The sequence below is a fragment of the Spodoptera frugiperda genome, chromosome 13, assembly GCF_023101765.2.
Source record: "Spodoptera frugiperda isolate SF20-4 chromosome 13, AGI-APGP_CSIRO_Sfru_2.0, whole genome shotgun sequence".
In the NCBI taxonomy this organism is placed as follows: Eukaryota; Metazoa; Arthropoda; class Insecta; order Lepidoptera; family Noctuidae; genus Spodoptera; species Spodoptera frugiperda.
In genome coordinates this window covers 2327093-2567134 of record NC_064224.1, presented here as the reverse complement: position 1 = coordinate 2567134, position 240042 = coordinate 2327093, and the positions used below count along the sequence as shown (strand labels likewise).

Here is a 240042-nt window from a genome sequence, read left to right as displayed (position 1 = left end):
TTCCACAAATATGTGGAACACACAAATAGTTGCTCCATACGGGAATCGAACCCGCTACACTTTGCGCGGAAACTTGTACAACGAGAGAAGTCGAATACGAAACTAGAACTAAGGCATAGTTACACACAACCAACTACTAACTTGCTAGCAGCTATTTTACAACAACAAATCTAAAAGACTGCCTTGTTGGCCGAGTGTTTGCAAGTGCGACTGCCGGGCAAGGGGTCTCGGGTTTGTTTCCCGTGTCGTGCGAAGGATTGCTGGGCTTTTTTCGGTTTTCGAAAATTTCTTAGTGGCAATAGGCTCACCACCTATTACATGGGACTTACAACATAAATTGTGAGAAGTGGGTGTACATTGTACAGTGGCATTACGTGCCATAATGTGCACCTGCAACCCTACAGGGATAAAAGGCATGAAGATATATAGATATAAAGTCTAAAAGTAACTTAAACCCACACAAAAATACATTTCATTATTTACCATTTATATAAATAGCTATAAATAGAGCAAGTGCCAAATATATTTATGAACCTTTCCATAAATAGAATACAATAGAGAGAGACAAAAGTACCTCGTACAAATATGTGACGGGTACAAATCCACTCGAGTATTTCGTGACGGATTACAGAAGCCCATGTATTCTCGAAAAGGTTCGTGGGATGTCCTGTGAAGTACTTGTATAACGAAAATAAAAAAAATGCTGTGACGTAAATTAGTCTAGACGGTTTGAGCATTAATCACCACGCTTGCTCAATGCGGGTTGACGATTTTAAACTTATAATTAGTAATTATAAGCCCAGGCTTCCTCACGACGTTTTCCTTTACTATGTGTAATGTGTGAACTAGTGTGTTAGTATTCGCCATTTATAGGTTTTGAACCTACACTCTCATGCATGAGAAGCGGGCGTCTTAAATCTCCCGGCCATCACGACACGATATCCATCCTTTGTCATCGTCACTAATGTCTTATAATAATTATATCTGTCGCATTATCGCAGAAAAATGTACCGATACCCTTAGACTACAAGACTACTACTATCATACTTAGAGACATTGAATGATTACTTAAACAATTCCTTAGCAACGATTTTCTTCCGAAAATAATTGCTAAGAACTGGGTTAAGTAACCATTAAATGTCTTTAAGTACGACGGTAAAATTCATGAAATTATTTTAAGTTCCAAACCATTTCACGTACAATTTAAATATTATTTTAACACTCTTACCTAACCCACTATCTAATAACAACAATCTCCAAAACCACTCAAAGAAAACTAAACTCTACCATCATTAAATTAAGTTCTATTTACCAACCAAACGCGAAATAGACTGTAGAAATGAGACATATTGTAGTGTCTCCTATACCAACAAAGATACAATACAATCCACCAGCTGTTTTGAGAACAATGCGAGATAAATTGCAGTTTTAGTAAAGAATGGAAGGGATATACTGTCTCCTTGTTGAGGAGTCTCTTTATTCAATTAAAGAGACTGTCTTTAAGATGCCTGTTTAGATAAAATAAACAATTAATTTGAGGCTTCATTTAGTGAGATGTGGTGTGTGTTTAGCTATGTTATATTTAATTGCGTGTATTATATGTACGTATTTTAATATTTATCTAGTCTACAATAGTATGAAAAATTGGAGTGTCTATTTGTAACGTCAACGTCACGCCTTTTATCCTCGAAAGGGTAGGCAGAGGTGTACATTACGGTACGTAATGCCACTATATAATGTACACCCACTTTTCACCATTTGTGTCTATTGGTAATATTGATATAACCGCTTTTTACTACAGTAAGAACGCGGTGGTTTTTCGTCATTAAGAGTGTGACACTCCCTCTCGCCTCAACCTAGTCGGGAGAAGTCATTGGATGATTTTCCCCCTTAGAAAAAGGATACTTTTATTTTAGAGGTAGCATTGAAAAAAGAAATCCTTTTTAGTAAACCGTGATAACCACTTCTGCTTTAAAAATCAAATGAAAATCTAAACCTCAAACCTCGATCTTGGTCTTCAGATTGAATGTGACTCATAAAGGAAAAAATAAATGTAAGTGCGTGTGAATAACATTTATAGTTCAATTTTCTTAAATTGTAAGCGTTATTACTAAGTACGGCGCCCTGAGAATATGTTCCCCACAATATTGGTTATTTTCTACAAGAGCAATATGCGACGCTGGCGAATAGAAACTTGAAAATATTTTATCATAGACAACGTTGCGCCTTTCATCCCCGAAGAGGTAGGCAGAAGGTATGTACATTATGGCATGTAATGCCACTATAGAATGTACACTCACTTTTCACTATTTGTGTTATATGTCCCATTTAATAGGAGGTGAGCCTATTGCCATATACAGGGCACAGGGCAGGGAAAAACCGAAAACAGCCCAGTAATACTTTGCCCGACCCGGGACCCCTTGTTCGGCAGTCGAACTTGCGACCACACGACTAACGAGGCAGACTATCTCATAAAAAAAAAATTAAATACCCGCGTACACTGTACAAGAATTAAAATTCCTTTCGAAAATGATTTACACAAACAGACATAGTCACATATGTACGATTACATATTTACTTTTACAAATGTGAATGACAGAGAAAATTACAACGGACGACGTCATAAAAAGTTATAACACATTCGCAAAAAGTATTCCAGGTCTGGGGGCGTAGGTCTAAACTGTAATAACTGTAAAAAGGCTATGTCTAGACTTAATTCTGTTTCGGATTCAAAAATTAACAACAGGGGTGACAATAAGGTAAGGGATGAAGATTAAACATTTATTTGGTCCGTCAGTTAAGTTATTGAAAATATTAGACACGTATTTTGTTTAGTTAGATAATGATTTGGAAAATAATACTTAGATAAAAACTAATTTAAGAGTGGGAGATAGCTACATCATTTCTGAGTATAAAGCGAACTTAGAAGTACGTCACGTCGTATTTTAAATCCTTATAGTTCTATCGTCGAAAGTTTTTGTTTCCGTAACAAAATAAAAAATACAATATGTCTAATATCGTGGGATATTAGACATGTATTTTTTATTATAAAGTAATGTGAAAGTTTGTTTGTATATTTGAATGTTAGTCCGTCAATCACGCTGAAACTACTGAACGGATTTTGATGAAATTTGCTATACAGACAGAGTATGAGCTGACTTGGGTGATAGCATACTTTTTATTCCATGAAAACACGGGTGAAGCCACTAGCAAAAACTAGTGCTAAATATACTGAAAAAACTTGTTGCCATCCCTACTATGACGAAATAAAATGACATTACTTCTCATCATTTCCCTCAAGAGGAGTAACGGAGTACCGTACTGTCTAAAGTTATAAATGTGATCATGAACGATCTCAATTGCGTGAGACTAAGCATTTGCCGCGTCGTTACCCTTTGTATTGTAAGAACGTTCAAATCACGCCTTTTATTTCCTGAGGGGTTGAACATGTTTGTATTTAATTCAGATTCAGTTAAATACACCATGCATTGCCTACTATTGTGTCACATTTTGATGGTTATGGAAGTAGAGACTATTGCTGTGTATTGGGCTCAAATCCAGGCTTCATTCTATCATTTTTTATGGAATAGGTTGCAAACGAGCTAACTAGTCACCTGATGGTAAGCGATCACCGCCACCGATGGACACCCACAACTCCTGAGGAGTCACAGGTGCGTTGCTGGTACGCTTGCAATACGTGGGACATTACAAACATTACAAGCGTTACCTCATTAATTAATTAGAACTAATTCTTTTTTTTTATACTCAATCTAGAAGTTTTTGCTCCGTGTATTTGTTTATTTTATCAATTATTTATGTTTATTTATTTTTGTAATCGGTGCAAATAAACTGCTTTTCTTTTTCTTTCTTTCTTTCTTTCAAATGATTATTTTTCCTTTTAAATAAATTTCTTGAGCTTGACATGACTACTTCCAATTCTTTTAGAGTTAAGATTATTCATAATCTAAAAACAGAACTCAATATCAATAAAACCTAAACTACAACAATCCTATAACTTTATTGTAACTTTCGTGAGACATACTAAATTAATTATTATATGTTATCGGTTTACTCACGTAACTGTTTGACAATCCTTGTCCAGAACATACTAAAGCCTATATTCCAATAGCTATCTAACAATAACCTTAATAGTTAGCCACAATCTTAATTACCACTATAACATCGAACAAACCACTGGACATTATGCAAACGGCTGGATCACGGTCAAGTACTTGTAGTGGTCGCCAAGACATGCTTTAACTTGGCAAGCTTCGCACATTAGGCGATAAAACCTAATTAGAACTTGACTATGTTTTGTCTAGTTGTTATATTATCTATGTTCAGCGTGCTTTTCTATCATAATGTGCTATGTAGCTATGCTACGAAGAAGTAATAGCTAAGCTGTGAAACTATGTGACCGTTTCTACGGATACTATGCCATGTAGCTATGCTAGGAAGATGTGCATGTCGATAGTAGGAAAACCATCCATAGCACACATCAATAACATGCATCTTACCATATAAAAACATAGCTATGCACAATGTGCAGAAATACGTATTTACCTATTTTTGAAAACATTTACTAACATTCATTTGCACTGTGTGTGTTTTAATTCCTAAGCATAAAAAAAAACTAAATAAAAAAAGTATTGTGTATTTCTGTACTTCTACAGTAATTTACTCATGCTATTCTTAAAAACGCGATCCATCTTCTAAAGCTGGCTAATTGACCTAAATTATTGCGTAAACAAACATGAATACCGTATCCATAATTTAACACCTTCATAACATTGGACTTTGTACAACGTCTGGACGGATCGAATCATCTGTTCTACATTCTTCACGACTCGCACAACACTAGCTGATTATATTAATATTAGTTTTTTGTTTATAAAATATGGGCTTGTACAACAATACACCAAGACATGCTTTGACTTGGCAAATTCCAAACCTTAAAACGTTTTCATAGCATAACAATGTTATGAAAACGTTTCAAGGTTTAGAATTTAGATTTAAGTGTGGGAGAGCCATGCTTCGGCACGAATGGGCCTCACAGAAAACCGACATGAAACAACGCTTGCGCTGTTTCGTTGTATGAATAAGGTTACCGGAGCTCCAATTACCAGGGGGTACCTAATCTTCCCAAACCCCGATTTCGGGTGTCCATGGGTGGTGGCGATTGCTTACCAAAGTTCTCCTGCACTTATACTTAATAAGTACGTAGAAGAAAGTTGAAGTATGAGTATTGTTACAATTTATACATTTTTTTAACTGTTAAAAATGTGCTACAGCATGAAACTAAACCCTTCCGGCTCAAAGCAGGAGAAGGAACGGGATGGTTTTTAGTCAGTTAGAGACTGACACTCCCTCCCGCCTCACCCACGGCGGGAGAAGTCATTGGACGATTTCCCCGTCCCCTAAAAAACCAAAAAATAAAAAATACCCACATTAAAATAAATCCAGTACTCCGATCTCTGAACTCCTTTGCACCTTACCAAACCCACAACTATATATACATACAAAGCAATGTAGTAGCTACAACATACCACAAGCTAAAAAACAACCAGAATTCTCAGAAAACAATAATTTTCAAGTACATCAGAGTTCTAAACAAACTGCAGTAGTAAGTAGTAAAAAGATGTTTATAAAAACGTTTTAAATTTAACTTTTTTATTACTTCTCAGTTCCATTTGAACGTGTGGATTTGAGAATTGAAAAGAAACATGCGCTTGGTGGAATGACTGCTTAACCTTCCTTGTTCTGCCATTTGTAAGCTTCGGTAGGTCAAGGTGTTTCTGTTTATGACTATCGTGATTAAGGATTAAGGTTGCAGGGAGCAGCTGGATGCAGGTCGCTTCCAACCGGCCTATTTGGAAGTCATTGTGGGAGGCCTATGTTCAGCAGTGGACGTCTTGTGGCTGATATGATGATGATGATGAAGAAGTATCGTGAGACATACTAAGTTAATTGAAAATAACGGTATACTTACGTGATATGATTGAAAATCGCTCTACTAGTTTCAAGTCACAACGGGACTTTCATTCATGCGCAGCGTGTATAGTGCGATGACGTCACGTAGTCAACAGTATTTTGAAAACTATGTTCTAAACTTGATCGGTATTACGGACGATATTAAACGAGGCTTAAAGTTATTGCACACGTTCTCAATTTAGAGTGTTGAGTATGAAAATCGAACTGGAAAATTCCAGTAAGCTAAAGTACCATTGAAATCGGTGATTTTCGTTTTTTTTTTTTGTAGTAACTGGAATAGATTGTTAACTTCATGCCATCACAGATTACTATCATAATACTAACTACATTTATCAAACTATTGAAGGTACCTATTAGATTGTAATTAATTATGTATGTCGGTGTATTTTGGTTCTAAAACTGAAATTAGTTTTTTTTTTTAATAATTTGGTTATTACTTTTTCACGTAGGATTTTACACCAGAGATTTTCTGGGTATGCAATTTATTTTTATTTTTCAATATATTGGAACACGAGATCAAACTAAGTTCTCATTTTATCGTTGGCTAGGAAGTTACCAGCAGCCATTTTGAAATTTTTAACTTTTCATTCTCTAGTAAAGTTATTTTTCGTATGGTAACAAAATATCAAGAAAAATATGAAATTTAAAAATTTAAAACTCTTATTATTTACTTACAATATGTTTTGATTGTTATCAGATTTTTTCCTCGTAGGAGGTATTAATTTAAAATTTGGTGAAACAATAAAAATATAAAATGAAATATTATACGACAACCATACAACAACCAAAACATACATTCGATATTGTGTTTGTGAATAAAATGGCTAACGAATCACCCACGTGCATAATATCAGTTTACAATTGAAATTCATCCATAATAACAATTAAAACGTATGAGTTTAAATTAACGTCACTTACTTAATTAAGCCAGAATAAATGAACGAATCTAGATAATTTTTACTTCAAGGTGAAAAATCCTCATGGACTACCTTACTGACTAAAACCCATCCAGGCCTCAAATCTCACACGTTAATACAAAGGAGTGAGAAACGAAATTATTTTGCAATCCTCGAAAGTCTGAATGACCAAGCCCACCTCAAAATGCACAGAGGAGTAAGGTGTTGGTCTCCTCCATGTAACATTTTAGAGGCGCGCCTGCCTCTTGTTAAAGGACACAACATTATCATCATCATTATGCCAGCCACTGCTGACCATAGGCCTCCCCAATAACTTTTAGATAGGCTGGTTGGAAGCGACCTGCATCCAACACCAAGAACATATACCTTCATGAAAACTCAAATATGTTGGTATTACGAATATCCATAGGTAGCGCAGGTGATCCGTCTGCTCGTTTGTCCCATACCCCGTAAAAATTCTCGGTAAAGTGAGCAAATCCGCCGACAGAAGCAAGTTGGAATTAAAGCAAACTTCGCCATCCCTATTAGTGAGAGTTTAATTGGCTTCTAACGATGAGTCTCGAATTCTCAATATCATGTGTGTGGGCAGATTTACTTCTATAAATAGACTTAAGATATATTTCACGTCAAAATTATATCTCCAACCAACAAATAGCGACCTACAAGACTGTGGGTTTTATCTAAGTAAAATACCTCGGTTTGTCGTAAGATACAGAACAATGGATTTTGGATTTGATTCATATATCGAATAAAATAGTACGAAATGAATATCTACGTTTTTTTTATGATATAAGCCGGTGAACGAGCAAAGGTACCACCTGATGGTAAGCAGTTGCTGCCGCCCATGGACACCCGAAACACCAGAAGACACCCGAAACACGTGCGTTGCCAACCTTTTGTGGGTTAGGCATTTAATTGTTATTGGGGATTGGGAAGGGGTAACTTCAATAATTATACAATGAAACACACAACAATTTAGCAAAGGCTCATTCTTTACTACATGGGACCCATAACATAACTAGGTAGCGTAAAGCAGGTTCTACATCCGTCATCATCAAACAACCTATAGAAGTATTGATGTCCACTGCCGACCAAAGACCTCTTCTCATACGGAGAAGTTTTGAGCATAAATCACCACGCTTCAACGCGGGTGTTAAAATTCCAATTTATACTTCCCAACTATTTCGTGGAATAAAAAGTTAGTACTAATGATACGTTGGAATAACAAGTGAACATGTTTTTCCGCCATATTTATTTTATTTTCTGAGAATAACGAAGTATAAACATGAATGTCCGTTTTTTGAATATCCGCTATGTTATCGGGCGGAGTTGAAAGGCAGGTAATTGAGTAGATTGTTTATTTTTATTTCAAATCTGTACTAACAATATGAAACTCAAAGAGGATGTGTTTGGATAGATTTATAAAAATGTATATGCGTTGATTTTCTAACTAAGTGTTTGTACACGTTGACTCGTGGGCGCGGGTAGGGTCGCGCTATTTACATTGCATCTGCATTTTGTGCGAGAACAATTTTATTGGATGTCGTATGATATTTGATATAACGCAACCGTGCCCGCACCCGCACCCGCTTCCACGTACTAGCTCTCGCCAAAATGGCGTAATGTGACAATCAAGTACCCCGAACATACCTGAGGAAATATGGCCGTTTATGTCGACATGCAAATTTTGTATTGGAACTCAGTATTTTACCATTGCACTGTAATACTTAAAATACTACTTGAAATACCGGGTGGACTTCCATTGGGTGCAAACGAAACAGTTCGAATCTACATTCCTAATCCGAGCAGCTAGGGAATGGAACAATATGCTTCTATTTTTCCTAAGAAATACAACCCGGGTCTTTTCAAGGTCAGAGTGAATAAGTACTATCTAAGTGTGTGTGCCTTCGGCCACATCTTCTATTCCCTGTTCTGTCAGAAAGTGGATTGGTGGACAAACGCAGACTTATCAACGCAAAAAAAAATACATACACCGTATTTTTCCTCTCTTTTGAACTTTGATCTGTAATTCCAGGTGCATAAAGTAGCTGTATATAATTATGCTTATGTTAAAATAAATATTTATTTAGTTACTTTATAGTAGAATTTTTCCGAGAGCTGTTTCATTGATCTGTGAAAGATTGTGTATCTATTAAATAAATACGAACAACTCGTTTGTTTGTTGCAATTTTAAAGTTTCTTCGAAAACTGCAATATCGAAATCCTTACTTTTTATTAAACATTTTTAATACACATATTTATACAAGCTTTAGGCAAGACTGTCTATAATCACTAAACATCAGAGAAAACTTTGGAAAACATTGGAACGAAAAACTGCCTAGTTATACATTGCCCGACCCGGGAATCAAACGTGAGACCCCTTACCGCACTTACGACCACTCGACCAACAAGGCAGACGTTTGGTTTAGTTTTATTTTTTTTGTAATTATAACTATGCCCGGTATGTGGCAATAGGCTCACCACCTATTACATGGGACTTACAACATAAATTGTGAAATGCGGATGTTCATTGGCATTATGTGCCATAATGTGCACCTCTACCTATCCCTTCGGGGATTAAAGGCGTGACGTTATATTGTAATTATAACTACCAGTTACTGTAATTGGTTTCCAGTTTAAAATAATTCAAATAGGTAAATAAATAAACATACAACTTTTTAATTAAAAAAAAACTTATATAAGTGTAGAGTAAAAACATAATAAAATTTCACACGGAATAAAAATACAGGCAAAGTTAAAACATTCCAACTAAAACGTTGCCAAGTGAAAGCGAAAGGTGAAAAATTTTAATTACATTGTTGAAATATTAAGTCGCAGCAAAATAACGGGTGTCCCAATAAGAACGCAAGATTTAAATTTGGCGGCATTCGAAGTATCATTGTTTGACATTTGAACACGTGCTTTTTTTTATTAGTACAAGGTACGAGGTCAGTAAAAATGGAGCGCTACACGATTAAAAATGAGCAGGTCAAGCGCAAACAGTCAATCATGGTGTTCGGTATCGTAAAATGATAACCAGTCTTTTCGTACCTCGAATTGAAGAAATGGATTTGGAGGGCATGTGTTTTCAACAAAATGGCGCCACATGTCATACAGCCAGAGAAACAATTGAATTGCTGCATCAGACATGTCCCGGTCGTGTTATTTCACGTTTTGGAGACCAGAATTGGCCGCCTAGATCATGTGATTTATCAACATTAGACTTTTTTCTTTGGGGTTTCTTAAAGTCGATGGTTTGTGCGAATAAGCCGACGACGACTCAAGCCTTAAAAAGGAAATTGGACGCTGTATTAATGAAATACCGCAGCATTTATGCAAAACGATCATTGAAAATTTCATTGAAAGATCGCGTATGTTTCAGCAAACCAGCGGCAGCCATCTGCCCGATGTATTGTTCCATAGATAACCTCATCCTCTCTACTTTACGATATTATAAAGCTCTCACGATTTTTTAAAAAATATCTGCGTTTTATTTAGTATTTAAATCTTGCGTTCTTGTTGGGACACCCTTTACTTTAATGGCCGCCCCCAGCAAGTTGGCTGAGTGACGGCGTGCCAGTTTTAATTTTAGCCACTCAACTTTTTATACATTTTATAACAGTAACTGGGTTTTTTAAACTTGTTTTCGCATAATATGTTTGTTTACTTAATGTGAAATACATGAGTGAAATAATACATCACATCAACAGCCTATTAGGGGCCACTGCTGACCGAAGCCTCTTCGCGTATGAAGAAAGGTTTTGAGCATTAATCGCCACGCTTGCTCAATGCGGGTTGGCGATTTCAAACTTATAATTAGAAATTATAAGCTCAGGTTTTCTCACTATGTTTTCCTTCACCGTTTGTCAGTGGTATCTAAATAATCTTAAAAAATACATAATATAACTCGGAAAACGTCACATTGGTACTTGCAGTTGGTTCGAAACCTACCTATCGCCCGCCGCACCCGCACCCTCATGAATGAGGAGTGGGTGTCATAAACCTCCAAGCCACAACGATTACTTAAATTAAGTGAAGTAATGATTTAAAAAGATAAAGCATTTCGAAAATATGCACTGTAGATCAGTTAGAATAAACATCGATGTTCGGTTGAATTTTGATTTGTGTCTCAATTTATTCGATACTTTATCCACATTATCATAATCGAAAGTTGTTGATCGTAACTGAAGTTTTAAATAGCTGAAAAGTTTTAAACAATATCGGGCTTGTTTGAAAACTTTCTTTCTTTTTAATATTTGCTTTGACGTTCAAAAGTGCCTATTAGGTCTATTTAAAATAAACAACTTTGACTTTGACTTTGATTATGAAGCAGTCAAGGTTCTTTTCAAGGGTCTACTGATAAAGAAGTTTACAGATAATTTATAAGGTGTTCTAAAATTATCTGCCACGGTTTAATGGGAGGTAGTGTTGTGTTAGAATTAAGAGATTTTTATTTTCATTCAATAGAATCTTCGTTTGTTATGAAAGATGTACTGATGTAGACTCAATGTTTATTAAAATTCTTTATGTTTTCAAATTGAATTACCTGCTTCAGGATACGAAATTTCTTCACTATTGTAATCTTCAAACACAACACTACCATTAAAACCGTGGCAGATAATTTTAGAACACCTTATACATATATTTCAGTCCATTGACACCTCCCAAAATGACCAAAACACCATTCTGTCACAAGTAATACGTGAAGAAATGACCCGAATTCAATGGGGGTTTGACCTAATGGTGTCAAACTTACCTGTAGATATCTATCAACTGCTAAGATCCTATTGTTTACTAATGGCCACCTTAATTTGACACTTCCGTGGGCATTGTGTCGACTTATCTTTACGCTCTATTTCGCACATGAGATGGGCAGAGTCATATCGTGTTTTGTGTAAGATGGTTTTTTGTGTGTAATGGATGAATGGTTCCTAATGGGGTTGGTCGATGGTTGGTGTAAATAATGTGGTTTTGGTAGAGTGAAGATGTTAATTGCTTTGTTAAAATCAATGCGTTCGTAAGTTTCAAGAGTCAGTTGAGTTTGGTTCTCAAGTTAAAATAATTGATGTTAGGTTCTAGTCTCATATTTTTTTTTAAACGTTGGTAAACTAGGATTTTCTCTTGTATCCTGGGTGCGTTTACAAACATACAATTTCACATACATCATACCCAGACCTCGAACAACAATTTGTGGAGCACACAAACAAACATTGAACAATGCTGAATGTACAGAATCATTGACCAATCATTATCATCAGCCATCAGAGACCTTTCCAAAAGCAAATATTGATGTTTCATAAAAGCAAAATAATGTGTATCGAATTGATATTTTGACTTTGACTACGGTTTTAAAGGATTTCAACATCATAACAAGACATTTCAAGCAACAGCACTCAGTCATTTAATGGTGTCCATTAAATATTCATATTATTCATCATCATAAATTGATCCATAACTGTTCATACTTAAGTATCAAAATCCATAAAGTAATGCTTTATAAACAATAACTTAATATCACGCTTTTGTATGTATACCATAGCCGGTAAACAAGCAGAGGGATCACCTGATGGCAAGCAATCGCTGCCATATACTTATATACACACCCGAAACACCAGAGGCGTTCCATAGAAGTGCGGTAGCCGCCTTTTGGTGGTTAGGAATGTAAGAGTTGTTGGGGAATCGGGGATTGGAAAGACAATTGGGCCTCCGTTAACCTCACTCACACAACGCAAGCATTGTTTCACGTCGGTTTTCTGTAAGGCCGTGGTATTAGTCCGGTCAAGCCGACCCATTCGTACCGAAGCATGATTCTCACATAAAAATCAAGATTAGAAAGAACATCGGGCATTTTTGTATGGGACACTTACCTACGGCGAACAAAAATAAAATTAGGTACGGTGGATAGGCAATTAAATCTAGTTCACAATGGTATAGTTCCCATATCTGTGGGTCGTGGCAATAAGGAGAAATTGGACATTTAAAAAATATTTATAAATGTTTTTGGGCAATAATTGAAGAGGAAAAAGGGAATCAAAAATAATTAAAACAACATATTTTTCTCTTAACTTTTGGCGAAGGACTGCGATGATGATGACGAAGGACTGCGATGTAGTAAGATAAGCTAGCTACCTGCGCGAGCGCAACATATGTATACCAGTTTTAGGACTATGGGCGAGAGTGAGAACGAAACATGCACATCAACTTGACGGATTTAGTCTGATTGGGTTTACAAAAATACCACGGAGTGATATTTTAACTTACTGAGCGGTCGTTTAGTAATTAGGAAAAATAGTCAACTTAAAATATCATTTTCATTTTACTAATTATTTCCATTTTCCCATTATTGTGAATCAAAATAACTACACAATATTAAATATGATTGCAAACACTTTCATTTAAAAATGTTTTGGTTTATGTTCGCGACTTTTAAAAAATCGGGTAAAAAACGCCCGATGTCCTTACAATAACACATTGGCTCACACTGGAAACAGAATTCAAATCTAAGCTCTTATAATCACTGCACCAAGAAGGCAGTCCAATTAAACATTTAAAATTATTCCCCTTAATAACTCACTGCCTTCTTACTGACTTGTAGCTGTGAAGACAAGGGGGGGGGACCCTTTACCCCGTTTCCAAGGTCAACACAAACAAACGACGAATTTTCATTAAATGAATAACACAATAAATCTGCTGATTAAACTTTGCCCATTGTATTTTGGTACTTATACGTGTCATGATAGAGATGAATTTACAGTGTATTAAAAGATAATTAGGTTACTCGTTAGTGTTTAATCGGTTTTGATTTATGGGTCAGTTAAAAAGTTATCTTTACTTTTTATCCTATACAACTAATTTGGTAATTCTCAGGTACAAAAGAAAAATAGTTGTATTAAAGAAAAATCATTATATTTCAATCAACCACCAACATGCTGACTACCTAGCAGATAACCGGGACTCCAGCTGGAAGAGCAGGAGCTTTAGTTTTTATAGTCAGTAAGAGTCTGACACTCCCTCACACCTCACCTACGGCGAGACAAAACCATTGGATGATTACCCCCTCAAAAAAAAGAATAGTGATTATGGAAACATAACATTATCATACATCAACAGCCTATTAGTGGCCACTGCTAAGCAAAAGTCTCTTTTCACACGGAGAAGATTTGTGCACTAATCATCACGATTATGCTAATACATACATAACTTCAAGCCTGTCTCCCTGTAGGCAGAGACAATGTGCCGTCAGTTATGACTCACCTCTTATTACATGGTACTTAAGACCCTTATATACCTTTTTCGCGTCAACAACAGTTGTTGAGAAAAGACTGATTCTTTTCACAACAACTATTATGCCAAATCCCTTTCTAAATAGGAAAGTGTTTTGTCAACATCGTTCTTACTAAAGTTTTAACCAAATAATCGAACAACGAATGCCACAGCGTTCTTTTTAAAATTTGCACCGCACACTTTTGTATAATTAGTGGGACTTCTGCATGTACCTATAATTGCTTTAAACAGATCCACCACGATTCGTGCTTGTGCCTCATAAATCAAATATGTAGTAGCATTCTGTTTTGGCAGCAGAACTGAGAACGTTTTAATTGCAAAGTTTTATTAAACATTTCCGCAATTTTTTGTATCATTGTGTGGAGTTATGTTTCTTTGTTCTATTTTGTGCTTTATGCTGCAAGCTGTGTAAATACGGGAGATATTTTCGCATCGTGTGCTTAATGTGAAGTCTAGTTGTTTGAAGAAACTTGTGATAGGTGAGTTATTTTCATTTGTACAGTCAGTCAACGTCACGCCTTTTATACCGGAAGGGGTATGCAGAGGCATCTGCACATCACGGCACGTAATAAAAACTTTTTATTCCAACGGCGAAGAATAAGACATTGTTGAATGTGAATATCTAGACACAATAACAGAAAAGATCAAAATACTTATTGTTTACAAAATTACGTTATTATTTATTTGAAGTTTCTCGATAAACACCAAAGTTCTTGCTATTTATCCTTTGACTTCTTCTACAAAATTTTGCTTTTATGAGTACTATTTATAATGATAAACCGTCTCCCATCATCAGAGAGTGACGTAACACCCTTATCCAGATCAGATCTATTCCCAACTACGAGAAACTACGATCATAAATCCACAATATGTCGATACCGGAATCAATGAATTTACTGCTCACCCAGGCTTTGGGCGGAAACATCGACTAGTTCCCGACACATTTATACTATAACTAGATGACATAAAATATTATATTGTCACGCCGAATTCACTCAAAATGTCAAAGTGGCCCGGAGGTTTAAGAGGTCAGCTTCTCATGCATAAGTGTGCGGGTTCGAAACCTACCAACAGCAAGTACCAATGGGGCTTTTACTGAGTTACCGAACTCTTTTATTCCGAATCACTGTAACAACTTAATGATATAATACTGAATTTGTTACTATTTACGTGATACTAAATTCTCAGGATACCTATAGTATTGCCTGAGAATCTTAACACCGCGATTCAGAAAATGGTCTCAAATAAAAAGCGCCATCTCTTGACAAAAATTGGAACTATGTTTTATTTGAATCGCGGTTTTCTTATATATTAAATGCTATGTGGTTAAACAAACATCTTAGAGAGATACAATATAGTCAAAAAAGCAATCTTTCGGCCACTCCGGGAAGTAGGCGTGGCATAACAATATTAACAAAACAAAGACAATTTGTTGTCTGCTTTTAAAAACAGTGTCCCCAACCTAACGACATTATACCGACGTTTTTCCTCAATTACGAACAGCTGATGCATTTTCCGCCATGTTTGTTTTTCTGTCAGGTTGGTAGCAAGTTTAGTGTGGTCGTTATTTTTTATCTTTTATTATGAGTACAGCTGTTTGTTGAGTTTCTTTTGTAGATTATATAATATTAAGTAATACGAAGTATCGCTACTGATATTCAAAGAGTTAAATGGAGGTCACACAAATATTTTTGCGTTGACAAAATTGAGCAATTAGCAAATTTTTTATTACAAAGAATCCAGTTTAAAGTAGTTTATAGAAGAAGAATACAGTCTTAACCGGCTTAGAGGATAATAATATATTGTTGTCAAAACATTTTAAGTGTGTGAGGGCCATGCTTCAACACGAATGGGCTGACTTGACCGGAGTGATACACGGCCTCACAGAAAACCGACGTGAAACAACGCTTGCGTTGTGTTTCGTTGTATGAGTAAGGTTCCAGGAGACTCAATTACCTCCCTTCCTATCCCAATATCCTATTTCCAAACAACCCTTAAATTCCTAGACCCCAAAAGGCCGGCAACGCGCTTGTAACGCCTCTGGTGTTTCGGATGTCGATGGACGTTTACAGGCTCAAAAAACTCAAAACTCAAAATATTTATTTGCACGTTAAGGTAGGTATTACAGGTCTTAATTTAAATGTTAGGTACATCTTAACTGCCTTTTTCAGGCGTTGCAAATTTGAGGGCTAACTTATACCATAAATAGTATTTAATCAGTAATTTTATTCAGAATGAACAGTATTATTATCTTACTTTTATTCTGATTAAATAAAACCATACATTTACAAAATTACAATGCGCAAAGAATTCTTACAGTGCATTGTGAGATTTCAAAAGGCTTACTTTAAAATATTACTGGAAGCACTCCAATAAAGCTACTCAGTCAAAAATATTTTCAGATTTATTCTTATTCAAACAGAAATAACGTCCGATGTTATTTTTGAACCACTTCTTAAAATTATTCTTTGAAGTTATTTTAAACCCTTTCTTCACTTCTCCTTATTGTACGACTTTTTGGAAATCCATTAATCTATCTTCCGTTAGTATCGTCTTCATAATCAGTCAGAAATACGCCCACTGTTTTGGTGTTGTGTGTTGAAAACTCTTAGGTACAAGAGAGGTTTTGCTTCCATCCCCAAACTTGGTAAGTGACTTGATTATCGCAAACGCGGCATACAACGGTGGTCACAGTTACCCCGTTACCCTTTACCGGTAAGTAACCATTAAATGACTCTGAGTACGGCGGTAAGACATAGAGAATAAAAAAATTGGTTCATCTTACTAATATTATAAATACGAAAGTTTGTGTGTATGTTTGTTACTCAATCACGTCAAAACGACTGTAGGGAACAGGATGAGATTTGGTAGATGAAAAGAACAGGGGTAGATAATGATCCGGAATAACATATCCCATCAAAAACATCCTGTAAAACCCAAGTCTCGCAGCTCAGTCTTTCTACCGTCAAAAGTTGTGAGATCCATGTAATACCAAGTCGGTTAATCTATTTAGTGTCTACTTGAAGGACCTTCTGTCTTAAGTTATTACATAAGTTATTATCATGCCAATATTAAAAATATTTAACGTTTTAAACAAATAGATCGACTTGGACATCGCTTGATTTGATTATTAGTATGTATCACACTACACAGCACGACGGGCCAGCGACCAACAGGAACGAGAGTTTCAATCGCGTAAGGCGCGAGAGACTAAAGAATCTAATATAATATTGTAATATTCATTTTGTTTTCATGCGATGTCCAAGTCGATCTATTTGTTTAAAACGTTAAATATTTTTAATATTGGCATGATAATAACTTATGTAATAACTTAAGACAGAAGGTCCTTCAAGTAGACACTAAATAGATTAACCGACTTGGTATTACATGGATCTCACAACTTTTGACGGTAGAAAGACTGAGCTGCGAGACTTGGGTTTTTTACAGGATGTTTTTGATGGGATGTGTTTTTCATTACGTCGACCATTTTACAAGTAATAATGTTGTTCAGTTTCATGGGCTAAACACACCCTTACCCACCCTATACCCCCTCCCTTGCCTCATATGGTAGGTACCTATCTACACCTATTAAATTTATAACCACCACCAACCACCAACTGCATAAATAACTTTGTAATCCCATATATTTATATGGGATTACAAAGTTATTGATGCAGTTGGTGTATTTGGAAAACTGGACCGAAATTACAAAATATTTAAGTTTTCCCATGATTAAGACACTAAACTCTATATGTATTCCAAATATGAAGCTTCTAAGTCTGCTAGAAGTGCCTTGGACTTTTGATGATCGGTGAGTCAGTGAGTGACAAAATTTAGAAACTTTAACAAGTTGTCATTCTTAAACTACTGGTTCAAATTGACTGAAATTTTAAATATTCCGTGTTTATACAATGCCGGATTAGTTACTGAAGATTCAGGTTTCTTGCTTTATCCACAAACGAATTATAGGGGGTCGAAAAAGGCCCGAATTGCTTCGAGAAAAGGATGGTACGGCCGTGCCGCTTTTTTTGCTCGACGCGTGGCCGGGGCACTGCCGTGCCCCCAGATAGGCTGTTTTTTATCTTACCGGAATGCGGACGAAGCCGCGGGCGAAAGATAGTGTAATAATAATTTTATTATAAAAAGAACCCACTTAAAGTGTCATTAAGTACGAATTTTATTTACCCACATTTCCTCAGTTAAGGAGACTGAAACCTTTCAGTCTGAAACCGAGGTCAATGAACTTGTTTACGTGGTTCATCTTGATTTAGTACTTGTCGTAAAACTGAAGACTTACGGTAGGACTGAATTGAAGCTTTTATAAAAAAAAAGTAGGACACTACCTCGTTTATCAAGCACGGTTGTTGAACGCGAAGGACTTAGGTTTGTTTCTTGGGTGGTACAAAAACATGTAGAACAGAGTTATTATATTAATTATGGTCTATATAATGTTTCGAAATAATTATGAATCAGTCACTATTAATCTTATGTCGGAATGCTGCTCATAAAATTAAAAGTATGCAGTGCACGTGAAAACTATACCTAGTCTTTTTTAAAGGGGTAAAGTCAACCATTGATTTCGATCCCTTGGACCGTAAGGCGAGAGGGAATCCTTTCGCCTCGCCCAGGGCTTTTAGCTCATCTCTTACTGACTAAACCAACCCGTTTCTACTCCTGCTCTTCGAGCCGAAGCCATCGGGAACCCGTTAGATCTGGATCTTATGCCTAAACAAGTTGTATGAATTAAAATATCAATAAAATTAATTAGATTTCTAGTTGTCAATAATTAAAACACTTACGGTCTTAAAGGTAGCTCGTTAAATAATATCTCAGTGAAATTATTTCCCGCTGTGTATAACAAGTTTTTGTAAGGTCTCATCTATGCACTATTACTTTAGTCTAGACAATGAATTATGGTTCATTCTTAACTTTTGGTCCATGATGAACTTCTTGTGCTTAGAGTTGGTGAATGACCTTGTATGAAGCCAACTGTTCCTTTATTTTTCAGAATATTTAACTATATTATGAACCACACCGTCACAGATCTTGATTTTGAGTGTTGGTGAAATTTACCTTTTCAAAGACAAAACATTTAAAAAATAAAACCGTAAATTATTTTTAAACGTCAACAACTAATGGAATTGTGGCAACACATAGGCTATCGACGAGCAAAATCAACGGATGACCTCACAAATATCCTGTGTCGCACATGATGAAGTTTACATGCGAATTAACACTGATAGAAAATCCCAACACAACAGTTGGGCAGAAAGCCCGCCAGGCTGATCACCTAACCTGCCGGAGGATTTTTTCTTATCAGTAACTTTAATCTCTGTTCCCTATAGTGGTGACCCCGATGATTGAAACCAACCTTCAGGAGCAGATTAGCACCGTCATCCTTATAATACCTCCCCTCAAATCACTTCTCCGCTGAGCGGTAATCAAGTCGCAGCCAACCAGCATCCTCGGCCTCATCAGGGACCACCACACGCTACATCAAGATATGCAGCCTGGTTCTTCCCTACGGCCTGATCAGCGTCTTGGCACATCACTTTCTGCACACGGAACTAAACGTCTCCCTCCCGTTTCAGACTATTTCGCCACTACGCACCTACCCTCGCAGCATCTTCCCCGACTCACCGTGGGACACTGCGAGCTTCACTACTCCGACTCACTAGAGTATCACCCTGCACCGCTCACCCGACTCACTGGGCATTCAGCGGCACAGTTCCGACTCACTGGAACTAGGGAATTTCTACACTGGCTCTGGCACCGCTCATCTCAAGCATCGACAGCCGTCTCAACAGGATCGACCTCCGGTCTTGGGGGGGAGTGATGTGGCGACACATAGACTATCGACGAGCAAATCAACGGATGACGTCACAAATATCCTGCATCGCACATATGAAGTTTACATGCGAATTAACACGGATAGAAAATCCCAACGAACAACAGTTGGGCAGAAAGCCCGCCAGGCTGATCACCTCGCCTGGTCGGAGGATCCTCCTTTTCTTAGGGAACTTTACTCTCTGTTCCCTAAAGAATAAATAATAGTCTGTTAGTCATTGAAGTTTTTTTAGGGAAGGAAATTGTTGCAATATTGTAAACCTTTACTTCTATTGAATATCTGTTTAAGCAATCGATGAACAACAATTATAATACTACGTCTATTCCATTACACGGCTTGACAATAGCGTAGCCAACAGCAACAGCATCCATTAATGTTACACTAACTACAGGGACGTGTAGCCTCCATACAAATGTAGCAATGTACGGCAAACGAGCTATTGTGTGCAGCCATTGTATTGACGTTATTGTTTGTTTGTGCTGTTATGTAAGTGGACACCATTTTTAAACTATCAGGTTTTGTTAAAGTGCATGATATTAAAGTAATAGTTGTAGCTTTTCTACCAGAGATGTGTGACGTCGCTGTGGATGCATTTGGCTTCCACCAATCATAATTCATTGGTACATGGCATAGAAAGATACGTGCTATGGATGTGTGCTATGGATAGCTAACCTATTGATAAAATCGACCTACGCATCTTCAGCGACATAGCTTAGTATCGTTGGAAACAGTCACATAGTTTTACAGCTTAGCTATTACATCTTCGTAGCATAGCGAAAATCACCCTAAAAACTGTATCATGGATGCTGTGGCTAGATGACCGGCCATTACACCTACATACACTACGTTTCACAGATTTAAAGTTCCAAGATTCTTTGCCCCAGTGAAGGATCCAGGGATTGTAATAAGTTTAACTTTTTTCCCGAAAAGATAGGCAGCAACTCTTGGTAGAGGGTATTAATATTTTTTGGGCAGCAATTCACGTTATGAAATTAGACACTAATTTGCAACAAGTTGTAAGTCACATGTAATACGAGATCAGCCTATTGGCAAATCATTCTTTCCAAACTTCGCATTTCATTACATCAAAAAATCGCAATTATAACCATATTTTGATCAACACATATACTATATCAACAATATCTTGAAGTCCCTAAGGACCTATTAACGTACACATTATTTAAGCCAAAACCGTTTAAATAAAACAGACGTCATAGTATTGAACATTTATAATGAAATGAGATAATACTACATCAATACAAAACGATGATAAATTAGATACAATAAAATACTGATACAGCTGTTTAAATAACCAAGAAACAGATAATAACTAAAACTGGAAACAATGACGAATTACCTAAAAATGTAATAAATATAAACTTATCCATAAATCATGAACAAAAATAAAACAAAGCATAAAAACCTCGGCAGTTCCACAAACAACGAAAAATAAACAAAAAAAAAATTTCGAACAATTTCAAACAAATCAAAATCAATCAACTTCAACAATACATAAATACACACAAACACACACTTTATTTATCAATCATAAAAATGTGTATTTATTCATTTCATCAATCAACAATAAAAATAAATAAGCGAGCAATCGAAACAGTCAAGTTATTACTAAACATTTGTTTTACTGTCACGGATAATTTTCAGGCTCGCGCCACCCGTTTCAGTTTCGTTTCAGCAGCCATAGCGGCCTCACGTCCCTACTGCGCGCCAACCTTACGAAACTTTCAGTTACATCCAACAACTCATAATTACAAAGTGTTCCAACTAAAATAATAAACTAAAAACATTGAATAATAAAAATTCATAAATTTTAGTTACTAAATTCAGAATATAAATATTCATTATTTTTATTTTAGTTTTTTTGTTTTGTTTTATTTTTTATTTTATTTTGTATGAGTGTTTCGGGATATTTGGTTTTGTTTTAGTGAAGGAATAGTGGTGTGTTATTTTTTTTGTGATTGTGATATGTTAATTGGTCAAAATAGGTGACGAGTATAGTTATGGGCCTGAACAGCCTCTGTGTGGTGGATTGGAAGTGAATTGGACGCTATGTTATTATCATATCAAACGCATACTTACCATCCTGATGTCTTTTTATGGTGCCAATGTAAGTATATTAATTATTATTTAAGTATATTTATATTAATTAATTGTTAATATTTTTTTTATTTATCTGCTGTTTTTGAGGGGTGTTTTATTTTATGGAAGGGATGAATTTGTTTAACGTTTTTGTAATTTAGTTTTATTTTGGGTCGTTGTTTTAGCGAGGTTTATAATATTATACTGATTTGTGACGATTTTTTTATAATATAGGTATTCTATTTTTAAATTTAGTTTTATAAAAAATATATTTTTAGGATGATATAAAAATAAAAATCGGAATCAATTTTAATTCTTTTAAAAATGTGTTATTACTTATTAATATGCTTCAGATGTAGTAAAGTGTTTCGAAATTAATTTTGACATAGAAACCTACATGGCAAACTTATATCTATTTTACCTAATTTAATTAACAAACTTACCCTATAAAAGATTTTACGTGGTTTATTATCTTTTTCTTGAATATTTAGATTTTTAAACAATATATAGTATTTAAATTCTTCTTATCGATTAAAATAAATCTTACAATTTATAACTGTATATAGTATTTAAATTCTTCTTATCGATTAAAAACAAATCTTACAATTTATGACTGAAAACGTCGGATTAATCTTTTCAGATAAGAAATCATTAGACGTTTATAAATAATTTGTTATTACTTCCGTAAACTTAAAATAGAATATTTGATTTTTGCCATTGTTTCAATAAATTGCAATAATATTCATCACCAAGTTATATCTTCAGTTTCTTCAGGATACATGGTTTCTTATCATCTGAGTTTTCTTAATTTTTTTTAAACTAATATTTTCTCCTATGACGTGGGTGCGTTTACAAACATACAATTTCACATACATATGACAGCCAGACCTGACACAGCAATATATGAATCTAAAAAAGAGTTGCTCCTTGCGGGAATCAAACCCGCTACACGTTACGCGGCAGCCAGTTGCAGTCATTTCCCTACATGTCTTACCAAATACATCCTAATATGGCAATACGGAATAAAATTTGCTTATAGACTATGAATAAATAAAACTTAAAACTGTAGTCATAAAGTTTTAGCTTATCTCTTTTATACATACATACATATATAAAACTTAGTACTGTGGTCTATCTCTTTAGGGACCACCCAACTCAATAACGACATGTCCCAAAAACTAATTCCAAAACAAATAGCGATTATAAAAATAGCTTCGAGCTAAACATTGTTTGTCCCAAAATGGTCCCATTAGGAAATGGCAACGTGTCACACAAGTACGCGTGCTTTGCATACAAATTGTCTAACTGGATATGAATAGCAAAATGAGTTTGCTAATTGTTTCATATAATGTTTATGTTATACCGTATGTAGAATAATATGTTGGAGGAGTCATGAGTATGGGTTCTTCAATTAACTATGTAAGAAGTGATTAATGATGTCTAGTCTAATGATCAAAATATGGTAGATTGTTTCAAAATATTAAATACATATTTATTTATATTCTTGCATAAGCAAATACTTTCGAAGATATGTCGATTTGAAATGTCGCGTGACGGCACTCTATACGTAGAAGTGACACTTCTAAACTTTGATTCGTTTTATCTAAGTCTAAGTATTGTTATCTTGCCATCAGACCACCACAGATGGGGCCCAGTAGGGCTGATGCCTGATCCGGAGCTGCGGACTACCTAGCGGGTTTACCGGGGCTTCGGGTCGAAAAGCAGGAGAAGGAACGGGGTGGTTTTTAGTCAGTAAGAGTCTGACACTCCCTTTCGCCTTGCCCAAGGCGGGAGAAGTCATTGGATGATTTTCCCCCCTCAAAAAAAAAAAAAAGTATTGTTATCTTATATGACAAAATACAAAAATACCTATGTGTCTAATATTTTTTTATTTCTTAACTGACGGACTAAATAGATTTTTAATTTTCATACCCCGTCATCCCTATTAAACACATTGAACGCCGTGGTAGTCACCGGTGACCGACATTAGCGGAGGATTTGCCTTCAACAGTTTTCTATTGTCAGTCAAAGACTTAACTACGGACAAATAGATGTTTAGTCTAACGACCAAAATTGATTGGTCTTTGTCTAAAATCTCTGGATCGATTTCAGTTTTTGACAGACACTAATGTCAAACAATTAAACGTCTAAAATCGATCTCAATTCAAAGATTAATTGCATTAAGATCGGTTAATAGATCGGCCGTAAATAGATCTTGTTTTATCTTCCATTATGATCTCTGACAGATAATTATAGTGGTCAATTCTGCCTCTCGTTGAGATAGGCAAAGACAGTTGAACACCCAATGCTACAATTTTGACACAATCCTCTTTCGCTGCATCTAGATTCTTCAGACCTCTGCACTTGTGCTAATCGATTTAGGAGCGCATGAATGCATAATATCCTCACACTAAAATATAACCTAATACCTATTTTCTTCGCTTTGATGTTGATGATGATATTTTGCATTAAATTCTCTCTTAATAACCTTCCTAATCCATACTAATTTTTAAATTAACTGTGACCGACAGGGTCCGTTATTGTGACTTCATATCGTTGATTTAAAGTTCTAAATGTGTGTTAGACAAAAACTGTAAAGGTGCTTGAGGTTTTACTTTTTTTTATTCTGGAATCTGCAAATTCTAAATCCATAATGCCCTTACGTTTTTGAGTAATGACGTCTTGATTGGATGTGCGTACATATTGTCCATGATGACAGTGATTATTAAAATTTTCCAGAATTAAAAAGTCAACCCATACATCGCTTATCTCTTTTATTTTGAAATAGAACTCAAAATAGCTTGCCTAACTTTCGTTCCAGAACTAGACACTTAGAAATTTATTGCAGAGTGACCAAACTGCGTGTGTTTGCAAATGGTTAGGGTAGTTAGGCTGAGTCAACATAAACTAGCGTTGGGACTCTGGCCGACTATACTCCGTGTTGTGTGGGGGCACAAATATATTGATCGGAGTTTCATTAGATACATAGTTCTGCATCGGAACCTCGTTTTTGTGGTCATTTGGTTGACCAGCAAGGAGTTTAGGTTTCGATACTCGGTTTCAGTTTTTTGTTTGTTTAGATTTCGATTAGCTCTATTTGTGTTCATAAATTGTAGTTATTGAGGTGTCTAGTTTGAATTAATCGGGTTTAGGTAACGTTTTAATTTTTTTGTTTCATAATATATTATGTTAGTCAATAACACAGTTTGATGTCCCTTATTCCTGATTACTATGGTCCAGAGATGCCGAAACTTTACTTAACAACGTGAATTTTTTCAAAGAAATATTTTTGGGGGTGCTACATGTGGTATGAAAATAAGAATCGATTTTGTTTTTTGGTAGAGTTTGGTTAAGCAAAATTTGTGGCGAATTGGAAACATTTGTGTAACTCCGTATATTTAATGTTATTCGTATCCGAAAATAGCGACAGGCATAGGACAGATTTTGTGATCAGTGATGTGCCCAAAATATTGTACTGTGTGCCATCAATGACACGCATGCCAATGATTAGCCATCCCTGATAAAACGCAACGTCATCCCTTTTATCCCCGAAGGGGTAGGTAGGGATGCATATTCCGGCTGTGATTCATCCCTGATATAATCTATAATAATGTTTTTTTCTATACTAGGATAGTTATAATCTTAACTAGCGACTAAGTCCTGTATACAGTAGCTACAAATACTTATAAAAGATTAAACATTTACAGCAATATACAAGTAAATACGAACAACAATACGTAGGTACTACACCGGCACTTGAGCTATCCGTTACTGTTCAAGATAAAATCTTCAAGAGTCACTTATCACAAATTCTCAGGACATTTCGTGAGATAATCACACTTACTCACGTTTTGTTTGAAAATGTATTGAATGTCCCATTTCTGTGATATACTTTACTATTGTTTCAATGTAACTGAATAATTATATTAATTTTTATTTTAATGTCCGTCCTGTAGAATATTTTCAAACATTATACACTTTTTTTATTTTCTTTGGGAAACAAATACTTTCGAAGATATATTGATCGACTGCGCGGTTGGCGCAGTGGCTGGGAAACTGGTTGCCGTGGCACGTGTAGCGGGTTCGATTCCTGCACGGAGCACCTCTTTGTGTGATCCACAAATTGTTGTTTCGGGTCTGGGTGTCATGTGCATGTGAAATTGTATGTTTGTAAATGCACCCAAGACACAGGAGAAAATACTAACGTGGGGTAACGTTTTTTCTAAAAAAAAAAGAAAAAAATGTTATGATAATATTCGGAGCTGCGGACTACCGAGCAGGCAGTAGAGGGTTTACCGGGGCTCCAGCTCGAATAGCAGGAGTAGGAACGGGGTGGTTTTTAGTCAGTAAGAGTCTGACACTCCCTCTCGCCTCGCCCTGGCGAGAGAAGTCATTAGATGATTTTCTCCCCTAAAAAGTCATGACAATATATGATCAATAGGGTAGATAACTTATTTTTATTTTAATGTCCTTTTTGTAGATTTTGAAAAATATTAGACACTAGCTACTTCCGCGCGGTTTCACCCGCTCTGCTTGGCTCCTATTGGTCATAGCGTGATGTTCTATAGCCTATAGCCTTCCTCGATAAATGCACTATTCAACACAAAAATAATTATTCAAATCGGACCAGTAGTTCTGGAGATTAGCGCGTTCAAACAAACAAACAATCAAACAGACAAACTCTTCAGCTTTATAATATTATATTAGTATAGATGTATTTTTTATTTTCTTTCAGAAACAAATACTTTCTAAGATATATTGATTTGAAATATTGCGTGATGTGACTTCTAGGTACGTTTTATACGTTGAAATGAAGTATTCCCACTTTTAAACTTTATATGACACAAAAAATACGTGTCTAATATTTTTTCGGTACCTAACTGACGAACTAAATAGATTATTAATGTTCATACCCCGTCATCATCCCTATTCAAGTACACAACTCTACAAAAATAAATGGCTACTCAAATAGTGGTTTATTTAGGTGTGGATGAGATGATTTGGCACAAAGATACAGCCTCACATAAAGCTAGCGTGAATCAACGCTTGCGTTGTGTTTCTACGTGTGAGTAGGGTTATCAGAGGCCCAATTCTCTTTGTATTTCTTACCCGAAATCCCTGATACTCGGCAAAGACATGAAGATAACATACGAAAAGTTTTCTATCATACAAGACATAAGAATAAGACCCGTATTCAAATGTACAAAATCCTGTGAGCAGAGCTGTGGCAAAGAGTTATACTCCAAACATCAGCCATTTTGTGTGGAGGATTATTAGATAGAGATCCTAGTTGGTCGAGTGGTCGCAAGTGCGACTGCCGGAGAAGGGGTGTCGGGTTCGATTCCTGGGTCGGGCAAAATATTGCTCGGCTTTTTTGGGCGAATTTTCGAAAATTTCTCAGTATATATATTTATATGTTCTTTACTACTACGCTACTAACACTAGAGTAGTTATTGTAATACTAACACAATATGGACCCTTGTTGTCTGAAATAAATGCATTTTAATTTTAATTTAATTTTCTACCCATTCAGCAAATCACGCCTGTATGATCTGTATAAAACATAAAAAGAAGATGTACATAATTATATCTAGTATCTCGTATAAAAAATGTACATAGTACCACATAATTCTATTAGGCACTTCCATACAATTTGATACTATCTCGAAATGGTAGCTACGCACTTGTTTTTCAAAGATTTTTCTACTAAGAAATTGTGCTTAAGAAGCAACATCGTGCTTCATATTCTCTGAAGGGAAAGAAAATATAACGAACATAAGTCTCATTAAGTATCAGTCTTCAGTGTTACTAAGAATTTTTCGAACATCTATAATATTTTGCTTGATTGCTTGGCTTGATAATTTTTACCTATAAGAATCTATATTATGTACTTAATTACATACTAGAACGGTCATCAAGAAATAATCAATACAATTTTTTTTTTATTTACGGGATTAGAACATTATTTACCAGTTAGATTATGTCATCTCACTTTATTCTATCAATACTTATAATAAATCTGTAGAGAGGTCAATCGTATACATGAAATATATTTAAAAAAAACCTATCAGGGTGTGATTGGAGATCGATACTGATGCCAAAAATACAATCAGTGAAATTTTTGTCTGACTATCAGTCGGTCTGTCTGTATGTATGTTCTTGATAGAAACAAAAACTACTAGACGGATTTTAACGAAACTTGGTACAGTTATTCGTCATACTCCTAGACAGATTATAGTATACTTTTCATCACGCTACGATCAATAGAAGTAAAGTAGTGTATGCATATCATATTTTAAATTAAGTCTTTTTACTTGAACAAAGTAACGAACTCACCCACTATTGTCCTACATAAACAATATAAATTATTCCCTCTTAAATACAGCATCCCTGTGGACTGTCACCATTGTCACTCCTGTGGACTGTCACTCCGGTAACCTTTAGTCAAGGGGATCGTTCAAACTATAAGTGACGTTTGACTGTCGGAAATGTGGGAAATGGTCTTATAAATAGTGAAATTTGTTTTGTTTGTTTATTTAAAATGGGTAGCGATTGGATAGTGGTAGCATTTTGGATTGTTGAGAATTTGACAAATTATATTGGGTTTATCGATTTCCATAGTTTTAGTGATATGATGAGGGTGAATATTGGCAGACTGTTTTAATACTAATAAATATGACTGTGGTAGTAGGAAATTTAAAAATAATATGCTACCACTAATGAAGTTTCCCAAGATCATTGCAGATACTTTTTTATACTTGATAGGTCGACGTAGGTATTTCCTTCTTACAAAATTATTGTATTCCTTTTTAACGTTTATGTTAATTGTAGTAGTCAGGTGACTCCCGGAAAAACCTGAACCATTCAACTTTACTTGATATTTTTTTCAGCTTGTCTTGACTTAGTTTCAAACTGTGCCAATATTCGTTTGTCGCGGAATGCTGCACAAGAATATAACAATCTTTCACGACTAGAAAATAGTCGAGTTCCTCGTCGAATAGCTATGAGATTCTTTGTACATAGGTAATACCTACCACAAATTAGGTTGGCAACTATATTTTTATATGACAATAAACATAGTAACTAAACACTATATTTTATAGTTTTATCAACGTAATAAGTAGATATTGCTACTTATAAAGATAACTATTTATGTCTGTTATACTATGCTGAATCATCACAGTTGTAAATATTATGTGGACTATCGATTTAGAGTTATTGCTAGATGTGAGTCAATGGGAGATTATTGCTACACCTGGACCGCTATGCGTGTGTCGTTTAAATTTACTGCTACACCTAGACTGTTCAGCGTCTGTTTTTAGCTTTTATAAGTCTGCGTTTGGCCAACAGCCCGCTTTCTGCCAGAACGGCGAAGCGAAGATATGGCATGATGTCTGTCCTTTAAACATGAACCAAAGAAAGAGGAGATGTCATAACTAAATGTACCTTTAACACAATACGTAACACGTGACGGGGAGCTCGGGACGTTACAAATCACGGTTCTCTCTTATTTTCCATCTAGCGGTTCCATACTACAAAAAACCACCTTTGCCTGCCCTTTTATGAGTTAAAAGGCGTGATGTTAGAAAAAATAACGTATCATGGTTATTTTTTTTTGTAAAAATACCAATTACCATACAAAAAATATTCTCAACCCGGAATTTATATTCAACATCTATTCGACAGCGACGCATGTGGCCGTCCGATCAATAAGGTAGTCATAAAACAAAGCAAATGACAGCAATGGTTTATAAATCATTGTTTTGTTTATTAATATTTTATCCTAAAACAATTAATTACTAGCCATTGTTTAAGGGATTAACAATAAATAATAATGATCATATATTATGTATGTTTTCAATACAAAGCCTTTAAAGCTTTGAATAAAATGATTAAATGTGCTGTCAAAGCCGACGGTAAACCACTGCGGAATACCTAGCGGGTTTACCGGAGCTCCGGCTTGAAAAGCAGGAGTAGGAAAGGGGTGGTTTTTAGTTCGCATCGTAAGACAGGAGAAGACATAGGCTCATGTTCCCAACTTTAAAAAACTATGGCAATTTGTAAATACAAAATGTCAAAAAATTCTTTATTTAAACTTCAAAAAAACGTCACGCCTTTTATCCCGAAGAGGTAGACAGAGGTGCACATTACGGCACGCCATATCGCTATACAATGTACACTTTTCACAATTTGTGTTACAAGTTCCACGTAATAAACTTCATTGATCACTTCAGTTCTGAAAGAAATTTTTCTCCAAACATTTCAGTACTAATTTAGGCATGGATTTTCCAAATTGTGTCTAGACAAGCCTACTGTAGACTAGGCTCGAATCCCCTAACTCAGTATTACCCTAGAGAATACAAAAACCTATCCGAATTTGAATATCTAAACGAAGCAAGTTGTAAAAAATAAAACGAAAAGGAAGACTAGTTTACATCATGCAGAGGTGCATTTGTAAAGATAATACAATTTTCTTTAGCTACTTTCCGAATCACAATACTGACTCCATATTATTATTGAGAATTGAAAAAATAAAAACAATTTCTTACACTTCCCATATTACCCTGACTTTGGTATACCCTAGAAGTCCCTTGCTTGACAATCGCTATTAGGGATACCGTATTATTGTTTTCTAAATTACACCAATGAAATGTCATGTAGCGTGAGACCACTGTGTGCAAGAAAAAATTTGCTAGAGTCAAACCATTGGACATAATATTTTCAACAGTTATTGAATAAACAAACATCATGCTACTTGAGTACTTTCTAGGTTGATGTTTTCTATGAGACAATCTCTTAAAATGGCTGTAACTCCTATAAGCCAAGATCTACTGTAGATACAACTAAAAAAACGACGCAACAATGAATTGCCTGGCTGTCCCAGGAACATGAATAACTGTCTTAGATCCCGCAACAAAATAAATCAGAAGATAATTATTATAAGAGAATTACCTCGTTGGTTGAGTGGCCGCAATGTGACTGCTGGACCAGGGGTCTCGGGTTCGATTCCCGGGTCGGACAAATGATTACTGAGATTTTTTCGGTTTTTCGAACATTTCTCAGTAGTAACACGGAGTATGGAATTGTGCCCAGTATAATTATGGCAATAGGCTCACCCCCTATTACATGGGACTTATAACACAAATGGTGAAAAGTGTATAGCGGCATTACTTGCAGTAATGTGCACCTCTGTCTATCCCTTCGGGGATAAAAAGGCATGACGTTGTGTGTATATTATAAGAGGAGACAAACGATAACGAACTTCTTTCTAGTTAGCAAAAAATGTACGTATACAGCGTGTAACAAAATACCCATATACGAGTTCATCAACAACAGAAGCACTGAAGAATACAGGCTGAATATAATCTCTACACGAAGTTTCAGCACAAAATACGTTTAAAAAAAATTGGTACAACCGTGCGCTTGATATGTATTTTATACCCCCTTTTTGTTACACTGTGTAGATATTTACGGTAACATAGTTGAAGAAACAGTCAATATAGGAAAACGACAAAACATAATAAAGAACACAAAAAAGTGTGACAGTTCTTAAGTCAATGAGGAGCTAAAGGAATGCTGACTAAAGATTCCTTCGGTAACAAGATAAACTTGTCAGAATGGGATGCTATTGATAATAATATTTGGGAAGATACAGACATTGTAACTTAGACTGTAAGTGCAGATGATAAAGTTTGTTGTTGATTGGCGATCGTGTCCCCTGTGTTGTGTAGTTTGAATAATTTGTGTGATATTTTGTGATTGTTTATAAAGAAAATTGTATCTATTAATATCTTAATGAACTAAAAATTAGAACATTGTGTTTAGACCAAGGGGTTCTCCCTTGAATCCAATTGGTTGACATTGGTATTGAGACATTTCGCACTCTTGAGTAGCAACACTAGCTTGTTTTTTTTTTTAACTTTAAATTAAATAGTGAGTGCACTTTTTTATTTGGATCAGTTACAAATAATAATTAAAATGCCTCTGACCACAAAACCTAAAGTTAGTTTCTCCTTTTTCTAACCCCCAAGAGGACGACAACATACTTGTAACGCTTCTAATGTTTCGTGTGTCCATGGGCGTTGGCGCTTACTAACCATCCGGTGATCCGTCTGCTCGTTTACCGGCTTATACCATAAAAAACTCCCAGAAAATATTATATACACATATACTAAAAACCCTTTGAGGAAAAATATTTTCAGACATTATATTTACAAGCATTGAAGAAATCCACCTGCCTTCAAACAGCCCATTTCATTCAGTACCTTCTATTGTAAAATAAAAATAGTCCTGAATACATCTGCTACCCTGGTAAGACTAATGAGAAGTACGTGACTATATTCCAGGAAATGGTGCTGGAATATCATACAGTAGCGTCAGGGAAGTATTTTTCTTATAAAAGAGGGAAGTAGAAAACTTTTGTTTGTGTATATTGACTTTTATGATCTTATCGTGGTAGGAGTGGTTTATTCGCACGTGATGTTGTTGCTGTACGGTTGGCGCAGTGGCTGGGTGACTGACTGCTGTGTGACATGCTAGTATAGCTATGCCGTTTCAAAAGTAATTAAGTATATGATTTAATTGGAATAAATGATTTAACTTTGACGTTGACATGTCGCGGCTTTAAATTGCGTTTTATAGGTAAAATGACTAGTATTAGCCCATTGTAAGGGATTTCAGCGGTGTTTTCAACCCCATGCAAAAGCATGTAAATTCGTTGGTCCTGCACCTGACCTCTCTCCGGTCGTGTCGGTCTGCCGTCTCATCGGGTTTAGAGAGTGCACCTGTGTTGGTGCACATATTTGTGAACTATAATATCTCCTGCGTAGTGGACTAGTCTTGCCATCATGATCGAAATCGATCGGGAGGCTTCAATAATTAGCTATGTCTTAAAAGGTGGCCATCATTGTCGACAAGAATAAACTCACACGTATTGTTTGCGTGAAAAATCATATATATGGTCATAGGCAACGCACCTGTGACTCCTCTGGTGTTGCGGGTGTCCATGGGCGGCGCTGATCGCTTACCATCAGGTGACTCGTTTGCTAGTTTGCCTCCTATTCCATAAAAAAAAAAATATGATGAAGATTGAGATTACACTTGTCTTGTGAGTCATAAGTAAAGATCTTGTACAATACAGTAAAGAAACGATAATAACTCTGCACTAAATATTCATAAAACACATTTGGAACTGGAAATTCCAAAGATTAATGTGATAAGATACATCATACTTGATTCAAGAACGTCTTACTATACTATCAAGATTATGGAAATCTTTTTAGTTAGACAGATAACATAAATATACAACGTCGTACCATTCAGTACCATCTGTCGGCTAAGCTGATTGTAAACTGACACATGCGTGCTGCCATCTGAATAGGTTCGCTCAAACTGTTGTGATTCTTTCCTCAAAAGGCCACTACAGAATCAACTTGCACGGTTCTCTCACATTATTCTTTATTTAATTAGTCTGGATTTTAAAAGAGACTATCACGTCTGAGTTTGTTTCGGCATTTCTTCTCAGAGTAGTCCGATAGGAAATGCCGGCCTCATCTAGTTATTTTAGAGATTGACGTGTAAAAGTGTTATCTTGTAACCAATTTGCAAAAATAAATATCATTTATCATTATCATCTGTCATTTCCGCAAATCCACGTACATTGTTCTAGAGACAAATGAATGGGCTGCGTGACTTTATGTGGTTTATATCTGCGATTGTTTATAAATAGGAAGTAAACTCGACTTCCAAATTCAATTCAAATTTAGCTAATAATACTTGGTTAATAATGTTTATGCCTATAATACTATCGGAACTTAACATTATAAATAGCTGTACCCATAAATTTTATTTGTTACTATTTTCTTGTCAAAAACCGCACCATATTTATTTATAGATAAGAAAGGAAGAGTGATAAGGGTCAACCTACATCTCAATCATCTAAATGGTTGAAGAAGCTGTCATGACGTATTACTGAAAAAAAAACAAAGCATTTTCATAGAATTTTCCTTATGAAGTAAGCTTTTCCTTTCAGTGGGTCAGATTGTGAATGTAATAGTTATGGAGGCTTTAATAGAGGCCGGGTGCATAGAGCCCTCTCTATGCACCTGGCTTTAGGTGTCCACCCAGTGGCTTCAGGGAAGATGATAGCACAGGTAATCAGAGTGGTCACAGGTGATTTTAGTGAGTTTTAGTTCAGATAAAAATCTCACACGCCCATTTTTCTTTTATTTAAGAGGGGAAAATGATTCAATGACATCTCCCGCCTTGGGCGAAGCGAGAGGGAGTGTCAGTGTCTTACTGAGTAAAATCCACCCCGTTCATACTCCTGCTTTTCGAAGGCTTTCATCATAAAGGGCAGGAAATCATTTGATGATTTTCCTCTCTTTAAAAAATAAGCCAAATAAAATCGTTTAATAATAAAAAGTGATATACTTACAAGCTGGAGATTCTTACCAAAAACTAAACTTGAAATATAAACACAACTCCACACAACATAGTCCAAACACGTGCTTACTAAAGGGATAATCGAAATAGATCAGAAAACCCCTCGACGCCTGACCATGCGCCGGCCGGACGTCGGTACTCCCTGAGGAGACCCCAACACTTAATGAGGGACAGAAAGACCCCGGATTTTGCACACCATCTCATATATTTGCGTGACAATTTTGACTATATTAAACTACGTTTAAACTGTGATCTGAATTATTATTAGGTAGAGTGATGGAAATAGATGTTGTGAATAGGTTTAGTTTTTCATTTCTGCAGATTTTGTTCGGTTATGAGATTTTTTTTTTTGTAAAATTTTAATGTTGCTTCTAGTCTGAATGTGATTTGAGTTGTTGTTTGTCGATTCACCCAAGGTACAAGAGAAAACGATAGCAAGACAATATTTAAAAAGTAATTCCTAAGTGTTGTTTATAAACTGTTTTTAGAGGTAAAGAGGAAAGTTGTACTATAATAGGTGGTTTCAGATAATAGGCATAATGACGGGGTATGAAAATAAAATTAAGCATCTAATTAGTCTGTCTGTAACGATATAAAAAATATTATGTACGACATAACAATATTTACATAAAACGAATCCAAGTTTAGGAATGCTCCTATTCCCATTCATAGCTACGTCATTTTTAAGTATAAAACGTTCACAGTAATGACTTCATGCGATACTTGAAATTAATACATCAAGTATTTTGTTCAGTAAGAAAATAAAAAATAAAAGACGGACATTAAAATAAAAATTAATCATCTATTATGTACACTTCTTTTATGTATTATTGCTATCAATTTACAATCAGTTCCATCTAAAGGCACAAATCTACTCTGGACTTATTCGAGCTTGAAAATTGACAATTAACTAACAATTTACTCAGTAACAATATTACATTGACAATATCATATTACTGCTAAATGGAAACTACGTGAAATAATTATCATCCTGACTTTGACTACAAAAGGCGATTGATATTAGTTTACGAGTGAATATTATTTGATCATTTACGATAGTTGTAGAGCTAAATCACATTTCATGGTAATATAAGTAATAATTTACATGTTACATACATAACTTCACGCCTGTCTCCCATGGGGGTAGGCAGAGACATTGGACAGCCAATTGAAAGAAAGAAAAGAAAGAAAAACAGTTTATTTGCACCGATGACAAAAATTATAAACATATATAATTGATAAAATAAAACTAAAAGTATTCACGGCGAAATTGCTACGACTCTTACATACCTCTTTCGCTTTATCAACAGTAATCAGTCTTTTCATACATGCTCGTCGGTTAAAGGTACTTTTAATTTTGCCCTTCTTTAATATATCGCCAATCTGGTCTTTATATGTCCGTCTTCTACCGACAGCCCCATTCATATTCGCCTTGTATATTTCTTTCGCAAATCTGCTTTCATCCATCCTTGCATGCTATTATTAGCGAATAGTGTGCGAAGGTGATAAAATAATTCACCAGCTGCCAGTCTGCTATTCCATGAAGGGGCAGTATAAAAAAAAACACAAAGCTAACTATTTATTAAAACCTAACTTCATTTCTGTGGACATGTCACAAGTACTTTATAATGAATCAACTTTCGAAGTTGGCAGACCGCCACAGGCTATTTGGGACATTTTAATTAATTGTGCAGACACCAGCAAGTCAAGCTACCCTTATCTCTCGAAATTCTTTATACGATTTACTACTCTATTGTTTTCGTATAAAGTTGAAAATACAATGACATAATTACTGTACCAGTGAAGTGGTTTTTGGAAATGCTAGCTCATTCTGTGCGCTTTAAGTCTTTTGATGATTGTTTGATGAATAGCACAACTGGGTTATATTAATTGTAATTGTTTTGTTGGTTTTGTCTCTAGGAATGTCAGCGTTTCTAGATAGTAAATGACAAGTATTTGATGCTATAATATAACACAAAAATCATACATGTTCGGTAAGAAATACCCAGTTCCTCGTCAAACAGTTACGTTAATAAGCTGAAAACATCCAGTAATCCGTAAGGTTTATAGGAAAGAAAATTAAAAAAAAATTGAGCAGTGTCACAGCTTAATTTATTGAAACTATATTTTGTTTTTCAATCTGCAGAATTGTTAACTTTTGGTTGAGGATAATGACGCCGTTAACATTTTATGATTTTTTTGAGTAGTCGAGTTGTTCGTCAAACTGTTGAAGTAAGCCAATAATATAATAATTAAATTAGATTTAAATTTATTCTTAGGAGAGTTTACGATATCTTTAAACTTACAAAGCTCAGTAGATAACACTAAGTCGTTCAATCATTAAGTTGTATCACAAAATACTTATTTGATAACTTATCTATAATTTAACTTATTTTCCATTTAAATACGTTTCGACTGAAATAGGACAAGTCTCAAAATAGATAGCTATTTAAAGATAGTCTCGAAACTTTATCTCAACACAAATACAAACTCAATTATGATGTAATTATACAAATTGGATAACTTTACACTTTGTATTGGGTATTTATATTTATCTTTTGGGCGTTTTCCTTCATAATCTTTTGATAACAACAGCGTTTTACCGTTTACTGCTGGACTACACAGGGGGTAAACGGAATGCTCTCGGAAAACGCATTTTTTTTTTGTTAATTTTAGCGTTTTTGTTTTCGTGTTATTCAAAGGCTGATGTTGCATGAATAACACGAAACAGTAGATTTTAAAATAAAATTTCATTTTTTTTTAATAAATCTAGTTTTTTTCGTCAACTGTTTGCGGTGTTTGGGAGCGCTCTTCTACTAACGCCTCCACGCTTAGCAGGCGGATTAGAAATCGTAGTTTAACCCTTTAACCGCTTGTGTCGCATATGCGATACTTATTTCCGTGCCCCTACCGTTCATGTCGTATTGCTGCGACAGATAACGCACGATTTTTTCTTTCTATTCATACGATTGCGCCTCCTTATTTAAGTAGATATTTTTTTTTTCGGGCACGGTAATTGATATTTAGCTGGGCGCTTAAGAGGTGAAAAATCCATGTCTATCAGCGAGCACTGCTACACAGTGTCATCACATTATTTGTATGAATTTTATGTCATGACATTATTTGTATGAACTTTATGTCAAAAACTTAGATCACCCGCGAGACGAGCAGGGTCGGTGACTAATGTATTATACTCAGTCGTGACCTAATAGCATTTATTTCTAAGTATAATTTAATTTAATTAGTTAAAGTTGTATCTATATAAGGTAACACATGAAGCTATATAAACCAGTATAAACTGACCTTTGAAAATGCGTCAATATCAAACAATGCCAGACCATGATGAACTGGTTTGTATAGTTAGATGTATAATATGTATTGTGTGGGTTTCCACTGAAGAGACATTATATTGTGGTTATGTTTCAAATAAAACTAGATTATTAAATAGAACCCTAGAATTACTACATTTTTCTTTAAAGCAGAGGTCAAGTTATACTAGTTACTATGTCAATAGTTTCCTTATAAACACGCAACATTAGAATTATATAACCAAATTATGTTTAGGGTGCTATAATGAAGTATATGCCTATTAAAATTGTGGGTATAAAGATTTATTATACTAACTTATACTATAATTATACAAAAAAGTATAATTTATTCCTCAAGGAAATGTGGAAGGGCTTTCTTAATTATAGTTAATAATACAGATTTGATATTTATAATGACAGTATTTAGAAATGTAATTTGGGTGTAAATATAAATTAAAGTGAAATTATAGTTTAAAGAGGTTGTATAAGAAATACAACCTCTTTACTTAGGTATTCTTTAGGTGTTTTTTTTTTTACATTTAATGGGCCGACGTTTGGCCGCTATCTCACCTGATGGTAAGTGATGATGCGGCCTACGGTGGAGCACGTCTGCCCATAAGCAACCTATTCACTCGGACCTTGAAGACACCCAGGTTATACCCATCAGGAAACACATACTCAGGCAAGGAGTTCCACTCCCTAGCAGTTCGCACAAGGAAGCTTGAAGCGAAGCGCTTCGTGCGAGTGGGTGGGATATCTACCATGAAGCGGTGACGCCTCGGTTATAACCAATTTATTATTTTAATCATTTGATAAATTGCTACGAATAACATTTTAGAAAAAAAATAGGTCACGTAAAATACAGACTTTAGGAAATATTAGATTTACCGTAAAGTATCAGTATTAGGTATGACAATGAATCAATACTAACTGCCATACTCAGAGACATTGAATGATTACTTAAACAATTCCTTTTATAATAATTAATGGGAAAGTTTGTTTGTTTGTCCTTTCTTCACGTCGCATCGCAGTGAATTTATGACATATTTTTTGTGAGAAGTTAGTTGGGGGGCTGGAGAGTGACAAAGGCTACTTTTTGTCTCTTTCTAATCCCCCACTTTCCTGAAATAGGGAGTGAAAGTTTGTAAGCCATTTGTAAAAATTGTGTTATTTGTAACTATAAAAAATATCACACATAATTTTATTTTGGAAATCTGCCCATAATCCCTTAACACGTTAATGGTCCACGTAGGTCACCGGTGACCTACGTTAGTGGAGGATTTGCTTTCAACAGTTTTCTGATGGCGGTTAAAGGCTTAAAAAGCGTGCTTGAAACCGCGGGTAGAAAGCTAGTCAGCTAGCAGTACGCTAGCTAGGCTAACTAACTAACTAGCTTACTGCTAGCTAGTTTTAAATTCTTAGTAACAAAATTCATTGTCTCTGCTTACCCCCATGGGAGACAGGCGTCAAGTTATGTATTTAAAACCCCACCTTTTATACTGCGGGCTTTTATTAATAACACTAACAACATAAGAAATAAAAACTGCGTAGGTAGCGACCTCATCTCGGTATCACAACTCAGAAAACTAAATATAAACACTATTCTATGAAAAAAAACTTCCTAATATCAAAGAAAAACATATTTCTTTTACCACAAACAAGTATTGTATGTTAGTAAACAGACTACTATACAGGAATACTAAAAATAACTTCGCTATGAAATCAGAATTTAATTCTTCAACAAATTATGTCAAAATGTTTATATTACATGAACACTTCAAACGAACATAATTATAAACAATCCTTGCTAATGGTAACAATTTAATGGTCTTATTAAATAATAGTCTGAGTTTGTTATTACTATTACATCATGGGATTATTCTAGCCCTTAGTCATATTATGTTTAAACTAGTTTCTGTACGCGGTTTCGACCGCGTTTCCGTGGGATAAAAAGTATCCTATCACCCAAATTTCATCATAATCCGTTCAGTAGTTTCAGCGTGATTGACGGACAAACATCCAAACATTGTGATGTATTACTTATAGAATCATTAAGTCTTTGGCTCTCCTTTACGTAACAGTATTAACTAAAAAGGTGTTAAGTTTATCAGAGAGTACTCCAGCCCAATCTCTCCAAAATAAGAGTGTCTCTCTCACCTTATGCTCAGAATGACACTGGATGGCTTTCCGTTTAGAAAAAAAAGTCTATTAAAAATCTATAGTCCCTCGGTACTATTGACACCCCTGGGAAGTCACATTAGCAATTTTATTTCAACAGTTTTGTACCCTTTTTTCCTAAGATACATTTTATGTAGGTATTAGGTATGCCTTTTCAGTCTAAGCTGTCTAGTCTTTGTGTCCTAACAAAGGTCTAGACGGAGTAGGATCCGTCACTGACAATACAATTGTCACGTTACTAGTCCCTTTTAAACATTGACACCTTCCCTCACGAATTCTTTTACAAATGACTTTTTTTATTTCTCTGGACATTCCCAAAAACCCTTTTCAAATGTCACCATGTCTACTTTTAATATTTTTCCCAGTCATTCAAACTGATCTCATGGGACAAACAAAGGTAAACGAAATGTCTATCTACATCAAAACACATAAATGGCGACCAACTTAAATTTGCAGTTAAGAGTGGCGCTAGCATCGATAAAAGCAATTCCGCGGTGAACATTTCTTCATAACATTTTTAGTTCCGATTTTCTCCGCGTCAAGAGGTGATTTTGAGAGAACGTTTTCCTGTCAAAAAACATTATACACCACTTAAAATTCAGTACATGTTTTATGTAAAGATTGCTGCGCGAATGACATAGGACATTACGACACCATATTAAAGACATAACATAGAAACGAATGGGAGTATAAACTGCTAAAAGGCGGACATAAAATAAAACGATGCTGTTATTACCTGAATTACAGTTTTTATGAAAAAGGTAATAACGGGCTGTTTGGCACGAAGTCCTTAAAAGATTAATCTTGTTTTTGGCCAATGTTTGGCCTTTTATATGTCATGACGTTAAACTATAACAATTAATGTAAAATACTCAATTAACAAGAAACCTGAGTATGTCTTAAAACACAGACCAGTCACTGAGGAACAGGCAGCAGCATTTTTTTTAATGGTTGATAAAGCAACTGTGGTCCCCAACCCATTTACCAAGTGTGGGGATTGTGGTAAATCAATCTTAAAACGGAGATTTTTGTTTAGCAGTGGACGTATTCAATGATAACGCTTGCATAATATAAATGTAGGTACAGTGGAGGGCAGATACACCTGATCATTTTATCTGCCTGATTATTAATTTTATTGCTTGAACTCAGCAAAAACATTAAGGCATACACCATAAATGTCTCATATAATAGAAAAACGATAACGTCGCAGCTTAGTGATGCAACACGTGTAATCCATTAGTCAGTGGTGCGTTTGATGTTATTCGGCTACCTGCGCCGGCAAAGACACTCCATCCCACTTCATTCGTCGGTCATGGGGCGGGGTTACAGATCAGAACTTATCAAGCAAGCAAACATTAATCGTGGTTAGGCGTATGTGACCACCATTGCACATCATATCATAATAATTCATGTAACTCTTCTGTTGAAAACTTACTAACTTAGCTACAAAAATAAAACAATGTCTTTACTTTATCCTTTTTTCGAAGAAATCATGGCTCTTGGTCCTTAGAGATCAGCGATGTGGATTACGCATGGTTGAATAACATTCAGTATTCCCTTTGTACAATACATATAACAAAAACCTTTTTTAAGGCTTTGAGGTTCACAAAACTCCTTTGGTTTTCCTTCATCTATTCATAAACATGTATGGAATACGTTTAAAGGTAGGATGTGAAATAAAAAGTCATAATAATTTGCTCTCTATTGTACCTATCTAGAGTTCAAAATAGCCTAATTACGTTCCGAAACTGATAAATTGATTACTTTATCATTTAAAGATTTTTTTTTGTTTTCGCTTCAGGTACTATGGGACAAAATCGACGTTTAAACTTTATAAAATCAATGCCTTAGTATTACTTTACCCGACTGTAGAAAAGAAAAAGCATGCTTCTTCGAAATTCTTCAGAGTTAGAAAATAATTATTAGGTCTCAAAAATTACTGATTTTTGGTGTTTGTGGCCAATATGCTATCAATTGTTTGTAAAAAGTTTTACTCCTCACTCGATAGATGGCGATGAGATCCAAATACATCGCGCTATTGTTACGTTACATGAGTTTAATAGAGTAATAGACCAACGACAAAATAAATTGGGTACATTTTTTTATGGAATAGGGGCAAACGAGCAAACGCGTCACCTGATGGTAAGCGATCAGCGCCGCTCATGAACACCATTTTTCACACATTTTTCGAAAGAACAGATCAGTATCTCTACCATGAGTTTGAAGCAATAGTATTTGTCGATAGTCGCTAGCAACGACGTAAATTTTTTGTATGTCAAATTTTACAACGCCTCTACCGGTCAGCTATTGAACTGAAATTTGCCATTTGATTTCATTTTGAACCCTATTAGTGTTCCCTGTAGGTCATTTATTGCCTAACAATAAACAAGATGTCGTAAATAACATGAGCATCGAAGCTACTCTTTGACACAAAAGCAAGCAAAAACGTATTGCCATTTTCGTCTCACAAAGAAACGCCTGCAAACAAAATTCATTATGTTGCATACATTTTTAAAACAACCGCTGTTTAATATGCACATATTTGTCCGTAATGCAGAAATAAATTGCTGCTTAAATTCAATGAGCTCACAGGAGATGAGACCGTGTCTCTTTGTGAAACACGGAAGGAATGCGACTGATATAAAACAATGTTGTATATAAAATTTTATTTTATACACAGTGAAATTTTGATGCTGTTTATCTTTATTGCTAACGTAGTAAGGTTTGTTTTCGTAGTGCGAATAAATTATATTGTTGCTGTATGAATGCTTGATGCTGTCTTTTATTTTTATGTAGTCAATTCTGTCTCCGATTAGGTGTTTTATGACTCCAGATATATGCTATGTAGCTGAGCGAAGAAGACGTGCTATGAAGATGCGCCGCCACGCAAAATAGCTGTGCGAGGAAAATACCCAGTTCGAATATGCGTAGAATGGATAGTTTGTGGGCCTGGAGAGAAACCATCTTCTGAGGTGGTTTTTAGTCAATAAGAGTCTGACACACTCTCTCGCTTCGCCCAAGTCAAGAGAAGAAATTGAATGATATTCCCCCTCAAAAAGATTAAAATATCTGTAAATAAGCTCAATTTAGCTATCGAACAAGATTACAAGATTGCAAGATTACACAATCAATCAAAACAAACAAACAAACTGAACTATCATTGAGAATAGTAAATTCATCATTAAATCATCCCATAAAATATCTCGCCAAGTAGGATACACACACATCAAGCTATACATAAATAACCAGTATAAATTGACCCTCGAATATGCAGAAAGACCAAACAAATCGAGGCCAAGATAAACTGGTTATTAAAGCTTGATTCGTTGCGTGTATGTGTACCTAGGAATACCTAGTTTTAGGACACTAAATTCTGAGTTCAGATAGTTTGAAGCTTGTTAGCTATAAAACTGGATTGGAACACAGTTGTAAAATCCAGCAATGAAGTAAACAGACCATGGAGGTGTTATTTGACTGGGTAAAGTTGATGTTTGTCGGTTATTTACTGTGTGACCGAGTAAAATGTGTGTATATGTAAGTGTGGGAGAGCCATGCTTCGGCACGAATGCGCCGGCTCGACCGGAGTGATACCACGGCCTCACAGAAAACCGACGTGAAACAACGCTTGCGTTGTGTTTCATTGTGTAAGTAAGGTTACCAGAGGCCCAATTACTCCCCTTCTCAATTTTCCCAATCTCTGATTCCCCAACAACCCTTAAATTTCTATCCCCCAAAAGGCTAGCAACACACGTGTAACGCCTCTGGTGTTTCGGGTGTCCATGGTAGCGATTGCTTACCATCAGGATCTGTCTGCTCGTTTACCTCTAAGACCTGGGTGGCTTATGTGATGAAGTTGGTTAACCTTATCTGTTGGTCTCCCTACCTAGAGCGAAGCCGCTGTCGAAAGCTAGTATTCCATAATAAAACATTATTTATGACAAAATCACAAACCATTATCTCGTATATCCGTTCGTAAAAGGATACAAAAGAAAATAAAATTACTTCCTAGCACTTATTCTTCAAAGTTAAAAACTTTTATAATTGATTTCGAAGCTCGTTTGTCATCCGTATACTCGTAAAGCGGAGTGTTGACAAGAAAATATTGTTCCGCTAAAGTTTTTTGACAACAACTCTTGGCTTCTGGAGTATCTACGGAGATTTTTATTTTGTTCACACAAGATGTATTGCCATATAATGGATAATAGCTTATGCCCTCGTGATAAAAGTCTATACATAATCACGGGACCACAGGGTCCCGGACCTTTGGAAGGCGTACGAGGGGCCGAAGCCAACTCGCAGAGGCCCGTTGAACAATTTTAATCTTAATCTAAATGTAATGGGACATCAGCCGGCGATTATCCCTGTATGCACTATGGAAGTACACCAAAGGACAATCCCCGGTTGATGCAGGACTATTGCGAGATATGGTAAAAGGAAATGATAGGGATATGGGTGTGGGTGGCTGTGGAATAGTTAACCGGTTAACTATGGGGACTATGGCCCCTGCCCCTGACCAATATTGAAAAATACGGATAAACAGGCAGGGGGTGACTCGCAAACTCAATAGTGGGCCCCGGAAACGGCCGCTAGCATGTAGCGACAAGGGAAGCAACATCCGTTGAGCTGCTTGAGGAAGGGGGGCATCCCACGACTATCAGAGCAATCCCGGAAGTACGGTCAAGACCCCTGCCAGCATCTTACTGGGATACGTCCTTCCCCCAAGTGGAGCTGAAGGCAACTCCACTCTTGCGAATCTCCACTCAAACCAGCCGATTAAGGCAAGAGTGAGGTAGGAGAGGCCACTCCGGATAGTCACGAGTACTAACCGGAGTTAAAAAATAGGGCCTCTCCCGGGAGTCAGGTCCGTGGGGTCGCCACTGCCCAACAGCTCGCCACAAGCTGCCTTGCGGACATATATATTATTAAAATCCTTTATATGTTTAATCCAAAAGTTAAGCATATGGCATGTCCTATTATGGTTTGCCATCTGTGGAGATTGTAACCCACAGTAAAAGGGTTTCCTATAATATCTTCACACTTGCCAGAAAAAGCCCTTTTAAGGTTTGTTACTATCTCCACACTTGGCAAACGTGATAAAGATTAACCTACATGTCATTTATTTATTTTTTGAGTGTGAAATAAATGTTTTGTCTTTCTTTAATTCTTTGTTAGATAGTTTAAAAGGTCATGTTTATCAGAAGAGCACTGGGCTCTGGTCTCTAAATTAATATAATCAAGGCTACTGCTGTGTGTCTAATTTCTGTCAAATATAATCACAACCTCACAGTCAGCTTTCTGGCACCCACGAGAAGCGGTTTCACCGTCATTTCACTGTCAAACCTTTTATCCCAGAAAGGGTAAGCAGAGGTGCACATTACGGCAAATAATGCCACTGCACGATGTATACCCACTTATCACCATTTACGAGTATGTTATAAGATCCAAGGAATAGAGTGAGCCTAGTGTCATAATTATGGAGCTGCGGACTACCTAGCGGGTTTACCGGGGCTCCGGCTTGAAAAGCAGGAGAAGGAACGGGGTGGTTTTTAGTCAGTAAGAGTCTGACACTCCCTCTCGCCTCGCCCAAGGTAGGAGAAGTCATTGGATGATTTCCCCCCTCAAAAAAAAAGTGCCATAATTATACTGAGCACAATTATTCCAGACTCCCGATCCGGGAATCAAACCACCTCTTGCCAAGCAGTCATACTTGCGACCGCAACGAGGCAACCAGTGAGACAGGCAAACCTCATCATTAGAAATAGCATTTACTAAACTGTACAGTTGTTATAACAATGCTAGACAATAATGTAGCTGTGCAGTTAATTCCCACAATTACACATCAAGCATTACAAAACCAGTATACCATGGCCTCGCTTCCAACGATATTTACGCGGATTCAACGGTTAGTTAATACTGGTTAAGCGTAACTCGATGTGTAGTTACGTTTGTGTAGATCAAATATTTTGACAGCGCTAGCACTATAAACTCAGAGACCATAACTTTGAACATTCTGCGTATACAAAGGTACACATCAAGTTACACACAACCAGTGTAAGCTGACCATTGAATGTACGGAAAGATCATACAAAGCGAGGTCAAGATAGACTGGTTAGAAATAGATATACTGGATAAACAGTAATATACAATTGTAATGACCACGTAAACTAGACGTCTAGATTTAGACCGAACAGTAAACTTAACCTAACTTCTATTATTAGAAGACAGCTACTAGTTTGCTAGCAATTTGTGAACTGATGTTTTGGGTGCTTTTCCACCAGAGATGTGTTATGCTACGTTGCTGTGGATGCGTTTGGATTCTACTAATCATAGTCATTGGTACGCGTAGCGTAGCACTTGTGAAAACGGACTCAGCTAAGCTATATTTTTTATATGGAAAGATGCGTGCTATGGATGTGTGGTATGGATGCCTTTTTTACTATCGATACATTGCATATTCGAGCTGCGCAACTATTCGATTCGCGCACGGAGCAACTCTTTATGTGATCCACAAATTGTTGTTTCGGGTCTGGGTGTCATATGTGTATGTGTAAATGTATGTTTGTAAACGTACACTTACACTTTGGAACTAGCACCTAGCTTTACTGACAGACAATTCAATTTGACGTTTCAAAAGTGCCTTATTTAGATAGGATTCATTGAAATAAATGCTTTAACTTTGACTTTGCAATGTTTTTATTAAGTACCTATCTCGTACTAAATATCTAAGTCAATCTACTGATCGACGATAGAATTTTACAAAATAAACAGCTTTAGCTTTCCAAAAACAGTTACTCCTGATAGAATAAATAAAGAAGAATCACATTCAATTGTATATCCATTAAAAAGTAAGATCTCATTACGATATTATTGTCTTTCGAGGAAAAAAGGACCTAATAAAAAGATAATTAAGGACCATAATCTTTAATCAGGAGTCGGGACACGCTTTTCTGGGAGAAACTCCTTAATGTACCGAAGACGGTGTGTGCTAGACTGGCTTTGGAAACTTATATTCTTTTTATCTTTTCTTCTCATCCAATATGAGGTAATTAGAGCTTGCTAAGAAAGTATTTTTAGTAATTAGTCATTATTCTAAGCCTTAATTAGGCCTTATATTTTCGCTTTCTGTGAGAATTGTCTTAGGCTTAATTGAATGGGCTCACTGTCATTGCAGCGGTAAGTCCTCTCTTTGAGGAGTGGCTTAAGAGGCGCCATGGCGTCCTCACCTACCGCCTGACGCAGGTGCTTACCGGACATGGAAGCTTCGGTAGGTCACTGCGAGGACCGCCCGGAGGACACGGTGGCGGATACGGTAGCGGTGTGCCCTGCATGGGCTGAGCACCGCCTCATCAAATGATAATGATTTTCCCCCTCGAAAAAAAAGCTTAATTGAACGGAAAAGTTGTAACTGCCGTACTCAGAGTCATTTAATGGTTACTCAACCCAGTCCTTAGCAATTGTTTTTGGGACAAAATCGTTACTAAGGAATAGTTAGTTATTAGGTTAGTTAAAGGTATAATAGATAGTAGTAGTGACCATTAACCCATTGTCTGTCGGAACGCAGATCTACGCGAGACACAATGTGTTTTCTATTGTGTCTTATATACTGACAGACAAGTGGTTAAAGGTCTTTGAGTGCGGCAGTAAGAGTTTTTTATTGGCTCACTGAGTAAAATGACCTTGGTTTCATCTTTAGGTTTTAATTTTTTTGATAACTTCAGATTGATACAAAAAACGCAAATATCTGGATACTTCCAAATTCATCATCATTATCATCATCCTAAGCTTATAAGTACCCACTACTGAGTAAACATTTCTTCTCACATGGAGAAGGCTTGAGTATTATTAACCACTACGCTTAAGTACTCAAGGGGGTTGGACATTTTAAAGTTATAATTTCAAATCATAAAACCAGGTTTCCATACGATCCGGAGCTGCGAACAAGGTACCAGGTTATCGGGCTCCGATTCAAAGCAGTCAGTCAGTAAGAGTCTGACACTCCCCTCGCCTCACCCAAGGCGGTAGAAATCATTGGATGATATTCCCCCTCAAATAAAAAGGTTTCCACAAGATGTTTTCGTTCACCATTCATCAGTAATGTCTAACTTCTAGATTAAAAGACTATTATCATAAATAATCTACAGTAGCTGAAATCAGTCCTATCTCAACCGAATGACCTTAAAAAGCCAAAATAAACGAAATAAAGTTTTGCTTAAAATAAAAACAAATGATAACGTCATGTTGTATTCTAGGATGACATTTGTTATCGGATCCACGTCAGTAGATAAAAGGGGAATGATATCTTTATCATTCATACTTTCATTGTGATATTATAAATGCAAAAGTGTTTGTATGTCTGTTTATTTGAAAAATTTTCATGGCAATTGTAATGATATAAATGCAAAAATGTGTGTGTGTCTGTTTATTTGTCCGTCTTTTATGGCAAAACGGAGCAACGAATTGATGTGATTTTTAAGTGAGGATCGGTGTACGAATGGACCACCGATGGTGGTTAGGGTAGGAAGGTTCTCGACTGGAGGCCGCGTACCGGCAAGCGCAGCGTACGACGTCCACCCACAAGGTGGACAGACGATCTGATTAAGGTCGCAGGGAGCCGCTGGATGCAGGTCGCTTCCATCTGACCTATCTGGCAGTTATTGTGAGAGGCCTATGTTTAGCAGTGTATGTCTTGCGGCTTATATGATTAAGTTTTTTTTTTTCATTTTTTTAAGTTATTTTTTTCATCTCTTTCTAACCTACCACTTTTCTAAAATGCAAGGTCGACGTTTGTATGGGACATTCTGTAATATTAAATATTCTGCAATATTAAAAGGTAGAAAGCTAAAAATTGGTATGTTGACTACTAGTGGCTACCAAAAAAACTAGTGACAAAATATTCAAAGTCAAAGTCAAAGCATTTATTTCAATTAATCCTAAATAAGGCACTTTTGAAACGTCAAATTGAATTGTCCGTCAGTCTGTCTGTCAGTGAAGCTTGGCGCTCGTTCCAAAGTGTTGCTTCGAATGGAACAGAACGAGCAAGAAACTCCATCGTTACTCTTTTTAAAAAAATGTTTTTTACAATATCTCTGATATTATTTTTCTTTGTACATCTGGTCGCAACTCCGCATGCGAAGCCGCGGGCGGAAAGCTAGTTAGTTACTCATAATTTGATTACACGTGCAGCGGTCACAAGCTAACGACGTTATCAACCTCTGTTTGGGGTCGGGAAGTATGACATTATGTGTGTTTGTTGGTAAAGGGATGGGCAGATGTTGTGGATTTTTTTTAACGGTAATATTGTTTCTCTTTATTTTTGATGGGTTTGTTTTAGAAAAGATTTCGGGGTTAAATGGCTCAATTTCTTATTTTGCTTCTTGAAATACTTTTGATTTAGGGTGTTAATATTATAGTTATTTAATTTAGTAGAGGTTACTGAAACATTGAAACTTCATGCATCGCAATTGTAGAAGTACTTGTACATTGATTGTAGGATTATCTCATGATCATGAATTCTTATTCACTTAAACCTGAAAGCTGTCGATTCCACAGTATATGCAGCCCAGAGCTGCGGAATACGTGGCGGATTTACCGGGGCTGCGTCTCAAAGAGTAGGAATAGGAACGGGGTAGCTTTGGTCAGTAAGAGTCTGACACTTCTAAGGCGAAGAAGTCATTAGATGACATTCTCCCCTTGCTCCGGAGCAGGTCCATTAGAGGATCCGGTGACCTTTAAGAGGCACCGGCTGAGGGTGGTCACCGGGGTGGTTTTAGTGAGGAAAAAATCCTTTTATCCCCAGAAAACTAGGCGCCTTTTGAAGGTTTCCCCCTGTCAACGAAAAAAAAAAAGATGACATTCCCCCCTTAACAAAAAAGCAACCGAGACGTGAGCAAATAAGCTATACCGAACTTGCCATTAAGTGCCTTCCTAATAAAAAAACCCTAAACCAACTTTCAGGGATCGTGTAATCAATAATGTAACATATATCCCCATCCTTAGCAAACACAACAAAGACAGTTAAAATGTCCCACATTTTCTTACTGGCCATTCTCTTGAAGTACCACATTATTACACAAGTACCCTGTTATAGGGGCTGCCATTAACCGAAGGGATAAATGACAGACGTTAAAAAACTCCAAATGACGCCACATAAGTTAGTATGTTTCTGTTAACCTTCTTTGTTTACTTCATTTTTTTTTTATGAAACACGCCGGTAATCGAGCAGACGTATTACCTGATGGTAAGCAATCGCCGCCGCCCATATATGCTTGAAATAACAAAGGCGTTACAAGTGCGTTGCCGGCCTTTTGGGAGTTAGGAATTTAAGGGTTATTGGGGAAACGGGGATTGGGAAGATTGGAAGGGGGGAATTAGGCCTCCGGTAACCTCACTCACATAACGAAACACAACACAAGCGTTGTTTCACGTCGGTTTTCTGTGAGGCCGTGGTATCACTCCGGTCGAGCCGGCCCATAAGTATATATATCGGTAATATAGGTTTGTTTTGTGAGGATTAAATGGAATATAGCATTAATTAAAAATCACGATTAACTGCCGCACTCAGAGACGTTTAATGATTACTTAAAGTATTCCTTAGTAACGATTTTGTTCCAAAAACAATTGCTAAGGACTTGGTTAAGTAACCATTATATGACTCTGAGTATGAGGGTTACTCACGTAAATTAATGGAGAAAACCTCTAGTAGTTTCGCTATGCAATGGATTCTAGGCTATGGATGGCTTCTCTACAAACGATATATCGCATACTCGAGCTGCGCATCTTCCTCGCACAGCTACATAGCTTAGTATCAGTGGAAACGGTCACATAGTTTCAGTTGCATCTTCATAGCAAAGCTCTATCGTAGCACATCTCTGGTGGAAAAGCAACCTAAACAAGGAATTTAATTAAAAATGAAATTATAATATGAAGCCAATACATTAAACAAACTGCCAAAAACAAAAACAACCCTTTTCATGAAACTACAGAACATAAAATGCTTTGAATCAATTAAGAAAACTGGAATGATTTATGTTGACGTCTAGCTATGAGAAGTATTGAACCTGCTACACAACTCACGCGAACCGCTCATTAAGGCATAACTTTTTTTATTGTTTAGCTCTTAAATGTATTATCGCAACAGAATCGTATCGCTGCCGTAAACTAAAAATAAAATATGGAAAAAATATGAGATGTATTTCTGAAATAGTACGCCTTGCATGAAGAAAATTTTTTATTTCATAATTTATTGTTGGTATTCGTAATGAAATAATGAAGGTTAAACATGAATTAATGATGTTCTGGCTTTTAACTCTTTATTTTTCTATGTAATAAGCCAGTATAAACGAGCAGACGGATCACCTGATGGTAAGCAATCGCCGCCGTCCATGGATACTCGAAACACCAGAGGCGTTACAAATGCGTTACCGGCCAAAGGAGTTAGGAAATTAACGATTGTTGGAGAATCGGTGTTGGAAAGATTGAGAAGGGGGATAACAGGGCCTTCGGTAATCTCACCTCACCTCTCTAAATTTTCTGAAACATATATTTTTAACCTATCTTTACCTACATGCATAGCAATTGACACTCTTTAATATTATTTGGCAAATTATTATATGTATAATTGTGCTCTCTCATACGTTATACATCTTTTATCGTAATTTGTTTTATGCCTTTGTAATTTAATTTTGTTTGATACTTAACTAATACTTATTTATTTAATTTATTTCATTGGTACTATTATTAGAACTTAAGACGGGATATTTACCATGTTTATTTATTTAATTGAGTTTCCGATATTATATAATTAAATAAACATGGTAAATATCTCGTCTCAAGTTCTACTAATAGTGTTAATGACCATGTCAGTTTAAAAACTTACATTTCATTAGTAGTTTTACAATAAATTAAATTTCATTTTTGTTTTCATTTCAGCCCCCGAACAGGATGGATAATATTACCCTAGAGGTATGGGTTAGTACACTTTTTTATTTCATATTTTATAACTAACCAAGTTTTGCACGAATTCTATTCTTTACAGCACTTTCTATTACTAAACTTTTATTTCATGAATTTTTTTCTTCTCCTTTTCTTTTAATTTTATTTCTACAAGTTTAACTAGCCTAGCCGTCATCAGACACATTTGACGATTACTTAAACTATTCTTTAGTAGGTAACGATATTGATTTTAAAACAAATGGCTAGGAACTGAATTATCTTACAACGTTACGTCTTTTATACCCGAAGAGGTAGGCAGATGTGCATCTGCACATTACGGCACGTGATGCCACTGTACAATGTACACCCATTTACACCATTTGTGTTATAAGACCCATATAATAGGGGGTGAGCCTATTGCCATTTACCAGGCACAATTTCCATTTCATTCTGCGGCCGCGGCGGTGTTCATTAAGCCTAAAGTTATAAGAAAATCTTAAAGAAAATGTAAATTTCATCTGAAACAAATGCCTATCTAGTCTCACCTCGACGATCCACTTAGTACATGTTCTTATTTGTACTAGTTATTAAACTTTCCTTCATATTACCTAGGACCTAATTTTTATTCATAATTTCAGTAGAGTTCTTTTTTCTTGTCCCTGTATTATTATTATGTAGGTACGTGTGTAGACATTTTCATGTTACAGTACTGAAGTTGAAATGTTATAGGCTTTAATACATATTTTGGTATAAAAGCAAAATAAGAAATAGGTAATCTTTAAATAAATACATATACAATTATAAACATAATTAAAATATCATTAGAACCCATGTTAAAAACTGAGTCACTTTGTTCAAATAACATCCACTTAAACATATACGTACCTAAGTACTCGGTACTACTCCACTCCATTCAATAGAAATACTTGGCACATTTAACCACGTGAGTGCCGCAATAATTAGTCTTAATGCTGTAATTATAAGGTTTTGTTTCTATTGTTTATATGAGGACATAACGTGGGCTGTAATAGCAAAAGTAACAAAATGTGTGTCATGCTGAATTTTGATCACGACCGTCGTTAAAGATTTAAGCCTTTACATTATTTCTTTTTTTTAAACGTTGCCCCACACTAGATTTTCTCCTGTGTTGTGTCGTGGATGCATTTGTGGATCACACAAAGAGTTGCTCCGTGCGGGAATCGAACCCAGCCACCGCGCCAACCCTACGGTCATATCACACACATATCAACACCTTATAAGTAAGCATTGCTGAACAAAGGTCTCTTATCACACGGCGAAGGTTTGGGCATTCATCACGCTAACTCAACGCAGGTTGGCAAAATATAAGATTTAAAACATTTTTTTTTTGTAATTACTAATTCAGATAGAAATTAATCCACTTATGTAATAATCTTGCATAAAATAATCATGAAAACGTTGTTAAAACAAAAGGAAATTAAAAATAAAGTTAAATAAGTCATAAAAATTTCAACAATGGCTATTACTAAAATCTAAAAGGTACAAGACGAAAGCAGTCTCTTAAAGCACAATTATCGTTAAAACAATAATAAAATGACAAACAAACACATTTACCTCCACGAAGATGATCACAGGGAATCAATATACAAACAGGAGATATCTTTTATTGCCAATAAAATAACAGTTATTGAATAACGACATACTTTGCGCGATAACTGAATGATAACGATACGGAATAACGTTGTAACGTTAAAATATTACCTGTGAGTAAGTATCGCTTCTCATGCGGGTTTAAAACCTGCAATGTACCAGTGTGACTTTTTTTGAGTTTGTATATGTACTTTCTAAGATGAATTATTTAGATCCTAAGTTATATGTATGTATATGTACTTTCTAAGATTATTTAGACACCACTGATAAACCGTGAAGGAAAACATTATGAGGAAACCTGGGCTTATAATTTCTAATTATAAGTTTGAAATCACCAACCCGCATTGAGCAAGCGTGGTGCAGTACACCCTCTCTGTGCGAAATGTCTTTGATCAACAGTGGTCACTTACATAATATGTCATAACGGTGTTTTCCTTCACCGTAAATCAGTGGTGTGTAAATAATCTAAGCAAGTACACACCTTGGTAACAGTCACATTGGACATTGGTTAAGTACCAATGTCCAATGTGACTGTTACCAAGTAACGGTAAGCCGTTAAGCCGTTGGTAGGTTACGCACCCTCATGCATGAGAGGCGCCCTGCTTAAATCTCCAGACCACCATGACGTTCAGTATTAATATTAAAAGTAGCCAAATCTGCTGAGCATTAAACCATTTGAAATATACAATATGATTGTCAAAACAAGGCTTACTTCTTTAATTACTGACGTTTGTATGCCTGACGATATCCAATAACAAACTCATGCCTTTTTATTAGGAATACCAAACATTATTTTGTCTAGAAGTTGGTGTTGAAACGATCATCTAGACTTCTAGAGTCTAGCCAAGATCTATGCTATCTACATACAAAGCGAAATCATTTATTATTTATGGGAGATGCATATTATTAATAACTTACTTTAAAAATGACGCGCTATAGTGCAAGTATGACGTCAACAATATCGTGAATCAACTAGCATACAATGTATATGTATACAATACAAATTGTATAAGCCGGTAAACGAGCAGATGGTTCACCTGATGGTAAGCAATCGCCGCCGCCCATGAACACCCGAATCACCAGAGGCGCCACAATTGTGTTGCCGGCCGGTTGTTGTGCAATCGGGGATTGTGACGGGGAGTTAATTGGGTCTTCGGTAACCTCACTCACACAACGCTATCATTGTTTCACGTCGGTTTTCTGTGAGGCCGTGGTAGCACTCCGGTTGAGTCGGTCTATTCGTGCGGAAGCATAACTCTTCCACACTTAAATTCCACAAAGAGATAAAACTGATAGCTACTTTTATAAATGAATGTAATCAATGTAGCAGTTCCATCTCATTTTAAAACAGAGGTTATTGGAGCTATAATGTACATTATTGAAACAACCGACTGACCCGAAAAATAGATGTAATTTATGATAAAAAATGGCATCCCTGGCCTCCCTGATGACCCAGAAATTATGAAAATCGTGGAAATAACCGAAACTCGTGCACATAAATTCTGGCAATTTGACTCGAACACTTTTGACGCGTATTTACATAAAGTGTTACAATTTATCGCTCGTTTCGACGCTCGCGTTATCTAACGTACGCAATTACGCCTCTTTTAAAGACTTCTGTTTATTGGGAAGCGAATTCAAAGTTTCACGTGAATTAAAATAAAATTGTATTATAATTCTTGTGAGAAATATTTAATTGTGAATATAGTTTATAATAACATACAGAATTTGACGCCTGTCCCATGGGGGTAGGCAGAGATAAAGGCATGCCAATTGCTACGAATCTTACATACCTATTTCGCTTTATTAATTAAATTGATTATTTACTAGCTTCTACCAGCGGCTCCACCCGCGTTCCCTTAGAATAAAAAGTATCCTATACACATGAACTCGCAAACTTTTGCATTTTTTATATTAAGTTTAAGTTTGAAATCAACAATATGAGCCCTTAGCGTGTCTTGAAACCAGTCGACAGTCAATAAGGTAACGTGATTACTTTTACTATTTCAGGTTATTGATTGTCTTTTACTTAATTAACTAATTCTGGTCCCATTACCATAAAAAGTTAATTTTCAATTCCCAAGTGAGTCAAAGTGTTACTAGATATCTTTCAGTTTTTAAGAACTCAGTAATTCTCACAAAATAACACTCACTTTATCATTTCGTATGTTAATAATACCTGGAATACGGCTATCTAATTTGAATACATAACTGGAAAGGTACTACATACCTACTTTCATATTCATTAATTAAGTTTTAATTGGTGATAGTGGGGTGACTCAACGAAATTACCTTCTAATTGACTTGACAATTTCATAGTATCAGTAATAATATGTTTTGATATATTATTTGAAATGAGAAACATAAAACAAACGTTAAACATAAGTGTGGTAGAGCCATGCTTCGGCACGAATGGATCGGCTCGAACGGAGTGATACCACGGCCTCACAGAAAACCGACGTGAAATAACGCTTACGTTGTGTTTCGTTGTTAGAGTGAGGTTACCGGAGGCCCAATTATCCCCCTTTCCAATCTCAAATTCGCCAACAACCCTTAAATTCCTAACACCCAAAAGCCAGCAACTCACTTGTAACGCCTCTGGTGTTTCAAGCGTCCATGGGCGGCGCCGATTGCTTACTATCAAGTAATCCATCTGCTCGTTCACCGCGACTTATACCATAAAAAACGCATCCATATTTTTTAACCGACTTCAAGAAAAGGAGGAGGTTCTCAATTCGACCGTATTTTTTTTTATGTATGTTAATCGATATCTCCGGCAGTTATAGACCGATTTGAGAAATTCTTTTTGTGTTTGAAAGAGTACGATGTCCGTGTGGTCCCATATAATTTTTTTTAAAGTCTGACCATAAATGTGGAAGATAATCCAGGGAACTCCTCAAAAATGAACAGAATGTGCTCTGCGTTTGAGTTTAAGTGATGTATATTAGCTTATCTTTCTGAGTAACCATACAATTCAGGACAAATAGTAGCATATCTGGTATAGAATGATGGGTAGCTTGATGTGCTGTCTGATTTACATGTGTATGTAGGTACCTAATCTGTTTTTGTTTGACAAATGCATATCTCTGGCAGTTATAGTACGATTTGAGAAATTCTTTTTGTATTTGAAAGAGTACGATGTCCGTGTGGTCCCATAAAATTGTTTTTAAAGTCTGACCATAAATGTGGAAGATAATCCAGGGAACTCCTTAAAAATGAGCAGAATGAGCTCCGCGTTTACGTTGAAGTGATGCATACTAGCTTATCTTTCTCAGTAGCCATAAAATTCAGGATAGATCGCAGCATATCTGGTATAGAATGATGGGTAGCTTGATGTGCTGTCTGAGTTACATGACTGTATACCTATGTGGGTATCTAATCTGTTTGTGTGTGTTGACAACTGACTATGTATGTAGCTTATGAACAGGTTACTGTTAGCTGTCGGCTCGGTAGATCATAAGTTAGGGTATCAGGTTAATATACATTTGAAAATAATGTAATTATGCGTCAATATGGATAGATATTAATATTATTCATTTACACGGCGCTGTCTCATATGAGCAACGCGTTTAATAGGTCGACCCATACTCAAATAAGTTATTCACTAAAAATCAAGAAATAAAAAACAATTTTAACAAAAAAAAAAACCGACTTCAAAAAATAAATATTCCAAAACAAATTAATATGCACTAAAAAGTAAAAGAAATAATTGCGTATTTTTCAACAACTTAATAGATCAACTAACTTTACTAACTCATCACACACATTATAATGTAAGTAGGTACAATTATTGTTATTTTTGGAGTCGGTGTCAGCCTAGGAAACGCCAACAACTAGCACGGCACGGGCACGGCACGAGCGGAGTGGTGGTTAAGTACCTACCTAAACCTATCTTAGTTGGCTGACACCGACTCCAGAAATAACAATAATTGTACCTACTTACATTATAATGTGTGTGATGAGTTAGTAAAGTTAGTTGATCTATTAAGTTGTTGAAAAATACGCAATTATTTCTTTTACTTTTAGTGCATATTAATTTGTTTTGGAATATTTATTTTTTGAAGTCGGTTTTTTTTTTGTTAAAATTGTTTTTTTTTATTTTAACAAGTTTTCAAAAGTTCAAGGTAGTTAGCGCAACGCATTTTATGTACCTGGCATTTCGAATTTTCATCGTTAAAATTACGTACAAATTGGCCATTAAAAATTGGCCATCCGTTCAAGAGCCACATTGCCACATACAGACACACGAATAAAAATTGGCGTTATTAGTATTTATGACTTGTAATTAGTACCTCTCTTTCAAACAAAAAAAAAGTGCGAGTAATGGCTTCACAATAATGGTTCGCTAATAAATTACACAGCTGATTTAGTACGAGCGTTAGCAATGAAATTCACTAAAATATTTAGTGCGGCGGTTGTTCTAGGATTAACGAGAAGTAATAAAGGCTGAGTGTTAGGTCAAAACACACAAACAAGTACGGCTTCGGTTCCGACACGGCGTGGTTTGGAATTGTGGCTACCGCTAGCTGCCAACGTGCTTACGGCGCGCCGACTGCGAGCTGTAAGCGAGCGATGCGACGATGTTTCACTTGCGCCTGGCGGGCGGCTCGCTGTCGACGAGCAGTAAGCACACGGCCTGCGTGCTTCCACATTAAGCACATTAAAATTACCGAGATTCGACTGTATAGGTATAAAAAAAAATGTAGTAAAAGTAGCTAATAAGCCACTTAGATTTTGTTAACAAGAGAAAGAGTCTTAATGAAATCAGTTTTTAGCATTTTAGACTCTGTATTATACAACTACATACATACATATCGTCACGCCTTTAATCCCCGAAGGGGTATGCAGAGGTGCACATTATGGCACGTAATGCCACTGTGTACACCCACTTTTCACAATTTATGTTGTAAGTCCCAGGTGGTGAGCCTATTGCCATATACCGGGCACATTTCCAGACTCCGTGCTACCACTGAGAAATTTTTGAAAAACCGAAAAAACCCAGTAATACTTCGCTCGACCCGGGAAACGAACCGAGGCCCCTTGCGCGGCAGTCGCACTTGCAACCACTCTGCAAACAACTGTAAAGTCAAAATCACAAAATACAAATTCAAAGTTTATTTAAACTGGATATAAAACTCAGACCTTTACTCCGTTAATAAAAAATACTAATAAATCTATAGGTACTCTAGGTTTCTTACTGTAGTTCTTCCTAGGGTCTCGATATTGGTTTTACTGCAGGCATTTGAATACTCGTATCATCTCAGATTCAACAGCTGGTGTTCAAGGTTCATCTTTTTTGCGCTTAGAAAATATTCATTTTTAGGGTTTGTCGATATTAAGATTAAAAAAGAAGGTCTTCGTCGTTATACTACATATTTTGTTGTTATTTCTATAATACTTTAACTTTTTTGGTTTAAACATGTTTTTATAAGAGTTTGTATTTTGTAAACTTTATTTTCTATATGAAAGTCTTTTTGAGTTGCAGTAAGAACATTACTAATTTTAATACTATTAATTACTGCCATCGCAAAAAAATATCCAAACTTTATCCAACGCATGTGATGACACATTCGAGAAAAGCTCCAACAGTTTCAAGTCACACCGGGACTCTTATCCACCACCATAACTTTATAATTTAGTACATCTCCCAACAGTTATTATATAACGCAACGCCTACTAATATTCCAATCTTATTCCTCGTCTTAATTTGACTTTGTCTATCTCCCAAATTCAAACACTAATTTCATTAACAATTTCATCACAGAACATTATTTTCGGTAACTTCAATTTTCTTGTTCACGCGGCCCAGCTTAAGGCGTCACTCAGATTATTTAAAACATCAAAGACCAACAAGTTTGTTTGTTACGAGAAAATGATTCAATTTGTTCCTTGCCTAAGCATCTGTGAGAATCTATTTGAGAAAATAAATTCTAATAAGTTCTCGTGAATGAGATATTTAATTCAATAACCGAATTGTTTGTAAAAGGTGAATTGACGAAGTAATTTTTGTTTAGTGGATTTTGTGGATCATATATTTTTGGAAATTCGTATATTGATGGACAGTTTTTCTAACGATTGTTTTATGGTTGAAGGTGCTTTTCAACCAGAGATGTGCTATGCTGCTACGTTGCAGTGGATGCGTTTGGCATCCACCAATCATATTCATTGGTACATACAGCTTAGCACTGGTAGAAATGGATTGAACTCAGATATGTTTCCATATGGAAATATGCGTGCCATGGATGTGTGTTATACGGCTTCCCTACTGTCGAGACATCGTATACTAGAGCTGTGCATTCCTCGCACAATTACATAGCTTAATATCAATTGAACAATCACACGATTTCACAGCTTAGCTATGTGGAAAAGCACCCTAAGGGTTTTTACTTCATTTTAAAAGTAATACAGACCGAGCCTGTAGCCAAAATTACTGAAGAAATTAATAGTGAAAACTAAACTGTATATGGGATTGCGTCAATTTTGAAAGTTCTCAGTATCATCCGCACAAATTTTGATTTAATGACACTTAGCTTCAGGCTCTTTTCTGTAAGAAGATCCGTATAATATCTATTAACGTTTTTCTTTTCTCAGTATTATGGAATTATGCTCATATTTTATATAAAGTAAATTATCTAGAAACATAGTCCAACCTGAGACCACGTCTTCCTACGCGCTTCTACAATACACCTTCTCAGTATCATTTTTTGCCGCTAGCGTTTTTCCTAAAGTGTAGTTTCTTGATTGGATAATAATATCATTATGTCCATTGTGGGTAAAAGAACACTTTTTAGTTAGATTTGGTAAAATAGTGGTCTAATACTAATAGAGATAAAATTAGTCCTCTTATTTATTAGATCACCCTTAAAATAATGAACTCTCATTAGATTTGTAATCAATACAACGAACCTTGAAAATTTAAAAAAATAAAGACGGCACGGTTGACGCGGTGGATGGGCAACCGGCTTCTGTGCAATGTGTTCCTGCATGAAGCAACTCTGTGTGACTCCCAAATTGTTGTTTGGGGTGTGGGTGTTATGTGTATGTGAACTTGTATGTTTGTAAACTCACCCACAACACAGGAGAAATCCGTAGTATGGGGCAACGTTAATAAGAAAATTACCACCTGTTATGCAATCAACCAGAGAAATCCAGCAGAGTCAATATGATGGAAGTGTAAAACCGTCAGGATCTGAAACCTTCTTCACACCATCCACATTCATCAACATCTTTAAATACTGACTGAGAGACTTCAGAACACCTTACATAGTTACATTACACAATAAAATGAATTTTCCACGAACAATTTCATATTTGAACACCACAAAGAATGTTCTGGAGACCGAAATTTTTATCTTTTTTTCCTTTGTATAATTTCTCGGAGCAGAGAAACCTTTCTCGCACCATTTACCGTATAGGCAGACATTTTTCTATATTCTAGTCGTGGAGCGTAATAATTTCCAACTTAGCGAAAAAAGAGATTACCCAGTCACTCAACTACCTACCTATTCGCTGACGACAGAATCCGGGCGGTTTTCTAACAAATATTTCACGAGACGTGTTACCCACATTTCGTCGGCGAAATCTTGTAATTTATAAACGTGAGATTTTATGGGATAAGGTTGATGAATAAGGAGATGGATTACCTGATGGTATGCAAATGGTGTCTTCTATGAATAGTAGTGAACACCAGTGCGATGTTGGCTTTCTTGGGGTTAGGGATTTGAGCATTACACGGTTGGAATGGTGGCTAGGCAACCAGCTGCCGTGCAACGGATAGCGGGTTTGATTCCCGCACGGTGTAAATCTTTGTGTCATCCAGAATGTGTATGTAAAATTGTGTGTTTGAATATATTATACAAACATACAATTTCACCAAAATAAAACTGAGAAAGAACTTAGTGTGTGCAAAAAAAAAAAAAACATACCGGCCCAATTGAAATCTCCTCCTTTTTGGGAAGTCGGTTAGAAAATGAGAGAATATTTGGGCCTCCGTTAACTTCACTCACATAACAAAACACAATACAAGTATTCCGTAAGGCCATGGCATCACTTCAGTCGAACCTGCCCATTCGTTCCAAAGCATGACAGCTCTCCCACAACTTATTCGCGGACGACAGAAATCGAGCGGTTTTCTCACAGATACACATACATACGTGTATTTTACAAGACGTGTTTCATTTCGTTGAGCCGTCGCGTCGTCGTCTCGTAATTTGTAAACGTGATAATGTTAGTACTCAGCCGTGATAATGTTAGTTCTCAGTTTATATGTCTTTGCTAAATTATGTTTGTACTTTATATACACTGGTGAGAACTTGTCCTTGAGATTTTTTTTGAAGAAAATTATTGAGTGTTTGAAAGCGTAGTGTAGTGTACTGGTGAAAAAGATTTTGTGTCTTCATTTTTTTTTAAGTAGTTTCATATCTTTTTTGGAGACTAATATCTATATATTATGTAGTCTTAATTAGTTTGTTCTCTTAAAATAATTATTGAACACGAAGTTTTAAATTAGGTTCTGGAGTCCAGCAATAAAAGCCGTATTATTTGCAATTTGGAATCAAGTTATTTACTAAAAAGTCGGTGGTATTATGGAACCAATACGACGTTCAAACTTTCAAGAAAAGAGTGTATTCCTTTTTAAAAGGTCGGTGACACACCTGTGCTTCCACTGGTGTTGCAAGTGTCCATGGGTGGCGCTGATCGCTTACCATCAGGTGATACAACTGATTGTTTGCCCCCTAATCCAAAAAAAAAATACAAATAATGTCAAAACTTAAATAGAGGCGTTAAAAAACCATTTTAATCTGGTCGTTAGCCAAAAAAACTTTTTTAGAAAAACGTCAAACAGTTATTGTAGGTACACATACATAGCCGCTAATATAAAATGGAACGTGTCCGAAATGGTTATTTTTATTGGAAAAAATTTAAATACGAGGGTTAAAAAATCAAAAAGGGATTTTGTGAGAGTGGTATAAAATGAAAGGATTAGCGAAATGTAAGCGTGACAACCTACACATCAGACTTGATTAACCAGTGTAAACTGACCGTCGAGTAGGTGGAAAGATCGTACAAAGCGAGGCCATGGTAAACTGGTTTAGTATAGCTTGATGTGTTGCGTATATGTATATGTACGTAAAATGTCTCTGGATTACATCACACTGGTTTTAACAAATCACGAGTGTTTTGTAACGTTGTATTTTTTAAATTTCATTGTTTTTTACTAAAACTCGCTTTTATACGTTTTCGTTCATTTGGGCATGGGAAGGTACTTTATTTAAAATTAGGAATGTTATTTTCATTTTTATTTCTCATCCAGACATCCAAACTGCTCTAAACACATAAATATTATTAAAAAAAATAGAAGCTTACTATCTAACCATTGTTTACGAAATCTTAGACTAACTCAACAACGGACGACATCTTTTCTTTGATTTTTTTTTACTTGGGAAAATTAATAGTTACACATTAGAAAATTATTTACTCTAAACTATCAAGAAGATCAAATCATAAAATAAACATATAACCAAAGACGTACTCCAATATCTTATTCGATATTTTTTAATATAATTGCCTACAAATAGATTTAAAAACAGATCTTATAATATCTAGCTGCCTCGTTGGTCGAGTGCTTAGAGGATAAAAGGCGCGATGATACATATATTATTTATATATCTTATAGCTAAATTCAGACATCGAAAACAAAATTACGTTTATTTGAAACTACATGTATTTTAAAACGCTGCCGAAATAAAAATCACCACTACCCACTTCATTATGTCACACCGAAGTGACATTTAATCTGTCAGAAAATAATAATGAAAATGACCAGTATATGTTGAGCCGCATGATAATGAAATGCCGTGACATTTGAAGTTTATCGCGTTTTATTTATGTTTATGAAATGTGTCTACTTATATTGGTATTCTGGTCGTTTGTTTATGAACTGTTTTGTTTGTTTATTTTTTTTTCAAAGCTAATCCTAGCTTTATCTGCTTGATCCGGAGCTGCGGATTACCTAGCGGGTTCGAGCTTTTTTCGGGATTTATTTATTTATTCGAGCTCCGGCTAATAAAGCAGGAATTGGAACAGGGTGGTTTTTAGTCAGTAAGAGTCTGACACTCCCTCAAGCCTCGCCCAAGGTGGGAGAAGTCATTGGATGATGTACCCACAATAAAAAAGTTTTATCTGCTACTGTTGATGATAGTCAAACACATGTATGTTTATCCAGTGATACACAAAGTTTAAGCTTTTTGAGTTATGCAAAATATCTATCTAAACTAATTTTGCTCAATTTTTTTTGACCTTTTTGTTGAATGAGCTTTAAAACAGTAAACACAAATATACGCACAAAACTCAATTTAAATCTCGCATAAAACACAATTAATATTCAAATACTCACTTTTATCAATAGGCAACAAAAGAAAATTAGCATTTCGTAATTCATTTTTCATTATTCTGCTAAAAAAATCTACCAAGAATTTATGATCGAAACGTTAATTCAAAATTATTGATAATATTTTGATGAAACTGGACGTAAACACTCGTTTTATATATCAAACAAATGATGATAGACAACCCAATCAAAATATCAAAATAAAGCTATAAAAATACACAGTCGATGAGGTTTTGAAGAAAAACAACTTCTATTTGTATCTACACAAATCGCATTTTGCTTTGATTAACTGTCATTTGTTGTTACCTTATTTTTGTTTGTAAATAGAACAATTTATATTTTTAGTTGATCAAATCTGAATGAATTTTATTGGATCAAATGAAATTATTAGTAGTAGATTCCACAATAGATCCACAAAGCCCTTACCATATAATACAACATATTATATTCTATATTAAATATATATATATACATATAACTCGAACGTGCAAACATTGCGTTTGCAAAAATATAATGTAAATGTGTTTTATGTATGTGTGCAATAAAGTATAAAATAAATAAATGAAGGTTTGTATGAAACTTTGTCAATTTTGAACCGATCAGGCTGAGGCTTTGCATGAATAAAGCTACTATTTTGATAAATTCCATTAATAATAACACTTCATTACGCAAGCGAAGCCACGGTCGAAACTAGTACATAATATAGAAACAACAATAATCATTTCGACAGTCAAAACCCCTCAAATAACTTTTAGAATAAAAATAAAGTTACAAAAAGAGTCAAATGTTCTGTCAGCACTGAAATTGGTAAACAAATATATTTCAAACTGGGACAGGTTTACATAAAACCTATCTACTCGCCGAACACTCGTTTGCTCATATAAACTCTACACTGTAGTGGCCGTAACTGACACACAAACTACACTTTAACAGGTAAAAATCACGAAATACCGAAATAGTCCTCAATCACACTGATGTATGGCAAATAAAATGCTTGGAATAAAATCACAGGGATATAGGGACTTTAAAAACGTCAACGTAAAATTGACTTTCAATGTATCTGTCAGTGAATGTAGGTGTTTGTTCCAAATTGTACCTATATAATTCGAGATAAATGTCGTTTTTAGGTTTTTGTCGGTAGTGACATTTTGTAAATGGTTTCTGGTCTGCTTGAAATGTTGGTTTTATTTTTTAAATAGTGATTAATAGTTATCCGAATTTACTTCAGTATTTATGTCCTTTGATATGAGCGGGACTTGCCGCAAACGTAATGGTGGGTCAAAGCCTGTCGGGTGTCGTGATTTTGCAAGGGCAATCCAGGTTACGGCCATAAGCAGTGGAGGAACACCGCGGTGGGTTTAGCTGGTACTAGTCCGGCACGCCCCTTTTTCGTCCTCACGACGCGGGAAATCAATGAGCATTTCCATCGCATTAAAAAAAGTATCTATGTCCTTAAGATACGACCGAAAGTTACAAAATGAAGATGTTCCATAAAACACCAATCTCCAAAAGTACAAAGATTGATTGAAGAATTTTCCATAAAACATAAAATGTTTTAACAACGCTTCACCAGCTCCTATCAAACTGCAATAACCATCTTTGAAGCAACAAAATTACTTTTGAATAACAACATACTAATTTATAGCGTTCATAACCGTAAGCTGGGCATTTATCCCATAGAATAGGCTTTAGGGAACAGCGGGTGCACTTTACACCCCTCCTAAATCCTTTGGGAATTGCTATAAAATACCCAGTCATTTTACGAGCGATACGTCTGCATCTAATAAATTCAAAGTTCCGAATGTTCTTTTAACGTTACGCTACGGTGTGATAGGCGGATTTATGTGTCCATACTGCTGTTCACATTTGTTTTTATGTTTTGTTTTTTTTTATTTCTGTTTGTGTGTATCTTAAACTATACGTGTTTGAAGCCACATAATAGCAGATTTTTTACAGATTCACTTAAAATTTCTCTCATTCAAAACGTAGTTTTACTACTGTATGTGAAATGAAACTTTTAATTTAAAGTGAGAAGAATTGAAAACGTATAATATAGTTAAATATCTAACGTCCGAATACTGAAATTTTAAGTTGTTCAGTCTATTTTTGACATTTTACAAATAATTTGTAGTGATAGGAGTAACGTTTGAGTATTTGAACATAAAAATTGAAAACAATTTTGTAGACCTTACAAAAGTAAATTTGGTTTTAGTTAAACCACAGTTTTGAATAAGAGTATTTTAGGGACAGCAACACCAAACGCAGAAAAATATTCTTCTCTGGCAACCCCAATAAGAAATAGTAATTACCATCTTTCTGACACAAAATTCGTTCCAAAAAGACCCTAAACTTGATAAACTACAAGCACCAAGCTACGCTAATTTCAAAACTGCGCCCTTTTATGCTATTTTAAACCTTATTTCTTTGTGTTAACGACTCAAATCGTACAGGCGGTGTAGAAAAATATACATTTTGAGTTACAAATTATATGAAATATTTTTGAAAATTAATTCTAAGCGTACAATTAATACATAAATCCTTATACTTATAAGATGGTACACAAAGTAATTACTTAAACATTAACAAAGCCATAGTGAACTTTTAGAAACTACTTTTAGAAAACTGCTACAAATAAAAAAAGTAAAACAGTGTAAACGAGATCTTAAAGTCTAAGAGTTTGAGCCTAAATTCGCTTAACTTAGCCGCGAACGCAACTCAATTTATAATAATGGAAAATAGACTAAAACTATTCTTAATAAGGTCGAATTTCGCTCTGCGCTTAGTGACCGTATTCTGAGGCTGGTGTTTTACTTTCTTAGAAATAATGTTATACTATAAGAAATATAGTTTAAAAATGATTCCAATACATACTATAATAAAAAAGTTTCCACTACATAATAATATATAACGATTAAATAATCAAAAAAGAAGAAAAGTAGTATATTGTATAGTTATACATATATAAACCAAAAACTTTACCCAACAAACATTGTTCTCAAACCCTTTCATAATTGACTTCTGACCATCATTTAATTTAGCGCAAATGTTTTATCTTTGCGCAACGCCATAAAACTTTGCGCAAACAAGTGTGTGCATTATACAGTCGACTCGAAATTATTCAAACCTCTCTAATTCTCCCCCTCTCTATTCAACGTTATCACGAGGTTCCTAGGAAATCTATATTTCGAACTAACACTAACAATAAAATAGATTTTTAGTTTTCATTCCCCTTATAGATGTATTTTCAGCATGCGGTGTGCAGCTTAACTTATGGTTAGTGTAGCATTTGGGATTTCCGCGTAGTAAACGCCTGATTCTATTTTATATATTTTGAACTAAATCAATATATTTTTATGTACTTGGAAATTCGAACGAAAAAAAAAATTGCTACGTATTCAAATAATCATATCGGCGTCAAACACTCGATAATTCGAAGTTGCAGAGAGAAAAGGACAGAAAGATATCAGAATTTGCAGAGGTAACTAAGAAGTAACCTAAATTATGAGGCAAATTCAAATTCTGGACTATCAGAGTCGACTGTACTTGCGCAAATCACGAGATGTCAGAACACCAGCCTCCCTCGATCGGAGCCGTGTATTACATTATTACATAATAGTTCCATAATATATATTAGTGCAACGACAAGTATTCTAGTGAGCAGTGTTTAAGTGTAGACGTGGAAAAGTATCAGTATAGTCAGTATTGTGCTCATGAAGCACATTGATACTGGCAGGAGCACCGCAAACCGGAGAGACCTGGAAGTAATTTGATAAGGATTTGAAAATTATTTAGTAGTCGTAACAATTGGCGGTTTATTGTCTCTACCTACCCCCATGGGAGACAGGCGTGAAGTTATGTATGTATGTATGTTGAAAATTATATTATTATCATTTATAAGCTCTTGTATGAATTACAACTAAAAATGAAAAATTACGTGAGGTACAAAATTATTTGTGTTTTCGGCTTATGCTCTATTTTGATGAGGTTAGGTAGGTAGTTAGCTGCGCATAAATGTGATTTGAAGCATGGGGTCACCTCGTCAAAGAGACAATAATTTAGTCGAATATTGTCGAAAATTTTACTAGTGTAACTTCTGTGCTGGGCCGTTTAATAGTTACTAAAGTAATCAATAAAGTGTCTCTGAGTACGGCCAGTAAGTGCGTGTTAGTGTCAAAGAGTGTACAAGGCTGTGAATAAGGTAATATTTAGTAATTACCTCCAGTAGGGCAGGTGTCAGAGCGGCGGCGCGTCCTGTGTGCCCCCCGCGGCCCCCGCTCCCCCCGCGTCCCCCGCGCGACACAGCGCCGTCGTCACGTCCGCGCCGCCCGCCTCGCTGGCACGCCGGACCTTGCCTACACAACATATGACATTTATATATTTTTTATCATTTTCATCCAATCACATTAGACTCTTGCTGACGTAAAACCACTCCCGATCTTAAACCTGCTGTTTGAGCCGAAGCCCTTTAAACTGTTAGGTGTTCCGCAGCCCCGGATATTTAAAGCCTAGACATGCAATTCCCCATCCTCAATCCTCAAATACCCCATATTCCCAATACCCCCACTCCCCAATCCCTAAAAGGCAACGCTCTGTAACTCTTCTGGTGTTGTGGGGGTCCTTGAGTGGGTGCCAATGGACTACCGCAAGAGGTTCAAAAAATGATAGTTTCACTCTTGCACCATCGCTATTTACCATCAAGTGATCCGTCTGCTCTATGCCTTCCTGTACTATAAAGAAAAACTGCACTAAAACATAGTGATTATTATATTCTCTTTGCATTAGACCTCCGAGAACAACGCAAGCATTGTAGCAGTTTGTATCTACTGTATATTTTTGATAAAAAAATATTGTGAGAATAAAAGAGAGTTTCATAAAACATGTACTTACTAGAAAAACATAGGCAGCCAGTCTGTTGATTGGCTTGCAGAGAAGTGGTGGGCCGTAGCTCCTTCTGTTCTTTACTCTGCTCGTTCACACACTTCTGATAGTAGTCGTACTCTTTCACGTACCTTTAAAATAGAACAGTGCCCTTAGTACGAGTATGCTTTAGGTTTAACGAAATCAAAACGAGAGCGCGTTCGACGCTCTGATTGGCCGGCTCTAATAAAGTCTCTCATTTCGATGTCGTTAAACGCAAAAGAAACTCACACTGAGCCCTTAGATGATGTAATTAATGAGTTTGTCGTTTTAAGTAGGATCGTGATAAATTATCCAGTCAACTCTTTGTAGTGTTTGGGACGTGCGTGTAACATAAACAATTATTATTAATATTTACTGTCAACAACATCAAAGAAAGACGATCCGTAGTTGCATCTTATTAAGTTTGTCCCGCCATCTCCTTCTGAGCCTGCTGAGACGTTTGTTGACCTTGAGTGGGCTCCACTCAGTTGAGAATTTTGCCCACCTCTCGCTTTTTTCTCTTCGCTTTGCTTTCTCTATCTTAAATGTTAAACGCAATAGGGTCACCGCTGACGCGGATGATTTGTCTACAACAGTGTAGTATCAGCAGTTGAAGGACTCAATAAGCAGTGTACTACCAGACGGGCGGCCACCGGTTGTCGGAGAGGTAGTCCCGGGAGGGCTGCGACAGATGCCTGGCGCGACACACGCGGTCGTACGCCCCGCACAGCCGCCACATGCACCAGTCCGCCAGGTTGTGCGCGTTGTGCAGCTGCAACGAAACATAAGCTTTCTTATTGAATCAATAAGGTTTATATTACAGTTTTGTATGGTCTCGGATTTTATACAATGTGATAGGGTTGGGACTTCTAACCCGTTAAGGCTGAGTACTACATCTAATTTTATGGACAAAAAAAATAATATGGGGGGTTGAACCCCTAATTGAAAATATTGAAAAATAGTGATTTTTTCGGTAAAAATAATTCACAAATGATTTTTTTTCTCACCAAAACATTATCAAACATATGAAAAAAGTCATGAATTAGTTAGCCAAGGTTATTAGCTACCGTTTGCCGTTTTTTTTGTTTCTACGACGCATACAACCTTTAATATCAAAAAAAGTAAAAAAAAAATTAAAATAGCCATAACTTTTAGGGGAGGGGATTCGACCCCTTCGACTCCCGACTTTGGTCGATAAAATTAGATGTAGAACTCAGCCTTAACGGTTTAGAAGTCTCAACCCTATCACATTGTATATACAACAGTTTCTTCTCTTCTAATAATATTTTTTGATTTATTTAGTTACAGGATCCATGACAGTTATTTATATCCCTGGAACGCGCCAGCCATTCGGTGTTTTCAGGGTTGTATCTACTATTCCTGGTTTATAGGAGTTGCAGTGGTTTGGGAGGTTGTGGTGGGGTAGTCCCAATAAAAAGATACAACGGACTTTCAAAATTATTACTCAAAAAAGGAAATTCTCACATTAGGACTGTCTTGTTTGGAACATTAATACACATCACATCTAATTCTTCCGGGTCCAGACACGGTAGAATTATTCCATACGCAAATCAAGTCGAGTAGTTACTTTGCAAGTACGCTAAGCATCCAATCAAACTTTGCGCACCCATTGCGTTAAAACTTATTTTGCGCAAGTGTTGCGCAACTGTTTTATTATTAAAATGTATCTAATATTTTATCATTAATTGATATACGTTTGCATATCACTCACCTTAACAGGCTCTAGGAGTGACAGTGCTATCTCAACAACTTGATCATCATCACCACATACTCTGCGAACAAGGAAGGAATCATTAATTACCCGACTGCGCCAGAAGGAGGGTTATGTTTTTCGAGAGTATGTATGTATATATGTATGTATGTATGTATGTATAATTGTTTGGCACGCCCTGCAGCCTAAACGGCTTGATGGATTTTGGCTTGAGAGGTGTCGTTGGATTCGTATTTACTGTGAGAGTGACACTGGATATATCAAAATATTTAAAAATCAAAATGGCGGATTTTTGGCCCCAAATTCGAATATTTCTCACTCTCTACCCTAAACGGCTTGATGGATTTTGACTTGAGAGGTGTCGTTAGATTCGTATTTACTGTGAGAGTGACACTGGATATATCAAAATAATAAAAAAACAAAATGGCGGATTTTTGGCGCCAAATTCGAATATTTCTCACTCTCTAGCCTGAACGACTTGATGGATTTCTGCTTGATAGGGGTCGTTTGATTCGTATTTACTGTGAGAGTGACACTAGATATATCAAAATATAAAAATAATAAAACTAAAATACCATAAAATAAAAAAGGTAATTTAAAAAACTAAAAAACCCGACTGCGTTTCTTTATAATATTTAAATGAAAAATCCCTAAAACAAGAAAGTCATCGTAAAATTGAAGCAGTCGGGACCCATTCTAAAAAGCCAGCCGTAAGTATGTGCCCTTACTAAGTTTTCATATTTAGAATGGGTCCCGACTGCTTCAATTTTACGATGACTTTCTTGTTTTAGGGATTTTTCATTTAAATATTATAAAGAAACGCAGTCGGGTTTTTTAGTTTTTAAATTACCTTTTTTATACACGTTTTGTTAGTAATTCAATTGATTTAAGAGAATACAAGTTGATAAAGTAAAAAAAAATATGCTTATAATGTGTATGTACTTGGAATCTTTAGAAGCATCCTTCGATATCGAATGGGCCGGCTCGACCACGACCTCACAGAAAACTGACGTGAATCAACGCTTGTGTTGTGTTTCATAGTGTAGGTGAGGTTACCCGAGACCCAATTACCCCCAATATTTCCAATCTATTCCCCAACAACCCTTAAATTCGCAACCCCCAAAAGGCTGGCAAGGCACTTGTAACGCCTCTGATGTTTCAGGTGTCCATGGGCGGCGGCGATAATCGCTTACCATCAAGTGATTCAGCTGCTAATTTATCCCCTAGTCCATAAAAAAGAAACATTATATCGTTTAACTCACCGATCTCTCTGCTGCAGTTGGTCTATGACCCTAGCCTCCACGAGATTGACGAGGCGGTTCATACACAGCCTGTTAGCTAGCTCCAACAGTTCTAAACACCGCAAGGGATCCACCGCTGGTATCTTATCGCTGTAGATGTAGCTTAGGAGAATGTGGAACGCGTACATTTTCACACCCGGGAACGATATCTGGGAAGAAAGTGTTATTTCAAAAATATGTAGGTATATGATTTCAAATATTGTAACTTTAAAAGCTATCAATACAAAAATTCGATGGTTTATTGAAGATGTTAAAACTTAAAGGCTAGATTTTGACGTTCGATTGACTATATTAACTCTGATGACTGTTTAGTCGTCATTAAGACATCAATAGTAGTAAAACAGGACAGATATTACTTTCGAAGTGTAGTAACAAACTAGAAAATAGAAATATTGTATCTCAAAATCAAATACATCGTGCAAAACATCCCATTGCGCAACTATTGCGCAAAATCTAATTTCAAATAATTCACATTCAAACCAGATAGTTGTATATACGGATACATATCGAATCGTACTAAAACAGTTTTTCATGGTCTCGCTTGTCCGCACATTCGACGGTCAGTTTATATTAAGTAATTATAATTATTGCTTTTTTTTGGAGTCAATTTTAACCACTTTAACTGTATAATGTATTGGCATAAGCTGTAAAATTATGCATGTTTTTCTAAATAAATAAATAAATAAATTAGTTTTGCATAGCTTGATGTATAGTCCTGTGTACAATAAACTTCTATACATAACAGTCTACTTACCACCCTAGACGTGCTTTCCCTGAAGTGTCCCTGAAACATGGCCTTCATGGGATCGCAGCGCGCCATGAGCACGGCGCGGTGCGCGAGGTGGATGCCGTCGTCCAGGTCGAACGTCACGTCCGCGAACAGGGCGCGCTCCACGTACATGTCGCGGAGACGACCGCCTAGAGGCTGGGGGTGAAACATGACGACAACTTTAAGTACTGGTTTAATTAAAGCACTAAAGTAAGTTTCTAGGTTCTAAGCCTAGCGGCGAACCGTACGGTTAACCGCTTCAAGCGGTTACTATAATATGCAACCGCAATACAACCGTGTTAGACGATACGAACTTAGACGGCCAACCGCTAGTGCGCAACCCCACGCACAGTAATTTTATGTTATAACTTAATAATACAGTAGAGTCCGTTTATAATGACATCGAAAGGAATTGACAAACACGTCATAATAAGCGGACGTCATACAAAGCGTTATGTATAAATGAAAATCTTTTTTATGTAAATATGTATGTATTAAGTATTTTAATACAGAAACATAGTATATTTGCATATGTGTAAGACCATATTAAATCAAAATCAAAATTGCACGTAATCAGCAGATTATTATAATAACACATCTGTAATTTTTGTCTGCTTTTGTTTCTTCATTTTATTGTAAAAACAGACTCTCACACTATTGTGTATAGAAGACATAGCTATGGTCAAATTATCATTTTCAATATTGCTGTGGACAAATCGTGATAATAATTCTGCAGCTTTTAATGCCTCTTCCGCGGTAGGTAATGGGGCTTCCTCAACTGTCTTCAACTGTCAATTACTCACTGAGATTCAAAACAAAAACTAGGCACGTGCCGAACGTCGTCGGGAATTAACGAACATTATTGAAGGTAAAGAATCGTGCCGGTCATTATAACCGGACATAATTTATTAAAAATGGGTCATATAAAGCGACATGTCACTGTAAGGGAAGTCATTATATCCGACTTTTTTATAAAGAATTTTATATGAAAACCAAACTTCGTCATGCAATTACGTTATAATAACCGGTTGGTCAATATAGGCGGAGTCATAATAAACGGATTCTTCTGTAATATTATAGATAGTCATATATGCCAATGACTTCATAGTCAAAAGTCTCGACCAACACCTGAGTAGGCTAACGTTAGATGCTTGGGTCAAGAGCCAGATGCAGAAAGCAGTAGGTACTTCAGGACACGGCGCGTATTGTCTGGAAATTCCTCTCTCTTGCACCCTGACCGCCGATAACATGGATTGGTCCCGTTACTGGTGGGTTAATGCTTTTTATATTTTTAAATGTTTATTTTTTTCTAATTAAGTAAATGTTTAAAAATGTACTAAACAAGTAAAATAAATAAATATTACTAATCTAATGTATTGTTATTCCTAGTTTGTTCTGGGATTTTATTCGACAGATCATTCAACGAATCGACTCACCGTATGAAACTGCAACATGAATCCCTTGTCGAACAGCAGATGTTGGTCCAGTATGAACTGGCTGAGTTTGGTGAGCTCGTGGAAGCCCAGCAGTTCCGCCGCCTGTCTGATCTCCTGCACAACGTAATATTGCCAGTCACCACATACTGCCATATAATAGTTACATGACAAACTCTAGCTAATGTTAACAAAATCCGACATTATTAAATACTTATGTTCTTGTGAATTTTGCTCATTTATTTTTATAAGGGACAAATTATTTTGGGCACTGATGGAGCCAGTAAGGTTAATGCCCGACTGGGGCTGTGAATGACCTAGCGGGTTACTGGAGCTTAGGCTCGAAATGAGGATAGAACGGGGTGGTATTTTGACATTCAGTCTGACACTCGCTCTCTCGCCTCACCCAAGATACCAAAAGTTATGTATATGTTTCCTTTCTAAAAAGATAGATAAAAGATGTAAGGGACAATCTTTATTCTTCTTGATAATGCCAATGGCATTAAGTCTGCCTAATGTACGATTGTGCATAAAGCTTTATTAAATAAATAAATCTTTAGACCTGTGGCCGCTCAACGTTCACAGACGTCGCGGCAGGCCCAAAAGGAGATGGCGGGACGAACTATGGCATCTATGACAAGGATTGGCCGCAAAAAGCTTTAAACAGAGAGGAGTGGAAGGAGGCCTTTGCCCTGCAGTGGGACAATCATGGCTGAAATCTAAATCTAATCTAATCTTTAGACCTGTGGAGTGGAGTTTATAATTTATTTTGAAAAGGTAAGTACGGGCTTTTAGAATATGGAGTTATAATTCGGATTTCTTTAACATTAGCACGAATCATTATCATTAGAAGGTTTATTAATAATGTATATGGTGTAGCAATATTTTCAGCTTTAGTCGGACTATCACCAAATAATATTTTTTTAATGATAAATTAATATGATTTTTCTGCAATGCTAAGATAGCAAAGCCTTAAGTGGCAATGATTTGTAATATTTTACACGAATGTTATAAAGTATAATTGAATAAGAGAAGTTGTAAAAGTTAAGCAAATATATTTAAAAAAAATATGGAGTTTCTTTCACTAAATTACCACTCACCTTACTTACAAAAGAAAGTATTTATCGATATCTTATTAGGTAAAGCTAGTCTATACATATAATAAAATTATAACAACTCCATGTCTGTACATTACAGATATTTAAGAAAAAATAAGATGGGGGATCTTTATTCAACCAATAGAAGCGAAAAACATGATTTAAAAAATTTTTGTCTGTCTGTCTGTCTGTTTGTTGTTCGCTTTTCACGCAAAAACTACTGGACGGATTTTGATGAAACTTTTTTTGTTATATAGCTATTAGTCCTCGCTAACATATAGGCTATCCTTTTTTTGGAAATTCGCCCTTTAAGGGGGTAAAAAGGGGAGGAGTAAGTTTGTATGAAACTCCGTCAGTTTTGAAGCTAATTCGATTAAAATTAATATTCGGTTATTTGGTTACAAATTAAGAATGATGCAATGAGGATTTTTGGAAAATATGCCTAATAGGGGCTGAAAAAGGGGGGTAAGTTTCCATGAAACTCCGTTAATTTTGAAGCTAAATCGATGAAAATTAACGCTTTTTACGTGAATTGCCCTTCGTTTTGTCCTATGACAGACATGACTTAATTTCTAGAGTCTTTCATTTAAAGCAAAAGCGCTTAATTGATCTCCTCACAAAAGAAAAGATATTTGGGTCAGTCCGCTGCTACATGTTTTCGATAGAGTGGCAGAAACGTGGATTGCCTCATTCCCATAATCTTTTGTGGCTAGAGGAAAAGGTCAGGCCAAACGAAATCGATCGTCTTATTAGTGCGGAAATACCTAATCCAGACACAGACCCTATTTTACACAGAATCGTCAAAACGAACATGATACATGGCCCATGTGGCACATTTAACAGCAGTTCACCCTGCATGAAAGAAGGCCGTTGCACAAAGAGGTTTCCAAAAAATTTTGTGATGAAACCGTTACTGGTGAAAACGGATACCCATGGTACCGCCGTCGGAGACCTCAAAATAGTGGTTTTATTGCTGAAATAAATATGCGCGGACAATGTGTCACAGTTGATAATCGGTGGGTAGTGCCATATTCACCAGTACTCTCACGTGCCTTTGAAGCTCACGTAAATGTAGAGTACTGCGCGAGTGTAGAATCAATAAAGTACATATGCAAGTACGTAAACAAAGGAAGTGATCAAGCCACATTTGGATTGCAGAGCAGTGATCGTGATGAAGTGACCAAATATCAATCTGGTCGCTATATCAGTACCTCGGAAGCGGTGTGGAGAATACTTGGATTTTCTATCCACGACCGACACCCAACTGTAATGCATTTAGATGTCCATCTAGAAAACGGACAGCGATTATATTTCAATCCAGAAAACGTACGGGAACGTTTAGAAAATCCACGCCGTACCACACTCTTAGCATATTTCAGTCTGTGTCAAGAAGACAGTTTTGCACGAACGCTCCTATACAATGAAGTACCGTCGTATTACACGTACAATAAGCAACAAGGAGTATTTAATAGACGCCGACGGGGACAGCCGGTGGAGGGGTTTCCAGGAGTATATCGCGAGCATGCACTAGGACGAGTGTACACGATTCATCCGAGTAATAATGAATGTTATTACTTGCGTCTTTTACTGCACACAGTCCGGGGAGCTACTTCTTACACATATTTAAAAACTGTTAATGGTGTTGAGCATTCCACCTTTCACGAAGCTTGCAGCGCATTGCGTCTGCTAGATGACGATCGAAATTGGGACGACACTCTTGAAGAGGCCGTAGTCAGCGACACTCCCATCCGATTGCGACATTTGTTTGCAAGCATGATAGTGTTCTGCGGACTTGCCCATCCAATGCAGCTATGGGAAAAATACCAACGGCATCTATCCGAAGATTTTCGTTTTGCGGCTAGGCGCGCTGATGGAGATAGTGTGGCAGAGTCTGACGAGCGTATTATTAATCGTTGCCTTTGTTCACTTCAAGATATTGTGATTTCAATAGGTGGCAATCCTTTGAGTCATTATGGTCTTCCAGAGCCGCAGGAAACCACTGAAGTTCGGCGTGTTGGTCGAGAGTATGCAGCGGAGACAAATTATGATCGTGCCGCGATGGCCGAAATCGTGAACAATAATATTGGCACCCTCACAAATGAACAAAAGTCTGTGTATGAACGAATTTTGAGAAGTGTCAGTCAACAGGATGGTGGAATATTTTTCTTGACGCCCCTGGTGGTACAGGAAAAACGTTTTTAACTAGACTGCTACTTGCTGAAGTGCGAAGACAAGAAAAAATAGCACTAGCAGTCGCCTCTTCGGGTATTGCAGCCACTTTACTTCCAGGAGGTAAGACCGCCCATTCCATGTTTAAGATACCTTTGGACCTAGATATAAATGAAACACCAGTTTGTGCCATATCCCGAAATAGCGAAAAGGCAAAGATTCTTGCAGAGTGCAGCCTAATCGTTTGGGACGAGTGTACGATGGCGAACAAAAAGGCCGTGGAAGCCGTTAATCGCACTCTACAAGATATCCGGCGAAATGATCACGTTATGGGAGGGGTTACAGTTTTATTTTGTGGCGATTTTCGTCAGACTCTACCCGTGATTACCAGAGGAACTAGAGCTGATGAGGTCGGGGCATGTCTAAAACGCTCTGTGCTTTGGCCTCGGATAGAAAAATTGAGCTTGACGCAGAACATGAGGGCTCACTTAGGTGGAAACCCCAGTGCGCAGGAATTTTCTGGAGTTTTATTAAAAATCGGCGAAGGCTCATTTCCCGAATCAAGTAATTCAGTAACTCTACCCGACAACCTATGTAAAATTGTTGCTTCGGTGGAGGAACTCATTGATTTGGTTTATGGTGATGTTTCCCAATTAATAGGTCAAGACAATTCATGGCTTTGTGAGCGAGCAATACTTACGCCCAAAAATGACCAAGCCGCTGCCATCAACCAAATTATTCTAGAGCGAATTGAAGGAGACCAAGTTGTATACCGGTCTATAAATACAGTGGTAGATCAAATGGATGTTACAAATTACCCGGTTGAATTTTTAAACTCTCTCGCTGCACCTGGACTCCCCGCACATAATATTACTTTAAAAGTAGGCATTCCCATAATGTTGCTTCGTAATTTAACACCCCTAAGCTGTGCAATGGAACTCGGCTAAAAGTAATTGCACTTCGAAATAATATCATAGAAGCCGAAATTCTCACGGGTTGTGGATCTGGTGAAGTAGTATTTATACCACGCATACCGCTAATCCCAAATCATTTCCCATTTCAATTTAAGCGCGTGCAGTTTCCCGTTACTCCATGTTTTGCGATGACCATTAACAAGTCACAAGGTCAGACACTTCGAGCCGCTGGTGTCGATCTTAGGACGAGCTGTTTTTCACACGGACAGCTTTATGTGGCTTTCTCGCGTGTCACTAGCTCCGATAATTTGTTTGTATTGGCTCCTACAGGTAGAACATCAAATGTGGTGTATAAAGAAATTCTTTAGGCTTATTGCGATGTATTTCGACGTTCGGTATGGTGGAAGTACAAAGTGTCCTGATCAACATATATGAGAAGTGGTTATTTAACTGGCATGCAACACCTTCACTTTAAAAACATACGGAAATGACTCTATTATAATAGTTTTTTATCTTCTGTTGGCGCATTAACATCTCTTGGCGAAACGGAGTTCGCGGGCACCAGCTAGTTACACAATAAAATGAATTTTCCACGAACAATTTCATATTTGAACACCACAAAAGAATGTTCTGGAGACCGAATTTTTTATCTCTTTTTTTCCTTTGTATAATTTCTCGGAGCAGAGAAACCTTTCTCGCACCATTTACCGTATAGGCAGACATTTTTCTATATTCTAGTCGTGGAGCGTAATAATTTCCAACTTAGCGAAAAAAGAGATTACCCAGTCACTCAACTACCTACCTATTCGCTGACGACAGAATCCGGGCGGTTTTCTAACAAATATTTCACGAGACGTGTTACCCACATTTCGTCGGCGAAATCTTGTAATTTATAAACGTGAGATTTTATGGGATAAGGTTGATGAATAAGGAGATGGATTACCTGATGGTATGCAAATGGTGTCTTCTATGAATAGTTGTGAACACCAGTGTGATGATGGCCTTCTTGGGGTTAGGGATTTGAGCATTACACGGTTGGAATGGTGGCTAGGCAACCAGCTGCCGTGCAACGGATAGCGGGTTTGATTCCCGCACGGTGTAAATCTTTGTGTCATCCAGAATGTGTATGTAAAATTGTGTGTTTGAATATATTATACAAACATACAATTTCACCAAAATAAAACTGAGAAAGAACTTAGTGTGTGCAAAAAAAAAAAAAAAATAAACATACCGGCCCAATTGAAATCTCCTCCTTTTTGGGAAGTCGGTTAGAAAATGAGAGAATATTTGGGCCTCCGTTAACTTCACTCATACAACAAAACACAATACAAGTATTCCGTAAGGCCATGGCATCACTCCAGACGAATCTGCCCACTCGTTCCCAAAGCATAACAGCTCTCCCACAACTTATTCGCTAACAACAGAAATCGAGCGGTTTTCTCTCAGATACATACGTACGTGTATTTTACAAGACGTGTTTCATTTCGTCTCGTAATTTGTAAACGTGATAATGTTAGTACTCAGCCGTGATAATGTTAGTTCTCAGTTTATATGTCTTTGCTAAATTATGTTTATACTTTATACATATACACTGGTGAGATCTTGTCCTTGAGTTTTTTTCTTGAAGAAAATTGTGTGAGTGTTTGAAAGCGTAATGTAGTGTACTGGTGAAAAAGATTTTGTTTCTTCATTTTTTTTTTTAAGTAGTTTCTTCTCTAATTTGGAGACAGTAGTATCTATGTAGTCTTAATTAGTTTGTCTCGTAAAAATAATTACTAAACACGAAGTTTTGAATTAGATTCTGGAGTCCAGCAATAAAGGCCGTATATATTTATTTGCAATTTGGAATCAAGTTATTTACTAAAAAGTCGGTGGTATTATGGAACCGATACGACGTTCAAACTTTCAAGAAAAGAGTGTATTCCTTTTTAAAAGGTCGGTGACACACCTGTGCTTCCTCTGGTGTTGCGGGTGTCCATGGATGGTGCTAATCGTGTATCATCAGGTGATACGTAAACTTGTTTGCCCCCTAGTCCATAAAAAAATCAATCAATCAAAATCAAAACCTAAATAGAGGCGTTAAAAAACCATTGTAATCTGGTCGCTAGCCAAAAAAACTTTTTTAGAAAAACGTCAAACAGTTATTGTAACATCAAACAGACAGAATGTATACACATCCATAGCTGCTAACATAAAACGGAACGTGTCCGAAATGGTTATTTTTATTGGAAAAAATTTAAATACGAGGGTTAAAAAATCAAAAAGGGATTTTGTGAGAGTGGTATAAAACGAAGGGATTAGCGAAATGTAAGCGTGACAACCTACACATCAGACTTGATTAACCAGTGTAAACTGACCGTCGAATGGGTGGAAAGATCGTACAAAGCGAGGCCATGATAAATTGGTTTTGTATAGCTCGATGTGTTGCGTATGTACGTAAAATGTCTCTGGATTACATCACACTGGTTTTAACAAATCACGAGTATTTTGTAACGTTGTATTTTTTAATTCTCATGTTTTTTTTTTTTTTTTTACTAAAACTCGCTTTTATACGTTTTCGTTCATTTGGGCATGGGAAGGTACTTTATTTAAAATTAGGAATGTTATTTTCATTTTTATTTCTCATCCAGACATCCAAACTGCTCTAAACACATAAATATTATTAAAAAAAATAGAAGCTTACTATCTAACCATTGTTTACGAAATCTTAGACTAACTCAACAACGGATGAAATCTTTTTTTTATTTTATGTATTTGGGAAAATTAACAGTTACACATTAGAAAATTATTTACTCTAAACTATCAAGAAGATCAAAACATAGAATAAACGCATAACCAAAGACGTACTCCAATATCTTATTCGATATTTTTTAATATAATTGCCTACAAATAGATTTAAAAACAGATCTTATAATATCTAGCTGCCTCGTTGGTCGAGTGCTTAGAGGATAAAAGGCGCGATGATACATATATTATTTATATATCTTATAGCTAAATTCAGACATCGAAAACAGATTTACGTTTATTTGAGACTATTTTAAAACGCTGTCGAAATAAAAATCAACACTACCCACTTCATTATGTCAACCTAAAGTGACATTTAATTTTTCAGCAAATGACCAGTATATGTTGAGCCGCACGATAATGAAATGCCGTGACATTTGAAGTTTATCGCGTTTTATTTTTGTTTATGAAATGTGTCTACTTATAATGGTATTCTGGTCGTTTGTTAATTAACTTTTTTGTTTGTTTATTATTTTTTTCAAAGCCAATCCTAGCTTTATCTGTTTGATCCGGAGCTGTGGATTACCTAGCGGGTTCGAGCTTTTTTCGGGATTTATTTATTTATTTATTCGAGCTCCGGCTATTAAGCAGGAATAGTAACGGCGTGGTTTTTTGTCAGTAAGAGTCTGACTCTCGCCTCGCCCAAGATGGGAAAAGTCATTAGATGATTTTTTGTTGCATATTTTTAAACACAAATATAAAAAAACTTTATCTGCTAAAAACTGTAGATGATAGTCAAACATGAGCATGTTTGTCCAGTGATACACAAAGCTTAAGCTTTTTGAGTTATGCAAAATATCTATCTAAACTAATTTTGCTCAATTTTTTTTGACCTTTTTGTTGAATGAGCTTTAAAACAGTAAACACAAATATACGCACAAAACTCAATTTAAATCTCGCATAAAACACAATTAATATTCAAATAGCAACTTTTATAAAAAGGCAAGAAAATAAAATTAGCATTTCGTAATTCATTTTTCATTATTCAGCTAAAAAATTCTACCAAAATATTTTTGTGGATCAAATTTGAATGAATTTTATTGGATCAAATGAAATTATTAGTAGTAGATTGTAATCCACTGTAGACTGATTCGTTGGTCGAGTGGCCGCAAGTGCGACTGTCGAACAAGGGGTCTCGGGTTCGATTCCCGGGTCGGGCAAAGTATTGCTGGGGTGTTTTCGGTTTTTCAAAAATATCTCATGGCAATAGGCTCACCCCCTATCACATGGACTTGTAACACAAATGGTGAAAAGTGGGTGTACATTGTATAGCGGCATTACGTGTCGTAATGAGCACCTCTGCCTACCCCTTCGGGGATAAAGGCGTGACGTTGCTAGATTGTAGTCCACAAAGCCCTTACCATATCATACAGTACATATTCTATTTTAAATATATACAACTCGAACGTGACTGACTGACTGACTGACTGACATAGATCTATTAACGCACAGCCGAAAACACTAGACAGATCGGGCTGAATGAAATTTCGCATGCATTGCATGCAGGTAGATGTTATAACGTAGACATTCGCTAAGAAAGGATTTTGATCAATTCTACCCCAAAGCCTCGTCTATAGTTATTTAAAAGATTTGACGTGTAAAAGAATTACATTGTAACCTATTTGCAAAAATAAATATCAGTTATCATTTAAAAGGATAAAATACAACGTAAATGTGTTAAAGTCTTTGACTGCCTATAGAAAACTGTTGAAGAAAAAGCCTCCGCTAACGTCGGTCACCGGTGACCACCACGGCATTCAATGTGTTAATGTATTGGGCTGAAACTTTGCATGAAAAAAGCTACTATAATGTAGGCATCCCCCAAGAAAGGATTTTGATAAATTCCATTAATAATAACACTTCATTACGCAAGCGAAGCCACGGTCGAAACTAGTACATAATATAGAAAGAACAATAAATAATCATATCGACAGTCAAAAACCCTCAACTAACTTTTAGAATAAAAATAAAGTTAAAAAAAGACTCAAATGTTCTGTCAGCACTGAAATTGGTAAACAAATATATTTCAAACTGGGACAGGTTTACATAAAACCTATCTACTCGACGACCACTCGTTTGCTCATATAAACTCTACACTGTAGTGGCCGTAACTGACACACAAACTACACTTTAACAGGTAAAAATCACGATATACCGAAATAGTCCTCAATCACACTGGTATACTGCAAATAAAAGGCTCGAAATAAAATCACAAGCGTATATGGACTTTAAAAACGTCAACATAGTATTTAGACTTTCATTGTGTCTGTCAATGAATATAGGTGCTCCTTCCAAATCGTATATAATTCGAGATAAATGTCGTTTTTAGGTTTTTATCGGTAGTGCTTGACATGTTGTAAATGGTTTCTGGTCTGCTTGAAATGTTGGTTTTATTTTGTTGATTAATAGTTATCCGAATTTACTTCAGTATTTATGTCCTTTGATATGAGCGGGATTTGCCGCAAACGTAATAATGGTGGGTCAAAACCTGTCGTTAGTGGTGATTTTGCAAGGGTAATCCAGGTCACGGCCATAAGCAGTGGAGGAACACCGTGGTGGGTTTAGCTGGTACTAGTCCGGCAGGAACCTCCAGCCAGAGTCCCCACGATGCGAGAAATCAATGAGTTTTTCCACCGCGTTAAAAAACGTAGGTAGGTATCCATGTCCTTTAGACACGAAAGATACGACAGAAAATAACAAAATGAAGATGTTCCATAAAACACCAATCTCCAAAAGTACAAAGATTGATTGAAACATTTTCCATAAGACGTAAAATATTTTAACACCGCTTCAGTATCTCCTATCAAACTGCAATAACCATCTTTGAAGCAACAAAATTACTTTTGAATAACAACATACTAATTTATAGCGTTCATAACCGTAAGCTGGGCATTTATCCCATAGAAAGGGCCTTAGGGAACAGCGGGTGCACTTTACACCCCCTCCTAAATCCTTTGGGAATTGCTATAAAATACCCGGTCATTTTACGAGCGATACGTCTGCATCTAATAAATTCAAAGTTCCGAATGTTCTTTTAACGTTACGCTACGGTGTGATAGGCGGATTTATGTGTCCATACTGCTGTTCACATTTGTTTTTATGTTTTGTTGTTTTTTTTTTTATTTTTGTTTGCGTGTGATCGTCTAGCCGTTGTGCTTTTGTTTCTTTTTTTTTGTTTCGCAAATGAACTATGTACGGTATGTTGTGAGGTTGAAATGCGATATGTAGAATAAAAATGTTTCAATTATTTTTTATATGAAATCCTAACTGGAAATGCGATACTAACTTCTGTATAACAAATTCGAAAGTGAATTTTTAGTTTGTTATTTCTAATTTTTTATTAAGCTTTGCCTCACACTAGGATTTTCTCCTGTGTAGTGAGTGCTTTTACAAACATACAAGTTCACATACACATGACACCCAGACCCGAATCAACAATTTGTGGATCACACAAAGATATGCTCCTTGCGGGAATCAAAACCGCTGTACGTTGCGCGGTAGCCGGTTGCCCAGTCACCGCACTAACCGTGCAGACAAATGCTGTACGTATATGTATGGCACTCCTAAACTACTGCACCGATGTTGATAAAATTTTAGTATGAAGTGAATTTAGTAAATATTCTCCTTTTCACAATGTTTGTTAAACACAGCTGATGAAACAAAAGTATGTAGCCATAATAAATATAAATTATTATTTAACTGACGGAAAACAGATGTTAATAAATGTTTTGACGGAATCTATTATTAATAGTTCTTTACAATAATAATAACATCCGCTTATGTGAACTGTCCGAAAATGTTACGAAAAAATATACAGAAATTGTTTAAAAAACCCGTTAAATATTTTCTAACAAGTTCGCAGTAAATATACCGTAGGTAGATTAGTAAATATTTTACTGAAATAGTTTGGTTATACATTTGTATATACGGTAAAAAAGACAGAGGAGGAGTGAATAGCCCTCTTCTGTGTCTATTCACCTCTCGATCCCTTATCACCCCGTCATACATTTATTATTTTCATTATTTTACATATTCTTAACCGGATGCATGAAAACATGACTGATCTGATGAAGTAAAAAAAGTATGTAAGATTCATAGCAATCGGTGTTCCGTAGTCTCTGTCTGCCTGTCTACCATTCGAGACAGGTGTGAGGTTATGTTATATTACATTGAAGGAAAACATTGAGCATTGAGTAACACGCCAGTTCAGATTATGACAATATCTAATATTATAAATGTAGAAGTTTATTTCTTTGGATGTTTGTCCGTAATTCACGCTGAAAGTACTGAACTACTACTGAACGGATTTTGATGAAATTTAAGGCAGCGTATGAGCTGACTTGCGTGATAGGATACTTTTAACCCCACGAAAACGCAGGTGAAGCCGCAGGCAGAAACTACTTTAAAATAAATTAGAAAACACACAATTACAATAAACTGACCCAATTTCATCTAGTTTCATATCTGTTCATCAATATTAACGACATATACAAAGGGACGGGTAGCAAAGATCTTTCTTCAAAGATCTCGATTAAAACCTATATCTGCTCCTTAATAGGGGTTGAAAACGGGATTAATATTGTGGCCATATTTGTACACATGGGTACACATAGACTTATACATAACCAGTGTAAACTGACCTTCAAATGTGTGAAGAGCTCATGCAAAGTGGGATCGTGATACACTGGTTACGTTATACTTTTATGTATGTACAAATAAGATTCACGATGTCTCTGACTTGCACGGTTGCTTGTGTCTTGTGTTTCGTGTTTATGAGCCTTCACGATATGGAGCTTTGGATAAAGATAAAACTGGTATGAAGAATGCTATGTTGTATATTTAGTTGTCATGTAGTACATTTGTATTGTATTGATGAAAATATATATCTTCTTACAAATTAAATATGAGGGATTTACGGAGCTTTTCCACCAGAGATGTTGAAGCTACGTTGCTGTGTATTTGTTCGACTTTCACCAATCATATTCATTGGTACACATAGCTTAGCAATAGTAGAAATGGACTCGGTTAAGCTATATTATTTTACATGGAACGATGCGTGTTATGGATGTGTGCTACTATCGAGACATCAGTTCCTCGAACAGCTTAGTAGTAGTGGTAATGGTTACATAGTTTCACAGCTTAGCTATTATATCGTCGTAGCATAGGTAGATCACCGTAAGTGCGGGTCTGCGGACAACGAGCAAGGGTAGCTCGCCGCCCGAACAGAACCAGACCCGAGCGTACGGCGCGTCGCGTTCCGCGCGCGCCTCCAAGAGCCATCAGACCACCACAGATGGGGCCCAGTAGGGCTGATGCCTGATCCGGAGCTGCGGACTACCTAGCGGGTTTACCGGAGCTCCGGCTCGAAAAGCAGGAATAGGAACAGGGTGGTTTTTAGTCAGTAAAAGTCTGACACTCCCTCTCGCCTCACCCAAGGCGGGAGAAGTCATTGGATGATTTTCCCCCTCAAAAAAAAAAAAAAAGCATAGTTACATAACACATCTCTGTTAAAAAAACACCCTTACTCTATTTCTATACTTGAATGGTAGACATAGTCTATTTTTGAGGATACGATAACGAGTTGGAGTAAATCTTGAAACAGCTGCCCTGTTTAATTATTTTTTTTATTTCCAGATAGACTTTCTCTTTATTGACAACAACTTTAATAATAGCTTACAAAAAAGTACTTAGTCATAGTCTAGAGGCTCATTCGTCTAAAAAGCACTTCTAAAAGTCTACTTTGACCCATCTTTTTGACAAATAACTTTATTTTTTCGTCATGCCTAAATCTCCAGATAGATTAAGGACATTATAAACTTCTAGACTAGAAACGAAAATGACGTAAGGTTCAAGCATTACGCTGTCCTCCATAGACTGTTGTAAGAAAAAGAGATCTATCTCTGCCAAACTCGCTGCCAAGAAATTTAAGAGCAGCTAACAGAAAATTGTTTACTCTATACTTTATACATACAAGCTACGTTTGACTTAAGAAAACATTATATAAAGTTAAAATTGAGTTTTCTAGGAGAAGGGTCAAACTTGACTAGAGTTTTTGGTTTCTTCCGAAACTAGAGTAGATGACTAATTTTTATTTTAATGTCCTCTATCCTTAGTACGAGTTTGGTTTACGTTGAACGAAAACGAATCGAGAGCGTGTTCGGCGCTCTGATTGGCCGGCGCAAATGAACTAACCAATTAGAGCGCCGAACGCGCTCTCGTTTCGTTTTCGTTTCGACCTCGTTGAACGTAAAACAAACTCGTACTAAGCCTTCTGTAATCTGGTAGATTATTTTAAAACGTTAGACACGTTTTTTTTATTTACTTACAGAAATAAGTACTTTCGATGATATATCGATTTGAAATATCGCGAGACGTCACTTTCCACTTTGGAGTAAGTGTTGTACTCAATAGTGATGTAGTATCTCTAGCTCTCATTCCTAAACTTGGAATCGTTTTATGTAAATATTGTTATCTTGTAGGATAACGAAAAAAATACGTGTCTAATATTTTTACATTACCTGACGGACTAAATTATTTTAAAATTTCATACCCCGTCATCACTCCTACTGATTAGCAGTTCCTGAACTGAACAGTTCACTGTGGAATGGAGAACGTATTTGTGGTATTTCTGGATAAAACAAAATAATTTATTTGATCTGCTAGATGATACCATACGATACGACGACTACTAAAGACCTTAACTACCCTAACCGAAAAATTGCCCAAAAACACATATGTTTAATGGTTTTGTCTCATACAAAACGATGTGTTTTATTTTGTAAAAAACACAAAACAACTTCCCGCTTGTCCTTTTACGGGAAATAACATCACACGGGCGAGCTATTAAGATCGTCGATACACAACTTGATTTACTGTTTAAGATAAAAAGAGCTTTAATGAAACTACGTTAAGGAAGGAAATCCCGTTATGGGCAATTGTAATATCACAGATCTGAGTGATATTTAGGGGTCTATTCAGAAGTATCATTGGTAGAGAGAACAGTGGTAAAATGGTAATCCCAATTTAGAATATTAAGGCTTAATTTGGTTGAGATAGAAACGTTGTAATACCCTTTTAAAACTAGATATTTTCAGTAATAGTACGGAATTTCGGTGAGTGTGCGGGGAAATTGCACAACTTGACTCCCATTCTACTCGTCCTGTCCATCATCAAACCACAAGACAATCGGCCACCGTTTCATAGTAGATACCCCACCCACTCGCAGCACGAAGCGCTTCGCTTCAAGCTTCCTTGTGCGAACTGTTGGGGAGTGCAATTTAAGCTTCCTTATACAAGCCTCTAAGGAGTTGAAATCTTAGCCAGAGTCTGTGTTTCCTGATCGGTATAACCTGAGTGTCTTCAAACCCCGAGTGAATAGGTTGCTTATGGGCAGACGTGCTCCATCGTAGGCCGCATCATCACTTACCATCAGGCGAGATAGCAGCCAAACGTCGACCCATCAAACGTAAAAAGAGAAATCCAGTTCCGGATACCAAATTTAAGTCCACAATACAGTAAAACAATATTTCTAATACTTTATAAACTTAGTGTAAAGCGTATAAAAACAAGCAATAAATCTCTGTCATAACAAGACTGCTTGAAAAACCCATTTTCGAGATACAGTAAACTGTCTAGCTTTTAGCCTGTCAGACTATTTCTGGCAAGAATCCGCAAGCGTCACTCAATTCTTTTGTTTCAAGTACCCAAAATCCGGATTCCCCCGCAGGCCAAACTGAATCGACTTTTGTCTACTAACAGTCGGCATAATGTTTTTTGTTTGTACTTTTATCACATCTTTTATTTCCAGTCCATCGAAACACATTTAAGCTTTAGTTAAAAGAGTGAATAGAAACTTACCTTTAGAAAAAATTTTAAGCTGAATACTTTATTTTTTATTTTATTTTCGTCTATCATCATCATCATCAAACGAGAGACGTCCACTGCTGAACAAAGGCCACCTTAGTCCTGCACGTAGAATGACAAGGTTTGGCGTCCGGTGTATAGTAATAGACTCACCATATATTACAAGACATGGGACTTAAGACATGGGACTTACACCATAACCGAGTTTGTATTGGCATTTTATACCTTATCCAAATGATAGTATGCACGTATAATTTCATTCAATAACATTTAAATGGTGTGGGCGCATCCATTGCCCGTTTTCCGTAGGCCGGCACAGACACGTGTCTGACTAAAAATAGATTTCCAACCCTTTTTCAACACAATAAAGTCCTTTGTCGTAGGTGTCAATTATTGAATCTGACCTTTTTGGTTATGGACTGTAAGGATTAATTTCCAGTTGATTTGCGTTCAACTGTTTTGTTGGGTTATAAAAGCTGTGAAACTATGTGACCGTTTCCACTGATACTATGCTATGTAGCTGTACAAGGAAGATGCGCAGGTCGAGTATGCGAAGTATCGTTAATAGGGAAGACATCCATAGCACGAATCCCTACCACGCCTCTTTCCATATAAAAAACTAGCATAGTTATGTCCGTTTTTAGCAGTGGTAAGCTATGTGTATATGATTGGTAGAAGCCAAACGTATCCACAGCAACGTAGTATATAGCATTGAAAATATTTATGTTTAGTGTGTTAAACTGTATATCATGGTGGCCCGGAGGTTCTTTTTGTGTAGTGACACAAACACAATGTGGCATCTCCTCTTTGTACTAGCTTCTTGTGTATGACATCCGCGGGAAGAATAGGGGTGGTTTAGGGTAACAGATGGGGCTTAAAAGGGTTGATGTCTAACCCGGAGCTGCGGACTACCTAGCGGGCTTACCAGGGCTCCAGGCTCGAAGGGCAGGAGTATGAACGGTTTGACAACTCTTACTGACTAAACACCACCCTCCCTTTCGCCTTGCCTAAGGCGAAAGAAGTCATTGTACGGTTTCCTCCCTTAAAAAAAGGGAAAACATAACCGAAACTACCAGACAGTCATAAAACTCTTATTGTATCGAAACATCGGTTATTTCATCGTAAACGCACGATATGAGAACAACTTGTAAATAATTTTGTATCGATATTACGATCGGCGATAAGATAACATTTTGAGTGACACTTTCATTGAAGAATGTCGATAAGAGTATTGGGTGTTCAGCTGGTGTAGTGTTTGTTATTATTTGGCACAGATTAAACTGTCACGCTGACATATTATTGAATATATTCGTCTATAATATATACAATGAATCGCTTAATGTGTTGTTAAGCGCAAATGTCAAGAACAGCTGAACCGATTTCGTTAATTAGTTTTTGGTTGGGTTTGATATTGTAGGTGCAACCGGCCCAGAAAAGCAAGTATTGCAAGAAAAATGCGAATTGCATATTGCTTTGACTTAATCAATCACTGCTTTACTATCTGTTCCAAATAATTTTATGATATATGTAGGTTTGAAATTATAAAACAAGTAAATAAGTATAACGTGCGAATCGATAAAGATACTTTAACTACATGTACCTAGTTAAAGGCATTTTTTTTCAGCCCTTATACCTTTAGTACAAGCTTACCGCTCTGATTGGCCGGCGCGAATAAATTAACCAATCAGGGCACCGAACGCACTCTTGTTTCGAGCTTGTTAAACGTAAAGCAAACTCGTACTAAGCCTTCTCGAATAACTAGTACTAAAAAATATCTTTGGTGAATTACTCATTCTACTCCAAATCTGATAACCCACTGAAATAAATTGCATATTTACATCACATTATGTTTATATATTCAGTGATTAAAACACATGTTCGACACAAAAATGTAATTAACCTTTCAAAAAATATCAGTTCTCGATAGCAGATAGTCGAAGTAATCTAAAAATATACAAGAATAACATATACATATAACTAATGTTACTTGACTCATAACACACTCACAGATTATTTTTAGCCAATAAATAAATATGTTGTTGACATATTTTCGTGTTTATTTCTTGTTTGCTAAAGTGACAAATACAATCTTCCTTAAAGTATAATGTTTACGTTCCTTATCAAATCATTTTATCAAATCGAAATCGTCAGCAAAGAAATTCTTTTGGGCCCGGGAACACAGCTTTCTTTTTCAAAAATATGAAATAAAAAACATGCATTGATTCAATAGAAATTGCCATTATCATTGTACTCTCTCAATTAATCTCACACTCTCACTCTTCTAGCTAACATACTTTCTGCAAACTACCTAGCGGGTTTATCAACCGCCTCGAAAAGCAAAAATAAGAACAGGGTGGTTTTTAGTCAATAAAATTCTTACACTCCCTCTTGGCTTGCCCAATGCGGGAGATGTCATTCGATGATTTTCCCCTTCAAGAAAGCTAAGATATTTTAAGTATACATTAATGACAAATACTTTTGTTTAGAAGCTGAAAAACATGTGAGTAGAGATGACCATTCAAAGACCATTGCTTTAAATCACACTAAGAAGGGGAAAAAAATACTAAAGAAGACAAAACCTAACCAAAACACAAATATAAAGCATGATTTTCCACATCTTAATACATACACACTAGAAAAAAAAAACAACACAACTAAACAGACATTCCAATCCCAAACTACAATTTTCTCTTTTACACTTCAAAAAATATTCAGTACAGTACGGTACTCGAAAATATTTTTGAATGAAGATTTTCTCTGAATAGGACTTGTTTGTTATGTAGGCTTTCATTTTGAGAGTCCACTGACCCATTTCCAAAAGTACTGCCTGTAAGTAACGGTAGCACTTATGCTGTATTTATTGTATAACTTCTACTTTTGGGGGCGAAAGGTGTTTCCTTATTGGTCCTGTTTACTGTTCATTCTGTGGCGTTGGGTTTATTGTTGATTGTTTTGCTGTGGGAGAGGTTGTAATACTGAAGAGCAGGAGGGCAGGAGTGTCAAGTTTTTTTTTTACTTTCTAAGATTATTTAGACGTCACTGACAAAAGATGAAGAAAAACTTCGTGAGGAAACCTGGGATTATAATTTGTAATTATAAGTGACGTGATTAAAAGGCTGTCTATTTCTTCGGTCAGAAGATAAGCATTGCCATTCAACGTGGCAATGTGACATCGATGCGGACGAGTACTTCGACGCCTAAAAGACAGAAATTTAATTTAATATCTTTATTTTAGTTTTAATTTCCTTTTAGGTATTTTTAAGCTAATCGCCAACCCACGTTAAGTAAATGCCCAAACCTTCGCGTGGTGATTAATGCCCAAACCTTTTCCGTGCGAGAAGTGGCCTTTGGTCAGCAGTGGCCACTTGTAGGCTGGTCATGTGACTTCAAGCCCAACGTAGACGTTAGGTACATTAATTAAATACGTGTGTGTGTTTGTGCGTTTTTGTCTCCCTCTACAGTGACTTTTATTACCTAAGTTTAACGTAGGACGTAAAAAATGTTCCCCTATGTTCGCAGTTTATTCTGCGGTATTAATTTTATTGTTTTTGGGTAGTTAAGGAGAGATGGTGATTGAATTTAATTACCAAACCCTTGTGCAAGTGTGTGTAAGTATCTCTGTTGAAAGTTCCTTTGTTTATAAATAGATAATAAATATGTGGGAAAGGAATAAAAGACTTTAAGTGTGAGAGAGCCATGCTTCGAATGGGTGGAGTGATACCACGGCTTCACGCTTGCGTTATATTTCGTCGTGTTAGTGAGGTTACCGGATGCCCAATTACTCTCCTCCCCAATCTCCAACAATAATCTAATCTAAATCTAATCCTAATCTCCCCCTCCCCCAAAGGCCGGCATCGCACTTATTAACGCCTCTGGTGTTTTGGGTGTCCATGGGCGGCGGCAATTGCTTACCGTCAGGTGATCCATATGCTCGTTTACCGGCTTATACCATAAAAACGGTATCTTTTGGTCATCACATAAAGTGTTCACACATGTTTCTCAAAGAAATCGAATCCTAAACTGTAGAAAGATTTGTAACAATGTACTAAAGGTATAATGAACTAATCGCATAACTGATATAAATCCATACTTCAGTCTGTCCTTCGGTCAATCACAGACGAGTTCAAACACAAAAATCAAATATTTTTACTTCTTCACAGCCAAGAGCTTCGGCAATCGTAATAGGCGATTTACCTTTTCGAGAGCTACTCAAGATGTTTTGAATAAAATAAAATAAAAAAGAAAACTGTGTACTTTACCTTATTAAAGTACAACATTTTCTTTAATCCTTTTTGAAGAAGGTTTTTTTATTTGATGATTTTTTTTTCTTCAGGCTGTTGACCGTCTTCTAAGGGTCCGATTGACCTATTTTTTGAGTGTCTGAGGATCGATGTTCAATGGGTGAATGGATACTTATGAAGTAACGTAGTACATAAGTATCGGTTAAGTTAATGTCACGTTAAAAAATTGTTGCGGAAAAAATATAATGTGTTTCTATTCTCGTGTGAAATTAAAAGTAATAAAAACTAAAATAGTATATATGGACTATTTATAAAGGCCATTTTTCGCTACTTCTGTCCTAAAGGGTCGTTAACTAATCTAATCTAGATGGTTTTTGAGAATTTTACGAAACATTTAATAACAGGCTTAACAGTATAAGGTCTGACGGTGATGAGATCAAGAAGATCGGCGATTATTTTATTCCTTCAACGGATTATACAAGAACTTAACATTTTAGTGAACGTTGAAGTTTTATAAGGTATTCTAAAATTATCTGCCACGGCTTTAATGGAAGGCACTGTTGTGTTTGAAGATTACAATAGTGAAGATTTTTTTTAACATGGACCAGTTAATTCAATTTGAGAACATAAAGGAATTATCATTCATTCTACTCTGCGTAACGTGGTTCACAAATTGGCATGATTTGCTCGTCAATAGTCTATGTGCGACTTCTGTCATCTGTCATCTGTCACTTAATCAGTGTCGCCACATCAGATTCGGAGGTCGATCCTGTTGAGACGGCTAGTCGATGCTTAAGATAAAAAACGGTGCCAGAGCAAGTGTACATTTTCCCTAGTTCCAGTGAAAAAGAACTGTAAAAATTTATGCCCATTGATTCGGGTGAGCGGTGCATTGTGATACTCCAGTCAGTCGGAGTAGTGAAGCACGCAGTCTTCCACGGTAAAGCCGTGGCAGATTGATGCTGCGAGGACAACTGCGTATTGGCTGGCGTCTGCGTATGATCGGGAGGAAGACGTCATCAGACCGTGTGCAGAGTGCTGTGCACTATACGCTGATGAGGCCGTAGGGATGAACCAGGCTGTATATCTGCGATGTATGCGTATGTTGGTCCCTGATGAGGCCAAAGCAATAGCTGGTAGGCTGCGACTTGATTACCGCTCAGCGTAGAAGTGATTGGTGAGGGATATTGCATGTATGCGTGTGTTGACCGACCAAAGCAATAGAATTACAAAAAGGAAAACGCTCACACGTACGTAGTGGAGACAAATGTTTTGAAATTTGTTACCATTAAGTGGAGTTTCGATCGGAATTCCTCCATTGATTTGCTCGTCGATAGTCTATGTGCGACTTCTGTCATCTGTCATCTGTCACTTGTCAGTGTCGCCACAAAACCAAAAAGACCGGCCATTTATGACCTTCATTTCATTCGTACATCGGATTATACAAGAACTTTACATTTCTAACGAATGCATATTGAAGTTATATTTTCTGGTATGTCAAAGGCATACTATACCTTAGTTCATGATAAATGATAAATGATATTGATAAATGATATTTATTTCTGTAAATAGATTATAAAATAACACTTTTACACGTCAATATTTCAAATAGCTAGATGAGGCCGGCATTTCCTATCCGACTACTCTGAGAAGAAATGCCGAAACAAACTCAGAGGTCATAGTCTCTTTTAAAGTCCAGACAAAATCAATTAAAGATGTCGGAGAACCGTGCAAGCAACCGTGCACCGATTGTGTATATTGCATGTATGCGTGTGTTGACCCAAAGCAATAGAATTACAAAAAGGAAAACGCTCACACGTACGTAATGGAGACAAATGTTTTGAAATTTGTTACCATTAAGTGGAGTTTCGATCGGAATTCCTGAATGTAGGAGAATAGCTCGTGTTAAGTGACTGTCCTGAGGAGGGTGTTAGTATACCAGTGCGTTTGTTAAAGTAATAATTTATTAACCGTACACTGTAGAAGAAGGCACGCTAATTAAATAAGTGACATGTATTCGTTTACAGAAATATTTGTTAATACATACATGAGATTTTTTAAAAACTGTCCCAATCTTGTGGTAATCTTTATATAAAAATAAGTCGGGATTTCCTTCCAGACGCTATAACTCCAGATGCACGATGGCGATTTCCAGAGTTTTGCTTCAATGGAAAGGTCTCGGGCTCCGTGAGGTTTACAGCACAGAAAATTCAGAAAAATTCGTCAAAAGCAGGAAAACAGGGAAAATCATTGGTCCCGAAACGGAGTTCGCAGGGTTTGCTAGTATTATATAGTTTCTTTAGTGAAAACAAAAGCATGTGATAGTTCACTAGTGGGTAAGCCTCCTTACAACGTTTCACAATTTATATTGTAAGTCCCATGTAATAGGTGGTGAGCCTATTGCCATATACCGGGCACATTTCCAGACTCCGTGCTACCACTGAGAAATTTTCGAAAAACCGAAAAAAGCCCAGTAATACTTTGCCCGACCCAGGAATCGAACCCGAGACCCCTTGCCCGGCAGTCGCACTTGCAACCACTCGGCCAACGAGGCAGTCCGTTTACAGTACCTACAGCTATTTCTATCATCAGCAGCCACACTTATTTTGAGTCGGGTTGTAATGTGTAAATACGGCTGTGATATTTAAATAAACCCTAGCTCCAGACATTTTATATTCACAATAGTATTTGGTTCCAGTCTAGGTAGTATGTGGTCTGGATTTGATGTGTGTATGTAGAACTAGAATTTGTAAACAAATTCACTATACTAGTACTCACAATACAGGGTAAAATCCAAATGTGGTACCGTTTACCGTTTTTTGCGCGATGGTCGACAGAATCGTTTCCCTGGTTGAAAGAAATCCTGAAGTTTTGCTTTCATGTTTGAAGTATCACTAGGACTTGCGAACACTTTCCTACATTTACACAGTCTAGACTTTTGTTGTTTTTTACCTAAACTCGAACTGAACCTAAAGGGTTAGTGTGCTTTTCCCCCAGAGATGTGCTATGCTACGTTGCTGTGGATGCGTTTGGCTTTCACCAATCTTATTCATTAGTACATCGCTTAGTGCTGGTGGAAACGGCTTCATCTAAGCCATGTTTTTTTTTATAGAAAGATGCGTGCTATTTACTATGGGTGGCTTCCCTACATCGCATACTTGATATAGCTTAGTATCCGTGGAAACGGTCATAAGTTTCACAGCTTAGCATTCCGCGTTCGTCAAATAATTACGTGAGAATGCCGAAAAACACAATAATTAATTTTCTCACGATTTTCTCCTTCGCGGTATGTCAGTTAATTTTCTTTACTGAGCAAATATTATCTTTACGTTTTAATTCTACAAATTTGACAGTTAATTGCTGTATTAGCTCTTATATCGAAGCAGAATATCGAAAACACGAAGGAAAGCATTATAGGTTCCACATATAAATAATGTATGTCTTCAAACACCGCCATATTTATTTTTTATGTGAGGGTAGCACCATAACTCCGCCATAAATTTATAGCCGAGATAAAATTCAAAATGAATAAATATCGAACAGCCAAGTGCGAAACGGAAAATAAATTTCGGATTCAAAACGAATTTTCGTTTTGATTTCCAAAAAAAAGTTTTAGAGCTCTCTCTGTATGAACGAAAATCTAGTTTTTCGTACAAAACTGGGCTAACTTTATTTTACCGACGGGACAGTCATGCTTGAATTCCTCTGCATAGAAAACTCAATTTTAAACTTGGAACCAAACGAATGTGTTTATACAAAAAGTTCGAATCCGTGTTTTGGTTCAATGTGGATTTTACTAGATTGGGTTCACACACTTTTCAATAAGAATTTTATGTTACTACTACTGTTTTTAAGCCGTATGATGACGTCAGAGAAAAAAAAATATTGGGTAGTTTTGCTCAGTGAAAAATAAATTATTTCGACTCTTCATAGAAAATATAGTTTTTAACGTTTCGAAAAAAGGTTTAGACTTTGACTAATAGGAAACTATAGCCTATTTTATCAGCAATCCTACTCTTCCGGCTGATAACAAAAACTTTTGCTTTTTGCTAATTTGAATGACCCGATTTGGTTTAGGGCTTTCTTTTTAATCCCTTTATAACAAACGTTGCTAGGGATCAATCGCTCCTATACAAAAAAAATATTTATCAAAAATATAGCAATTTTTGTCTGAAAGTCTGGCAAACAAACTAACATTAATTTTAACAATAATATTTTGTTAGGATAAACATAAACTTAACGACCCTGTTTTTCCCGACTTATGATTACTGCTCCATTCAATGGTTGTCTGTAAGAAATCACATTCTACGATAAGACCACCCATTATAAAAATATTATTTTTCTTAATAATTGTTCTTTTTGTTTTATGTCGTACAATAAAGTGTATAAATAAATAAAATAAATGAAGTCAAAGTCAAATCATTTATTCCAATAATTAAAATAAATACTATCTATTAGAAATCTATCCATCAGTGAAGGTATGCTGAATATAATAAACAGAAAAGAATATTATAAAGTCATTGAACATCATCATAATCAAAAAACCCATTCTATTTTATTTGTGTGTGGGTGCTTGATAAATAATATTCAAAAAAAGTTTATAACGATGACAAACAAACATAAATTGTGTATATTGTTATGAATGTTTTTTGGTACAACATTTTTATCATGAGCAAAACTTTTTAATGAGCATCAGGGGCTCTTGTTAAGCGAAAAGCCGACTTCTTTAATAGTACCCCATGGGGTTTATTTCGTAATTCTGTTAAGGATTTGGTCGAAGACTTTATTAGAATATTTGTATGGAAATTCTATATAATGATTAAGTTTTATATCTAGACTTAAGAATTAAGGTTTTGGTTTTGATTTTCGATTATTGATTAGTTTGAATTATTTCAAAAAGAGAACGAACGGGTCCGTTTTTAATATCCAAAACTCATATTAATTGGCTCATCCATGCTCTACACCTTCCTCTATATTATAGGTTGTCCCTGAAGTCGACGTCCAAGTCTTCAAACTCCGTTCTATTCCTATCAAATTACACAAAACTAATACTTTTAAAGCTACATTGCCAGAAGCTCCATTCGATACTACACTTTGGAATGAACACCTAGCTTAACAGCCGGAGCTGCGGACTACCTAGCGGGTTTACCGGGGCTCCGGTTCGAAAAGCAGGAGTAGGAACGGGGTGGTTTTTAGTCAGTAAGGGTCTGATACTCCCTCTCGCCTCGCCCAAGGCGAGAGAAGTCATTGGATGATTTTCCCCCTCAAAAAAAGGGTCGAGCTGTTCTAATTCCACCCCTGGTGATGAAGCAATACGTTTTGCAGGAGAGCTACAAAAAAAGGAGAGCTATAAATGAATGATATTTATTTCTGTCAATAGATTACAAAATAACACTTTTACAGGTGAATATTTAAAATAGCTAGATGAGGCCGGCATTTCCTATCCGACTACTCTGAGAAGAAATGCCGAAACAAACTCAGAGGTCATAGTCTCTTTTAAAGTCCAGACAAATCAAATGCAGGATAATGTGAGAGCTATTGTGGACTACATCACAACACAAGCAAACCCAAACTTCTAACCTAGTCTGCATGTAACCCGAAACATTTCAACAATGAGGGTGTAATATTCGTGATAACTCGTGTGGGCTTCACATACATATTTGGAATAATTTAGTTCCGCGTTCCAAAAGCCGGTAATGGGGCCCAAGGTCCAAGTACAAAGAGAATGAGAAATTACTAGGCTTCGTATGTATGTAATTTGTATTATGAAATGTGCTTTTGTAGCTCAATCTTTTTACACCGACTGATACAAAAATGGGTTGTGATTTTTGTATACGTAAACGTACACAAGAGTGTAGAATAAATGTTTTTGTAGAACAATATTTTAGATATTTAAGTAAATAAAAATCAACAAGTATCACAATAAAGTTAGCAAAGTATAAAAAAATATGTTTACTCACGTAACCGTAGCCGTAAGATAAGTAATGTTATGAATTAAATGAATTATTTAATAATGAAATACGAAAATCGCATTCAAAGCAAAAGTAAAATATAGGTAACTCTCCAATTGATTTCTAGACACAAAAATCAAATAGACACACTTTCTTTGTAGGATTATTAACTTAATTAAAATAAATATTACGCACCAATCACGACAAAACACTTGATTTCTCTCCCTGGAACTGGATAAATACAAGGTATTTTTATTTCAAAATCGTCATTTCTTAAAACCAAAATATTTTTAAACATCACTAAGTCAAAGTAATGGTTTCAATTAATATAAAATTCATTCACTCTAGTAGGCTTAAAACACCATTTCCATAAAAGTCCATTCCATTATCATTTCCCTTTTCCCAAAATACCTCTTTTCTTGTATAATCTCCCTTAAAAATCCCATTCTTTGAAGACACTTCTAAAAATTAAATAGAGGATTACAGTTTCTGAATTTCGCTGTCATTTATTTGATTGCAAATGCTACGCCTACTCACTTCTGAAGGGGTACAAACAAACACTGGAAAAATCCAAACAACTCATCATGGTAGCGGTGGCTGGGTAACTGGCTGCCATGCAACTTGTAGCGGGTTCGATTTCCGCACGGTGTGATCCATAAATAGTGGTTTCGGGTCTGGATGTCAGGTGTATGTGAACTTGTATGTTTGTAAATACACCCTCGATACAGGAGAAAATCCTAGTGTAGGGCAACGTTAAAATCTAAAGACTTAACTCAACTTAACAACCCATTAAATATTTTGAAAAATCTTTGTTCAAGGATTCAACCCTTCATATGAATCCAACCTAACCCCCAAAAATAAATTATATACTTTAGCAACGAACCCTTCCACTAAAATAAGACGTTAGTCATAATTCACCAAAAAGTCTAGCCGGGATCTTTTTGGAAAACGTGACACGAAGTGAAACCTGGACCCTAAGTGTTGGCAGCACTTAGGTCTCAAGATTTATAGGGAAAAGTATCAAGTATCCCACTTGAGTTAATGGCGTCTTTTCATAAAGTCCTTGTACTTTTCAGGCCATGAGATAAAGTGTCTTGAAAAAGAAATCCCTTTGACAGCTAATTATTATTATGAAATTGAAGACGAGTTTTTGGAAATACGTGTTTAATGAAGTGCGTTTATAAATATCTTCTTCGTTTCGAAGAAGTTTTTGAAAGTGTCACTCCTATGAGGTTAAAGCTATTATTAAAATGAAAGAGCTTAATCTTAACATAACATAGTCATACCTTTAATGTCTAAATGAATAGGCAGAAGTGCAAATACAAACAATGCAATACCAAGTTTTCATTAATTACATATGATATAAGTCCCATGTGAGTGATAAACTTAGTTTCATGTAACAGGTCATTTAATTGTAGTACCCGTGCAAATAGTGACAAATCAAAATACCCCAATAACACTAACAACCAGAAAATTAAGCCCAGAACTCTTGCTCTGGAGGTATCTTCAGAAGTCCAGGCAAGGAGTTCTAGTTACTGAGTAATAAGTGTAAACTTTTTACTACTTAACCAAAAAATTTTACCCAGAACCCTTGCATTATATTACACCTATTATGCAGACTATTACACCTACAAAGTAGTCAAAACAAACAAACAAATATTTTTTCAATATATCTGAACTACTTACTGCAGTACATACAAGCAAGAGAGAAGATCTACAAGCAACAGAATCTCCTATTAAAAGTTAGATGACACTGATGGAGGTGCGAGATAGTATTGCGGCGACCTAATTACGGGCAAACACTTGACACATGAGATGTTCACTCAGTCTCACACTTACACATACGTAGGTTACACTATTATAATTATAGAGGATGTAGTTGAGTTATCGAACATAATTATATTTAAGCTAAATAACTATGTAAAGTGTTATATATTTTGAATATTTAAGTATACTAGTGGTCGCCTAGTGGTCGAAATTCGACCATATACGATTTAATTTACAATACCACTTAACATAAGTTCAAGGATAATTTTTATTTAACTCAAACTCAAACAAACTCTTTTATTTAAACTCTATTTATATGAGACGTGAGAATATCATCGCAATGTCTAGCGATTTTGACGTTTTGTCAAGTACGATCAGATACTATGCATGTGTGTGTAATGTTTTATTTATTGATTTAATGTACTTTATAAGCATTATTTTTGAAAAATATTAGCGTTCTGCACTTCTCCTACACATATACTATAAGTGTACCAAATTTTATGCTCCTACGTCTGCGCAATTTTCGTAAAAAGCGGTCCAAAGTTTTTGCATCACGTATTAATATATAGATTGCCGAAATAATTTAACATGTGAATTAAACAAATAGTCAGAAGCACACTGAATATATTTCATTAAAACAAAAGAAGATCATAAAATAGTTTCCACTTTTATAAGTGGCCAGCTTAAAAGCACAAATACTAATATATGTAACATAAAGTAAATATGCAAAGTAAATAGATTGATGGCCCCTAAGTAAAGTATTGAAACTGTAAAACCACTACTTTACAGGAGAGCGATTCAAAGTTATACGATTTTGATTTTTGTCAAACATTATATTTGAACATTAAATATTTCCAGTGTGAAGAGGAACTCGACTAGTTTCAAGACAAGCTAGAGGCTAATATTCAAGAGCAGCTCTCTGCTATCTGCATTAAACTATTCACTATAGTTTCAGGTAATGATTATTCATTTTTCTAATATTACACATTCAATACTTTATTTGCTTACTGCTTGTTACTTTTTTATCCAATGTGCTAGTTTCGACAGTGAATCTGTTTTGTCACTACCCTTACTCTTCCCGTGAATGTGCTATGAACTTACTAAGAATAACTACATACTTAAAAGGAACCGGGCAGTTATATGATAAGCAGTACCTAATCATACTGAACTGGGGTCATTAATCTGGAAGATTATTTGAAATCCGAGACCTCCTGTCCGGCTGTCGCACTTGCGATCAATCGACCAACGAAGCAGTCACAGTATACAAAATTATAGACTTATCAAAATGCTAATATCGGGTACCTAATTTTGCTTTATCTATATCTTCTTCTATACTTATAATAAATTTGTAGAGAGGTCAATTCTGTACATGAAATATATTTCCAAAATAACTATCAGCGGGTGATTAGTGATCCATACTGACGCCAAAAATGCAATCAGAAAAATTTTTGTCTGTCTGTCTGTCTGTCTGTCTGTCTGTCTGTCTGTCTGTCTGTCTGTCTGTCTGTCTGTCTGTCTGTCTGTCTGTCTGTATGTTCTTTATAGAAATAAAAAGCACTCGACAGATTTCAACGAAACTTGGTACAATTGTTCTTCATACTCCTGGGCAGGTTATAGTATACTTTTCATCACGCTACGATCAATAGGAGCAGAGCAGTGAAGGGAAATGTTGAGAAAACAGGAGAACTTACTCCATTTTTTAAGCTTCCGTCGCGTGTGCAGCCTTAATGGTTAAAGCTACACAGAAATAATGTATGACGGAAATGTTCTCCTTAAAATTGTTTAAAAAATATTCCACGACAGCAAATGTCTATCTCTTATGGTTGACTCACAATAACACGTATAACTCCCGATAGCTTAGCAGTTTGGAGCTTTCTGATTATATTTGTCTACTCTTACGTTTATAACACTCTCATTCGTTCATTGATTCATTCATTCATTCATTCATATTATAATAAATATGTAGAAGGGTCAATTCTGTACATTGAAAATATTGAAAGAATAAATAGCAGGGGATGTTACTGGATCTGATACCAAACCCAAATATGTGATTAAAAATGTGTTTGTCTGTCTTTCGACGACTTTCTAACGGTTCGATTTCGATGAAACTTGGTATAATTATACCTTATTATCCTGGGCATAAAATAGGATACTTTTTATCCTGAAAAAATACGAAGAAAAAAATCTTTATTTTTCAGTTTTATTCTACAGAACGCGAGCTCAACAGCAGTAGCTCAAAAGAGGGATCTCCTTAATTATTATGGGCCTCGCCATATTTGGGTCCAATAGATATTTATAAGATGTCATTGTCAGAGTTACTCAAAATGGAGAAATACAATTTCCACGCGAAGACCGACATTCGCGCGGACGGAGTCGCGGGCGGAAGCTAGTTTTTACATAATTTTCATTCTTATCCTAGTTACTACCTAAATTAAATTCTGATGGACGTAGCAGACATTTTATAAAGGTAACCTTTCATATTTTATAAATAGGTAATCTGTCTCAAGTCTGAGAATTTATTTTGATATTGCTTCTAATTTGCTTTCTATTTTGAATACCAGACTAAAAGCTTATTTCACGGTAGGTATTACTATTGTCTAGATCCAGACTTGTAAATTGAATTTGAAATCAAGGTCACAGTCTAATATCTTTGGATATTTTAATATTAATACAATCGGAAGTCTGGAGGCATTTCGGAAAGCAGATTTTGCGAAATCAATTGTCTTTTATTTCCATTTTGACATTAGTTATTGGAGATTTCATTTGTTGAGTCTAGGTTAGATTTAATTTAACCTAGAAAGTTATTTAGGATAACTTTGCTACAGGGTTTACACTAAGGGATTTTGCTAGAGGACTAACCGGCAAATGGACATTTTTACCAATGTTTATATTTGCTTTGACGTTTAAAAGTGCGTTATTGGTTACTACTACTACTACTTGAAATAAATAATTTTACATTTGACTTCGAAAAACGAGTGGTGAATATTATAAGTTCCATGCAAATAGATTATCAAAGGAACCCAAAGGACATATCACATATTAACGGCGCCGCTCCAACTAAGCAATAAACTTGTCATTTAAACTTAAACCATAAATCCATAAATTACAAAAAGGCCATAAGCCCGCGGTCCGCAAGCTGACAACGCGCTTACAGCATTTTATTTTGTTTCCAAAGCAAAACCGCCGTGCCCAAGCCGTGCCGTGTCAGTGCCGTTTTTGTGTGCAATATTGTTTAAAATATTATTGATTACTGAAAAACATATGAATCTAAATATCTAACAGAACTTCATCTATTTACAAAACACCAATCTCCTACAACCATCAATAAAAAGCAATCATAAAAAAGTGATTTAAAAATAAAATTTCTTCTTTCGAAACTACGTTTAAAAACAAACGCTCGCAAGACGGTAGTTTCTCGGAAAACTTAATAAAATGCCTTCGATAAGACCCTGAATAGCTTCGGTTGAGCTTCAATGCTAATAAAAAGTTTTTTGTAAAATCCCTCAGGGATTTCCCTACCTTCCTGTGTTTGCACAAACTTCTGAATTTTTCAGTATCCCTTTCATTCGGTGTTAAACTTGAAATTGTACTTTTCTTGAAGGGTTATGGAAAAGGTATTTATATGAATTTTGAATACTGACTGTATTTTTGACCTACTGGCAAAGAGCAGTGATAATACGTAGGTATATTAGCAATTTGATCATAATTTCAGTAATGTAATAATATTTAGGTTCAGAAACCGTGGAAAACTAGGAATAGAAATGAGATTTATAATGTTTAGATCAAAATTTTTACGATGTTTTAAGTTTGAAAGAGGCCAACTCGACCGGAGTGACGGCCTTACAGAAAACCGACGTGAAACAACTCTTGCGTTATTTCGTCGTGTGAGTGACGTTACTAGAAACTCAACTACCCACCTCTCCAATAACCCTCATAATCCTGAGCCCCAAAAAGCGACAACACCCATTGTAACTCTTGTAGATTTTCTGCTGTCTTTAGGCGGCGCTGATAGTTTAAAATCAGGTGATACGTCTGCTTGCTTACTGGTTATCTCAAAAAATACTTCATTGTAACTCAAAATCTTAAAGAAATTGTAGCTGCTGTTACCAAAATAACTAATGCCTCTATCTTGGCTCATCAATCATGTACAAAGACAGTAGCTAAAAAAATAATACACGCATCTATCCATCTTCTATTGAAGAAACCTCACGTTATTTATAGCCTGGCTACCTAACTTAGCAACACTGGCTTAGAAACTCCTTGGAAAAATACTAAGAAAATTTTCCTCTATATACTACCTACATAATATTATTGGGTCATATAAAAATTGGTCTATTTCATAGTAATTGGCTATCCAATCTACCTGCGTTAGACATGTGATATTTGAAACCTTTCAGATATAGCTAGCAGAGGTAGCTTCAGACTAAACTAGCAACGGTTTTTGTATTAAAAATAGAGGTAGGGATAATTTTTACCTTTTTCAAAATAGGTAGGTTTTTTTTTGTAGGAAGTAAATCAATCAATGACTTCTCCAGCCTTGAGCGAGGCGAGAGGGAGTGTCAGACTCTTACTGACTAAAACCACCCCGTTCCTACTCCTGCTTTTTGAGCCGGAGCTTATCTATAAGGGAATCGAATTCATGATCATAACAATCGTCAATCATCTTTTTCTTACATAAATACCTTCTTCAGGATCTCAGTTCTTTAGAATCAGCTCACTTTGAGAAACAACAGACATGTTGCTATGTTTCCTATCATAACAAACTCGACACAGATTCATAATTAACGAAATATTCACCTAAATACAATCATAATAACTTTCAAAATAAATAAACAAAGTAATTCGAACCTTCTCCTAGTCACCGCCTACATGAATGATAAAAGGTGATTGACCTTTGTTGTTTATTTATATGACTTTGTAGGGGATTGTACTGTTTTGTTATTAAATACTGTCATGATTTTTCTTTTGTTTTTTATTGGTACTTCTACGGTAACATAGGTTGAGTGACATGTGAAGGGTTTTGATACATAATATCAACTCAGACCCAGACTCTAAACAATAGTTTGTAGATTACACAAAGAGTTGTTCCGTGCGGGAATCAAACCCGCGACACGCTGCATGATAGCCGGTTGCCCAGCTACCGCACCACCCATGCAGTCAAACTAACAAACTAACTCAGAGAAAGAAAAACAATACAATCTTACTAGTCTTACTAATATTATGCGTTTGTCCGTTTATATGTTTGTATGTTTACGGCTGCAGGGATCGAAATGAAAATTAGAACAGGTTTAGATTATGGTCTGGATTAACCACGGATTAACACATCTAGGATACTTTTTTCCGCGGAAAAGTGGAAGAAGCCGCTAGTTTAAAAATATATCCCACAGCCAGTACCACTTGAGCCGAACGAGAGTAACACGATTTTTTACCAAAGAAATAACTCACTGAGTGTGAAGAAAGTAATAGTGAATGTACAGAAGTGTAAAGTGTGACTCCCCTGGTGTTGCGGGTGTCCATGGGCGGCGCTGATCGCTTACCATCAGGTGACACGTCTGCTCGTTTGCCACCTATTCCATTAAAAATAGTGTATAGAAGTCCACACTACTATATAAGTAGTGAATGCATTTCAGTGAACATAAGACTGTACGAACAGTTTCTGCTATAGTATTTATGTAGAGTTAATTTTCTACTTGGTTGATTTTGTACTGAGATCAAAGAAGGTCTTGCATTTGATTTCTAAATAACTATCTGATATAGTAGATTATTTATGCTTTATAAGTACATATATTTAAGAGTAGTTCTTTTATAAAATAATATACAACGGTTGAGTTTAATTTAACCTTTTTTGGATTTCAAATACTTGTTAGAGATTGCAGGTTAAAAAGATCAGGGGGCTTACTCTTGCATTCAGTTGCGATCGATCGATATTGATATTGTAAAATTTTGTACTCTTGAATTGCAACTACCGCACACCACAGATGGGGCCCAGTAGGTCTGATGCCTGATCCTGAGCTGCGGACTACCTAGTGAGTTTACCGAGGCCCCGGTTCGAAAAGCAAGAGTAAGAACTTCTCCTCCCTTTCGCTTCGCCGAAGGCAGGACATGCCATTAGATGACTTCCGTTTAAAAAAAAAATAGGACAGTTTGTTCGATCTATACATATAATAAAATCGTAGAAAAGTGCTGTCTGTACATTGAAAATAAAAATAAAAAAAATAGCAGGGGTTATTGTTATGTCGATGTCGAACCCAAAAATGTAATTAACTTTTTTTTTGTCTGTTTGTCTGTTTGTCTGTTTGTCTGTTTGTCTGTTTGTCTGTTTGTCTGTTTGTCTGTTCGTCTGTGCGCGCTAATCTCAGAAACGGCTGATCCGAGTTGGATGCGGTTTTCACGAATATATTGTGGGATGCTTAAATTTACATTTAGTGTTTGTTTCATGTCAATCGGTTCATAAATAAAAAAGTTATGTCAAATTAAAGAATCACGTCGAACATTCTATGCTTATACCATTAATCTCCGCAACTATTTGACGGATTTGGTTGAAATTTGGTACAGATATAGTTTAGAACCTTAGAAAGGACATAGATATATTTTTATTTCAAAAATCAAAAAATAAAAATAAGAAATAAATTATTTATAAATAATTCTATGTCGATCGTTACACGACTTCGGTTCATGTTATTGTTTTAATTCATCGAAAAAAAGTAAATAAATCGTAAAAAGGTATGAAAAAAATGATATCAATATAATTAAACTTTTAGTACAAAGAAAATGCCCGAACGGAGTATAGATAAATAATCCGAGTTGTCTTTGGCGTTGGGATCGAAATAGATCGCGCTATGGTTTCGTTACACTCATTTGGTTGGGTATGGGCCGAGCGATTCGGTACTGTCGTGGAAAATCAAAAAATAAAAATCTATATAATAAAATCGTAGAAAAGTGCTGTCTGTACATTGAAAATAAAAATAAAAAAAATAGCAGGGGTTATTGTTATGTCGATGTCGAACCCAAAAATGTAATTAACTTTTTTTTTGTCTGTTTGTCTGTTTGTCTGTTTGTCTGTGTGTCTATGCGCGCTAATCTCAGAAACGGCTGATCCGAGTTGGATGCGGTTTTCACGAATATATTGTGGTATGCTTCAATTTACATTTAGTGTTTGTTTCATGTCAATCGGTTCATAAATAAAAAAGTTATGTCAAATTAAAGAATCACGTCAAACACTATTCTATGCTTATACCATTAATCTCCGCAACTATTTGACGGATTTGGTTGAAATTTGGTACAGATATAGTTTAAAACCTTAGAAAGGACATAGGATAGTTTTTATTTCAAAAAATAAAAATAAACGTTAAATTTCGTTACATTCATTTGGTTGGGTATCGGCTGAGCGCTTCGGTACTGTTGTGGAAATAGTGTACTATAAGTCGTATGATTATTTGTCTGCAGTGGTCCTGCTGTTTCGTGTATTCTAAATTGGTTTCGTTGTATTTGTCTATTAAAAAGTTTATTTGTTGAGTTTTCCTGGTTTTCTGGTTAAATTATTTAACGTAGGTTTAGTTTGATTTCGATTATTAGTAGTTACTGTAGTTAGTTTGTTTAATAAAATTGTAAGTCTATAATTTATAAATTAATTAGATTTAAGGCGCGGTGAATAGACAACTTTTATGTATTTGAGGGGGTGAAGCAGGTGAAGTGGGTCTCGTGTACTGAGGGGTGCACCGGGCAAATGTCATTGATATACGCGTATTCCATTTTATTTAGGAGCGTAATTTCGCTACTACAGTTTCATGGACGAGTGGCCCAGTGCGTTGCTGTCTAGATTCGCGTTCCGTGATCCTTAAGATCGAATCTCATTACTCGTATTAGTTTTTGTTTTTTTATTTTTTCAATATTATGTTGTATACATTTTTATTTTATTTTTATTTTATTTTTTTATTAGTTTTTTTATGACTAAAACCGAAATCGAACAATAATTTACACAAACTTACTACTACTATAGTTTTTGCGCTAGTGACAGTTGCCTGTATGACGTTGACGTCTCTCAGTACCACATGATTAGGGATGGACATTAGAAAGGTATTTTTTTATCGCTATCGATACTCGCAGCATACATTGAATTCTCTTTAATTTTGTTATTAAAGTGTGTTGTTTAGTTGTGCAGTGTATCTGCGTGTATATAATGTCAATATACAGATACAGATTCAGATGATCCTGACTCAGATAATAATATGAGTTTGGACGAATAATAAGTAAATAATTTTGGTTTTAAGCAAGGAGCGTGTGTGACGTGTCGAAGATCTGACACGTTTGGCTCTCCAGTGCCCCGAACAGTCGCTACAGTCGAAGACAAGTTTTTACATTCAATATTCTGTACTTAGGGCCTATGCACACCAGGTTTTATAAACGCGCCAGCGACGCGCGTTTTGGAAACGCGTCGCCGGACGTTTTTCTCCTACAGTGCAGTTTGTTGTCGTTTGTATCGATACAAACGCGCGGCACCAGCGCGTGTGTATCGATAACACGCGCGTTTGCATCGCTTCCGCATCGCTACACACGCGTGTCTGTATCGCTACACACGCGCGTCAGGTGTGCAAAGGTCTACAGGCCGCGTCTAACTATCGCGTCTGTAGCGATACAGACGCGATACGCACGCAAGTATCGCGTCAGTATCGCTAAAAACGCGCGTCGACGGCGCGTTTAAAAAACGTGGTGCAAACATAGGCACTTAGAAGCAGTAGGCACTAATCTTTTAAAAACTAAAAAACGGACAGGAGGATATATAAATAAAACACCAATTATGTATAAAATATGTATTATTCATCTTCAATAATTAGGAGAATGTCATCTAAGAATTGTGTAGGGGGCGGGGTACGTATATTTTCTTGGTATCTTTCCCAACTGAGATACCATATTATACAGGCTGAGATGCACGCCACTGACGAATAACTGATAAAATCGCCTCATCCAATAGAGTTACTGCGACCAGTCGCAATCGTACAATCTACACAGCGATCCATGTCGTCAATATCCGATTGATAGGCTTAAACAGTTGTCCAAAATAGAGAGTAAGGTAATTTAGAGATGCAAGATCCGTCAAAAGTCCTTTATAAAGCCGAGGTCGTGGGGTTTAACAATAAAACATGGAAAATACGTGCGCATTTAGAACGAAACACAACAAACAAGTGTCATCTGTCAATCGATGACTGACTGATATCAGACAGAAGTGTTGTAAGAAGTTTAAATCACAGAGTACTTATACGCATAAATGATTAAATAATCATTAATGTTTTATAACTTAATTTAAGTTTTCTCGCTTCCCAGATAGAAACAAGGTACCATATTTTGTGATTTCCTTTAGAAAAATATGACGGTTTTTTTAATATACATTTCAACTAGTTAACTGCTGGGCCCAAAAGTCCCCTTCTCCTTTCAAGAATGGTACGGAACGTTACTGAATGTGTCATCTGCACCATGCTACGCGGTAATAGTATATGAAAAAATTAATTGTATTTACATAACTTTAAATCGATTTCGTACAAAAAAATATACTGACAACCCAACTTAGAAAAAGCTAATTACAAAATAAAATATTACAAACAGCAAAAAGATATGTTAGTGAATGATTATTTTCTGAGCGGCGATTGACACAAACTGACATAGGTCCACCAAGCAGCGCGCCTCAGCGGTCACTGCCGGTCCGCGTAGGAATGAAAGAGAAACGAATAGATGTCATGATCGGACGACGTTTTGTTCGATTCGTTCTGAGTTATTTATCATGAATTATATTAATTCTTACAAATATCTCATTTCAATCGACAAATAAATAAGGCAGATCCCTTTATAATTTTAAATTACGTCACTGTTATTAATTTTATTAAGATATGTTCATAAATAATATAGTTACAATGGCTAGAATTTCAATTTAAATGGTTAGTTTATGATTTTTTTTATCGAGAAAATTTATAGAAATCGTGTTTTGAAGAAGGTGGTCCATTCATAAAAATGATCAAGATTAACATATATTTTTTTTGTTGCTCTAACATGTAAACATTGGGCAAAAAAATCTGTTGAATCAATCCTATTTTGACTATGCACAGCGCCTTAAGTCGTCTCTTTTAAATTATTTAGTTTAAGCTTGGTTATTATAGCATTGAGGATAGGTTGTAATATAATTTCTTTTTTAATTGTTATAAATTCGTAATTCGTAGCTTTCTTTAATTCTTTAGTTTTAAGTTAGTTTTCATCTTAAGTTCGGAAAGATTATAATATTTCTTTAGTTTAAGTCCGTTTTTAAACTATTTTTTCAATGCCCTAAGTGAGTATACATCTATTAAATTCAAACGCAGAGCTCATTATGTTGATTTTTGAGGAGTTCCCTAGAATATCTTCCACATCTCATTTTTGAAGAGATCCCGCGAAATCGGGAACTATGTGGTTAAAACCAAAAATTTGCCGGAAGTGACTATTCCACGCGAACGAAGTCGCGGGCTATAATAAATCTGTAGAAGGGTCAATTCTGCTCATTAAAAATATAGAAAAAATAAATAGCAGGGTGTTACTGGATCGATACCAAACCCAAATATGTGATTATAATTTTTTTGTCTGTCTGTCTATATATGTTCAGGCATCACGTGAAAACTAACGGTTTGATTTCGATGAAACTTGGTATAATTATGTCTTATTATCCTGGATATAAAATAGGTTACTTTTTAACCTGGAAAAATACGTAGAAAAACATCTTTATTTTTCAGTTTTATTCTGCTCAACAGCAGTAGCTCAATAGAGGGATCTCTTTAATTATTATGGGCCTCGCCGTATTTGGGTCCAATAGATATTTATAAGATGTCATTGAAGAGTAACTCTGAGTTACTCAAAATGGAGAAATAAAACTTCCACGCGAAAACCGACATCCGCGCGGACGGAGTCGCGGGCAGAAGCTAGTTGGTAAATAAAATCTTCGGTATATGGCAAATGAATAGGCTTTACCAATACAATTATTATCAAAAAAATGGATAAGTTATTTTCGAAAAAAAAATACACAGCATGAAATCTTTCCCCCTGATTGCATGCCACTACCCAATTTCTACTCAACCCGGAATTCAAACCCTCATAACTTATGTACACCACAGCCTCCCATAAACAAAACATCTTGGAACTCTGCTCACCCCCTTAAACTATGAAAGCTTGTAACACAAACATGCAACAAAGACATTTGCCTGAAACTTTCAGCAGTTTACAGTCGCTAACTGCTTCAATGGGCGCGACCACTCAAAACTCCAACAATTACAACGTTTTTACTGCAATTTAAACTTTATCTTTACTTCGTTAAGACACAATGTCATTTGTACCCTGTTATCTGGTTTCTATATCCTGAAGAAAAGTTTGGATGCAAAAAGAATTGTTTTTTTTTTTGAGTTTAAAGAAGGGTTATTTCATTTTGTTGCTATCTTTACGTTCTGTACTGTTAGAAGGTATCTTTGAGTTTGGTTTAGTAGTCTTTATCCCGTTTAGCTTTATACCGTTATCTGTTTAAAACCTATACCGTAATAGATTATTTTTCCAGAGCTGCGGACCGCCTAGCGGGTTACTGGGGATCTGGCTCGAAAAGCAGGAGTAGGAATGGGTGTCTGAACACTTACTGACTAAAAACCTGGTCCTCGCTCTCACCTCGCGAAGACGGGAGAAATCATTGCATGATTTTACCTCCTCAAAAAAATCAGGCATGTGTTTACATATTAAGTTCAGGTTCCATTTAAGATTAGATAATATTGTTACGATTTATAATTTTAACTTCATTTAGTATTTTGCAAAATACACACGATATCTGTTACTATACTAAAAAAATAATATCCCGAGTCGCAACTTAATCCAATTTTTAGGAGTTTTAGCTCATCCAGAGTATCCTAAATTGAATTCCATTAGACACTGGACCTCATAACATCTTAATAATACATAATACCTCCCACAAATCCAAATAGGGTAGAGAATCGATAAAAACTTTGCCAATATCGGTTCGTCGTTATACAACGTACATTGGTGACACATCAAGCTATGCAGACTGGTATAAATTGACCGTCGATTGTGGCCAAGAGCGTATAAAGCGAGACCATGTTAGGCTGGATTGTGTAGCTTGACATATGGTTGTGTACATACTGGTATACAGTGCATAGTGATCAACTTGGGATTAAGGACATCTACCGAGATTTATTTATTAAAATTCTTTCTTTAGTGTGTTGGTGAACTAATGAGAATTGAAGTTTAGTTTGTGATTCTTTCTGTCTATCGGTGTTTAAGGTATGTTTGATTATCTATTGAAGAATTTTAAAATGAATATTTAAATACTATTTTTGATTTCATTTGTTTGTTAGCTACTTAATCGCAGTATATTTAAAATTGTGTGATTCTTTGTAATTGAAGTAGTAAAAGTCTATTTGAATGCGTTTATGATTGTGCAAGTAATGTGTGTATTTGTGTGTGTATTCTCTGTAAGGATACCTCAAACGAATTAATAAACGACTCCCACGATGTTTCACCCACTGTTCAACTATTACCAGCCTTCCTCGATAAATGCACTATCCAACACAAAAATAATTATTCAAATCGGACACGTAGTTCTGGATATTAGCGTTCAAGCAAACAAACTCTTCAGCTTTGTATATTTATAAAAAAAGTATAGAGTAGAGAAACTTTTCAGAGAATTTTTAATTTATTGCACTAACATTTTGCTCAAGATGGATTGATGATTTTAAAATTTTAATTTGAAACTGATAGTGTCTGTATATTCACTATGTATTTATATACCGTATATGTCACTTTTATACATGGGAAATAACACCAGTCTTTATGCTCTTACATAGTATTTAAAACATCCAAAAAACCTAACAACAGATAGCCAGGCTCAACCCAGGAATAGAAATGTTAGATACAACACTCAACTCAGATCAGCAATATCATAAAAGTTAATGAATAAAGCTACACAATCACAAAAACTGATAACAACTTGCCAAATCCAAAAATAGACATACTCTCTTTTATAACTCAGTTCTATTTTTGGCTGAAATTCAGTGTCGAGTATTATCAGAATGTTCAGCATTATTGTGAAAGTGAACGGATAAAGGATAAAAAATATTGTGTCGAGCTCAAAGAACATGTTAGTTAAAAATATAGGGGGAAATGGGGTATTCTGATTGGGCTTGTTGTTGATTCGCAGGGTTGAAACATAAGGCTTACTTCATCTTCATTATCATCATCAGCCGAGAGACATCCACTAATGAAAGGCCTCCCCCGTAAAGGCTTCTTCCTTCACATAGAACGGCTAAAGCTTACTTAGTCTTAATTGAATATTTATCAGAAGAATCATATTGAGTCTATATTTTGATTTCACAAGAATCAAATTGATAAGTATTCAAGTTAAACAGGTTTAAAAAGCTGTCGAAGTATGAGGTTTTTTATGATATAAGCCGGTAAATGGGAGAGAAATCCGATGAACTTACAAACAATTTTTATACATATAATACTTAACAAATTTTGTCGACTCGGTCTTAGCCGTTCTCGAGACGGCCGTTTGACCCACTTATTGGTCCGATCAAAAATCGCTGGCGCGACAAAATATGGAGTTGCTAACGAACAAGAGCGACCGCTTTGTGGGAACATTTGACCTACAGGGTACAGGTCATCGCGACAGTTTTCGAAGAGCTCAGTAAATTCTATAATTTGTAGTATGATTTGGTCACGTCGCGTCACGTCGTGTCGATGGAAATTGAAAGTTTTCGACAATTGCTTTACAAGTAACGCAAAACAAAATTAAAATTAAAATTTTCTTGACGGCAGCTTACATATTTATAACGCCTCTGGTGTTTCAAGAGTCCATGGGCGGCGGCGATTGCTTACCATCAGGTAATACATCTGCTCGTGTTCCATAAAAATTGGCATACATCAGTTTAGTCAGAATATTATTAAGTTTAGACTGCACATAGCTTAGCTATTCTTATTATACAACGTTGTCCTCGATTTTTGGCAAGATCAATATATTTCCATGTCCAGTACATTTTTTAAATACTTCACTAGCTTATAAGCAGCTCCAGATGTATTCGAACAAAATTTTATCGACAACAACAGCCGCACTTAAGACCGAAATCAACAAACAGAATAACAGACAAACATTAACTATTCCAGTCCTACTTTACTTAGCGAAATAAATGTGTTTTCCGTGTAATTACTTAGAGGTCGCTGCGAGGCGGTGGTTAGCTAACATTGTTAATTTCCATTAAGAAGGCAGTTTTTAATTAGCTCCGTTCTTGTCTGTACTTGACACCTTGTTTAGTTATATTTGCTAGTTGCTGTGGTTTCTCGTGTCTTCTTTCTCTTTTTTTTTTGAAGGGGGATATATTGCATTGCTCGTCTCTCGACGAAATGGAATATCAGACTCTTATGGACTAAAAACCACCTCCGTTTCCAACTCTTGCTTCGAACTGCGGCTTTTATAGCGTATAATGTTTTTCCCGTCTGTAGAAGTTTTATGGTTCGACCTCAGTTTTTTTATGACCAGTAGTTTTAATTGTACATGATTGTCTGGTATTTTGGAAAGCCCATGTGTAGCAGTCTTAACTGATGATGATAACACAACATTAGACACGTATTTTTACTTTCTTAAGGAAACAAATACGTTCTCACTCTCACTTCTTTACACGTTCAAAATTACGACATTTGCTCCAAGTCTTAAACTTTCATTCGTTTCATCGTAGTATTGTTATCTTACACGACAAAAGAAAAAATACATGTTAAATATTTTATCATTACCTAACTGACGGACTAAATAGATTTTTAGAGTAATTCAGTTTGATTAAAAAATAAAATACAAAGTCTAACCCTAACTTCACCCGAAAAAGATCAGACAATACTACACAATTAACAGTTAACACGAAATCTTTCATTGTCGTCTCACAAAAAATGTTCCCGAAGATTTTGAAATCCGAATCAGACGCGATTGTTATTATATTCGGGAAAGATGATTGCTTCGGAACGAAAATCGGCGCCATTTTGTTTAAAAAGGTTTTAATGGGTTCGAGGCATGTAATTTTATTATAATTTTTCTTGTCACCCTTGTCGATACCGGTAGGCCTTGAAAGGATCAATTAGGTCTTTATGAATTTGGTTTTTAATTAATATTGAAAAGGTGGGAGCAGATTGTTTCAATGTTTCATTTTGGTTTAGTGCTTTTTACTTTTATGGAACTTGATAATTTACCTTATTATAATCATCATCAGCCTATAAGTGACCACTGCTGACCAAAAGCCTCTTCTCACACGGAGAAGGTTTGAGCATTATTCACCACGGTTGCTCCTTTTGGGTTGGCGATTTCAAACTTATAATTATAAATTATAAGCCAATTAAATCACTTTATGATTTGATTTGATTTCAATCTGGGCATGCATTGTTTCCCTTAAATCACATTACATCACTTTAATGTATTGGTTACCTCACGATGATTTCCTTCACCGTTTCTCAGAGGTGTTTAAATAATCTTTGAAAGTACATATACCTCTAGATATGACTACTAAAATATAACAATAGATAGACATAAAAATAATGAACAACCTATATTTTCAGTTCAACAACCTTGTTATTTTATTCCTCAAATTAATCACATTTCAACATTTTTCAGCGTTTCCATGATCCCAATAATAACTCCTGAGTAAGCTCCTAACCCTAGTTGATTCTAAAATGTGAACGTGAGTAAAAACTGTGATTAATGACAGGACCCCGTCCGTGCGGTCGGGTAGGCGTCAATCCGACTAAACCCAGACGCACCGAAATTTATGATTGTAACACTTGAATGTGGATACCTACTAATTTTACTAAATGCTAATGCTGGGTACAGTCTTCCGAAATGTAACATACAATGTTACATGCAATGAAAGAAATTGCCGTCCACATTGTTACAACTTATCATGCAATGTAACAAAATTCTCATAGTGTGGACTCCTTTTTTTAAGCGGGGAAAATCATCCAATGAATTCTCCTGCCTTGGGCGAGGTGAGAGGGAGTGTCAGACTCTTACTGACTAAAAATCACCCTGTTCCTGCTCCTGCTGTTCGAGCCAGAGCCCCGGTAATTCCGCTAGGTAATCCGCAGTTTCGTAGTGTGCTCTCTCCTTGCGAGCACGAACAGAGCACACTAGCACACGAATAGAGCATCACAACTCGTGCACGCCGCGATCTGTGTTCGTCGGTTTTTTCGCTGAACACTAGTGAGCAGTGTGCTCGTAACGTCAGTGTGGACGAGTTGTGTGTACCTGCTATTTGTAGGGGTAAAGGCTATAGCTTGCCTCATGGTAAACGGACACCAAAGTCTTATATTATACACAAAGACTTATATAATATACTAGCGGACCCGACAGACGTTGTCCTGTCTACACGTTAATTTGAAAATTTTATTCTTTTTTTAATAAGCTAAAACATTCTGGACCTTTTTGATGAAAATTATTATTCAAATGTTATGACAATATCTAACGTCATTAATATTTGACACTGCGATGGTAGCGCCGTCCGTCGGATCCGATGTAAAACATTCCAAAATCAACAACTACTAATAAATTAAAAATTAATTAAAAAAACATTGTCCAGCGGACAAAATTGTGAATCTAAACCATTCTCAGATCCTCTTGAACACACACAAAAAGTTTCATCAAAATCCGTCTAGTCGTTTAAGAGGAGTTCAGTGACATACACACGTTTCTGTACGTGTGTATGTCACTCAATTATATATATAAAGATTACATCCACGGTATTCTTTATATACCAAGATTATATTACTAAAATTGCTTCCAAATAAATCTAGACAAATAAAAAGTTAATTTTATATATTTCATTTAAGTAAAGAAAATAAATTCTGCTTACACCCTTCTCAATACTTATTCAAAATGCGAAACCGCAAATACTTTACAAACGCCAATGTCAGACCTAAAACCTCTATCTTGGCAGCATTGCTCACGAAATGTATTATTTGTGAACTTTCAAAGACATTTTGGGAGCAAAAATACATGATACTACATCATCTTCTAAGCCCCAGTACATCATTCCATAAAGCTACCTTTTACCATCCAGGCTGGATCTGAATATTTAAACCAAATTCGCATACGTGATTCGTATGAACAGTTGGGACTGTCTACATAGAACCTTAGGACTCCTCAGAGGTTTATTTAAATGGAAGAAAGTATGGCTGTAACGTCTAAATAAATAAGTATTGTAAGAAACGTAATACGTAGAATTGTAAGGAATGAAAATCCTCTAGAGAATAAATCATTGGTTTTTTAAAATGTGTGTGTTTTACATACATACATAACTTCACGCCTGTCTCCCATAGATATATAGCAGAGATAATGGACAGCCAATTGCTACGAATGCTACAATCCTCTTTCGCTAAATCAACAGTCGTCAGTCTTTTCATGCATGCTCGTCGGTTAAGGATACTTTTAATTTGGCCCTTCTTTAATATATCACCAATCTAGTCTCTATATTATGTCTATTTAGGACGCCTTCTACCGGTGTTCTCTTTATGCTTGTTTGTTTTCTTTGGAGAATTTTCTGTTATACATTTGGAGTTTAATTCTTATTGAAATACAAATATTCGATATTGTTATCGTTGTACAAATATATCGATAACGATTTGTCGTAAGGTATGTTAATATTTAGGTGTTTGATTAAAAAATCGATTGATTTTAATATTTAATCTTTTGTGATTTCACATACTCATACTATGATTTTCTTCTGTGTTGTGTCGTGAATACGTATACAAACATATAAGACACAACATGCACATGATAGGTTCTCAGACTAAACAAAACAATTTGTGTATTACACAAAGAAGATGTCCTGATTTTGATTTCCAGATCTGGTGAAGTGTTACTAAGTTCTTCAATTTTAGATAATTCTCAGCATAATATTTAGAATAAAGACCCACCAAAAAAGACCCAAGGTCACACAAAAACAAGATAAACATTAAGAAGAAAATAACAAAACTACTTAATTCCACTCCCACGTTATTATTCCAGTCTTAGTTTCAATGTGAATAAAATTCAGGAAGAACCAATAAAACGTCCATTAAACAGACCATTTTGTATTTATTTACTACAAATGTTCATTACCCTTAGTACGACTTTGTTTAACGTTGAACGAAAACGAAACAAGAGCGCGTTCGGCGCTCTGATTGGCCGACTCGAATAAACCAACCAATCAGAGCACCGGACGCGCTCTCGTTTCGATTACTTTAAACGTAAAGCAAATTTATACTAAGGGTACAGGTATTTAAGCTGAAAGTAACATTTTCATCCGATTGGGACAATCGTTAAATTGTCTATTAACAATAAAAATAAAACCAGTTTATGAGTTTTCCAATAGTAAGTGTATCACTTAAATATTTTGTCCTCGTTTAGAACAGACTACAACAAATGAATTCATTACTGAGCACAGAATTACAATCTAAATTAAATGTTGAAGAATATTAAAATGAGGCGCTATTCGCACGAGAGTTTTTTTAACTTCGCTTTAGGCCCAGCGCACATCGGTGGACGCGCGGCGAAAATACTAAGAATAAATCAATTAGAAAAATAAACCTTAACTGCTATGGCGTACGGATGAAAATTCGCCTCGCATCATTAGCATGCCGTTTTCATCTGTAGGTACAATCCATATAATCAGTATAATTCGGCTTTTAGCAAGTGACATGCAATGCAATTTAGTCTTTAACGCTCTGCGCGCAGCGTTGAAAATGTAACACTAGTTGATGAAAACGTCGCATTTTAAAAGCGCTGGACGTATGAACTAACAGATTAAGTTTGATATATTTTTCATCTATTGTTAAAGAAAAGTCCCTAACTTTTCTTTTAAGAACATGTCAGCCTGATTGAAAAGACTGACCGTTCTTGCTCGTTTTTCTCCGTAGGAATCTACACTTTGGCGTTTCAAAGTGTGTGTGAGCAATTTTTTTTTATGTTAAATGGGCCGACGTTTGGCCGCTATCTCGCCTGATGGTAAGTGATGATGCGGTCTACGACGGAGCACGTCTGCCCATAAGCAACCTATTCACTCGGGCTTTGAAGACACCCAGGTTATACCCATCGGGAAACACAGACTCCGGCAAGGAGTTCCACTCCCTAGCAGTTCGTACAAGGAAGCTTAATTAGTTTCACTAGAGGATTGACCGATAGACAGATTTTTTTTTAATATTATAATATTTGCTTTGACGTTAAAAACTCTTCCTGCGTTGAAAAGCCTTCCTGGTCTATATGAAATAAAAAATGTTGACTTTTACTTCGATTTTATTTTGATATATTTGAACACTTTTTTAACGCGCGATAAAATTACTCTCGTGCGAATGTAGCCTAACTGTAATAAAGTCTGTCTGGTTCTGGTTTTATTAATTTTTCAGTATTTCTGTCGTTAGTTTTTTTGTTCATATTGAATTTTTAATCAAATGTTTTATTCTGCTTTTACTTTCAATGTTTATTAAAATAGGTTATGTTTGAACAGAAACAAGACCCATTTTTTATTATTTGTTTAGTTGTATTTTTTAATTTGAAACTTAAGAACAATTGATGCACTATTTTTATAAGATTTTAAGTTTACTTCCAGAGAAGTAATTAAGAACAAATTGGGAAGTAAAAACTGTTAGGTACTTACAAGAAAGAAATTAAACCAGGAAAGAAAGCAAATTAATATTCTACCCCATTCTTTCGATTATGAAATGGTAAAATAGGTCAGTTGGTTACATAAAAACAAAAACAAACTTTGCCAGTTTTTCAAAAAGTTTTTTTTTGGGACAAACAACCTAAACTCATGCAACTTATGGGGTTTTGGCCCCATGCGTCAGCTGCAGGTGACGTGACCACTGTTATTTAGTACAAGACCACAATGCTTATCAAGCTATACACAACCAGTATAAACTGACCTTCGAATATGCAGGAAGATCATACAAAGCCAGACCATGATAAACTGGTATTTTAACCAATGACCAGCACGTCAACCTACCCTGTTTTACCAATTTTTTTATTAGATTTTCATCTTTATGCTTTTGAATATAAAGTTGAAAATCCAACTACACAGAATGGAGTACTTTAACCTGCAGCTGGCTGTACATGCTATATTTACCAATGGTGGTCATTAAGTTAGTTGCTGCTCTGGAGTTTATTTTAGGGAACGACCCCCTCTTAAGGGTTAAACCATGCTTGCCTTGATCGATGGAGGCATAAATCTCTTGGTTGTATCTTATGTTCTATGTGTACAGGAGATTAGGTTCGGTATAAGAGTTGAATAAAGGCGAGTGCCGACTTTAGAATAGACTATTACATGTATTTATTGACTTTTTTTGATATAGACTGAATAGCAATGCTTAGAACTACTTCCTTCCAAGAGTTTTTTTCCAGAGCGAAAATTGGCATCAAGTTCGACAGTTACTAGGTACAATATTAAGACCTCTGATGGCACTTTTGAAACGTAAAAGCACATATTACAATATCTATAAAAAAACAAAATGTCTATCTGTCGTAATTCCTTAAGTATTTTGCTCGTTCCAAAGTATAGATTCCTATGGAGAAGGACGAGCGAAGAAACTCCATAGTTACTCATGGTCATACCAGGTTCACAATACATTCTTGGTTGCAATTGTTTAATTGGTTCAATTAGTTTTTCAACTGTGACTTTCAAACCTGTTTGTGTAATCTAGCAGTGGAGTATCATAGTCCTTATCGTAATGCAAAACTTACGCTAAAGCTGTTAACGTTTCCTTACCTAGATAACCTTTAAAGATCCTACAATACCCACTATTTCAGCCTTTATTCTTCCAATCATCATTTGCATACGAAAACCGAGGAATATGGGATTCCGTATCGATGCAGTTACTGCAGTATATACAGCTACACTTTAAACTATACAAATCCAGTATAAGCTGGCCTTTGAATGCACGAAAAGGTAATACAAAGCGAGACCAAGGTAAACTGGTTTTGTTTAACTCTACGTGCAGTTGTGTGTAATGCAGATGTCTAGGGTAAAGTCGCCAAAATGTGATACAGTATACAGTTATACCGATGGCCTACAGTTGCCGGAGCCAAATTGCCGATTGTTCTGTCCAAAATGCCCATAAAATTTTCTCTGGTCATAAATGAGAGATGCGAAATTTGTCCTTTGGGTCAGTTTCGGTTTTGTTGTATTTTAAAGAAAAAAGAATATATATAATAATAATAATAATAAGTCCGCAAGGCAGCTTGTGGCGAGCTGTTGGGCAGTGGCGACCCCACGGACCTGACTCCCGGGAGAGGCCCTACTTTTTAACTCCGGTTAGTACTCGTGACTATCCGGAGTGGCCTCTCCTACCTCACTCTTGCCTTAATCGGCTGGTTTGAGTGGAGATTCGCAAGAGTGGAGTTGCCTTCAGCTCCACTTGGGGGATGACGTATCCCAGTAAGATGCTGGTAGGGGTCTTGACCGTACTTCCGGGATTGCTCTGATAGCCGTGGGATGCCTCCCCTTCCTCAAGCAGCTCAACGGATGTTGCTTCCCTTGTCGCTACATGCTAGCGGCCGTTTCCGGGGGCCCACTATTGAGTTTGCGAGTCACCCCCTGCCTGTTTATCCGTATTTTTCAATATTGGTCAGGGGCAGGGGCCATAGTCCCCATAGTTAACCGGTTAACTATTCCACAGCCACCCACACCCATATCCCTATCATTTCCTTTTACCATATCTCACAATAGTCCTGCATCAACCGGGGATTGTCCTTTGGTGTACTTCCATAGTGCATACAGGGATAATCGCCGGCTGATGTCCCCTTACATTTAGATTAAAATTGTTCAACGGGCCTCTGCGAGTTGGCTTCGGCCCCTCGTACGCCTTCCAAAGGTCCGGGACCCTGTGGTCCCGAGATTATGTAAAGAACAGACATAATAATAGTATAAGTTCAAATCCAAAACCTACGAAATTTCTTCTTTAGTAAAATCAACACTTGCAAAATTCACTCAGCGATAGTTGAACTCGACCAAAACTGTACCCCACTTAATTTATCTAACAATAACATTAGCTTCAAAACCCCGCAAACCCATACCACTGAGAAGATTAATAGATGGCGCTCCAAAGAACTACACGGAAGACACCTGCATGACTTGGAACAACCCCACATAGATATAGACGCCTCGAATAAATGGCTAAAGTTAGGTTCACTTTTTCCCGAGACTGAAGGTTTTATGATAGCCATCCAAGACCAAGTCATTAATACACGGAATTACAAAAAATATATACTTAAAGATACCAATATTCAGAACGACAAATGCAGGAAGTGTCACCGCGCAGCTGAGACGATCCAACATATCACCAGTGCATGCCCTAACTTAGCTCAAACTGACTACACCCATAGACACAATCAAGTTGCTCGTATTATTCATCAAAAGTTAGCCATAAAATGCAATCTGTTACCCCCTAAAGTCGAGCCATACTATCAATATAGTCCTAAACCGGTGCTGGAGAATCAGAGTCACAAGATATACTACGATAGAGCAATTTTAACCGACAAGACAATTCATTATAATCGACCTGATATTACTATGATAGATAAACAGAAGAAACATACATACATTATTGACATAGCAGTCCCTAATACACACAACCTACAAAAGACAATAACCGAAAAAATACATAAATATACAGATTTAAAGGAAGAAATAATCAGAATTTGGAAAATGGAAAAGGTATATATTGTGCCTCTGGTGCTCTCCAGCACCGGGGTAGTACCCAAACATCTACATCATTATCTACAACAAATTCAGTTACCTAAAAATACATACATGACAATGCAAAAAGCCTGCATCCTTAATACGTGCCGAATAGTTCGGAAATTCTTACAAGAAGATACGAGTATGGAACCTAATCCCATCAATGGAAATCACTTGGCTTAGGCCCGTGGTTTCATTAAATTACCGACATTCTTATAATGTCGAGAAAAACAAAAGTTTGACCGAAATAATAATAAAGACAATCGACACCGCCTATGGACACCCGAAACATCAAAAGCGTTACAGGTGCATTGCTCGCCGCAAGGCAGCTTGTGGCGAGCTGTTGGGCAGTGGCGACCCCACGGACCTGACTCCCGGGAGAGGCCCTACTTTTTAACTCCGGTTGGTACTCGTGACTATCCGGAGTGGCCTCTCCTACCTCACTCTTGCCTTAATCGGCTGGTTTGAGTGGAGATTCGCAAGAGTGGAGTTGCCTTCAGCTCCACTTGGGGGAAGGACGTATCCCAGTAAGATGCTGGTAGGGGTCTTGACCGTACTTCCGGGATTGCTCTGATAGCCGTGGGATGCCTCCCCTTCCTCAAGCAGCTCAACGGATGTTGCTTCCCTTGTCGCTACATGCTAGCGGCCGTTTCCGGGGCCCACTATTGAGTTTGCGAGTCACCCCCTGCCTGTTTATCCGTATTTTTCAATATTGGTCAGGGGCAGGGGCCATAGTCCCCATAGTTAACCGGTTAACTATTCCACAGCCATCCACACCCATATCCCTATCATTTCCTTTTACCATATCTCACAATAGTCCTGCATCAACCGGGGATTGTCCTTTGGTGTACTTCCATAGTGCATACAGGGATAATCGCCGGCTGATGTCCCATTACATTTAGATTAAAATTGTTCAACGGGCCTCTGCGAGTTGGCTTCGGCCCCTCGTACGCCTTCCAAAGGTCCGGGACCCTGTGGTCCCGTGATTATGTAAGGAACACCCCCTAAAATCCAACCTTACGTCCAAGCTGAACACCTAGCTTACGTGGGGGCGGACACGCGTACTGTACAACTGTACAGGAGTAGAAACTTACGCGGCTAACAAGGCAGGGTAACCCAACATGGAGATGAATAGAAGAGTATATAATTTACGGTCGCTTCCCGGGGGTCGCCGGGGCGCATCTGGAGCCGATGCTGGATGCCACAGTATGCGAACCATCGGTGGTGTGGAGTTGAGCAAGCGGGCTCCCACCAAAAAACATGCGACAGCTGGTCGTTGTGAGTTGACCAGGCGGGCTCACAGCGAAGATGCGACAGCCGATTCCACGGACGATGATACGATTTCTTTATTTTCATCGATCCCTTCAACTCGCCCTTCATATATGACAAGAAGCAAAACCAGCTTGTCAACAACCAGCACGCTTGATAGTGTTGCGCGAGATGTCGATCTCGACAGGGACCTCGCGCCCACTACAAGTGCCAATAATAAGCGCAGGAGATGGACACCAGAAATGAATATATTTATTCTGCGCACTTACTTTCAGTTAACCCAACTAGATACAGACAAAACCACCTATCTCGAACCACTTCACCTAAAATTTTTAGAAAAATTCCCAGACATGCAAGTAAGCCGACAGAGGATAGTAGACCAACGCAGAGCAATAATTAATAACAAACTTCTATCACAAGAAACAATAGATACTATACGGAAGGAAGTAGAAAAAGAATTAGATCAACTACAATTAAGTCATTTAAACCAACAGACAGAAAACACTATAAATCAGTCACAACCAATGTTCACACATTCACAACTTCACCCTACGACCCACCTAGACACACATAGCATACACAACAACACACAAACTCGGATGAGATGGACAAATGAACAAAACGAGGGCATAATGCGATCTTATTACCGAGTTACAGAATTAGGTAGGAATGAAACGGTTTACAGAAGGCGTATGTATGATGATTTTGTTAGCCATTTTCCATCACTTGCGCATTTAAGCGAACAGAGAATAGCTGACCAGAGGAGAGCAATAGTTAATAACAAATATATCAGCGAGGAAAAATTAAACTTATTAAAGGCACAGGTAGCTGAGGAACTGTCATTGCTCAACCACAATTCACACAATACTAGGAACACGTTCACAGATGATAATATAAGTATTTATAACCCCATTACACAAGTAACAAACAACACTGATATTCACTCTATGGAAGAACCTACACCTGATACACAGACATCGAATAACCCTGATCTTAGTACTATATTAGATATCATCTCTTCCTCACAAATAAATCTAGAAAGAAATTCACTGATAGACAGCACTTTTCAACAAGCGTTTGAACATTTTAAAACACCTAGCCCTACTAACAGAAGCTATATCCCAAAACAAAAACCATCTAAAAATCTTGCAATAATAATTAACTATATTAACAAAAACATTCTTACCGAAAATGTTGATAAAGATACAGATTTTAATACCTTTCAAACCATTATTTACTGCGCTGCATGGACCGCTGCTAAAGTCAATGGAGCAAGGATATCACTTGAGCCGCGAGAACGAGCCCAGGCTCCAAAAACTGAATACAAACCGAAATGGCAGCGACGATTAGAACAAAAACTTAAAGACTTGCGTACGAAAATAGGCAGACTGACACAATTTTTAAACGGCAATAGAAGTAGAAAATTAAGGAAATATGTCAACAAAATTATGAGAATATACAAAACTCACACTATACACGAACAACCAAACACTCAACCTCTACACACTCTTGACACATTAAAACAAAAACTCTCTGTCGTAAAAGGCCGTCTCGAAAGATATAAAGCATGCACCCTAAGAAAACAGCAAAACATTCAGTTTAGTCACAATGAAAAACTCTTTTATCGCAATATTAGACAGGCAACTACTAACAACAATCCACATAACAACCCACGTAACAATGAAAACAATGCACCTGATCCAGAGACATTACATCACTTCTGGGCAAATATATGGGAAAAACCTATTTGCCACAATCCCCAAGCAGAATGGATACAATCTGATTTGTCAAATAATACAGAACCCATGGCATTCGAGCAAGTTCCTATAGCAGTATTCCATAAAGTCCTATCAAAATTACATAACTGGAAAGCTCCTGGATCTGATTATATTCATAGTTATTGGTATAAAAAGTTCACAGCAATCCATAGTCACCTATATAATTTTATAAACGCATTCATACAAGACCCCAAAACAATACCCTCTTATTTAATGTCTGGCACTACCTTTATGATACCTAAAGATCATTCCGACATGTCCAATCCAGCAAAATACAGACCCATCACGTGCTTGCAGACCCTGTACAAGATCATCACATCCTGTATATCTGAATTAATTTACGAACATATTGACGCCAATAACATCTTAGCGGAACAACAGAAAGCATCCAAATCTGATTTGTTTACCATGTATATAGATTATAAAAAAGCTTACGACTCAGTTCCCCACTCATGGTTAGTTAAGATATTAGACATATACAAAATACACACTTCAATTACAGCTTTCCTTAAAACCGTAATGACTTCATGGACTACTGTACTTAGACTCACCACCCCAACAGAAACAATAGATACCAGACCTATTAAAATACAACGAGGAATCTTTCAAGGTGACGCACTTAGCCCGTTGTGGTTCTGCCTTGCTCTTAACCCTTTATCAAAATTATTAAATACAACAGCATTAGGAATTCCTTTACATTCTCCAACTGATGGAACAGATCACATTTTAAATCATTTAATGTACATGGACGATATCAAGTTATTTGCAGAAACAGAGAATCAACTTAAAGAACTAGCAGACCTAACAGAGAAATTCACGAACGATATTAAAATGGAATTTGGCATAGACAAATGTAAAATAAATTCTGTAAGAGCAGGGCAGAATTACCAACACACACATATACTATCTACAGGGGAACTGATTGAACCACTGGATGAACAGGGTTCCTATAAATACTTAGGTTATGTACAATCAACTCAGATTCATCATAAACACATTAAACAAAAATTAAAACAGCAATTCCAACACAGAGTAAATGCAGTCCTTAAGACACAACTCCACGCTCGCAATACAATAAAAGCAATTAACACCTTCGCTATCCCTGTCCTCACCTACTCGTTCGGCATAATTAACTGGACAAAAACAGACCTTAAAAACCTACAACGGAAACTGAATACGACAATGACAAAGTTCCGCAAACATCATCCACGGTCTTGCCTGCAAAGGTTGACCCTACCGAGAAAAGAGGGAGGTAGGGGTCTTATAGATATTTTAAATCTCCACAACAAACAAATCACTGCTCTGAGAACATACTTCTTTGCAAAAGCTGAATCTTCTACACTCCACAAACAAATAGCACAAAAAGACAAACACCTGACTCCCCTAAATCTTAACGACAGAACAAAACAGAAGAATGAAACCGTAACTGACGATAGAACAAAATGCTTAGAATGGACCCAAAAGTCTCTACATGGAAGACACCGCCAAGATTTATGCCAACCAAACGTCGACAAAGAAGCGTCGAACGCATGGCTAAATCGAGGCGAACTCTTCCCGGAGACCGAAGGGTTCATGCTAGCTATACAGGACCAAGTCATAGAAACAAGAAATTATAGGAAACATATTATTAAGAATTTACCAAACGACACTTGTAGGAAATGCAATAGTTCTCCTGAAACCATCCAACATATAACCGGAGCCTGTAAATCAATAGCCCAGACCGATTACAAACACAGACATGACCAGGTCGCCAATATAATTCACCAGAAACTAGCTCAACAATTCAAACTTGTAGATTCAGTTGTACCGTATTATAAATACAATCCCAACACTGTCTTAGAGAATAACACGACTAAACTGTACTATGACCGAGCAATCTTTACCGATCGCACCATCCACTACAACAGACCAGATATTACACTAATTAACAAAATAAATAAAACTGGATTTCTAATAGATATAGCTGTACCAAACACCCATAACCTACAAACAACAATAGCCGAAAAACTATCCAAATACACCGAATTAAAAGACGAGATCACCCGACTCTGGCGTCTGCAAAAAGTAATTATTGTTCCGATTGTCATATCTTCTACAGGCGTTATTCCCAAGCAGCTGCATCAGTCCCTTACCTCTCTAAACCTGCCCCCTAGCACCTACTGTCTGTTACAAAAGGCAGTTATTCTTAACACATGCAGATTAGTTAGAAAATTTCTTCAGTGTGACTCCGACAACATAGTTCAAACCCCTAACAACCCGCAACCACACTGATGAACACTTGGCTTAGGCCCGTGCCATCGGTTTTCCCGGCATGCCGGAGATAAAAAAATATAAAAATAAATAATAATAATAAATTTATTTGTAAGAATATTGTTTTACAAAGGTGTTACAATTTAAATAATGCTCATAACATTCTGCTGTTCCCAGCGTACAAATATTTTAGGATTTAAATTAAGAGGATTAGAGTAATTTATATTAAAATTAAATATACAATTCAATGTCAAGAATAAGGGGAGCTTTAAATACCGTCACATAAAAGCATAGCATAATTGTAATGTCAAAAATAAAATGCAATGTCAAACAAATTAAATTCTTAAATACCGTCACATACCAACATAGGAGCATAATTTGTAATGTCAAAAATAAAATACAATGTCAAAAAAAAAATAGAACTATACAATGTCAAACAAATTAAATTCTATTCAATTAGCACAAGAGTCAGTCATCTAATTTTAATTTCGAAACAAATTTTTCGTTTAGAAACTCAGTTGTTGAGTAGTAACTCTTTTGTAATAGGAAGTTAAACAATTTCTTTTTAAATATCACAAAGTTAAGAGTTTTAAATACATTGGGTAATTATATATATTTTGTCAGAAATAAGTAAGTGTGTGTTGTCTTCAATAAGGAGTTTCAGATTTTGGGTCAGACAAAATCTATAAAAGTTCTTAATAATTCATTGAGTCTAGAAAACTTACCGTTAAAGTACAATTTTAAGTGTGGGAATGGGCCGGCTCGACCGGAATGATACTAGAAAACCGACGTGAAACATCGCTTGCGTTGTGTTTCGTTGTGTGAGTGAGGTTAGCGGAGGCCCAATTACCCTCCTTCTCAATCCCCGATTCCCTAACAACCCTTAAATTCCTAACCTTGAAAAGGCCGACAACGCAAGGCCTTTAGTATTATCGGGTACCCATGGGCAACAGAGATTGCTTACCATCAAGTGATCAGTCCGGTCATTTACAGGCTTACCACAAAACAAGCCCTTAACTTCCAAACCTACACCAGAAACAACCAAAGGCCCCATTACACCATGTTCTCACATACAACATAAACCGTGAACAAGCAGACACATTAATTAATTAAAACGTCCGCCATATAATCTTTATTGCACAATATTTGACGTGGTGCTTGCTGCCATAACTTTCATGATAACGCCACTCTATATTATATGTACCATGTATTGTATGAACATTGTTATTTTATTACAGCGATACTTATTGGCCAATATTGTACAGTCAAGGCTAAACATGATAAATGTTTAGTAAAAATAGCATCATATTAACAACCTATAATAGCGCAAAACTGACCAAAGGCCTCTTGTCATAAGGTGAAGGTATGAGCATTAATCACCACGCTTGCTCTAAACGATTTAGGGATTTGTAACAGTTTGCTAAATTTCAAATCCTCTCGTGTATAAGAAATGGATATTTTAAACTTCCACCACGTTTATTTTAATAATATAATTATTTCTTAAAAAAAGAAAACCGCGATCTATTTTTTTTACAGCTTTCAGTTTTTTTAAGGCAGGAATATCCCTAAAACCATCTCCTTACTCTAAGCTAAAACACTATTTTGAAGATCGGTTCAGCCAAACGCGAGATAATCTCACACAAACATACAGGCCAAACAGAGAACCTCCATTGTTTTAATTCGGTAAAAAAATAAAAGGAATTTCAGATATTTTCAGGTTCCTATTTATAACGTCATAGTTTTCATTTTTGATGCGGAATAGTATCAGGTTTTTTTATAAAAATATTTTAACATTATGATACATTGTGTTACGCTGATATATAATATTTTTCACGAGACTCGTTCATCTCGCTTTACCTCTATACAACACAGTTATTTTTAAACTATTTTATTTTATTTTTTTACACTACGAATTTTCAACCATGCAGTCAAATGATAAAAGCCATGCAGTGGTAGGAAGAGATGGAACGTCAATTGCTACGAATCTTAAACATACATACCTCTTTCGCTTCATCAACAGTCATCAGTCTTTTCATGCATGCTAGTTGGTTAAGGATACTTTTAATTTTGCCCTTCTTTAATATAATTATGGCAAATCTAGGATACCATTCATACCCCCTTGTATATTTATAGACTGTATTCATCTAGAAGACTAAATTCAGCAATCGTACTTAGCAACATGGACTTTTAAAAAGTCAGATAACAAGGTACAAGTTGAAAATAGATTCTGATTTGCCGAATTTACCGAAAAACTCGTTCACGAATTGAAGACAAATCTCCTACAAACCACAATAGCTAATTCTGTAAAAAACCAAAAAGGAAAGGAAAGGTTACCGTTTCTTTTTTTTTTATCTTTTTTATGATCAAATCTTTTATCTTCATTATGCGGTATCCTATCTAGTGAAATGTTAACATTTGTATGCTAATACCGTTAATGTTCAATGTTGAATGAATTTACTTTTATTCAAAGGGGTTTTTTTATTTATTTTATTTTATTTCATTTGTTAAAGTCAGTCGGAACAAATTATTTTTCTAGATAAGTTTGATCGCGTTCGGATTAAAATAGATGTTCATTATTCATGCTCTGGTTTCCTCATTATAAAAAACTTGTTATTGATATTTATTTTATCTTTGTTGTCAAGTGTAATGGTGTAATTCTTTTTAACCGACTTTAAAAAACGCAGTTTCTTAGTTTGACCTGTTTTGTGACCTGTTAGTTGTTAGAGGATTGTTGGGGATTTTGAGTAATGGAAATATTGGGAAAGGGAGTAATTGGACCTCCAATAACCTCACTCATACGATGAAACACAAAGCAGCGTTTTTTCACGTCAATTTTCTTTAAAGCCGGTCACTCCGGTCGAGCCGGCCCATTCATGCCGAAGCATGGCTCTCCCACACTTCTATATGTTAACAATACCAATACATCTACAGTTATACAATAACAATAGCACAAACTAAGAAAATACCAGCAAAAATATTACCAAAACTTCTCAATAGCTAGCAATAAAAGCGTGTTAAATCCAAATAAAAAGGTGAAGTCACGTAAAAACTAGATAGAACTCCGACCTCATCTTTAGACTTAAATAAAGCAAAAAAAAAATATAAGCACTTTTAGTTCTTCTTTTCCAAGCTGAAACTGCCGTAAAATGGCTTTAGATTTTTATCTAGATACGTGCGAGTTCATCCTAGATTTTCTTGGTTTTGCTAGGTAAACTTTTAGCGTCTCCTAACTCGTTGAGATGTTCTAATTTAGACAAGTGTTCAAGTGGATGCTCTTAATTTCGCTTAGGATAACTAATTTGGTGTACTTCTAACTATGTAGTATGTCGGATTAAGTTTATGTCTCCTGCATGAGTTAGTGATTCATTACTGAGTATGTTTTATAATAATATGGTATCTGACTTTGTATTTTATTGGAACATAACTTACACCAAGACTTCGTCTTTGGGAGTCATACTTCACTAAATATAAAACCTTCTGATCGATTACGATCATCGTGGCAAGTTCAACTAGGCTAGCCCACTAGTCAGGAGATATTATAGTACTTAAGTGTGTGCGAAATCACGGATGCACTCTAACAGATTTACGTGTTTTTCGAGGCACCAGGGTGTAAACACCTCCAATCTTCTCGACTCCAGGATAGTGGCCATTTAACTTAGAAAATGCTATTATCACTTTTTAACTGAGGCGGGAATCGAACCCGCGATACGTATATATATGTTGCGCAGCACCTAGTCACTGTGTCTATCGTACTCTAAACAACTGACGAAAAATGAATGCATAAAGTATGCGGATTTCAGCCTACCCCTTTGGGATTTAAAAGGTGTGACGATAGTACGTGCCGAGAATTTGATCAGAATCTACCTTCCTTGGATCTCATACTTCTTACACCTGAGGCCAATAAAATATAGACATTGAAAGTACATATTGTGAGAATTTATTGCCTATATCTTGTGGCCAATTGACACTTATTGTAGTGTAGCCTTTTTGCAACTTATTTTATCGAGGTTTTTTATTATAGTTGAGTTATTTATGAAGAAGAATGAAGAGATCATGTGGGATTTTCTCAGTATTTATGTGGCCAGATTTTGTAAAGATTTTGTTAAGATTGCATAAAGTATAGGAGAGATATAATTCAGTACAAATGGGTCAGTCGACTGAAGTGATACCACAGAAAATCGACGCGAAACAACGTTTGCGAGGTGTTTAGACATATGAGTGGGTTTATCGGAGGCCCCATTAGTCCATTCCCTAATCCCCAACCATCCTCAAGTTAGGAACAATCCCCAAATTCCTTGCTTACCATCAGGTGATGAGTCTGCTTGTCTACCGGTTTATCTCATGAAATAATGGTTTGTAAAACCCATCTTTGTATTGGTTGTATATTAAAATCATCATCAAACCTTTGCTGTCCCGCTAAACCTCTCTAATAACACACGGTAACAGCAAACATTATCAAAAGTCTATATCTGTGATTAAACTTTACGATCAAAGCTAGACACAATAATAACAACAACAAAGCAACTGCTAATGTAAATTTTGATTACCTACACAGACAAATATAAATCAAAATCAGTTCAATAAACTTCAAACGGATTGGTGAAACTCTCAATTAACGAATAGACAGAAACAGTTGCGAAGCTATTTATCCTTTAATCTTGATATTACAATACGCTTCGCGGTAAACGCAGGCAATTAATTACAACTCCATTTTATGTAGGTCATGTATGTTTGTGAGTACTTTGTGTTTTTTTATGTAACAAGCCGGTAAACGAGCTGTCGGATCACCTGATGGTAAGCAATCGCCGCCGCCCATTGACACTTGAAACACTACAGGCATTACAAGTGCGTTGCCGGACTTTTGGGGGTTAGGAATTTAAGGATTGTTGGGGAATCGGGGATTGGGAAGATTGGGAAGGAGGGAATTGGGCCTCCGGTAACCTCACTCACACAACGAAACACAACGTAGTTTCACGTCGGTTTTCTGTGAGGCCGTGGTATCATTCCGATCGAGCCGGCCCATTCGTGCCGAAGCATGGCTCTCCCACACACAATATGCGCGTAAATACAGGCAAGCGGTGGTTTTATATAATTTGTAGTGCCCTGTAAGCAGTATGATCAATTCTGGGAAGAATTCATTGGCCAACACTAAAAATGTTCCCACGGGTGTTGGAAGAGCTGATTAAGGGCTATAACTCACCGGGACACCATGGTGACGTGGCCAGCGACGTCGCCAACTAGTTTGTGTTGAGTTCTTATACTTGGCAACGTTGCTAGTCAGTCGCCAAGTGATATGACATTAGTCATCATACATACTAGTTGGTGACGTCGCTATGGCAACTCGGTGAGTAATGACCTTAAAACACTATACATTCTATTTGACAAAACCATGCATCAGTAAGCGTTATTTGTAAATATTAACCTTTAAAACTGCAATCTCTAACCCGTCTGTCAAGCACAGCGATTTTGGCAAAACCTTTCTAATTATGTAGATAAAATCTCACAATCCTGCAGTGAACTGGATGATAACGTAAAATAAAATGAATTTACCTTCAACCACAATCATGAGGCAACGACCTACCTCAACCTGTGTTTAGTTTTCATAATAATCCAACGTCTTTCCAAACTTCTTCACTACACAAAAACCAAGTTTGTTTATACAATAGAAGCGAAATGGAAACTTCAAAAGAACTCGTCTTCAAAGATTATGTTCAAGAACTTAGTTGTAAGGCTTTTGTTTTAAGTCTTGCTCAGTAAACTGACATGAACAAAATATTAATAGATTATTTTAAAGACTGTGAATAGTCAGATTTGTTCACTTAATAAATTGTTATGAAGACTAGGTGATGCCCGCGGCTTTGCGCTTGGATTACGGGCTTTGTGATTAAGAAAGAGAAAATAATATTAATTTAAATATATAACAATAAACAACTGAACGTAACTAATTATGTTTCTCACTATTGTACGATTTAATAGACCTTAGAATGAAAGGATTGACAGTTTGCTTAAGCTTAATTTCTATTATCACCTGAAAGTCTAGTTGTTAGAATACGTTTAACTACATTAACTTCAGACTAATTTTAATCTTTGTTTAAATTATAACTTTTGTGAGACATGCCAAATTACATCGACAGTTGTCTTACCTTCTATATTAATAAGAATTTATTTAAATATTATGTTTTTCGGCTTATTCACGTAACTATTTGACGAGGAACTCGACCAGTTTCAAGCCATGCTAGAGGCTCATATTCAGGAGCAGCATTCCGTGACACACGACGCGGTGACTGTCACGTCGCTAATGTCAGTAGCTCATGAATATGAGCCTCTAGCAAGGCTTGAAACTAGTCAAGTTCGTTGTCATACAATAAACGGGAAAAATTAAAAACATAAATGTAATAATAATAATAAATCTCATAATTATGAAAGATGAGATAACTATCAACGAACTTAAAAACTTGAAAAACGTAACAATACTTTACTTTAAGCCTAAGATCCGCTTACAAAACTTAGATATTACGCTACCGAAATTCAACCCACGATAAAAGAAAAAAAAAGAAACAAAAGCAAAACGCGAGGCGAGGTAGACAAATATTCCTTAGGCCTCGGCCTCGAATTTTGCGGGCAGCGGGGCGGCGGCGGCGGCGGCGCGGGAGCGGAGCGGCGGCGGCGGACCCGTTCTCGAAACTAGCGGGCAGATCGCGCGGCACTACAGCGGTGTAGTGTTGTGTTCGTGGTTGTGTTGTCGAGATATTTGTTTTTATTAGCGAACGAAATCTTTTTGATTCAAATTTATTCCTAACGCTCGATTTACTGTGGGCAAAAGAAGAAGACCTACTATAGGGCAAGGAAAATAAATGGCGGGTTTTATCGAAATTATGAAGAACAAAGACAAAATTCCGACAAATTCTACGACTACACTAGAATGAGTGTAGAAACTTTTGACTATATTCTTGAAACTATCAAGAGTGATTTCAGTTTTTGCTTTAGTCTTCAATATTCAGTTCGTTTTTTATTTCTTCCCATAATTGGTTAATTTTTCTTCTATTTTTATGGTTCACATCTTTGCTGTTCCGTATGGGTGTCCTCTCAAAGATTGCCGAAATCATTTGCTCTTGCACGTCCGAGGACATTTTGATACGTCACAAAAAAAAATGTAGGTACACAACACTATACTACAATGCAGACGCGCAACGCGGGCGGTCACCGCTTGACTGGAGTGCACCGCTCGTTGCCCGCTCCCGCGCCGCTCCCGCGCCGCTGTTTTCGAAAACCGGTCCATTTGATTATACGCAAAAGATCCTGCCGCTGCCGCGCCGCCGCCGCCCCGCCGCCCCGCTGCCCGCAAAATTCGAGGCCGAGGCCTAAGGCCTCGGCCTCGAATTTTGCGGGCAGCGGGGCGGCGGCGGCGCGGGAGCGGGAGCGGGGCGGCGGCGGCGCGGGAGCGGGAGCGGGGCGGCGGCGGCGCGGGAGCGGGAGCGGGGCGGCGGCGGCGCGGGAGCGGGAGCGGGGCGGCGGCGGCGCGGGAGCGGGAGCGGGGCGGCGGCGGCGCGGGAGCGGGAGCGGGGCGGCGGCGGCGCGGGAGCGGGAGCGGGGCGGCGGCGGCGGACCCGTTCTCGAAACTAGCGGGCAGATCGCGCGGCACTACAGCGGTGTAGTGTTGTGTTCGTGGTTGTGTTGTCGAGATATTTGTTTTTATTAGCGAACGAAATCTTTTTGATTCAAATTTATTCCTAACGCTCGATTTACTGTGGGCAAAAGAAGAAGACCTACTATAGGGCAAGGAAAATAAATGGCGAGTTTTATCGAAATTATGAAGAACAGAGACAAAATCCCGACAAATTCTACGACTACACTAGAATGAGTGTAGAAACTTTTGACTATATTCTTGAAACTATCAAGAGTGATTTCAGTTTTTGCTTTAGTCTTCAATATTCAGTTCGTTTTTTATTTCTTCCCATAATTGGTTAATTTTTCTTCTATTTTTATGGTTCACATCTTTGCTGTTCCGTATGGGTGTCCTCTCAAAGATTGCCGAAATCATTTGCTCTTGCACGTCCGAGGACATTTTGATACGTCACAAAAAAAAATGTAGGTACACAACACTATACTACAATGCAGACGCGCAACGCGGGCGGTCACCGCTTGACTGGAGTGCACCGCTCGTTGCCCGCTCCCGCGCCGCTCCCGCGCCGCTGTTTTCGAAAACCGGTCCATTTGATTATACGCAAAAGATCCTGCCGCTGCCGCGCCGCCGCCGCCGCCGCCCCGCTGCCCGCAAAATTCGAGGCCGAGGCCTTATAAATAATACTCCACTATCAGATGACAAATGAGCAACCAAATAAATTCTAACACAGAAATGTTTCTTCTCAACTTGATTTGATAACGTGGATAAGCAAGACGAAAATAAAAAATCTGTATTCTTCAACGAATTCTAAATGTACTAGTGATTTAGGGTCCGTTCACAGAGACTTACCGTTAGACCGCTAGATCGTTCCATTAAATTCCTAAAAGTCAAAGTTAAAGCATTTATTTCAATTAATCCTAAATTAGGCACTTTTGAAACGTCAAATTGAATTGTCCGTCAGTCTGTCTGTCAGTGAAGCTAGGCGCTCGTTCCAAAGTGTAACCCCCAAAAGGCCGGCAACGCACTTGTAACGCCTCTGGTGTTTCAAGTGTCCATGGGCGGCGGCGATTGCTTACCATCAGGTGATACGTCTGCTCGATTAACGGCGTGTTCCATAAAAAAAGACTGGTTCGGAGAGCATCGGCGCGCTTTTTTCTTTTCACACAGACTGGATCGTAATGCTTGGAGTCGGCCGCAGAGGAGTCGCCAACTATTTTACACAGTTTTCAAACGTAAAATTCTGTTTTCAACGTGATAAAAATTTCCTCTCCTCTCCAAGCCGGTCTGTGTGAACGCACCCTTACTTATCGAAGAATTTGTTGAAAATAAACGAAGCAGGACTTGTACGTAAACCAATCAATTTGGTTGAATTGATTGACGAAATTTGTTAGTAAGTAAGAGTAAGTCTGGTCGCTAAAGTAAATGAAAATGGAATTAAGGTGGACGAAATAAATAATATGGTTTGGTTAGGTTACATTAGGTACAGACTTAAAGGCACCTAAATTATACCTACATGATATCTTTGCTTGTTTGAGAAGAGACCATTTGCATTAAATGGTACGGTTATTATCAAATATACAGTGCATAATTTAAAAAGACTGATCGTTTGGCGCGGTTGCTAGGCAACGGGCTGCTACGCAACGTGTATCGGAGTCGGTTTCCATACGGATCAACTCTTTGTGTGATCCACAAATTGCTGTTTTGGGTTTGGGTGTCACGTGTGTGTAAACTTGTATGTCTGTAAACACGCCTACAATACAGGAGAAAATCCTAGAGTCCCAGTTGTAGATTTATTCTGTTAAAACATGTTCAGTTATAGCATAGATACCTATTTTGTTGAGGCTGGAGGAATATTAAATATGTACTTATAGGAGATAGATAATATAACTATACAAGGTGTGCGAGAGTATAAAATCCGTGCTACGAAATCTATTAAGAAAAGACCTACTTATATCAGCAGTGGGCATGTTGTGGCTGATATGATGATCATAATGATGATACTTATATTAAACCTTATATTAATAATCTTTAGAAAACATAGCACAAAACTGTAGTCAAAACATTCAACGACTTACGTTACTTTCCTTTAAATCGTACATTCCATTACCACAGAACACGGGTAAAATCCCTCAGCATTTGCTTCGAGTAAAACCCCCAATAATTGCTCTAATTCTAACAAATTACTCTCATTCCGACCAACCTGACATGAACCTTTTTTTCCACCTGACATCCCGATAATTATGGGATCAGTCAGTCAAGGATTTTTCATCCAAATCGCTTTACTCCCTTCCTACGTAACCTTAGTCGGCATGGGACCCATTAAATATAATAGCCTCAAAATGTACTGTAAGACGTGATTCCCCTTTTTTGTGGGCTCAGATTTGGTTTGAATAATTTAGACCATTATGAAGTGAAGTTTTTTCATCTACACAAGTCTCTTTGGTCGTCAACCGAATAATCCTCTCGGGATTTTACTTTAAACGTTGTTGGGAATTTTGATATAGTTCTACTGTTTAATTTTGAATGGTGTGTTAGTTAAGAACGTTTACGAGTAAATGTTTGGGTTTTATAAAAAGTTTTAAGGATAAAGTTATGAATAAAGAAGAGATAGTTAAAAAATATTTTATATTTAGATCCTGATAATGTTATTTTCAGAAAATGAAAGGATAATAAACAACATAACACGCACCACTCCAAACCAGCAATTAAAATTAAATTGTCATTCAAAATTGAACTTTAAATCATATGTCGTATGATATATTTCATAACGTCAATACAAAAAAGCCGACGGTGAGTGGCCAGCGCACGGTTCTCTTGAGTTGTAGTTAAGGTAACCATGCGCTCGCAATTTGAAACAACGTCGCATCGCTCGGCGACGGTGCGCTGACTGCAAGCTTGTACCTCGCGTGCGACGCATCGTAAGCACGCTAGCAGCTAACCGTAACCACAAGCAGTGCCGGAGTTGAACCGGACACGTACTTGTTAAATATTCTTTGACCTTTGTAAACTTCAATAAGGGTTAGTCATTTCTCAGAATCATACATAATATAGTAAGACTTTCACAAGACGAAAATACACTCAGTGGCCCCTTTTGTTTCGTCTTCTACTAATAAATAACTAAGATCAACCAAAAGGTCAAGATTAGCCTCTAAAGCTGACCTTTCCTGTTACGTGTTTTCAATGAACTGTGATTTATAAATTGCTTTACATTAAACCATTGAACAAGCAACTTGAGTGCCCCTTTCAATGTCACCCTTAAAACATAAAACTTCCCATGAAAAAGAAAACAAATTCACCACAAAATCTTAAAGCATTGAAATCAAACGTCCACTCCCAACTGTGGGGCGTGACAACTGACAGCTTTACAGCCAGAATAAGGAAAAAACATTTCTCCATTTTTGTTTATGTTGTAACTGTTCGGTGGTATAAGTAGTGGGTGGTGGCACAAGTGTAGTAGAGTCATGCTTCGGCTGCCTATTCGTGAATGGGCCTGACTCGACTGGAGTGATACCACGGCCTCACAGGAAACCGACGTGAAACAACGCTTGCGTTGTGTGAGTGAGGTTACCAGAGGCCCAACAACCCTTAAATTCCTAACCCCAAAAGGCCGGCAACGCACTTGTAACGCCTCTGGTGTTTCGAGTGTCCATGGGCGGTGGAGATTGCTTAGATCAGGTTATCCGTCTGCTCGTTTTAACCAGCTTGTTCTATAAAAAAACGTATTACTGTTAGCCAATCAAATGACAGTTTAACCTGGAAAGTAATGAATGGGTGTTTGAAAGTGCTGGCACACTCGTTTATGTGGGGCAAAGTATTAATTGCTTTTCTTAACGAGATAGTGTAATGTGTGTGATGTGCAGTGGGTTCGTTTAATGACGTTGTGAGGTAATTATACTATTATATTCTCAAAGGGTATGGAGTTAACAAAGAAGTTTTAAAAACATGATTGTTGGTTTTAGAAAAACAATCATAATTCTATTTAAATCAATGGAGCTCAAAATGGAAAGGTTGATTTACCTATGTGGTTTTTAGTTTTGAAGAGTTTTGGTTTAATGACGAGCTCGTTTATTCCATGGTTTATGGAACGTTCTTCTATATTATAAATTAACGTCATCTACACCAACTACTTATATAACATAGGAACGAAAGAAAAAAACGGAACGCTCGCGATAAACGCTATAATTTTTTTTCATTTTATTCATGCACTATCAACCTTAAGCAGTTGATTATAACTATTATTACACAAAATAAACATTGAATTTCTTTATTTTTTTGAAAATACAACACGTTGAGTATCACCTATTTGCGGCGTTTAGGAGCGTTCTGTTTACCCCTTGTATAGAACGTTGAGCTTTGGAAATGGTGTAAACTCACAAAAAGTACTAAGAATCAAAATGAGATTCAAATACTTTCTGTAAGTTCCTTACATGTAGTAGACCTTTTCAAATGTTCCCAAACATCCCTCTACCCGTTGCTTCTACTTAATTCAGCCTAACCTTTTCTAAACTAACTGCTAGAACTTCGAAAAGAGCAATTCTTGGGTACATAAAAATTTGCATCGGCCTGTAACATGGGCCTTTTATACACATTTATTTGAATAAGGGACACTCGAGTTGTCCGGACAAAAAGTAGCCTATACGCAATATTTAAAGCAGACTGTGTTTCTATGTATGCATATGTCGGGATCGAGGGTAGAATTGAAACACAGGCGTCCACCCTCGGCGCTCGACGGAGTCAAGGATTCATCGGCTGAGCGGCGTGTCGATCACTTCTCGTGCAGCAGCCGACCAGTGCGGTCGAATATTGAACCGTCGTGTGTTTCAACTGTATACCTAGTCTGTAACCTGTTAGTTTGATATTGTAACAGTTAATTATCTTTCATGTACTTTGTAACCATGTTTGCACTTTGAGAGTGACTGAGACCTCTGAGTTTGTTTCGGTATTTCTTCTCAGAGTAGTCGGTAGGAAATACCGGCCCCATCAGTAGCTTAAGTAAAGTAACAGTGCAATGTACAGAATTAAACAATAGTTCCATATCGAAGACTTTATTATTTTACTGCTACCTTCGTCATAACGCCCACAAGTATTCCTGACATGAGTAGTGAGATTCTTCTTTCACCGACATATCGAAAGTGAGATATCTCCTATCTCCGACATCAGAAGTGAGATGGACCCGGACGATTGAAGATGTTGAAATCATCGGAGCTGATTCATCGAGAACTACTTGCATTCGACCCCAACAAAAAAAAACTGCGATGCAAGGCAAGCGCAGTACATCGTCATCCGGTACACGAGCAACGGCGGCGGTGGCAGCGGCAGCAAGCCAGGGACACGGCGACGGCAGCGGACCAGGAGACGCGGCGACTGTAGCGGACCAGGGAACGCGGCGACGGCAGCAGACCTGGGGACGCGGCGACAGCGGCAGCGGACCAGGGCGCGCGGTGGCAGCGAGCGGCAGCGGGCCAGGTGACGCAGCGTAAGCGCGGCGTATGGTGAGAAGCGTATTGATGTCTGCAGTTGGACACTGCCATCATCGGGAGTATTCAGGTGACCTTGTTCCTTTTATTATGATTCTGATACCAAATGCTTTATAGGATGAAAACGAGTCAGCGTTTCCAGTTTAGGATTGTTGATTTTGCGATCAGAAGTATTATTTTACTTTTGTCGGGTAGTCATAATAAAAACTAAGTCGTGATGTTTTAGATCCGAGATTATGAAAAGTCATTAGAATGACATCTGATTATGTTGTTTCGGGTTGTGTATTGTTAGGATACGTGATATCTCAAATAATATTTGATTTTGTTTAGTTGGAAATTCGATTTCCGCGACGTGAGGTAGATTTAAATATGCGCTTACGGTGTACCATCGTACAGAACATCGAGAAAGGTAGTCTTTAACAAAGCAGGGTCAACAGTTGCTAAGTTGCTATTCGTGATTGAAGTTAGATGCGAAACGTCTTCTGAAGTCCTGAGCAAACTCATGATCGGTTTGCCGTGATCTAATTTTTGGGATTAGTGTGTTATATTTAGTTTTAATTGTAGGTAGTAAGTCTAGGGAACAAAGATTCTGATTTATTTTACTGCACTGTGAATGCTTATCATTACAGCGACACAGGCTCGAGTCCATAACACAAGTCGTAGCTGACTTGAAGTGACTTGGGAGTCCTTGCGAGTGACTATGATGTGGTAACCTTGAAGCAATCGATGTTGATTACTAATCATTTAATTATATTTTGATTGAGGGTACTTAGTCGTAGGATATGTTTCCGAAGGTACATTTTAGTACGCTGATAGACTGTTAGGTAGTTATTCTAAATTTAGTCGATCAAGTTGAGTTTTGCCTAGTAAAGAAAACCGCGGAGTTACGAGACGACTCAGTATTTCAATTTCATAGTGCGTCTATATTTTATAGTGACGGTACGATGATATTAGACATTTCATGTTTTAAGAATTGATTTCATAGTTATCACATGATTACTTTAATTTTGTATGTAAGATGTAGGTACATTGAAAATTATTTTAATAATTCACTAAAAGGCGATATTGACATTTCACCTTTTTACCATTATGAGTATTGTAGTTCTAGCTGCGGGTAGAATGGCTGTTTAAGCGGTAGTTCGGCATTTTATTTTGATAGTGCATCTAAATTGAATAGTTTAAGTTAGGTAAAATGTCGAGAAATCTAAATTGAGATACAGTAGGTATACGATATTCTGACGAATAAGGACGAGGAGGATATCTGATCACTAGGTTCCTCGAGAATTTTGTGAAATGTAAGTGGTAGAATTTCCTGTACACATCGTGACTATTTGTACTCAACACTCATCATTCACACTCATGCCCTAAACACTCGACACTGTGGACCGCACCGCATGAGTAACATGTGGCGATGGGTCTGGCACAATGGACCGCGCTCATGAGGAGCATGAGGCGATGGTCAGTGTACACACCGGACCACGCTCATGGCGAGCATGAGGCGATGGGTCTATGCACACACTCACACTCGGACCGCACACATGAGAACCATGTGGTGATGGGTCTGCACAAACTCGCATTGAGACCGCACCCGTGAGGAGTTGGGTCTTCACTCACAAGCACATACTCACACTTACATCATGTAGAGGGTAGATTATTAGAGTAGTTGAAGGTAGTAGAACCTGTGTTTGAGTTTGCAAGGTGATCGTTGTTTAAAAGATGTTTGTTAATGAGGGTTTCAGTGGAAACCATGGAGTCTAGCAGAGACTCGGTATTACCATGTGGGGTTAACGCGAGAGAAAATGATTAACTGTGCGTTACTGAACTGTGCGTAGCCGTGATCACTTGCAAAGCTTGAATGCTTTGAGTTACTTGGTAGAATAATTATTTTGCGAGTGACTATGTTTGTGAAATATCAGTTTTACTGGTTTTGATACTGGAACGTTGTAGTTAAACAATACTTTGGATATTATTGGTTTGTTTCGATTCATAGTAACGAGTTAAGTCACATTTTTATGAAGAAGTTTTAGAAGGTCACGCATCAGCCGAGATTGGTTTTGATGAAGTTAATGAAGCTCGGTAGAAACTCGGGTAAGGGGACTCTAGAAGCCATTATGTGTTTGTGCTGTCTGTGTTCGGTATGTTTGTGTTCGATCACCTCAGTAGCGTTCACGTATTCGCAACCCGGTCGCAAACGGAATCTCCGAGTGTCGCCTCGAGAGTCCGTTCGGTGCGCGATGCGCGTTTGGCTCTGACGGGGGTCGGCGGCTGTCTGTGTTCGGTATGTTTGTGTTCGATCACCTCAGTAGCGGTCACGTATTCGCAACCCGGTCGCAAACGGAATCTCCGAGTGTCGCCTCGAGAGTCCGTTCGGTGCGCGATACGAGTTTGGCTCTGACGGGGGTCGGCGGTTGTATGTGTTCGTTTTGTGTTCGCCGGCCGGGGCCGGAGCCGGGGCACTGGGTGCATTGCTCGTGGACTCGAGTAAGGGCATGCCAGGGGCCATTGTTGGTAGTTGCGTGGTTACCAGGTGGTGACGCACGGGAGATCCATGTGATGGATGTCAGCAATGTGATTGCTGGTCGGCTTGAGAGCCGGGGCACTAGGTGACTTGCTCGTGGACTCGAGTAAGGGCATGCTAGGGGCCATGTGATGGAAGTCAGCAATGTGATTGCTGGTCGGCACTGGATGTCTTACTCGGGAGTTTCTAGAGTTGTACTGAGTAGTTTGTAATTTTTATAGGAAATAGGCTGTGATGCGTGAACCTAACAGTTTGATGCTTTTGTAATTGTGTGTGGAATGTGGTCAGGAATGACCGAGCTATATGATACTTTGCGTGTAATTTTCTGTCACAGATGAGCGGTCACACGAGGACGTGTGCTAGCAGGATGGCCGTGTCGGGATCGAGGGTAGAATTGAAACACAGGCGTCCACCCTCGGCGCTCGACGGAGTCAAGGATTCATCGGCTGAGCGGCGTGTCGATCACTTCTCGTGCAGCAGCCGACCAGTGCGGTCGAATATTGAACCGTCGTGTGTTTCAACTGTATACCTAGTCTGTAACCTGTTAGTTTGATATTGTAACAGTTAATTATCTTTCATGTACTTTGTAACCATGTTTGCACTTTGAGAGTGACTGAGACCTCTGAGTTTGTTTCGGTATTTCTTCTCAGAGTAGTCGGTAGGAAATACCGGCCCCATCAGTAGCTTAAGTAAAGTAACAGTGCAATGTACAGAATTAAACAATAGTTCCATATCGAAGACTTTATTATTTTACTGCTACCTTCGTCATAACGCCCACAAGTATTCCTGACATGAGTAGTGAGATTCTTCTTTCACCGACATATCGAAAGTGAGAGATCTCCTATCTCCGACACATACATATTATTGTACTTGAACATATTAAAAGTTATCATAGTCACCACACCAACTGTGCAGTTTATTAATAAAAAAATACAAAATCAAAATTATTAACTAATTTATATAAAACCAAAATTATACCTGTAAACAGGCATAAAAATGTAATCTTACCAACACATTAGTTAAATTATTTATTAAGATTAACGGCTTACTCATGTAACTGTTTTACGAGAGACTCGAGTAGTTTCAAGCCACACTAGGGGTACATAATCATGAGCAGTATTGCACGACACAACGCGGCGAACGTCGTCATCGCACAGCCATCTACCTATATATGAGCCTCTTATATGGCTTGAAACTAGTCGAGTTCCTCGTCAAACAGTTACTTGAGTAACCCGATAATATAATAATCAAATTAACTCGGCACTTAAGCTCGAGGGCATCTTATTTGCCAGTACTAGGATCTCATAGTAAAGCAGTATCCTAATATTATTGCTGTGAAAGCCCGCAATATGAAGAGCTGTTATTCAGAATATGACACTTATCGTTTGTATGTAAATGTGACGCCATTTTAAGACCACCAAATAGATTGACGTTCTGTTTATTGTGTAGAGGTTTCTTGATTGTTATGGTCTTATATAACGTTTGTTTTTCCATAAAGAATAAGATGTTTGGTAAATTTTCAGTTTATGACATCGCACGCATCGTACGCATTCCGTATGACGTCATCAATACGCATCGCATGTAGGCATTGCTGATGATGCGGTCCGTACGATGCGGATCAGTGGACGCAGTTGTATGAGTATCTATACAAGACAAACTAAAATCCGTTGCGTGCGATGCGTACGATGCGGGCCTGTTTGTTCGTTCCAAAGCCAAAGTGTAGCTTCAAATGCAGACGAACGAGCAAGAAACTCTCGATGCTCGTTCCAAAGTATAGTTTTGAATTAATGGCCCATTCGTGTCAAAGCAAGACTCTCCCATGTGTAATGAATTTGACATAATCTTTAACATACGTTTATGTTTTGTTACAGGGGCTGCAGCCCAACCAGAGCTTCCCATACAACGCCTCAGCCGAATGGATGATAGAACGCTCCAAAAGCGTTCCGGACCCAATAATACTCTTAGAAAAGTTTTCCCAGAATAAGAAAGTGGATGACACGACGAGAGCACTACTTCTCACGTTTTATGGGATCCTGGTAGTCATCGGCGCTGTTGGCAATGCACTTGTTGTTATATCCGTGAGTATTATTTTATATTTCATATGAAAATACATTCCATAATATAATGTTTACTTACATTTTTAAATACTTTTAATGGGACAAGCCCGCCAAAACCTCCCATACTGCTGCAACTCCTGTAAGGGAGGATCTACAGTAGATACAATCATGATAATACCGGAACATTATGACGGCACTATACACGGTGTAAGAAATAGAGGTTATACATATCAAGTGCTATACACACGACACGGGAAGGGTTTTTTAAACACATGTTTTCATGGAACGAAGTTTTTCCAATACATAAAATTCCAGAAACCGAACATTAAAATTAGGTAGATACTGGTAGTAACTAGTAGGCGATGAGATTTACAGAATAAATGTTTCGTAATTTTAGCGAGTGACCCCTGTAGTGTTGTGACTCGTTTGTATGATTTATAAAATCAAGAACCATGCGACAGCAAGTATTCGGTACAATTTTTTCTAAACGTATTTTAAACTGAAACTTTGTGTAGAAATTCTATTCAACCTGTATTCTTCAGTGCTTTTTGATGTATGTATATGGGTATTTTGTTACACGCTGTATGATTACTTGAAATGTTATATTTATTATAGACGATAAATACAAATCGCCTTTAACGATTTATAACCAAATCACTGGCGTAATGCCAGATATGGTGTAAACATTTACGCTCATGATCTATGAAATAACTTTAGCATTCCTCAACCAAATACGTCCATTAGTAGGAGATTGATTGATAGACAGAATCATTCCCTTATTGCTATCGTTTTTCTCACTATGAACAAACTGGGGATTAAGTGACCCAGAAAGAAAAAAATAACGTTACATGAGCCGTGTTTTCCTACACCGCCTGCTGATGCCAGTTGTTTATCACATAATATATATTTCTCGCCTGTTATTAGTTCCTTATGCCATGAGGGAATAGATTTGTTTCATACATATTCGGCATGTTAACACACAAGACACATATGCTTGTAAGTTGGTCAGATAATAAAATAATGTTTGTAATATCATTAGAACTTAAAACGGGATATTTACCATGTTTGTCAGTTTTTGTGAAATTTCCGATATTTCGGTACTATTGCAAGCGCCATGATCACAAATGAACTGGAGTATATGCGGGTGGATGTTTATGATCAGACAAATCGGTCTACTCTCTTTCTAGTTCGTTTTTTGCTTCACCGCTACTACTGTCACAAACGAACTAAAAATAGGGAATACCGATTTGTCTGCTCATAAACATCATGGGCTGGGCTGGGCTGAGGCAACTGGGCACAATTCCAGACTCCGTGCTACTACTGAGAAATTTTTGAAAATCCGATTAATCCCCAGCAATACTTTACCCAACTCCAGATCCCTTGTCTGGCAGTCGCTCATGCGACCGAGTGATCAACTGGGCAGTTAAATTGAATAATATATTATTCATTAAAAATATTCATATTCTCCTCATTGTATTTCTTTCTTTAAAATAAGGAATTCAATCGAATTTCGCACATAATCCACACGTGACAAAATAAATAGATAAACAAAGATATAAAAATGGGATGAAATAACACGAACACTGCAAATATCGGTTGCGTTTTCCGATATCGGGATTAGGTATAGGTCACACCGCTGGCTTGAATGAGCGAACAAGAAAAATGCGCATCATTCACCCTTCGTCTTATTTGTTTATCATTTATTTATTTACTATATAATACTTATTTGACACATTTTTAAATATCTAATTAAAAAAAAGTCAAGTGGTCGCAACTGCGACTGCCGAACATGGGGTCTCGGGTTCGATTCGGCTTCGGAACTTTTTTCGGATTTTCGAAAATTCCTCAGTAATAGCACGGAGTCTGGAATTGTGTCCAGTATTTGGCAATAGGCTCACCCCCTATTACATGGGACTTATAACACAAATGGTGAACAGTTGGTGTATATTGTATAGCGGCATTACGTATCGTAATGTGCACCTCTACCTACCTACGTGACATTGTACAGCTGCACTATGTTTTACCATATGAGTGAGGTAAGCCCCAGCAACGCACTTGTAACTCCTTCTGGTGTTACAGGTGCCCATGAGCGCGTCGACTGCTTACCATCAGCTGATTCATCTGCTCATTTGCCGCTCTATTCCATAAAAAAAGATAGCTATAGAAAGTCTCGCTCGCTATCGGTTTGACCAACGCTTTACTTATATATTTTGCTTGCGATGTGGTTCGGGCGTGGCAAGCAACATAAATATTGGCAAAAGCTATTGTTTATTGAGATGAAACGATTTCGGACACAATAACGTTACATTATTAGAAGTAGGGAGCATTATTGACTGGTTACCTACTTGTTTTTTTGTTAATAAAGATACTGATATATTAAGAGTAGGATTTATCTGATTTACTCCACTTATCACGAGTGTTCAACATAGGTTTTGAGTTGTATTCTAAAGTCAAGTTCAGTTATTGTTGCATAGTAATCTTGTGTGCTTATGTGATTGTTTGTTAATCAATCACATCAAAAATTACTGAAGAGATCAGGATGATATTTGTAACAGAGGTCGATTATGGTCTGAAATATGCACAGGCTACTTTGTATAAAAACTAGTAGACTATAATCATCACAACACCCATTTTTCTTAATCAATTGTTTACAAATAGCGATGTAAAAAAAAACAAACACACACTTCCACGATTACAATATTATAAAATATAATATTTAAAGGACCCTATATGCCTTAGAAAGCACGTAAAAACTTAATGAGCATTTTGAGGAGTTTCTTATTGCATAAAAAAGTATTTTTAGCCCCCGTAAAACAATCCGGAGCTGCGGACTACTTAGCGGGTTTAGTGGGACTTCAGCTTAAAAAGCAGGAGTAGGAACGGGGTGTTTTTTAGTCAGCAAGAGTTTGACACTCCCTCTCACCTCGGCCAAGGTTGGAAAAATCATTGGATGAATTTTCTCCCTTCAAAGAGCCCCCGTAAATGACCGAGGACGAATTACATATTTTAGTTCCAAAAATTGTTTAGTATCAAAAGCATTCTGTTTTTTAGCATTATAATAATGTTGAAGGAATTTAATAAAAAGGACGGCGGCCCTAATGAAAATTGTTTCAAACAATTTCGTTTGCTTCATGAAAAATGCAATTAATATCTTAATCATGATAAAGTTATTTAGATGTGTTAGATGTTTGTGCTCATTTTTACTATTATTTCTTTGCAAAAAATGTGAATTATTTAATAACACTTGACGTTCTTCTAGACCAAACGCTTTTATTGAAAATTTTGAAAATCCTTCTATTTTAATAATAAAGTAGAATGCCCATTTTACTATGAGTTCGCCTATGAATGCGTCTTAATGAAATCATTTCGGTTTTCTATGAGGTGTGGTAGCATGCCTGTCTGGCTGGTTCATTCGTACCGAATGGCTCTTCTAATCTATTAAAATAAATAAATATCCTCAAAAAAAAAATAACTCATAAGAATCAAATCCCCACCACAATTTAAACAATCTAATAATAGAATTTCTCAACAAAAATCCTGATAAAAACAACAAACATTATCTTTAAAAGATTGATTGAAAAAATCTGTTAGATTAGAACATTAACAGGGATTACAATACATCAGTGGATGTAAGTGACATTGATAAAATAGCATTGGAAACTGTATACAACATGTATGATTTATCTACAAACAGAACACGAAATAAAATATCAGCTGATAAAAGTATTAAAACACTTTGCGTATTGAATGTCATATATTTTACACACACATCAACCGTATGCTACAGTCCTAACTCCTAGACTAAGAGACTGTAAAAAAAAAAACAGGCGGGGTAAGACCTGTAGTTTAAAAGGATCATGTTTTTAGAGGGCGCTGCTGCTTTGTCTCTCCTAAATATGTAGTCTCTTACGGCAGAAATTAATAACCAATCTAAATTTTTTCGTCTCCTCTAATAATATCTCCTTATTAATTATTTTGTTACGGGATCTAAGCCTAAGAGAGGAGGACTAAGGGGGAGGCCTTTGTTCAGCAGTGGACGTCTCTCGGCTGCTGATGATGATGATTTTTTATGGAATAGGTGGCAAACGAGCTACCAAGTCACTAGGTTGTAAGCGATCAGCGCCGCCCATGGACCGATGGATGGTGATCTAAGACAGTTATTCGTGTCCCTAGCTGCGGACTACCTAGCGGGTTTACCGGGGCTGACGTTAACTCACTTACTCAGTAAGAGTCTGACACTCCCTCTCGCCTCGCCCAAGGCGGGAGAAGTCATTGGATGATTTTCACCCTCAAAAAAAAAAAAAGGATGCGCAGGGTTACAGTTTTCCGATGTTTTCATGGTTATATTTACTGTAGATCCTGGTCTACAGAAATTGCAGAGCTTTTGGGAGGGTTATGCCAAAAAAAACAATTTTAATCCAAAATCTTTGAATATGGATCGATTTTTTAAATTAAGTTGTTTAAAAAATCGTATTAAAAAAAGAGATATCGATACAGAGATTTCGGATTAAGATCTGATCAGTCGCTAAACGATGACGATTTATCCATACTAGACACATAAACTTGGCTAGAGGAGTTATTCTAAAGAACTTAGGTTTATGCATTCAACCATTATTCGATAACGATTATTATCGATACTGAATTTAGCTAGAGGGAGCTGTTCTAAATAAAAATCGAATATCCATGTAGACGAAACCGCGGAGGGAACGCCAGTTGAAGATAATTGTTTGAAAATAACAAAGCTATCACATTTCAATCGATGTTTTTGTTGTATGTTTGTATGATAATAAAAACGTTTGAAAATTCCTGTTGATAATATTTTGTATTGAATTGTATGGGCCATAGAAATTTTGTTGGTACTTGTACAATGATAAAGTTGTTTTCATATTCTTTTGTTTAGTGAGCTTTTGTTATAAAAATGTGGTTAAATAACATAAAAATCGTTCATAAAATAGATATAAAACTAGACGATAGTAAACTCTGTACATGACAATAGATTTTTTGTTGTATATTAAAGCAGATTACACTTAATTTATAAACAAAAACCGCTGCAACGTGTAGCGGATTCGATTCCCGCACGGAGCAACTCATTGTGTGATCCACAAATTGTTGTTTCGAGTCTGTGTGTAATGTGTATGTGAAGTTGTATGTTTGTAATCGCACACACGACTCAGGAGAAAATCCTAGTCTAAGGCAACGTTTTTCATAATATAAAAATGATAATAAAATTGCCGTTTTCACTCAATTCTAACTTAATTTCTAAAGATTCCTATTTATATAATATTTTCTGATATTTTATACAACGAACTAATCTAATTACCTTCAAAAAACACTGCCATATTCAATTTTAAATTCTCATCCTAACCAATATCTTTCTTTCATTGCAGGTAGTCAGAAAACCAGTGATGAGAACAGCCCGAAACATGTTCATCGTGAACTTGGCAGTCTCCGACGCGCTAGTCTGTTGTGTTGGCACTCCTTTGACCTTGATGGAACTTTTGACCAAACATTGGCCACTGCCAGATTGGCCAAGCCTTTGCAAGGCGTGTGGCGCTATCCAAGCCATATCAATATTTGTGTCGACTATATCCATTACAGCTATTGCATTGGACAGATATCAGGTTGGTTATATTTATTGTTTCTGTCTGTGTTTGTTTTTGGGTGATTTTATCTTTTTTTTTTAAGTTAGTATAAAAGGCCTGGTATATGGCAATAGGCTCATTACCTATTACATGGGACTTACAACATAAATTATGAAAAGTGGGTGTACATTGTACAGTGGCAATCCATGCCGTAATGTTCACCTCTGCCAACCTCTTTGGGGATATAAAGCATGACGATATAATAATAAAATCATGGTATATAAGGTGGTAAACGACACGAAGAATGACCTAATGGCAAGCAATCAGCGCCACTCATCAGCACCCGTAACATCGGAGGAGTTATAAGTGCATTGCCAATGGGTTAGGGATTTGCGGATTGGGGATTTAGGGAGATTGGAAAAAGGTGATAATTGAAGAAAACAGTCACTCGCGCGGTTTTCTTTGAGGCCTTGGTACCTCCAGTCTAGCTGGCTCATTTATGCCGAAGCATGGATCTCCCACATGTACTCATCATAATGTAGGTTTATTGTGGTCAGGTATTTCAAAAACGTTTTTCAGTATCCATCATTTATTTCAGTGTGTTACAATAAAACAAGAATAATTTGTATTACTTTTGTGAAGTACATTTATATTTAGATACTATGATTCTAGTAATAGTCTGACTTAAAATTAAACTTTACGATAACTAAAATAGCTCAACATTTCGTATCGTTTTGTTCTCAACTATATTTAGGTCCCAATAAATGAGAAAATTTTATCTATTTGTAAAATCACTCTTATTGTCTACTCTATGTTCGTAGGTAATATCTATTCAAGCATTTGAATTCATACCTTTTATTATGTTGTATCTAAGTTTAAAATCAAATGACCTACTAAGACGGGGTGATCTAGTTTTATCCAAGGTTTTATTCACAATATAATAGAGAAAATGATATAGTAATTTCGTTGAATAACTTGTAAACTACGTTCCATACTATAGGTAGTCTCTACTAGACAAAACTGTTCATTAAAGAAAACTATTTATATAAAAAAAACTAAACTATTCTGGAATTATAGCGTCATCTTTTTATATAAGGTTTCTATGCAACTAGTCGGGCAACCTGACCCCTTAACTACAGAAGAGTTACTAGTGTAAACTATTGTTTGTCATCCAATAGGGAATTAGCTAATATCACACGATTGGTCAAAGTCAAGTCAAAGTCACTTTTGAACTTCAAAAGCAAAAATTACAATATAAAGAAAACTTAATGTCTGTCTGTTGGTGGACAAAAATTGTTAGACAAAAATTATTGGACAAAAAAACCTCTTGCTATATTTGTGATATCTGGTGAACCAAAAAAGGTAGTCACCATTACGTTGCCGGCCTTTTATGAGTTGGAATTTGACCATACCTGGTGATTAATGTATTCAAGCTACTCTACCGTCAGAACACGGTTAAAATACAACACCTGTATCAGTTTATCAATCACACTCGGACCATCAAACAATCGACATCATCTTTGATCTTCAACAAATCTTCAGGCGCTCGGTTTCTATGCTAGTATGTGGGCTAATGACGTCATAATGAACACATAACACTATTTCCATCGAAACCGATTCACGTAAACCGTTAACAACATTATTTAAACGTATTTTAGATCCGGGAACCGCTCAATGGTCAGTTTGAGAGGCGAAAATAAGCCTGTTGGATGTCTGTATCGGAATTTCGTTACTGATACTATGAATGGAGAATTTATGGATGATAGGTACTTGTATAGTAAATCTTTAAATAATTTGTTTTGAGAATAACACTACATACTTGGGTTTTTTTTGAAGGGGCAAAATCATCCAATGTCTTCTCCCGCCTTGGGTGAGGCGAGAGGGAGTGTCAGCCTGTTACTGACTAAAAACCACCCCGTTCCTTCTCCTGCTTTGAGCCGGTAATTATTTACGTTGTCCGCAACTCGGGATGGGGCATCAGCCCTACTGGGCCCCGTCTGTGTCGGGGACTAAACAAGTAATGACTATTGGAATATCCTGCGTCCTCTAGATGAGGTAGAGAGCCTCCACTGAATTTCTCCATCGTAATCTGTCTTAAACTTCACGCTTTACCTCGCTCCACGTATTGATGCTCGTCACTTCTGCCAGTACGGTGCGGCGCCAGGTTATTTCCTGTGTGGATTCTAGTGCTTAGGTATTGGTCGGGACCCCTTCAAACGTGGTTTTTGAACGGGGTTATATTGTATGGTCATCAAGATTAAGAATATGTACCAAATGTATGATTGATTGGAAGTCAATAAGGAGGTTAAATTCCGATTACTAAATTTAACCCAAACAAATAAACGGTAGTAGCCTTAGTACAAGTTTGCTTTACGTTGAATGAAAACGAAACGAGAGCGCGGTCGGCGCTGATTTGCCGGCGTGGAAAAACCAGCCAATGAAAACGCCGATCGCGCTCTCGTTTCGTTTTCAACGTAAAGCACACTCATAATAAACTTATTTAATTATTTTATGTGTGTTAGCAAGTACCCTTCTGTCTACCTCTTCACGAAAATAATGTTTGATGTTCCTATGTATGTATGTTAATGAAATGTAGAGAAATCAGTTTGTTAGCTATCTATTAACTTTTCAAACACTCACAAGAGAAGAATAAACACGCGTAATTGGATCTAAGTAAACTTCAAAAGGATGATTATTTGTGTAATGTGTCTGATTCTTGTATTTACATTGCGTTACGCTTGTTCTTTCTTGAAATGGTAAGCAGAGATGTAGGTAATGTGTATGTACTAAAGTATTCAGTCAGACTCTGTATTGTTGATGAAACAAAATTAAAATGTTTGGTATCTACTATACTTTCATATTTAGGGACAGTATGTCAGAGAGTGGACAAAACAGAATTTTCGAAAACAGAAATTCTTATAAACACATTTCTAACCCAAACAAACCTAAGACCCCGTGTTTACTAATCACACTTACTACAACTCAACAATTATTATCTGTGATTTTCGTGTTCATAATACGACACAACATCCAGTATAAATTGACCTATATTTATGAAGAACGGACAGGTAATGAGAGACCAATATACTACACATGTTTACCATTAACCGTAAATAAGAAATTATCATTGGTTGAATTGGAACTGTTCTAGTTATGGCTCTCTGGAGTATTTGAGCTTTGGTTTCATAATTAACCTCACAAAATCACGCTTAGTATCCCCCAAGGAAGTAAGCAGTGTTATTAACTACTGTGGTATAAATTGACCCACTTTTTGCCACGTATACAAGTTCTGTTTTCTTTGAAAGAAGTAGAGTGGGTGCTGTGGAAATTTGAATACAGAAGGAAATGTATTTAACTTTTATTTTTCTTTTAGTGGGCACGTATGCTTTAAGTCTTTTGCTGTTAATAAAACCTCATTGAAATAATTACTAAGCATTTTCAATGAAAATTTACGCTAAAGTACCTACTATTTACTCTAACAATACAAAAGATTTTTAGTTTTTATTCCGCTTATATATGTATTTTTAGTATGCGGTGTACAGCACCCCTAAAAACTATTAAAAAACTATTGTATTGTTAGTGTAGCTAAAACACGATGATTGTCTCTCTTCTCTATTTTTGGGAAATCAACATGTTTCATTCTTTCTATTTTTGGAAAGACCAAACGAAATCTTTTATGTCTGAAACTGTGCTTCACGTCAGACGTCAGGTTATCCATAATTCACTAGAACAAAGCGTTGGACACCACTGACAGCAACTGAACATCCTCCTATTTGAATTTCCAATCAGGACTCATCTAAATTCGTTTTTCTATGCCATTCTCTGTTGTTTCTGGTCAAACTGGCTTTTCATCAGGGTATCATTTGTTTTTTCAACAAAAAACCGAATGTCTAGACATTTGGTTACGAGTACCTACGAGTTACGATTTCTAATAACGTTCCATTTTTTTAAGTTACACTTTTAAGTTACAGAATTTGGAAGTTTATATAAGTTAATGTTTTTTTTTATTTGCGTACTGGGTTGTTTATAGGTTTATCATTCCCTAAATCTATATCGAATATTGAACATTGGACATTTTAAAACAAACGACCTGAACTTTTAAAAAAATAGCGTTACCTTCTTAAACTGCTGGCAACGTACTTATAACATCCTCTGATGTTATAAGTGTCCATGATAAGTTTGAAAAATCTCACATTCCCTATTCTTTTCCCCCATAAAAGTTATGGAATAGGGGGCAAACGAGCGGTTCACCTGATGGTATAGTATAGGTACATCGTTGTCTAAATCATCGTTCTAAACTTCTAAGAAAAGACCGCACTCCTTCTTTTAATGCTGGCAACGCACTTAGGACACCTCTGGTGTTAAAGGTGTCCTTGGTAGTCACCGAAACATCGCACACTTCCAAGTCTTTTTCCCCATGAAGCTAGGCGCCTTTTGAATTTTTTCCGCCGTCAACAAATAAAAGGCGGTGCTAATCGCTTACCATCAGGTGACCCGTCTGCTCACTTGCCGAGCCCAGTGTTTGCCTTCTATTTCACAAAAACATAATGCATATAAGTATAATAACAAAGCAATAATCTGAAGCATAATTTTATTCAGATTTATCTAGACACACTAAAACATCTGTTCAGTTCTAGTATATTGATTTCTCGTGAACAGACCTTATCAATAACGTTATCTGTTATGAGAGGAAAGTAATGAACTAAGTCCCAACAGTGCATTGATAACAGCTCAGCACTTGATTGTCTAGATTTCTATGAAACCTATTTGTAGCTATAAAACATTACATTTGTCGAAGCTATCAATATGTCGCTTACATCTATCATCTATGAGCTATATGTTGTTAGCAGGAAAACGATAGATTCTTCGTAATTATTGTTTATTTTCACACATTGTACGGTTACTTTTTCACATTATAACTAAGCTAAACATATATAACTAATATACTCTGACAAGGAATATCGAAACAAACTCAGAGGTCTCAGTCACAACGTGTAAACTTGGTTAACCAAATACATCAAAGATTAGTTCTACTCTCATTACAATTAATGATCAACGCAACCTCACGCCTCTTATCGCCAAAGGGGTAAGCAAAGGTGCACATTATGGCACATAATGCAATGTTACATTACGCATTTTTCACCATTTGTGTTATAAGTCCCATGTAATAGGGGGTGAGCCTATTGCCGGGCAATCAATTCCAGACCGTGCAGAAATTGTTCGAAGATCCGACACAAGCCCAGTAATACTTTGCCCGACACGGGAATCGAACCCGAGATCCCTTGCCCGGCAATTGCGACCACACGAACAACGAAGCAGTGTGTTTATTTTCACACATTGCTTATAACTAAGCAAGATATAGATGGTCATTTCCTATTACTACTCTACTACTCCGATAAAAAATACCACCTGTCAAACTGGAAAACCGAAACACTGAAGGTGTCATTTACATAATTTATCTCTAAATATAACGTAATAACGTCAAAATCCAACAATTTAAGCTGACTATCAATCTTTGGACACTGATAATGTAGTCGCAAGATGTATATGTATAACATGCAGATATCTGGACATCCTGTCTCTAAGTCGAAATTATCATAATCCATTGTTTTGTTATCTTTATTTTATTTTAGAGTTCTATAAGAGTTTGTTCTAAAAGACACTGCTATTTTAGGTCTTGTGATTGTGTGATTAGCAAAAATTTAATTGATATATTTCTCAAAGATTTAAAGTTATTTGGAGGAGTTAGATTTAGGATTCAAATGGATGAAATTAGGTTTGTTAATATCAAATCCTCAATAATACACAGGCAATAATGTGACAATTTCCATGAATAGGAAGTTATTTATTTTCAACAATATATTCAACGACTTTTCTCTTTGTCAACAGCTGATCGTGTACCCAACGAGACCAGGCCTTCAGACGATGGGCGCCCTCTTCACAATGTTCTGGATTTGGGTGATCGCCTTCACCCTCGCCTCACCTCTCTACATCTTCCGGAGCCTCAAGACCCACTACCTCGGTCTCATAGACATGAAATCTCTCAGTTTCTGCATAGAAGACTGGCACATCAAGAACGGACGAGCCATCTACTCTGGCTTCAGTCTCATCTTCCAATATTTACTCCCCGTCTTAGTCGTAGTACTTGCACATGTCCAAATTCATAGAAGACTTAGAGGGAGACGGCGGACCACCAGGAAAACCCCGGCCATATTAATAGCCATCGCTGTGACATACGTCATAAGTTGGCTGCCATTAAACGTGTTCAATCTCGTAGCAGACTTAAGTGCCGAGCCTTTTATGGAGGAGAAAACTATGACAATAACGTACGCCGTCTGTCACATGTTCGGGATGTCGAGCGCAGTGTCGAACCCTTTACTGTACGGGTGGTTGAACGACAACTTTCGTAAAGAATTCGAAGAGATACTGTGTTGCTGTAAGAAGAGGCCTCTGACCAAGAACACGAGGATCAAGAGTCGGAAGATGGAGACAGAGCTGACGGCCCTCGCACATATGGAGCACACTGTCACCGCCAACACGAAGACCTCACAATGCTCTCAGATTTTCTGACTAAAGGCTTGTTGCAAATAGCAGGAAGCTATCAGTGTTGAGATGCAAAGCATTTAAGAACTCTAGTGTCAATTTATTAATCGTAATGGTGTACAAAGTTCCTTTATTTTCGAGTTGTTAGTGAATAATTTCTCTTGTAAATATCTGTAGATATACTGTATCGTTATTACTTATAAAATAATATTGTACTATACGTTTTCATGAGCCCAAAACGTAGAGTACTAATATTTGATACGAAGCCTTATTTCGATTGTGTAGTTGTAAGAATTCATTTTGTATAATAAATCGTTAAAGAAAAATAAATATTATTATTCGGTCGTTTCTATTTATTTCTTTGAAGAACAGACGATCTTTTGTGTTTGGGTAATCTTCGGAAATTGAGTGTCAGCTGTGTGTGACAGAAATATCTACTACGTACAACGTGACTCGGGAAATTCTTTGAGAAAAAACTGAGAAACGTAATCAGAAAAAAGGTGCTGGTATCTGAAATAAAAAAGTTAGGTACGATATGAACTTGAACTTGAGGAAAGGAGAAATAATAATAAATAGCTGATTACCAAAAAAGATGACGTCATGCTACCAAGTAAGTATTTCTTTGAACTGCAAACGAATCTATGAATACTAATATTTAGTTGTACATTGACTTACCAGTTATGTTACGAGTACCATTAATTAAAAGAAAGAAGGAGAGAATTCACCAGATACAATACGGCCGTTTAAGACTAGTCATAATCAATATTTTTATCGAAAATTCAATAACGACACTTCTATGAATTTTATAGGAGATCGCAACTTATGACTTCATCAAATTTTGCGTCAAATAGTAAACTTATTGCTTAAGAATTTACTAGAATTCAAAAATTAAGTATAGGCATCGTTTTTTTTTTTAGTATAAGCTGGTAAGCAGACGGATCACCTGATGGTAAGCAATCGCCACCGCCCATGGACACCCGAAACACCAGAAGTGTTCCAAGTGCGTTGCCGGCCTTTTGGGGGTTAGGAATGTAAGGGTTGTTGGGGAATCGGGGATAGGAAAGATTGGGAAGGGGGGAATTGGGCCTTCGGTAACCTCACTCACACAACAAAACAACGCAAGCGTTGTTTCACGTCAGTTTTCTGTGGGGCCGTGGTATCATGCCGAAGAATGGCTCTCCCACACTTAATTTATTTATCATCAAATTAATTTGTTTTTAACCTGGAAAACTACTAAATTCCAGCCCCTATAAAAACAAAATCGAAACCTTGTAATAAATACCGAATCATTTATCAAAACTCATTTACAAAAAAAAATATGAGAAATTAATATTGCGTACATTTAATTTCTAGTGGCATTAGAATTCCAATCAATTAATTCCACTCACTGACTACTCAAATTGAACATAATTAATGTTGAATTAATGACTCATTAACTTTTGATTGCTCTTAGATTATACCTATAATTCGGCATACAGTTTGAAATTCGTGTTTTCAATGTGAACAGCAGATGAATAATTATGATTACGAAGCTGATTTGTGTATTTGTAGGTATGTATGTACGTATATAATTATATATTTCAAATTAGTAATAGCAAAATACAATAATTCCATTCGTTGCTCAGAGGTTTTCTTTAAACGTAGTATTATCGAATTATTAAGACTTCTACAGTTTTAATATACAGTATGGAGATCACTCATATGACTTAAATGAAACTACAGATATTTCTAGTCTACAGAAGCATAATACAACTAAATATTTCAACGAAAACTGAAAATTAAAAATTGATATTTTCAAACAAAATAAATAATTAAATTAATCAAGTATTAAATTCTGTGTGAACAGCTCCATGTTCCTTGATCACAGAAGAGCTGTAATGTTATAGGTTGTCTAAGAATGTTACGGACATGTAGCGTGGCAGTTGCAATGCCTTATTTGTAAAGAGTATTCAAATTAGCTCAAAGAGAAAAATACACATTTTAGCTTACCTACTGGGTCTATTTCGCTCATTTTTCGTATATTGTCAGCCAAGATGATAACAAATATGTGGTTTAAATTAAGTCATAAGAGGTTTTCCCATACTGTATAAAGATTATTCTTAAAAACGCAGATTGTGAATCACCCTCTAAAGTTTTCAGCCACAGCTGTAGCGACGGATATTTTTCCAAACTACGGTTTTTTGCAAAGCTCAGACGAAAGGTCGTTACCCCCAGATTTGATGAACATAGTTAGCAATAAATCTGACCAGGAACTCATGTTCGAAGACTGTTTGCAGTCCTACGGTTTGTGTATGACTTTTGAGAGGGACCGGTAAGACTAAACTTGTATAAATATTTTTTCGGCATTTTTTTAATACATTTGGATAGCGCTTGACCACCATCTCGCCTGGTGGTAAGCAATGATCTGGCCGACAATGGACTACGCCTCCCTAAGAGCAATCTGTACACTCTCGACTTGACAACCATTTTCTTCGATGCCGTGACGTAATTTTGGAATACTCATTATATCTAGTCCAAGAATAATAAATTTGCATTACCAAAATTTTTACTTACAATAATTGATCACTCTGTGAAATGCATCTAGTGTAACACTAAAAGTGTAACATTTTCAAAAGTCTTTCTTCTTTCTATATATTAAACAGGGAATAACAAAACTAATCTAGCGAACCATCTTTTTAAAGGAATCGCACGGAAATTTGCTCAGTCGAAGTCGAGGTGAAGAGGACGTTTAGATCATTTTGCGAAATGGTCTATGAAAACTGCAAGGCAGAGAACAGTATGTTACATTCAAATTATAAAAAACATATAACAAGCACTGCTCCAACCTGGGATTAAATTGTCATTTTAATTTGAACTTTAAATCGTATGTCGTATGATATATTTTATAACGTCAATACAAAAAGCCGACAGTGCGTGGCCAGTGCACGGTCCTCTAGATATGTAGTTGAGGAGCCCGTGCGCTTCGAACGGCACGCTCGAAGCGTTCGGGCTATGTGCTTACTACTCGGCGACATTGAGCTGTCAGCGCGCCGACTGCTAGCTTGCACCACGCGGCCGACGCACCGTACGCACGCTAGCAGCTAGCAGTACCGCGGTTGAGCCGTGCTTATTAAATGTGCTTTGACTTTTGTAGTTTTTGACTGAAAAATACCTCTAGTTTTAATTATAACGTAATGGAAAGTGGATATGGATTTATGAAATAACGTAACACTTAGTACAATATTTATTTTAAGAATAAATATCAGTACACCGCGTGTTACCCATCTCCATTTTCTCTTTGCTTCTATTCCAATGCAAAGGTCATCTGTAAGAGATCGCTTTTTAGTGATAAGACTGCCCATTGTACTATCGATGTTTACCAAATACTGTTCACAATGCGTCATTTAAAAATCCATGCAATTCTTAAATGACAAATGCTTACATCTTGCTTATACACAATGAAAACTGCCCACGAAGCGGCAAAGACTAATCCACCTGCAGTTAATCGTCAAATGACGCGTCGCAGTCGCTAACAGTATGCCTTAGTCCATACGATTCAATCTGACACTAACCATAATGATGACGCAAGTGATAAGCCTGGTTAAAAATATAAAGATATTTTCTGAATATTTTTCAAATAATTCTTAATTAATTTTTAGGTACTTGGAGATATTTTCACGATGGTCCGTGTACAGTCGAATTTGTGGAAGAAAATTATGCCGAAGTTTCACATTACGTAAAACCACATCCGCCAATTTTAGATGAAAAACTGCATGCGCCAAGTGACGGTGGAGAAACACATCCGTCAGGTGGCACCGAAGACACACATCCTCCGGGTAGTTCTGTAGATACACATCCGCCAGGTGGCACTGAAGACACACATCCTCCGGGTGGTTCTGTAGATACACATCCGCCAGGTGGCACTGAAGACACACATCCTCCGGGTGGTTCTGTAGATACACATCCGCCAGGTGGCACTGAAGACACACATCCTCCGGGTGGTTCTGTAGATACACATCCGCCAGGTGGTGCTGGAGACACGCATCCACCCGCTGGCGCTGGAGACAAACATCCACCTGATGGTGCTGATGACAAACATCCGCCAGGTGGAACTGTAGACAAGCATCCGCCAGGTGGTGCTGCAGACACGCATCCGCCAGGTGGCGCTGGAGACTCGCATCCGCCAGGAGGTGCTGGAGACATGCATCCACCAAGTGGCTCTGGAGACACACATCCGCCAAGTGGCGCTAAAGACACACATCCGCCAGGTGGGACTGAAGACAAGCATCCACCGGGTGGCGCTAATGATACACATCCGCCAGGTGGAACTGAAGACACGCATCCGCCAGATGGTGCTGCAGACTCACATCCGCCAGGTGGCGCTGGAGACACACATCCGCCAGGTGGCACTGGAGACACACATCCGCCAGGTGGTGCTGAAGATACACATCTGCCAGGTGATGCTGGAGACACACATCCGCCAGGTCGTGCTGGAAACTATCCACCTTTGCCCGACAATCTGCCAGAGCCGATGCCAAACTTATATTATCAGAAATTGAAAAAGAAATTTCTGTTTTCAAAATAAATTATATGTATAATTATGGTGACATGTTGCTAACACTTCACACTGTTGGTGCATGGCATAAACCTTACATCAACAGCCAATCACAGTCTATTACTGCTTTATGGGCTTACTTTATACCATAATTTCCACATGTAGCACGCACACAGATTTTGTTCCAGGGTCCATAATCAACTTAAAATAAATTATGGCGATCCGTCTGTAGTATAAAAAGCCATTTCGATATTATTATTTTTTTGTTGGATTTTCTATACCTAATTATGAAAAAATTACCAAGATGCACAGAACATTTTCCAAGCCAAAACTAAGTTTGCGGCGTCCACTAGTAATATAATATATTGCAAGTTTAGGGTATTTGTTAATTTTCTGGGGAAAAAAATTAAACTAGTTTTTACCACAAATAATTTATACTAACTTAAAATTAGAAATTTTAAACAGCATGTCGTATTTATTCAATTAACATCTTGTGTGTTTGATCAAACTCCATTCTGAAACAAAAAAAAGGAAATGTAAATAACAAACTATTACATGACCAAAAGAATCCTCAAACAATAATTTAGACAGGTCAACGTGCCTACATAAATTTACATTGGATTTTATATTTTATTTTAAAACAATAAAGTTAAAAATCTAATAAAGTCAAAAGAAGACGGTTGTCTAAATAAATCGCTATTTTCCAATTTATATCAAAAACGCTTTCCTATTATTTCAGTCCTTATTTCATGTATATTTAAATGATAAATGATATTTATTTTTGCAAATACGTTACAATGTAACTCTTTTACACGTCAATCTCTTAAATAACTAGATGAGGCCGGCATTTCTTATCGGACTACTCTGAGAAGAAATGCCGAAACAAACTAGCATCTTTTAAAGTCCAGACAAAATCAATTAAAGATGTCGCAGAATCGTGCAAGTTGATTCTGTAGTATATCTATTTGTCACCATATATTTAATCAAAAATCTCTTTACTCAGGGCTGAATATTATTATTTTAAAACCCTCAGCTGACTTCCCGAAACTTCCAGGTCCTGAAAGCACCTGTGCCAGGCGGCACCCGGGGATGCCGTGTCGTCTCTGAAGTCACTCTTCATATCAACGTAAAAGTCCATGATATGATTTATGTCTAACTATTACAGTTATGCTACAATAACTACCTTTTCATTTAAAAATAGTAATGTCGCGCCAGTACAAACCAGACTACATTATTAGTACCAGAGTAATGATTTTATTGTAACTTTCGTGAGACATACTATATTAATTATTATGTTATCGGCTTACTCACGTTACGAGAGTAATATTAAGCAATATAAGATTTTAAACCGACATGGTCACTAACACTAGTATTAGAAATCGACGGGATATTTACGGTTTCCGATATTTAGGCACTGTTGCAAGCGCCATGATCACGATACGGGTGGATGTTTAAGAGCAGACAAATCGGTCTCAAAAATCGAAAACTCATGGAAATAGAAAAACATGGTATTTTTTTATGGAATAGGAGGCAAACGAGCAAACGATGGTCACCTGATGGTAAGCGATCAGCGCTGCCCATGGACACCCGCAACACCAGACGAGTCACAGGTGCGTTGCCGGCCTTAAGCCTTAATATCCCGTTTCGAGTTCTAATACTAATATTACGGAATACCTATCTAGTTACTAGTCTTCCAAAAACAAACGCGGGGACCTCGCTGCTAACAGCTCACGCGAAAGCGCGCGCGTGCAATTTCTTTGGGAAAGTTGTTTGTAATCATGAGTACAATCACATGTTTAAATATCGTTCACTAATTACCAGTCACCCTATGTAAGTACTTACGTCTCCAACTGTTGCAGTTCTCATACTCCATTTCGCAGTAATTGTCAAAGGTTTTGTAATGCCCGTCGTAGTGGCGTGCGCAGACCACATTACGTCTGAAATTATAATGCTCACATTATTTTAACACTAGTCACAAGAAGACCAAATTTCAAATTAAGCAGGTTGTGCGAAGGAGATGGCAGTCATCAGGTGGTATTTCCGAACCGATACGACCTTCAAACCTTTAAGAAAAGAGCATACTCCTTTTTAAAAGGCAACGCACCTGTGACTCCTTTGGTGTTGCGGGTGTTCATAGTCGACGCTGATCGCTTACTATCAGGTGATCCGTTTGCTCGGTTGCCACCGAATCCATAAAATAATCATCATCAACTTGTAACTGGGCAAAGGCATCTTCTTACACGGAGTAATGCTCGTTAATCTATAATTATGCTTGGTCAAGGCGGATTGGCGATTTTAGATTTGAAAATATCGTGTGTAGGTATGGTGACATGGTGACACATCAAGTTTAGCTTCTTCCCCCACTTAAGCCTCCGGGTTGATGCAAAATATGCGATTTAGTCCAATTGTTACTAAGCAAAGATACTACAATTTTATTTATTTCGTACTACTAGCTTTTGTCAATGGCTTCACCTGCATTCCCGTGGGATGAAAAATAGCCTATGTGTAATTTCAGCCCATAAGATACCCTGTTCTGACGTGATTGGGTAACACCAATACACACAAACTCACAAACGTTTGCATTTATAATTAATAAGTAAGAAGTACGACTATTATTGAGAATTTTCGAAAACTAACAACTAGCTAATAGCCTTAAAAGAGAACTCAAGATGAAACGTGCCACGCAAAAACAGCACTAAACTAATTAACGAAAAACTATGAAAAATAGTGCAAAACCACGTGTTCCACAAGGTTCATATTGCTTTCCACTTTACTGTCCCAATGTTTGTGATTGTAACTTACTTATAAACCGGAGCTACGGACTACCTAACGGGTTTACCGGGGCTCCGGCTCGAAAAACAGAAATAGGAACGAGGTGGTTTTTAGTCAGTAAGAGTCTGACACTCGCCTCGCCCAAGGCGGGAGAAGTAAATGGATGATTTTCCCCCTCAAAAAAAAAAACTTACTTATAAAACCTGGGACACATCTTTAGGAAAACCACACATCCTTTATCAATGAGATCAGCTTTCTTGAAGACAGTTTTCTTTGGATAGTACAGCACCTTCCACGGCCTTGGGTGAGTGGCGTTTACATAGTTGGCTTGGGCATTTAATGAATCCGCCATTAATACTGGAAAAAGAAAAAAAAAAAAAAATAGGGTGATGGCAGGGTATGAAAATTAAAAATCTATTTAGTCCGTCAGTTTGATAATAAATAAATATTAGACACGTATTTTTTTATTTTGTCATATAAGATAACAATACAAATAAGACACATATAAGATAACGGATAAAACGACTGAAAAGAAATGGAAGCAAATATGTACCTCATTTCTACGTATGAAACGTACCTAGAACTGACGTCACCCGATATTTAAAATCAATCGAAAGTATACCTTTATAATTTCGTCGAAAATGAAAAATACGTGGAACCCAAGACCCGAGTCCGGCAGACGCACTTGCAACCGCTTGCCCAATGTGGCAGTTGATGATGTTAAATAATAAATACCAAAACCAACCATACACCAAAAACTTTTAATCGATTACGAGAATTACTTAAGTAAAAGGCGATATTATACCCAACTGTACTAACTATAAAAGCTATTTTAGTTTAAATAGTAACCTAATCGTCTAGTTGGCTCCTAGTTATCTAGATAGCCAGTTAAAGCCAATTGTTATTGATAGCCGTAATAGAGCTAGACTAGCCAATACCCTCTATTAACGTTTAGATTCTCAGTAGACTAAGGGATTGATATTTTAAGTACGAGTATAAGTAAGAGGAGAAATCAACGATGGAACTACATAAAATCTATAAATGTTAAATATTAGAAAAATTAAACCGTTTATTTTTGAACACACATATTTTCGGAAGTTTTTCTTTTAAATGTTACCCCATACTAGGATTTTCTTCTGTATCATGGGTGCGTTTACAAATATGCAAGTTTACATACACATAACACCCAGACTCGAGACAACAATTTTGTTTGTGGATCACATAAAGAATTGCTCCGTGCTGTAATCGAACCCGCGACATGTTACGCGGCAGCCGGTTGCCTAGCTACCGCGCCAACCGATATTGATACGAATTTAATTATTACTTTTGTGGTCGATATTCAATTTATCGATGAAGATTGTGTTATAAAACATCATTGGAAGAGGCGTATGTTCAGCAGTGATGTGGCTGATATGATGATGATTTGTAACAAGTCGCATATAATTGAGTCCCATTACAATTGAGGTCAATCCTATCATCATAAAATCAACTGAGTATAATACCAAAGTTCGAGCCCTTACTGAGAATTACACAACTATTAGTAGATGAATTTAAAACTCACATTTGTATAAAGCCTAATTATAATGTTCAGACGTGATTAATTTGCAGCAAAAATAAAATCAAATGCTTTTTAACAAAGTTCACAGTCCAACAAAATAACCAAAAACATAAGTTAGTAAAAACCGCCAAGTACGAGTAAATGTGATTTATGATCATTACTTACGCAGTAAAAATAGAATTGTTGAGTAGTAAAACATTATGCTGTGCACGTTTATACCAAGTGCTGGATCTAGAACAAATTGTTGATATTTGTAGGTATTGCTCCGAAACCTAACATCGTAAAACTTTATAAGTAGAAAATTGTAATTGTGAGCGTTCCGTTATAATTATAATTTGTTTTAAGATAACGGGTTAGTAGTTTTTATTAGAATTTTTCTAGACGTGTGATTAGATACTTTTGTTGTTATTCACAACTCTTCCTGTAGGTGTCGTAAACGCAGACTACAGAATGGAAGATCGATTAAGGAATCTGGAGCTGCGGACTACCTAGCCAGTTTACCGGGGCTGACACCTCTCACCTCACCCAAGGCGAAATAAGTCTTCGCATGATTAACTACACTTTAAAAAAATCAAACATGTCGAAGATCGATCGAGGAATCTGGAGCTGCGGACTACCTAGCGGATTTACCGGGACTCCGGTTCGAAAAGCAGGAGTAGGAACGGGATGGTTTTTAGTCAGTAAGAGTTTGACACTCCCTTTCGCCTCACCTAAGGGGATAAATAATTGGATGATCTTCCTCCCTTAAAAAAAAAGACTAGGGTTTTTTTAGTCCTAGTCTTTTTTTCCCGGTTACTACTAGGAGATCGTGGTGAATACTGTTTACGTTAAGGAAACTAGCCAGTACAACAGTGGACCGTCAAGGGCAGTTATTGATGTTTTTGTAATAAAATTCACGAATAAGCTTAATACATACGTTTAATGAAATGATTCACATAAAAAAAAATACTAAAAAATACAATAAAGGATTAAATGCAGTTGGATACCAGCATGAGATGTGTATTTACAAAACTGGATCGTATACAAATAAACATTTGGTATAATTTTCTTTGACAATACTCCCATCAGGGTAGTTTGACCTGATGGTCTTCTAGTCTTCTTCGCTGGATCCATCAGCCAGCTTTTTAGCTTTAGTTAGCACGTCCACTGCAGGTCCTGCACTGATGACAGCATCACGGACCCTTTGGCCAACTCCTTCCTAAAATAAATGAAAATATTTTTTTTAATATTACATACATTAAAAAATATATATGGGATTACATGGGACTTATAACACAATTAGTAATAGCCTATCACTCCATAAAAGGCGTGAGGTTGCAAAAAAAATTAATAAACTACGCTGAAAAAACTGTCTTCAATCTCCCTATTTTGAAGTCGGTTAAACATTATATTTCTCTGTGATATTTATAAGTAGCTTTAGCCAGTGGCTGCACATGCGTTCCCGTGGAATAATCAATACTAATATACAAAGCTGAAGAGTTTGTTTGTTTTTTCGATTTGAATAATTCGTTTTGTTTGGATAGTGCATTTATTGAGGAAGGCTATAGGCCATATAACATCACGCTACGATTAATAGGAGCCGAGCAGAGCGGGTGAAACCGCGTGGCAGTAGCTAGTACAACATAAAGATATACTCAATTGAGACTTATAGTTACCGAAGATAAGCGCGTTTAAACAAACAAACTCTTCAGCTCTATATATTAGTATAGATGAGTCTTGTTATAATAATAAGATAACCGCGATTTTATTTTATTTTATTTTATTTTTTTATTGATTAGGGACAAAAAAACAGTTACATGCTAAGGTACTAATTATAAAAAGAGAATAAAAATAAATAGGTAAACATATAACCCACACTATTGTCCACAGATTAGTCTATTAAATGAATAACGGAATTTTAAGCACACTACTTATTAGAATATTTATGTTATAAGTCCCGTGTTAATAGGAGGTGATCCTATTGCCATATACTGAAGGCACAATTCTATGAGTCCGTGCTACCACTAACGAAAGATTTCCAAAAACCCCGAATTAAAAGCCCAGCAATAAACTTCGAGCCCGCCTTACGGCTGAGGCAGTCACGATTTTTTTTTAATATCTACACCAACAAATAGCATATACATTAGTATTTATTCAAGACTTAAATGTTATACTTTTCCATGATAATTTTGAAGTGGTAATTGCGTGCCACGTAATGTTTCACCTTTCCAATGTTTTCTACTCCTAAGGTCGGTGGATAAGAAGGCGTGACGATGCACTAAAAACCAAACATAATGGTTGATTAAATTCAGTACTTACAATTTCTTTAAAGAGGTCCCACGCTGATACTGTAGACACAGCCAGGAAGCAGATGCACAGGAAAATTATGATTTTGGAATTCATTTTTGTTTTTTTGCAACTTGGCTTTACCTCTACCGTGCACCTTGTTACTTGGAGAAAGCTCAGAATGAAACTGATGTATGAACAAGTACAATTCCCTATTTATATACCAACTTAAAAACACCCTATGTACTACCATATAATTACAACAACATATTCATTGAAAACTATTCCTTATTACCGCAAGATAAGTCACATTTTCGTTTTCTTTAACTTTCTTTCAATGTGCCATGGGAATTTGATCCTTATTTGAAAGAGGTTAAAATGTAATTTAGTTCGGTTTGTAGTAAGATCGTGAGTTCAGTTTCTTTGTGAGGTGACTAACATCTTACGGGAACTCCCTAGCAGTAAAGAACCTGTCAAGTTTACATACACTGCGATTACTTTGTTATAATGACATTGGAATGTCAGCTTTAGTAGAGAAGACATAAAGATTATTTTTAGTTGTACAGTTTATGTTTTTATTTAATTAGGTGGTGCAAGATTTGTTCATTAACAAGTGGCCTGTAGTAAAAAAGATGCACAGTACTATCTTCTGCATATAAAAAATGCAAAAAGAAATCCTTCAGCAAATACGAAGAACACACAAAAATACTATATTGAAATATTAATTATTATTTGTTTTTTTTTAATACTTACCCACAGCTACGCTTGCGTGGATTACGGACGTTTTTATTTTCGGAAAAAACTTTTATTTTGAAAAGGGACTGACTTCAAAACTTTTTTTAAACATATACCTAAAACCTCTTTTTCGGTTTTTCTAAATTTACTCAAGTAGTAGTGCAGAGTCTGGAATTGTGCCCAGTATATGGCAATAGGTTCACTCTTTATTACATGGGGTTGATAACACATAGTGAAAAATGGTTTAACATTGTATTGCATTATGTGCCGTAACGTGCACTTCTGCCTATTCCTTCGAGGATAACAGGCGTGACGTTGCATATGACGACATCACTGTCAAACAAATTCTCCAACAACTAACCAATTAAATTAATATTTGATATTAAACTATTAATTTTAATATATTCTATTTGTTTTTAATAAAAATGCTACCTACATATGCTGTAATTATAATACCTTTTAATATTATAAATTTAAAACAATGTTACAAATTACTATGTAAGTAGATTAAGTACTTTTGTGGTGCCCATTAGGGCCCATAGTTTAAACATATCTTTATATATTATATAATTCTTCTGTAAGTGTGTATGTCACTGAACTTCTCTTAAACGACTGGACCGATTTCGATGAAATTTTTTGTGTGTCTTCAAGGGGATCTGAGAATGGTTTAGATTCACAATTTTGTCCGCTGGACAAGGTTTTTTTAATTAATTTTTAATTTATTAGTAGTTGTTGATTTTGGAATGTTTTACATTGGATCCGACAGACAGCGCTACCATCGCAGTGTCAAATATTAATGACGTTAGATATTGTCATAACATTTGAATAATAATTTTCATCAAAATGGTCCAAAATGTTTTAGCTTATTAAAAAAAAAAAAAACAAATTAAAGACGTGTAGACAGGACAACGTCTGTCGGGTCCGCTAGTTACTATATGAAATTGTAGACCACACTGTGCACTATGGATGCATTAAAGTAATTTAATTTGGTTTGATAAATATAAAATTAGCTCAAACACAACTTACGAATCGTAAATCCAGCTCGATGATAGAAACTCACTGAGGATTCGGTTACCATAAATATCTGCGAACAGAGGTCTAAACCAAATTAATGGGCTTGCCTAAATACGGCCCGAAAGGGCACTAGTATTAATTGTTTGAATGTACAACAATGGGCATTAATCTTGATAGGAGATTGTATCTGCCTTGATGATGCAGTGGTCGCAAGTGCGACTGCCAGACAAGGGGTTTCCGGTTCGGGCAAAGTATTACTGGGCTTTTTTTCGGTTTTTTGAAAATTTCTCAGTAGTAGCACGGAGTCTGAAATTGTGCCCAGTATATGGCAATAGGCTCACCTCCTATTATATGGGACTTATAACACAAATGGTGAAAAGTGGGTGTACACTGTACATTGTACAGTGGCATTACGTGCAGTAATGTGCACCTCTGCCTACCCCTTCGTGGATAAAGGGCGTGACGTTGTATGTGTGAGATTATATCTAAGGCAGGACTTAGTATTTTGAACTTTATAACCCTGATATTAAGAACTATATGACGATAAACGATCTATTTTTAACACGCTTTGATAATGTCCACCTGTAACAAATTCGATAGATTTGTACTTAACCAGTACGAGTGTTTGATTCTTAGATTGAAACAATACGTTTTGCTCTAGCATGGCTTGAAACTAGTCGAGTTCCTCGTCAAACAGTTACGTGAGTAAACCGATAACATATAATAATTAACATTACGTTTTGTTTATAGAATAAAAATGAGCAGATCGATTACCAGTGCGCTTATTCTTGAAACGAATCTCAATTTCAATCCAATAAAATCTCAATAATTATTTAATGTCCACTCTATACAACCTTATTTAGTTCATTAATATCTACGCAATATAGAGGCAATGGGCGCTAGTGTTACAACTCAAGAGTATAAAATTTGAGTGAACGGTTGGCGCGGTAGCTTGACAACTGGCTGCTGTGTGACGTGTAGCGGGTTCGATTCCCGCACAGAGCAACTCTTTGCGTGATCCACAAATTGTTGTTTTGGGTCTGGGTATCACGGCACAGAAGAAAATCCTAGTGTAAAAAAAATATATCAATGTCGATCTATCGGAATTATGTTCAAGAGTTAGTCCCCTAACACCTCTGATTGGTTACCGGTATGTTCTTAAAGTAATTTTCCTTAATCACGTGACGTTAGCCACAAAAGTGGCATGAAAAGGGGACTTTCTTTTGTATTTTCCTTAAGATTTAAGTATCATTCTCAATTATACTGTTTTAATGAATTATTCTTAAGTTATAATTCAGCTAAAATAATAAATAAGGAAACTAGGTAACTACCTCTAAAAGCTTTATTATTTTACTAACTATTCAGTTAAGGGAAAATGTACCTCCGGAGCTGCGGACTACCTAGCGGGTTTACCGGGGCTTCGGCTCGAAAAGCAAGAGTAGGAACGGGGTGGTTTTTAGTCAGTAAGAGTCTGACACTGCCACTCGCCTCGTCCAAGGCGGGAGAATTCATTGGATGATTTTACCCCCTCAAAAAAAAGGGACATTTGCTAAGGATAGGTTACTTAGTAACCTATAATGACACTAAGTTCTTCATAAAATCGAATTAATAACTTTCCTATATGAACAAAGTACGGGTAGATTGGTATCTAATTATTAGCACTATTTTAAGGGGAAATTCAATTTCAAAATGTCAAATACGGCATGGCTCATCACACGACTATTCAACATTGTAAATTCGTGTGTACCTAGCAGAATACGAATAGTGTTTATCATGTACGCGTAATTGCTATTTAATAAGCGTAGGCGTTTTATTACTGCTTGTACTCTTCTACTAACAACCAAAGGTAATTTATACCCATATTAGCAAATTAGCTTCAGCCAAATTGCCACGTTCCCCTTGGGATAATAAGTATCCTATCATCCAAGTCAGCTCATACCCTGTCTGTATACCAAATTTTATCAAAATCCGTTCAGTAGTTTCAGCGTGAATCCAAACAAACAACTTTCACATTTATAATATTAGTCCTCTGGTGTTACGGATGATCCATGGACTGTGCTGATGGCTTACCATCAGGTAAAAGGTTTGCTCGTTTACCCCGATTTCTTAAAAAAAAAATAGTGATAAAAATGATTTTGTATTACAAGAATTAACAAGTTTTCATATAAATAGAATCATGTTTCAGTATAAATAAGCCTGCTTGACTGGAGTGACACCACGGCCTCACAGAAATTCGTCGTGAAACAACGACCAATCTTATCTCAAAGAACTTTGTATTAAGTACCTATAGAGATTTAAATATAGGAGCCTTCATCTAGAAGTTAACAAAGTAAAATAATGCCTTGGTTCATTTAATTTTCAACGGTTCGTTCCCCTTTATTAGTTTTTCCTTAAACCTATCATTAAAGTAATATAGGTAGGTGCTTAGTTATTCCTTTAGAACAAATTTTAAGATATTAAACAAATACTGACTGCCTCGTTGGCCGAGTGGTAGCAAGTGCGACTGCCGGGCAAGGGGTCTCGGGTTCGATTCCCAGGTCGGGCGAAGTATTACTGGGCTTTTTTCGGTTTTTCGAAATTTTCTCAGTGGTAGCACACGTCTAGTTGTTGCTCGCGACTTCGTTCGCGTACGTAATTATACCGTCACGCCTTTTATCCCCAAAGGGCTAGGCAGAGGTGCGCATTATGGCACTATACAAGATACACCCATTTTTCACAAGTTATGTTTTAAGTCATGTAATAGGGTATGAGCCTATCGATATTTTTACTAATTTAATTGTAAAAATAAAACGTTTAATTCTGTGTAATTAGTGAGTACCTAGTAGCACGGAGCCTGGAATTGTGTCTGGTATATGGGCATTAGGCTCACTCCCATTACATGGTACTTATAACACAAATGGTGAAAAGTGGATGTACATGGTACAGTGGCATTACTTGCCGAAATTTTCACCTCTGCCTACCCTTCGAAGATAACCGACGCTTGACGATAAAAATTATAACAAAACTGTTTACTAAACAGTTGTGCACTTAATTTGCACTAACGGGGACTAACATCGACTCCATTATATTACATAAATATTATATAAAATATATATAAATAAATAAAATTGGAGTGTCTGTTTGTAATATTGAAACAACTGCTGTTTACTAACATCCATGTAGAAAAATAATGTTTATACAATTTTTGTTTATCGGTCTGTTTGTTCCAGCAATACTCTGAAATGGGAGGACTAATTTTGACAGGACTTTTATTGCAAAAGCCGATTAAAATTGCTGATATAATTTTGTTTAGTGTGGAAAATCATACAATGACTTCTAAATATTATACGGGGCGAGAGGGACATTTATATACACCACCCGATAAAATTGGAGTGTCTGTTTCGAATGATTGACCTGAGCTGCTGGTTACTAACCCATATGCTAGGCAGATAGCGAGTACATACGACACATAAGTACTTCTAAATTACTTTTATTTAATTTCATGGCTGTTATTTTGAGGGGGTTAATCATCTGAATGACTTCGTCCGCCTTGGGCGAGGCTAGTACTAAGTAGTGTTAGACTCTTATTTAAGAAAAAAATATTTTTATTTCTTAATTTAGTTACAAAAGTCCATGGAGTCAAAGTCAAAGTCAGAATTATTTATTTCAAATAGACCAGGAAGGTACTTTTGAACGTCAAAATAGAACTAGTTTCTATATTCTGTGTAGAACTCGATATCTACGTAGGCGAAACTGCGCGCATCAGCTATGTAGTACAAAGTATAAACATAAATGACTCAGGTCACACGTCATATAGATAACAGTTCTTCCCACGAAACATTTAACCTTATAACCTCACAGTGATAAGTAAATGGCAATTAACACTATTAATAAATTATTATATCGTCATAATATTATTATTTGTATAATATAAGTTTATATTTTATATACAATAGCGTGAGATGAGGGGAAGAACATTTAATTTTAGTTGGTCAATCAAATTGGCTATAGTATGTGTATGGTCTATTTATACGAGTGAATGAACTTCGATGTTGAATGGACTTTTTATTGTTTCGATCAGTGGTTCCTAACCGGTTTTCCGTGGATGCATTAAACTTCCACCAATCATATTCACTGGTACACGGCCTCATCTAGCTATTTGAAATATTGACGTGTAAAAGTGTTATTTTATAACCTACTTACAGAAATAAATGTCATTTATCATTTATCACATAGCTTAGCACTGATGGAAACGAACTCACCTAAGCAATTTTTTTTTTTATATGGAAAAATGCTTGCTATGAATGCGTAGGTACTATCATGGATGTGTGCTATAGATGGCGTCCCTACTACATCATACACCGCATACTTGAGTTGCGCACCTCTCTTGCACAGCTACATAGCTTAGTATCAGTGGAAACGGTCACATAGTTTCACAGCTTAGCTATTACATCTTCATAGTACATCTCTGTTGGAAATGTAAGCCCTGATCACAGTACAACTACTGAATCTAGTCGTCATTTCACAAGTTTCAGTCGCTAATGGAACTGAATTCGAGCACGATATTGAGCAATGTATTGTGAACAAGTTTGTTTTGGAATTGTCCCTGAAACTTTTCTGTTAACAAACAATTCCATCTGTCTCGCTAACTGTAGTCTAGCTTGAAGATAGGGGTACATTGGAACTGTATCTATTAATTTAATATTAGTGTGGGAGAGCCATGCTTCGGCAAGATCGATGTGGTACCACAGCCTCATAGAAAACCGGCGTGGAACAATGCTTGCGTTGTTTTTCGTCATGTGAGTGAGGTTACCGGATAATTTTTATTTTAATGTCCCTCTCGTAGATTATTCAAAATTTTTATTTCTCTTACAGAAACCAGTTCTTTCGACGATATTTTGATTTGAAATAACAAAATATCGTCTTCCCCAATCCCGAAACCCTAATCCTCCCAAAAGTCTGAATAATTGTAACTCCTATAGCGTTTCGAGTGTCCATGGACGGGCCGCGCTAATTGCTTACCATCAGGTGATCTGTATATACATTGTATAATTATTTGCTGGCTTATCCCATATAGTATACTTTGCAAGTTAAATAAAAGCTTTTATGTAATAAAACTAAATAAATATCTTACAAATAATTTAATTTACAAACATAATAAATTAATATAAAGCCTCAATATTCTTATTTTAGTGGATATTAGTCTTCATGTCTCAGGTCGTAGGGATCACTTTCCTATGGCTGCTGCTGATCCCACCACGGCCACTGCGGGTCCTGCCTTTATGATACCATCGCGGATGTTTTGGCCCAACTTCTCCTGTAAAGAGAGATTAAGATATGAGACTAGAATATCTAGTAGATCGTAAGAGTACAAGATTTGGTACCAGAATCCAACACATCAATTTTAACCGACTTACAAAAAGAGGTATGTATGTTTGTGCGCGATTATCTCGCGTTTGGCTGAACCGATTTGAATGCAGTTTTCAACATAGTGTTTATAAAGATTTTAGGTGTTTATTATTCAGATTTCAGGTTCTCTGTTCAAAATGTAAAAGTTTAATCGGTAAAAGTTTTAGAGGTAAGAAGAAATGAAAACTTCTTACCGATTAAAGACTTACACCTCGTTCCAACTCCTGCTTCGAGGTGAAGCCCAGGTTACCAAAGTCAAAGCAATTTATTCCAAATAGGTACTTTTGAAATGCCAACAAATAAAAAAGAATACCCGCAAAGGGCAATACTAATGATCAGTATTAAAAAAAAATACGTACCACTTTCTTGAAGAATTTCCACCTTGGTTCAGGAGCTCCTGACACGGTCGCCATCAAAACAAAACAAGCGAAAACAAACAAAAATATCTTTGTGAAATTCATTATTATTATGAAATAAAAATAACTTTATTATTAATTATGGCAAAATAATAAATGTATTATTATTTTTGTATTTCGAACTCTGGTGATACGACACGAATGATGCTCTACCTGTAAAAGTGAGTGTTTAAATACTTTCTTTCCTTCAAGTGGTTGAGCTGTCTCTTTACTATGTTTTAAAGTATTTTGAACGTTGTTTTAACGTTAGTATGAGTCATATTCCAGTGTAAGAGGATTCTAACTGTATGCGTATCGAATGGTTGTACTCAAGTATGGGGACTCCCTCAGTCCTAAGTGGTAAAATGTACCATGTACTGGGTTCAAGTTTATTTTTCTTAAATGGTTTGGTTTTATGGTTGATTAGTTTTATTTATTGATTGATTTTCCTTTAAAGAAACGATTAAACGTTAGTAATTTAGAATCATTATTCGAGTATTTTTGTGCTTGAGTTCTAGGTAGGTATTAAAAAAACATGTTAGGTATTAAATATTTCTTACTAAAGATTTGGCGAAACTTTTTACTCTACAAAAAGTGTACAAGTATAATATAGTACTGATTGCTAACGACGTTGAAAGTCACGACTAAAAACTCGAAACAATTATAATTGATTGAAACGTGACGTCATAGGGACCTATATGAATTCAAAGTCAAACCGTTTATTATACAATAAAACAGGTTTTTAGACATCTAACATAATTATAATAGTGTCACGCCTTTCATTCAAACCTACTCATATTATATATGCGAAGTTGTGTATGTTTGTTTGTTACTCCTTCTATACAAAACGGCTGAAGGGATCAATATAGAATTAGACTACAGTGATAGATTATGGTCTAAAATAATACATAGGCTACTTTTTAATTCCGCGGGCACGACGAAATTAAACATAAGTCTAAGTCGTAAGATCTCAATAAATATAAATATTTAAGTATTCCTAAACTAAGATAAATAACCAATGTTTAAAATAATGTTATATCTTAAGCCTGAGTTTCTACATATTAACTATTACAATTAAACATCTAGAGCACAATATTAATACAGACCAATGATTCATGAATACAGAAGCATGATCGAGAATGCTAATTACTAGAGTGAAGTATATATGAGAATTAATTAAGTATGTGCATATTATTATGTAAAATATACATAAATAAAGAGAGATGTTTTATTTGTCATCACATCATGTTTTATTTACCAAATAAAGACTTGGGACTGAGAAATTTTCACTCCATTAAAACCACCCCAATGGCCATCCTCAGCACATATAAGGGGGACCGGGTTCTCTAATAGACCTGCTCAAGAGACCCCACGATCTATCGCCTGTTACGATATAACCGTAGGGAGACGCGCGTCTTCCTTGAACCTTGCTGTGTGACCACTGTACCACCATTTTTGCTGAGACCACTGGGTCCCTGATCGTCCCTACTCTATGCGCCAATGGCCCCAAAGGTCCGCCTGAATTTGATGCAGGTGGGATTTCGGCGTGTTAAGCATCAAGGCGGACGCCTTGAAGCCTATTTTGTGAAACCAGTGCACAAACTTTTCACAAATTTTGACTCCACAGTTTTTGCAATGGTAGGTAATAAGCTACTCTGCAACGTCGGATTCTCTCTCTTAGTTTCGGTTCTCGCAAACAAAAACATCAAACCTTTTATTGCAATATTGATCCAGTAAATAACCTAGTTCTTATTATAGTAATTCAGAAAAATATCAATATCAAGTGTTATTTGAAGTACCTGAAGAAGTCTTGACATACTTTTACATAAGTATTTTTTAACTACGTCATTATATCATAACAAACATCTTCCACTCGATGATCTTATGCGTAACTTACATAGGTACTAAAGTGGTGCGCTTGACAATGCAACATTATAAAAGTAGACATCGAGGTACTTAGACGCGTTTCCTTACTGATCTATATCAATTTTCTTCGTATGTAAGTATTTTTTAAACTTTTATGGTGTTAATATGGAATCTAATTTTGCTCCTTTTGTTATTGTAAAAAAATCTGCCACCTTTTCCATTAAAAATTACAATAAATAATACACAATAATGTAAGTAAGCATCCAAATTCATCTATCTATCTTTCCTACATTTAAATAGTTAAATATCTACAAACATAAAACAAACTTATGATTCAGAAAATAAGTTTCATTGAAAAACTCTGACTAAACAAGTTTCACTAGAATCGTGTATCCACCTAATGATCATGCTTTTACTAATACCAATAAAAATAATCCATAAAAGTAATCCCCTAACAAATTCACGCATAAAAAAACCATTAATGCATATAAAAAAAAAAAAACAGAGAACCGTTTGAGGCGTAATCATAATATAAACATAAATAAAATACTAAAATAAAATTACACATGATAAGCACACGGGATGGGGGACTTTACAGGCAACGTCCCGATGTTCGCTCAAAACTAATCAACCGACAATACTGTTATCAAAACTCGTTTTGCTGCCAAAAAACTAAAGGTATAACTCTTATTTCAAACCTATTAAAGTTCAAAATGGAAACAAAAGAAGATGGATAAACGGTAAAATAAAATTGGTATTGTTTTATAAAGTTTAGTATATATTTGTAGTAAATCTTGGTAGAGCATCATTCGTTGTGTATCAACTGCAGTGCAATTGTGTTATTATTAAATAGCATTATTATTTTAACATAATAATAGTAAAGATGAAATTCTCTCGTGTGTTTTTGTTTGTTTTCGCTTGTCTGGTCGCTTTAAGCGCTGTCAGCGCCGCGCCAGAACCGAGATGGAAGTTCTTCAAGAAGATTGTAAGTATTTTTTATTTACCTATTTACCCTACACTCGATATTACTTTTATCTATGTGGTAAAACTGAATAATAGTTCAAATAATATAAGTTTTTATTTAAACCTCCAAACACCATAATGTGGGTGTTAATAATCGCAACAACGTCACGCCTTTTATTCCCGAAGGGGTAGGCAGTGGTCCACATTACGGCACGTAATGCCGCTATACAATGTACACCCACTTTTCGCTATTTGTGTTATAAGTCCCATGTAATAGGGGTTGATCCTATTGCCATATACTTAGCACGATTCCAGACTCCGTACTACTGAGAAATTTTCGAAAAACCAAAAAAAAAGCCCAATTGTACTTTGCCCGACTCGGGAATGCAACCAAAGATTCCTTGTCCGGCAATCGCACTTGTGACTACTCGACCAACTTAACTGAAAATATTTTTATTTTTTTAGGAAAAGGTGGGCCGCAACATCAGAGACGGTATCATCAAGGCAGGTCCCGCCATCGAGGTGCTGGGTGCAGCCAAGGCACTAGGATAGACATTATTTCATAATAATAATAATAGGATTATTAATTATTATTTGTAAATATACCTCATAATACTCATTCCGCCGTAATAATTATAATAAATGCATTTTTTAGTTTTTACTTCTGTCGTTTTTATTTACCCTTTTCTTGTGTATTTTTAAACCTTTAACTTTTGTTGAACTGAATTTGTGATCACTGATGATTTTATCATTGTATTGTTAATAATGATAATAAATCACCTAGCTTCACTGACAAACAGACTGACGGATAATTCAATTTGACGTTTCAAAAGTGCCTAATTTAGGATTAATTGAAATAAATGCTTTGAATTTGACTTTGAAATATGGTAAACTAGCGAACCGCCCCAGCTTCGCATGGGTGCAATGTATTATACATATAAATCTTCCTCTAGAATCACTCTATCTATCAAAAAAACCCTCATCAAAATCCGTTGCGTAGTTTTAAAGATTTAAGCATACAAAAGGACAGAGAAAGGGACTTTGTTTTATACTATGTAGTTATATGTGCATTTAATTGGATAAAGCGATGCAAATGCTCGCTATAAATACATAATCATATATTGGTTCATAGTAAATAGTCAAAGTAAATAAGTCAAAGTCAAAGTAAAATACTCTATATCTATCTCCATCTCTAATCTCCATATTTTATAGTCACTCAAAATCTGCTCATTAGGCACTCACCATTTTAATAGTAAGTAAATAAACTTACATTGTATAGAAAACACTTTTGACATTGTCGATACAGACAGATTAGTTACAATATTATCTATACTATTATTATAAAGCTGAAGAGTTTGTTTGTTTGAACGCGCTAATCTCGGGAACTACTGATCTGAATTGAATAATTATTTTTGTGTTGGATAGCGCATTTACTGAGGAAGGTAATAGGCTATAAAACATCACGGTATGTCCAATAGGAGCCGAGCAGAGTGGGTGAAACCGCGCGGAAGTAGCTAGTTATTCAAATATAATTGCACTCATGAAATAAAAATATGCAAACAGGTCATTATCCTCCACATGATTATATGGTTTGCTCTGTTTATTATTTAATTATTTGGTAATTAAGTAAATAAATAAAACCTACCCTTGCACACCTTTTAAATTGTATGACTAAAAATAAAAACAGTGATGAACGAACAATAATTTTTAGCTTCTACAACAATAAGCTACTTCAAATTCTTTTTCAAATGTCTGTATTTTTGCCTGTTTAAGGCAGTTGTCCCACCAACGGCGAGTGAACGACTAACTATCGGCTATTTTCTCGCTCAAGAAACGTACAATAGATATACTTTCCGTTTAAACAAAAGAGATGCATATACAAATAGTTGATCGCTGACTGTTCACACTGCCGGCGAGTGCTCGCTTCACTTGTTTGTTTTTGTTTTCACTCGTTTCTAGTTCTAGCTCTACTCGTTACTCGTTCATCGTTGCCGGTGGGACAACTGCCTTAAAAAGGAGGTGGTTCTATGTTCAAATGTTTTTTGAACGAGGAACGAAAATTGTCCCACGATGTTCCAAATTGTGCACAATTTTCAAAATTCTATTTATGTTTAAAATGTTACACTCCCGAGATGATCTCATCTTTAATGCTTGTTTATTTGTCGGTTTTTTGGTTTATAAAGTCGGTTTTAAAACGCAGTTTTTAAATAAATTTTTCATATAAAATTATTTACTTTTAGCTAACTATACAACCACTATACTTAAGTTGATCGTTAACATACTTGAATGAGCTACGTATCGTGCTCTTTTGTAACCACGAATTTTTCCAAAAATTAACGGATGGAGTTTCTTGCTCGTTCTTCTCCAGTCAAAGCTATAATTTGGAACGAGCACCTAGCTTCCCTGACGGACAGACTGAAAGAATATTTATTTGATGACATTTCAAAAATACCTATTTATGGTTTAATTAGAATAAACGATTTGACATTGACTTTGACTGGCATGTATTTTTATTCATGTAACACATCATTGTCCGAATACTCAAACGCTACTCAATTTTAAGACGCTTTCAAAACTAGTTCTGTCCCTATCAATTCTTTATAAAATGACAGAGATAGCACGATATTTAAGTACAACTTAAAATTGAGTAGCATTTCAGTATTCGGGCATTTATACCCGAAACTCTAAATGCCTTATTGCGGGAATAATATTAACACTGTAAATAATTCGCTCTAATCTTTAAAACAAAACAATTATAAAACCGATACACATAATTATTATATAACTAATTACTGATGCAATCGATTTGTGACATCAATACTTTTGCATCAATCATGTTTATGACACAAGCCGTAGATACATAAAATAACTTATGACCTACGCTGTAGATAGACAAAATAACTTATGTATAATAATTGTTCACACAATCTACACCACACTTATTATTTATCACTAGTTTTCATTTTTGCATTTTTTAAGGGAGAAAATAATCCAATGCCTACTATCAAGTGAAGCGTGTGAGGCGAGAGAGTGTCATACTCTTACTAACTTAAAACTACCCCGTTCCTACTCCTGCTTTTCGTGTGGAACTCTCAGTAAACCCGTTAGGTAGTCCGCAGCTCTGGATTAGGCATCAGCCCTACTGAGTCACATTGTGGTGGTCCGATGGACCTTTTCACTCTTGCTTTAGTTTTGTTATTTATTACATCTATAATATTACCTAACGATAACATCTACCAGTAAAAAATCATTCAGAATGAGTGTTGTTATAGAAAATTTCGAAAATCGAAATTTCTAATAAAAAATATTAGTTTCGTAAAATCGTAAAAGTAAAACAACAGAAATAAGATCTTAAAAATACATTTATTATTATTATGGCATAAAGAGTATTTAACTTAAAAATAATACTATTAAAGTTATTTACATTTAAACTTTGGCTGATCAGTAAACATTGATGATATGAATAAAAAATTAATTACAATAATAAATTACTGATTTTACATTAAAATTAAACTTATTAACAGTCAAATGTAAAATGTTCCAATCTATTATTATGAGTGCCTATTTGCGAGTTTGTTCTACTTTAATCGATCAATACGTTACCACATTTAGCCCTCTGATTGGTAAGTTAACTTTGAACAGGCCAATCAGAACGCCGAACGTCGTAAAGGAGTCGATCACGTTAACGTAAAACAAACTCGCCCTGGTCTAATAACCAAATCACTTCAGAAACCATGTTTTTTTATGGAATAAGCCGGTAAATGATCAGACGGATCATCTGATGGTAAGCAATCGCCGCCGCCCATGGACACTTGAAACACCCGAGGCGTTACAAGTGCGTTGCCGGCCTTTTGGTGGGTTAGGAATTAAAGGGTTGTTGGTCACCAGATATACTGGTCACACTACAAGACTGGGATGATATTAAGTGATGATGATGAAGACGGTACTGCTGATTACTTCCCCAGTGCCTTGGCTGCACCCAACACCTCGACAGCAGGACCTGCCTTGACGATACCGTCTCTGATGTTGCGGCCCATCTTCTCCTGCAAAATGAAAAGAAATGTGATTAGTATGAGTTGTATTAGAGGCCACATCTATATCTGTTCTCTGTGCAATCAGCTTATCTAAGAACTGAACCAAATTGTTAAATACATTATCAGAGGATGTTCGACAAATCTATACTATATAATATAATATTATAAAGCTGATTTAATATTATAAAGCTGAAGAGTTTGTTTGTTTGTTTGAACGCGCTAATCTCCGGAACTACTGGTCCGATTTGAATAATTCTTTTTGTGTTGGATAGTGCATTTATCGAGGAAGGCTATAGGCTACAAAACATCACGCTACGACCAATAGGAGCCAAGCAAAACGGGTGAAACCGCGCGGAAGTAGCTATAGTAGATATAGCTAATTTACTACTCTTGAGAATAAAATTTTGAAATAAGAAGGTATATGCCCTGCGGTGGTTCATCATGGAAGTCATATAAGACAGTATCAGAAGCTACGTGTATGGAGGTACTCACAATCTTCTTGAAGACCTTCCACCTCGGCTCTGGCGCGGCGCTGACGGCGCTCAGCGCGACCAGGCACGCGAACACGAACAGGAACACTCGGGAGAACTTCATCCTGCTGCTGGACTGATGCTGTGTGGCACTGTTACTGTACTGACGCTGTGTGGCACTGTTACTGTACTGACGCTGTGTGGCACTGGTGCTGTACTGCGCGACTCTGTGGCTCTGCACTCAATGATGCCACACTCGTGCACATCTCCTATTATATACCGACATAATCAAAACATTGGATGCTCGCCGAGAAAACGTGTACAAGCCAATTTAAACGTTGATACTCTGCAATAAAGTTTATTTCATTATATGTGTCTACTCTGACTTTATAATTGGTTCTGATAACGTTTGTGTACAGTTTTGTCCCGGAAAGTCCCGAGTTTGAGCCGTTAATTAAGTCCCGCGTATCAGACGTTTTTGTTTCTATTATTAGCTTTTACTGATATTTTTATAGGTCCTGTTAAAATGACCTTGCTATACAGATCTTTTGGGGTGGCTCTAGTCGTTCTTTTATTTATTTATTTCACTAACAACTATCATTACAGAATAAATCCAATTCGATAGTGTAGCAGTCTTACAAGATATTTTGTACTTATTAACCAGTTTAATGAATGGGTACAAAGAAATAGAATAAAATCTTCAGTAAAGGCTTAATATTAATATAACAATTAAATTGATATAACAATCCCACAAGACGAGAATCTCGTGAAAGCTGAACAAGATAAAGACAGTAATCTTGATTTAGCTCATGAGGTTGTCGACATGTGAGATGTAGATTCAGCAATCATTGTGCCGATAGTCGTATCTGCCAATGGCCTCATAGCCAAAAGCCTCGACCAACACCTGAGTAGGTTAACTTTAGATGGTTGGATCAAGGGCCTAATGCAGTAAGCAGTAGTTCTGGACACGGAGCGTATTGTCTGGAAATTCCTCTCTCTTGAGCCCTGACCGCCAGTAGCTTGGATTTCTCCCGTTACTGGTGGGTTACTGCTTTTTTATATTTTTATTATGGTAAATAAATAAATGAGTATTGTAATATAACAATTAAAAACTATTAATAATACTATACTATCTAAATCATAAAATTTAATTAAATAAAAATCTGTTTCCATGGCACGGGGCACAAGATACCTATGTTTTTTTAATTCTATTTATGTTAGTTCTACACGAAGTTTTGGTCCGTGCCCTTGTCGTATATTTTTATTATAATAAAATAAATGTAATCAATATTTATAGTACCTATGATATTAACCATAACTATAATTATTTCTACAAAAATACTTATGCTTAAGTAACATAATTTTACCATCCATTTAAATTTTATTTTAAATTTTATTTACCGACGGCTCTGCCAAGTCAGCCCACCGGCGCGCTGGGAGAGCCGACCTGCCCCAACAGAAGGGGTACCTTCACGAGTATAACATGTGTGTCAGCAATCGGTCCAGTCAATGATTTTGTTGAGAATGGAACAACCTAACACACATCACCATTAGGATATTTATCCATTAGCCGTTGTCGCGTTGGTTAACTCCAAAAGGGCTTACAGTCAAAGAGTTAACTTGTAAGTATATTAATGCTAATTGTATTGCAATATATAGCAACCATTCTTATCAACGCTTTCCGCGGACACATAAAAATATGTTTTGTTCCAAGGAACCTTCTTAGCTTAACAGAGCCCTCACAACCGCCTCGTCTCTGTGTTTGATGGCCATTTTCAGTTTGTAGTCCATAATAGGTACTACGGTCGCTCTCATCAGCCGCCCTGAATATTAAATGTTTTGTTTCAAAAAAAAACACTCGAATTACTTATATTCATATTTTGCATAGTAAATAAAACAATCAAACTTTTAATAATGATACGAGGGATTAAATAAATACACCGAATACGGGGACTTCCTCCACTGTTATCAACAAGTCAGAGTAAACGTACGAGTTAAAATGTACCTTATCATCGAGATTCAAAGTTTATATTGGCTCGCTCACCACAGTTAGTCGAACAGCATCCAACGTTGTAAATAATCACAAAGAATATAGTACTCTAATTGTAAAGTATTAACGTCTAAATTGGCTTGTATACGATTTCTCAGCGAGCATCCAATGTTTTGACTATGTCGGTATATAATAGGAGATGTGCACGAGTGTGGCACCATTGAGTGCAGAGCCATAGAGTCGCGCAGTACATCACCAGTGCCACACAGCGTCAGTACAGTAACAGTGCCACACAGCATCAGTACAGTAGCAGTGCCACACAGCGTCAGTACAGTATCAGGATGAAGTTCTCCCGAGTGTTCCTGTTCGTGTTCGCGTGCCTGGTCGCGCTGAGCGCCGTCAGCGCCGCGCCAGAGCCGAGGTGGAAGGTCTTCAAGAAGATTGTGAGTACCTCCATACACGTAGCTTCTGATACCATCTTATATGACTTCCATGATGAACCATTGCAGGTCATAGACCTTCTTATTTCAAAATTTTACTCTCAAGAGTAGTAAATTAGCTATATCTACTATTTGTGGAACATCCTCTGATAATGTATTTAACAATTTGGTTCAGTTCTTACATAAGCTGATTGCACAGAGAACAGATATAGATGTGGCCTTTAATACAACTCACACTAATCACATTTCTTTTCATTTTGCAGGAGAAGATGGGCCGCAACATCAGAGACGGTATCGTCAAGGCAGGTCCTGCTGTCGAGGTGTTGGGTGCAGCCAAGGCGCTGGGGAAGTAATCAGCAGTATCACCATCAACTGATCTACTGTCACACTTCAACACACGGCGCCAGGCAATAGTGCACATTTACACCAACCTTTCTTAAATGTTTAAAAGACCCCTATGTTCAGATAGATGGACACTTAATGACAATTTGGATTTTTACCAAGATATACTTCAGTGGTACCTGTAGTTAAGAGGTCGGTTTAGTTGCTTCCTCACGCTAAGTATATTAAGGAGATAGTTAAGATGGCCATAGCCTAACTAGGTGTAAAAAGTCTTAAAGTCGGACTTTCAACAAGCTTTAGTATGTTTCAGGATAGAACAAAGGTTGTCTTTAAATATTTTTATTTAATTCAAAGCAACTATAAAAGTCCTGTGTTCTGCCAAAGTCTTACTATAATTTTATTGTTAATTAATAGTATTATTTTGTAAATAATAATAACATTATTAATAATTATTTGTAAATAGTCAGTAAATACTCATTCAGCCATTATAATAATAAATGTATTTTAAGTTTCTATTTCTGTTTTTTATTTCAAAATTGTATTAGTGTGAGTTACGCCCGCGCTGTTTCACTCGCTACTTGGTTCCTATTGTACCAACACGAAAATAATTTTACTGCACAGTTGGTGCGGTGGCTGGACGGCAGCCCTGCAACGTTTAGCGGGTTCGATTCCCGCACGGAGCAACTCTTTGTGTGATCCACAAATTGTTGTTTTGGGTCTGGGTGTGATGTGTATGTGAACTTGTATGTTTGTAAACGCATCCATGACACAGGAGAAAATCCTAGTGTGGGACAAAGTTATTAAAAAAATAAATCAAAAATTATTCCATTCTAACTAGTAATTCCAGGGATTAGCGTATTTAAACAAACAAACTCTTCAGCTTTATTAAAAAAAATAAAAGAAGTATAAAGCTAGTTATAAAGGTAGCGCAGACGGATCACATGATAGTCAGTAATCGCCGCCGCCCTTAGACACTCGAAACACCAGAGACGTTACAAATGCAAGGTCTTTTGGAGGTTAGGAATTTAAGGGTGGTTGGGCAATTGGGGATTGGGATGATTGCGAAGGGGGGAATTAGGCCTCTGGTAACTTATCTAACTTACACATAGAAACATATGTCTATTGGTAAATATTTCTCTTTTATTCAGGTCTGGTTCGAGTCGGTCTTAAAACCGGAGTAGTTTTATATTTTTTTTTATTTTATTTTTTTATATTTAATGGGTCGACGTTTGGCCGCTATCTCACCTGATGGTAAGTGATGATGTGGCCTACGGTGGAGCACGTCTGCCCATAAGCAACCTATTCACTCGGGCCTTGAAGACACCCAAGTTATACCCATCAGGAAACACAGACTCAGGCAAGGAGTTCCACTCCCTAGCAGTTCGCACAAGGAAGCTTGAAGCGAAGCGCTTCGTGCGAGTGGGTGGGATATCTACTATGAAGCGGTGACGCCTCGCCGATTGTCTTGTGGTTCGATGATGAAAAGGACTAGGGGGAATCAAGTTGTGCAATTCCCCCGCACACTCTCCGAAGTGTATCCAGTAAAAAACGGAAAGGCTTGCGACCTTGCGCCTGTGTTCAAGGCTTTGAAGCCGGGCCTCCACAAGCGCATCATCATTAATGAGCTTCTTGGCACGCCTTTCAATGTGTTCGAGCGCATCCACCTGGTATTTGGCCGAGCCGTCCCAAAGGTGTATAAGTATTATATAACAGCATTATATAATACTTATACAGCGTGTAACAAAATACCCATATACATCAAGAAGCACTGAAGAATACAGGTTGAATAGAATCTCTACACAAAATTTCAGCTCAAAATACAAAATTGGTACCAAATATTTGGTGTCGCATGTTTCTTGATTAAATCATACAAACGTGTCACAACACTACAGGGGTCACTCGCTAATTACGAAACATTTCTTCTGTAAATCTGATCACCTAGTACCAATCTACCTAATTTTGATTCGCATGAAAAAAAAAAACAAATATTGGAAAAATTCATAACTTGGTACCATGAAAACATGAGTTTAAAAAATCTTTCTCATATCGTTTGTTATGTTATCTAGAAACCGTGCACTTGATATGTATACCCCCTTTTTGTTACACCGTGTATAATAAAGTAAATGAAGAAAAAATATTTGTGTGGATAGATTTCATCGTGCACTTGATATGTATACCCCCTTTTTGTAACACCGTGTATAATAAAGTAAATGAAGAAAAAATATTTGTGTGGATAGATTTCATTTATTTTAATCAATCTTCAAAAGCAGATTCAACTAAACATCATATTTCTAATGATGTAGAATTATAAAAAAAGATCCAATTTGAATTACTCTAAGAAGTGAGTAGGGTCCAATTCTGGTTCTGATTCTGTAACACAACATACGGCTGGATATTTCGGGTCCTTCTCACAGATGAATGGTTTAGGATGCCCACACCAAAGGTCGTTGAGCATACCATTCCGATAGATGGAACCACAGAATTCTCCCGTCGAGGAATTATTTGGCTCTCCAGATGAAAACTTGCTGTATCCTGCCTCTACTAGCGTTTGACCTGAAAAATAAAATTATTTAATCGATTACTCACATTTTAAGGTCGAGCAAAATAATTCTTAGTCTAGTCAATTTAGTATTTCACCTCGGAATTCGAGATACCCAGCTGTAATTTTGTATATACTTGTATATTGACCCCCTTCAGGGGACATATGGTAGGGTGTAAGCAACTATTAAATTTTAAGGTCCAAAGGTCCCAAAAAACGTTTTTTTTTTTGAAAATAACTCATTTCCTATGGGTAATTGGTATTTGCATTTACTACCAATATTTTAGAATACAAATTCTCTACGACTTTTGTGTAAACTTTTTTTTTATACGGTGAACAGTTTTCGAGATAGAGGGCGGAGAGCGCGCGGTCACTGCATCTCTTCAAAAAATTTTTTTTCGTCTAACCTATCCTTGATGATTGTGATGGATGGATAGGACATTAAAAAATACTTCATGGTTCCTAAAACCATTTTTCGTCAAAATCAATTGTTTCGGCAGTCGCAATTACGACCACTCGACCAACGAAGCAGTCTTGTTTTCACTTGGTTTTAGATTAATAAAATCAGGGATTTTACCGTGAATTGTCCTCCAGTCACCATATTCACCCCAGTCATGGAAACCAATGAAAGCAACGTCTTTCCAGAAAGTACCGAACATCTTTGCAGGTGGATTCCTTTCGAAGAGTTCCTTCAGTACTGCAGCTTCGACATCACTGTTGATTATGGCAAGGTGGCCACCTTCAGCAGAACACGCGAAGTTGGCACGCTCGAACGTGCGAGGTACTGTGTGGAACTTATAGCAAGAGCCCGTTCTTTTATCCAAATTGTATTCTATAATGAAGACAGGAATTATTTTACAACACATAACGTGGAAGCACTTTGGATACGCTAATAATAGTACACAATCTAAAAGTGGCTTAATGAAATGCTCTCGAATTTGCCAAGTATGGGGAATATGACAAAGCCTTTTATGTTAAAGACCCATAGTCCAGTAGGAAACTGTAAGGAGCTGGTGTGAAGTGATAGATACATACCAGGATCTACAGTCCCACATTCATTGGCCACAGTCACTTTAGTAGTGTGTCGGTAGCAGATGTAAGGTCGAGTCTCTTTACAGGATCTGTCTGCCGCTTGGCCATCGGAGTTAAACGTGATACAGTTTTCATCTCTCCCACCATTTGGCTCATTTGTTGCCCAATCTAATGGAATTTTACTAAGAGGTATACCTGAAAAATTATTAGATGTTATTTTTAAAGGATATAATATAAGGTGGTCTAAATGTATATGCCACGGTTTTAATGGGAGGTGGTGGCACGGCATGGTTAGCGCGGCCGTGGGCTCGCCAGCAGCCGCAGCATTCCCTTCAGTCAACATCGCGGTTGCTCGATGAGGTTCGACGACAAGTATTGTGTTCGAAGATTGCAATACTTGAAGAGCTGTTACGTTGCCAACATTCAAGTATTGTTTTACGCCGAATTTATGTGTGGTCTCATGGTATCAAAACACAACGCAAGCGTTGTTTCACGTCGGTTTTCTGTGAGGCCGTGGAATCACTCCGGTTGAGCCGGCCTATTCGTACCGAAGCATGGCTCTCCCACACTTAAAGTATTGTAATATTAAAAAGTATTTTGTTCTAATCGTTGTTGTTAATTCAACGTTTTTACATTAAAATAATTTAAATTAAAGCTAATCCAGAAGTAATTGAAATATTGTACTGTAAATAGCAATACCTTCGATGGTATGATATAAGTTGCTTCGTGAAACAGTCGCGTGAATTCCAGTGAAGACTTCCGATTGCAGCGCCGAGAGGTTCGCCAGGAGGGACTGCATCTCATTACTGATAGCCTGGTTGAGTGGAGAAGCCAGCGTTGCACCTAGATGGATAAACATAAGTCATAATGTATGTATGAGTGTACTAAATGATAATCAGCCTCTGAGTCGCGCAATCAGTTAAAAAATTAATACTTTTAAAACTTCGGGGTTCGCGGGACGATCTCCGACCGCCGTAAGTGGTGGTCTGCGGACGGCGAGTAAGGGTAGCTCGCCGCCCGACCAGATCCAGATCCGTGTGTGCGGCGCGTCGCGTTCCGCGCCCTCCTCAAAGAGCCATTAGACCACCACAGATCCCCATCTGTGGTGGTCTCAGTGGTCATCAGTAGGGCTGATGCCTAATCCGTAGTTGCGGACTACCTAGCGGGTTTACCGGGGCTCCGGTTCGAAAAGCAGAAGTTGGAACGGGGTGGTTTTTAGTCAGTAAGAGTTTGCACTTACCTTCCAACGTGCAGTGCAGTCGTGCGTCAGCCCAAGTAGCTGGTATCACCACATGTTTGAACCAGCCCTTCGCTTCCTTGCTGTACGTGTAGTCACAACGAAATGTTGCCTCTACAGACAAAGTCAAATCAATTACTTCATCGTATCGTTGCACCTTTTATCCCAGAAGGTGTAGGCAGAGGTGCACATTATGGCACGTAACGCTACTGTACAATGTATACCCACTTTTCAACATTTATGTTATTGTTCCCATGTAATAGGGGGTGAGCCTACTGCCATAATATACTGGGCACAATTCTAGACTCCGTGATACTACTGAGATATTATCGACAAACCAAAAAAGCCTCTCTTGCTCGGTAGACGCACTTGCGACCACTCGACCAACGAGGCAGTCAAATTAATTATTTCAACGAGTTAAAAATAAACTTGTATAACAATGGTCAAATGTCTGATTGTCGGTCATTCTGTCGGACTGAAATCAATATTAGGCAATTTCACACTATAATATGGTTCAAAGCTTTACGTTTCATGAAATTGGCTAGTGAATTATTTTGTAAAATAAATTTGATCTGATCATAAGAACCAAAATCGTTACTTACCTATATAGCAAAATAGAGAGAATATCCAAATAACAGAATATTTTACACCAGTCTTCATGTTGTTAGTTAACACACGTCTCTATTAAATTCAAACTCGATGGTGTTATGAAATAAGTCCTGATAGGATCACGCTTTTATACCTAATTAGTTGTTATCAAATTTGACATTGGTTCTCAAAGTTTTTAAGCCAAAGTCTTGTAAAAATAATGTTTCCATACGTTAGGATTTTTTCCTGTGTCATAAACTAAACCTATTTAGACAACACAATAAATACTCATAAAAAATCTAATTTGGAATGGTCAAAGTTTCTTCAGTTTGTCGAAAAGAACAAAAAAAATAATTATGTGTTTATACGTATTTTCCATTTTACATAGGTCTTACATTTTCTGCATCTCTATATTGTTAATTGTGGTCAATTAAAAGTCACACATCACATCACATCAACAACCTAAAATATATAAGTGGCCACTGCTGACCAAAGGCCTCTTCTCGCACGGTAACGTTTGAGCATTAATCACCAAGCTTGCTCAATGCGGGTTGGCGATTTCAAACCTCTATTTTGAAATCAAAACTAATCATAAGGATATTTTGATTTTAAGGGCTTTGATCGTAACGTTTTGGTTGAAAAATAATTTATTTATAGGTATCTAGGTTATATTATTATAGTTTGGTTACCCTACCTCACGACTCTGATGAGAATTATTTTTTTGACGCTTTAATTTTAATTTTATTATTTTTAATTTCGTTTATTACTTATAGGTATTAAAAAAAACATTGGAAACCACTGTCGGGAATCCCATAGGAAACGCAGGAAAATAACAAACAAATATGCATACAATATAATTAAATATAATATAGGTACTGATAATATACCTCAATAACATTCTAATCAGTATAACTGTTAGTTACTAATTAAGCTGCCATCGTGTATTTTGACATAAACTAATAAGGTGCCGTACCTGAGGTAAATAAGGACAATCAAAATTTATTTCTAAATAACGTGTAACAAAATACCCATATACATCAAGAAGCCCTGATGAATACAAGTTGAATAGAATCTCTACACAAAGGAGAATGGCAGAATTCGTACAGCATACTTTTTTTGGTGTTCCCTGATAAAATTTGTACCACTTATTGAGGGAACTAAACCATTCATTTTTTTGTAAAAATAATATTTTTAGAAGCTGGGGTTTAGCAAATATATCAATTAAAAGATTTTAGTAACGAAACGTAATATAATGAAACGAAACGTAGAAGACATGTTTAGTTAGTTGCCATTAATAAAATATCAGAAGGCTCGAAATGATAAATCAATATTTTGAAATAGAAATAACAGTAAATATAATTAACCAATTACAGGTTATACCTTAGAATATATAATTAATGCATATATATGCATAGAATCTTTATATTTATAGGAATTATTTTTGCCATCAGTATTTTTTTTTGTAATGGCAATTATTTATTGACAGCTTCGTAAAATCCCTAATCTTTCAAAGTCTGTCCAGTTTTTGCCGTTGTTTTGTTTTGGATTGTAGTTTGTAACTTCATGTAAACAATTTAGCAATTATCTGGCCATTTTTACGTTGACTTGAGCAACTGCTTCTCCGTTCTCCATCTGTTGATACTACTTTCGCGAAAGGACGCTTTATTAATTGTGTTGTGTGTTACGTGTTTTATTGAAAATGACGAGTTTGCAATGCATCAATTGCAATGTTCGCTTGTCCCGAAGAAGAAGACACGCTTTATCAAATCGACTTCTCCGTTCTTTTTTATGCCAAGTTGCTTATCTGTTGATACTACTTTCGCGAAAGGACGCTTTATTAATTGTGTTGTGTGTTACGTGTTTTATTGAAAATGACGAGTTTGCAATGCATCAATTGCAATGTTCGCTTGTCCCGAAGAAAAGTTATCACGTTTTTCCCTTTAAGCCTCTACACGCTTTATCAAATGACGGTGAAGATATCGTCAACACTAATCGTCTGTGGACATATCTTAGAGATGTAAGTAGTTTCCACATAACATTGTGTGTACGAATGGGCCATAGTTACGAACTTCAATAACTTTTACGTGTGATATCACACTAAATAAACACATAAGTAATCGGTAACATGTATTATTTACTTGCCTTAATTGGTTTGCATAACACTGTTATAATTTATTAGTACCTATTATTTTGTTTAATGGTGAGCCATACTCAAAATCATTTAATTATTTCTAGATTACACCAGATGACCATGTTTACCATGAATGCTGGCAGCTAGCTAGTCATTCATGTTCTTCTGATAATATGCCGAGAAGACACATAGGCCATCAGTGTTTGTGTTGTATGTGGACAACCCATACTAAGAATCAGGCAATGCAGAATTTTGATTGAAGAAAAACAAAGAACGGCTTACACAATTGCTACTTAGATATAACCACGACAGGTATAAATAAGAATATGTACATATTATAACTTTTATCAATTCGGTATTTTATTTATTTGAAATAAACTAAGAAATAAAACAATGTAAATATTTTCCACTAATAGCATGTATGTTTAAATGAAAGCTTTTCTTTATTTATATTATTTGTTTTAGCATCATCCTGACGATAAAGCTTGTGTGCGGTGTTGGTTAAGAGTGAAAACTAAGGATACTTCACCAAATGAAGATATTCAACCCGTTGAACCTTATCAGCAGGAAAGTGATAATTCTGAACTGATGTGTGCTGCATGTGGTCAAAGTCTTACTCCCGACAACACTGCTTGTTTGTTGGAGCACCAGCAGGTATATAATAATATGAAATAACATATTTATAGTAATTAGCTAGCTAAAAACGCAATCCAAAGAGCAATTACAATTTTATGTTGCTAAATGTAAGACACTAATGATGTTGGCTCTACTAACAACAACAAAAGGATACTGGTCTTTCCATTCTCTACTCCAGTGAACAATAAATATGTTTAGTATTTTTTGAAAGGTCTTCGGTAAAAACCAATCATTGTGTGTCGAGATTAATTCTTTAGCCTGATCATGTTTTGCGCAATTTATATCTATCATATGTAAATGCTTAATTTTGAATTACATGAATGTTATTTATTTACAGACACCTTCCATTAATGAAGTTTGTGAAGTTTGCTGGGGCCAAGTATGCAATTTGAACTTCTATGTTCAAGATGGTCTATGTTGCTTCAAGCTAAAATAAAGTCCTGCCACTCTTCTCCTAGAACTTATTTTGTTTTCATAGTTGCAGAAACAAATATGAATAGCCGGGACACAATCAAAAGTGATTGCTGTAATTGTATTGTAGGTTTAAGAACAGTGGGATGCTGCTCACATGTTATGAGCATTCTTTGGTATTTGAGTTATGCTTGCCATGAGGGTATCAGCCGACCTGCCCCTTTCTTGGATGAAGTAATATTAAGAACCAATCAAGTAATTATAAGAAAATAAAGTAAATGAAATTCCTAGAAAAACTAAGTTGTTTTATTTACCTACACTGAAAACTTCATCAGCTCTTAATCATTATCAAACTATTGTAGACCGCTGCTGGACATAGGTCACTCCTTAAGCACCCTACTGAATGGGTAAATTCTCATGTCAATTTATCAACTTCCTATATTCTTTTTCATTTAAACAATGTTTATGTGCTTAGTGCTTACACATGATAAAGAACAAAGGGTAATGTTGGGACCACCTCTCAATAGTAATGAGACACCCTTCTATAGATAAATATTCTCAAACTGAATAAACTTACTAAAGTACTACAATTAAGCTTAAGCAATTAACCTTTTTTATGCAATAAGTTGTTAACGAGCAGACGGATCATCTGATGGTAAGCAATCGCCGCCGCCCATGTACACCTGAGGCGTTAGAAGTGCGTTGCCGGCCTTTTGGGGGTTCGGAATTTAAGGGTTGTTAGGGAAGGGGTAATTGCGCCTCCGGGAACCTCACTCACTCAACGAAATACAACGCCAACGCGAAACAAACTCTTGACAATGATGATAGTAGCTTACTTTATTACAAGATAAATGTTCCATAAGTCATTTCTTATCTTCCTACTCTTTCTCCTTCCGAAACACGAAGGAGACTTTCTATGATGGTCACCCATCCACACACCAAAGTCGACAAGGGTTGCTTAACCTTGGCGATTGACCTGTGCTTTTGATATTATTAACAACAAGCTTCTCTACTAGCCCATACCTATTATATGTATATTCTACTATTCTACCTTATAAATAATATGAAAATCTTGTAAAATATCCATATTTACAGAATATTCCCATTGGCCATAGACAAACCTAACCTCAAACATAAAACTAGCTATATCTCTTATCTCCCAACTTCTAAAAATCTGAGAATTTTTATAGGGCTTTCCAATCATGTTTACTACCAATTAAACCCAAAAATATTCGGGAACACGAAAATTTTTTGCTGTACGAAACTCCCATACAAACCTGCCATTCTCCTTTCAGCTTAAAATACGTTTAAAAAAAAATTTGTACCAAATACTTGATATCGCATAGTTCTTGATTTCAAATCATACAAACGTGTCAAATCACTACAGGGATCACTCGTTAATATTACGAAACATTTCTTCTGACCATCTGATCGCCTAGGACCTGTCTACCTAATTTTGATTCGCGAGCCGGCGCGTTTTGAAACATTCATAACTTGGTATTATGAAAACATGAGTTTACCTAGAAACCGTGCAATTTATATGGATACCCCCTTTTTGTTACACGTTGCATAGAGATAAATAATCTATAATAAATTTAATAATAGGGAATCTTGCTGCTAGGAAGATACGAGTAATATATTCAATCGATTTAGCTGGAATGAGTTTATTTTTAAAATTTTTATTTATTTCAGGATCCAGATCCTGGAATATCATTAGAACTTAAAACGGGATTATTTACTATGATTATTAATTTTGGTGAGTTTCCGATATTTCGGCACTGTTGCAAGCGCCATGGTAAATATCCCGTTTTAAGTTCTAATGATATTACTAGTGACCATGTCAATTTAAAAACTTATATCCAGATCCTGGACATCGGAGACCTGACTTTATGGCCGTAGGCTTTACGTTGTATGAATGAGAATACCGGAAGCCCAATTACCCAAATATTCCTCTACAACCTTTAAATTCCTAACCCCCAAAAGATCTACAACGCATTTGTAACGTCTCTAGTGTTTCAAGTGTCCATGGACGGCGGCGATTGCTTACTTTCAGGTGCGAGTGGCATTTTGCTTTTTAGTAATTTAACATTATTTCCGAAACTGTATGACCTATTGACATACTGTAAAAGAAACGTATTAAAGATAAAAGATAGAAATATAGTGTCGCGGACTTTTTTGAAGAAATTAATTAAGATAAACCAGATTGCCATACATTGTTTTCAATTTTAAGCAACTGTTTAGGCAGCGCATGCATATTATTCTGTTTTATGAGCTATTTCCGTCCGACTTGCTAGACAAAAGTTGTGATTGCTCGGTTAATATACATGTTTTAAAAATAACTTATAGCCTATAGCACTCAAAAATAATGTAGCTTTCTACCAGTGAAAAAATTTTTAGGATTGGATCATTAGTTCCAGAGATGACCCATTACATAGAAACTTACAAACATTACCTTTTTATAATATTAGTATAGATAAAAACCCGACTGCGTTTCTTTATAATATGAAATTGAAAAAAAAACCCTGAAACAAGAAAGTCATCAAAAAATTGAAGCAGTCGGGACCCATTCTAGAAAGCCAGCCGTAATGTGCCCTCACTAAGTCTTCATATTTGGAATGGGTACCGACTGCTTAAATTTTTTGATGACTTTCTTGTTTTAGGGTTTTTTTTAATTTTCATATTTTCATGGTATAAGCCAGTAAACGAGCAGACGGATCACATGATAGTCAGCAATTGCCAGAGCCCATGAACACCCGAATCACCAGAGGCGTTACAAGTACGTTGCAGGCCTTCTGGGGGTTAGGAATTTAAGGGTTGTTGGGGAATCGGGGACTGGGATGATTGCAAAGTGGGGGGAATTGGCCTCTGGTAATCTAACTTACACAAATCGAAACACAAGTCTTTTGGTAAATATTTCTCTCTTCGGTCGGTTTTACATAATAGTTAAATTTCATTTATTATATTCAATCTTCAAAAGCAGAATTGAATAAACATCATATTTCTAAAGATATAGGTATAATTGGGTAGTTTCCTATGTCAAAAATAAATTATTTTGACATTTCAATATAATAAAATATCCCAAAATAATCGTAATTTCATCAATTAATTTGACGATATACTTATTTATTTAATTTTTCTTGCAAATTTTAGAGAAGTAGGTATGCTATTTGACGCAAATAAATAAGACGTCATAAGTTGCGATCTCCTACAAAATTCATAGAAAAGTAACATTTGATAAAAGTATTGAATTTGTCTAGTAGGAAACTACCGTATTATAAAAAAGGACCAATTTGAATTACTCTAAGAAGTGAGTAGGGTCCAATTCTGGTTCTGATTCTGTAACACAACATACGACTGGATATTTCGGGTCCTTCTCACAGATGAATGGTGCTGGCATCTCACACCCAAGGTCGTTGAGCAAACCATTCCGATAGATGGAGCCACACGCTTCTCCCGTCGTCGTGGAATTATTTGGCTCTCCAGATGAAAACTTGTTGTATCCTGCTTCTACTAGCGATTGACCTGAAAAATAAAATTATTTAATCGTTTACTCACATTTCAAGGTCGAGCAAAATAATTCTGGGACATTTTGTTATTTGGACATTGACACTGACAATTTGAGACTCGTTTTTATATACCTATATACAACGTGTAACAAAAAGGGGGCATACATATCAATTGCACGGCTTCCTGATAACATAACAAACTATACGGAAAGGGTTTTTTAAACTCATGTTTTCATGGTAACAAGTTATGAAATTTTCAAATCGCGCCGCCGCGTGATTCAAAAATAAAATCAAGAACTATGCGATACCAAGTTTTTGGTACATTTTTTTTTAAAACGTATTTTAAGCTGAAACTTCATGTAGCGACTCTATTCAACCTGTATTCATCAGGGCTTCTTGATGTATATGGGCGTTTTGTTACACGTTGTATAGGTACAAACAACAGTCTTGTTTTTACTTGGTTTTAGATTAGTAAAATCAGGGATTTTACCGTGAATTGTCCTCCAGTCTCCATATTCACCCCAGTCATGGAAACCAATGAAAGCAACGTCTTTCCGGAAAGTACCGAACATTTTTGCAGGTGGATTCTTTTCGAAGAGTTCCCTCAGTACTGCAGCTTCGGTATCACCGTTGATTATGGCAAGGTGGCCACCTTCAGCAGAACACGCGAAGTTGGCACGCTCGAACGTGCGAGGTACCGTGTGGAACTTATAGCAAGAGCCCGTTCTTTTATCCAAATTGTATTCTAAAAAGAAAACAGGAATTATTTTACAACACATAACGTGGAAGCACTTTGAATACGCTAAAATAGCTCACAATCTAAAAGTGGCTTAATGAAATGCTCTCGAATTCGCCAAGTATGGGGAATATGACAAAGCCTTTTATGTTGAAGACCCATGGTCCAGCAGCAAACTGTAAGGAGCTGGTGTGAAGTGATAGATACATACCAGGATCTACAGTCCCACATTCATTGGACACAGTCACTTTAGTTGTGTGTCGGTAGCAGATGTAAGGTCGAGTCTCCTTACAAGATCTGTCTGCCGCTTGGCCATCGGAGTTAAACGTGATACAGTTTTCATCTCTCCCACCATTTGGCTCATTTGTTGCCCAATCTAATGGAATTTTACTAAGAGGTATACCTGAAAAATTATTAGATGTTATTTTTAAAGGATATTATATAAAGTGGTCTAAATGTATATGCCACGGTTTTAATGGGAGGTGGTGGCACGGCATGGTTAGCGCGGCCGTGGGCTCGCCAGCAGCCGCAGCATTCCCTTCAGTCAACATCGCGGTTGCTCGATGAGGTTCGACGACAAGTATTGTGTTTGAAGATTGCAATACTTGAAGAGCTGTTACGTTGCCAACATTCAAGTATTGTTTTACGCCGAATTTATGTGTGGTCTCATGGTGTCAAAACCCAACGCAAGCGTTGTTTCACGTCGGTTTTCTGTGAGGCCGTGGTATCACTCCGGTTGAGCCGGCCTATTCGTACCGAAGCATGGCTCTCCCACACTTAAAGTATTGTAATATTAAAAAGTATTTTGTTCTAATCGTTGTTGTTAATTCAACGTTTTTACATTAAAATAATTTAAATTAAAGTTAATCCAGAAGTAATTGAAATATTGTACTGTAAATAGCAATACCTTCAATAGTATGATATAAGTTGTGCCGTGAAAAAGTCGTGTGAATTCCAGTGAAGACTTCTGATTGCAGCGCCGAGAGGTTTGCCAGGATGGACTGCATCTCATTACTGATAGCCTGGTTGAGTGGAGAAGCCAGCGTTGCACCTAGATGGATAAACATAAGTCATAATGTATGTATAAATGTACTAAATGATAATCAGCCTCTGAGTCGCGCAATCAGTTAAAAAATTAATACTTTTAAGACTTCTGGGATCGCGGGACGATCTCCGACCACCGTAAGTGGTGGTCTGCGGACGGCGAGTAAGGGTAGCTCGCCGCCCGACCAGATCCAGACCCGTGCGTGCGGCGCGTCGCGTTCCGCGCTCGCCTCAAAGAGCTATTAGACCACCACAGATGGTGCCCAGTAGGGTTGATGCCTGATCCGGAGCTGCGGACTACCTAGCGGGTGTACCGGGGCTCCGGTTCGAAAAGCAGGAGAAAGAACTGGAAGGAAGGAAGGTCTGACACTCCTTCTCGCCTTCGCCTCGCCCAAGGCGAGAGAAGTTATTAAATGACTTTCCCCCTAAAAAAAAGTACTAAAAAATAAGCTAACGACTTAAAAAAAACTATACTATTCAAAATGCGACTCAGGAATAGGCTGAAAATCGGTGCTTAACTGGTAAACTTACCTTCCAACGTGCAGTGCAGACGTGCGTCAGCCCAAGTAGCTGGTATCACCACATGTTTGAACCAGCCCTTCGCTTCCTTGCTGTACGTGTAGTCACAACGAAATGTTGCCTCTACAGACAAAGTCAAATCAATTACTTCATCGTATCGTTGCACCTTTTATTCCAGAAGCGGTAGGCAGAGGTACACATTATGGCACGTAGCGCTACTGTACAATGTATACCCACTTTTCAACATTTACGTTATTTTTCCCATGTAATAGGGGGTGAGCCTACTGCCATAATATACTGGGCACAATTGCAGACTCCGTGATATTACTGAGAAATTTTCAATTAACCAAAAAAATCCTCTCTTGCTCGGTAGTCGCACTTGCGACCACTCGACCAACGAGGCAGCCAAATTATTACAACAAATTGAAAATTAACTTTTAAATGTCTAGCAATGGTCAAATGTCTGATTGTCGGTCATTCTGTCCAACTATCAATATTAGGCAATCTCACACTATAATATGGTTCAGAGCTTTACGTTTCATGAATTTGGCTAGTGAATTATTTTGTAAAATAAATTTGATGTGATCATAAGAACCAAAAACGTTACTTACCTATATAGCAGAATAGCGAGAAAATCCAAATAACAGAATATTTTACAACAGTCTTCATGATGTTAGTTAACCCACGCCTCCATTAAATTCAAACTCGATGGTGTTATGAAATAAGTCTTAATAGGATCAAGCTTTTATACCGAATTAGTTATTATCAAATTTGACATTGGTTCTCAAAGTTTTTAAGCCAAAGTCTTGTAAAAATAATATTTCTCTACGTTAGGATTCTTTCCTGAATCGTAAACTAAACCTATTTAGACAACACAATAAATACTCATAAAAAATCTAATTTGGAATGGTCAAAGTTTCTTCAGTTTGTCGAAAAGAACAAAAAAAAAAGAAATGATGTGTTTATATTTTATTTTCCACTTTATTTAGGTGTTACATTAAATTTTAAGTCTGTATTAATAATAGTGGTCAATTAACCGTCACACATCACATCAACCACCCATAAGTGGCCACTGCTGACCAAAGGCCTCAGGGTGTAAGCATTAATCACCAAGCTTGCTCAATGCGGGTTGGTGATTTCAAACCTCTATTTTGAAATCAAAACTAATCATAAGATATTTTGATTTTAAGGACTTTGAACGTAACGTTTTGGTTGACAAATAATTTATTAATAGGTATCTAGGTTATATTATATTTTGGGCACCTTGCCTCAGGACTCTGATGAGGATTATTTTTTCGACTGAAGTCTTTGACTGCCAATAGAAACCTGTTGAAGGCAAATCCTCCGCTAACGTGGGTCACCGGTGGCGACCAACATCCGTGCCACCCCCGTGGCGTTTAAAGTGTTAAGTTAGTTTTTTTTTTTATTATTATAGATATTTAAAAAAACATTGGAAACCACTGTCAGGAATCCCATAGGAAACGAAGGAAAATAACAAACCAATATTCAATATAATTAAATATGATATAGGTACTGATAATATACCTCAATAACACTCTAATCAGTATAACTGTTAGCTACTAATTAAGCTGCTATCGTGTTATTTTGACATAAACTAATAAGGTGCCGTACCTGAGGTAAATAAGGACAATCAAAATTTATATTTATACACGGTGTTACAAAAAGGGGGTATACATATCAAGTGCACGGTTTCTAGATAACATAACAAACGATATGGGAAGGGCTTTTTAAACTCATGTTTTCATGGAACGAAGTTATGAATTTTTCCAATATTTTATTTTTCATGCGAATTAAAATTAGGTAGATAGGTACTAGGCGATCAGATTTACAGAAGAAATGTTTCGTAATGGGCGAGTGATCCTTGTAGTGTTGTGACACGTTTGTATGGTTTATAAAATCAAAAACCATGCGACACCAAGTATTCGGTACCAATTTTTTTAAGTGTATTTTGAGCTGAAACTTAGTGTAGAGATTCTATTCAACCTGTATTTTTCAGTGCTTCTTGATGTATATGGGTATTTTGTTACACGCTTTATATAAATAAATAAGCTTCTATTTAACTTGTTCGTTTATGTGTGAAGGGGAATCTTGCAGCTGAATTTGGAAGATAAGGGTAATATATTCAAGCGATTGCCGAAATGAGTTTATTTTTGAGATTTTTATTTATTTCAGGATCCAGAATCTGGAGATCGGAGAACTGACTTTATGGACAACCTTAACAAAAAAAGATTTTTAAAATTAAATGAAATACTCATATGAGTGATTTTTTCATAACAGCGCCTGAACAATTTACATAGCAGATATTTTTCATGAAGGTGTAAAAAATTAAAGTTGGGAAGTTTTATATATTTTCAGTTTTCGTTGCCATACTCCTCCGAAACGGCTTGACCGATTTTGATGAATTTTTTTGTGCTTATCCGGTATCTATGAGAATCGGCCAACATCTATTTTTCATCCCCATTTTTTTTCCGCGGACGAAGTCGCGGGCAGAAGCTAGTATACTTATATTCTAAGGTATGTCACATTGTTATAGGAAGGATTAGGGTAATTAGGGTAGGGGATAATTACGGTAAATAGGGTAATTTTGTATGGATTGTGATCCTTCTTCTTTATTTAAGTGTGGGAGAGCCATGCTTCGGCACGAATGGGCCGGCTCGACCGGAGTAATACCACGGCCTCACAGAAAACCGACGTGAAACAACGCTTGCGTTGTGTTTCGTTGTGTGAGTGAGGTTACCGGAGGCCCAATTCCCCCCTTCCCAATCTTCCCCATCCCCATTCCCGAACAACAACCCTTAAATTCCTAACTCCCAAAAAGCCGGTAATGCACTTGTAAAGCCTCTGGTGTTTCAAGTGTCCATGGGCGGCGGCGATTGCTTACCATCAGGTAATACGTCTGCTCGATTACCGGCAAGTCCCATAAAAAAAAAAAAAAAAAAAATATGTTATGTTTGTACGGTATAGTAGGTAACTTCAAGTTTGCCCATTGTTAGTGCTAAGTACATAATATGTCTATGGTACACTAACAATACCTACAATAAGATTTTTAGTTCTAATTCTGCTTATACTAAAAATCTAATTGTATTGTTAGTGTAGCATGGATTTCCGCAAAATAACGTCTGATTCTATTCTATATTTTGTATGTCTATGGTAATCTGTAACAGCATCGAGAGTAGTGTATTTGTTAAATCTATTTTTTTAATACTTTATTCATGGGTTGTGTTAATTTTACTGCTGTTTGTAGACTTTAATAAGTAAATTAAAATAAAAGAAAGTTCTGAGAGGTATCTATATATTCGTGTGTTGGATAATTATGTCATTAAAGTGATCATTGTCAGAGAAAAATAAATCAATAAGAAATATACCGTTCTTGAAGAAAGAAAAATAAAAACAAGAAAGTATTATGTAAAAGAATAATAATTTATTTTTCACAGCACATTTTTATAACTATAAATTAGTATTTACATCGAGAGTAACCCTAAAATTAATGCAATTGCAATACATATTGGATGATGTTTTTTATACAAGTAAGATGGAAAGAACATGATGTATCAACCCGGACGTGAATAGGTTGGTCAAATGATGATGATGAGTTTGGAAAGCAGTTTATCCAAGAGCCTTGGCTTGTCCAAGAACGCCGATGGCTGGTCCAGCTTTGATGATTCCATCTCTTACGTTGCGGCCCACTTTCTCCTGTAAAACAGAAAAAGAGGATTAGGAAAATTTAGAATTTTTTTTTTCTAATATGTTTAAAGATTGCCGTAATGTACCTAATTGCCATAATGTGCACCTCTGCCTATCCCTTCGGGGATAAAAAGCATGACGTTACATTTTTTTAGCGTTGTCCAGTAATTGGAGTAAATTCTTTTGTGAAGACCACAATTCCAGGTACAACAATGTAAGCAAACACTTAGTTAAGTGTTTTCTTTTTTATGGGATAAGAAGGCAAATAAAAAAACGGATCGCCTGTTGATCAGGGTTACGGACATGAACCCTCACAACACCACAGGGGTTACAAGTACGTTGCCGGCCTTTTGGGTGTTAGGAATTTAAGGGTTGTAGGGAAATCGGTGATTGGAAAGACTGGGAAGGGCGTAATTGAGACGATTGCTTACCATCAGGTGATGAGTCTGCTCGTTTACCGGCTTATTCCATAAAAAAGTATGTGGGATTCTTTTAATGAGGGACTACGTTGATATTGTGAAATCTCAAGTGTGATCAGGGTTGTGAATGTAATGAGTACTCACAATCTTCTTGAAGACCTTCCACCTCGGCTCTGGCGCGGCGCTGACGGCGCTCAGCGCGACCAGGCACGCGAACACGAACAGGAACACACGGGAGAACTTCATCTTTACTAATATTTTGTTTTACTTTTAAATATTTACTATCTTGCTACTAGAAGCGCTCGTCTTCGAATGATATTTCTGAAACAAGACGACATTTTATATACCATTTCTACCCAACATTTTATTTGCGGTTCACAAACAAAGTGTCATATGAATATAGACTCTAGTTAAACGTAATAAAGATTGGTTTGTTGGTTTCATGTGCCTTTGTAGGCTTGTGAAGATAACGGTGTATGTCGTATTGACTTTAGGGGAGTCCCTATACCGCGAGCTTTATTAAGTCCCTGTACAAGTTGATAATATGGTTCGCTTAACTGTGAGATGAGATATGAGAGTTTTAAATTATGTAAATGGCAGTATTTTTCGGTGTGTGAGAAGCATGTACAGCATTGGGCACTTATAGGAAAAAGTTAAGGCTTAATAAAGCAGCTAAAGTAACTCTTTATATTTACTTTTAGGTGTCAATTGTATTATGTTCCTGAAAACTAAAATGTTGTCAAGTATAACCATTTTAGATTAAGGGTTCCGTATAGTTTAATAAGAGAAGTTGATGAATATGGTATTGAACTAAATATTTTTTTATGGTATAACCCCGTAAACTATCTGAGGGATCACCTAATGGTAAGCAATCGTCGCGCGTCGGCGCCACATGTGCGTTGATTGCCTTTTGGCTGTTAGGAATTTGAGGGTTTGGAGGGGAATCGGGGATTGGAAAGGGGGGTAATTGGGCCTCTGGTAACCTCACCCACGTGACGAAACAAACGTTGTTTCACCACTTATTACATGGGACTTACAACATAAATTGGGAAAAGTGGGTGTACAAGTACATTGCACAGTGGCATTATACATGTGTCATAATGTACACCTCTGCCTAGCCCTTCGGGGATAACAGGCGTGATGATATAAAAAAAACAATAAAAAATACGTGTCATATATTTTTTAATTATCTAACTGACGAACTTTCAGCTATCCTATTATTGAATATTCGATCAAGCAATGTTTTTCCTGCATGCCTCAATGTACGGAAGTGGCAGATGTTGGGTGAATCATCGCTCCGGTGCGGGTCATTCCCCTACCGTACCGTAATGACTTGTCTCGATCATTATAAGTATATGATAAAGATACTGTAAATGATTGTCTGTCCATACTTTTGTTTATTTTTTCTCATTTCTTATAAAGCTTCTATAAGAGGCTTCACCCGTGTTCCCATGGGATATAAAGTATTCAATATGTTAAACATAATCTACCCCTGTTCCAAATTTTATTCCGAATCCCTTCAGCCGTTTTGACGTGATTGAGTAACAAACATACACTTACAAACATTCGCATTTATATTATTAGTAAGATACAAGACACTTTAAGCTTTGCGCCACGATTGGCTATAACCGACAACAAAACCTTATTTTCTAATTACATTTTGTTTGTCGTCTAAAGCCGACGGTGCCGATCAAAAAGTCAAAATAAATACTTAAAATCCATCCAGAGAGAGATTAGTTTATGCAAATATTGATTTTTTATAGTTTTTTTTAAAGTTTAATGTAAAGCTTTTTTTTTTTTTAAAGGGGGACAATCATCCATTTACATCTCCCGCCTTGGGTGACGCGAGAGGGAGTGTCAAACTTTTACTGACTAAAAACCACCCCGTTCCTACTCATGCTTTTCGAGCCGGAACCCCGGTAAACCCGCTAGGTAGTCCGCAGCTCCGGATCAGCTTCACGTATAGATATACATTTATGTTTATTCTGTTATTACACTGATATTGATAAGTAAGATATTTTATGACGATAAAGCCAGGAACTAAAACTGGTTTTAATAACCTTATTACTCATTCAATACTAAAGAATTTACAACTGTGGTACTTCGTAGTAAAATGGTGCTGTAATTATTGCGATGATCGCTCGGGGTCGCCCCTTCGATGCCATTGTGTGTGAATCGTGACAGCTTTTGTAAATTCATTTGTGAATAAAAAAAATAAGAGATTGGTAATGTGGTTTTTGCATTTTACCAATTATGCTAAAAGGCCCATGTCGTTCGGTGAAGTAAACCTGTTGCTATAATATACTGGGAAGAACTTTATACTGGTTTTGCTTAGCTTGTTGAGTTGCCTTATGTATACTTTTAGTGGCATTGTCATAAAGTATAGATAAATAAAACAAACAAAAATTTCAATAAACACTGACAAAAAAAATATTTTACATCAATCGAGTATTAAATTTTGTGTAAGCTCCATGTACCTTGACCACAGAAGAGCTGAAATATTGTAGGTTGTCTAGGAATATTATGGACATGTGGCGCGGTTGTTCTAATGCCGTATGTGTTCAAAGAAAATAGCGTATTCTCTTTTAAAACGCCGGCAACGCACCAGTCTTTCCTCTGGTGTTGCGGGTGTCTACGGGCGGAGCTGATCGCTTACCATCAGGTGACCCATCTGCTCGTTTGTCCCGATTAAAAAAATTTGCTTAAAGAGAAAAATGCACGTTTTGGCTTAACTACTGGGTCTATTTCGCTCACATTTCGTATATTGACAGCCAAGATGATAACAAATATGTAAATTAAGTCGTATAATATGTTTTTTTTTCTCCACACGCTATAAGTTGGTACTGTTTATCTTTATACTCCATTAACCCACTCCGGTACTTCACCGCACAACAAAAGATGAATCATTTCACAGATAACAGAACATCAACCTGCACCAACTTATGAAACAGATTACCACCTATTTCTTTGAACGATAAAGTCTAAAATTGAATGAGGAAATTTGACACTTTAGTGTACATTGACTTGCCGGCGTCGTATTCAAATATTTAAACGAAGTTTACAAAAATGAGGAAAAATAATTCGGTTGTTTACATTTTGTCTGTCTGAGGTGATAACTGTTCATTGTTTATTCAACTTTTTAGTTTATCTATACAGATTAGCGTTAAATGGTTCTTTCCCGGGTCCTATTATGATCTCAATAACAAACTGAAATGTGATAGACGTCCTTGGTCTTGTAAAGTCAACCACGTATTTAGTTTTGTTTTTTTTTTATGGAATTGGTGGCAAACGAGCTAACAAGTCACCTGATGGAAAGCGATCAGCGCCGCCTTTATACACCCGCAACACCAGAGGAATCGGGTGCGTTGCCGGTCTTTTAAAAAGGAGTTATGCTCTTTTCTTGAAGGTTTGAAGGTCGTATCGGTTCGGAAATACCGTCGACGACAGCTCATTCTACAGTCTTGCTGTGCGAGGCAAAAAGTTTCGCGAGAAACGAAAATAATATATATTGTTTATTAACTAGGTCTACTTCAGCGCGGTTTCACCTATTCTGCTCGACTCCTATTGATTGCAGCGTGATGTTATATAGCATATAGCCTTTCTCAATAAATGGACTATCCAACCCCCAAATTATTATGCCAGCTGATAAGTATCATGGTAGTTTTCCACCCACTGCTCGACTCCTATTAGTCATAGCGTGATGTTTAATAGCATAATATAGTAGATAGCTTCCTCAATAAGTGCACCAAAACAAAAGATTTATTCAAATTGGACCAGTAGTTCTGGAGATTAGCGCGTTCAAACAAACAAACTCTTCAGTTTAGTATGTTTTGCTGTTTGTTTATGCCAATTTTTTTATCTGTACTTATGCTGCATTGTGGTTGGTGCTAAACAAATGTTTTTTATTTGGTGTCGTCAAAAGAGTCGTGCCCTAGATCACAAAAATATGTACCTTCAAGATGTAATGTTGGCGATAAATACTCTATATTATGTATATGTACTATGAACTGCCAAAAGAACGAATAAGTCAATCCTGGAACAACTCGGTATAAAAATTTTACTGTTGACCATATTATTATGTTGTCATCAGATACTTGGGTATTTTTGTCACATTGTCAGAAACCAAAAGAAAATATTTTTTGCATTACAGGGCCTCTAAGTATATTGCTATTAGAATTTAACAAGGCGCATTATTTATAAATTTGTGTGTTCCGTTGAATCCTCCACTTCATAACCAGTTGACAATTTTCTTTCTAACTATAAGTTATTAATAGGAACAAACAAGTATAATTTTTTTAGACTAAATCGAAATGTAAAAATGTACCTACCTGCAATTGTGAACAATACAAAACTATTTTGTATTGAAATGTAATTATGTGTATTTTAATAAAATATTACAACAACAATATACAACTTAACATTTACTAAACAATTAGCAACTATTAGGTATAGCAATGTGTATGTATGCAACCTCTTGCGCAACCATTTATTGTAGGCGCGTTTTCGTTATATTATACACCGTCATCTTTACTATACATTATACTATTGTAAAGATAAACTACTAATACATTATTGGATCCGACAGAAAACTAAAATTAGTTTTGTCGGACTATAAACTAGATCATAAGTTCATTAACATGTACCGTTTAATAAATAAATAAATAATAAATAATCTTTATTTTATTGTTATTATAAAACAAAATTGCGTAAATTATCTATGTGCCATAAACTATTAAGTTGGTTTTTAATGTAGTGATTACGTTGTGTGTTATAGTAACCTTTTTTAAAAGGGGAAAATCATCTAATGACTTTTCCCACCTTGGGCGAGGCGAGAGGGAGTGTCAGTGTCATACTGACTAAAAACCAACCTTTCGCTCCTTATCCTGCTTTTCGACCCGGAGACCTAGTAAAACCGCTAGGTAGTCTGCAGCTCCGGATCAGACATCATCCGTACTGGGCTCTATCTGTCATTGTACTCTTGTTTGTATATTAGTTTAATTACACACACCATTTTTTTATAAGGATGGAAAGTCACTATACTGTGTACTGACACTCCCTCTCGCCTCACCTATGGCGGGAGAAGTCATTTGATACCTCCCCTCCCCCAAAGATAATGACGTAACGACCTCCCGCTCCTAAACTTAACTCCGTTGTGTCTAAGTAGTGTAACCGATAACCGATTTATAAAAAACGTGTTAATATTTTTTATTATCTAACTGAGATGGACTAATTAGATTTTGAATTTTCATACCCTTTTAGAGAAAACATAGAAAATCACAAATTGTTTAAACCTATGTGAAATTATTTCGAAGACATGTCATATTGCACGCTGTATTACCCAAAATTAATGAATGTCACACCTGTGGATTCCGTAGTCTAAAATAAGCTTTATAAACATAATATTGTATCCATATTTATTAAATTTCGTTTGTAGTAAGTATTTAATTCCTTTAAGAATGAACGTACGCTGTCGATCATAATGCTTTATTTTTTCTTATGGTTTAAGCCGGTAGACGAGCAGACGGATCTCCTGATGTTAAGCAATGACCACCACCCAAGGACTCTCGAAACTCCAGTGCCGTTACATGTGCGTTGCCGGCCTTTTGGGAGTTAGGAATCTAAGAGTTGTTGGGGTCATCAGCATTTGGGTAATGGAGCCTCGGTAACCTCACTCACACTGAAAAACACAACGCAAGCGTTGTTTCACGTCGGTTCGGTGAGGCCGTGGTAACACTAATCGTTAAAGCATGGCTCTCCTAAATAAATTAAAAATGATATCTTTTGTTCCTAACCTTCTCAATTGATAGGTAATTTTAAAAGATTAAAGACGATAAATATAATACAAATAGAAGCTATAAAGATAATCTTGATTGAAAGTCACCATTGGATGGTGTATACTATTATTTTATTTTAATAGCTTGTTATCGAGTTCTAATGGATTTCTTACACGAGTTACTTCAATGAACACTACTCATTTGTATGGCGGAGGTTCTCAAATATACAACGTGTAACAAAATGGCCATATACATCAAGAAGCGCTGATGAATACAGGTTGAATAGAATCTCTACACGAAGTTTCAGCTTAAAACAGGTTTAAAAAAATAGTACCAAATACTTAGTATCGCATGGTTCTTGATTTCAAATCATACAAACGTGTCACAACACTACAGGGATCACTCGCTAATATTACGAAACATTTTTTCTGTAAATCTGATCGCCTAGTACCTGTCTACATAATTTTGATTCGCGCGCCGACGCGATTTGAAACAATCATAACTTGGTACCATGAAAACATGAATTTAAAAGTCCTTCCCGTATCGTTTGTTATGTTATCTAGAAACAGTGCACTTGATATTTTTTTTTTTTTTTTAATGGGACAAGCCCGCCACAACCTCCCATACCGCTGCAACTCCTGTAAGCCAGGATCTACAGTAGATACAAACATGAAAACACCGGAACACTGAAGTCCGGCGCGTCCCAGGGAAATGAATGACTGTCTTGGATCCCGCAACGAAACAAATCAGAAGATGTTATTAGAGGAGAAGAAAAGAAAACGATAGTTTCCACTTCCCTCGGTGAATTTAATGCAGGAGACAGGATGACTTAAGCCTTAAGGCACAAAAGAGACTGCACAACTGGGAGAAGCCCAGTCGCCAAGCACCACGGAAATTTTACTTAAAACTAAAATATTAAATGCTAATACTAAATGGGTCCTATGCGTGAGCTGTTATACTTGCTTCCAATAATAGGTATGGCAAAAACGCCTAAACGCACGGAAATTTGCTCGAGACTCCACAAGGTCCGTGTAATAGACTACACCTGATGAAACAATTAAATTATCCAACATAGTGTTACGCTCAGATTGCCAGAGACCACACTCCCAGAGTATGTGATGGGCGGATTGCTCATGTTGCAACTCCGCTGTCGAACATTGGCCCCATGGTGAATCAACGAGTTTAAATGAGAACAATTTGCTTTTAAAGTTGCCATGGCCAGTAAGAAATTGGGCAACACAGTGATCCACCTCCAACCATGTCCTCTCCAGTCGCTCATGCACGGATGGAAAGAACTGATAGAGGTGGCGGCCCTTGGTGGAAGATTCCCATCTACACTGCCACTCAGTCAGAAGTTCATCCCAGACGTCCGTTAATGGCTTGAGCAATCTATTAATTTTGCTTTGATCACGTTGTGCTAGAAAGTTTGCGGAAAAGTTAGGTCTCGCATTATAGTACATGGCAGCACGTCGCTGCACCTCAAGATCGACTGGAAGCAGTCCCGCGAGCACAGGTAGGGCCTCTGTGCTAACCGTCCTATAAGCCTTACACAGAAAGATCAAGGCTAGACGCTGACCTTGGAGAAGCTTTCGCCGTACCGCGCCTATTGTGGCCCTATCAGCCCACACTGGTGCCCCGTAGCACACGCATCCCAGGTAGGTTGCTCCGTAGATGGTTCTGAGCGTAAGAAAAGAGAGACCCCAGGTAGCCTTCGAAATTCGCGTGAGCGCATAGAAATTGTTTTTGGCTTTCTCACTAATAGTCTTAATATGTTCAATAAAAGAAAAGTTCTTTTCTAGGACTAGACCGAGATAGCAAACCGACTCCTTACGTTTGACGGGAACGTTATTGAATTTAATAGACGGCCATGATTTCAAATTTCCTTTAAGCAATAACTGATAGGTTTTATGGGGTGCAAAAGTTAATCGATTACGTTCGCCCCATCGCGAGATCCTACTGAGGCAGTCCTTAGCTAAATTCTCTAGTCCGGCTCGAGTATTTGATTGTATTAACAAAAGGCCATCATCCGCATATCCAGTCAACGTACAACCAGAAGGAAGGGGGGGTCGCGAGCAAATCATCAAACCCTAAATTCCACAGATACGGGCCAATAACCGAGCCCTGAGGACATCCCATTGACAACGACTTCGACCGAGAAAAATTACCAAGTTTCAGTTTTACAGAACCGTGAAGAAAATAAGTGTATAATAGTTTGTATATGTTACTAAAGCAACCACGACCCTTCAGTTTAAGGAGTAGCATTGGCCACCACGCGTTATCAAAGGCACCGGAAATGTCTAGAAAAATGCCTACTACATATTTGTGCTCAGACGAAGTCACTATGGTTCGGACAGAGAGAGCTGCGTCCACAGTAGATTTACCCACAGTGAAACCAAATTGATTATTGTGAAATTTCGGTCCACCAGGCAGCAAACGAGGAACGATAAGCCGCTCAAGAAGTTTTCCTAATGATGGTAAAAGCGTAATAGGCCGGTATGACTTAGGGTCATCGGGTGGTTTATTTCCATTCTTAGGTATTATGCGAATGAATCCACGTCGCCATATACGAGGAAAGACGCCCTCCGCTATACAACGATTAAAGACAGACAGGATCGCGTCAGCCGCAGATTTGCACGCTTCTATTATCATTTTATTTGAAACTTTATCCTCACCAGACGATTTATTCATAGGCAACGTTTTAATAACAGTTACGAGCTCATTGATGGAAGGTAGATCAGACACCGGTGAATTGGGTGGTATAGCCGCCCACGACCTAATCTGTTGATGATAATCGCTATCTGTCTCGGATACATCGTCAGGGATGAGTTCATCGAGTAGAACTTCCGTTGTCTCCTCAATACCAGTGGTGTGAACATTGTTGACTTTTATGTTCTGTACGAACGCCAGATCGACGGATCTGTTGGCTTTGAACTCATGGTACAGAGGCGACCACGGACCCTCGCTATCCAGCCTCTGCACTACTCTCCGCAACAGGTTACCCTTAGCTTTCTCCACTGAAGCCCTATAGCGTGACCTGGCAACTCTAAACGCAATCAATGCTTCATCAAATGCAAAACCAGTAACTTTACGTTTTTTTAATCTATTTAATTGTTTGCGCGCTTTACGAAAACATTTACGTTGTTCGACTAGATAATTATTCCACCAGTCACATCTGCGCGTACTGGTCAAGGATCCCCGACCAAACGCAATGTCGGCACAGTAAGTAAAAGTATCCGACATGATTTCAGCACCTTCTTCGGCCGAAAGGTCTTTGCGAGTGAAGTCTGTGGCCTGAGATGCAAATAATAAGCTAAAGAAGTTCCAGTCCGCGCCCTTAGTTTTATATCTAAAGCCACTACTGCAAAGCGTTGGACCCCGGGGTAATCCCGAGACAAATTCGTACACGATCAGGCGATGGTCACTACATGACATGGCATGGCATCCGGTAGGACACGCCACCTATCCAAGCTAACGTCCGAACTAGAAAGTGTGACGTCAATACAAGATTCGCCCATTTGGCTGCAAAAAGTAGGTGGTGCATCAGGGGTGTTATGTATGGAGAGATTCATTTCGGCAATGAATTCTTCAACGGCACAACGCCGCTCCATGTCAGTAGCCCTAACTTTGCCATACCATAAGGATGAAGACGCATTAACGTCGGCGCCAATTATAATTTTGGAGCCCGCAAGCGATTGCAAGACGTGACGGAGGTGATGAATGTGAGGAGTAACTGAGTCAGAATATTGAAAGTAACAGCTCACAGCGTAAAGTTTAAAGTTTTCTGAGGCAATCTCCGCCACGGCACAGTGTGACGTCATTAAATTAGTTATAGATGTTACTGTGAAATTAGATGATCTCGTGACGTAAATTCCAGCTCGTGACCTACTGTTCAGCTGCACTACCCTGTGCCGTAAGTGGGCATTTTGATACTGTTCTTGAACAAGTACAATGTCAAGCTGATAGTCGACTATTAGTTTGTCTAACTCGGACGTCGCAACCCTGTCGTTATGTAGATTTAGTTGCCCTATAGTCAACCTATCCATATTATTATTTAATAGGTGGTGTTTAATATGAGTTGTTCGAGTTTAGCTTTGTAGGTGCCACACTCGGGCGAACCACAACGGTGGTCGTGAGGTTTTTTGAAACGTTTGCACGCCACGCATGTTGGAACAAAATTTTTATTATTTATATGAGGGCAGTTGTGTGATTCATGCGCCTCAGCACAATTACCGCAGGTGGGTGTTTTAACCGTGCAATGTTTCCTAACGTGGCCGAACTGCTGACACAAGTGGCATTTAACTAATTCTACATCGTCTATGAATCGGCAAGTAGCCCAATCTATAAAAAGTTTGTCTTTTGTCGTAACAAGATGTTTACGTATATTAGCGTCTAGTTCAAGGCCAACCCACTTACGACCGTTTTGCAAAGTACGCCGGCGGGTAATTTTACAAGATTTAATAAAATCTTGCTCCTTTACTTCGATTTCCCCACTAATATTTTGACGATATAGTGAGGTCAAAAACGCGGCGTCCTCCATAGAACCAGGGATGTCCTTGACAAGGATACGCGGCCTACGACCTTTTGGCTTTTCCAAACGCAAACCGGCGGTACGAATCGCTGCTACGGACTCAAGCTTCTTTATCTGCCGCTCGTTAGCAACACGCAATACGACACCCGACTTCGCGGTTTTTTTAACTCCTACAATTTGGAAACCGTCGTCGCAAGGTTTAATCGCCTTCATAAGCGCCTGTTTAGTCGCCGATGACGACGCAAAATCAGCTGAGCGCTCGGTTGTGGGGTAGGCGACAACACACGGAAGCGGCGCGCGGGATTCCATCGCGGGCGCGACTTTGGGTAACCGAAGCTTCAAAGATTCGGCATACGAGAGCTTATTTTGCACCGGCTTACTGTCCGCTATCACTGATGATGACGTTTTAAATTTATCCAACTCGCGTTCCGTGTTCGACAGCTTCGTCTCGACGCAGGACGATTTCACCGCCAAAATCGCGACAATACCCGTGACGCGCTGGGTTAACTCAACGATCGTTGTTTTGCTGCCTGTGGCTAAACGCGAATCGAGCACGATTTCATTAATTTTCGACAATAGTTGGGTTGCCTCAGTCATAAGGTCTGTGTAGCCCTTATTACTCTCACTCGCCGGGGATGACAAATTCGGCGAAACGCACGTTTGTACACGCTTGGACGACCTATCCTCGGGAGTCGCGTACGTTGGAGATTCGATCTCGCTGAATAACCGCTTTGAGCTACACGGCGGCGATCGCGGAGTTAATCGGCTTTTTCGAAAGCCGTCACGATCGGGCGGGTCATTATGCGACGACATCGTTTATTATTAATTATATAATTCTCGGCAACAATTGGAAATAAAACTTCGTACGAATATAAAGAAATAAACTATAAAATTACACACAAGTTTATATCTTGCCACCCGCAATAAAAGAAATAAATGGACTTACCGAAAATGTGCTGCACAAAACGTAATTACGTGGATTAATTCGCCTAACTACTTACTTATACCACACTCAGACACAGGGCACACAACATAAACAACACAAACCGGAATAGGCCACGGAGATAGCAAAAAATAAAAGAAATAATTAACAGCGATAAGAGCACCACTGCACCGTGCGCGCGCGCGGAGAAAGTTTTGCTAGTGCACTTGATATGTATACCCCCTTTTTGTTACACGTTATATAAGGCAATTTAGAACATATTGATCAAATGATCCGCCTGCTCGTTTATCGGCTTATACCACAAAAAATCAAGAAAATTCTTTTCCTATTTTTTTTAACTCCCACTAGGTGGACCGACGACATCGTCACAGTCGCGGGGAGCCAGTGGATGCAGGTGGCGGCTTGTCGTTCTACGTAGAGGACTAAGGGGAAGGCCTTTGTCCAGCAGTGGAGGTCTCTCGGCTGATGATGATGATGATTTTTTTAATATTCTGCCCTAAAACTTTGAGGAGGAGTGCCCAACTGATATTTAGTTATAAAAACCTGATATTATAGGCACCGATTTCATAACACCATCGAGTTTGAATTTAATGAAGACGTGTGTTAACTAACAACATGAAGACCGGTGTAAAATATTCTGTTATTTGGATATTCTCTCTATTTTGTTATATAGGTAACGTTTTCGGTTTTTTTGATGCAATTTAATTTATTTTTAAAATGCTAATGGTATCTGTGTATGTATGATGATTATAAAAGTTATCCCCTATTGGTCGATACATCGCATACTCGAGCTGCATGCACAGCGACATAGCTTAGTATGCGTGGAAACGGTCACATAGTTTCACAGCTATTACATCATCGTAGCACATCTCTGGTGGAAAATCACCCTTAGCGTTATATGAATCAAAGATGGCCAAATCATAATGAGATCACCGACTTTGGAAACGATGACGGGAGCTCCCTTAGATGAGGCGAGAGGGAGTGTTAGACTTACTGACTAAAAGCCACCCCGTTCCTGCCCCTGCCCTTCGAGCCGGAGCCCCGGTAAACCCGCTAGGTAGTCCGCAGCTCAGCTACCTTAGACCTACCATTTTTGCTTCACTTAATACTTCTACTTTTAAAAGGGCATTGTTAACCCGTTTTAATAATTCATTTGATTTTGATTATAGATGCGGCATTTCGTTGTGACTACAAATACAGCACGGGAGCGAAGGGCTGGTTCAAACATGTGGTGATACCAGCTACTTGGGCTGACGCACGACTGCACTGCGCGTTGGAAGGTAAGTTCACCAGCTAAGCGACCTAGTTTTTGCCTGCGACTGACAATCTTCCCAATCCCTACTTCCTCTTTTTTTTCTTCTCTAATAACATCTTCTGATTTGTTTCGTTGCGGGATCCAAGACAGTCAATCATATCCCTGGGACGCATTGGACTTCAGTTTTCCGGTATTTTCATAGATGTATTTACTGTAGATACTGGATTACAGGAGTTGCAGGGGTATGGGAGGGTGCCCGAGGAATTAGAGATTTTATTTTTATTTGGGACAACCCAAATAAAAATAAAATCTCTAATTCCTCAACAACACATACAATGTCTAACACCCTCTGATTTTTCTGGTGTCCAAGGGCCGCAACAATTGCTTGCGTCATATACCATAAAAGAAACATATGCTACTTTTATCCCAGGGGGTCGAAACCACTGGCAGAAGCTAGTACTCAATAAATAATACATATACTAAGATAATACACACCGGTATGGTTCATTCACATCGGCCAATCAGAGTGCCAAACGTGTTGTCCTTACGATCTCGTTAAACGTAAGACAAACTGGCTGCCACGCAACGTGTAGCGGGTTCGATTCCCACACGGAGCAACTCTTTGTGTGATCCACAAATTGTTGTTTCGGGTCTGGGTGTCATGGGCTTGTGAATCCTAGTGTGGGGCAACGCAAATAAAACAAATCTCGAACTAAGCCCCTTGATAAGAAAAAAATAGACTGTGCTATGCGAAGGTGTGTAATATTAGGTAACAGAGAAATAATTCACGTTTTTCTTATTTATCTAACTAGGTGCAATACTGGCTTCCCCACTAAACGCAGATATAGAAGCCGAGATGAAGCATGTCATAAAAAACTTTTTCACGGCAGAATCAGAAATCTTCACGGGACTTCATGCAACTGTTTCACCAGGCGACTTCTACAGTATTGAAGGTATTTCTATTCACAACAAATTTTTAATTACTTTACTTTAGTATAAGTAAATTATATAAGAAAATAATCTAAATACATATATAATACGCAATTGTTGTTCAGTCTCCCTAAAACTCAAGAACGGGTGGAACGATTTGGTAATTATTGGTCTTGATTTATTTAGTCTAGGGAAGGTTTAAAAGATGAGAAAATAAAAAAATGTTTGAGGCGGTACGAAGTTTTCCGGGTCAGCTAGTAATACAAAAAAATCTGTCATACTTTTATGTCCCGAAAAACCATCAATCATTTATTTACATTAATGTTTTGAGACAAATGGCAGAGGAGTGGGGTGATTCCTCGAAAAAAATTGCAAAAAGTTAACGGCGTCATTATCCTCAACCGAAAGTTCACAATTCTGCCGATTGAAACACAAAATTTGGTTTCAATAAATTATAATAAACTGTGACACTGCTCTCAACCAATCCAATAAAAATAAGGACGATAATAAGCTACCACAATGCTTAATAACGCGGGAGAACAATGATTTGTTAAATAAAAGTTAAAAGTTTTTGAAAAAATCACCCAGTGACCGCACGGACTCATAATAAAACCGATTTTTTTTTTTTTTGAGGGGGAAAATCATCCAATGACTTCTCCCGCCTTGGGCGAGGCGAGAGGGAGTGTCAGACTCTTACTGACTAAAAACTAAAACATCCCTACGTTTGCTTTGTCTGTATCTCACCGTGTGAGTGAGATCTCCAAGGGCGGCTAACGCAACGCAACTCACTTGTAAAAGTAATAACATCAAATGAAATTCCAGGTATATCTCTAAATGAGGTACCATTAGCTTGGGCAGAAAATGAGCCAAATAATGCTGGGAATAATGAGAGCTGTATCACGTTCAATGGGAATGGCGAAATGGCAGACAGATCCTGTCTTGAGACTCGACCTTACATCTGCTTCCGTTCAGGTGACCTTAAGTCTGACGCCAATCATTGTGGAACTATAGATCCTGGTAAGTATCTACCATACATTGTATGACAAGGGCACGGACCAGGAGTCCGTGGAGAACACGGAGTAAATAAGCTTATAAAAAAAAGTATCTACCATTCAACACCATCCCGATACAGATAACTGCTGAGCTATGGGTCTTATTAAAATAAATGGATTGTCCCATTCAAAGCTACACTTTGGAGCACGCAAGCTTCACTGACAGACAGACTGACTGACAATTCAATTTGACTTTTCAAAAGTGACATTAATTGAAATAAATGCTTTGACTTTGTCCATATAGTCCTCATTTGATTGTAGTCCATTGCAATGTTACAATAAAATTTAAGAGAAGGGCACATTTAAAGCACGCAATTTTATTTTTGGGTATTGTGTGGGGTGTCAATAGAGCTTAATCTCAAGTTTGTGGGTGTGGATTTTGAAAAATCTTATAGGTTTGAAGGTTTGCTTGTAAATCTCGTAAAAGTAATTCCTTGTCTATAATTCTTAAAATTTTAGCCCTTCGTACAACGTGAGACCATGATAAACTGGTCATAAATGGCAACGAGCGGACAAGGGGCCACCCTTGTCTCTCGGATTTGACTGCTTTGCCTTTTGTGGAGCCTAAAGATTAACGTTTATAAACTTTCCATCACAATCAATATCACTCCTGATGTCACATTTAATTCCTGTTTTCTTTTTAGAATATAGATTGGATCAGAGAACGGGCTCTTGCTATAAGTTCCACACGGTACCTCGCACGTTCGAGCGTGCCAACTTCGCGTGTTCTGCTGAAGGTGGCCACCTTGCCATAATCAACGGTGATACCGAAGCTACAGTACTGAAGGAACTCTTCGCAAAATACCCAGCTGGAAAGATGGTAGGCAATTTCTGGAAGGACGTTGCCTTCATTGGTGTCCATGACTGGGGTGAATATGGGGACTGGAGGACAATTCATGGTAAGAATCTTGATTTTTTTTAAACAACAATTTTGGGGATTGTTTCTACAGATGGAAATACATAATGCTACAGGAAACATACCACACTCGACATGAGTTTAGCTCCTCCATAGAGGATCCTCAGGACACAGGAGATGTTGACTGGTCGACAGCCACGCCAAGAAGGTTTTTGTGTGATTTGGGTGACTTTTTGCATGCAGTGTATTTTTCTTATTACGCTCCTGCTATGTGAGCTTTAATTTGCGAGCGGGAGGACGATGCTGCATACAGTATGCTGCGAAAACAATCACTTTTTTGGTTAACCTGAAGTTCAAACAATGCAACCACTTGATCAAATATTCTTTATTTTTAGGTAAAACCTTAGATGAGGCTGGGTACAGCAAATTCTCTTTAGGAGAACCAAACAATTCCAAACCAGGAGAACGATGTGGTTCCATATATAGATCCGGGTTGCTAAACGACCTCTGGTGTGATAGGCCAGCACCATTCATCTGTGAAAAATCACCGGACCACCCACCTGTTTGTCGTGCATTAAAAAATTAAATATCAAAAGGTACACTCGATATAAAGACTAAGGAAAGAAATTAATAAAACGAAATCTATCCGTCAGGACGAGACATGGCAGTTTAAATATTTTGTAAATCATTTTTGTTTTAATTTTTTGTATTTATATTTTCTTGATTTCGCACGTAACCGTGATGCAAACATGACTGCACTTAATTTAGTATTGTTAGAATGCACTTTTTAAGTATGTACACACACATATTTATGCAAATAAAGAAACTTTTAATCTATAAATCCTTTTATTGTTTTATTAAAATTTTCTCCGTATATCAAATATAGAGGTGCTGCTTAATTTATTACATGTACTATGTAAAAGCTAATATAATCGACTTCCTACATGACATGTTTCGGACTCCTGGACAACATTAGCAGTACAAAGAGATAACATGGATTCTTCTGACTCAGCGCACGAGAGCAAAGAAGACCGACTGAATAGGGAGCTGATTGTAAACTGACACATGCGTGCTGCCATCTGAATAGGTCTGCTCAAAGTGTTGTGGTTCTTTCCTCAATCAGAATCAACTTGCACGATTCTCCGATATTTAATTGATTTTGTCTGGACTTTAAAAGAAACTAGGACCTCTGAGTTTGTTTCGGCATTTCTTCTCAGAGAAGTGCGATAGGAAATGCCGGTCTCATCTAGTTATTTAAGAGATTCACGTGTTTCATTATAACTTATTTGTAAAAATAAATATCATTTATCATTTAAAGATAATGAAAACAGGCAATATAAGAAAAAATAACATAACATTTTATCGAAAATTATATCAATCCAACTAATTTATAAATGTAAAAGCCGCCATTGACCTAGCCATTTATTTATAGAGTGATAATTACCCACAAACGCTAAATACCCACACATATACACATAATATGAATAAATATTGAAATGATTATTATTGTTAATTTGGAAAATATTGTAGCTACGTGTAAGAAAGCGAAACTCGTTACAATACATATTTTCAAGCTCTAATAAACTCTATCATAAGCAGATTAATAATAACGTTCTAGTGAAATTTCAGCATTATTTCGAATTTACTCGACAACGTATACGTCTATTATTACTTTCGAAAACCTTAATTTGACTATCTATAATATATTGAGTAGTGGTGTAGCTACAATTTTTTACTACTATCGATAAAACGAAGTTTTTATAACTACAGGATGGCAAGTTGGCAAATTGCCAGGGACCTCTGGTCAGAAGGGGCCCCGGACGGAAAGGGGCCCATTCGATGTTTGTTCAGAGGTTTTTATTTGAATTTTATTTTTGTAGCGAACAGCGGCACGTTCGATGTTTTTGCCACGAGTCCCGAACGGTATAACGCCACCAACTGTAGGTATAAGTTATTTATGTTTTGTAGTGACTGCTGATTTAAATATTTTATTTTACGAGTATCATAAGAACTGATTATGAAATTACACAAGTTTTGGTAAATACCAGGTAGCAAATTTCAAATTCAAATTTCAAATTTCAAATTTATTTATTTGCTCAAATGTGGTACATAATATAGGTGTTACATACAATATAATAAGATCAGCACATTTACCATTATTGGCATGCAATTGGTTAGATAGGTACAAGAATACTCATGCATAAGACATATACATTTTGACAACAATTATTTAGGTAAGCTTTGGTACATAAGCTACACTTAACTTAATTTAATAGCAATATAAGCAGTCTTCGATAATGTTGAACCTTCTGAACTACACATTTGACAGAGGCCAAGCAGCACTCTCTAATAAATTTGAACCTTTTAAACTGCGACTGCTGATCTGATACATAGGCTAAGAACGCGGGCGAAACCCTAAGCAAACATACATAACCTCACGCCTGTCACCTATCGGCAAGCAGAAACTATGGAACGCCAATTGCTACGAATCTTACATACCTCTTTCGCTTCATCAACAGTCAATCAGTCTTTTCATATATGCAAATGCTAGAAGAATAACATACAAAGCAAAAACAAATAATCAAATTACACTGTATTGGATACTTAAGTCTAACGAGTTTTCAAGCACTCGAAAATGTGTTTGACGAATGTATTTGTGTGAAAGGTTTTCAAGGGTCCCTGAGAATGTGATGGTTTATCATCAAACATATTCTGGAGACCAATCAGTCAATATTGATGCTAACGAAGTTTATTCAACATTGAGTAATGAATAAAATTTAGCTAATTGAGTTCTTTTCATTATTTCTGTATTTGGAAATGAGGATGTAAAGATGGTTTTTGGCTTTAATAAGTTTGTTTTTTTTTCCTCAATAAAGATAGGAATAGGTAACTTATTTATGTACACCACATTATTGTAATACGCCATATAGACCAGAATTATATAATAACAATCTTCCGATCCTGGTGGCCAGACTGTCTGATTAAACTAGGCCACTACGCAGGAGATATTATAGTGTACAATTAGTGTGTGCGCAAACACAGGTACAGTCTCTGTTCCTTCACTCTCTGTACCCGTTGTGACGACAGACGGCCACTACCGGAGACAGGCCAGGCGCCTCCATATTTTGTCCATATATTTATAAATTTACCTAGCTAGCTAGTTTCACTAGCACCTAGTTTTACTGACAGACTGACGGACAATTCAATTTGACGTTTCAAAAGTGCCTAATTTAGGATTAATTGAAATAAATGCTTTGACTTTGACTTTACTAAATTTAGTAAAATACGCCTAGTGACTAGGTACTGGCAAGCTGCGCGACGTCACCTTGCCCGCGCACGCTGCTCATAATAAAGAATCCCCCTTTAGAAACTAGTAGAACTTTTTTCAGTACACATATTTACATGAGTTAATCGTTATTTTAAGTTAATTTGTCAATATTATTATCATTAATCGATTACCTCTTGACATCTGAAACTTGTAAAAGTAACAAAAAAAAATCCACGTAAAAATTTATCGATACCTTACTCACTGTAGACCATCCCTATTATATTATACATCATACTATCGTAATGATAAGTGGCAACAACAACTTTGTTGCCAATTCAACGAACCGTGTCGACGGTGGAACGCACAACGCACTGTTTTCGATATTTCGCGCGACTGACTACCGTGCAATGAGTTTTGTGTCCTATCGAATGTTTTTATCGATATTCGAAATATTGTTGTGTTCCCAACACTGCGTGTCCTTCTATTAAAGCGGTGAGTGATCTTAATTTCATCTTTTATTTAGATTGTGTCTCATGTAATGATATATTTTCCTTATGGAATTATGATGGAGTGTTTAATATATTATATTTTATTTCATATATAATAATATTAAGTATTCTGTTTCCGTATTTTTTTTTCTAGATGTCTACTTTATGATATGCTATTAAGTGAGGTTTTAGAATACAATTATATTGAAGTTACTTATCAGTATCTGTGATTAAAAGGTACCAAATAAAAATAATTTCCTGCTCAGTGCCCAGCTTGTCAACTTACACCAAAGTCCATGGATAATAATGGATATCAGTAACTTCTTAACGCAATATCACTGTAATTTGAAATCTACCATATTGCAAATAAAACTGATTTTGCTAAAACTACATTTCCGTTTGCGATTTTAATGATTTCTCTGGAGGATCCTGATTGACTGGTCCTGGTCGCATCATCGCTTTTTATAAAGGTTGGGGATTTGAGGAGTCAGTAATTTGGAGATTACTGATGGAGGATACAATGTAAGTTAGTCCTCACCGTTTTTCTGTTAGGCCACCGTAGTATCAAGTATATATCTTATTTTTCAACCTGCATACTCATTGTGGTGGCAGCTCGGTTCAGTGGACCGGGTAATGTCGTACGACAGCCGTACGGCAAGCGACCGTGACGGATACGTGTTATTATATATTTTTTGAATGTTTGTGGGCTATGGAATGTGTTGTAAAGTCGTGGTGCCTCGGTTTAAGACGCTCGCATACACTAGCTACTTGCGCGCGGTTTCACCCGCTCTGCTCGATTTTTATTAATCGTAGCGTGATGTTTTATAGTCTATAACTTCCCTTGATAAATGTGCTATCCAACACAAAAATAATTATTCAAATCGGACTAGTAGTTCCGGAGACTAGCGCGTTCAAACAAACAAACTCTTCAGCTTTATAATATTAGATAGAGAAGAGATGAGAGTGCGTGTTCGAAACTTACCTTGATGCCAATTATCAATGTGACATTTTCCGAGTTATACGTACTTTCTAAGATTATTTAGACACCATTGACAAATGGTGAAGGAAAACATCGAGGGGAAACCTGTACTTAAAATTTCAAATTTTCCGGCTTCTATGGGGTCGGGCTCCGTGAGGTTTATAGCAAACAAAATTTTGGAAAAAAATTAAGAGAAAAGCAGGAAAACAGGGAAAATCATTGTTTGCGAAACGGAGTTTGTCGGGTTTGCTAGTTTGTTATAAATATACACCCAAAATACTGGGAAAAAAATCTAGTGCGGGGAGAACGTTTTTACAAAAATCTTCACAATCACTACATACATAAAATAAGTCTTCCATAAAAATCGTGCTGCAATTTCGTTCCATACAAGACATCCTCGTTATTTCTGAATCAAGAACAAATAGTTTCTATATATTTGCTCCATTTGTCACTGTCTTACATTTACAGTGGACTGAAATAAAAGTAATGGGCAACACACAAGTACACATCAAGCTATGTATCACCAATGTAAGCTGACCGTCGAATGTAAGGAAAGGTCATAGAGAGCGGGACCAAGGTACACTGGTTTTGTATAGCGTGATGTGTTGTTAGACAAACATTGAACAATGATAACAACGTACAGTTTAGATTGTTCTGCTTTGACCAGACAGTTTGTTAGCGGTTTACAATGAGCTAGGAAGCGTCTGGAGTTCGTTTTAAGTTCTATTTTTCGACATAGTAATCAGAATCATTTTCATAAACCCACAATGGGTAAGATGACGGGTATGAAAATTTAAAATTTATTTAGTCCGTCAGTTAGGTAGTGAAAAAATATTAGACACGTATTTTTTTTTATTTCATCATATGAGAAAGTTTAGAAATGGGAGCTAATACGTCATTTCTACGTATAAAACGTATCTAAAAGTAACGTCCCGCGGTATTTCAAATGGATACATCTGCGAAAGTATTTAATTTTGTTTCCGTAAGAAAATAAAAAATACGTGCCTAATGTTTTAAAATATATCTACACGACGGACATTAAAATAAAAATTGGTCAACTACCCTATTGTCACGTTTGGTCATAAATCGTCTCGTTTGGCAGGCAACTTGCGGTTGACGCTGAGACGTTTGAAAGTTTGAAATATGATGTTTACTATCAATTTTTCAATGGCTCAACATGATTTTAAGACTCATGACTTCCCAACACCTAGTCTTCGGGTCTTACGGAGAAATAGGCTCCATATATAGTAATGAACGAAATGATGTACCTACTCTATTATCTGAAAGTAGCTCCATGGTTCGACTTATGTTCTTTCAGTTCAAACAAATAAGCGGTTTCTACTAAAGTATTGCTATTTTAGATTTTAGAGAAAATGTACTGCGATATTGTGCAATATTTGAATCTTACTGCGACAAAGCTATCCCAATACTACGCGAGCGCTGCATGAATTCTTAAAATACAATTTTAAATCCACTTTAAGATTCGTCCATATTTCTAGAATATCTTGGAGGTGATAACACTATCATTTGTTTTATGTAGCCAAGGGAAGGTGACGTAAATACGTATTGTCATTTAATTTTATTCTTTGAAGGATACAATTCAAGAGAAAATTAGTAATTATTATTATTGAAGCTTACCTCAAGATAATGATGAGACAATTTATGGGTAACAACCACATTTTTTTGGGGTAAACTATATTTTTTTTAGCTAATTTAGTGTAGGTATCTTATTAATCTAAATATCGTCACAAAGATAAAAATCATATTTTATTTCTTATTGATAATATTTAATTATTATTTTTCTTAGCATTTATATTAAATTTCATTAATGATAGATACTGCAACACTTCTTCAAAAATGATGAGGTTCTCAATTCGACCGGTATGTTTCTTTTCTCACCGATTACATTGAGGTTTATGGACTTAATCGGTGTCCTAATCGACGATTTGCGTGATTCTTTTTTGTTCGAAATTGATTAGCTGAAATTTGGTCCCATAAAAAATGTTTCAGAGTGGTTCAATAGTTTTTATTTTATTAACATTATAAGTAGTTGAACGATGTAATTTTTTTGTGATTCATAGATTTGTACATCGAATACTTAAATATTTTTGGTCCGATATGCGCGTGATTCTTTTGTGTTTTAGATCTTCAGATTTAGGTTTTGACTTTACAGAAGTCGATTTTTAAAATGGCTGCCTTAATTAAGCTTATGAAAAGGATTGGCCACAGAAAGCTCTGCATAGAGACGAGTGGAAGGAGGGTAGGGAGGCCTTTGCCCTGCAGTGGGACGATCACGGCTGAAAATAAATAAAATTAAGCAGCTGCGTTCCAAAACATTACTAATGACACAAAGAAGTACGAATGAAAAAAGAATAGACAAAATCTGAAAAACCTTACAAACAGAACTATCATTTCTTGCTATCATTTTTCAGCGCTAACTTTCAACGTCTAGTTTTCAAGTGAAGTTTTCTTACCATCTTCTAAAACTTTTCTCTAGAATTCTTGTAAAATACGTCCAAGTCTTCTGTTGGTTTTGAAATATGGAAAGCTTAAACTACAAATGGTATTGAAATATGGATCATGTTGGCTTCAAACTTGAAAAACTTTTTACATAATGTTTTGATATCTATATCTGCATAAAGAGAAATTCTTCTTAACATGGTGTTTGCAAAATATTGTTTTTTATTTTATGGTATAAGCCGGTAAACGAGCAAACGGCTTACCTGATGTTAAGCAATCGCCACCGCCCATGGACACCCGAAACACCAACACCCAAGCGCGTTGCCGGCCTTTGGCGGTTAGGAATTTAAAGCTTGTTGGGGAATCGGGAAAACGGAAGATTGGGAAGGGGGTAATTTGACCTCTCGTTACCTAAATTACACAACGAAACACAACGCAAGCGTTGTTTCACGTTGATATTCTGTGAGGACGTGGTATCACTCCGGTCCATTAAAAATTTTTGTATACGTATATTTTGAAGAAGCAACACTTTCTACAATAAATAGAACAATGCAACAAAAACCCCCTTTTATCCAAAACTCCGCATTTAATTTCCTTCATATTTGAACAAACTCGCAAACATAAACAACTCGACAGAACCCTCGATGAAAAACTCGAAATAATTTCCTTTCAAATCAACATGGTTTTGAAGTTCCATTCACTTATGTCTGGCAGGCTTGGGCTTTACAGGAAACTCGGACGTACGAAATGAATTGTGCATTCACGAAATCGGAATGGTGGAAATGAATCTTCATTTCTTTCCCCTTTTTTTGTATATCTTCTTGCTTTTTTGTTGAGACGGTATTTTTTAATACTGCGTTTTGATGAAAATTTGTAAGGTTTCAAGAAGTGATACTGTACTAGGAAAATGCAAGTTTGTGAATGATAAAACGTTTTATTACAAAGTCTGGTCGCCCAAAGGCTTAAGATGCGCACTTCCTATGCATGAGAGAGCGGGTTTGAAACCTACCAACGGCCTACCGATGTAATTTTTTCCGAATTATATGTACTGTACTTTCTAAGATTATTTAGACACCATTGACAAACGGCAAAGGAACACATCGTGTGGGAAACCTAGGCTTATAATTTCTAATTATAAGTTTGCAATCACCAACCCGCAATGAGCAAGCACAGTGATTAATGCTCAAATCTTATCTGTGTGAGAAGAGGCTTTAGTCAGCAGTGGCCACTTATAGGCCGTTGATGTTACAAAGTTCGTCAAAATCTGTCTGGTTCATTCAGTTACTAACCTTTGGGACAAAGACTAAATTAGTGAAGCTGGTGTTTTAGTCAAAAATATTATTAACTAATTTAATTATACCGTCAAAAGTACTTTAAAACTGATTTAGCTGATTAACGCCCGAATACGTTAATGCTACACAATTTTATAAAGAATTGATAGGGACATAACTAGTTTCGAGAGCGTCGTAAATGAGTTTGAGTAGCGTTTGAGTATTCGGACATAATAGTATTACATGTGACTAACAGTATAAATTGTGAAAAGTGGGTGTACATTGTTACCATAATGTGAACTTGCCTGCCCCTTCGAGGATAAAAGGCTGTGTCGATATATAGTAATATAACCTACGTAGATGGGTTACTTGTAAGTTGTTAAGAAATTGAACACGTCTGGAAACTTAGTACATTTACTATGTGGTCAACTTGTAAAGAATGTGTTGTATAAAAGTTGGGAATAAAGTATCCTATAGAGTAATTAATTTTGTTAGTGAGACTGCCCTCTGAGAGGCCGCTGCTGGACTATAAGCCTTTCTACAAAAGAGGATTTTATTTTCCATATATTTATTTATAACACACTAAAATTATATTTTTAAACATTACTTATAAAAATAAAAAACAAAATAACATTTAAAAATATAAAAATAGGAGCCGACCAGTAGCGGGAGCATGGTCCAAGCTACCGGTGGTTAGGGCTCCAAAGACAGAAACCTCCTCACAATACGTGCCGTTTCAAGGAGTACTGCCTTCTGCATCAGGCCCTTGATCCATCCGCCTAACCCTAGCCTCCTAAGGTGGTTGTCGAGGCTGTTGGGTATTAATAAAGAGGATTTTATTATTATTAGTACATATACTTTTTGTAATATTTTTTAAAGCTGAAAAGTTTGTTTGTTTATTTATTTATTAAAAAGAGACCTCTGAGTTTGTTTCTTCTCAGAGTAGTCCGATAGGAAATACAGACCACATCTATTTATTTAAGAGTTAGACGTGTAAATTGTTATCTTGTTACGTACATATTTGCAAAACTAAATATATTTTTTATTTAATCATTTATTATTTGTTTAACACAGATGATAACAATGGCATGATTATAGTAGTAGGTATACACTGCACATAGGTCGGTAGGTGTTTTTTGAAACATGCTCGAAGTAAAAATATTTTTATCATAATCATTTAGTAGCCGAATAGCGGCTGAAACCGCTAGAGTCGCTTGATTATTATAACGACATTATATCTATAAGCATTTTCAATACAAATAATGCAAATTAACATTTCACACTCATAATAGGACGAAAGGGAAATTGTATGCTAATGTATTATTTTCACTTTCGTTTCATAATATCTTCTTTATGGTATCGTAAAACATCGTGACCCGTTTCTTAATGTTTTCGAAATCGGTCAGTTTCACTTTCACATACGCATCTGATACTAAAACATAGCTGATTACTAATTTTACAAACGTTATATTTGCTATCAATCTCCTCATATTTCAAACCAAATTCAACCTTATTTCCAATGTATTAAGAGTCCTCATTAAATTCTTTATTGTCAATTTTATCTTTGCAAAACGCTCACGACAAATTAATTGATTGCTCGCGAAAGTCGTTGTTTAATTTTTAACGACTTTATTCCTATTTTATTAAGATTCATTTTTGTAGTTTAGTTTGTATTTGAATGGTAAATAGGTAGCATTTTAGTGGTGCAAGGAAATGTGCGTTTGACGTATTTGCCTACTGTTCTAGAACTTAAAAGACAAAATGAGCGATAGCTTTCTCTAAGAAGGTTAAGGAGTTGGTTAGTGTGTGTGTGTGTGTGTGACAGGTGTCATGGCCGTCAAAATGGTGGAAAGTCTTTGGCCGTTAATAGGGAAAATATTCATTATTTATTAATTTCCTCATTCTCATTTATATTATAATTCATTTAATTCCTCATTCATATGTATTATATTATTTCTTTGACTGCCAATAGAAAACTGTTGAAGGCAAATACTCCGCTAACGTCGGTCACCGGTGACCACCACGGCGTTCAATGTGTTAAGCAATGCAGAATTTGATTTATGTTTTTTTTTTTTTGCTCTATCCAACTGAAGAGTTTGTTTGAAAGTTTAAACGCTCTAATCTCCGGAACCGCTTGTCCGATTTCTATAATTATTTTTGGCTTGAATAGTCCATTTATTAAGAAATATTAAAGAGGCATAAAACATCACGCTACGATTTATAGATACCGAGTAGGTAGACTAGGTGATAATATTAATAATAATACATAAAAATGGTTTACAATAATACTGACTCTATATTTACAGAATCAAATAAGGTTATAATCTAATTTCATTATGGACGCCACTACCCTACCCTTTCTAAGATAATTTAACCTAAAAAGTTAAAGCTAATTCAAATGTCTAACTCATTATTGACTTTAAAATGAATTCCAAAAATTACCATTCTACAACTGAAAATTACTCTCAAGTGGGTTTTTAAACCAATTAAATGAAAATTTAAATAAAATTCCTTTTGGTTTACTGAAATTTTATTTCTAGTTAATAAAAACTGTTTAATATTTAGTGTTTGATGTCGTTAACTTGAATACTGATTGGGTAGTGGATTAAAAATTAATATTTTTGATTAAATACATTTTTTTCGATGTTTTAAGCTTAAATAGGGACAGACAGAATAAGCGACTTTATTTACTACTAGCCTCTACCAGCGGCTTGGCCTACATTTCCGTGGGATAAAAATAGGCATATGTGTTATTATAGACCATAATCTACCCCTGTTTCATATTTCATCCTGATCTCTTCAACGATTTTGACGCAAAGGAGTAACAAACAAACATAAAAACTTTTACTTTTGTAATATCTATTATTATGAAGTGAAGGATAACGTAACTCTCCAAAAACATCTCACAAAAAGACCAAATAACTTGAAATTACTCAAAAACCCTTTCCAACAGTAATATTTTTTTTTAAAAAAAAGCCTATCTGCAACGCAAACGCGCCTATGACTATTTTGATGTTGCGAGTGTCTAAGGGCGGCACTGATAGCTTACCATCAGGTGATCCACCTACTCATTTGCCTCCTATACTATAAAAAAATAAGGACACAAGTATGATTACATTCCCCACACAAGGATCCGCTGACCAGCGGACGGCCGTTTAAAACTGCATTCATTTTGAGGAGAAAGTACGAAACCAGTTTCTTTGGGGCCTAGGTATGTGCTCTGTTAACGAGAAAGTGCGAATTTTTATTCGGTACTTTAATACTTGCGGTGGAAGAATCTTCAGTAGTTACTTAAAAATATTATAATTAATTACAAGGGAATATTTATACCAATATAAGGTGGAAAGTCAGCGGGCCACGGGCTTAAATAGTTACGCGACTGTACTTATACGAAACAAGGGCTTTAACCCGTCGTGTGCCCAAAACGTGGATCCACGCGAGACACAATGTGTTTTCTATTGTGTCTTATATACCGGCTACAAGAGGTTAATAAGAGTGATGTGTAAGTAATGCATTTAGATGATTCGTATCGAAACGAGATACAGATGCGTTCGGCAGTAGTATTATAACCCAGGAGTACGATTTTTTACAATATCAATGTCAATCCATCGGAATTGGACAGCCAAAACACCACACCACGTTACAAGCGCGTTGGCGGCCTTTTGGAGTTTAGAAATTTAGGGGTTTTGTGGAATCGGGGATTAGGAATATTGGGAAGGCGGGTAATTGGCCTTGGGCCTCCGCTACTTAGTGGTCAGCGCCATCTACGGACACATTTCCAAACCATAACAAAATAATAATTTGTCATAATATTTACTTTCGCCTAATATCATTGTTTAATATTCCGATATTGTTTTGAAATAACATGACTATACTGTTTATAAGAATAACTTAAGTAAATATTAAATGTATTGGCATTATTAAGGTAAGCGTCCACAAGCCCGCATCGTACGCATCGTACGCATTGCGTATGACGTCATCAGCACGCATCGCATGTAGGCATTGCCGATGATACGGTCCGTACGATGCGGATCAGTGGACGCAGTTGTATGAGTTTCTATACAAGACAAACTAAAATCCGTTGCGTGTGATGCGTACGATGCGGGCCTGTGGACGCTTACCTTTATCCTCCTTCCTACAAATCCTATACTGTTATGAAGATAATATTATTATTGGTTAAAGATACACAACACACGCAGTTATTTCTGGAAGTTTAATAATGGCGTATTTATTTGTATATCTGTCGTACCGTTGTAATATTATATTTTATTTGCTGTATCATATACAGGGTGTAACAAAATACCCATATACATCAAGAAGCACTGAACACGTGTTACGAGACATTTCTTCTGTAAATCTAATCGCCTAGTACTAGTATCTGCCTAATTTTGATGTTCAGTTTCTGGAATTTTGTGTATTGGAAAGATTCATAACTTTGTTCCACGAAAGCATGAGTTTAAAATAACCTTCCCGTGTCGTCTGTTATGTTATCTAGAAACCATGCCCTTGATATGTATACCCCCTTTTTGTTACACCGTGTATAGTAAGCTAAGTACTGGTATCACTTGTCATAACAATTTCTATCAATCGTTTTCATTGACGAAGCGATGACATTGTGAGTATTTCTAAACCACTTTATGCAGAGTAAAGTCATTGTGTATTTAAGTTCTTTATGTTCTCAAATTTAGTTCAAAATACAGAACACTCAGTTTCAAATTCAAACACTTTTTGTTTTGGATAATGTACTATATCGAGGAAAACTATTGTCTCACTATGACCAATTGAAGCCAAGCAGTGGGTCACAAATTATATGAATACGAAAGAAACTAACGTCTCTGTCTGTTCTTTGCACCTAAACCACTAAACCGAATTACCGATTTGTCGATATTTTTTGTACTGCGATAAATTTTGCAATCAATGCACCGTCGAAAAATTCCACATCTATTCAAGCAAATTCAAACACCAGTTTAAAAAGCAGTTCCTAAGTACTTACAAAAATAGTCTCAAAGTTTTTTTTTTAATAAAAACCGGTATTTATACCCCATAGAATCCAACCCTGTTTGCCATCGCAAGCTATTCGAACCACTTTTTATTTTCTTATTGTTTTTCGTCGACCACGTTCTAATTGAATTTCAAAACTATTAATTACACGGAGTTTGAAAACAAACCACTTGTTATTTTTTCTCTTTTAGGGTAATTGGATTTGGGGATTTTGAACTGAAATCAAGAGGTCTATTTATTGTGTTAACGTAAGAAAAACACGCTTTTTAAACCACGAAAGGGAAGGCAGGTACTGCTAAAAATCTTACATGTACTATAGAGAATTAGCATTAATTGGTGCGCGTGAGTGTGGCGCGGAATGCTGCTCATAAATATGAGCCTCTGGGATGGCTTGAAACAAGTCGAGCTTCTCGTCGAACAATTACGTGAGTAAACCGATAACATAGTCATGAATTTAGTATGTCTCACAAAAGTTATAATAAAATTATTAATTGGTGTTTTCAAAGTTTTAATTCTAATTAAGCAGACACAATTCAAATCGCTAACCCACATTGAGCAAGCGTGGTGATTGATGCTCGAACCTTCTCTGTGTGAGAAAAGAGTTTGGTCAGCAGTGGCCACTTATAGGCTGGCGATGTGATACGCTGTCCGGGCTCTATCAAATATGTAGTTTTTGACCCTAAACCCACGGTAAGAGTAGGGATATTCTGTGCAACGTCACGCCTTTACCTAGGCAGAGATGCACATTACGGCACTTAATGCCGCTATAAAATGCACACCCACTTTTCACCATTTGTGTTATAAGTCCCATGTGATTTATTTAGCCTATTGCCATAATATACTGGGTACAATTCGAGACTCCGTGCTACTGAGAGAGAGATCTTCGAAGACATTTTTAAGAAACTGAAAAACCCTAGTAATTCTTTGCCCGACCCTTGAGACCCCTTGTCCAGTCGCCTTGCGACTACTTCACAAATATGTTCTACATTAAAGTAAATATTATTATACGAATTCTAGTCAAGTAATTTGCTGTTTGATCTCAAACACGCAGCTATTGTCCGAGCGAATGACTTTCTCGGATATTTGATAGGTTTTACTTTCTTACACGCTGTGTAAGTGCACGAGAGACCGGTTTCTCATGTTTGTACACGGTTTAGACTTCAATTTGAAGGTTAAGTTTATACGTTTGACCTTATTTTTTTTTAAATACGTGTTTTTGACCCATTGACTATAACTAGTTGGGCTTTAAAAACATGCGAACTGGGAACGGGTTCATTTCCCAACAAAAAACCCCTTTTTGTTGGGAAATGAACAACCTGACCGCATCAATTGCTGGCACACACGTCATAATCGGGAAAGGGTGCCTTCTGCTGGGGAATATTGGCTCTCCCAGCGCTTTGGTGAGCTGACTTGGCTGAGCAGTCGGTAAATTTTATTTAAATGAGCAATTAAATTATATTAATGTGTAAGTATTTTTGTAGTAATAATTATAGTTGTGGTTATTAGTGTGTAATATAGGTACTATAAATATTGATTAACCTTAAAAACATAGCTCAGCTGAGTCCGTTTCCAGCTATGTGTACCAACAATTAATATCATTAGTAGAAGTCAAACGCTTCCACAACAATGTGGCATGGCACATTTCTGTGGTGGAAAAGCACCCTCAAGGGCCTGTTTCACCATATCTGCATAACCGTTATGTATCAGACAAAGAATAAAGGACGTAATTTGAACTAAATGTCACTTTAGTTTATCGGATAGGCGAAACAGACGCTAAGTATAATATAAAGTGTATCATAAAGATTTTTATCAATCTTAATCATAATTATAAAGCGGTTCACGCTCTACTTTTCGATGTACGTGTTAATAATAATATTTTAAATTGTTTTAATGTATTTTTAATTTAAGTTTTAGTCATAAACCTGTCTTTTCTGTTGCCGTGAACTATAATTACTGAGCACGTGGTTTTGATTTCAGTACCTAGATCATCGCTTGCTAAAGTCTGAATTTCCTGAAGAGTACATAACATACAACCTAGATGTCTTCAAAGTCAAGTCAAATCATTTATTCCAATTAAATGATAAATAGGTACTTTTGAAATGAAGTCTTTATAGACGAGTGACGTGCCAGCGGCTTCGCCTGTATTCTCGTGGGATAAAAAGTAGCCTATATGTTATTCCAAATCATAATCTACCCCTGTTCTAAATTTCACCCCGATCCCTTCAGCCGTTTTTACGTGATTGAGTAACAAACATACATACAAACACAAACTTTCACATTTATTATATTAGTAAGATAAAAAGTAATAATTAAGGCATTTATTCTCGTCTATCTACACTGTCATTAGCTTCTCTACCTTCATCAGGTAATAATTATTACCATATTATGTGTTTAATATACTGCGCCACCTGTCTTCACCTGCTTCCTTGAACTTTGGTAACATTTGTGGTTACGAACAATGCAGATAACTGGTTATTGTTAGTGGTTTTGTGGCTTTTTATAACATTGTGTCATAGGCATTATTACAACAGTATTGAATACAAGTGTCTGTCATTGGTCTGGCTATGATACTGTACCTCGTCTCATAAGCAATATGGCCATTAGCACTTTAGCTAGCAGATTTTATAGTAGGTAACTCGATGAAAATCCTGATTTGTTGATCCTTTTGCGAGCTCAGGGAACATTGCATCTGGAGCTGCGAACCTCGTGAGTTTACTGCGTAAAGCAAGAGTATGAACGGAATGATTTTTAGTCAATAATAGTCTGACACTCCCTTTCACCTCGCCCAAGGCGGGAGAAGTCATTGGATGATTTTCCCTCCTTAAAAACAGGGTAAAATACACTCTGTTCCCCAAATAAAAGAAAGTGACAAAAGAAAGTTGTGAAAATTATATTAATGGTGAGAATGAACGATGTCACCAATACCTGTAACTACATAGTTAGAGTGTGTCCACTAATCCTATTATCTCAAATTACACTCACTTGCGTTTTCTCTAAAGTACTGAGAATTGGGAACAGATGATGAACAACAACAACAAACAGCGAACCGTTTGCTGATGGCAGAATAGAATACATTTTCGTCACTACCACTCATGATGCAAGTACAAAAGAAGATACCTACCATAAATGATTGTAGCCTGTTGGACCACCACAGATGGGGCCCAGTAGGGCTGATGCCTGATCCGGTGCTGCGGACTACCTAGCGGGGTTCCGACTAGAAAAGCAGGAGTAGGAACGGGGTGGTTTTTAGTCAGTAAGAGTCTGACACTCCCTCTCGCCTCGCTCAAAGGCGGGAGAAGTCATTGGATGATTTTCCCCCTTAAAAAAGCCTGTGACACAAAAAGCGGCCCTGCCCAATGATATAATTAAAAACTATGTAGATAGGTTAAAAGCGTGGCACATTAAAATATGGATAATTGGCAACATGTTTTTTGTATGAAAATAAAGAAGGGTGTGATTTTTAGCGTCCCGCGCTCTCCGTAATATGTCACGCACGTAGTAGGCTAATCTAGTTTAGCTAGACTTATGCATTTTTAATACACCTATTTGAATAAAAAATATAAACATGCCTTGCAAGAACGAGACTCTAAAGAAGTTATTTTATATTTGTCACCAATATAAATAAAACCCTTTAACAATTAACTATGGTGTTATCATTCAAGGGCGTCCCATGACCAAACACAAATTTTACGTCTCACTTACACAATCAAAGGAAAGTGAAGAAAGTTGACAAAACTTGTATAATATTGTGTGAATAGCTATTGTTGGTCAAAGATTGTCACTGGACAGATATTTGCAGAAGTTTAATAACGCAACTATCTTCAAAGTCGTAGCCCCCAAAAGGCCGGCGACGCAGTTGCAACGCCTCTGGTGTTTCGGCTCAATAACAATTTTGTTATTGACAAGAAACGGGTTCCATATATTATTTTAAGAATGTTAGTTTGTTCTCCTGTATCGTGGATGCGTTTACAAACATACAATTACACATATACATCACACTCAGACCCGAAACTACAATTTGTGGATCACTCAAAGAGTTGCTCCGTGCGGGAATCCAACCCGCTACACGTTGAGCGACAGCCGTTTGCCTAACCCCCGCGCCAACCGTGCAGTCGAGTATGAGTAAAATATATCATTAGAACTTGAAACGGGATATTTACCATGTTTATTTATGTCGATGAGTTTCCGATATTTCGGCACTGTTGCAAGCGCCAGATCACGGATGAACGAGTAAAATATAGTACAGAATTAACTATAAAAAACATGGTAGTTCACCGTGCATGATTACCATTTCACTCAACCAGGGGCCTTAGTCTGCTATTACAATTGTGTCAGAATGATCGAGGGACGGAGCTATGTAGGTTGTATAGCTCCGTCCCTCTCGCACTGTTCAGTGATCGACCATTCTGACATAATTGTAATAGCAGACTAAGGCCCCAGTTTGTAGCAAACTTTATAGAGTTGCCCTTCTGCGACTTTCTATCGAGTGCCGTCACGGTGACCAGTTGCGCGCCAATCGGTCAAGAGCATTCACCTGCTGTGACCCAACGCCCGTACCAACACGAATGAAAGTCGATTACTTATTGCCGAGTGAGAATTTGTAATATAGTAAAATACTGTAACAAGATTTTTATATCTATGTTTTTGATTTTTTGGTTTTGTAGTTAAAGATGATTTTACGGCCATTCTCCTTTATGAAATTTGTAATTAGTGTGCCCATTTATTTTGACATAAACACATTATCTACAAACCACCAATAATTATTACATGCCGCATTAATGACTGAATTTTATTTGTTTCATATTTTAATTATGTTTCGGTCAAAATAAAAATGGTTACCGTAATCAGAAACGTCAAAATAAGAATTAAAAGTGTGTTGTTGGGCTCATATAGGTATACAGCAACTTTAACATGATTTAGAAATCATATTTTTATACTAGCTTCTGCCAGCGGCTTTGCCCGTATTCCCGTAAGATAAAAGTGTTCTTTGTGATATTTCAGACTACAATCTACCCCTGTTCTAAATTTTATGTCGACCGCTTCAGCCGTTTTGACCTAAAGAAGTAATAAAACAAACAAACGTATAAAGTTTCGCATTTATAATATTATAATAGGATTTTTCATAAATAATATTAGTAGATAAGTATTGTTTTTTATAAATTTTCGTTCTCATAAT

The 240042-nt window shown here is 36.7% G+C and overlaps 8 protein-coding genes and 2 long non-coding RNA genes across 28 annotated transcripts; 5 read left to right on the top strand and 5 right to left on the bottom strand.

Annotated features, from left to right (window-relative positions):
- The first annotated feature begins 21720 nt into the window (after positions 1-21720).
- On the top strand, positions 21721-159137 carry LOC118270696 (neuropeptide F receptor). Of its 3 annotated transcripts, none has more exons than XM_050697865.1 (5): positions 21738-22165; positions 51996-52028; positions 146482-146688; positions 152055-152288; positions 158139-159137. In XM_050697865.1, exons 1-5 carry the CDS (start codon positions 22145-22147, stop codon positions 158817-158819), a joined length of 1176 nt encoding a protein of 391 aa, XP_050553822.1. In that variant the 5' UTR covers positions 21738-22144; the 3' UTR covers positions 158820-159137. The 3 variants fall into 3 exon arrangements, with proteins under 3 accessions (XP_050553824.1, XP_050553822.1, XP_050553821.1); XM_050697864.1 differs by having other exon boundaries at positions 51996-52034; XM_050697867.1 differs by lacking the exon at positions 51996-52028 and having other exon boundaries at positions 21721-22165.
- Positions 67484-74307, bottom strand: LOC126911344 (rho-related BTB domain-containing protein 1-like). The gene is made up of 8 exons (XM_050698122.1): positions 74155-74307; positions 72704-72874; positions 71911-72098; positions 70649-70709; positions 69555-69688; positions 68905-69026; positions 68234-68369; positions 67484-67772 (listed from the first exon to the last, which is right to left on the bottom strand). Exons 1-7 carry the CDS (start codon positions 74305-74307, stop codon positions 68251-68253), a joined length of 948 nt encoding a protein of 315 aa, XP_050554079.1. The 3' UTR covers positions 67484-67772; positions 68234-68250.
- A 1627-nt stretch (positions 159138-160764) lies between the features above and the next one.
- Positions 160765-164483, top strand: LOC118270469 (proline-rich proteoglycan 2-like). Of its 15 annotated transcripts, XM_050697881.1 has the most exons (6): positions 160773-161103; positions 161474-161568; positions 162431-162931; positions 163040-163093; positions 163175-163228; positions 164381-164448. In XM_050697881.1, the coding sequence occupies exons 1-6, from the start codon at positions 161012-161014 to the stop codon at positions 164431-164433; spliced, it is 849 nt and encodes a 282-aa protein (XP_050553838.1). In that variant the 5' UTR covers positions 160773-161011; the 3' UTR covers positions 164434-164448. The 15 variants fall into 15 exon arrangements, with proteins under 15 accessions (XP_050553834.1, XP_050553825.1, XP_050553826.1 ...); XM_050697879.1 differs by lacking the exon at positions 164381-164448 and having other exon boundaries at positions 160771-161103; positions 163040-163066; positions 163148-163371; XM_050697880.1 differs by lacking the exon at positions 164381-164448 and having other exon boundaries at positions 160771-161103; positions 163175-163371.
- On the bottom strand, positions 163682-167928 carry LOC118270821 (uncharacterized). Of its 2 annotated transcripts, none has more exons than XM_035586605.2 (4): positions 167660-167718; positions 166293-166455; positions 165169-165263; positions 163682-163841 (listed from the first exon to the last, which is right to left on the bottom strand). In XM_035586605.2, exons 2-4 carry the CDS (start codon positions 166448-166450, stop codon positions 163810-163812), a joined length of 285 nt encoding a protein of 94 aa, XP_035442498.1. In that variant the 5' UTR covers positions 166451-166455; positions 167660-167718; the 3' UTR covers positions 163682-163809. The 2 variants fall into 2 exon arrangements, with proteins under 2 accessions (XP_035442498.1, XP_035442497.1); XM_035586604.2 differs by lacking the exon at positions 167660-167718 and adding an exon at positions 167822-167928 and having other exon boundaries at positions 163685-163841.
- Positions 167929-176775: 8847 nt separating this feature from the next.
- Positions 176776-185051, bottom strand: LOC118270404 (cecropin). 2 transcript variants are annotated; one of them, XM_050697896.1, is made up of 2 exons: positions 184809-185051; positions 176776-176966 (listed from the first exon to the last, which is right to left on the bottom strand). In XM_050697896.1, the coding sequence occupies exons 1-2, from the start codon at positions 184908-184910 to the stop codon at positions 176877-176879; spliced, it is 192 nt and encodes a 63-aa protein (XP_050553853.1). In that variant the 5' UTR covers positions 184911-185051; the 3' UTR covers positions 176776-176876. The 2 variants fall into 2 exon arrangements, with proteins under 2 accessions (XP_050553853.1, XP_050553854.1); XM_050697897.1 differs by lacking the exon at positions 184809-185051 and adding an exon at positions 177418-177639.
- Positions 180212-187565, top strand: LOC126911307 (uncharacterized). The gene is made up of 3 exons (XR_007705830.1): positions 180212-180304; positions 180748-180804; positions 187537-187565. It is a non-coding gene; the product is annotated as an uncharacterized LOC126911307 (long non-coding RNA).
- Positions 187566-189782: 2217 nt separating this feature from the next.
- Positions 189783-193135, bottom strand: LOC118270360 (hemolymph lipopolysaccharide-binding protein-like). The gene is made up of 6 exons (XM_050697885.1): positions 192969-193135; positions 192370-192480; positions 191829-191972; positions 191133-191324; positions 190675-190929; positions 189783-190111 (listed from the first exon to the last, which is right to left on the bottom strand). The coding sequence occupies exons 1-6, from the start codon at positions 193024-193026 to the stop codon at positions 189888-189890; spliced, it is 984 nt and encodes a 327-aa protein (XP_050553842.1). The 5' UTR covers positions 193027-193135; the 3' UTR covers positions 189783-189887.
- Positions 193136-194911: 1776 nt separating this feature from the next.
- On the top strand, positions 194912-197651 carry LOC118274086 (uncharacterized). The gene is made up of 3 exons (XR_004783451.2): positions 194912-195397; positions 195551-195739; positions 196059-197651. It is a non-coding gene; the product is annotated as an uncharacterized LOC118274086 (long non-coding RNA).
- A 1382-nt stretch (positions 197652-199033) lies between these two features.
- Positions 199034-202687, bottom strand: LOC118270845 (hemolymph lipopolysaccharide-binding protein). Its single transcript, XM_050697884.1, has 6 exons — positions 202549-202687; positions 201950-202060; positions 201282-201425; positions 200586-200777; positions 200129-200383; positions 199034-199654 (listed from the first exon to the last, which is right to left on the bottom strand). Exons 1-6 carry the CDS (start codon positions 202604-202606, stop codon positions 199428-199430), a joined length of 987 nt encoding a protein of 328 aa, XP_050553841.1. The 5' UTR covers positions 202607-202687; the 3' UTR covers positions 199034-199427.
- Positions 202688-217906: 15219 nt separating this feature from the next.
- Positions 217907-222222, top strand: LOC118270504 (uncharacterized). The gene is made up of 6 exons (XM_035586106.2): positions 217907-217979; positions 218476-218586; positions 219374-219514; positions 220314-220508; positions 221188-221442; positions 221795-222222. Exons 1-6 carry the CDS (start codon positions 217922-217924, stop codon positions 221983-221985), a joined length of 951 nt encoding a protein of 316 aa, XP_035441999.2. The 5' UTR covers positions 217907-217921; the 3' UTR covers positions 221986-222222.
- Positions 222223-240042: the final 17820 nt, after the last annotated feature.

Coding starts and splice junctions, on each gene's coding strand:
- LOC118270696 (XM_050697864.1), top strand. CDS start 22,145: ATGTCTTTTTATGGTGCCAAT. Junction 22,166..51,995: donor TGTCTTTTTATGGTGCCAAT/GTAAGTATATTA, acceptor TTTTCATTTCAG/CCCCCGAACAGGATGGATAA. Junction 52,035..146,481: donor ATATTACCCTAGAGGTATGG/GTTAGTACACTT, acceptor GTTTTGTTACAG/GGGCTGCAGCCCAACCAGAG.
- LOC126911344 (XM_050698122.1), bottom strand. CDS start 74,307: ATGGCAGTATGTGGTGACTGGCAATATTACGTTGTGCAGGAGATCAGA. Junction 72,099..72,703: donor GGGAAAGCACGTCTAGGGTG/GTAAGTAGACTG, acceptor CTTTCTTCCCAG/ATATCGTTCCCGGGTGTGAA. Junction 69,689..70,648: donor CACTCCTAGAGCCTGTTAAG/GTGAGTGATATG, acceptor GTTTCGTTGCAG/CTGCACAACGCGCACAACCT.
- LOC118270469 (XM_035586063.2), top strand. CDS start 161,012: ATGAACATAGTTAGCAATAAATCTGACCAGGAACTCATGTTCGAAGAC. Junction 161,104..161,473: donor ATGACTTTTGAGAGGGACCG/GTAAGACTAAAC, acceptor ATCTTTTTAAAG/GAATCGCACGGAAATTTGCT. Junction 161,569..162,430: donor AAACTGCAAGGCAGAGAACA/GTATGTTACATT, acceptor ATTAATTTTTAG/GTACTTGGAGATATTTTCAC.
- LOC118270821 (XM_035586604.2), bottom strand. CDS start 167,855: ATGTTTTACTACTCAACAATTCTATTTTTACTGC. Junction 166,456..167,821: donor AACAATTCTATTTTTACTGC/GTAAGTAATGAT, acceptor TTCTTTTTCCAG/TATTAATGGCGGATTCATTA. Junction 165,264..166,292: donor ATGTGTCCCAGGTTTTATAA/GTAAGTTTTTTT, acceptor TTATAATTTCAG/ACGTAATGTGGTCTGCGCAC.
- LOC118270404 (XM_050697896.1), bottom strand. CDS start 184,910: ATGAAGTTCTCCCGAGTGTTCCTGTTCGTGTTCGCGTGCCTGGTCGCG. Junction 176,967..184,808: donor GGAAGGTCTTCAAGAAGATT/GTGAGTACCTCC, acceptor CTCTCTTTACAG/GAGAAGTTGGGCCAAAACAT.
- LOC118270360 (XM_050697885.1), bottom strand. CDS start 193,026: ATGAAGACTGGTGTAAAATATTCTGTTATTTGGATATTCTCTCTATTT. Junction 191,973..192,369: donor ACTGCACTGCACGTTGGAAG/GTAAGTGCAAAC, acceptor TTATCCATCTAG/GTGCAACGCTGGCTTCTCCA. Junction 190,930..191,132: donor ATGTGGGACTGTAGATCCTG/GTATGTATCTAT, acceptor TCTTCATTATAG/AATACAATTTGGATAAAAGA.
- LOC118270845 (XM_050697884.1), bottom strand. CDS start 202,606: ATGAAGACTGTTGTAAAATATTCTGTTATTTGGATTTTCTCGCTATTC. Junction 202,061..202,548: donor CTCGCTATTCTGCTATATAG/GTAAGTAACGTT, acceptor CTTTGTCTGTAG/AGGCAACATTTCGTTGTGAC. Junction 201,426..201,949: donor TCTGCACTGCACGTTGGAAG/GTAAGTTTACCA, acceptor TTATCCATCTAG/GTGCAACGCTGGCTTCTCCA.
- LOC118270504 (XM_035586106.2), top strand. CDS start 217,922: ATGAAGACCGGTGTAAAATATTCTGTTATTTGGATATTCTCTCTATTT. Junction 218,587..219,373: donor ACTGCACTGCGCGTTGGAAG/GTAAGTTCACCA, acceptor TTATCTAACTAG/GTGCAATACTGGCTTCCCCA. Junction 219,515..220,313: donor CGACTTCTACAGTATTGAAG/GTATTTCTATTC, acceptor ATGAAATTCCAG/GTATATCTCTAAATGAGGTA.